Source organism: Strix aluco, chromosome 9, assembly GCF_031877795.1.
Source record: "Strix aluco isolate bStrAlu1 chromosome 9, bStrAlu1.hap1, whole genome shotgun sequence".
Lineage (NCBI taxonomy): Eukaryota > Metazoa > Chordata > Aves > Strigiformes > Strigidae > Strix > Strix aluco.
In genome coordinates this window covers 26,613,852-26,851,618 of record NC_133939.1, presented here as the reverse complement: position 1 = coordinate 26,851,618, position 237,767 = coordinate 26,613,852, and the positions used below count along the sequence as shown (strand labels likewise).

General features: G+C 39.9%; 1 protein-coding gene across 1 annotated transcript; it reads left to right on the top strand.

Annotated features, from left to right (window-relative positions):
• The first annotated feature begins 16,280 nt into the window (after nt 1–16,280).
• LOC141927411 (uncharacterized) lies at nt 16,281–217,050 on the top strand. Its single transcript, XM_074834607.1, has 38 exons — nt 16,281–16,394; nt 30,416–30,550; nt 31,188–31,297; nt 32,749–32,853; nt 126,320–126,442; nt 147,877–147,999; nt 154,871–154,996; nt 160,803–160,925; nt 163,560–163,682; nt 166,294–166,431; nt 168,511–168,633; nt 169,211–169,333; nt 170,297–170,449; nt 173,008–173,139; nt 175,404–175,532; nt 175,869–175,997; nt 176,828–176,962; nt 177,974–178,108; nt 178,556–178,681; nt 179,776–179,907; nt 180,308–180,436; nt 182,072–182,203; nt 186,479–186,607; nt 192,809–192,937; nt 197,639–197,767; nt 199,459–199,587; nt 200,103–200,228; nt 201,282–201,410; nt 201,627–201,755; nt 202,849–202,980; nt 207,722–207,850; nt 208,718–208,843; nt 209,522–209,650; nt 211,877–212,005; nt 212,323–212,451; nt 213,103–213,228; nt 215,656–215,784; nt 216,692–217,050. The coding sequence occupies exons 1-38, from the start codon at nt 16,312–16,314 to the stop codon at nt 216,769–216,771; spliced, it is 4,776 nt and encodes a 1,591-aa protein (XP_074690708.1). The 5' UTR covers nt 16,281–16,311; the 3' UTR covers nt 216,772–217,050.
• Nucleotides 217,051–237,767: the final 20,717 nt, after the last annotated feature.

Here is a 237,767-nt window from a genome sequence, read left to right as displayed (position 1 = left end):
AAATTGCTGATAACATTCAGGAAAGCTTTTCCAGAACTTTAAGGCAGTCTTTGCCAGAGGTTTGAAAAGTGATTTGAGATCTGCAGGATGAACATGCTAAAGAACTGCTAAGAAAGATGATAATAGCCTGTGTTTATTACCTTGATGCAATCCTTAGAGTCTCAGTGGAAAAAAGTCATAAAGTGCTTGTACCCAGTTGATGGAAGTGGGGGTCTTACAAAACTTTATAATTCCCTTATTCCCCCCACCCCAGCTCTTGGTCCTGCTTCTCATTGACCGACTGCTCTCAATGTGCTGGTGAGTCACTTATTTTCAGTGCAAACTTGATTCACATAGCTTAATATCTGCATTGTAAGTGAAGCACTTTGATTTATGTTGCCTTATTATTTTTCTTCATGGTACACCATGACAGAAGGGTATTTTTGCAAAGCTTAATTGAAACCAACAGGTAACTGTCTGGCCCGCACTAGTTAGAAATTACCTACTAGGTATCAATTTAGTACACTTGGACTGCTTTTTTGGCTTGTACACAAATATTTATGGCAAAATAGTTTAAAACCTATTGTAGCAGAGTTGCTGTGGCACCATGGGATTATTTATGTCTCAGAATTTCACCCCTTAAAATCCAGGTTTTATTTCACAAATAAAAATGCATCTGTTCATTTCTGCTGAATGGACATTTTACTACTGCGCAGTCCCACATTTACTGGGAACTGCTCAAACCGAAGGCCTTACTCAGGGTCCTAAAAGGAGAGGAAAGTGGAAATCTGTGTACACAGGGACTCACCAGGGCAGCTCCAAATGGGGCTTTTGGTCACTCACTTTTCTCAGGAACAGCTTTTACAGAAAATGGTTGTGGAGGAAAAATCCTAGTAATTTTAAAAGCATTGGAAACATATTTTTCTTTTCAATGGACATCTGTTGTGCTAAAGATAAAACAGGGCTTAGAAAATAATGATGGCTCTGTAGCTCCATCTTATTTTCACTGTTTGTACATACCCAGAACAGACCGTATTTGTCAAAAGTTTTGCTAAGCATTAGTAAGTGTTGATGTAAGTACAATATGCTGAAGTGTGCTTGTAGAAATCACATAATAATTCATAGAAATATAAGCAAAAGATGGAGCATCCACAGCAGTCTGGAGTTCACAGTGCTAGAAGGGAGCTCTTCATTCTCAGAAGAAATTATAAATGCTCCTGGAATGCTACTTCTGTGACTTTCGTTTGTCATCTCTAAGCTCATTGACTGTGCTTTATTGGCAACTACAAGGAAGTCAGTTACGGCATGAGGAATGTGCTGAACAAGGTCAAGAACATTTTAAGGCAGTAATTTCTTTCCTTGGTAACATAAGGCATAGATGTTTCAACAGCTAAGTAAAGGTCTGAATGATGCAGGGTCAGCCTTAAAAGTGATAGCCTTAAAAGGGTCATAAACACACAATGGCCCAAAATTTTCTACTGTTCAACTGTTTTTATAGCTGCTTACTCCAGAGTGAGCACAGGTAGTCAGTACCATAAAAAGTCCTGTTGGGTTTACACCTAAAGGGAGGAGAACATTGTGAAGCTTTTCTGAATACCCATTTCTTTGGTATGTCATAAACATGTCAGAAAAGCTCTTTGCAGTATGAAAATTTATTTTGGAGTCCAAGAGTTAAAAATTGGCTGGACTAGGTAGTGACAGTCTTTCTTACAGCTTCAGCACAAGTTGGACATAGTCGCTTTTTCTGGAAGATAAGATTATGGGCATTTTGTTTGTTAAAAGAAGTTTCATTGTGTGAGAATAATTCATGTTTCCTAAGTATGCCACGTTTCTTTAGTATGCCTTTTCTACAGTCGAAATGTGGCTGTGTCCTGTCCATCATCTGTCCTAGAAATGGCAAAATGAGTGACAGAAACTATTTGTTAAAAATTGTTAAAATTATTCCACAAATGCTACAGGAAAGATACATTGTTTATGTGGTTTCACGGTAGTATATATACTAAAGTGAAGTATACTGGGGGGGAAAAAAAAAAAAAAGATCAATGAGGTCTGTTAAACGGTCTTCTATTTGCATGGATACTTCACTTTGACAACTCTGATTTATAAATCTGTGATTCTGGAACCCTAACTAAATACTAGTGGGATAGCATTTTCCCTGTATAACCACATGCTAGAAGTGGAGTTTGCTCAGCACAACTGTCATCCCCCACCTCCAAAGGTCAGATACGTTCTTAGCATCCTGACCTGTCTAAGAAATTTGTTTTACACATCTAAGGCTCATAAAACAAAATCATTGCAGTCGGGAAGAGGCGGAAACATTCATGTTCTCTGAAATTTAGACTGGTACATCACAACAGATACTGATTTCTAGAGACTGATAGTTTATTATTAGTTTATTTCTTATAATTAGTCTGTCTGTGTGCTCACATGGACTTCATGAGTCACATCTCAGCTCATTATCTTGGGAAACAGACCTATTATTTTTGAAAGCCATCCAGTCAATAAATTAGCTTGGAAGAAATGATAGTCCAAAACACCTTTTCAATAGATTGCTGTCATGCTTGGTTCCTATCAAAGAGAAGCCTGAATTTTTTGTCGTGACATATGGATTAACTGAGCCTTCCCTGCTGTGAGAAAACAAAAGACAATTGGTGATGCATGGAGCAAACTGATCTTAAAACAGAGACATCAACAAAGAAACATGACAGCATGAAAAGACAGAGTACAGTCTGCTGTCCACATTTACAAAGTCATTCTGTCTGTAACTCCAACATACATCCATTGTCTGTTTTTTTCTCAAAGTAAGTGACAGTGTTCCTTAACTATAGCATCTCAAAAAACCCTGCACCTCAGACAGAAGTACGGGCATGTTAACCAGAGTTTCTTCTGGTCTTGATCATGCTTTCATGCTTGACGTTGAGTCACAATAAGCTCACCCAATGTCAACAAGGAATTATTCTCCAAGCACAGTTCTGTTCTTTGCTCTGGCTTTCATTTGCTCTTCCCCACTACCAAGACAGTATGGAAATTTCAGCGTGATACAATAGAACAAGCTGATTTGTCATATTTTTCCCTCATTATTTATTCATGAATATGCCTTTTACCTGATATGATTTGATTTTTTTCTTCTGTTATACGTGCTCCTGATGTATTTAAATAGTTCACCACATATCATTTAATGTGACTTTGTAATTGCCAATTACATCTTTATGATGCATCTAGATACAATACGGAGGCATAACGCAGCTTGTTCTTATCTGGTGCAAGACAGTGGCTCTGTGCTGGATCAGCTCACATCTCTCACCAGATAGTGAGGATGAGAGACTTGTTAGGCTGTGGATGAGGGAAGGTCCCTGTTTGACAGCAGAAGTGATGCAGCCATCGTGGCTTCCTTCTAGGAGGGCAGCTTCATGAATTTTGAACTTCCTGATATGACTTAAAATTTTACTTCAGATTAATTTTGATCATTATCTAATGTTCTTGTTCAGGTGGACTGAATTTATATGTTGTTTTTTACCCCTTACAGATATGAGCATTTTTGTTTCAGTGTCATTAGTAATAAATGCTTAGTATTTTCCTGACTTTTAGAGAAACAGATATTTTATTTCCTATCTCTTTAAAAGTATCTCTCTTCTCTGAAATTCAGGATATTTGTGTGAAAAAATTACTCATCCATTGTGCAGTTGCTGTCATACTGACTATTGCTTTTAAGTGTGATTGATTCTTAAAGAACAGCTAATAGAGCTCTTTGCCCACTATCCTCTTGTCATTGCTGTAGATGCTGTAGAAAGAAACCTTTCAGCAAGAGAAACTATTGATTTTATTACACCTTGTACAGACTGTCATCAAAATAGAACCAGAGAGCTTGATCCTTCCCTTACTAATTCCTATTTTACATTGGTAATTCCTCTAGCTTGTTCTATGCAAAATAAGTGAGAGCAGCTCACACAACCTTCTGCAGATGGAAGGATTGGAACCATCATCCCTTAAAACACTGTCCCTTAAAAATATTCACAAGAAAAGCATATGGACTGTGTGACTTGCATAGAAACCCTGAGAAGCTAGAGGAAGAAAATGGTCACATCTTATTTTACCCACAAAGCCTTTAATTATTGATGAGATCTACCTGCTTACATAACTCCCATAATGTAAATATACCTGCATATCGCATGCATTAATGGATTTGTCCTTAGGCCACCTTGGCAAGGCAGGGAGAATTTAAAGGGAAATTTGAAATTAAAACACAACCACCCAGTGCCTTAGGACATTGAGGTGAAATACAAGTACTTAAATCCTGGCAGTACAGTGAGAATTGCAAGTCTGAAGCTCATAATGGCCATGTTTTTGATAGTGATGTTTCCCTAATGCTTAACATTCTGTTTCAGCTTGTGTCCAGAACAGTTTCTGTCTTAGCAGGGCTCAGCAACTTTGCCTGTCCCATGCTGACATCCCTCTGTGCAGACTGCTACCTGAGATAACCTCTCCAGAAAACATGAAGCCAGTATCCATCTTAATTAAAAATTATGCTGGAGAATACAGGTCTCTATTCTTGCCCAATAGTTCAAAAGAAGAGGTTTTTCCTCAGTGTTTCCTGCACTTCTGCCAGTCTTCCTCTATGGAAGCACCTGACAAAGAAGAAATGGGGATCAGAAATTGGGGATTTCTGGAGAATTGCTGAGAGAAAGAGGAAGCCAAGACAGGAATGTAGATGGATGGAGACACTTTGAGCAGGCTCTGCCTCTTCAGTGCAGTGCAGTGTGGTGCAGGAGCAGAAGGAGGCATTGAGCTGAATAAGAGATAACTTGGTCCTGATTCCTCTTCTAAAGATTGCCAATTTATCTAGTGATCGCTTGATGAAAAGATCAATCTAATCCCAGGCTGCAAATTCCAAATGGACAGTTATGTTTTCATAGGCCAATACTTAAGCCCAGAGGAAGGTGAGATTTAGGAGACGTCTTTGTCTTTTGTATTTTTCTATAGGATAATTTATATAGCTTCCTTGGTGATGCTGAGATCCATTTCTTCTCTGCTGCAAGATTAGGTGCTGCAACTCTAGGAGCTAAACAGCTTAAAGTTAATTTCCTTACAACTTTACAATTCTTCTCATGACTTCTCTTTCAGGTCACCTACTAGCTTTGGGAGCAAGAAAATAAACCCGATGTCCCATATAACTTTAATGCTTAAGCTATCAAATTCTGGTTCCTGTGCTGCATTTACTGACTTTTAAGTAAGTGAAAACAAGCCTTAAGATGGACAGACTAGTTTATCAGTTAATAATGAATGATATCACTGCTGTGCTCAACACTTAAAGAGAGCAAATATAAAAACCACCATAAATTTGAAGATTCCAGCTCAGTAATGCTGCAACAGACAAAATACATTGTAGCAGTTCAGGAAGCAACTTCCATGTTCCCTGAGAATTATAACAAAATGTATACAAAGAGAAACTGCTTTTCAAAGAAGATTTTAGTACATTGCTGTAATTCCTAGCAACAGGAGCAGATGTCCTGGGGGGCTGCTACCTAGTTCAACACACACATAGTTAAGTGACAGGGGAGGAACAACACAGCTGCAGAGGCATCCCCCTTTATCCATATCATGTCCAGACCGAGCTCAGAATGTCAATTGCTTATTGCCCTGGTCCAAATTATCAGCTATAATACAAGCTAATTGATGTTAAGTGAACGTTGTCTACCGTATCAGTTTAATGAAATTAAGTGTTTCTGTCAAATTTTCCTACCACGTACAAAAGTGGGAAAAATGCCGTTGCAAGGAATGGCATAGTAAGAGTGAGATTTTGTTCTTCTGCAGTTGTTTAGCTCGGCAAAATCAACTTTGCAATTGCTGATCAATGGCCAGTCTTTTTCCTGCACTTATCATTGCTGGAGATAAAGGTCTTGTAAAGAAAATTTAGGAGGCAACTTGCTGATGATGTACAAGATATAATAGAAGATATTTTGCTCTTCTGTTAGCCCTGCAGTGCTAACCTTGGTAGATCTGGCTTATCAGTAAATATATGGTTACAAAAAAAGGTGCTGCTGTACTGAAAAGGAACTCGGCACATATGACTTTTAGTTCTAACTAAACTATAAAAACTGATCGTTTCCCCATATGACTTTTAGTTCTAACTAAACTATAAAAACTGATCGTTTCCCGTTGTCAGTAATGTTGCAGATAACCTCAGCTAGAAGGTTTGGACTACTTTGACACCAATGGTGTAATTACCCATGCTATCACAATAGGTGGGTGCATGCGAATTTGCCTTTTGAAATTGTAGCTGGCCTTTGCTTTTATTCAGCCTCTAGATGTATTTCTGTGACCTAAAAGACAAATATATTTCTCTCCTAAGAGAAAACATCATAGAATGCTGTAATGTCAAGGTTAGTTTGCCATTTTTTCATTATTATTTATATTAGCATAAAGCTAAAGATCCCCAAGCAAGGTTCAGCATTCTATTGCACCCAAACACAAACTGAAAAGATTAATCCCACTTCAAGGAGCAAAAGGCTTAGCTGTTGGAAGCCAGTGAAAGTTAGTTAAATTGGCAACCTCCAAAGCTATTTCATGTAGTTACTTGAGGTAGAACCCCATTTTTAGCACAGGAGTTACTAGAAAAAGATCAATGTGTTATTCTTGTACCTGAGGCTGCAACACACTATGGTTATAGTGATAGGATTCATAATTAAAAGGCTGAAAACCAGCAAGGAACGTAGGATTGAAAGGCACTGCCTGGTGACCAAATCCAGTTCCCTGTTATCACATAAAAACATATTTTAGAATTCTTTTAATGAACTTACAAATTTCCACCATGTAGCTACTTTTTAATTTTATTCCTATTGCTTGAATTAGGAGGCTATTCCAGACACTCGCTGCTTAAACACATGTGTGTGGCTAGTTTGGACTGGCTTGTTCTTACGCCAGCATTGTCTTTCAGCTTTGCCAACATTCTTGCGTGTCCCTGATATTTATCCTGTCCCACCTCCCTTTTCATAGTGTGCTTTAAGAGAGCAGTCACATAACAATCTCTTTCTTCCCCAACCTTCATTCTGCTAGTTTAAACAGGTCTTATTTTTGCTCGTCTAAACAGACCAAATTCTTTCTAGTTTCCTGGCTGCCTGTTCCCCTGTTCATCCTAATAGGACTGCTCCATACCTGCATCATGTTTAATTCTTTTCTTCATACTCCTGAATAATCAAAATTGTCCGTGGTATCTCAGGCCTCCTGGTAGGAGCAATATATCTTTACTGCTAATGTATCACTATATTCTAGGAGCATACTAATTTTTTTATTTTTTTTTACTGTGTTATCACATTACTGGCTTACAGAATTGTGTGAGTGACTCCATTTCTTCTCTTTGCGTGTCGTGGCAAATAAAGCAAAGATTGTTGTTATTATTAGTCCCCAAATGTATCATCTAGCTTCTTGTGGTTTTAGATTTCATCCATGTCTTACTTCAGCCTCAAAGTCATCTTGTTTTTCCAGCATGATATTCTCATTCTCTTCAACACCTCTCACCTTTTCACCAGCAAACTTCATGAGGTTATGCCCATCATTTGTGCCATGTGCAGAGACAGTACTATTTTTTTTCCTCAAGACTCATCCTTGAGAGATTCATTACTGAGCTTCCCATAACTAAACAATTCCCTTTTGAACACAGCTCACCATTATATCCTCTTTAGCTTTTCTTGTACAGTAAGCTCCTTGAGGTTAAACTAGTAATTTTCCACATGTAATAAATGCTTACTGAAGTCTGCATAGATAAGAGTTTGCATCTAAACAGTCAATAATAAAAGAATGTTGAGTTAGTTTGGCATGATTTATCTTCATAAACTTTTTAGAATTTTATACCACTTCCATTAATCTGTAATTATAGTAACCTTCAGAGATATTTTTGATTTTTAGACAAATTTTGAGGTCAGTCTAAAAAGCCTGTAACTGCTGACATTGCCTTTTCCTCCGTATATATAGGTGCTTAATTTATTATTGCCTTCGTACTTGAATTAATAAAACATGCGTGATTTGCAGTACTTAGTCCACCCAATGCTGATTTTGTTGGAGTGAAGACTGCCTTTCTGACTGTTATATATTCTTCTCAGACACTTTTCGTGTAAGTCTTTGTAGCAATGTGGGTTTCTCCACAAGTTAATAACAGGCACAGAATTATTAGCTGGGGATTCCATTCCAACACCATTTTGTTGTTGTTGGATATGATCACGGTACAACCCGTTAAGCTGTAGATAAACAGACATGCAGGCATGTGTGAAATATTTAATTGCCACTTTCTTGCTGCAGTCCTGTGCTTGCTGTTTCATGAAGCATGGTCAGCGCAATTCCCATACTCAAAATGATTTTATTTGCATTTAGCAACAAATACTGCTGATGTTAATATCTGTCTCCCTTAAGAATTTAAAAATAAAGCTTATTAAACCATTTTCAGTTCATCAGCTCCCTGTAGACAAGAGTGTTTAAATCCTCCCTTGTAATATGTAAATACCTATATATATATGTGCATGGCAGTATGAGGTTAACTCTACATATTAAAAGAGCTGTTCCAGGATACATATAATTCTTTGAGAATAAAGGACATTAAATACCTTTTCATGTATCATAGTTATTACAAAGAAGAGAATCCTCTTTGCTTCTCAAATATCCAAACAGGATCTGTCTACTGCTAACTTTCTTAATTTATTCTTTTAAGACAAATTACTAACATTTGATAGGAAAGAATGGGGGAAGGCCTGCAAATATCCTCAGCTGTAGTGTGTAGGCATCATCTTCTAGACTTCTAAGTTTAAAAGAAAGCCCACTAAAAGTTTAGGAGTTAGGAAAGGATCTGGAGCAAAGTGTTTTAGCACCATGAGCGAAAAATATACCTGTATGGGTTTTTTTTTTTAAATCACGGACCCCAGTGAGTACTTCTGGAGTATAAATTTTAGCATGAGGCATTCCGTTTCCTCATGCCTTTGGTCTCAGACTAAAGTCAAACTGAGAGGTGGTGTTTAAACAATGCATTTGGGCACCTGAGTTTGACCCATTTTGGTTAAAAACAAATCCGGATAAAGCTTTAGGTTTGTAGATCACCTGGGTCATTCTTGTCTATGGGGAGGGGACACAGGAGGAGGGAAGGAGGGAAAAATCTTCACTTTCTGTCAAAATACAACAAAGTTATCTGAATTTTAAACATCTGGTTTAGTTCTAAAAATATCTGAAAATATGGGTCAGGTCTTGCAGTTTCTACTCATTCAAGTTATATACTGCAGTCCATAAGTGTTAATAGAGGAAAAATAAATATAAAATCTTAGATTTTTTTCTTTTTGCTTAGATTTCAGTTTCATTATTCCCATGAAATTTTCCTGGTTTCTGTTAATAGTTGGTAAATAGATTTATAGTAGGTGAATTGTCTCTCAGAAGAAAAAAGCACAGACAAATGCTCCTTTATGCTATGGATAAAGCACCTTTCAAAGGCAATAAAAACATGAAGAATAAGGAAAAAACTCTCCTCTTTCATTTCATCCCTTCCTCTTTCCCTCCAAGCCACTACATTAATTAGCTGTCTGACTGATTACTCAGTCAAGGACTTAAAAGATCAATGGTGACAGTAGCCAGGCAGGTAATTTAGAGGAAAAAACAGTAAAGTAATGCTCTAATGTCTTTCTGAGAATGAAGTGTGGTCTAGTTGTGTCAGCAGAACAGACAGAGAGGAAAGTTATACTGAGAAACACGCTATTGAGTTTCGGTTCTTCTGTGACAAATTACCTGAAAGTGTATTCCTGGGATTTCATTAGCTGCTAATTGGAAGCAAACAAACAAATCATTTATTCCTTTGAATTTTAGTATTTTAAGTACCAGTGATGTGTTTAGCACTGTATTAGACAAAGGAAAAAATACAGGCTTTCCAAGCAGCTCGCATCTGAAATACATGAGCAATTCCAAAGGGATGGGGAAACCCTGAGGAGGATTCTACTTCTGAGCACGTTTTTCTTTGATATATTTTGCAACTGCATTTTTGGTGATGTCGATAAGAGTTACTAGTTTTAACATCTAAAAACCAAATTTTGAGGGAGCTGCCTACCCCAGAGGATAAATTAGAACGCTTGAAGTATTAGCGCTAGTTAAGAGTAGTTTTACATGCAGTGGTTGCTGGAGTGTTATTGTTGCCTGTTTTGTGTGATTGAGTTCATCCCTTTAGTATAGCCCTGACACTCACTGAACTGTGCTGCAAACTAACTGAAAAATTCATTAGGTGAAATAGACCTCTTTTATCACATATTTTAATATTTTTTGCATTTATTTGTTTCCATTATCTTAGGGAACAACTCTTTGAAATTTCCTACCCTCTGGATAGATCAAGAATACTTGAAAATCAGATTGTGTTGTCTACCTATGGTTGGTTTAAGTCTCAAAAGGTTCTCTGTATTTCCTGACTTGATGAGCCTTTAAACACTCCTAGCACAAATACTCCAAACTTGATTTCTCTGAACACAGAAGCATGCAGGTACTCTGCAGAGTTTTTGACGGAATTGCTTGTTCAGCTCTTTGCAGATTTTTCAGGTGGGTAACAGCATGGCCAAAACAAGATGACTGAGAAAAGACTTGTTAAAAAATAAAAAAATGTTTCCTCCTAGAAAATATTTTGTAATATTTGCACTGCTCTGCAAAACACTGGATTGGTCTGAAGTTTCTAAACCCTAATTCTTTTCTTTGTATTGAGATGAAGCTGGAATAGCTCCATTAAGTTAATTTGTTAATTAAGTTAATTTCTCACCTGTGTAGGTCAGAGAAGATGCGACTCCCCCCCCATATTTGTGATTTGAATTTGAATGTACACAAGTACACTAGATTAGCTACTCATAGAAGTGTCATTATCCCAAATCCAGAAATAGATAAACATACTCCCAGTTGTTATTGCCTGCCAACATAAAACTTACTTTAGGATTATATTGTCAATAGCATGTTCTTGCTAGGGTTTTGGTTAACTAATGCTAAAAAGAAAAGCTAAGAAATGAGATCAGCAGTCCTTATATAAGTAATTGTGAATGTGAGTAACATTTTATTTTCTCAATCAGATGTAATAGCTCCCTACAGAAATATACTCCTGACTTGAATATAAATGGATTTCTACTTGTTCTGTCAAAAAGAAATAACTTTATATGAACATTTTTTTCCTTTTAGAGTGACTTCTATAGGGTCAAATTGTTCAGTACCTTTTTATTTTCCTCCCTTCCAACCCCTCCTGCCCTGTCCTCTGAATGAATCCCCGACATCAGTGAACACCAAAGTTTCTGTTATACTGGGCAAATGGGGAGAGTAGCTGGTGACTGTTGGATGGGTAGGTTGGAAGGGACTGGGGAATGAGTAGGATGTTGGCAGTAAATTCCCACACAAGGCAAACCACTCATGCCCTGCCTCTCACCGTCATCTGTACTGGCACTGGTGCAGTGCAGGCAGAGCCACCGCAAGTGTCCCAGTTTCCAGTCCCAGTCCCAGCCAGGTTTGCTCAAACAGGCAACGAGTTTGTCATTACGCTTCATGCGGGGGTTTGGCCCTTTGTGCCAGCTAATGTCTGTGGATGGCTGTGTTGCTACCAAGTAATGGAAGAGGAGTCAGAGGGCAGAAATGCTCAGGAAGATAGAAATGAAACAGGAATTTCAATTCAGAGCTAATGGATGGGATTTGGAGGCTTCTATTAGCAGAAATTATCACTGTATTAATGTATTTCAGGCCGCATTTTTTACAGTTGAATATGGTGTTATTTTCTTAGTTATCCATTCCCTGACAAGTGGTTATAATCAAAGCTGTCTGTGAGCACTATTATCAGAAACTTACTATTATGTGCTGTAGGAAAAAATATCGGGGAACAATGCAGTGCCAGAAAGCTATTATATGTTTTAAAGATCTAGTGCAACACCAAGTATTTATTTATGTACTACTTTTACTTCCTGTGAAAGAAAATAATTTGAACTTAATTTTCTTGTCTTACCCAATTGCTTTAGAAAATGCACCTCCTGAAGTAAGTCCATAATTATGATTAACAACGCAGGCTAGATCCTCAGTTACTGTAAATTAGTGTTCCCCCATTCATTGCAGTGGAGCAATGCCAATTCATCTCAACAGAGCTTCCCACGGCCTTGGTATGCTGCTTTACATCTTTAAGAGTATCAACAAACTTTCTTTAATACAGTATCATCCAGAATTTACTCTAGCCAGAACAAACTTAGAAAAGGGATAAATCTAGCATCATGGTCCTAAAAAGCTTTAAAATTATCTTGTAAGCAAAATTAATTGTGTCAATGTATTCTGTTGATGAATTAAATCAACAAAACTGCTGTTGGTCTGTCATGTGGTCTGGCTCTGTAGAACAACTTTATTTTCTTTCTTAAATTTCAGGTTAGCCATATACTTAAAAATATTACTGTAATTCTGGCATAGATCATACTTCTTATTGTGGGGGAAGGAACTCCAGTGAGACAGCACAGAAGGGAAGTAACTACCTAAAAATGTTTATATCTATGTAGTTGACAATGCAACATGAAGAAAAAAAATCACAAACCATAGGGATTTCAGGGTTAAGGGTATGAGTAGGCAATAATAAATTCTGCACTTTTCAATTAATAAATCCTCAAGAAGGCTAAAGATTAATGAGATTAATTTGAGCAACAGACTAATCAATAAATTTCTGAAAACTCTCTGTTTCAGGCTGGTCTGCCATGCTCTCCATCCGGTTGGCACTGATGAAAATGATGGTCCAAGACTAAGACTAATGAAGAAAAATTCAGAGTTCCTGAGGATACACTGGTAGGCAGTTCACATCTGAAAACAGGTACTATCCCCGCAAGTTGTTCTTTCCAAATCTCCCTTTCTCAGCATCCCCTCTTTTTCATCTTACACCTGGGAATTGAACAAAAAAAGTCCAAATAGGTTTTTGGAACAATCCTAAATCAGGGATACTGTGAAGACAAATGGTAAATGTCTGTTACCCCAGCTGCTAAGTTAATTACTGTAATGGGAAACATCTTGAGAGAAGCATTGCATATGGTTATTAGCAATTAACCCACCACTCCAAAAATCACAATTCCTGCTAATAGCAGAACACAGCACAGCCTTCCTAATTACAATCTCTGCACGAAAATTTCTTTATATCAGAAGGGAATGTTAAATCCTGTAACTAGCTACGATTTAAAAAGATGGGAAATTGAGATATTGAGAATTAGACAGAAAAATGAAAACAGAAAAGGATGCTGTGTTACTGACTCGAAGCTGTGGGCACACTCATTCATGCTTGGGGATACATAACAACTTTCACAACATCTTTGTAGGAAGGCAAAAGTATAAATCAAAATTAAAATGTTAATAGGGAGGGAAATGTGCTTTAAAATGGAGAGGATAAGATGGAACGTCATGAGAGATACCAACTTTTTACAGAACTCGTTATCTGGACAATGTTGTAAACAATGTGCTGAATTTGGATTGCACTGGAATCTGTCAGAAAAATTTTGTGGTCAACAATAGAGGAGAATAATGAAAACTGTGTATTTTCCATCCCATAGGAAGTCCCTCAGTACTACATGGAGAGCATGAGCTGTTTTTTTCTGTCTGTTTGTATTTTATGCAATTGGATTAGATTATAGCTCACCTGCACAAAGCCACCAAGGGAAATCGGTGCTTTAGCTGCTCAGTTCAAAAGCTGGTTTAGCAGAGCAAGATGCAATTTAGTGTACTCCTTTCACCAATCAGGAAGGGAACTCTTTTGTCACCACGTTCAGTGCTTGGTTTGGTGGTGGCCATGATGTGCTTTGTAGGTATCAAGATCAAAGACGCACAATTGTATAACAAATAAGTTTCATGACAGTGGGCGTGTTTCTAGTTGGTCGTGGCAGGGATGTGGAATAGAAAGAAATCACTAATGCTGGATCCACTACCCTTTTTTCCTGACATAGCCACTGTTACCACTGTAAGAACTATAATAAATGAGTCTGCTTTTACCTCTGTGTCAGGTGTGAACATTTAACTGAATTGGGCACAGTTGGATCAATTATCCCAGGAGGCTTTTGAAACTGCTTTCACCAGTGCTGGTTCCCTGCAACTCTTACTCATGTGCATCGTCCCATTAAAGTCAACAGCTTTGCAGGATATTCTCAATTAAAACACATCTGAGGATAAAACATTAGATAATATCTGTACGAAGGGCACGTTGCACAGGCTGGGTTTACGTTTCAGTTCAGGATAATGTCAGTGTCAGTTGCTAAAGCAAGGCCTGCGAGGCTTTCTGCACAGATTGCAGGGAGATTTTACACTGCTCCATCTTCAGAATTCAGTTGCAACTGTATTTTTCTGTGTGGCCCCCAGGCAAAGGTCTCATCCATTAAGTGGCCTTCACCGAGTAAGATACTCTGCACTTCAGTACCTCCCAATTTGCATGTTGCTGTTCCATTATTCTTAATAACTGGATGTAATAAATGTTGTGTATATTTTGTAATGATCACATACAGGTTTGAAAAATAATGGTGAACAGTTCATTTTTGAGTTCCTTAAGACAGAAAAAATAAAAATATTTTAAAAAGACTAATTTACCTCTCCTGGAAAAAACAGCTGAGCAATAAGATCCTTTGCTGTTTTGCCATGATGTGAGCCTGAAAATAATCCAGGTTGGGATGACATCTCAGGACATAATGAACAGTCAGCCTTGACATAATGAAGGTCTATTATTTTATGAAGAAAGATTTTCTGGGTTTTAAGAAATTAAATGATTAGAAAACTATGTGCTCTGCAGGAGGTAATGAGATTAGCTCAATACAAGGTCTTGCAGAGTTAAAACTACTCCAGACACAAGAAGGGCTTAGCCATTCAATGGAAATTTCAGGGTACAATTAATCTGCTCTAAGGTCAGATAAGGGCTATATGTTTTCTTTACCACAAAAAAGAAATAGGTTGATAAAATCTCAAGGGGATCGTGTCAATGCAAGATTCAAAGCAATGAACAATATAAAAACGGCTTTCTTGTTATGACTGGTAAATGTTTACCTACTTTAGCAAAGGCCTCTGAAAATAAAAACCATACAGGAAACTGTGCTTGTAAAATGTGTGTAAAGGAGAAGCTGGTGTATCTTGTTACAGGACTGAAAGGAAGACAAATTAATGCACTGTAAAACTGAGGCTGACCCCTAACCCATGAGGATGTTAGTGTGCTCGTGCAGTTCCCTCTGTCACAAATTCGTATCAGAGCTAATTTGAGCAACTTGAGACGAAGCCCATTCCACTGGAGTGGAAGGAAATCGCAGTTGTCTTTAGCATCGGTTGGCTCAGGGCCCATCTGCTCATTCACAGCCCAGTGGCTGGTTAGTCACGGGTCTCTAGAGATAGGAAAAGCGCAGTGTAATGGACCCGGAGTCCTACATTAGATCATAAAATGCTTAAGGTGTGTTTTTCTCATTTTTTTTATTTGCTACTATGCACTGTTCCCTTTCCAGGTCAGTTGGTCTCCCTTCTCTTGCCAGTAAACGGGAAAAAGTTGCCTTCTGACAGCAGTAAAGGTCTGGAGAGATCACAAAGATGGGAGGATGGATGGTGTAGAGGACAGCAGGTGACTCGGATTTAAGAAACCACTCCTCAGTTCCCAGCTTTACATTCTTGCTGTCACTAACTCTCAGCAGTGGCGGTGTTATCCCTCCCTCACGATGGTAAATGCATTTATTTTCACGGGTACCTCTTTGAAGTGCTCAGACGTGATTGCAATGGACGTCACGCACGGAACAAAGAAGGACCAGAGGAAAAAAGAGAAGCCAAGATCAGTCTCCTCGCAGTGAAGCGGGAAGCGTTTCGCACCCTGGAGCAGAAGGGAGACCGTGGAGGGGGGGGTGGTCAGCTTTCCTCCGAGAGCTGCTCACCGTCACGAACGTGAGGTTGGAGGTAACTTCATGTATTATTCAGTGAAACCAAATCCCTCCTTATCTCCACCTCCCGGCGTTGCACCCGCCAGGAATTCGGACCCGGAGGAAAGTCCTTTCAAAGGAGGGGGACCGAAGCGACATCGCAGAGAGGGAGAGGTGAGGCTGTCGGGATGCGAGGAGGGGGGTGGGGGTGGGTGCAGCCCCGGGCCGGCCCTCCGCGGTGCCTGACCGCGGGGGCGGAGGGCTGCGCGGGGGGCGGGCCGGGGGCGGGCCGGGGCCGCGCAGCCAGTGGCGCTCCTCGCCGCCGCTTTAAATGATTTGGAGGGCTGGGGGGCTACCGAGGCTGCTGCTGCGGCTACGGGGGGTGTGTTGCTGCTGGTGCTACCCGCCGCCTTTCTCTCTTCCCACCCCCCTCCCGCCCCATCCCCGTTCCCTCGGTGGCGTGATGGGCGCAGGGCTGCTCTGCCTGTACCTCTGCCTGTACCTCTGCCTGTGCTGGGCGACGGAGCCGCGGCTTCAGCGGGGCATGTGAGTGGGGCTGGGGGGGCTGCCTTTGTCTCTCGGGGGGCTGCCCCGGCGAGCACAGCTCGGTGTGCGTCTCGGTGCAGCCCTGCCATAAAGAAAGTTTAGCTGGGCTGCACCTTTCGCTTACCCGAGACGGTGTGTGTGTGTGTCCCCTCGCCCCCCAGCGTAGATTTTCTGATCCGTGGAGTTATTTTGTAGGGGTTACTCGGGAGACTTGGAGCCCCTGAGGGAAGGCGGGCGGGCTGGGCTTGCTTCACTTTGATTCGAGATTTGAAGGGAGCTTCAGAGAGCGCGTCGGTATCACTGAGTCTCTTCCTTCTCATCTAAAAAGCGAAGGGGTGTCAGAGCTGAGCCTTACACAGCTGCGCTAGTCCGGGCTTTCTGAGGGGCTGCGGTGAGCTTTACCCAGTGGAGAGCGTCAGTAGAAAAATCAGAGTAATAAAGTGTAAATCCAGGCAGGAGAAATTAGAGACCACGAACAGGCGGAGGTGAGAGCGGTGGCAGCATCCCTCGGCAGCGGCCAGCACAGCTCCTCTGCAGACACAAAGGAGTTGGAGCCACATGTGGAGTCCTGATGCTTAAGCAGAAGGAAGTTTCTGTGAGGTGTTTTGCGTGGCATGAGCAAAAAAAGTCCTTTGTTGTAAATGCAAGGTGACGTGTTTGTCAAGAGGTAGTTTTCTGGTCGAATTCTAAAGTAGCATAGCTGACAACATGCACAAAAGGTGACGGTTAAAGTTTTTGCTCATTGAAATAGAAGATAAAATTTCTGGAAACTGTGCCCTGCTTTGTTGGGCACCTTTTTCTCTGCAAAGCTCCTCTTGTATTTTAAAGGAATGTGTCGTCCCTCCCTGTCCCCCTGCAAGCAACCTGACAACAGCCTTTTCAGATGTCTGTGTATACCCTAATTTCTAACCTCTTTTCTCTTCCTATTTTTTTGACTTAACTTCATCCCACCCTTGTATAATTAATTTGCCTTGTATTTGGTTTCAATTTGGTTATTTCTTCTGTCACAAAATTGAAATTCCCAAGCCTCTTGCTCATTGTTTTTCTATGCAATATCTTGTAAGTATGTATTTACTAGAAGTGCTTTTGTGGTGGTTTATATTACTCCATTTTGCTAGAGCACTGGAGTATCCATCACAATGTTTAGAGAAGTCAAGTTCATTTTCTGGTAAAACATTTTTCTTTTTTTAAAAGTGCTCTGTGTTTTTCAGGCATGCTTCTTGCTCTCTTCATAAGCAATTACTCTACTATGAGGAAGAATACCATTGGCCTACATTAATCTGTTTGTATTTGACATCGGTAATAACTGTGATTCTGCACTTCTGAAGCTGGAGGTGATGTTAACTGCAAACTGCCTCCAAACAATTTTTGTTTGCTTTTACCTTTTTAAAGATAGTGCCACTGAAAGAATCCAGGAAAACATTCCCTTCTGGGAATGATGCAGTATGAGGATGTTACTGCTGGGCTCGAGACACTGAGAGCAGCAGTTCACTGTTAGCCTACAGCAACCAAAAAGACCCACCCAAACCCCCATATCTGTGGCAGAGCCTTGAGTGCTTTTCCCGAGAGGCATATTTCTGCAATTACTATAGTTTTTATCTCCTTTCCTGAGCTGGGGCAAGTATAAGTATTACCCCAAACTTACTTTATACTATTTAGGGACTTTATGGTTGATGTAAACAGAAATAGAAGATGTCATTATTCCTTAGGAGTAAGCCTGCCAGCTTTCACCAAGAAAGGGTGAAATGTCCAAATGGCCACTTTTCATGAATTGCCTTTTTCCAGTAATTCTGTTTTGTGCTTTTGACATTGGTCATCTGCGGTCAATGGGATAAGAATAACAAATGTATCCCTTGAACATACCATGCCGAGTGCTTTCTTCTGTAGCATTTGCTGTTGTTTTGATTGAGATCTGATGTGGCTGAGAATATACGGGATATTCTTCATAATTGTTTTTGTTCTGCTATTAACTTGAGTATTTGCTCCTAGCTAAAAATGCGAGAGATCTGTGTGGATGTTGGTATTCTGCTTCCAAGCCCCCTGAGGAGATTTAATGTAGAACAGATTATAGGATGACTAGCTATTTCCATCAACTATGTTTCCAGACAATTAGCCCTTGATGATCTTGTATTAGAACTTTAGGGAACACTGCAACGACCAGAGAACAAATAGACAGTTTTCATTGAAAAGCATGCTATTTAGGCCTTGAAATGAGGAATTAACCATCTCGTCATAAAAAGCACGGTTTTTAGCAGCTCACTTTGCAGTGAGCTCTGTAGTTCAATATTGGGATATATAATGACACTGCAAGTGTGGTGTGTGCTTATCTAGCATTGAGTTTACTTTCAGGATCGTGCTTTGCAGAAGGCTGGGAATAGGTGTGGGACAGTGCAGGAATAGTAAGTAAGCATAGAAGGCTTGAGTTACTGTCAAGTGGTAAATCCTCTCCTAGAGAAATATTCCAGTACAAGTTTTAGCAGTGCAGATGTTTGCCCATAGTTAACTATACAGGACAGAGCAAAAGGCAGGGGTTGTTATGAGGTATGTGCTAGGAATCCCGTTTGTGCAATAAATATTACCTTTCATAGTTAGGATGGAGACATGGCTCAAGAATGGATTCTTCTGTTCCCAAGCGACATGTGAGTGAGGACTTCTTTGAATAAGTCATGAGAGAAACTTTATCCCTGTCAGCATAAAGCCTGTTGACTTGCTCTGTGGTTTTGCAGGTCCAGGATGACATCTAAAGGGTCTGATTTGGTTTTAGAGGATCCAGTCACAATCTTGCAACAAAACTGTTTTGTTTAGGTTTTTTTGACCACTCAAATGTTGCAGCTGCATATTTTCACTCTATCCATAAGCAACTAAATTTAGTCCTGTTCCAAGGAACACCTGGATTTAGAGCTGGATTCCTGGCTAAGTAACTGTTTTCCAGCTTCTCCAATTCTGTGGGGCACTGTAGGCTTACTTGTGCTCCTCCAGATACATCATATTCCCAAAAGCAAAATCGAGCATTCAGATGGTATCCACATTTGCAACACTCCAGTAAACTTGGTCCTTTAACTGTAACAGTTATTGGGCTTCAAAGATACAGGACTATTTTTGCACCGTGTGTCACTGCAAACAGATGTGTCTGGACACTATTTCAAAGTGATATAAATACTTTTTTTTTTAGGTATAATTAAAAAGGTGAAGTCCACTGTTTTGAGGACTGGAATGTATTTCAAGATAAACTGCTGTTGTACAAAGCATTTCCATATGAAGAGATGCTTCTGAATTTTGATTGCTACAGTGGAACAAACTGCATGTCACTTTGAATATGTTGGAATGCAATGCAGAAAACAAATAACACAAAAAAATGCTTCTATAAAGTATATGGTGATACAGCTTAAACTTGGATCCTGGAGTTTTGTTATAATACTGTCCAAATGATGTGAAAAGTAGGTTGTGTAATCATTTCTTGGTGAGAAATTGTCTCAGTATATTGGCTGTTTAGCCAATACACTGTATTTTCACCTCCAGTGATGCCAATTTGCAGGTGTGGGGAAAGTTTGTATTCCTAGCCTTAAATAAGGGCTCAAAGGGTGTTTTGCTTTTGGAGCTGAAATGGGTAATGTAGTAGAATCTTCTTGCATTTCTTTGAATGGGATATCCTGGGTTCAGAGATTTGATAGTTAAAAAAATATTGCAGACTGCAGGTTTTCTAGTGAAAATAAGGACCTGATTGGCCACTGGTGCATTTAAATTTGTATCTTACACTAAGTAAGATTAAGTTAAGTCTTTCTTATCAACTCTTGGTTGAAGTGATGCTGGCAACCCAGAGTCACTGCCAATTTCTGAATTTTACCTAACAAGTTTTTTTTAGTTGAATGCTCAGGTACTTCTTCCCCGTCCTGTCTGCCTAGAATCTATAAGGTTGCAGTATGCCCTCAGTACTCCTGAACAGTAGCTACCTCCAGCCTTTGAGGTTTGGATAATGTGATACTAGTAAGCATGGTTTAAATGCTCTGGCATAAAATTAGGGCAGTTCTGTCCTCTCATTTTACCACCACCATCAACCTTCCCAATCCTTTAATATCCAGTAGTTCTTTCTAGAAAAGAAAAATAAATGTTGAAGACGGAGATGTTTCTCATCTTTGTGAATGTGAATGTCATGCTGAATAGAAAATAGTCTCTAGCTTATGCACTACAGTATCTTGCCACCAGATAGAGCTCGTGCTGGTCAGCATTATAACACAGAATCACATTTTTTAAGAGTTTGCACTTAAAGCCTCTGTTTCAGAGTTTCTAGAGGAAAATTAGTTTTGAATTTAGTCTTTTAACAGATGGTAAAGGGCTTTTTTGTTTTTCCTTCCTCAGTATATTCATTGGCAGGAGACTTAAAGATAACGAATGAGTGTCATCATGGTATAGTTCTTTTCTTGATTTATGACATGTTTTCCTGCTCTTCAGGAGACAAATGAGATCAAGACTTCCTCCTGGACTCTGAAATAGCCGTAGACTATGAAAATACATGATCATAAAATGTGATAGCCTGAAGTTGCTGTATTTCTCAAAGATGGACACGATCTCATGATTGACTGCAAAATATTTTCAAGTTTTATAAATACCTGTTTTCATATCAGAGACACCACCTACAACAGATTTAGAAATTTGCTGCCTGTAGTCACAATAGTGCTTATATATTGTATGATTCTTAAATCTGCAAATTTAAGGTAGGTAAGCCCCTGCTCCCATTCACTTTTAATGGGATTTGGCTTCTTAAGTTACTCTTCAGAAATGCACCCTAAGAGGGGAGAACTTGTCAGCATTTCATTAGGTTTAATGATGCTGCATTATGGAATATTGACATAGTTTACTTATTTACGCATACATTTATCATGTGCATATACTGTGTTTTTGCAGTATTTCTGATTTCTAGGAAAATTGCTTGCTTTTGCTTTGACTTCTTTCTTCTGCGTTATGTCCAGTTCTGCTTATTTATCATAGTTCTAGGCATGCCATGATCTAGATATGACAGAGAACATGGAATATTTTTAATAAATTTGAAGAAACCTCCTGGTAAGATTATCTGGTAATTTAAAACCTAGTCTTTGGATGACTCGTCAGCAAAACCTCCTTTGATGGAAGCGGTGCTTTGGCTCTCAGAGAGTTAACAGACCATGTTGCAGACTTGTGTTATTCACCAATTAAATACCTTCTCTCTTTGAACACAGTTAATAGATTTCCTTCTGAAATTCAAGCCTGCTATTGCTTACGTTCTCTCTAAAATCTATTGCTTTTAATTTATTTCTGAGGAGAAAGAAATTTCCTTTCATTACTGCTAAATCAAAGCATTTTAAAATTATATACTGAACATGTGTATTCTTGGTTTTTTTACTTTGGATTCCACGCTGGTCTTGGTTTAAAACTAGTCATTAATTGTTCTGGAAGTAAGCTTGAGATTTCTGCCTTTTGCAGAAGATGTATGTTTTCAGATATAATGTGTACACAAGGTGAGCTGTACACTTGGCTGTATTTCTCTCAGTGCCTTTGACCTATGGATGAATATTTGATCCCATGTGTGTGAAAAGTCAGAATGCTGACTTCCTTTTTTTGTGTTCTTCAGTAGAAACACCATACTGCCTTCCCTTTAAGTCAGAGCAGAATGTGGTTCAAATTGTTGCTTAGTAGAGAGCACTATGCCCAGACTGTGGTTTTGTGTACACAAATTAATTCAGTATTAAGATATACCATAATATCTCAGGCTATGCCTGAGAAGGAGGCTTTGTGAAGTGTTTTGTATTGTTTTATAACAACACCCCCCCTCACGTTATGGAATACTTGCATATTTTGGGCATAGTCTTTTCAGGTGAGCACTTCTGTATAGGGAATGAGTTTTCATACACCTCAACCCTTACAGTACTCTTCAGTGGTTATTCTTCTATTTGTAATTCCTAACACTCTCCCTGCCTGACAGATGCATCATCAGTGGTAAAAAATACAGTTGCATGAACTTCTCTTACACTTGTATTCTTCATGAGGCAAGGCCTGTCCATCTTTTTTTGTCTGTAAAGTAACACCAGGAATCTGTGGGTTATTTAGAACATCAGTATAAATTTCTCATCTGAAAGATACAAATATTTGGTGAGGTTTTTTCCCCCTGTTTATTACTGTTGAACACTAATCCGCTAATGCATGTTTGTTAGTTGCCATGTTTTTTTTTGTGGCTAGAATTCATAAAATATTTAGCTCTACCAAAGTTGTGTGATTTTTTTAAATAAAACCAAAACAAACCTACCAACCAAGAAAACAAATGGGCATTTGCATCAGTGGTATCAAGCTAAGGATTTATAGGGGAGTAAAAGACTTGAAATATTTTAACACTTAAAACATGGCATGTAGGGACTTCTCTTGCATATATTACATGTTACTTCAAAAGTAAGCTCTCAAGAAAAGAGGATTTGGCTCTAAACTGTTAAAATCTGACATCCACCAGAAAAGTGGTGAACAATTCTTAGATACTGGTTGCCAAACTGAGGATTTTACTACCTTCTAACTAGTTTCACTGTCAAGCAATGTGGGACTTGCTGTAGACCAAAATGAGCTTTTTCTCCTTATGACACAAGTGGTGTGACATTTTTCAGTGATTTTTATTTTAATATTTTTAGCATCGGGTCCTCTTGTGCCTTCTTGCCAAAAGAAGCTCAAGGCACGTGTACCTGGCAGATTGACTGGGGTGACTCTTATTATACACTCTTCTGCAGCAGAATGATTGAGATGGGCGTAGTTAATGTGAAATTTCATCTAGAGATGACTGCTGCTACTTGATGCTTTTGTCTTTATTTCACATTTTTTAATCTCTGTTTTGTCTGAATTCTGGACAATTATTTGCTTTGTCTTAACAATGATTATGTGCAAACTATTTCTTAGCTTCCTTATATGGGCGATTACATATGGGTTTTGAATTACATTAGAGCTGGATTCTTAGGACAAAGGTCCTGAGATTGTTTGTAAAGCATCCTGTGTGCTAGAAGGGTTTGTTGGTGCTGGGTGAGGTTTGGCAGGCCTGGTCACTGGCAGCGATGCTGACACTCTCTGGGATGCTGTTCTTTAAGTCACTTGTTTAAAAATAACTCCAGTGTAGAAATCCATGGAGGTACACAGAAGGCATCTAACAATAAAGAACATCATGGATTTAAGAAGATGCTAACATCAGGTAGTCTCTGCAATTATTGTGCTATTATTTTGGTAGTGAATTTTCTTTGTTACAATCAGACTTATGGCAAAGCAGCCATATTCTGGGATAATCAATTGTTTTGGGAACAGTAGGTACAAGTAATGTGCACGCTTCCCTAAATATGAATGAAAACAGGTATTTGGAGTTTATTAGGGTTGTATGCTAAAGTGGTGATATTATTTTTGCTATCTTGTGGGTATGTGCTTTACCTGATGCTTTACCCGATCCTGCAGATGCTACATGGTGCCTTCAGAGGTCAGCCAGCAGAAGAAACCATAAATTGGATGTTGCTGAGGCTGTGTGATGCTACTTTTTTTTTTAAAAAAAAAAGGTTTTTTTTTTAAAAAAAACTCACTCCTTAATTTAAAATGCAAGAAAAGGTGACTTGGCAAATCATAGTTAAATGATCTGGATGTACATGTTTATCTTCTGCTTCTCTTGCTAACCAAAATAGATTTTTCTGTCTTGGGGCAGGGAGGAGGGTAGTTAAATAGAAGCTAAACAACAGACGCTGCACTTTGATAGCAGTAGGAACTAAAAATCTTATTGTTGTTATAATAGCTGAGTGTGTAATTAATCATCTCATATTGATTTGCTCTTAATCTAGATGCAGTGCACAAAGGCTGAAAGAACTCTCATGTTATTTAGCTGCTCCATCTAATCAGGGAGAGGATGTGAATAAGACACAGCAGTGCATTAGTAACCTGTGGGCTTAGGAGAGTCTTCTGTGGTGGACCTTCGTCCACAGATCCAGAGAAAAGTAGTAATAATGAGACTTAATCTAAATGAGCTTGGTGTTTACAATCCATATCCCAGAGGGCATATAAACATCGCAAATATTGATACAGGATCAGTAGAGAGCAGGGATTGATTAGTGGTCAAGGGAGCAGGATGTCCTAATTGTCTCTGGTGGTGCTGATTAATTTTACCTGGGAAATGTGGGGAAATGAGCCTTAAAATAGATTAAGGGTAGAAAGGGGAGCTTGGCAGTTTAAAAAGGAAGAAAATCCTTTTCTGTCACTCCAGCCTTTGTGAATTATTGTTGCTGTTAAGCAATATATATCTAGAGACAAAATCTATCTATATCTTTGTTTCTATATAAATAAATATATGTAACTTGTTCTCTGGACCTTCTGTTTCTGTGGCCTATTTCCTAATTTGACTTTTTTGGTGTTCAGAAATCTGCCTTTCTGTCCTTTCCACTTGAGATGATATTTATAGCAAACTTTTAATCAACATCCTGTTTGCATACAGCATCATGTTGCTGACCTTTTCTCCTCTGTTTCTGCATGCTGCCAACCTGCCTTTCTAGAGGTCTCTTTTGTAAGAAGCTGGGGATGTTTTGCTTGCATGGTTGGAGGTGTGAGGAGATTCAGACAATTTTCTAGCCTGAGAAGTTTCTAGCCAAAGCCACTGTAGCCAAGTACAGCTATGTTCTGATCAACATCAGTGTATCTCTAGAGCAGAAGCACTAGTTGTCATCACAGCAGTGGAGAATTTAGCCCTGACTATAATCTTGGTTTCCTTAAGGAAAGTTCTCATTTGATCTTTTCAAACTACACCTGGTACTAAAAATTCAAACTTTTAATAACGGCATAAAGGGACGGAGCACCAACCAATTACTGTTTTGAAAATACAGAATTCTGTCAAGTTGCTTCTTATGACAGGTTTTATCTATTGACTGTTTCATGGGAAGATCAATAGTGTTCAGGCTGCAAATTCTTCAGCTGAGGCAATGCAGGCTACAACATCTCATTTTTAGGAAGATGTTAACAGCCTTCTGGCTTAGTGTAGAAGGTGGTGTCATTCACTTAGTCTCTGTGGAAAGACCTAAAATCAGACAGCCAAATCATTCTTTGCTTTGTATTCATTAATGTTTTGATTTAAAGTTTGTGCTGTTGAAAGAAACCTTTAGGGATATCTTGATGTGTGTTTGCTCTCTCACTACCATTAAATCTACCTACCTTTATCTTCTTGATTTGAGCTGGAAAAAACTGGATTGATAGAATGAGAGATTTACTTTAATTGTCATTCAAAGAGCCAGGTGTTAGGATCATGCTAGGCAGAGTAAGAAAATATCCCTGTCACAGAGATATGATGTAGCTTTTAAAATTGTCGAGCCATTCCCTTTCTAGCTCTTGGGTGTTTAGTTGTCTTCCCATCTCCTCACCTCTGTTGCCCCTTTTGGACCAGATGTGCCATGAGTGTGTGTAGAAAGCTGCCTCTCTGCTCCCGTGAGCAGGTAGCCTGTACCTGTAACTGTCTTTTTCCTTTGTTATGTGAAAACCATGTGCAGTTCATCACAAGAGCCCATCTATTGCTATATAAAATTATTTATGCTTAAATGAGTGTGTGTAAAAGAGCTAGCTGCACTGATACCTTCCTCAGACTTGCAGAATCATGGGCAAGGATAAAACTGCAGAGAACCTGACTTGGGAGATTGCAGACGTGCTGTTTCTATCATCTATTCTCTGCCATGAGTTGTGGAAAGGCTGCAATCCCCTCTCAGGGGAGCTCGGTTAAGGTGATACTGGTGGTGATGACAGCTTGAGGTGGAAGATGTAGAATTGCAGCTCAGGACGAATGACCATGGCTGCCAGTGACTCACTGAGGTCTTCACGGATGTTGTCTGTATGTCCAAATGCTGTGAGATGCTGGGTGGGTCCATTGAGCTCATGGGCTGCTTCCTGGAATGGGCAACAAAGGGCTAGTGAGAAGAATAAGAAAAGGGGTGAGCATGCAGCGAGACTTTGCCTGGATAACTGCCTCGGCCTCAGTAACTGGGGGCTCATAGACTTCTTGAGCCGTGTTTGCCATCTTTGTATTTAGTAGACCTCCATGGGTGCTTTTTTGGGTGTATTTTCATATGAAGATACATACTACATTGAAATTCTAAACACAGGGATGAATTATATTCCGCCTGGAGATGCTTTTAATTTTCTCTGAACTTTTCCTGTTGTGCAGTGGTTCACAGACATCACAGCCATATGATTAGCCAAGGCAGCTCTCACTTCATGTTGGTCTAATTATCTGTTCATTAGAATCTTAAGTCTTGAGCTGGAAGTATGTAGGGTGTCTTTGTTTAAAGGGCAGTCTCCTAATGCAAATATTAAAAGAGAGCTTTCTGGCTTGCCCGAGTCAGACTGACAAGGTAATAATAGCCTTTGTGTTAGTCTTGGCTAACAGAGAGCATCAGTATAAAAAGGTTTTAAGGGACTCGTGTATCAATCAAATCATAGAACATAATATGCATTTGTGTGTTTTGCTTGTTTTAACACTTAAACTGCCATTAAGAAATATTTTTCTGAATGCAAAGGGCATGGGAGTAAAAATGGAGCTCTCCTCCTCTAAATATACCGTTACATCCACTTGAGGTTTCAGGTTAGTCTTAGATGGCCTCTAGTTAATAGACTGCCGTAATACAAAATTGCATTTTCAATAGCTGTAGTCTTGTTCAAGAAACTCTTCTTAAGTTTATAGGTAACATATCAAAGAGCAATGAGTCGGATGGCTTAAAAACTGGTGTGCTGTGACTATGTGTGGGGGAGTTGTGAAGATGGCTAATTGTTGGAGAGGGCATGTTTTATTTCCCAGCTTTGCCAGCAGAGGATTACATGTTATGCAATTGCTGCAATTTAATTATAGTGTAGCAGAGGTTTTGATATCTGCCTTTAAATTATCCCAAGGGCATCTAGGAGGAATGGCTTACTTTGAATAAATCTTAATAAACATATGACTTTATGCTGCTGGCTTATTTTGTTCTGTGAGTGCCATTTGTTCCTATTAACTATATCATAGAAGTCAATACAGCTATTCCTGGAAGCATGGCAATATCACATGAGTAAGAATTTATAGGATGGGCTCAGTATGTCATTACAACAATTGTCAGTTTCTCTCTTTTATTTATGGAAGAGCGATGCATATGAATGTACTTTTATCTGGAAAGTTTTAGGCAATTCTAATAAAAGGAGATATGCATGAATTATCAGTACATGATGTTCTATTCACTAGAGGGAGAGTCATTTTAAAAAGCCGGCTAAGTGAGGCATGGTTGCTAAGTAAGGCGAGGGTTTTATTAGACCAACTGACGTAATGGAAAAAAAGCAGGCAAGATTTTGGGCATACAAAGACCTCCTTTGGATGTGAAACAAACGGCAGACTTTGTGCTTAGAATGGCTTGGGAACAATTGCTCTGAACTTAAGCAAAATATGTGAAATGGTGAGGTAATGTGAGAGGAAGGGGTAGCTGGGACATATGGGAAGGATTGCTAAGTAATGGAGATGACATGGGAATGTGGAGGAAAGGTGGTTTCTGGAAGAATTTGAGGTAATCTGAAACTACACTGCTACTGTCTTCTGTCTTGCTTATGGTGTTGGCAGCTGCAACTAGGGCAGACTCAAGGAATGGAAAATAGGAGCAACACAGAAAATGGACTCTGTGGTGGAGGAGGAAGAACATGGAGCAACATGGGCAGGATGTCCACTGAAAGTGTGGCATAGGATGATGGAGATGAACAGTTCCCCCAAAGACTGGGATAGATAGGTATTCTAGTTCAGGAAACTAATTTCTGTCAAGATGAAGTTTTCTAGTACAAATTTACTCTTTACTCTTTTCCCATGGTGAGATAAGACAACCAGGGCAGACAGTTGTGGACTTTCTTTCATAACTTCCTTTATGTAGGCTACATGGGGGGTGGTTGGTTTGTTTTTAAATCTGGCTGCTTTCTCTACTGGAATGTCCTTGTTGGACAAAGGTCCTCTTTACCCTGAGGTGAATAGTCCCAAGTATTCCCCTCATCTGGGGAGCTGCAGTGCCTTTGGGAGACCTGCCTGGATTTCCCATTCTGGAAGATGGAGAGTCTTCTGCACAGTACTGGGAATATTGTGAAGTGGCTTTGATCTAGGCAGGCAGGGTTTCTTCCCAGTATTTAGCTCACTGGTAAAAATTATCACACTTATAGTATTTTCCTGTTCTGTACAGGCTTAATTTAATGATGTTTGTAAACTACCTGAAGACCTGCAGATGAAAGATGTACTTTTTTATTAGAAAGGCTACCTTGCGTGGTGCTCAGACAGTAAAGTACTTTGGGCCTCTGAGATGCAAAAGCACCATAAATCTTGAATGAGATATTAACAATATCCAGTGTAACTGATGGTGACTTTAACCGCCAGGCAGCTGTTGGGCTAGAACAGTCCTCTATCTTATTAATGCAAAAACCCCTCCTGTTTTCTAGCACAAGCTCACATTCATACCTCTGTCGATTGACAGAGGAAAAGAGTGTGTCAGTGTGTTACTCTTTGTTATTACTCTCTAGCCTGAAAAGGAGTCTCAAAGTGAAATCTGGGGAAGGACTTGTCTGTTAGCCAGTGTGACACAACTGCTGAATGTTGTTTGCCACTTACCAGAGTGGGTATACAAGGTGCTTGGTTCCCCCCTGTGTTTTAGTCATTGAGACTTAAATTTACAAAGCCTCACTAGCTAGAGCAGGCTGTCTTGGGGAATTGATGATTTAATTATTATGTTAACAATCTGTAAACTACTCAGACAATCACTGAATTAATTTCATTTTTGATACAGTAGGCTCATGCCTTAAGACACCAAAAAAAATCCCATGTTCTGTGGCTTTAGTTAGACCTTGCGTGTTTTATGCTGTTATTTTCTGGCATGCAGCACTTCCTAATTTACACTAGGGCAAAGGAATTGGAATAAGGCTGGCAGAATCTCTGCAAAACCATCAACACTTGCCCTTTCTTTTGACCCTCCATACCTCCTGAAATTCTGCTATTTTTGTAACTAGTGCTAGGTAGCAGGATGAAGATTACATATCATCCTACAAAGCAATGCTTTTATTTTGGTCTTGTTATTTTAGGAATAATCAGCAGAGAACAAGGATACTTCCTCTTACAGATTTCATGTGCTTCCCTGAGGGGACTGATAGCAAAGGGAGGCTCTTGCAGAATATACATCTTCCACAGCAGTAGTTTAGATAAATCTTATCTGCCCTTGAATCAATAGTAAAGCTTCCATTGGACTTGTGTGGAGCCTGAATTTCGTTGTATGTTTGTGTACTGTTTTGAGGCAGGCGTTGTGTTTTCATTGTGTATATATTGAGGCTGCTATTCAGTAGCTTTGAGCTGTGCAGATCAGTGCCCATAGTTAAGTCTTTGATTCCCACCCTGGCATGTCAACTGAAATAGGGGCTGTTGCATGTACAGGACCCAGCGGGGGCGCTTCCAGCGGGCTCAGTGTCCGCAGAACCTCTCGGGCTCCCTCACCTGTCATTTGCTCCTCAGCTTGGGAGGCTTTGTCAGGCAATGCCTTGTCTGAAGGGGTTACCGTAGGCTGGTGTTATCGAGAAACAGCAAAGAGTGTCTGCCGAGTCGTCAGTCAAATCCTGCTCCAACACTTTAGCTCTCATTTTCTGGGAACAGCATACAATCGTGTCTTGCCAGCTGGGCCATTCATGTAAAAAAGTTGCCATCGAGAATGTGTTCGTGCTAGTGAGTTATGTGACCAACACAGTAATGAAATTGTGGCTCCATTAATGTCTGTGGACTCTTTGCTGTTCTGAAATGGTTGGATCACAATTTGTCAGGTGTTTATGGATACTGTATTTTTTGCAAGAGAGCTGTCTGATCAGTTCAAGTTGAGAAAAGTCATAGAAATACAGTATTTTTACATAGCAATATAAAATCTGCTTCAAACTTATTAACTGTTATACATAGCATCAATTTATTTGTATTTCTCTAGACTTCTAAATTTTGTGCTAGAAATAATAAAGTATATCTTTTTCTTTCCCTCAAGGCCAAATGTCTGTCCAGTGTTTGAGCTGGCGCTGGTAGGGCACCAACAGCCATGTGTTCAAGCCTTCAGCCGTATGGTCAAGATGTGGAAACAAGGTTGCACAAGGAGGAGGTGGTGTATGGGCTATGAGAGAAGGTAATACACTATCGTTATAAATGGATTCTGTTATTGAACTTAGTGCAAATTCTTTATAACTTTTTGTGTGTGTGAGAGAAGTTGTAAACTATTTAATCTGAAATATGTGTGAATTAGTTATGGATATAGTTAGTGTTCTGCTGAGGCTTTAAGTCTGTTATTAGTGAACAGGCAATATGGCTTTTTTCTGTGCTTTGGGTGGGTCACGAACTTCTTGGCTGGGTTTAGATCGCAATTTTATATTATCAGAAAATGCTCCTGTCTCATCCTTTTTCAGGTGAAATCCAGCTGTCAAGTCATCTACTTTGAAAAATTGAACTTCTTTCTATTTCTGTCATATGCTTAGAACTGATGGGAGATCTCACTCCCCCAGCAGCTAGAACCAAAATTGATTGCAAAACAAAATTACTCACCTCTGACTAGCCTGAATACAAATTCATCAGAAAATATGTGGACATAGTATATTAGAGCTATTGGATGTTATCAGGATGTGTTTTGCTATATTTGCTTCATTTTTAACAAGAATTACTGATAGGGGCTGAAAAAGTGTACAGTAAATATGACTGGTTTTACTGATGGGATATGAATAAGTGGAATGGAAGTTGTGATTGTTCTCTTAAACTTATTCTCTTCAAAGGTCTGGGTACTACACAGTTTACAAGCAGGTGTACAGAATGGAGCATCAGACTGTCTATAAGTGCTGCCCTGGATGGGTCCAACATGACAATGAACCTGGCTGTTTGCACTGTAAGTTGATGACAAAACTGTGACAAACCAAGCGAGATGACATCCTTAGGCCTTAATTTCCTACTGATGCTTGCTTCTAGAAAGATGGATTTTATTTCTTCCTATTTATACCTGGGATCTCCAGTTATAAAGAGATAATCTATTGATGGGGAAAGAAACTTTTTTAAAAATACAAAAGCTGTCATATGTAAAAGTACCAAGTATCTAATTTTAATCTAAACAGTGGCAACTGAATTTCTGATTATAGTTGTTGCAGCATTTTTGTGCCAGCCTGGCTTTGACAGGCCAACCAAATTTATTGCTGTTACCCAAATTATGCAAAGAAATCTGCTGTAAGGCACTTGTTTCTTGGACGTAGCACTCATTGCACAGTCTGACTGGTTTTGGCTTTTTCTCTGCTGCTGTTGCCATTGAAGCAATTGTGTTTCTACCCTATGGTTCTCCATTTGATGAGAAGCTGTTCCTATCAGTAATTTCTAATCATGATTGGATGTTTTCCTAAAAGATGGAATTTAAATTATAAGGAATTTAAATTTAATTTAAATTATAAGCATTTTAGTCACTGTTAACAAGTAGAAGACAGCAATCTACTCAGTGTTTATTTTTCTTACTGTTTTGTCAGTAATTGTATTTTCTGTATGAAAGTTAACATCTGTTCCTATGTATTTTTCTTAATCTTCATACCAACTCGAGGGCTGCATTCAGAGAGCTTGCTTTTATGATTGTCTCTTTGTATTTAAAAAACAAAAACAAGCCTGAGAGGTATTCCTCTTAGTTTCAGCCTGAAACTATGTATTTAGGGTGCACCTGCTTAGCTGTAAGAAGTCAAAGATATGTTTACAATCTGCATTTTAATCTCTGGTGTAAAGGAATTTAATGTATTTGAACACCAGTGACAATATAAGATTATTTTCTTTCTGAAAGAGCAGTGCAGACTTCCTTTGAATCCTTTAAGACACCAAAATGGTTGAATTATTCTTTTATATTTGGTACTCTTTGCAAGTTTGGCTCAAGTATGTAGAATTTAATTTATTGTAAATAAATAATGTTCTGTGTTGGAGGAAGGGAAGTGTAATTCCCTTGGACATATGTAACATCTTTTAATATACCAGTGTTTCTTAACTATTGCTGCATTATTCTCTAGCAGTTCATCTCTTTCTGGATTCAGACAGTGCTTTGAGTCCTAAGAAACTGTCTTTTGCCTCTGAAGCATGTTCAGACTAAACTGCATTATCTTCATAAAAGTTAAACTTACTCATATCAACATGGTAGTTATACCCATGATAATAAGTTCTGTTGCAGTCTAGCCTTTCCACTTAAATAAAAAGCTGGTTTTCTTCTTATTTGAAAGTTCCTGTTACAGCAGGAATATGGCAGGAAGAGGCAGTTCTGGAGGATCCTTGGCACAAAACCAACAAAACCCCTTGTTACATTCTGTTTGTGTGTACTAGTGCTGTGCTCTGCTGGCACTTGCTTCAATGGAGGGAAATGTCCTGAAGCAGGATCCCAGATGTGCCAGTGTCCTGCAGGATTTCAGGGTCCTCGCTGCCAGTATGGTGAGTCAAACATAAATTCTTAAATGCATCTGGTGTTTGGGTAAAATGCATGTTTAACAATATTTGTTAAAACATGAATATTTTATTAACATTGATTTTAAATTATAGTTGCCTTTGTACTCTAACTGGTTATTTGGTGGTTCTCTTATTTTCCAGAATTTGCCTTTTTTGCTATTGAATTTTAACAAAGCAAGATAAAAATTTAATTTGGTTGATATCGGATGAGTTTCTGTAATGGATAACACCACTGAATATCAGTAGTGGTGTCCAGTGGAAAATCTTTCTATTGTTTCTCAAATTGCATGTTCTTGTGGTGTTCTTACTGAATTTCTCATCATTGCTTTTACCCTTGTGAGAGAAAATTCAGAGTCAAACCAGGTTGGGCAATAGGTAAAGAATGTAGCAAACAAACCAAATGGGATTTCTTTTGGTGCATCTGAAAGTTGGAAGGCTGGTTTTACAGATCACTACCAAATATGTCCTAGTATTCCTGAAATAATTTATGTACCTATCTTTCATTTAAGTAACTGTACTCTGGCATGTTATAGATTAAATTCTATGTGACTTAGACTATCACTCATTCTCAACGGGAACCTTTTTCTCTCATATGCTGGTTCACAATCTGATAAACCCACAATGGGCTGTCTTGTAATTTATGTGAAATAAGACCATCACATACTGTGTAAAGCTCTCAAACTATAGAACTGCATCCATTTGGCTTCTTAAGGAGGGGGGCGAAGTCACTCCTTCAGAGTAGGCTGTGATTGGGACAAAGGATTTCCTTTGTATCAGGCAAATGATAATTTCCTTTTCAACTGAAGCACATTGTGTTTTGTTCAAAGAAAGCCAGATTTTTGAATATTTCATGCTTTTACTTTTAGATTCTAATATGCTTGCATCCTCACCTGGTTTGTCTGTCTAATGAGAAGAAACGTAACTAGTGTTTACAACAATCCCTTTAAGAGCTGAAAAGCTAAGCTCTGCTCGATATATGGCTTGTATCATGCTTGCTTCATCACTGCTGTCATATCTTGATCTCTGGGCTTCACCAAGGCTTATGTGATAGACTGGGTCTTGTGTGGGCTCATTGTGCCAAAGCAACTGTGTCTGTATGGGTAGCAGCCTCCCTCAGTGAAGGTAATAAAGCAGCTGGAGCTGCAGCAGGCATGGTAAGTGGGAAATGCAAGTCAGCAAATGTTGCAACAGGGTAGTTTTCATTGAGGCCTGGTCATAGATAACATTTTTCATTTATAAGCAAGCATTTAAATAAAATGTGGAGCTCTTTACAATGAAGATTCTGCTGACATCAGACCACAGTGTGCCAACATCTGCCTTCAGATAATATTAGTTCAGTTAAGCAGACTCCAAGGGAGATGCTGTAATTGTAATTTCTTCACTGCCCACAGAAACAACAAGTTTATATATGTAACTTGATATGAACCAGAGTGACACCAATGCAGGTTACTTTGTTATTGACTTACAGAGCTGCTGCTTCAAGGTAAGCAGGATCAGGATCTCTAAGGAACCCACATAATAAGCTTTTACCAAATGCAATATAAGTCTCAGCAAATTCTAAACTGTCTTTGCTAGTCTTTTCAGTCTCCTTCTGTTGCTTGGAAATACCTACGGCACTAAGGCATTTACAACAGGCAGATTATGTGAGTGCCACATGTGGATAGCACAGGTCAGATTTTCAAACTGAAATGGGATTGTGCGGTCTCTATTTCACAGGTTGGTGACTGCAGACAGTGTAAAAACAATGTGAGGTATCCAGCAGCTCTTGCTCTTTGCAGTTGGGTGGAACTTTTATCTTGGTGGTTTGTCTGCTTTCTATTGATTCCTAAGGTTTGAATGGAATTTCAGTAGTCATCATTTTCAGGTTTATACAGTAGCTGCTATCGCAGCCTGGCAGGAGTGAGTTTATAAATTAAATTCTGAAGGGAAAAACCTCCTTTCAGAAAGAGCGCTATGGACAATTCACCTGCCTAACAAAAGCAAGGTAATTTAGAGTGTAAGGCTTCTTAACCATTGCAGGCGTCTCCAGTCAGATGCTTGTGAGATTTGTATCATATTTGTTGCAAGCAAAACTAGAGAAAATGTATTGTGGAACTAGCAGTTATAGCTTCTGTTTTTCCTGGCTGATGTTGGAATATTCTCTTTTCATAACTGTACTTGCACTCATTTAGCAGAATTGTTGCATGTATCCCATTTTATCTCTCCCCCTCTCCAGCCTCTTTGCTTATCTTCTGTTTCTGTCATTCAGTGTTGACAGCTAATTCTAAAGTTTCAGTTGTGCAGTGACTCTCATGATCTCCCTGCTGGGCACTATGATTCACAGACAATAGACAAGAAGTTAGTATAAAAATATTATTAAAATCAGTTACTCTAAAAAATCAATGGGAGCATACATCTTGAGAATCTTCTAACATGGCTTTTCCTGTTTGCTGAGTTTATATTTGCCATTAAGTTAGTAAGTAGGTCAGCCTCTGGAAATCAAGTTGCTACATGCTTTGTCCTGGTCTGTTCTGTAGAAAGTTTGTGACAGATCGTCGAGAATGACTTATGACAGCCCAGTGCATCATAGCAGTCTGTAGCAGAGATAATTATTCACAATGGGCATGATTGCATCTAATGACTTTTTAAAGATATCATGTGGTGTTTTAGCAGCCTGTAACATGACATTATTTCTGATTAGATGCTGAAAGGGTTATGATTCCTGTAACAAACTTTACGTAATTGTGACTAGAAATGCATTACTGCATCTCTTGTACTTCACTGCATAGTTTTATTATTTTACCCACACAAGCAGCAATAAAAACTTAGAAGAAAGATTTATGAGTGAAATGGTCGAGCTCTTCATATAGCCATTACAGGGATTCAGTAACAGATTGAGCTGTCTCTTTCATTGTCTGCTGCAATTTGTCTTGTAATAATAGACTTATATCAATTACAATGTAAACTTGCAAGCTGTATTTCTTTCTATTTTAACTTGCTTGGAAGTTGAAATTCCCATTTCTCTTGAGTCCAGTGAAAGAGAGAAGACTTGTAACAAAAAAAAAAGTAACGGTAAAACGCAGCGCCAAGAATAAAATCTGCTGCAGTGCTGGTTTCATTGTTATTCACTAGTTGTCCTGGTAATCTTGTTCAAGGCCTGCTAGCCACCTGAGCTGGACATGGAAGTAAATTAATTTCATTTACCTTGTTTAATTCAGCCCTGGGACTTGTACTTGGACGTGCAGCTAGTGAAAACATTCCAAATTCTACAGACAAGGGTAACTTTATTTACTCCTCATGTACATAAAATTGCTTAATGCAAAATGAGGGGTTAGTTTTGACTCTTACAGGTTTTGTCATCAAACCTCAAGTTATTGATGAATTTGCCAAGTGCCTCCTGTTAGTTTTAATACTTAAAGTAAAAGCAGGAGTGAGAACTGAACAGGCTTTATAATTTCATGACTGAAACAAAATCCCAGCATTGCAAGTGTTTTGGAAGAGGCTACCAAAATTAGCAAAGAGTAACTACAATTGAGCATTTCTGAGAAGATGGGTGTTATCAGAAGACGTTTAGAAGGTGAGGAATGACCAGAGCAGCCTTGTCAAGCAAGTCATCTTATGATGACATGATGTTTGTCATCTTAGCTTAATCATTTGAAGAAAGCTGAACGCAATATTCCAGTGTTTAACAGATTAAGTGTCAATATATTTAAATTTTACACTGTAATGTTTGCTGTAATGCAGGTGGAATTTTAAATTCTTTTACACTGCCTGATGTAGATTACTAAAGATTGTGTGCTTGGGAAGGATTTACCACATCTTGAGAGGCAGTGTGGTCTGCTGAATACACTGCTTGCCTGATATTTGAGATAACAGCTTTGGTTTTTTTTTTTTACCTGTCACTGACCTTGGATATTAGTTCAATAACTTCTAGCAAATTATACCACTAGGCCTCAATTTCATTGTATATGAAATGTTGATAATGATAGCTCATTCCTTTGTAAAGTGCTTTGAGACCTAAGTAATTAAGCATAAGATAATAGCATTGGAATGTGTATATAAAGGCAAAATGCACACTGCATGGGTAGCTAAAATGAAATGGTTATGAGATAGATATTCATCAGTTCATTGACTAGCTGTCAATCTCTTCCTTAACTCTGGTCACACACTATTAAGATATTGAACTATATAAAGATTCTAGTAAACAAAAATGTCAGCACCTCCTAGTTCAGGTAGATCAGAGTTTACACTACAGAACTACTTGAAACAAAGCTGTGGGGGTTTCTTAAACCATTGATTAAAATGGCATGAGTTCTGATGTATCTTCTTGCAACTAAAAATACTATCTCATTCACTGTGAAGAAGAATTTTCTTCCATTTTCTTCTAGGAAATATTTCTTCCTGCAAAGAGTTATTTGATAAAAGTTATGATTAATGTCCTGTCTGCCATTCTGGTCTCTTGTAGACATGCATATTTTCTTCTTCTTTGAGACGAAAGTCCTAGGCAAGCCTTACAGGGCAGTATATATCCATGAAACAGTGCTACAAATTTTCATTCTTTGTAGGGTCCTTAAAATAGCAAACAGCAACCTTAAAAATCCCATGGATCTGTTACACATAGAGATGTCTTTAGTTTTCATGGATCTTTGTTTCCCAGTGGAACTAGATAATGTTTGCATATTTGTGAGGGTAGATTAGTTCTTAACGTGCTTATGCAGTGCTGCTGATAGCAAGGCCCTCACTGTTGCCAGGAGTTCTAGCATTTTGTTTTCATGTTTTGGCTACGAGTCCCATGCGGTCTTACCAAAGACAAAATTTTTAACAAGAAAATTCTCTGTCAGTCCATAGGGAGAGTGGGAGAGGATGGTGCAAAGATAACTTATGTTCAGATTGATCTAGTTTAGTGCATGTAATGTCTTTAAGATTACCAGGTTTTTCTCCTGTGCTAGCAGTCATTCTCCTGCTCCAAATGATCAGTCTCACTAGCAAAATGCTAGCGAGCCCGTCACGGCAAGGGAAGCACAGATGCCTGATTAGGCTGCTCAGGATAGGAAGGTACCTGTCCTCTGGTAGAAAGAAACCTTGTGATCATCCTCTATTCCTAGTGGGGCCTGCTCTTCTGTTCTTCCTCTGCTTCTTTTCAACTTCTGGGAAAATGATCCATCCGTCCTGTACCTTTTTGTTCTTGTGTTTAAGAAGCACTGGCTGACAGCAAATATGAAGGTGTAGATGCTTTTGGTCCTTTATATGACAGTAAAGGAGCACCAGTGTCGTGTGAGCTCCTGACAGCTTGAGAGCAGCTTGTGGGCTTGGTGTGTGCTGAAGCACTTCAGAGTTGTGCAACTGCTTGTGCCAGCATTAGGGGCTGTGGTAATGGGTGTCTTTTTTAGCATTTGTCAAAGTAATAACAGTGCCATTGTACTAGAGCATCCACAACCCTTCCAAGTAGTGCAATTTGAAAACGTGCATGTGTTTTTTAAACAACGAACACTGCTAACAAGGTGTGTTGATGTGTTTCATCTCATCAGAAGAGTTAGGCTGTGACGCTTCCTTTCTGTTTGTCTGTGTGAACCACACAGGAGAGACAAGCAGCATGAGGCAGTTTCATGTGATGGTGCTTTACTGTCATCTTATGCAGCAGGATGTTTATGACCAGCAACTAATGCTTGATGTTGTGTTAAGGAAGTAGTTGCTGCTGACATCTCAGCCAGTTCTAAAGCTAACTAATTTGCTTTAGCAACTCTAAATTTCTAAATTTCTAATTTAGCTATTCTAACTTCTAAAGCAATTTAATTCAATGAAATAGCAGGCAGTCTAGGTTTTAAACAACCTTAATATAAATTGGTCATTACAAATGCAGAAGCCCTTGATTTAGATAAGTGATCCAAGTATCCAGTCAGCATTTATCTCTTTGCTGTAATTCTTTCCAACAGTTCTTTTAAAACTGTTTCAAAGGCTGTTTCAGGTGATTTATATTCAGTGTTGAGTGAGTGTTATACTGCCCAACCTGCATTTGAAAAATCCCACTTATTTAACTTATTTTAGATGTTTTTGGATTTAAAGTCCTAGTTGGCTAGACAGCTCTACCCTTACTAAAACTGCCAGATGTGTCTTTGTATGGCATAGCAAGTTGTATGTTTAACTTGTGTAGAGTGGTCCTGTAGGCAAGAAAGCCAACCCAAAAGGAGATCTAGAAATCTGCTCGGTCTAAAATAAGGATGACCTTTTCAAATTTCTCCTCATTAACTGAATATCAGTATCTTATTTCATGTGAAGGTACTGCTGTTATTACTGTGTTAGTCCTCTTAGTCTGCATCTCTTCACCTTTCTTGATATCATCTGTAGCACACTGGCATCAGGTGAGTTTGTACCAAATGCAGCCTTTGTGTTTCTCAGTGTATCAGCCTCTGTCAGCTTGGAGTTGTCGGGGCTAAATTGGTGTCCTGCTGTCACCATTGCTTTCATTCTGGTGCTTCTCATACAATCTGCTTCTGGGTGACTTTGGAAGCTGTTAGCATGACCCTGTTTCTGCCTTGGGTGGGGGCTATGAAACCTCACAAGATCTACAAATCCATTTTTGGCCCTTCCAGAAGCAGTATAAAAGCTTGACAGCACTAAAAGCTTCTTTGATGGCACAGAAGTCCAGAGAGTCTATAAGCAGAAAGGCAACTAAGATAATGTTGTTCAGGTCAAAAAGTAGAGAGGAAGGTATGAATGATGAAAGTATACTGTCCTTGCACTTCAAAAACTGTTTCAGGTCTCATATCCATTCAGAAACATGACATGTAATTCTTTAAAAGACAGACAATACTTGCATGGTTTGTAAATCAACTGAAATAGTGGGATGGGGATATTCAGCTCTGTCAAAGTAGCTTGAGAGTTCACAGGAACAATTGAGAAATATAGGCACAAAGCCAGCTCTTCCCTTGGGCTGTCATAAGGCACTTAACTTGGTCATTTTTAGTAACCAGGAAGTTAGCACTAGATCTGTACAATTTATTTAAGCAAGTGCTTCAGTATGCTTTCCTGTTTCTTGTGCTTGGAAATGGTGGGTGATTTTTGTTTGGCTTTTTTTACTGCACAATTTTAATTCATGCTTTGTCAGGAGCAAATTTGGATAAAAGTTGAGTTTATAAAGGGTTTTAAATAAACCAAATGCTTTAGGCAATTTTATGTGGTTAAGCAAAAGTATTTGCAAGGGAAAATATGCCAACAGAACTTTAGTGTTTAAAATTAGTATATTAATCAGAGCAGTTATTTATAGTTAGTGAACTGAATTGATTGGGGTTTTTTTCTGTGATGACCTACACTACTTAGAACCAATCAATCACATCCTGTCTTTCTTGTAGGAAAAAGGGGAAAACGCTGGTGTCTTACTCTTTCAGTCCATAATTAGTTTATCAACTTTAATGAAATTTTAGCCATGGTAAAGTCTTCTGATGTAATCTTTTAGTAGATTCTGGTCTCACTGGACATTTGGAGACCTTCACCACTTCAGTGATCTAATTGCCTTGAAAACCTGAGAAAAAAATACACAGTAGTTGATTTTTTTTTTCTGTAAACCTTAGTGTAGCATATAAATTCCACGTTAGATTTTTAAAATGTTTAAAAAAAACCTATTTTAACTATTTCTAAAAAAATATGTTTCTAATGTGCAATGTCAACCCCTTACATGTAGGTCTATCAAAACAGTCACCTGCTATCATTGCCTTCTGGGTTTGGTCTCATGGTAATATACCTTCCTCTAATCTGTCTCCTGTATTCTGCACTTTCATGGCAATTGATAGGTATCCTGACACTTCAAACAGATTGTGATTTGAATAATAAATTATAGACATATATAGTCACAAATTAATACAAATGTGATGTTAGACCTAAATATAAAATGTCACAGAGCTGGAGCTGATTAGAAACCCATGAGAAAGATGAGTTGAATGTTATTCTGTGCAGAGACTTGCAAAAGACAAATGTAATGCACAAAACACTGCAGAAGGTCCAAGCTATCTATAATCTCTCAGGAAAGAAGTTATGGTTAAGATAAAATGACATTATCTGTTTTAATGATGGATAACAGTTGATTTGGAGATTAATTCTGGTTGCAAGCAAGATCCTATGAAGGATTCAAAAAACCTGAAAGCATGGCTTCCTCCAGCCTTTCCATTTTCTCTTCTTTGCCATTCTGCCTGCATTTACTTCCCTCTTCACACACACCTAGTCTTTGCCAGCGTTGTCTACAGGAACGCCTTTCAGCATCCGTAAGATATGAACCTCTACAGATAAAAAGCCCTTTGAAGTAGCCACTAAAGAGCTAGGAGGAACAAAAGCTTTGTCATTTTAAAATGGGAATGGTAAAACACTGATTGAAAAATCATGACTGGCTCTCACCTAGATATGACAGGATATAATAATCAGCCCATCTTGCTGAAATGCTCTTGAGTGCCTGGGCTTCACAGCCATTAGTGCAAAGCGACAGGTAGACAGACGGCAGTAGTGAAACAGCAAACAAGTATGTCAAAAGTAAATGAACCTAAGAATAACCACTTGAAAGCAAATTCACCCTTATTGTCTTTGGTACAAAAGGCTGTTTACTTTGGACTTGCTGAAAAAGTAAAAGTAAAAAATAATGGAAAAAACCTTTGTAGCTGCTAGCATTTATGCGATGTTGGTTCAGGAAATGGGGTAGCAAACCATAGCAAACATGAATGCTGTGCAGAGATGCTTGCAGGTATGTGTCCTCCCCCCCCCCCCCCCCCCCCAAAAATAGCAAACTGTGAGTCTGTAGAAACATCTGGATTCTATTTCATGACTCCTGCTAGTCTCTATGTGATCGTAGGCAAATTTATTTGGGTATCCAACCTGCCTGTTTCAGTGCAGTGCAGAGATGTCTGAGCTAGATCGGTTAGTTAGGTCAGGTAATAAAGGTGAGTTTAAATAGCCCATAGTGCTGTGGCTAGACTTCTGCCAACACCCAGTTCATTCAGTTTTTATGTAGCTCTTTATGCAACCCCTATATTAAAAAACATCTAGATAATGTAGGGTTTTAACTGATTTGGCAGAATATCCAGCAGATTTTTATCTTTATTGATTTATTTGGGGAGGCTTGCAGAGTGAATTTTGAGATGGTTGCTATGCATCTCATTCTCCTCTCAACAGATAGCTCTCCCCTTTCTTTAATCTTCTGTGCTCAGAGTCAGAGGTCAGGTGCTTCTGTCTTCTGTTGTGCTTTCTCACCCATCCTCAGAAGTGATTAGACTGTTTCGTGTTTCCAAAGAGGTACAAATAATAAGAGAACTCTTCACAAACAAAGCTCAGTTGACTTGCTTTCTACTTCAGTGGCATTGGTCTAGCCTGTTGCTGATTTCTTTGACTCCCACAAAATGTTTTTGAGGCATTGTCATTGCAATATTTCTCATAAAAGTGAGGAAATAGAGCCTTCTTGAGCAACACTTCAAGGATTATGACTGAGTCAAATTTAGTAGCTAATTATTTTTGCTCACCTAAAATTTACACTTTGACACATGGATATGAACAGGTTTTGAATGTGAAAGAGAAAAGTATACCTGTAGAAGTGTGCACATGCATCTAGTCAGTCAGGACTGTATTTCTGATTTAAGATGTGGACAATGACCTTTAAGAAAGGACCATCAAAGGAAGGCCTGTGGTTCCTTTCCAGCCTTTGTCTGCAATTCTCTCAAGTTGGATCTTGATACTTGCTTTATTCTAGAGGCTGTGTTTTAAGGCTTAAGAGTAGATCTGTTAATGCATATCCTGTCATACCCCCTTTCTACAGGAAATTCTTTCCACCCTGTGCCTTGTGTCTCCTTGGGTGTCCCCTCAGTGCCTTTAAGGAAACAGCTATTTGTTGTTAGCCATCATCCACCTAGAAATTTGCTTTCTCAGGTGTAATGACTGCAACAGAATTCTTCTATATAAATACTATTTTACAGTCATTTAACAGCATTCTTCAGTGCTGATGTTTATTTCATCTAAAAGGGGCAAAAGAGTTAATTACATTGTCTAGAAATGGAGACAGAATCTTGCCAGCAACCATGAGGCATTACTGCTCACTTCGATATAACTGAACTCACAGTAGTGGCAGCTGGATTTAATTATAAGTTTACAACCCTGTGGTTTCAGCAGCAGCTGCTGAAGAATGGATAATGCAAGTAGCCTTCGAAGCCATTCACATTAGAGATAAAACCTTGTCATTCACGGAGACAGCTGACTGAACAAGTATTAAAATGAACAAAGATTTCCCCAGGGAGGTTGCAGTATGAGGTTTGTTTTTTGTCTATCTGGCTCTTGCTCAGATGTGTCAGGCATGCAGTATTTTATTCTGTGTTTCCACCCAAAAATATGAGACTATTCACAAATAAAAGTCCTGGAGTATCTAATCGCCAAATGTACTGAACAGCAATGTGTGTGCACGTGTGTTTTGTATTATGGGTGACTTACGTAATGCTGAGCAGTCCAGGCTAAGCATCGGTTGTGTGATTAACGTGTGGCTAAACAAGTTAAAAAGGAAATAATAGTTACTGCATTTTGTTGTATTTCTGTAGCAGTCTCATGCAGTAAGCACTACCCTGCCTGAAACATGAGGAGGGAAGAGGGATAGGAGAAAGCTAAACATTTGCTAAAGGCACCTTAAAGTTTCACTTTATTTGTTATTCTATCCAATGATACGTCAGTAATAGACTACTATGACTGACATGCTGTGGAATAGTATGTGACTATTGAAATTATATCTTCATTTTTGGGGTTGATATTTTTTAATTTTATACAATGGAAAATTTCAAAATTCTAAAGTGAATTTGAGTCTTGAAAAACTAAAACTAGAAGCTATAACCTCCACAGGCAACAAATATTTTTCAAGTCAGATTGAAACAAGAGCTAGGTCTAAATGATGCAGAAATTCTAAATTTGATACAGATTATGTGCCTAGTTTCAAACTTGGCTGTATTGGTGCCATTCAGTATGACATGGCTTTTACACCTGACAAACTGTTTGCTGCTGTGACTTCTTTCTACAGGAAGGCAAATCTGCCTCTTCTGCATCACCAGATTATTTGCATGTCAGTGTGCCTTCAGGAGAAGACATTCTAAAACAAATCTACACTATTTTGTGTACATATACAGACCCCATGGTGTCATCTGTAACACAAAGATTTGCTTTAGCAGCTGTTTGAAAAGTTTTGTTTCTAATGCTGTTGTATGTTGCTATCTTACTCCCAGCAGTTTTGGTAGCATTTCAATGGTAGTATGGGCATGTAACCTAGAACATCCTTTATTATCTGAAAGTTGTGGTGTAAGCTTAATGTTAGTATTACTTGTGGGTAATGATCAGTTTAGAAGTTAACTGTAGAAAAAAAAATGTCAGGACTCATCTTTATTTTATAGAAATGTCAATGCATTATTTGGGCAAAAGCAAGTTTAACTACTCTTGCTTAAATTTCTCCTGCTCAAGCTTTCTAGCATCTCTAAAATGATTTTAACTGTACAGTACAAACCCCAACAATTACAGTCTTAACTGTGGAGCAGGCTTTCAACTCTATTCAATTCAGTCATTCCCTGCTGTCATTTTCCAGCATCATTGGTCACAGTTGCTTCCTAAAATGGCTTCCCAGGCTCTCTTAAATTTTGGGGTGAGTAATGGTTTAGAATACCAGGAATCCTTTTATATTTTCTCTACCATGAGACTTGCTGTTCTTTGAAAATAGACTGTGTTTAAGATATGTTTTTTTGGGCACATAAAAAACTATGAAAGTTGGTCAAATTCCAGACTTGGCTGTTTCAAAGCTGAGCCTTGCATGGCATTTCTTAGACCTGTTCTTTAGACCCTCTTTTCCACAATAATAATGAAACACTGAATTGCAGTGCTTAAAGGAAGTACAGCTTTTATTTGTCTGGGCAGATATCTGTCATTTCTGCTTTGTCACTCCTCCTGTGGAGGAAGAAGCAGCTACAGATGAGGTGGTCTCTGGAGGTACTAGCCCTGTGATTCTTTGGAATTTTTTTATTTTTGTTGAATGTCTTGATCATTCTTCCTTCTTCTTTCCCTTGTTCATTTTTTTCTTCTCTTGCTACTTTCCAAGCTTGAAGTTGTGACTTTAAACTTTAGATCTAGTTATTTAAAAATTGTTTTCTGCTTCTTCAGGTACTTTCTCATAACCTCTTCTAAGTACAACCAAAGTTGAAAAGGCCAAATTTATTTTGTGGCTGCCTGGAATAAAAGTGGCTACTCTCGTTTTTAAGATGTTTGAGAGATTCTGATGGTGTATGTCACTTGTAAGGTGCTGAAGTGAGGGAAATTGTGTCTGTGCTATCCTTTTAAAGAAAACTTATTTCTAACTATTTCCTTTTTTGTAAAATCTAATTGCTTTTGGTTCACAAAGAATTCATGGACAATTGCTTTTATCACTGTTACCCACACGGCAAGTGTAGCTTTTGTGTTCAGGGTTGCCGACCTGAATCTATTTTCTCTCACTGTAATCTCGTACTGTTTTGGAGCTCAGAAAACCTGACAGGAGTTAGGGGAGGCAATACTGATCTGTTCAACGGTAGAGGTGTCTTACATCACTTACTTCACATGTGAATACTAGAAATCCTGTTAGTATATAACATAAAGGCTAACTGAGGGGGGGAAATAGCCCATTCCAGTGGAGATTTTTTAGGCTAGTCTTTCACTTGTCCATTTATCTCTTCTTCCTACACCCCTGCCCTAACCTGAAATGTACCTGCAGGTACAAATGTGACTACTTTTTCTTTTTCATTTTTTTTCTCTTCTCCTGCAACTCTTACTATAGCCTCTAGATCCCAGTGTTGCATTCATGCTGTAAATAATGTACAAACTTTAAAAGTAACTTATTCGGTGTGGGGGGAAAAAGTCAAACTCAATATGATGTAAGTCTCCTGAATATTTTTCTCATTTTGGGTCTTTGTACCCTATGGAACATAGTCTTGAAAATGTGTGTAATGCTTGCTTAACTGAATAGCCTTGTCTGCTCATTGTGGTACTGGCACAAATAAGGACTGTTATATAAGTGATGTTTTCCAAGATGGAGTCTGCAGTGTATCACTTCTGGATCTTTGCACAGTCAAAGAAGTTGAGAGTTCAATTAAGTTCCTCTCTTCCCTGATTTCTTTGCGGTTGAAATCTGCCTTCATTGACTTGAAGGTGATACTATATGTATATATTTGGGAAATGAACTTGGAATTATTTTTGACCTTAGCATAGTAAAGCAACAATCTCCACTTGTAAGAATCTTCCTTTAGTTTTATGTGATGTGAGAAGCAACAGGAAGAAGAATGTGCTAACAGAATAGATAACAGATAGATGTTCATCAGAGGGAATATTTAATAACTGTGAAATAAGTGAATATATTAACAATGCTTGCTAAATTCTTTGCATGGAGGGTAAATTCATCTGTGGCATGACTGTACAATTATGCATTGATTGTAGCAGAGTTGTACTTCACATCTCTAGAGAATTTAGCCACAATTTGTTTCATGTTTCACCTCTCTTCCAGCCAAGTAAATTTGAGACAGAAGAAAATTGCACAACACATGGGGAAAAATGGAAAAAGAGAAACTGTAGGTGTATCTCTAAGTGTTGCTCTCGTCATCATCTTTGTATTTCAGATAGCTTTGTGTGACGATCCATTTATCATGGCAGTTGTTCATTATCCTGCCAGCCACTTGGCATTATCATTTATTCTGACAAGCACATAATAAAGCCGAGAGTTTTAGAGCTGATGAACTACTGTATATGTGAATAAATACTTTAGGATTTTTGGGTTGTGCAACTAATTCAATTTCACTGAAAACATTTTCTTTTGGTTTCATCTAATTCTGTAAGAAAATGGGATGGCAAATAAAACAATTCAACAACAGCCAAAATGCCATCAATCCTATCATGTAATATGGACAGCTTTTTGGAAATGAAGGATAAAGCTAACCAGTGATTCAGAAAAGTGTATGAAGGGTAACATAAGTCAGTAAAATTTCAGAGAAAATTTTAGTTATCCATTCAGAAAAGTTCAAACTGAGGTTTGGTCGGTACCTGACTCTTCATGTCTCATTTTCTCAAAATTCTCAAAATAAGCATTTGTAATGTAAGCATGCTGTCTGTATTAAAAAAAAAAAAAAAAGGTTATGCTGATTTATGGTATGTTACATGCATGTTTTTGTTATAAACACCTAGCTGGGCAGTTAGTGAACTCCAGCACTTTGCAGAGTTCAGTTACTGCATCCCAGAAATTACTCTTTCCACATGCTTTATTCTTGAAATAAATAAGGAAGACTGTCTAAAGAAAAAAGCTTGAACTACCCCAAAACATCCAGTCCCCCATATTTATGAAGTTTCAGATGTACCTAAACATTTAGAGAAGCGAGATGCACAGATCCTAGTGGGGGAGGACTCATGGGAGAGGAACTGTGTGAGGTTAAATGTGCTCTGACATGGCCTTGGTTAACCAGAAATTCTTGAAACAGGGTTACTCTGTCAGTGCAAGTTTTCCTGATTAATTGATGCATTGCTCTCATGGCCTCTTTATGAATGTTCGTTTACATAAGCTTTCAAAAAATGCAAATTCAATGCCAGTAGCTTATTTTTAATAGATATATCAATGTATCAAGTGGAAAGTGTGTATAGGAACAGCATGTTCAAATTTATAACCAGATAAAAATAAACTATCAGGGTAGCATTGTGTTCTGGGATTCAGAAGTTGAAGTACGGTTCGTCATAGTGAAGGTTATAGTCCAGTTACATTGCACAGTCTTCTGACTGACCTGCAACGTGGTTCATTCTGTCTGTATAGTTCATTGGGTATAATGCCTTGAGTTTTATTTGCCCTTTATCCTGACATAGATACTTAGTAACTATCACGTGATTTATTTTATTGGGCTTGTTCCCTTCCAGTATCAAATTTCCTGACTTAGTAATTTTAAACAGGTCATATTTTTTTGCTCTGTTGGGAGGCCCATATTTCTGTCACCATTTCAGAGGTTTTCTGTGCGGTCATTATTAACCTTACTCAGTGCTAACAGGAAACCAGTTAGATTTTTAACTAGTAATGGTGAAGAACTCTTGCCTACATAGCATACTATCTTGGCAAATGTGCCAGTCTCTTCCTAATGACAGCGTAATGTCTATAGGCTAAATTAGTTGGTGACTTACACCGCTTGATGCAGTGAGGCATGAGGACAAAGGATGGGTTATTACACTTGTCCAGAAACCACACTGATGTGGCTCATGTGTCTTACATTGTACACCTTCCTGGGGAATAGAAAAGAAATATAGACTCATTTTGTGGGAGCAGAGTGACTGGAGGTTGCTCCAGTGCTGTTGAGTTGGCATCTCAGTTGAGGGACGGAGTGGCCCTCCTTTCTCCAGCACTGTCCAGAAAGAATCCAGCGCATTTCTGAAGTCCTTTTGCTGCCAATGCAATTCAGGATCATCTTTAATCCACTGCAATGTCTTTCCTTGTTTTCATTCTGTGTTCAGTCTTGCAAGATGTTAGTATAAGCTATGGGGCTCAGTGGTAGGTAGCTTTATTTGATCGTCCCTAGGACACGGGCCAGAGCTTGTTACAATCTTCGGTGAAACGTATGTCTTCTGCATTGCATTTTATTGCACTGGAGAATGATTAAAGTCAGTACAGAAATTCTGGAGAGCATGTGTGAAACACCTAATTTCCTTCCCAAGCCAGGAAGGACTTCTTGTTACTGTGCCAGCAACTCAAATCTGTAAAGGCAAGTGCTAAATGGCATAGTGTCCTCTGCCTGTTCCTCCCAGAGTCTTTCCTTCCACTATAAAAGATTGTCTAACTCTTGTATTCCTGTCACTCAGCTCTTTGGGATTAATACATAAGTGTTTCCTCAGAGGAGCTGAGAACTATATAGGTCTTACTATAGGTCTCCAGGCCTTAAAGAATCAACAGTCCTTGTTACAGGAGCAATTTTGAGTGTACCCACTGACAGAACCGTAGAAGCGTGGTTATGAACACATTCCAAATCTCTGCTTTTGCACAGCCTAGCAGAAGATATTTGCATTGCATTTGGCCTCTCATACCCTCTGTTTGAAGACTTTGTGTGGCAGGTATTTATCCATGTTTAAACTCTACATCAGGTTTATTTTATTTTTCTAGAGAAAACGAGCACTTAACCTTTCAACAAATTATATGTAAGAAAATTAGATCAAAACCAGTATGTCTTTCTGATTGTTGCAATCTGCAGCCAGCTTTTAGATTGCAAAAATAGATCTTTGTGATCAAAAGTACCATATGCACGTATTGACGTGAAGGAAAGTCTGACTCAGTTGCACATCAGGCCTATGTCAAATGGAGGCAGTGAAGTCGCAGTCCAAGTGCAGTGTGGGAAGGGTAAGTTGACAGCACTTTTCTGTGAGAGAACACACTTTATGCTGGGAATCCACAGCTAAAAGGTAAGGAGGATCACGAAGTTGGTGGTGGATTTTTGGTTTAGCTCCTGTCTTGTTTTCCACAGGATGATGGTGGATCATCTTAATAGTATCATGATTCATTCTTCTAGCACCTCTGAAAATTAGGTACTTAAGTGCAGAGTGAATGGTTTGGTATTCATCTGGAGACCCCACAAGTAATTTATGGAAAGTCTGCATCTGTGGAAAAAAGCATCTTCATATGCCCAGATAGATGTAGAGCCAGTAGTGCCTAATACAACAGAGGGATTTTCCTAAAAAGTTACTTCTTCCTCCCATCTCTCCTACTTCTGCATGCATGACATGGATTTTTATAGAAAGGCTCATGGCTGTCTGTAAGTAACTGAAGCAGTAACAGACAGTTTCTCTTGGATTAGTTACTAGGGGTGAGTCTGAGGCACTTCGACAAGTTTAAGGGCTTTTTACTGTTTTTTCCTGGCTCAGTTTCTTTCTGATTTAAAAGTTTTAATGGCTGGGACTAGTGTGTGGTATCTGCATTCCTTCATTAGGAGTAATCTACTGCAATGCTTGTTGTTTTTTTTTAAATAAAGTGCAAATTTGAAACCAGTGATGAAAATCAAACGTCCCCCACAATGAACCCAGTGATGGATATCAACCAAAAATATTCTGAACCCATAAATTGGAGAAGGTAACTTAGTATTTCCTTCTTTTCCTGTCTTATTACTGTCTGATGTTGCTAGATCAGCACAATAAGCCATTTTTGTTAGTTCTAGTCACGCGTATCTTTCTCCCTCTTCCTTCAGTATCCTGTATCAGACTACTCCTCTCCTTCACTTTTTAGAATACTACTTTTAAAAGTCAAAATAGAAACCAGTCTTCCTCAAAGTTTCTTTTGACCTTTTCTGCTGAACAGTCTATCCTTGTTTTGGATAAATATGAAGGTTTTGACATGCAAAACATGCCATATTTTTCAGATTTAATTCTTTGCTCAAATGGCATAGTTGCACTTCTGACTACCTCCTGGTGGCAATGCCTAGACCAGCAGATACTCCGGAGTGACTCAATCACCTGCCCTACCTCTTACACTTCTAGAAATAGCAGCAAGTAAAATTTATATTCCATTTACAAGTATGGAATAAGGGTTTTTCCTGCAAAGGAACAGAGTGAGCAATTGCATAGAGCTCCAGTCAAGCTCTCTAAATGCTATTTGAGGATACTGGCAGTTCTAGCCAGAGACTCCCAACTATTCTTTCTGTGCATTGGGCACCCTTTCCACATCCTACTTAGCCTAGTTGTCCTCCTTGGCTCTCTGTTGAAGGTGGTGTTAGATGTTTTGTAGGGCTCTTGCAACACTTCATGAAGAGGTAGCATGAAGGTTCCTGCATCTGGGTTTACAGGCAGGAATAAATATTATTGAAAAATAGATGACTGATCCTACAAACTGTACTTCTGAGCATAGAGTGCCTGAAATAATTCCCTAAAACATCTGAGTTTTTTAACGGGTCTGTCCTTAGCTTGTTTGTCTTGTTTTATGTCTGGGGGCCAGCAGCCCCTGGATTTTTTCTCATCTTACCTATTTATGAACTACATATTATAAATGTTTGAAGGTTTTTTTAATAATTGTAAAGCCATTTTGAATCTTACATATTTTTATAAAGAAATTTATCTGTATGGAGAAACACTCATTAAAAGCCTATTGTCACAAAAAGCCTACCTCACAATGAAGGAAGTAAGATTCTGTGGTTTAAAAAACACTCCTGTCAAAATTCTCTTTAAAGTACTGCAACAACTACATTAAAACTGAGGAGGTCTATTGATTTAATGCATAAAACAATATGGTATTGTGCTATGTTAGGTTTCTCTTTTCGTAGAAATGTATTATTGTTTTCATTTTGACTAGATGGTAATGACTAGCAAAGTAAGTCTACACAAGTTGCCAATACCAAAAAACATTTGAAAACTTTCTTGCCATTTTGTTTGACTTTTTGTGTAGTTGTAATGAGCTCATTCTTTCTCATACTTAAGTAAATCGTCTTCATCTTATTGAGAGTAGATTTAAGTTTAAAATGCAAGTTTATATAAACGGCAGTTCTTTGTAACTTGCTGTTACAATTCATAGGTAGGAAAAAAGTGAATGTTGCAAATACTTGATGACATTTAGGCTGAAATTACCCTGACTTATACTCTTTTCAGTCCTGTTGACTTTGAGGGAGGGATGTGAGGCAGCAGAAGACTTGATGCGTGGTTAACCTCAATAAGATAAAGTATCTTCTTGATTCATAGATACTTACAGCTCCTACTGAAATCACTGGGAACTCCTCATGAGACACAGTGCAACTTCAGGTTAAGATGTGTGAACCTGAAGCAAACTGTCCCAGCAGAAGTTGGGAGAGCAGGAGAAGAGTGGTAAAATACCATGTTGTATATGATGAATCTCCCTGGCAGGGTCCCTCCTGACTGCACGCACCCTAAGCATGTTTTGAAGCTTCAATATAATTTTGGCAAGTAATGTGCTGTCACCATGGAGTAACTGAGAAGTGATCACCTTCTAGTAGAAGCAGTGCTAGACTTCACAGACAGAAGGTACGACTGAACCTTTGTGTCCAGTGACTCCAAGCTGGTGCCCAGTCAGCATGGCAGAATAAAGTACGTGCTAGTTCAGGTGAAGAGGATTATAAAATAGTCAGATAGAAGGGAAACCAGGAGTTTTGACTTAAGTGGATAGCAGTGTTAAGTGATGTGGAATGGCAGTTCTGCAATTACGTGGATCTGGGACTATGTAGACAGAGGGAATAGTCCTGGAGCCAGAGCAGAAAACTAGGAATAGGAGCCAGGAGAGTGGATGATTGTTTCAATTTTATTCTTATTATTTATAACATTAATTTTTTTATAGATTTTTTTTTTCCTGACTGAAGCCAGAAAGTTAGTGGTTTCTGATACAAACTAAGGTTCTGGTCTTGGCAGTCAAATGCAGCTAGAGTCATCTATCTAGGATTTTGGCCGAACGGCTTGCTTAACTCTGCCCATCTGTCATCAGCATCCTTTATTCTGTGGCAGAGTGAAACTGGGAGTTTGACTTCAGAGATGCTTGTTATGCCTGGCATGTCACTGTTCATGACAGATCTGATGTACTCATGTAGCAATTAATGGTGGTGCAGATTTTCTTTTGGCACCATCATGTTTCATGAGTTTTCATCATCCTGTACTTAGTTTGAAGTGAACAAAATACTGAATATTAGAGACAGCGAGGGCTGAGATTGCAGATGCCTTTGCAAATAGCATGAGAGAAAATGTGCCATAGTGTAGAGCTGGCCAGGCAAAAATATTTTTGTTCTGTGATTGTTTTCAAGATCAGAGAGTTGTTTTGTTTTGATCTTGCTCTAATTCAGAACAGAGCACTAAAATTCAAGTGTTTATGGACTTGAAGATCTCTGTTATTCTGCTTCGGGTAGAGTACATGTATGACTTTAGAAGACACCTGCTCCGGCAGGTGCTGAATAAACCTGAAATGATTTTTGCAACTTCCATTATACTCATCAATAAAACAAAGAGTCGTTCAGTCGCACAGCGTGACGTGTCCCTGTTTCTGCACAAGCCTTGCAGCTTGACTGTTTCAGGGCCCTGACCAGCATGGCTTCTAGTCACGGGGGACATCTGTCTCCCAGGAATGTCTCAGTCCTGTGGCTGAAAGAAAATCCTGTGGTTTTTGGGTCCATAACCCCTCCAGATGGGCTCTTAAGGGTTGTTGCAGACCAGGGATCTGCATGAGCTGCTGAGCAGCTATGCTCTTCACTAGCATATGCCTCTTCCATGTTTCATCAGAATCTGATTTCAACTCATGTGTTTTCTGTAAGATGCTTATTTCAGTGAATGATCTAAAATCAAACATGCTTGTTTTTCTTGGAAAATTCTCAATAACCATTATTGTATATTTAATTCTGCTGGAAGATCTGATTGGCATGATCCACTGTAGTGGGCCTCTTATAGATAGATGGTCAACAGAATGGACTTAGTATAGCATTAAAATCTCTTCTGCTGAGAATATAACTGTTTTTTAAAATGTAAAATTAATAAAATAAAACACCAAGTAAACCACTCCACATCAGAATTCAATAGAGTGTACATATTTAGGCTAAAACATGAAATGTTTTAAAGCAAGATACAGCATTCAGCATCTATTCACATAAAAAGAAGGTAGTAAAGCAAAGATAATTTTTATCTTCCTCAAATAAAAAAAAAAATCCACAATGCTGGTCTCACTTAGGCCTATATAAATAATTACTCTGAATTAATTTGTGTTTCTGTTTATTCTGCAATGCATTGTCAGACAGCTGTTTATATGCAGTTGTAGGTTTATAGCCTAATTCTGCTGCTGTTGATGTGGATGTCAAACTTAGCTTCCTTCAGTGGAAGGAGAATTGGACCCATAGCTTACACCTTAAGAGAGAATACATTCACAAGTTTTTACTTTATAACAATAAATTGTTACAGAAAACTTTCCTGTCTAGGTTTTCAGTGACTAGACTGTGTTTTCCATATTCAAACATAATGAGTAACAAGTTGAAACTTGCATTACCTTCGTTGGTTTTACTGAGTGTTACAGCATATTTCCAAACTGTTTTATAGGCATAATATTTCAGGATTTTGCTTACTGTAGTCTTTAAACTGAAAAATGGCCTTCTAGAGTTGAGCAGTCCCAAGTCCAGTTTGGCAGCTTTTCCCCTGTAGACTTGTATGCTTCTCATTTTAAATCTTTTTGATCAAGATATTCCATATTGCATTACAGATTTCTTATTTATATAACTTTAAATCTCAAAGGGACTGAAACAACAGTTATGGCAGCCAATTCTGGACTGTGATTTCATGCCTTTGCTGGCAGTGAATGTGTCTGTCAGTCCTGACTCAGCTACTGCACTCTTGGCTGCTCCATTATTAACAGAGTCAAAGGATCACTTAGTCACTTCAGCCTAGGTCTGAATACCCTATTTCCTGGTCATGTTTGGTCTTTCAGCCTGGAAGGCCTGGATCATCTAGGCTATAGGGAAGACTTAAAGTAGATCTGTAATATAGAAAATGATTCCTTGAAGCTTGGACTTTCTTATTTTATTCCCTTTGCTGGTATTATGTGTGACAACTGAAATACCTGAAATAATAGTTTCAAACCATCATTATTTAGATAGTTTTTGCCAAATACTACTTAATTCCTTCTCTGTTTCCCTGCTATTTATAGGGATGGAAAGGACAGATGTTAGATGTGGTCTAGTTACTTCATCATTTGCATAATAACCAAAAGCATCTACCATACAATAATTTATTATGCAAAAATAAGCAAATATCTTTAAAATGACTGTACCTTTTAATTAGTAATGCTACATGCCAATATTCTTGCAGTCAACATCCTCTGTGGAAGAATTTTTTAAATGCCTTTCATTTAGGGTGTGGGGGAGTGGGCCTCAAGATACACTTTAGCAAAAGACTTTTCTGAGAGTGTACATGTATATCTGCAGAAAGGTGGTGATGCATGTCATTGAACTGAGTGATTGATTGGTGGCTATGTGACTTTCAAAATATGTTAGAGAATCTTCCTTTTTTTTTTTTTTTAAATAAGTCTTTCTGGTTTCAATAAAAGAAGCAGGAACAAGCTGATTTTAGATGCTGTGAGAAATTCTTAACAACTTTTTTTTTTCTCCAGCCACCTATGTTACGAGGTGGTAATTCTATAAGTTTTCTTCCAATTTTTAGGATTGCCTAAGATACTTAGTAAAGTCAGTATTGTTTGTTTGTGAATCTGCCATGTATAGAAATTCTCTTAGTGAATATGTAATTTTTAGTGTGTGGGGGCGTGTGTATGTGTATGTACACATACATATACAAAAGGTAAGAAAGTAAGTTAATCTTGTAAATCTGTAGAGATTTTTTGTGAAAGATCTTAAAGCTAAATAAATGGTGTTTCTCTGCTTTGCTTAGGGAGCTTTGTTTACATACATGTACAAATAAACTCCGAGTTCACTATTACTAAATTGTCCCTGTGCTTCCTGTATACAGACAAAGAAATTCTTTAAAGCTTGCCTCTTCCCAGCTAAGCTCCTGACAAATGCTTACAAAAGAGAAGAACCTTCCTAAGACAACCTTTTTTCAGAGGATCTGTTTTTCAGCTGAGAGTCCTTTAGGACTAATGCTTCAGCACTAGCCTGGATATTGAAATCCAGGCACCATTAGCTGGAGTGTCCCAATTACTTTAATTGACACAGACATATATGAGGAGAGAGGCTGTTTCCAAGGTTACCGGGATTTGAATTGCAGCATCACTTTTAAAAAAGAAAAAAAAAAAAAAGAAAAAAACAAACCAAAAAACAGAAAAAGGAAAAAAGTCCTCCCTCCCTCTAAACTCTAGTCCTATTAGAAGTCAAAGAAATTGTAGTAAGAGTGAGTAGGCTCTTCCCAGCACTAGTAAATATGGTCCTAAGCAAAATTATCCAATGTCTTACCTAATGCTGTGGCCGCTTTGATTTGCTTTTGATTTATTTGCAAAGTACAAGTGTTATGACTAAATGCTCCTAAAGGATTCATTTCTGGATCATGCCTGCAGCCACTGGGGAATATTGTGAAACACTTTATTCAGTGTCAGATCCATGTGCATGTCTGGCAGTGAAAGAAAACACATCTTCTCTTGTCACCCATTTTCTGGAGAAATGTGTGTTACAGTCAATACAAATGAGAGTTGAGTATTCAGCTCTGTTCTATATTAATGTTTAAATGTTCATCTTATAAGTTGGCATAACTCTAGAAATATTGTGTCTTCCAAACACCTTTTAATAATTCTTCAAAATAATTTCTGTGCTGTGATGCAACTGTTAATTCCACTGCTGCATTCCAACATCTGTTTCATTTTAGTGGGAATTTCAAACACTTATCCTCAATGTGGCGTGTGAAGTTTTTAGAATATAATTTTATCCAGTTTTTTCCAGGGACTAGTACTGGAAATGGCAGCAGAGTGGGTGCAGGTTTGAGGCTGTTCTGGATTACAAGAGGAGGTACAAGAAAGGTTAATGCTTAAGACTGTTCCGTTTCAATTATCCTTCTGCCCCACTGCTGCCAACTTTATTTTGCATGCTGCACCGTAATACGGAGAGTAGGAGTTTGTTGTGACATCTGGAGCTCCTGGCTGTCAGGTCGGTGGCTTGCTTTCCCCCATAATGTAGTTACACATTGGAGTCATCTGCCCCTTTGCCCCACAGGCCCTCTTCTCTTCCTCAGGCACACTAGCAGTCATGGAAACCTTAAGGACCTGGCAATGATGGCTGCAAAGGAAGAGAAAATGTTGGAAGGATGGAGGGAGAATGCAGCAGGGGTAGGGAAGCATCTATAAAATATACATTAATCTCTATACTCTGGCAGTCAGTTTTGTGTTTAGTTTTGAAGATGATCATTGTGGGAATTGACTCAGTGCTGGAGCTGTTGTCTCCCCTTCTGTTGTCCCGTAGACTAAGTTGTGCTCAGGAGTTCAGAGGATCATTTTGTTCTTAATTCTATATTTTCTGTAACAGTCTAATGGTGAAAGACTCTCTGCCTGTAAGTTCAGCCAATTAACTTTCTGTGAACTCTTCTGCTAGATTTTCTTCTATTTCCATCATTGTAAATCAGGAGCAGCTTTACTGGCCCTAGTCTGAAGTCACTTTATGTAATTGAAACTGGAGATTTTGAAAACCAGTCTGCAAAAGGTTTTGTGGCAGAAGTTGTTTTAAGAGAATAAGCTTTTTCTCTTGCTGTGGAGATACTATGTCAAGTACCTAGTCTGTATGCTCTCGAACAAGGAAAGGTACCCAGTTAACTTGTACGTGAGTATCTACTGACCGTTGTGCCTCCCAGTAATTCCATTTGCTGGCTGAAGAGGTCCAGTACCATTTTGCCTAGTGCTCTGGCAGACCTGTGTTCCCAAAGTCCCTGATCGTCTGGAGCATAAAGCAGCAGAAGGCAGTGAAAGCCTCGTTACTGGTTCAAACATATTGATAAGCGTCTGGAAGTAAAATGAGAGAAATTCCATGAGATCTCCAGAGCAATTATATAGCTGTGATGAGTTTAAATAAAGTTCAGTAAGACGCACTGGACTCACAGCCTTTTATGATCATCAGTCATCTGTGTGGATGAGTGTAATTGTTGTGGGCATGCTGTCAAGACTCTGTAAGAATCTAGTGAGGAATAGCTTGCAAGATTGGTTCATCATAAATTTTGTCATGTAAGAGTTGAAAACATTTTTTTTTTCTTATTGGACAAAACTGAAATATAAATGGATCTTATCCAGTGCATATCTTCTAAAGCCTTTCTGGATTATATCTGCTTTATTAAACTATAGCCATTAAGGAAAATAAAAGACTGTTCTTGGAGCCTGAGATCTTTTCATTAGAGAATTGGGGAATGCCACAATAGGTGGGAAGAGCTTGTGATGAATTTCCTTTCTAGTCCATGGTTCAGGTGTTTACAACAGGAAATGATTTATGAGATTAATCTGGATTTCAGACTGTGTTTGGCAAGAAGAGGCAAGAACACCCTCTGAATAGCATAATGAAACTAAGGCATTTAATTTTTTAATATCTTTCTTCAGTAAGTGAAGTCTACCAGTTCTAGACATATGTGCTATTACTGATTTAATCATATAAATGATATATACACAGAAATGATACACAACTTGTATTTGGAATTATTGAGTGTTCATTATATCATGTCTCTGAAAAATAGCCTTTTTTATAATCTTTTCTCTAAAAGATTATAAAAAGTCTCTGAATGAGAATTGCATTCCTTAGTGTTGAACTACAGTTTTTAAGCACTGTGACATGTACCACGAGGCTCATGTTAAAGACTGGACAAGCACTGAGTCAAAAGCTAGTCCATATAGAGAAGGCTTACAAAGAGGAAAAAAAACCTCATTTTCTTTTTGAAACCAAATATATTAACAACATTTTCTACTGTGCGTATTTGTTTCTTAATTTTAAAATTCAATCACCTCTTTTTTTCTATTCAGAATTGAGCACTTTGGATAAATGAATTGTAAATAAGACCAATTCCTTTAATTGTGTAAGTACACAGTGTTCTTCCAGTACTTTTATACTGAGACCAGTACTGCTATATTGTGTATTGGGCTGGGACCCAGTGCAAGCTACCAGCAAGGAAGTGTGTCTGAAAGGGTGTTGGTTGCAAAATGTCAACAGCAGAGTAGCCCTACTGTCCATAAGTGCCTAATATAAAGGCCAAGAAGGTGCAGAAACACTTTGTAGTGGTCTAGTTAAAGGCTGGCAGAAATCCCATCTGTGAAACTATCACAAGCATAACACAAGTAATAACTTAAACTGTTCAGAGGCCAAAGTAAAAAAACAGAGTACAGTTGCAGCTAGTTTTGTCAAAGAATACTAGTAGAGACCTTATTGCAAAAAAACATTCAGAATTATCATTTTTGAAGAAGTGCTTTGTTTTGACACTGTTTAAATATTGTCTCTTTCTAGCAAATGTGGTTATGTGTAACACACAAACACATATGTACTCTTCACAGACATATTGTAGGAGTTGCTTATCAAATCCATTGAGACTGTTTAGTCATCCAGTGGGACACCTCCCTATACCAAACCCTGATTTTCTAGTTTCACTTTCACAAAAATAATGTTGGGCATATAGAGTGAGATTACAAAGTTTTGTTTTGTTCCAACCTAGTGAAAAACTGCTTTAACACACTTTATCATTTATCTCCTCATTTATATTCAACTGCTGTTCTGGGATTTGCCAGATTCAAAGATTTTTCATTTTACTATTCCTCGGCTTGTTTTAAAAAAAAGTAAATAAATAAAAATGATGTAGTAGCTGGTTTCACTTCATAACTGTCTGGGGTTGAAGTCATGGCTCCCTTAAAAATGATGGAAAAACTCTGACTGTAATGAAACTGAATTTTCCTTCTGAAATCTGTTTTTAATCATGAAAACAAACCTTTCCCTTTTTTTCTTTGACTTTTTATCCCTGCTCACTTGCATCATGTTCAAATGCTCTTGCTTGCATGTTGTAACAACAACAAACTTTAGTTCTTTTGGTTGATCAACTTTCTTCACTAATTCTTGTGCCTTTCGAAGGGAAGAAATAGCCCAATAGTTTCTGATGTTGTCAGCAAGTGGAACATGCTAGACAAATCTGAAAAAATATACTTAGGTTATCTGTTCATCTCTGGAGTTGTTCCTGAAAGCTGAAGCAGCTATATTCCCGACTAAAGGTATTAGAGCGTACGTAAGTCTTTAAGATCTCGCCTTAGATGTCTCACTGAACACTCAATCGTCCTACTGAAGTAAAAAATGAATTTACCATATGCTATAAGTTCTTAAGTAGTTGGTAGAGTTGAAGCTGGTTTTATAACTATAGTGTTCTGCTTCCCCAGCTAAAGCTTTTTTATGTCATCTTTGAAGAACTGATTCTACTTACAGTGGCCAACAGGTATTTGAAGAAACCAGATAGCAATGTTTTCTAAATGCGTACACGGTAAATAAAGCACAGGGGTTGCTTTAGCAAGCTTTGTTCTGTGTAAAGCCCTGGTTTTGTAATGCCTTTGTAAAGAGGGAATTGGATGTACAAGTTACTCCATTGTTAGGTAACCTCAGCAACCAGTTCCTGTGAAAGTGTACATGAAAGGGACTCGTGTCTCTAGACATTGCCTTGCCGCAATTGCGTTTCTATAACAACTTGAGGAATCATTAATAAATTTGAAACATAGTTTCTCCCCCAAGCACTTTTTGCAGCAGAATGGGGGTTCCTATTGGATTTCAAAGAGAGCATCGTGTTTACAATTTATTTTCTGAGTAAAATAAATTACTTTTTCAAGCAGAATTGAGCCAATACACTGTGTTAAAAAAAAAAAAAAAAAAAACATTGATGGCTCTAAAAGTTGTCCAGTGGGTAACTTGCTTAAACAAGTAATTATTTCTAACATTCTGTAAATTATTAACTCCTTTAAAATATGAAAACATTTGTCTGTTGAACAGTTCTTGGAATGTTTTTCTTTCTATGTTATTTCTTTCTTCTCTTATATCTGGAGATTTGAAAATAGCTGAAGATATTTCAGGTTTTATACCCACTTATTCTTATTTTTAGTTTTTGTATTGCTTACCTCTTAGAAGGAAGTTTCAAAGGTTGCTTCTGAGAAAATTCATTAATGATGCTTTTTTGAGATATATATTTCATGGGATTATAAAAAACAGCTCTGATCCCATTTCTTACTACCAGTTTGTTCTTGGGGTTGTCAGTTAATGTGTCTGTTACTCAGTTTCTGAAATAAAACTGAGCTTATCTTGTAATGAGATGTTTGACAACTGTTACATAGCTAACCAGAATGAGAAATGGTAGTCATGGAAAGATTTTTAGAAACTCTAGTAACTTTATGCTTAATATAATTATGTTCTTATGTTTTTTCAAAGGTTGTACCTTTGTGGCTGCCATCCTTTTTAAAAAAAGAAAAAAAAAAACCCTAGAAAACAGTTTTCTGCATGTTAACATTTGTTGCATTGCATCTGTAAATTCCCCAAAATTTTAGGAAAGATAATTATCATTAAGCTAAATGCTCAAGGAATTTATGCATATTGCAGCATCTTCCTCTTTGTGCCTTGACTCAATGCTACATCTGTTCATTGGTTGTTATTTACAAAAGAACATGATTTAGAGCTGTAATAAGTATTGGTCAGTACTCATACTAACCTGACTTTCAGTTGAAATTATTCTTTCAATTTAATCTTTAGAGATAGCAGATTTCACTGCAGATACATAGTCTTCCCCAATAATGGAAAAATTTCCTTGGTGAAAATGGAATGCTCTGGAGAGTCTGTAATTATGACAGAGGCTTGATCAATATGTACTTCCTTAAAGATATACTATAGCTTTCTTGTTAGAGAGCTAGTGAAATGATTTACCTTCTGTAGGACTACCGTGTTGAAGTGCACCAAGCACAGCATCACAAAACCAGATAAGACAGTTAATCTAAAAGACCATTGTAGAATAACAAATGTTGTTATTATGGCCTACGTAGAATGGTCCAGCGTGTTCCTAGAGAGCAGCTTAGATGATTCACGTAGTCCTTGTTTCCATTACCGCTGTCTGTGATGACTAACGGTGTGCTGTCCAGAACTTAGGATTTTTACAACTCCTCCTCTTTGTGAAAATCTGTTGCTCTACGCCAGCTATATCTGCTGTTATTTAAATGTCTCAAATATATACTTTCAGAGGACAAAAATACACAGGCGTTGCTGAGTAAAGTTGAGAGGAACTTTGTGAATTCTTATCTTACATTTGCTCAGGCTTGTTACTGAAATCATCTCGGGATGCAGTGCCCAAGTCAATCCACTTGCATCTCTCTTGCTGTTGAATATAAAATGCTGACTTGGAGCTGTCTCTTGTCTGCCATATAATTTTTAACCATTGACTCTGTTCTATGATGCCCTCAGGAGGCTATTAAGAAAGTAACTCATTGCAGGAATCCAAAGTGTAGTGATAATAGTTTGTCATAAACTGCATAATGGAAGAATTTTATAGATTTTTAAAGTTCATTTTAACATTCTTTATTTCACCTTCTGCTTTGGATTAATGCAAAGACCATTGCAGACAAAGGATGGATGATTGCTGCTGGATTCATGAACTTCAGATCAGGGCGTATAGGACTCAATGAGTAGAAGCAGATGGTTCCTATTGGGCAAACAGGTTCTAAGAAATCAAATTAGCGTGTATTTTTACTCATATTTTTTGCAAATAGTAAGAGCACCAGTCATGATTTCAAGGCCTCTAGTGTGCTCTTACCAGATGCTTCCAATGAGAAATTCTTACTCTTTCTGGCAGTAAGATTAACACACACTACCTGTCCAGCACACTCTATATATTTCATCGTTAGTGACATAGAAGGCTAGAAAATACTGGTAAGTGTAATGAAATCACGTTAGCATAAGCAAGTACACTGTCCCTCAGAGTGTGATACTGGAGAGGGTAGAGATGGTTCACTGGAAAATACAACTTAATATATCCACATGCAGTAGTGCCAAAACAGAAAAGCTGGGTGGAGGCCAGAAGGAAGAGAATCATGTTCCTGGTTATTTGAGGAAAGAAGTGTGACAAAAATATAGGAGTCGTCTACCTATATTGAAATTACAGATGCATGTAGTGGATTTGTTTCTTGTTTAACTTGTAGGGATAAGTCGTATTTTACTTTTTTGACAGCGTTTCAGTTTAACATGTTACTGTGGAGTTTAGTTATGGATGAGGTCCTCAGAGTGGTGAAAATACAAAGGAGTTTTGCTTATCCCCGTGCAAGAATTACACCTTAAATGAAAAAGACAATAGGCATTAACAAACAGGGAGGTAGAAAACCAATGAGAATTTAAACTATTTGTTTTAGGTTGTGGTTTTGTTATATCCGTGACCTGATTGTTGAGCTTCTTAGTAACAATGTAAGCTGCCAGAGGGATTTTTGAAGGTGGGCAGTGATTTAGTTTTGTTCAGGAAGACTTGTGTCCCTGCCTGGTCCCCCAAGGGGAAGGACAGCCTAAGACAATATGCAAGCAGAGATGTTTGCGTTTATTTTTATCATATGGGTAATGAAGTCTGACATCTTGATTGATGGGACAGAGCTATTGGGGACCTTGGAAGTAAGGAAGGCAAGAAAATAGATGCTCGATGTCTCAGAGTAGGATCCAGTAGAAGAAACAGCACTGAGATTTGGCTGCAAATACCATTTATCTGGACTGGTGGTTTCACAAGTCTGTACGGATATGAGCAAGGGAAATTGCTAAAAAAAAAAAAGTGATAAAATCTTTTTACAGTAGTCAACATGTAAAAATGAGAGCCTCAGAAAGAAGTTAAGCTATCCAGATGAATACTCTGTTATTGAAGCTGGTAGGCAGTGCAGATCTGGCAGGCAGGATCTGCAGGCAGCCCCAGATGATGTGCAGATTGTCAGGTTGCCTGACAGGATGGCGATGTGGTACCCAGTAGATGAGAGAAGATGTAGCAGTAACTTTTTTTCACTCCAAAAAACACCTAGACAGAAAATATGGCAACCCTGTTTTCCCCACTGCAATTAATCCTTAAAGGAGCTGGAGACTACCTCATTAAAACATCAAAACGATTTGTTAATTAGCTTGTCCATTCAAAAGTATGTACCTATGAGTCTAATGAAATAATTGGACAGGAATAACTGAAATTCCAGTTTCTATGGAAAAGCAGATTTAGAATTTTAAATCTAAGAGCAAGCAGTAATCTAGCTCCTGTTTTGAGCAAAATCAGTTTGAGAATTAGAAAAATACAGATGAAGCTAGCGATAAACCAAAACTCAAGCAATTCATTTAACTGGAAAAGCTACCCTGGGGACTTGTATGGGTCTTAATCTAGAGCTTTCTTCACTGTCAAGTGTTTGCTCCCTTTTGTTATCTGCAGCAGGGTCTGTCCTCGCATTTTATTTCTCCTTTTAATATTTTCTTTTCTAGTTGCTAATGATTTTTTTATCTCAATTTTTCCCACCTTGTCAGTTTGAGAAAATTAATCTAAAGCCTGGCAGTGATCAGGACTATTAATCTTTTGTGCTTCATCATCTAATTTTTTGTATCTTCTTTTCTAAAGCTAAAATATATTTGGCTTCAGAGCTGTGTGGCTGACACATTCCCCCTCCATAAGGTTTCTCTATTTTGGAAGTCCACTGAGACTTTTGAATAAATTGAATTGACCTGTGCAGCTCTCTGTGTGTTTGTCTCTTGCCTGACCCTCCTCTCGTATGGCAAGCATACAGATTTGAATGAATGTGATTATATAGGAAAGCAAATTCTCTGTTTATAATTGCTTTTAATTGCTATTGATTGGCACTGGAAAGTGCCAGTACTGTGTTTTTTTCAGAAATGTTTTTTCTATGAGAACTTTTTGTTCAAAATGATGATGATCTCAGTTGTTTAGTACAATGACTATGCCATGACTAGTTACTATATATTATAATTGGTAGCCAATTGCAGGCTTTGGTTGCATGTATAATACTTCATTTATTCAGAAACAAATGTACCTTTTCTCAGTTGAGTATGATTCTAGCTTGGGTGAAATTAGTAGCCCAGTGTTTTGTTATTCTGCCCTATGATCATGAACACTGCAAAAGTAGCTTTCCCTTTCATGTGCTATCTGTAGGAAATATGTCTTTGTCAGCAGTGTTCCTTTATTCTGCATACCCAAGGATGTGTCTCTGTTTTATCAGGTGTTTCAGAATGATTCTGTGTTGTGTGGGAAGTCTCAGAGGAGGAATTTGTCCAGTCATTTGGGTCAGGGATCTCTTCCCTGTGCAGTATTTTCAATCCAGCTATTGCAAACACTTGCAAACTGGAAGGTGTAACATGCTGTAAAACAAAGGGGGTGTTTATTAATATACTTTGCCTGTGCAAGTTGTAACTAACAATAACAATAATGATGCAGTGTCTGATGCACATCTGTCAGTAAACTGCTTCTTTAAAAAAATGATCTAGATGACATCTCACTAAAAAAGCAAGGGTTTTCATTTTAAAATTTATGTATGTCCTATTTTCCTTGGATTTGAATCACTAGTTAAATCCCTATAACTTTTTTTTCTGTCACTCCTGGTAGTGGTACTTTCAGGACAGTTTTTGTATATGAAACTTAGGAGGCAGTCATTTTAATGAAAAAAGATTTATTAGCTATAATAAGATACAGTTTTGTTCTTTTTCTGCATAGAGAACACTGAATTGTTTTCCTTTTCAAGCAGCCTACTACAAAGTGAAAGAAAATGTTAAGTACTTCAGATAGCTACAGCAAAGCTAAAGGTTGAACAGAAATCTGTGCCTTGCTGTTGGTTGCCGCTAGTACTGACAGTGGTTCTGATGTTTTTGTGGCAGTTTGTTTACCAGATGGAAACATTTCATTCATCACTATCTTTTTTTTGTCACAAAGAACAGAATTGGACTTCATCTCTATTAATCGTAGTTAGTAGAACTAATACAAGAAGAGTCAAACAGTGGTGCTGAGAAGGTTGGTAAATTTAACACTTATTTTTTAAAGAAAAATGAACTTACATATGTGAAAATGAAACTTTTTTCTCACCTTGTCATAATGTTTAATCATAGACCTTGCAACTCCCATTTTTCCTGTCTGGCACTTACAGTTTTGATATGATTACTCATACAGTTCTCCAAACTCAAAAGCTCAAGGGAATACCTGTAAGCACATATTAATGATACAGTTTTTCTGGATTAAATTCACTTATACCATTCCTAAAAGAGGAGATAAGTTTGAATTGCTAAATCTGCCCAATTTATCTCTAGTGTAATGTCGTCTTTATGCCTGAGATTGAGGGAAAGTGGGAGACATGGCTTTATTAAAAATAAAACGAGTATTTAGGAAAAGAGGTGCAACTAGTTTTCATGTGTTCTCTAGGAGAGGAGCATACTATTTTACTGAAATAACGTGACTTGTTACAAGGCACAAAGTTTGAAGACTTCTCTACTCTGATACTGAATGTACAATGTTAATTTTGTGTACGATTTGTCCTCTCTAAGCATTGGCTTGAGGGTTTTTTTTTTTAAGTATTTGAGCCAGGAAAGTGTTCATGAGGATCTTACTACCATCTTTAAGAGTGCATCCTTTTAATTACCAACAGAAGTGCCCTATAAGCATCATGCAGAATGGTCACAGTACAAATCCCAAATGCATTTAAAAGCCCTGATTCCATTTAGTCCACATCTTATTTTATATTCCTTGTAAGCATGATTCTATTGAAAAGAGAAATGAAACCATCTGAAACATCAGCTCTGGACCCTTCCATTTGTCCCAGAACAGGAGTAGGGAAGCTGCCTTCCAAGTTGCTGGACCACCAACATGCCTCAATCATCCTGTCCCTGGTGGAGACCCTTCCAAGCAGGGAGTTGTCTTTGTTCCTACTTCAGGCTTCCATTAAGGCAATTTGTGTAAATTGAGGTTGTTTTCACTGTGGTGAGGTATTAGCTGTAATCTGGGTTAAACCCATTTATGTGTGGAACTAGTATTGGGAGTACAGAATTTATTTGACTAGGAACAGTAGTTATTTCCAGCGTGTGTAGAATAAAGTAAACCTAACAAATGTTGGTTGTCTTTATTTCTTACCACTACGTAACAAACAGTGGTGCTCTCAGCACTATACTTATTTGAAAGCTCAGAGGCTGTTTCACATTAGACAGCTTTATTCTCTGAAAATATATACTTACACCAAAAGAATTACAGAAATCTCAGACCTCCCTGCTTGGTCATAAGTCCTCTAAGCTTCCATCACCTCTTTGCAATGATGCTTTTAATGAGACTCTACAGTTCACATCTGGCTTTTACTACTGTGAATGTATGACAGAATACAAAGGGTTCATTGTTTAAGAATGAAGACCTGAGGCTTGTAAGAAAGCAGTAGGAGTTAAAAGTGACTCTAAACAAAATCAGTTTTAAATGAATTCAAGTCTTCAAGAGTGTTTCTTGTATATTTTACATATCAAAGGCCTTCATTTCTTATTTATGATGGATAAAAACTGTATAGGCCATTGCTTGCTATTGTTTTGTCCTTATTTCACTATATTAATGCTTGGTTACTTTAGGGTAGCATCTATATTGGTAAATTTATTTATCTTTCCTATCCATAAAGATCCAGTGAGTCTACATTGTCTGTTCAGGAAAGTATCTTTATGTTTACACAGCATCAAATATTGTTGGCCTTTGGTGACAAGTAATGAATAATATTTGCAATGGAAACAGAATAGCCTTCTGTCTTGTGGGCAGACCCTACAGAAAGGGTTGTGTCCACTGGAAAGCTCCCAAGCACTATGGAGAGGAGGTAAGTAGGGGCAGGTCCAGGAGGAGTCTACTGGCTGATGGATCCAAGTAGTTGCAAGAGGGATTGCTAATCCTGCAAGCCAAAACCTCATGTTTTGGAAAGAAGAAGAAAGTGGGCATTTTAGTAAGCACTTTTCCATCAGAAAGCAACATCTGTGGAATGACTTTAATGGTAATCTGTAGCTGTGAAGAGGGCTATGGTCTTTTTTGCTGTCCAACAGAAGGTACTTGCATAAAGCCCCTTTTGCGAAGTGCAGAAACGTATTAACTTCAAGAATCATGATTTTTGTAACTCATTAGTGTTCTTGCAGATTTTCACCATATGTTATGAGAGTGATATATAGAATAAGCAAGAGGAGTCAGGAGACCTGGCTTTGTGTTGGCATTGCTGTAGGATTGTTTTGTGTAGTATGTATTGGTGAGTTCTTTTTGCTTTGCTGTTTTGTTACTTTCCACCTCCTACCATTTCTTTCTGGTTCGTTTGAACTAATTCAGAATGGGGACAGTTTCACCCTGCTATGTGCTTTCAGCTATGTTAGCTTGGATTTTCGTCCAGTCTACCTGTTGCTATTTTTCTAGCTAATTTAGCCATGCTGCATCTAGGAGCTGAGCTAACTTAAAGCTCGTGGGAGGTGCTGGAAATGGCAATTTGCTGTGCTATGTAGGTACCTTGCTTGCTTTTGTACAGGTTGTTACAGCTGAGACCTCTAGATGATACCATAATACTTGCGTTGGTTTTAGGCTGATTAAGATAGTCAGGTTGTGTCTTTTTGTACTTCCCTTTGGTCTCTAACGTTACTTAATTCTCAGCATTACTTATTTCATACAAAGAAATAAAATGTGGTGGTTCAAATCAATGGCATGTGTTCTCTTCTGTAAAGCCATGAGATATGTCATTAAACAAATGATACTTCTGGAGAACTGGAAAACTTGTGATTATGTAGTTACATACAATCCAAGCTAGAGTATGCTGAAAAGCATAAATGATAAAGTGAACCCCAGCATGATGTTTGAATCAAATAACTTTTGCAAATAAATTTAAGGAATACTGATGTTAACCTCCTCGATAAAGATTTAATAGAAAAGTTCATCTCTAGAGATAAGCACATTTGATGTTGTCTCCATAAGATTCGGTAATGTGGGGGGCGGAAAAAAAGCTCTTGGGTCATGTATGTGTACTAATTTTACTTAAGATAATTTTTGAAGCTGGAAACAAAAAAACAGTGGAGGGGGGAAAATATTATGACAAAGTTTATGCCTTCATAGATGGTTTTACTTAACAGGTAGCCTACAGAGCTTTTTTGTCACTGTTGTGTGTTCCTGGGAGTCCTGGGTCAATTTTATCTCACTCTGTTTAGCTGAAGCCTCTGCTTTGTTTCCTGTATGGGGTTGGTAAGTGCCTGAGTTGCTGTTGGCTTTCAGAGGAGCATCTGTGATGGAGTTGATGGGATTTAGGAAGCAGGTAAGGTGCACTGCAGCTGTAGGGTCTTTAGAAATTAATCTTAAGCATAGTAAGCTACTGTAGCCTTTGATTCAACAAAGAGTGATGAAGAAAGAATTTGTAGACAGACTTGAATAAAATATGTACAAGTTAACTTCATTGCAAAATTTCAGTGATTCTGTTTTTCACCTGCAAACAACTGATGGGCACACTCTGTAGGTCAGAGTGAGAGTTTTGTTTGGCAGCTTGTTCGTGGTACATTTGGCTGGACTGTAGTCCAATCATCACAGGGCCTGCTGCCAGTGTGACCTTGTTGGGGCTGGCAATCTCCAAATCAGTCCCGTCTGTGAGACAGAAAGGTTTGTGTGTGTCTCTGTGCTCATGGATGCTTACTCTGCTCATCTTCAGTTTTCTGATACATGAGAGATGAGGTCCTGCAGTTTTGTTTTCTTGGAAATGATGTTGTATTTCCTTTTTCTTCTATAAAGGTTGATTTGCTTTTTGTAATTCTTGTTAGTAAAGGAAAACTTAAAGATTTGGTTCTCTAGAGTCAAAGCAACCCCTGTGGTTTGGCATCTGAATCTATTTCAGAGCAAGCAAGATCTAGCCTCCCATTTGGATTTGGTCAGAATATTACAAGAGCTTTCAATCCAAGCAGAGAGAAATATTATAAGAATAGTTAGTACAAACAGATTTCTACAAATGCAGCTTGTCCTACTGTTCTGATGCAGGTATGGCTTTTCTTAAGTAAATATTCTTAGGTCATAAATGGCAGACTTCCAGTATCAATAAAATTTTGTATTGTGTTAGCATATTTATCAGCCAGCATGAAGTGTCAAGAAAACATTTTGATCATTTGTGATATCTCTGCTTCTGTTGTGCCACACAGTGTAGCATAGGTGTTCTCAGGGACTTCGGTGGTGCATACACTTTGTATAAAATACTATTCACTGTGAGTGAGGTTAGTGTAATCTGTCCTTAAAATTCAAGATAAGGAGTTTCAGCACCTCCAAGTCCTGAATAGTTGCTTTTGTAACACACAGCGTGATGAGAAATAGAACCGAGCAATTGAATACAGGAAAGATCACCAAGGTCTAAGGGAAACAAATACAAGAAGTAGTACTATGCTGAACAAGCAGAAGCCTTCGCATTGAACAGACACCAGAAACTTTATCTTTTAGGAGCGAATTGTGTTATCTTTGACTGTTTTCTGCTTCTGGAGCAGATAACTACTTTGGCCAGGAAGGTTTCTTTTCCCTTCATTCAGTTTCTCATTATGGAGCCTGATTTTTGCCTGTTAACCTTTCATGCTTACACAAGGTTAGAGCTTCGAGGATGTTTTGCTTTTCCCACTAAAAACTCTGGTATGAGGAAAGTACAAAATGTAGTTTCATCTGTTTCAGTTCCTCAGCTAATACAAACTGCCGCAGAGCAACTGAAATTGCAGGGCCGACTGCCAAATTGTTTTTGTCTGCCTCTTCTTTCTCGGGGGTGAGTTGTAGGCATCAATACAATATTTTATTTTTAAATGGCATCCCCCTACTACCTAATCTCTAAGCACATGGTAGTTTGATTATATAAACTTTATGATAAATGAGAGAAACTGAGGCACATCGTACACTGTGGTCATAAAATGACTTAGTGAAAATGGCAATAGTTAAGCTAAATTTCCCAATCTTAAGCTATTTTTGTAACTCCTATGTGCCAGTTTATGCAGGGTTTAACCCTTGCCATCAGAGGGTATCTATTTTGATGGTAACTTGCTCACCTTCCCGAAGAACAGGTAGCTACTATAGCTTGATTTTTCAGAAATGCTGGCTACCAAAATCATTTGGGGTGTGTGTGAGCTTGACAACTCTGAAAATAAAACTTCTGGGTTGTAAAATATTGCCCACAGTCTTTCAAAGTTCAGTCAGTTCCAGAAAAAGTTTTTCTTTTACTGTTGCTATGGCAGTGATAAATATTCAAGTGTTTAGTCAAAGTGCTTTGGATTGAGTAAGATGCAGTGTGGCATAAATGAGATCTTAAAGACTAAACCTGTCTGAAGCTAAAATACAGTTCCTCTTCCCTTGGCCTTCCCCCTCCAGATTAATGACACCATAAATTGAAACAAATCTGAAATGTGTATCCAGGTCAGGACGCCTTTACTCCTCCTGTCTTCAGCTTGATCCAAATACTCTAAGTCTTTCCATTTTCTACTTTGGGAATAGACCAGGCTGTAATTGTCCCTTTAGTGAGAAAGTTGTCCTCTTGACTGATTATTTTTCTTTTGCTGAATTAATTTCTTTTTGTGTTTGAAAAGAGACTTTGGATGCCACTGAAGTGACTCTGTTATACAAAGAGAACTGAGATTTAAAAATAATAATAATAATAATAATAATGTTTCTGTTGCACTTTCTTTTGATATGCCCTATAGGAACATCCTGGTACAATCACAAGTTGAAGTCCATAGAGTCTTCCTGTTAACCTAACCCAGGTCATACAAAAAATAAATAGAATTTTTTATGAAGCTTAATAAGGATGAGCTATATCTTCAGATACTTTTCTTTAATCTGTTCTATAGCACATTGATAAAACAATTGGCTATAAAGAGACTATAATATTTCTTTGTCTATTCAAGGCAACTTCTTTTCAGAACTGAAGCATCCCAGGTTTTTTTTTTTTGGTGAAGCTTGCTAGCGTGAAAGGTCTTGAAACTTGAAAGGTCTTGGAGAACTTGTGTGTGTTAATGTATAGTTTTTATAAATGAATAAAATGGAGTAATTAAAATTAACATTAGAAAAACTCCTAAGAAAAGATGTTTTATGAACAGCACACCTCTGTTGTGACTGCGTGACATCTTAACACCGTAGGTAATATTGTTTTAATTGGGAATTCCAAGAAACTGAGACCCATATATTTCTTTTCTGAAACTTTATATCCAAGAAGGATATAGAGGTCACCCAATTCCTTGAAATGTCTTCTCTTTAGCTAAATCACAAGCATTGTTCTTTTAAAAGAGCAAGTGCAGTAATGAGATGCCTTCTTCCCAGAGAAATTTGGAGCCTGGAAAGAAAATCTGTGGGGAAACCAAATGTAACCATCTAATATTTTATGAAGAATGATTTCTCCTCCAGGGTTACTATTTCATGTTTTTATTCTAATAGATCTTGTTAAACAATGAGGCAGGTAACTCTGTCCTTACTTTTAATGACTGGTTTAAAAAAAAGTGCAGCTGTTCATCAAGTTGAGTGCTTAATTATTGTTCCCTAGGCCATTTACAAATATGCCCTGAAATAGTCTATCAGCGTAAAGATTAATTGAAGTCATTTTGTTGTCTGGGGAAAATCTGAAGTAATTTTGTTGTCTAGAGAGAATTTCAAAAACTTCTTGCTGTTCCCTGGTTTTATGAGTAAGCTCACAGGTAAGGTGGTATGGACTTATGTTGAGGTTGTCACATGTAACTTAACTTTTTTCAGCTTTAGACAGTCTGTGACCGTTCCTTTGTTCAGGAGCTGATCCAAAGTCCGTATCTCAGACTTTCAATCAACCCATGGCTTGTGTGTTGGCTTCCTGCTGTGATTCAGAGAACCAAAAGAGCATCCACTTCAGTGATCAACAGGCTATGATAATGAGAGAATGAAAAGACAGTGACTTTTCTTTTAACAACTAACAAAAGTTGCTTCATTAAACCAACATCAGTACAAAAAACATCTGTTCAAATAGACAGTGCCTAACTGCAAAGTGGTTGGCATCCTGAATAACATTTTATATTTGATGTACATTCTGCTTTTCATCAGTGTCTGTGGGCTTTATGAAGTGTTTATGAACTTCTTTGCTTCTCTCATTATGAAAATGCATTAACCTCCAGGCTGGAGCTCCTCAGTCATTATATCCCATGCCAGTAGCAATAGAGAAAACTGAGAAAGAACTTCAAAAAATTTTATTCTCCTCTTTTGGTAGTGTATAAAGGTCCTCGTCATGCTTGAGCCCCATTTCTGCTGAGCAATGTACAACTACATAACAGGAAGATAGTTTCTTTCCCAGGTATTATAATAAGATAAACATAAACTTAACGATAGCAGGTGGAGGCAACAGATTGAGAGAGCATAAGTTAATGATGATATTGCTATAATTAAAGTATTAGCAGTGGTTATTTTACAGCAGCTACTTAGTTGTCTAGAACAACCTATTCAGCTAAAGCAACAATGATATAGGTGGGAATGTAGCTTCTAATAGTAAAAAAAAACTCAAGAAGGCATTGCAGTTACCATCTTGTCATTGATGCAAGCTCCTCTTACAACTTCATTTCACTCATTAGTGGTTTTGAACAATTATGGCACCTCTTCAAAATCTGATCTAAAGATGGTATTTGTGTTGGTCTCAGAGCATTTACTGTCGTAGTGAGACATGGGTTTGCTCCTAACCCATGTTACTTTTGACATGTATTTTAAAATTCCTGCTGATATTGGTGCTTTTAGGGGAGATTTTATTAAGGCTTAAATAATGAATTTATAAAGAATTGTCCATTCTTGGCCACACTCTTGAAGTCTATCATTTTAAAAATTGATGGAGAGACAAAGATAATTCATGTATCTGTGAAACCATGCTGAGTGAAACCCTCAAAAACAAGTGGAAGGTGAGGCTGAAAGGCATCCTTTTTTTTTTTTTTTAAAGGCTGGACATATGGTGCCCAATGTGGAAGAGAACCAAGCCCAATAATAGTGACAAATGTCCCTATAAGTATATTCAAGTGTCTCAAATTTGGCCAGACTTCTTTACATGTTACTTATGAGGGGTTGATTTACATTGAAATAATATCAGCCAGAGGAAGACAGGGTTGCTGTGGCCATAAAAAACAGGAGCATCTTCAAGGGAAGTACCCCTTTTGAAAGAGATTGGCATTAACCAGGTTTTCGTTCTGACCATGCAAAAGCCACACTAATGTTGTTTCAAAAGATAATAGTCAGAGGTAGGCAGCTGAGGCCGAGGAGCACATGGGCTAAGGTAGGTGAGATCCGTAGTGTTTGTTTGCTGCTGTGGTTCTTTCTGCAGAAGTCTGGCAATAAAGTTACGACGTATAAAATATTTCTTATTTTAGTCATTGCCCTCGTTAAGATATCCCTGCGTAGCTAATGTCTTGGCATTAAGAAGACCAGGAATTTCTCAATGTGAAATTGCTGTGTGTGGAAAAACCAAGTTTCAAATAAAATTTGGGAGTCTGTCCCCACCAGGAGGTAATTGCTTCAGTCCTCAGTCAGTTGATTTGCCTGTAATAAATGATTGGGACAAATAATTACAGAACAGTTTGGTTTGGAAGGGACCTTAAAGCTCATCCAGTCCCAACCCCCCTGCCACGGACAGGGACACCTTCCACTAGCCCAGGTTGCCCAAAGCCCCGTCCAACCTGGCCTTGAACCCTTCCAGGGAGGGGGCAGCCACAGCTTCTCTGGGCAACTTGTGCCAGGGCCTCACCACCCTCACAGGGAAGAACTTATTCCTTATATCCCATCTAAATTTATGCTCATTGATGATAAATATTTCAGTTACTACTATCATTAGTAACTGAAATATTTATTATAGATCTTCCTAAAATAGTGAGAACTCCTGGAACAGCACAGGGGAGCTAGAGTTGTAATGTACACACTCCTTAGTTTTTGCTTTGCTTCAAAGTGCTGCCATATGTATCCACTGAAGGCAAGTTGGAGAAACTCCTGGCATCAGTCTGTGCCAGCAGAGTCAGCAATTGACCATTAATCATCATGGCCTGTTCAGTTCTTGCAACTCTTCTGTGATTTTCAGTGCTCTGAGCTGTACCTTGTCCCTCTGCAAATGGAATACAGAAGCAGCTGTTCACTGAGAACAATTTCCTGGGAAAAGAAATAACTTATGTTTTTGAAATAATTTTTCAGAGAAGAGCAGAAAAATACTGTATTCAGATAAACAATTTATTAGGAGAAATTTCTTAAAGGCAGTTTACTTGGGTTTAAGTGACTTTGCAATGTAAGGTTGCAAGACCTAAAACATGTCTTTGCTCAGCACATCACATGTATTCATAATTAAAATTGGATTTCAAGGGACAACTGGGCTTTGATATGCAACTCCTCTGCCTCCTCCCTTTTTTGTTCATTAGAGACCTTTGGAGTGAGAGAGAAAAAGGGAGATTTTTTGCACAGTGAAAGGGCAGTTTTTGAACTGCATTTACAAATTTACTTTTTCATTGGACTTACTGATTGGATTAGCAATACTGCTGGCTTTATTACCCCTGATTAAAGTCAGGGCACTGGGGATCTGACAAATGAATTCTGTCTGTAGTTCACCCAACACATACTGTTTAATCCGGTTGATTGCAAGGCTTACCAAAATTGTTTAGTCACAAAGCTAGTTCTGTAAGTCAGTGAGGAGAAAAAAGGTAAATAAAAGATGACTCAGGAGAAAATGAGTTTGCAAATTATGTATACTCATATAACCTCTACCAAAAGTCCAGAAAATCAGAGTGTTAGAAGTTAGAACTCTGGATGACCTTTCAGTCATCTGGTCTGTCCCTGTACTAATGCAGGATTATTTCCTATGGTATACATCTTTTAGGTCCTTGTAGAAAGGAGATTAGGTCTGAGTACTCCGCCCATGAAAATGTACTTGGTGGTGAAACAAAAGGAAATGCAATATGTATTTCACTGTTATGGTCTTCTGTGTTCCTTGGACCTTAAATCTTCTAAATGTGGAGGAATGATTAAATTATTTTGCTTCCATTACAGATTTTTTGCCCCATAAAAATGAATAGAGTAAGTTTTTCACTAAGAGTATTAGTGGCAGACAAATTAGTAAGCAACTATTTTCAATTATAACTATCTTTGAGGTTTGGGGTTTCATTGTTCTCCAAATGCCTTATGTCTGCAGTCTTCAATTTCTACAACATTTTTCAGGCAGCAGCCCTGCTTGTGTCCCACCATGTGCTGTCAGGTAATTAGGCTGACTGTAGTGAGGTTTAGTGGTGATCCTTTTACTTCGCCAAGATTTTTGCAGTGTACTGTTCAGTCTGGCCTGCTAGCCACTGCTCCTGGTTTCTCCGGCTCTTTCACAGCAAGTGTGACTAGTTTGGTGGAGTTTTTCAGAGTTCTGGTTTGCCAACCCTTGGGAGTCATGAGAACAAAAGACGGGTCCTAGTGGGGATGGAAGGCGGAAACCTGCACTGGGTAGTTGGTTGCTGAGAGTGTGAGTTGTATAGCCAAGATGATATATTTCATGACGTCTTAAGAAAAAAACTAGTTTTAAAATATCTTACTAAAGACTAAGGGGACATGAAGAGGTTCACCTGAAGAGGTGAATGTCTGGAGCACCCATTATTCTGCAAGGAAAGGTCATGACTTGTCCCCTCCTGCATGGGATTGTTTGTGCTCCTGGAGTGAAAAGGGGGAGGCGCAAGTGGATATTTACTCTTGTTATGCCCTGCTCAACAGCACTGCTTTAGGAGTTGAGACTTGGCCTTGACTTTTCAGTTTTATTGCTTAATTCAGTGCAGCAACATTGGAAATCTTCTGTTAGAAAACACAAAATTAGCTTTAGACTGTAGAAGGAGGTTATATAAATGAGACGTGATAAATCAAAGCTTTTTTTAAGGGTGTAATTTCTACTGAATACTCTTGGAATGAGTTTTGTGGATTTGGAAGCTGAGTATTACAATTTCAGTGTGGCAGAAATATGTTTTGGTGAGAATTAATTCCTGAGTAACAGAATTATGTTTATGTCTACTCAGCCTCTATCCTCTCCAAGGCAGCATCTGGCTTATTCTCCTTCCCAATTTTACATTTGGATAAAGTCCGAATAAGAAAACTCCGGGCTGTACTGCAGTTCACCGAGTAACTAAGGGACCCAGTCCTGATTAGATCCTTTTCTAGCTCTTGGCTCATTGCTGTAACAGGTCCTGGAAAGTCTCTGAGTACCCAAGTAGAGGACTGATGCTTTTGTCTCTCTAATTTTCTGACTTCTGATAGAATTCACTGCATAGCTTGACCACATTTGCAGATGACAGGCCCAGCCTGGACCAAATATCAAGGACAGCTTTCGCTGCAGCAGCTTCTCCTGGTACTTGGATTTGTGTTGTGCTGTGGGGAACGGGCTCCTCTGCCCCTCGCTGTTGCTTCACCAGATGAGAGTTATGGGGAAGCTGGTAGGAATGAGCTGCCTTGGCTTCCCTTTGTGCCTCTTCTTCATTGGTACCTACTGCATGTTTAATAATCCTGCAGTAACAAAGCAGAAGAGCTGGGAGGATCTCTATTCCCGTTAAGGTGGGGAGTGGTATTGGCCCAACAAGGTTGTTCTCACTGCTGCCTTGTTAAATGCCTTTTCCATTGCTTCTCCCTGTCATGTTTGGGGGCTTGGCTTCTGTATTTTTGTTAATAAATTGAAAATACACAGTGGTGCTCAAATCTTGTTAAATGATGTTTGGGTTGCCTCATAAAACAAGATAATTGTGCAATCACCGAATGGTTTAAACATCTGATTTGGATTTGAAACAAAAATGCTGTGTAATTGCTCTCTAAAACTTGCAACTCGCACATGAAATGGATGTTATCAGCAGATGTTCTTTTATTCACCAGCACACTCGGTATCTCTGGCTCTTAAGTACCAGGATAAGCGAAACATGCTCAATTAGCTCAATTGTCTGTGGCTAACCATTATGCCCAGCTTCTGGTTTCTAGGTACAGCTCTGCAATAACTCCCGAGAATTTTCTCACGCACTTGCTGGTGTTATACCGGTGAACTGAGCCAGCGCTACACGACAGAAAAGAATATAAAAGTTGTGGGAACACTGGTGCTTATACCTGCCCCCTGAAAATTGAGGATTTTGTTGAATAGGCTTAACACTGCATCAATACATAAAGCAACTCACACCTTGCTACAGAGTTACTTAGATGGAAACCTTTTCTCTCATCAAGACAGAAAAGACTTTAAAATCTTATTTCTTTCAGGAGTAAAACTTCAAAACTGAGTTTTAATTTTTTGCTGACCCAAAACTGAATACTGTCACTTTTGTGCACACTTTCTCCTTGGTTTCACACCCCTTTGCATTTTCTGAAGTAATTTCAGTAACATTGCCTGAGGGGGGGGCCACAAACCTCCCAAGCAAATGACAGCTCTTCCACCAATCTGTGAGTAAATTCCAAAGAAAACTTAGTATTTAAGTAGTATGTGAGGGGGCTGTTGACAGGTCTGAAAGTATTATCCCAATAAAATACAATTCCAGTTGTCCTTTTGAAATTTCTTTTCTGAGGGACTCTGCAAGCACTTAGAAGTTCTCAGGACTGTGGAGTAGGTAAAGATGACTGGAAAAAAATCTCTGCTAACCAGAATTTCTTTTGGTACTTCTAGTTAGTGGCTTTCCACTTGTCCTGTTGCATGATTCTTGCCATCTTCAGGTCTTCCTACACATCATTTCACTATCTATTTTTTTTTTCCTCTATTGACATCCATTGCACTGTCACCAGACTTGCAGCATGTATTGATCTGTAGTCAAGCACGTGCTCCCCCTGCCCTTAACAGTCTCTTCTTGCCTGTGGGCTGCTGCTTCTTGTTTCTTCACTGGCCACTGTGCTCTCTGAGATGTCCAACATCCTGTAGAGTGCATTTGAAAGACGCTGACTCTCTGCTGTCCTCCTAATAGAAAACCAGTAATAAATGTCTTCTCTCAAAATCAATGTACAATATGTAACTTCAATGTTCCTTTTGTCCCACAGCTCAAATTTATACCTTTTTAAAACTTACCATGTTACAAAACATTCAAAGACTAGAAAAAATAAACAAAACTAAAGAAAGTTTTACCATAAAGCTTGGAAGACTTGGTGCAGACAAATAACCCAACAGTGGCCTTAGTTTTTGAAGCTTAATTATGTCAGACCTGGTTAGCAGTTAGATGGGAAAGCACAGGATGAGGCAGCAATTGCATTTGAAGGTAGTGTGATGAGCAGAGATTGTGTCTGGTTCTGTATTGAACAACAGCCTAATCTTGGAAGTAAAAGGCATAGGATAGTAGTAGCTGATGGGCTTTGGGCATCTTTAAACCCAAAACTTTATTCTCTGTACCCTTTTATGCTATGTTAACCAGCTAAAATCTAAATTGGGATGTTTAATTTGTCTAGCTAAATTTCCCTTGAGGATTCAAATTAGACTCATCCCCCCAGCTCTCTCTTGGTGATTGCTGGCAGATCTTTCTTTCTATCCCTTTGTCACTAATGTAAGAAGAAATTAATATCCTCAAACATAAACTCTTTTATTGCATAGATGGGACCATCTTCTTTCAAGTTCATTTTCTTTGTTGTACGTCAGCTCCTAAAGGCATCATACACGATTCAAAAAAAATAGAAAGGCAGATATGGTGATTGAGGTCTGCATTACTCAGTTCTAAATAAAGCACACTCCTGAGCTATAGATAAGAGTAGCTGTAGATGCAGTGAAACAGCACAAAGTGTGCATGTAGGCATCTCTGTCTTCTGCAGGACAGAGAGCTACCAGGAATCCTCCTTCTTCTGTGAGAACTGTAAAATCCTGTTGCTGAATTAATTACTCGGAGAGTGAAGTTTAAGTCTTAAAAGAAAACTAATAACCACCATACAACAAAGTGCATTCTGATTTTATCAGAAATACTGATCACACTCAGAAACATTTATAGGATAATTTTTCAAGTAAAATTAGGACAAAGAAAAAAAAAAAATCATGTGCAAGCATGGCTTCCAAACTAATTTTAGGAGACTAAAACAATGAGGAGATCCCAGCATAAGACTGTGAAGGGAATGTAACTTGTCTAGTTGACAGTCTGAGAATCCATGTGCAGTCATCCTGAAATATTGTTAAATTAACTTTAAGTTGCCTCATGATAAAAATTGATATATTTTTCTCCTTTATCAGATTTCTTTTTCCTTCAGGAGAAAGAAAACCAACATTATATTTGTTGCATTTGGTGTTTCTAGACACCTTGAAATCTAGTCTGTGTGTTAATGAATTAGGATTAAACACAGGTTTATTTCTGATCAAAACAGAACTTGTTAGCTGAAATTTCTGTGGCTTTTTGGGGATCTGCTCTGGGTCTGCAGGACAAGTCTGCTGAAGGAAACTGTGGCTGTGCTGTACAGGAATGTCAGATTCATGGCTCCTGTTAACCTGCGAGGAATCTCTACATGGGCAGTAATGAGATTGTGGAAATATGGCACTTCCTTGCAGGACTTTTTTTTTTGTTGTTAAAAAAAGAGCCTTTGCACTTCTAACTTAAATGGGGGATTTAACCTTTCTAGTAAATTCAGGTGTACTCAGCAATGAAAATGGGCCAGCTCTTAAGAGTCTCCATCGCTTTATGCACTAAGAGCATTGCTCAGGAGGAGTTGAAGGTGAGTGCTGCAGGAGGCCCATCCCGGGTGTGTGGGCTGCCCTCGGCGCGAGGAGTGGCAGCTGGTTTGCTTTAACATTCCTTAGTGGCAGAAGATGAATTTCTCTGATTTGAAGCTTGAAGCAGGCTGCAAAACAGGAAGGCGGTTATGAATCCTGAGCAGCTGGAGGACTAGATAATTTTGCAGCTAATTTTTCTGCTGTTTTTAATGCCTGATTGATTACCTTACAAAGAGCTTAGAATTAAAGTTTAGTTTAAGCCATTCTGCCTCTTCCTTTAATAAAATTGTCTTCCTTTGGGGTGGGACAGAAGCAGATGGTTTTGAGCACAGAACCTGGTGTATATAAGTACATGTAGGTTGTCCTAGGCTTTGGAGGGTTTGTAGAGCATCATGCAAAGCACTGAAGACTCTGGAGGTTTGTGCTTGGAAATTGAATAACTGCCACATTTAGCATCATTCTTATTCCACCTGTTAATACCTCCATGAGGATACCTTTGGAGAAGGCAAAGAGATGAGAAAAGAGAAACCTGAGTGAGGACAACAGTATTGGAACAACATGAAATGAAAATCGCAACCCTTCCGAATGTTCACATATAGTATTTTAAAATGAAGGATACTGTTCAATAATGCTGTGGTGCATCCTTAACCCAACTAGTGGTGTTTGTGTCTTTAAATTGCAAGTGATTAAAACTTGCCTGTAGATTAACCCAAGATCCAGATATTCACCTAAAAAGATGACCTCTTTGGAAAGCTGGGTATTTCAGGATGATCTGTGCTGTTTTACTTTTATTTCTGTTGTTTGTTTTCTGGCAATACCTGCTTGTTAGTTGGTATACCCCACACACCAGCAATAGAGCAGCCCACCCTTTACAGACTTAAAGACAATATAGACTATATATTTTATATACATCTATGTTCTTGGATGGATAGAGAAAGAATTTGATTTGTCAAAACTAAATTGTACACTACATAGCTGTATTTAAAACCCTTTAATTCAGAAGCTTCTGCTGACTTGTTAATAAGAGTATGAAGGATTCAGGAAATAATTTTGATAGAGTCATATTGTGTGCTATGATAAGAGAATTACACTAATGAGGGCTGACTGAGATTCATTGATCTTGGAAAAGGTAGGAGAACAGTTAATTATTTCACTACAGAGAAGATTAAACCACATAGGCGAAAATGGGTGGTGGGATGAGATCAGTGTTCATGGGATCACATTGTTATAGAGGAACACAGCATCCCCCTCAGAGGTTGGAAAGAGGTTGAAAATGTGCTAACTCAGAAAGCACAACTCTCATTAGAGTTTCTAACACTTAAGAAGATGATGGATAATTCTGAACTCATGCAGTATGCAGAAGTCTAGCAGCAGCCAGTGAAGGTGTGGAATTTGAGACATCACTGTAGGTAAGAGAATAAAAGAAACATTTCATCAAGGAAACGTTCAGAAGTATGTGAAAGATTTAAATGAAGCCATGTGAGATCGTGGCGTGGCATGTGTACTCACTGGGGCAGCAGATCTCTCCTTCCTCTGTGAGCCCAGACAGGGCCCTCAATCTCCCCCCTTTCTTGGAAAGATGAAAAGATTGGTGTTTCCCTGCCTTGCAGGAGTGTGTTGATGGTAAATGTGTTGAAGACTAAGATTCCCATCAAACAATATAGACCTAGGACTGGAAGAAAGCTCCTGGGCCACTGACAGGATTTCCAGCTTGCATAAGCAGATGTGTTTTATTAATCCCTCAATAAACTTGTTAAGCAACTGCTTTAAAAACCGTATGTTCTAGTATTTGTATCTTTGTTTCAGATCTTACTGTCATTAAACATTTTTTTCAGTGCCGTTGCTGTTAAACCATCTGGCAGTGGACACAGATCTCCAGTTTTTCCAAGGTTTTCCTCATTGCTTCCTGTAGGGTTTTGGTTTCCTGGTTTAGTACCAGACATAAATCCAAAGAAATGAAGAGTTGGGGGGCTAAAATACTATTAATTCTCTCATTTTATGACCCATGTGCAAGCAGCTCTCATTTAAAACATAGACTGAACCTCCACTGTTGTGATGAAAATTTTGCTTTTTCAATGTGTTTTGTTAAAACAAACATCGCAGAACACAAAATATGGTAGATCTTGGACTTCTCATGTAAAGTCTCTGCTTTTTTTCAGGAAGTCTGCAGAAAAAAAATACAAAAAGAAAGAAGGGAAGAAATCCTATTCCGTTCCCTGCCCAGTTTGTCTGCCTTCATGCCAATAGGAACATTCTTCTCTGCATAGAGTTGGCCATGAAGGAAAATGTTCTTGGAAAGAGGGAAAAGCAGCCTTCCGATATCAGAGCAGAAAGTGTTGTGCAATTGCTTTTCCCTTGTAGAACAGGACATAACGATGAGTGTCTCTTAAACACTCCACTCTCCACAAACAAATTTTGTATCTCCATTTCAATTAAAAATTTTGAATGAAACTTCATGCTAATATAAGCCATGACAGGACACCTGCAGGTGACTGATCACCTTGTGTGTGGCACCAAGTGGTGACTGGGGAGTAAAGTTGCAGTAAATCTGGGAAGGGGAGCAATGGGAGACCTGAATCCTGTAACATTATTTTAGAACAAAAGCAGATGATCATTAACAAAAACATCAAATATAAGCATTATAATGTTAAACAAGAGAGAAGAAAAAGGGATAGAGGACAAATGTAAAATTGTGTTTGAAGATGGTATTTTTGGTTACTATGACATTTAATTTTAAAACTTTAGACACGCTGCTGTTTTAAGTGCAAAATATTTTTAAAGATACAGACAAAAGTCTTGATTGCTTTTTATAACATGCATGGGCACAAGGTACAACTTTTCAGGTTGTGTTTTGCTATTTTGCTCTATTTTTACATGTAACTAAACCACAATACATTATTTCTGGTTTTCAGAAAGCAGATTTGTGGCGTTAATTAAACACTCCCTTGGTGCTTTATCAAATGTGCAGTGACCAAAATGCAAAAGACAGACTTTTTTTGTTGTTGCATGTTAAACCCAAGTGTGTTTGTCCAGGGAAAGATTAGCTACAATAGAAGAGGTTAGGTAACATTTTTTTTCCCCTGTTCAGGGTTGAGTGCAGTTCTTTCCCCTCTTTTTCACTTTCTGGTTCAAGAGGCACAGAAATAGCTGGTGGCCTCTTCCCATTTCTCACTTCATCTTTTAATTGACTATTTTATTTAGATTTGCTTTTACTTGGGTTAGTGAAGGTCATACTCCTCTCTGATGCTGCTAGCTGTGTGACACTTTTTAAAAAACCCTTCATTTCTGTAATAAATCTTAGAAATGTCAACTTGAATGCAGGATAAAGTCCTTTTGTGGTCCTTCTTTATTTGCATGTTGGTCTTTTGTGGACTGAAATTACACTCTCTACTTTCTTTACTTACAAGGTCAACGTATGACCCCTATTCCCACCTTGCCTTCCTGGTTTGAATTGCAGCTCCAGCAGTTAATGCTGACATTAGATATATCTGCTTCCCCCGGAACAGCTGTAAGAACAGAGAAGTCAACTGAACAGTAATATCGAGTTCTGTTGATGCCACTCTCTTTTTTTCAGGCCCATTTGAATCACTCTCTGGATAAACATTTATGTCCCAAACATTTGTGCATGGTTTCTATCAGCACATCAAACTTATATTTGTATTCCATTTTGAAATATTTATTTGAGGCAGAATTGGATCTAAGTAAAATTCCACAAAAAAAGTATTTTTGTGCTCAGGGTTGCATCTGTTGGTTAAGCATCCTGTCTACCACTCTGATTTTGGATCCTCTTCTCATAAGTAACCCGAAGACTTATACCAGACTTCCAAGAAAGTCTTTGTATGAGCCATACAGCCTCCACCCTGGAGCTGTGATGTGTACAGCTGCACTGATCTTCAGTATTTAGCAAAATGATCAATGTGAAAGAAGAGACATCCCTGTGGCAGCTGCTGCTGTTCTGGGTTCTCGGCCAGGATGGCAGCAGAAGTGCACATCAGCATCCTTGGTGCCATACGGCTTGAGACTGTTGTGTCGCACACCATGTGGAAGATGAGAGAGAATAATTTCAGCTGAGTATTTAGGGAAGGCTGCTGGGTATTTCAGGTGCCTCTGTGTCCTCTTATTGACCCTTTCTCTACAGTGTATCTGCTTAGTTAAATCTTGTCAGCATGAGGGTATGCAACACATACTTTTCCTTATATCTGATAAATTAGTCCTGTGAGAATATTCCTCCAATAATAAATTTCACTCTATGTCTCCCTCTCCTCATCCTTCCTTCCTGTTGTGAGCAAGCTTTACATCCTGACATCCCCTTTAAGTGTCTTTACAAACGACTGAATTAACTTTCTTTTGTGACTCTTATCCTGCACATTAGATGAGATTGGCATTGTTGGTGGAGCTGCTTTTTAGCTAATGACTTGTATGATATCAAATGCCCCATTTTAACTGCAAACAAAACATATCCTGCCAAAATGAAAACAAAGCATGTTAAGCAAAGACCAGGCACACAGGGCTTGACTGATGTTCAGGAATTATTTTTTTTTCCTCTGTGAACTCTTGTCAAAGTCTAGAAGTCATGAAAGCAAAAAAGAGCCTTGATTCACTTCGTGTGCCCTTGGGGAATATATATGGCAAAAAGATTTAAAATTCTGATCCAGCAGCTTCAAAAACATGGCATCTGAAATAAATTATTTTCACTCTATAGCAGCAAGTGAGCTCTTACACTGAAATTATTCCTTTTGAACTTCTGCGTGGTGTGCAACACAACTGTCTCAAGCCATACGGCACCAAGAAAACACCGTCTTTCAGTGCTGTAGCCTTTCTGGCTCGGATTCGTACCAACAGCTGTCAGACTGCTGTCTTTTTTTTTTTTTTTATATTGATCATTTGACTGGAAAGTGAAAAGATAATTAACAGTCTGATATTTAATAGGTCATTGTTTTAAAACAAGGCGAAACCTAGATAGAAGGGATTCCTGGTGGAAATCACCTGGAGATTGCGTATTTTACTTAACTGCAAATTTGCCTCATAAATCTTAACGATTCTGTTCCATATTAAACTAATTTAGCGTCAGCAAATTTTAAAACTATGTCTGAAGTGTCTAATGAGTTTATAAGCCACTAGAGAAGATAGGATGCTTTGCTTGCAGCATGGAGCTTAATTTGATATTCAAGGTCAGCACATCAAACTTCTTAATCAAGACCATAATGAGGAAAACATTTCTACTCAAGCAAAGGAGCAGAAAATAGGAACAGTACGAGAAGGAGCATTTATGCTGCTGATTAACATGCTCTTGTTTTAGTCTCCTGTCAAAGTTGAACCAAAACTCTTATACGCTCTTCTATTAAACTAGTGCATTAAAATGTAAAAAAAATTACTTTAGTTTCCAAGGGATTGGTAAATGGATGTGAAACCACATCATTCCATTTTATTTGCAAGGTGACAATGTTCTGGTGCCCTACATTTCAAATGGAAAATCTGAAGCCTTCAAGATTTAATGCATTAAGTGTTCTCTTAAATTGTGCTACAATAGAAGCAGAGCATGGGGAAAGATCTTCAGGAACATTTTGCAAAGGAGGTGGGAGCTGCTTTGGGGAATTAGTGAAGGTATTCTGTTTGTATTAGCAAATGGAGATAAGAACTCCTCAGTTCTTTAGAGTTAAAATCTGAGTCCTTAGGGCACTCTTTTCGATGGAAAAACAGTCTGATGCTTTAATAATTTTATTTGTACAGTTGATAACAGGAATTGCTTCTGTCTTCACTAACTGATGACCAAGGGTTGAAGCAATAGTGTTGTAGTATAGCTGCTTTTTGTGAGTGCTTTAGGCATTTGACCTTCACTTTGCCCTTCAACTGGGTGTTTTTGGCTCTGTATCTGCAGACTACATAAGCGGAGTGTCCAAAATTATTTCAGTCTGAGATACTGTCAATATGTCATCAACTACAGCCCTACTGGGGAGTTTTAAAATTCTTTCCAACACATAATGGATATATCTGTTTAAACAGTTCTTAAAATTCTGAGGAGATAGACAAATCCGGCAGAAAATCAATAGTGTATTGCTAGTGGGTCTATTATTTATTAATTTCAACACAACCCAGCATACTGCTAGGTGAATATCAAAGGGCAGGTTTTTTTAGTACATTAGAAGGATAATATCTTAAGGGGAAGGGGGCTAATTTGAAAGTCTTTTGTCAGATAAATATCTCCAGAAGGTCCGTCAACGAGACTCCCTTCCTTTTGAAGTCTGAGCTACATTTGTGCATTTTAGAGCCAAACATGGGCACATAGCCTGATATTTGGGTGGATTTATGTAGCGATACCTTTCTTCATAGTGTTTTATTTTCTCTGAAGTTATTGTTTAGAATATGTAGCCTTTAGCATGTAATCCTTGTGTCAATGATGTTCCGTAATCCTTCTAGGAAATGAAGTGAAAAGTCTGATATGTAGAAATATTTCCTTTCATTTATTGGGCTATCTGATGTGTCTCATAAATAAAGATTTAAGAAAAGCTGCTTCAGTAAGTATATTTATATTGAGAATAAATCTGTTTTATCACAGTACAAGCCATTATTGCTCAGCATGGGTGTCCGCTATAAATTGGCAATAGCTTGGGGCAACTTTTAAATGGTATCGTGATTATGAAGATATGAAAGCCTGAAAACAAGTATGTAATGATGACACCTTCTTACTTGCAGATCTAATTCCTGCATGTCTTTACAGTCCATCCTGCTGATGGAAGAAACTAAAATAGATTTTGTTTGCTGATAGCTCTGCAGTCAGCGTGCTCCTGGAAATGGGAGTTGGGCTTTTTTCAGGGCTGAACAAATTCACCCATACTCATTAGGAAAACTCTGGTAGCAGGAGCTTCATGGCCAGTAATACATTCAGGATGAAAAAGAAATCATCAGGGTTTTTAGATTCACAATGGAATTGCTAAGCTGACAGAAATCAATGGGAGGAAGCCAATAAACTGATCAAGATAAATCTAAAGATCTCCTGGGAATGGAGCAATCTCCTGGGAATAGGGTAATCTGGGCATCTCCTAGAGCACTGTATTTATAAAAAAAAGAGCATTTCAGCATTCAAACAATTCCCAGTAGTAGGGAAGGTATGCTACTTTGCTGCAAAACTGTACAATTGTACGGAAAAATGAGGGGTTTGTGGGTTTTTGTTTGGGCTTTTTTTTTTTTAATTATTTTAATGCAAAATGCAAATCTGATTTACAGGGAATTTTGTGCGGAGCCTAGTCAGCAGTACCTAAGGCTAGAAAGGAAACCTAAGCCTTGAACTAAAACCTGGTTCTTTTGATGTATTCCTAGAGCCCTGCAAGTCTGCTGAGGTAGGACAGAATGAGACCTTTTGGGACCATGGTGGCTAACCAGAAGTGTCTGTTTTGTGGGAATTTAGGGTAGCTGGATCAGTCTGGGTAATCAGGTCCAATTTTCTGCTACCATAGGCCAGCCATGTCATACAAGTCCGTACATATTTTTGTTTTCAGACTACCATTGTATTTTTGGTTTCATTCTCTTTGCTCTCCTGTTTTGTAAACAAGTGACCAGAGATACAGGACACACTTTCAGTTCTTCTGCCGGGCCACCACGCAGTTCTCTTCTCTAGTCTTCAGGACCTTATTGAGAAGCCTCCCAATGTGAGAGTGTTTCTTATTTCCAGTAGAACTGATTGAAGGAGGCATATGAAGCTGATGTCCTAGGCAATGCAAAACTTCCATGTCCCTGGTTACATTGATAAAGTAATGTAGCCCAGGCAGTTGAAATCCACTCCAGGTGCATTGACATCACTCATGGCTGTTGTTAACCTCCTGAGCAGCGTGCTTCCCTTGGCCTCTGCTTTGTATTTAACCTAAGTTGCTAGTAGGTGCCTATTGGTGTTCGTAAACTGGTGATTAGTTATTTACTTTGAATTTTTAAAATGTTTCTTTATGGTAATTTAGAAGAAACTGCCCATGAGGTTTTTGTATTATATTATTTCAATATTATTTCATTCCTGTTGTTGAGAAAGCACTATTCTCATTTTGGCTTCTGTGCTTGAGGTGTTATTTGTGTAATGTAGGTATAAATTCTATTTGGACAGTTTTATGGACGTTGTAGGTACTGCAACTTAAGATATAGAAGTAGTTTAAACTATCTAAAACTAGTTTAACCTGATCCTAAACTCTCCAGTCAAAGTCAACTGCCAGTACAGTAAAGATGGATTTATTGTTATTTGAAGTAAAAACACAAAAAGCACATAATAGTAGTTTTTAGATCCATATTTGGAGTTTGAATCTCAAGAGTTGTATTCTAGTATAATGAATCTAAATAATATAGCTTCATGATCTATTCATGTGTCTGTATACATGAAATCATTTTAAAATTATGTGTGAATTATGTCAAGTTTGGTCAAGAAAGAGTCTTGGCAAAACAGAGTAAAGCAGGAAGCCATGCATGAAAAATAAGCTTTAATGCACTTCATAGCTTCTCTGTATGAAACCTGTGTCCATTTTATGAACTGAGTGATGGGGTGTGGGTGTAGGATTCCTATGGGAAAATCAAGAGTGAATATTTAAGAGAGAAGGTATGTGCAACAAAGGCAGGAAATCTCATTCTAGTATTTCCTCTTGGTTTTTTAACAATAATATGCATTCTGGGTTTTTGGGTTTTTTATTAAATCTTTAAGTGGATTATCTTTGCCAACTGGTCTGTGTAGCTATATAGATCTGTAGTGCAGTTTATTGTTTTACTTGGAATTCCAATTTATAATAGTAAGTCATTTCTTAATGTAGGATTTGAATTAGTATCTTTTTCTGTAATATATTTGAGCATGCAAATATTGTATTCTAGTTTATGGTATCAGAATACCCGTTAAATGCACTTTTATCTTCCCCTTCACTAGAAAAGTCATTGTTGTCTAAAATATACTACTTTTGTTGAAGACAGAACTTATTTAAGACCTTTCTCATTTTCAATAATTTATTACATATAAATCTTTGCTTATAACTTCATGAAGCCTTCAGGCTGGAGGCATTGTTAGAAGAAGACTTATAGAAGGCAATCATTTTTTATATGCTCCTAATAAATGGAACTAGGCCAGGTAAAGGTATAAAAAAGTCAATATGTAAGAAGTAAAGACGTGAAGCCAGTGGATTGCATTTGTGTTCTAATCTGAATGAAAAACAGTGCACACGCAACAGAGGGATCAAGTAAGGTTTGCTGTGCGTCTGGGTACACGATAAATTCAGTGAAAGGAAAATTCTTATTCTGAGCGAGTTCCTATTTCTTTCTTCTAAGTAGCCCAAGTAGCATGTGTGTGTCAAGTGGTTACGTTCCAATGCAATTGCTTATCTTATGTTTCAGATATATAAATACCTCTTTGATCTAAGTTTGCAGGAAACTCAATTCACCGTGCAGTTGAATTGTGGATGTAATTTTTCACCAAATACGCTTGAAATTATATTGACTGTATGAAGCTGTGTTTCCTCATACAAATCAGTGCACAGGTGCCCAGGGATGGTTTTCACGTTCAGTCTTGCTGCATCGGGCCGTGTGGTGCCAGTTGTAGTGTTTACAATTCAAACCTGAACAGTTACTGCTGAGTGGCAGGTGACAAAGAGGTGATTGAAGGAGGCGTAGTCGAAGAGCAGACAGGGTTATAGAGCTGTGAAGCTATAAAATATGAGTCGGAGTCCATGTCCATATATTTGTATATTAAAAATCATACAGAGAAAACCAACAAAAACATCCCTCCCAAACCTGCTCCTCCTGAAGCATGGATGTTTTCCTGGCTGCTTCTCCCACCACTTATAATCCTAAAAAAGTTATTGATCATGTACCCTGACACCAGCTTGGTAGTCTAAAAGCAGCAATTAAGAGATTTCAGTGCCTGTGCAGCTGTGTCAGATGTAAAATTAGAGTCCTAGGGAGCACACAAATTCACTTGAACTGTGGTGCTGGTGTAAATGTCCTGTGGGAGGGCTGAAGCCAGCGCCATGTCCTTGTTTGTCACGTTGCTGCATAATGTTGGGAAGATACTCGGCTCCTCTAAATGCTCCTGGCTGCATTCGTAGAGGCTTGCTTATTATTGTTTACAACTTGAGGATCTGTCACTGTTGCACCCGCTGCTGGCACTGCGTCCGTGCGACTGTCCCATGCACGTGTCCTGGGGTTCACGGCAGCTGCTGCTCGATGCCTGACACGGCACCAGAAATCCAGCTTGGTTTTTAATGGGAATGAAAGGAGTTGAAAAATTAACAATTCTCAGAATTCTGGCTAGTGGAAATGATGGTTTTCAGGATATTTCATATCCTCCGAAAAATGTGTTTGTATGTGCAAAAGAGAGGGAGCATCAGGGACAACCTGAGCACAAATACCATTAGTAGCTGTGGGAGAGTTCAAGACTCGTGGTGTTCAGGTATGGAAACAGCATAGAAAAAATGAAAATAAACTTCTGTTCGAATTCTTTTGTTTTGCAAAGTGGTAGAAACAAAAATAAATAGTTGTACCAAATGGAACAACTGTTAGAAACAATGCGAGTAGTCATTTCTTTGACCTTCCCCAGTGTCAGACTGAAAGTAGTGTCAGGGTGCCTCACCCGTCTGTGTGTCCCCAAGCCAGAGCTTTGCTGTTGGGAGGGATGATCAGTCTGAGACACTACCTGAAGAGAAAGATTAATGTGTCAGCGCTGGCTTAAATTGTCAAGCAGGTAATATTTCTTTTTTCTAAAAAAGTAATTACTAGTGAAGTAAAGGATGGGTTTAGGCATCCAGAGGTTTAAAATGACATGAAGTATTTGGTGCTACTATTATAAGAGGTGATTTATCCTGGTGGATCCAGAAGGCTGGTGCAATGAAAATATTTCTGGTTACAGTTACTGCTTACCATGCATAAAATCCCTGAAAGAGAAATATCTGAACCATCCCAAAGAGTAATACTGGAAAGAAACCCAGTATGTGTGGTTCCTTGCAGTTTGTATTCTTCATTTCATTCTCATTCTTTTTTTTTTTTTTTTTCTTGAAAATTCCAGTAAACTACAAATAATATTTACTGCTGAAAAAAAAAAACCCTAACACTTTCACTCAGTTGTTAGAACTGTAAACTGCAGACCTGTAATTGAAGTGAATGCAAGATTATTTGGCTGATTACCTATTTTCACAATGATAGGTTTCCTTGTTGTGTGTGAAAACTAAATGATAATGTTTAAGTCATGACTGCACCTTGGCAGCCTTTGAATTTGGATGTAGAGAGCTTTCCTTAAGGTAATATCAGAGCCTCACAGCGTAAAGCAGTAATTGATGTGACTGATCCACGAGTGAACTCTGCAAGGTGTAAAATGAATAGGAATGAAATTGCAAAAGCTACAGTAATGAGGCAGGCTGTATTTTAGTCGATTTTACTAGATGTGTGCAGCTGCACATTACACTGATTTACGCTACGCTGCATAGTAAAGGGCATCCCAATGTAAACTCAGAATTTTAGTTTTTGTTTATTTCAAATAGACCTCCAAACTGTTTAGTGGTTTTGGGCAGAGATTTTATTGGAAGTACAAATTCTGTTGTACATATATTGTGCTCAAAAAGGATTTTTTTCTTTTCATGGATCTTCCTTCTAAGCAAAAACTCTGTGGTGTTTGGCATGTTGCAGGATGGTTTCTTGTACATAACAAACCAGGTTTCTTAACTCACTCAAGTTTTTAAAAGAAAGAACACTGTTTTCTTCTGTGAAGTAGTCCTTAAACTAATAAAGTTATAACCCATTATGCTATTGTTTAGTAATAATACACTCATTTCTGAATTTGGCCATAATATATCTTCTACTAAAAGAAACCTATACAAAATAGCTCACTTTAAACAAGGACTGTAAAATGTCAGACTCAAAATTTCACATTCAATTATTCTATTCCCTAACCAATATATTTCAGATTGAAGCTACAATTTTACTTACTTTGTGATATAAAACACTTCACTTGAAAAGAACCTTTCCTTGGTATAACTGCTGAAATGCTTCCTAGCTCCCTTACGCTCCAGGAGGTGCCTTCCAACTGGTTTCACCTTGGCAGCACTGGCATTTAGCAGATAGTTCGTCATTTCAGTCTGGTAATTGTGGTGCTATGGTGGAATATTTCAGAAAACCACCAAGTCACCTAGGCCATGTCAAATGGGACTTTCTCTTCTGGCTTTATCAATTCTTATCGGTGAAATTGCACATGAAACCATGATGTGAAAGCAGAAAATTGAGAAGGATTAACAAAATCGGTAGTGGTTAAACTGAGTGAGCAAGTCTGCCTCTGTATGCATGTTGTGTATCACAGAAACAATGGTTTGGGCAGAGCTTTGGCAATATAAGCGAAGTGAGTATTGAATCCTTAATTTCCTTCATTTCTCCGTGTCCTCTGCAGGCAGCTGAGTTTGAATTTCTTTGTAAAAATTAAGGTGAGGGGAAGGAGGGTTTTGGTTGCTGGAGATCAATGACAGCACTCTCATTGACTTCCGTGGGGGTGAGAACACGCAGCAATCATGGACGGAGGGGAAGGAGTGGTGGGCTATTACGGTTTGGATCTGAGGGGTGATAGGAGTTAAAAGGGTCTTGAAGTTTATGCATTATTGACAGAATACCCATAATGACTCCTTAGGAGCTATTATACAGTGATATGTGAAGGCCTTAGTTGGGGATGATTTAATTTATGAATCATTTCTGTGATGGATGGCCTGCTATGTCAGACTGGCTGCTGCACTAACTCAGTGTTCTTAATTCATTATGAAAGATTTTATGCAAAGTAATTGCTGTACAACAGCCACTCTTCAGAATGAAATAATGTGGATGCTTTTCCCCCCCTCCTACTAGTGAAAGCTTTTATTCGCATTGTGAGCAATGTTCAGCTTGTGAAGTATCGTCTGGAAAAGCTTTGCTAGGAAGCAGCACTGCTAAAGAACGGAGCTTCTGAAATGGCAAATGTTTTTGCACTTTGAGGTCTAATCTTTCAGGTTTTGGGTTTAGTTCTGTCTAATGAAGTCTCATGTTAATTCAGGCATAGGCAATATATTGAAATTCTTCAGTCACAAATCCTCCAGAGGAATTCAGGAACTGGTTCTAAAATATCAGAGGTGAAATTAAAAAAGGTCTTTTTATTATTTTGGTGGTTTTCCTAGACAGTCTTGAGCGAGGCTCATAATCTTTCTCTGCCTTTCTGTTCTTACTGCAAAACAAAGCTACCTGTGTTTCCTTTTCAGAGAAACTGAAAAATTACTTTTTCAAACCACACAAAATGAGGGAACTCAGTTTTACAGTATGTGGAGCCCAAAAAACAGTAAAAACTAATTCAGACCAATTCTGTGCTCATCAGCAACGGCTGTATCCTGTGGCCCAGATGCAATTTTTGTCTTGGGAAATCCCAACAGAATATGAAGAGAGGAGAAGACTTCTTACTTTTCCTTCCTGATGTGCTGATTTCCCAGCCATCAGCCAGCCAGGATGCTGAGACAGGTCAGACTGTGATCCTCGGGGACACTTTGGGTACCCTCTTTCCTCGTCTCATTTTAACTGTAAGTTCCTCCTGGCAGAGACTGCCTTTCTCGCAGGGCATGCTGGCAGCATGTGGTTAGAGCCTCGTTCTTCAAGGCATCAAGGAGATCATCTTCTCCATGCAGTGCAGGGGCACACAGGAATATTGAAGTCAGCCCCAGAATAAGAAGTTGTGTTAATATGGTACACACTTAATTTATTCAGCTCTTCAGGGGGTGAGTTGCTAGTCATTATTGAGAGAGAGCATAAACACAGAAAACCACGGCATGGTTTTGATAGTTATTTTAAAAATCTTAATTCCTTCATTCTGCTTTCTTAATTCAAAGCAGGGATGAAATTGTAATCTATTCTTCTGGGAAACACAAAAATGGAGTCCTCTGGGTTAAAAAAATTAAGTGTGAGTTTAAAAATAACTCAAGTGAGCCTTTTTCTTTCCTTTCATATGTCCTATTTTTGAAGTCTGGAGCTGAAATCTTTAAGATTTTTTTTTTTTTTTTTTTTCAAATAAATGAGTGAATAGCTTAAAAGTGCAATCCCAGAAATATTGTAAGAAGGTACAAGCTCCTCTGCCTTGGACAAGATTGATGAGGTTAGCCTGACTGGCAAGCGTGCAGTTTACATGCTAATAGCAAGTAGGCTGTCTTGCAGGGAGAAAATACATTGCAGAGTAAGTGTGGAATGTTTATTAGTCCCAGCAAAGTGCAGCGGAGACAGTACAAATGATGTAAGAGGAATGTTGTGCAGGAAATATAAGTCATTAGATCAGGCATATGTGTTTCTTGGCCAAAACCCCTTTGTTTTATAATCAATCCATAAGGACTCGGTGCAGACAGATGTCACACTCATCATCTTCGCCCCACGCTGGGTTCCTCAGAGGTGCAGCAGCTCGCCCCAAGCCACCCCCATGGCTCCAGAAATCAAGGGTGGGTAAGACCTCGTAAGCAAACCTTAAGGCGACCCATACTTGGTTTCAGGGGCTGTGTGGCTATCGTCACCGCTGGGTATCGATGCTGCACGTGTCTGTATGTCCTTTGTTTTCTTACACAAAATATTGTATGCATGGCAAGTAGAGAACAATTTTCCTTTTCCCCTGCTTGCAGCAAAGTTTATGACAATGAAAAGTTGAATGAATTGCAGTAAGAGCCCTTTTACATTAATATCAAGCTTACTTTTTGTTGGTGAAAAGCAGGAAAGCAGGGAGGGTTTAAACTCTTTCCCACCTTTTCATTGTAGTACTCATAAATCTGAGAGAGATTTTAAGGCACAATGAATGGAAACAAAATTGACTTTATCCCTGCTGCTTCATAGATGGTATATATTTTTGCAGAAAACACCTTGACTTCTTTGTAAAAATAGGAAAAACTTTGTTTACTTCACAATTTTACATATCCTACTACTTATAAATTCGTCATGTTTTGATTTTAGTATTACTGTAGTTTTAGGAGGTGGGAGTCACATTTTTTTATGCTGTACCTACTTTTCCCTAAATTTTCTTCTCAAAGAGTAGAAAATTCAAATTAGTTTTCCTTTTGAGAATGCTGGCTTTATACAAGAAGTCCATCAAGAAGTGTCCTGCAGTTCATTACTGTACCTTTTTTTACCTTCCATTAACAAAACATCATTGTTTGTTTACCAGACAAATCATACAAGTTTTCATTCAACACAGCTAGAGACTTACTCAAATTCCCATTTACCCAGTTAGAATGGAAATTGCCAACAAACTGTTGAGGTGTTATCAACTGCAAGTAAACTAAAAGTAAAACTGGCAGGAAGCAATACGAGTCTGTGATACCTGTCCAGTGTTATTGAAATTTTTTTTTTTCCAGTGAATAGGATTTTTCTGGTTTCCTGTGTAATACAATAAGTCCATGTTATCGTTGCTTCTAGTTGTGGATCTGATCATATTTGCTTGTGCAAGTGCAGCTCTCTGAATTAATTATTCCAATATACCTTGGATTTGGTGCCCCCTGAAGCATCTGGCAAATGTGGTGGACTAAGTAATCAGCACTTTGCTACAGAAAATCCACTCCATGTCTTTGGTTTGCCTCTGGGTACAGACAGAAACGTATAAATAAAGGAAGTATGGACTAATATAAACATCTGCTATATGGTCAATTGTTGACAATAATCTTAAACAAAACAAGCCACCTGCTCTAATATGCCCCAAAATTCACTACCAGTGGCTTTCTAAACCCAAATGCTTAGAAAATAAATAAATAAATAAGAACCACCCTAAAATGATACTTTACAGTATAAACAGAAAGTTCATGTATTGGAAGACTCTGGCAAGAGTTTTGAAAAAACCCAAATAAATAAAATCACTTCCCTGCATGCCCTTTATCTATATCCTTCCTCATTTGCATACTGGTAATCAAAATAACCTACTTCCCCAATCTCTGAATAGGCTTTTCAAGCCTGTTTCTTTTTTTTAATTGCTCTATTTCCTTCTGGCATATAAGATAGGGTCTTTATTTTTTTCTTATTTCATATTTGCGGTGTAATAATTTTCAGATACATGCTTTTCTAGGAATATAAAGTTTTGGGTAGTGTATTTTTAAAGCTGATTTACTGGTTTTTTTTATTAGCTTAAGGGTTAGAAGCTTTGGGCAGATTTTAAAGTCTGTGTTTGATCTTTTTCTTTTTCCTATGAAGATGACAGTTCATGGCAATCAGTGAGCTTTATCTCTCTGGGTTTTCTGCAAAATAAGTATCTCTTTATGTGAAAGTATATTTTTACATTTTCAACAGGGACCATTTCAGAAAAAGCCATACTTCTTAAATCTTTAAAACAATGATGTTTAATGATAAAAAATATTTATAAATAAATAAATATCTAAACTTCACTCTCTCCATTTTCTTAATGTAGGTTTTGCAATTCATAAGGAGGAAGCCAGCATAATATCTGGGATTTGTAAATCCAAACTTGAGGGCAGGCACACTCAGAAACGAATATGGATGCTGGTCATGAAGCACAGTTCTGCCCTGGGTCAGACTGAGTGCTCTCATTTAGTCCAGTAACTTATTCACTATAATACAGTGGGGGATTTTTTTAATTGGACCTATAAAAAGGAAAATGTTCTTATTTACAGAGAGAATACCTATCCTAGGCATCCTTCGTTCTTCTTTTGTATGTTGACATCCCTTTCATATTCTATTTAGAGAATATATATCCTGTACAGTTTGTATAGGTTACAGCCTTTCAGTTTGGATGTGCATTAATGTCCTGCTCTGGGTATAGCTCTAGTAACTCCAGAGCTGTCCCTGCTCCTGACTCTGCCCCATAAAAGCAAAAGGGCAGGAGCTGTGGGTGGAGGCTTGGACAGCCCCAAGCAGAACATCTGGAAGTGCACTGTTTCAAATTCTGCAAGAAAAAAACACTCTCCTTTTATTTAAAAATTAATTTTCTTCCAGTTCCCTGCTTTGCTTCAGTGCCATGTCTGCTGAGCTAATATCTAATGCTGCTTGTCCCCCATCAGCTGGAACAACCCTGCTGCTTATTTACTGAGCCCCTTTTCTTCCCTCTGTTACACTTCTTTAGAGAAACATCCTTTATTGTTTTCTGTATGCTCAGTCTTCCCTGCATGTGTGTTGTTCTCGTTATCCATTACCCAGGATAGAAATACTGTAGTAGTTGTTAATTATAACAGAGAACTAACTTCAAGGTAGCATGTCACATCTTTTGGGTATAGATAAATCACATTACATCAATAGCTGTTGGTATCTGTGAAACTTAAGGAACATGGTTAAACTGCAACATGTCTGAAAGCGCTGGGGGTATTACTCTGTTTTAAGAGATGTTGATTGTGATGAAGAATTATTTGTAAGAGTTAATCCCATTCTCTTTTCCCAGTGAAAAGAGGGAGAATCTCTTGTCTTGCCTCTGTGGAAAGCGTTTAACCATTCAATTAGCAAGTTCATCTGGAAGCATGTGAAGAAAGACACAAGAATCCTCCTGGGCATGCTGTATGAATACCAATGTATTAATTAAAATCTATCTAAATATGTCAGTATTCTGTAGTTAGGGCCATATCTGAGATATCATGGGGCCATCTTTTTTTATAAAGTTACAATGTACACATGCAGCACTAGATGTTTATCTTTAAAAAAGCCACTTTCTTTCTGGGACACACAAAGGTCTGGAAGGCTCCTGGGTTTATACAAATGTCTGGGAACTGCAAAGAACCATATTGTCGTTAGGGCAGGGAGATCTGCGGAGATGCCTGTGCGCTGGGCCCTGTAAAAGCAAACTCTGTTTGGGTTTGTCTGCCTGCTCTCCTTTCTTTGTTGAAACTATGACATGCACAATGTAAACACACAGCATAAATAGCCAAACCCAAATGTAAGCTATAAACTTTGTTGCTTTGGGCTTAGTTTTTTTTAAATGCTCTGAGTGCAAGTTCCCAAGTTCCTTAAACTTTGTGTTGAATCAGCAAATGTGCCTCTTCCATCTCACCATGATGATCCGTTCTACCAGGCTCAGGTCTTGTCACCTTATCTGCTTTCTGTCCACTTTCTTGCTTTCTTTCTCCCCTACTTCTTCCTGCTCTTTTCAGTTATTTTCCTCTTTTCTCTGGTACTTCCTACCCAGCTTCTCAAACTTACTATTCTGGGACCCTGAAGCCATGTGAACTTACAGCAAGTACAGATGCTGGGTGCCTTGAAGTCTGTATTTCCTCTGACCACTGTTACAAAAAGGACTAGAAACCAGGATTTGGCTGTTGGGTAGTGGCATGAATCCAGGAGACAGGTTTTTTGGGGAAAATTAGCAGCTATTGCAAGGCTCATGCTAAATCTCAAGGGTGAGGGACTTCATATAATCCTCTCAGCTGTGGATAGCAGTAAGTAGGAGGGTGTCATTCAGGGTGAAATCAGGTGCTGTGTTGGAAAATATTTAATATTCATATGTGATGGATTTTATATTAATATTAATATGTGCTGGAGGTATTTAAAAGTCATGTAGACATGGTGCTTAGGGACATGGTTTAGTTGTGGACTTGACAGTGTTAGGTTTATGATTGGACTCGATGATCTTAAAGATCTTTCCCAACCTAGATGATTCTATGATTCTATGAAAATCCAGTGAATCCAGCAAGCAGGAGCATCGATGCTGCTGTGAAAGCAGCAGACAGTGGGAGCCTGGCAGTGACCGAGGAAGAGCAGGGGCACGGCCACACATGTTCACCTGTTGATAGACTGGGCTTGCCTTGGCAGGGCCCCTTTAAGCAAATCCTCCATGTCTCTCCTGTGTTGCTTTAAAAAGTTCATAAAGTTTTCCCATTCGATTTGCTGTTGCTAGGTGCTGGGTGTTGTTTTTTTTTTTTTTTCTTCATTGTGCTTGTTATGAAGAAGCCTTCAGCAGGCTAAGAATATTTTATAAGGTTAGAAAATGGTGTTAAATGTTAATTAGCAGTTGCATAATCCCAGGTGGCATCCTCTCACATGCACTCGTCAATTTTTAATGAGTGTCACTCGTGCACATCAAACTCAAAATTAGCTTTCTTTCCCAAGCACTCTGTTTGATTTTCACACTCACTTCCCCTCCCCTTCTCCTTTGATGTTGCTGACACAATATATCATGCTGGCATTTGCTTTGGTTTCATCTCCAATGCATATTGTCATGTAGCTAGTTAGTTATCTGCAACATATACACATACTCATATCTGTAGAAGCACATCTTCATAGAATCACAGAATGAATCTTGACTTTTTTTTTTTTTTCCTTCTTAGATGCAGCCTCTAGTAACTTGATAAGGAAAACTTGATGCAAAGGCATTTTAGGTTTTAATCTGAGAATTCAGAGTACTGGAGCTGCTCTCCAAGCTTAGCTGGAGGTAACCCTCACTGACACTGTTTTGCATCTGTTGGAGCCCTGGCGTAGTTTCTTCTAACTTCAAATTTGGAGCAAAATTCTCTGTATCTCCTTGAAATTTATCACAAGTTAAAAACTAACAAGGAGTGTTGTACATGCATGTATCTGCTAACTGGTGGAATACTTTATCACCTTATTATTTGTCCATTGTACTGGTCTAGTCAGAGGTGGAAAGGATATTTAGCATTCACGAGAGTATGCTTAGCCCTGTACGGGAATGCCCTCTACGGGTTGATTTTGTTTTTGAAAGGTGTCATAAATGAAAGTCGCCAAGCCCAGTGATGTTTTGCAAATCTGCACATGCAACCCTTACATTAAATCTTTGGCTTGCTTGCAGGTGAGCTAGCTGTAAGAGTGTTACCCAAACAACTGGTATCAGGGAAATGGCACACATAAAATGGAGGCAAGTAAAGGGATAGTCAGGCTGAGTAAGATCATCTCAACTCCTACGGAGTCTTTCTCTTGACTTTCTCAGTTTGAGCAGAGCTGTAGACTCAAAATCTGTTAAACAACTTCTCAGTAAATCACGGAACAGCTGAGCAGAGCTCAGATAACTGAATTCTCACTGTTGATCATTTCCATTAGTCTTTTTGCTTGTTAAAAGCAAAACTCCCACACACAAGATCCCCTTCCCTCAACACGCGCAGTTTGGTCCTTAGCTTCTGATTTGATCATGGAAGTAATTTTACTTTGGTCTGCATTTTGCTTTGATTTTTATTTGTTAAGGAAAGAGTTCTTCTAAGCATCAGGATGATTTTGTTTTGTTAAATGGAGTTGTTAGCTCACTTGGCAGGAGTCTCTGTACAGACTTTGCTTTGATTTCCCCTAAGAATACCATGTGTTTGAAAAATATTGGCTTCTTGACACTGCAGTGCCAATGACCTCTCTTTCCAATAGAACAAACTCAGCTTTAAATTATTTTTATTAATCAAGATTTTATCTCTTACCAGAGATTGACAGTTTTCCAAAATCTTTTTGACAGCTACTGTTACATGCAAGAGGTGAACCAGAATTAACGATCAAGGGTTACAGGCCTGATTCCTGCTGTTACTTACCAAAATGTAAAAGCGGGGAAAGCTCACTGATCCTCCTGCAGTTACACCAGTGCAAATGAGATTAGAATCCGGTCGTGTATCCAGGAAAATGAAAATGTCATGGCAATGACTTGTGTCCAACTTCTGAAATAAACAGATCAAGCAGGAGTAATTACATTTCTCTTTCACTCTCTCCACACACAGCCAATTTTCACCTTCCTTTGATGATCTGTACGGAAAATGCATACGATAATAAATACTTCCACACCCATTGCTAGTTTGCAAGAGTAATGTAGCTACTTGATAAGGAGAAAGTAGCAAGATGATACACAGAATGTTGAAATGCCAAAAGGCCAGTATATTTTTCTGAAAACTTTCTACTTAAAAAGTCTGGGCTTTTTTTAACTTAGAGTAGCAAAGGGGCAGTGGGGGGAATGCTGGTTTGTTTTATATCCCAGCAGCACATAGAAGCCCCTATCACGGACAGATTGTCCAGAAAGGTAATAGGGATAAAATCAAATGGTGCAATGCTGCCAACATCCTCTCCATTGTTCTCCAGTGCAAGCAAAGACACAAAATATTCAGATGTGCTAATGGAAACATATTGTGCTTTCATTTCAAAGTTCTTATTGCACAGGAGAACGTAAAAGATTGTTTTAATGCTAAATAACCTGGGTTTGATCCTTTGTAAGAAAAAGCAAGCTGTTCTAATAGGAATCCAGCCCTTGCCGCTCCTGAACTTGCATCTGTTCTAGACCCATCTGGAAACTCAAATGTGGTAGATGACTTGAAGAGACAAATGATTACTGAGTTTTTTCCAGTCTGGATCAGAAGTTGAATGTTAAAAATTTAATGAGATAGCTTGCTATTGTGGGATTTGGCACCCCAGTGGAGTTTCTTAAAGGCTTTGAATAGCACGCAGTATTTTTTAGGACTGAGTTTGGGCTTATTTTGACTCTTACTGTCAGTCTTCAGGTTTTCATACTTTGTCTTTCAAGACATTTGGACTGTCCATTGAAGCTTTGAAGAGATAAGTACTATTAAAGAGGATATGTTTTTCAGATGATTTTTGTTGTTAGAATATTAGACAAAATACCAGCTTCTTCTGGAAGATCTCCAGTCATTTCATGTGCATTTGTGACCAAGCACGTACTGCCAGGCATTTGCCTTCTAAAAGCAGGCTTATTCTTCTGTGTCTGTTGAGCCATGTGCGTCAGCCTTAAAGTACTGTCTGAACACTGACTCAACCTGGGAGAAAGGAGCAGAAAGGTGTTTTCAGTGCATTACTTCATGTTCTGTTCCTCGCATATAATTATGTATTTTCAAACACACATACTAAAATAAGTAAAATTATTCATTTGGAGGGCAGGAGTTTTTCTTCCCCCCTTTTCAGTTTTGATTTACTTAATGTAAGATATTCTGCTTTCCAAGAGACAGAAAATTGGTTGCTTCTGCCAATATTTGGAGTTATAAACCATTGCTTGAACTTTATGATAGCATTAATCCCAGTGTATAGATTGTTACTATGGTTAAGGACTGTCTTATCAGCTCTAACAGCCCTTGGTATTGCTTCAGGCCATTAAGCAACAAATTGTCTGTAAGGAATAATTTGTTGCATTTCTCCTACCTTGCTTTATAATGAAAGGTATTATATTTAATGTTATGCTTCCTTGGGTTCAGTTGTCACCCTCAGACAATGCCACCAGCTCTTCAGTCCATATAACTGCCCAGTTATTCCCTTTCTTGGAAATATACCATGGAGAAGACCAGATCAGTTTAAAAGTATTTTGAAGTAACGGCAGAGTTTTACTTGTTGAAATTGTGGAGTTCAGCAATCCCATGGAATCTGTGTTCTAATGGTTGGGTTTGTTTTTTAGTGCATGACAATTTCTAGGACAGACAAACACAGATTTCAGACTGTTTTGATCATCTATTTGTATGCCAATATTGAGTTTTATGAATATGCTCTCTTACAGAAAGTTGTGACAGAAGAATGTCAAAAGACAGAATTACTGTGGAAGTGTAATTATTGAATAAAATTATTAATTAAAATGGGAGATGTGACAAAATTAGAATATGACCCTAGTTCGAATGGAGACTATGGAGATGTTTCGTGTCATCTTCTCACTTGCATTGTGTTTAAGTCTGATTTATTCAAACTCTGACTGATTTTAAGCTGTGCAGTGGAAAGAAGAATCAGCCCTTTGTTCTTGATGGGTTCATTCTCTGTTTACAGCTTGTTTTGCCAAAGAAAGGAGTAAGGGCTTTTTCAGACTTTAAAACTTCCATTGTAGTTTAAAGGAAAAAGCAGTAAAAATGCAAGTTCTCAAGACACAACAGGATGCGTAGGGCCTGCTTCTCAGCAGCAGCAACACTGAATTGACTCACTGTGTCCACTATTGACCAGTAAGGTCCCTCCTGCACCTAAAAAACATCCCTGTCTCCATACCTCTGCACAAGCAATGGTGGAGAAAACATACTTGCCTTTAGCCAGTGGGCCTCGCTCACCGTTCTCATTTCATTCTGTTGCTTCATTAAAATTAATTTTGTTTCTCTGGAAATTGGCTGAGAACTGACCCAAAAACATCTCTGAAAATAGGCTGAGGAGCTGGGAGTAATAAGCAATTACATTGCATTATATGAAGAAACCACCTGGAATTGGGAGTTTACAGGTGTGGAAAATGTTGTGAGAAAAGGTAAGAAATGTGTTTGGTGGTTCTTTCCTTCTTCCTGGACCATCTTTGTGTAGTTCGCTTTGAAAGCTATGCTGGGTTCCAGCCATTCCTAGTGATCTGCTTCAGACAGGTATTAGTATTACACAGTTACTGATTTGGGCAGGGTGATTTAAAAACCTGTTAAATGCCTTTTCCCCTTCTGCTGTTAGACTTGAAGAGCCAACAAAGCCAAGAGGCAGTGCTTTAGAGAAAGCTGTACCTTAGCAAACTCCATTGATTTTGATGGAGTCGCGCTGACTGACACCACTCAAGGAATTTGCCTGAAGTGAGAGGTGGATTGTATTTTGTCTTCCTTATTATGGAGAGAATTGGGGGTTTTGCATTCCAGTTAGCTTTGAAATGTGTAAATTTGTTGAAGGCTTTTGGTGACACAGGGAACAACAAGGACATAATTTAGCTCTGCAGAATTTTAAGCAGGAAGGTGAGAAACTGAGGGGTCTGATTTTCCTTTTCAGGTAATGTAAATCACAAATACCTGCTGGAATTGGTGAGCTACACAAATGTAAAAATTGGAGAATGCAAAAAGCAAGTCTCTCCCATTACCAGTTTACTTGTAAACTCAATATATCTGATAAAGAAATCATTTAGAAATAATAAACATGCCATTTTTACAGTCACATTTCAGAGCAGAACCACACTTCAAGGGCTATAATTGTGACCTACATTTTGAATTATTTGATAAGACTGACCCCCCATGATGATCTAAAATTAAAATCTTATAAATTACCACTTTCTGGCAAATAGGCTTGCTGTTATCATTTCACTCTGACATTTATTCTTTGCTATGGGTCACTGCTTTATTACTGTAAGAGCTTTTGGCCAAGTGCTGTTCCCAAAACATAGGAAGACGTTAAAGGTTAATTTCTTGCAAACTGTGAGAAAATGTTACTTCTCATTCATTTAGACTTGCATTACTGAATTTGCATTCTTTTTATAGTATGTGCATTAGTATGTAGCTAAAATCCCTCACAGCAAATCAACCAATAAATTGCACTGAATTACAGTGCAATAATGAATTGCTTGTCATTTAGTTTCCAACAACAATAACAAGAACGTTTTTTTATGCTCTTGGCCAGACAATTAATATATTCTCTCTTGGTGTAACTCTGAAGTCTTTGGAGCTCTGCCTGCAGAGTACTTGGCCCAAAAGTTGCAAGTGCCATAAAAGTTGATTGTCGTGTCTTCATCTGAACGTGTCTTGGGCTGTAGCCTTTCTATAAAAAAGTTATGATGATGAGAGCTAATGTTTCATTCTACTGTGCACCGGGTCTTCAAATGGACAGACAATTCCCCTGGAAATCTGCAGCTCTACCTCAAAGGTAAAGCAATTCTTAGTCAGCCAACACAAGATCAGATGGACTAATCTCCCCCAGGAAGAGCCCCGTGAAGTGTTTGTTCTGCATGTAAACAAGATTCATTTGGGATTTGACAAGGCGACTGTATATGGAGGACTTGGCGGAATCTATCAGACCTGCCCTTCAGGTGGTGACAAGGCCAGAAGGCGGCAGGGGTGGGTGATGTGAATGCATATTTCCCTCTGAATATGTTGTATTTTATGTGATTTTTTTTTTTTTTTTTTGCGGTAGTAATGTCTGCCTTCCCAGTGGGAAATTCTGTAAAGGGAACTGTTAATTCTCTCCATACTCAGTTGGGATCGAGGAAGAGGAGCTGAATGACTATGTGATACCTGCATGCTGTCTGTGCAAGAACTTCTTCCCTGGGGGACCAAGGTTGTCCTTAAAAAGAAGTGGGGTACAGCATGGGGTTGATAATAGTAAAGGCACCCACACACACCTAAATCACTTTGGTATTACTCAGAGGAATTCTGCTCTGTAGAGAAGGAGGGAGGGAAACATTGACACAGCTCTTTACCAGACAGAAATGATTAAAAAATGAATCACTGTGTGAGCTATCACTGGTAGTTCCCTGAAGAAATAGGTTAATAAAGTTGTGGCCTAATTAAATCACAGATCTTGTTTGTCTTCTTGCCCATTTGAGACTGACATCTTCCAGACTTGCCATGACACCAGCTCAGAGGCTTATGTGCCTTGTGCTGGACAGTGCAAGCAGGTGAGATGCTTTACACTTCGTCACTAAAGTATTCCCCTTCTGCACTGGGTGTGGACTTGTATCAATTAGTTTGTTGTTTACTAGTTGGGGTTGCAGATACTTTATGCTTAGCATTAAGAAACATCTGTGTGATCTCTCCTGAGGCTTTTCTCATTACTATACTGTCTAGTCTTACTTCTCTCCAATTCTTTTTGCGATCGTGCAGTCTCCCTCTACTGCCAAGTTTGGAGCCTTCAGTAAGTAGCAAATTAAATGTGTAACCTGGGTGTAAGAAAAACCTATATATCATAAAGGCACTGCTTCACTTCATGTTGCATGACTCATTCTTACAGTAAGAGGAAGATTAGCTGTGTTATTGAGGATTATGCAACCTTTACTTCGGTGCCAGATGCTAGTTATTTGTAATTGTGGGTTCTCAGGGAAAGCAGGCAGGTTTCACACCCTGTGCCTGGTACTAGTGTTGCCCATCCCAGGTTTGACACTGGTGGAGGCTGGAGTTGGCTCCCAATGACGTTGTGTAACAGTTTGGTACCAGAAACCAAAGTAGGCACAGAATGAGGTTCGTTTGCTAAATAAGAGTGGTGAAATATTCTCTATGATGCTGTATTGTGCAGTGTCGATATACAGCAGGGAATACATATATAATATTAGAGCTTCGCATCTTACCCTTTTATGGCTTCACTCGGTTTAAGATACGAATTGGAGCGTTACGTGTATCCTTATTGAGTTTATGTTTGCCATAAAGTACATCTGATCTTTTGAGATTTTATTTTCTTCTTCAGTTTTTAAGCATATTGTGTGTATGCTTTCATCCTGGTTTAGGCTTTTATTTTGAGTTAAGATCACTGATAGTTGTCAGTGAAGGACATATAGCTATGGCTATGAAATTCAAGAAGCCACTGATGTGATTATAATAGCCTCAACAAATAGCTGTGATATTCATTCCTCACAGAGCTGGTTTTTTGATTCTCATTCTTACCTAAAGAAGTGCTAATGAGAACATTTTGGAGTAACTTCTATAACTTCTCACTGCTTTCTTATATGAGAGTTGGAGGTTTTGTTTGGATTTGTAAGACAGTTTTTTTTTAATAACTGCAAGTGGATGATTTTTTTTTTTCAGTGGGTAAACATCAGGGGCTGCAAGGGGAAAAATGACAAAAACATGTTGGAGATGAAAATAGATCAGTATTTGACACTTCATGCTGTTTAATTAGGAAAACGTTTAGTTCTTTTTATTAATTATTTGGCTGATGTAAAGAACTTTAAGGATTTTGCCATTAAAGATCTCATTTTACATCAATATACACATTGACTTTTGGACTAGTTTGACAACATGCATGTTTTCTCCAATGTATTCCTAGTGCAGACCCACAAGTTGTAATATCTGAGCCAGTCTATTTGACAAAGGGGTCAACTGGTTGGACCTTCTGACTCAGGGGAAATCCGGCCTCTCGTTGGTAGGCTAGTTCCTTAAACTGTCTAAGCACTTAGCAGCTGAGCAAGGAAATACATTTGGTGATGGGTCATCCAGTTTTAGTGCCATAATACAAACTGTGTTAAAGAATATACAAAGGAAGTGTCTTGAGCTTAGAATTTTATCACTTGGGTGACAAACTTATCAGTGCATTCTGAGTTGCTGTGTCTTAACTGTAAATTTGGAACTTGTGTTTAAGTGTCAATAGCAAATAATCCTTTTTTTAACCTGGTGGTAATTAAATCTGCGTGATTTAGTTCTGATGGTTTTAAAACTTTATCATCTAAGTATTAATGCAAATTAACCAATTCCATTTTTTCATTGCTAAAATGATACATGATTGTCTTGCATCTTGAAGAAGTAGGGTTTCCTTATTTTTCTGGAGGCCTCAGCCCAAATGTGCCATTACAGATAATGAATGGAAAACTCCATTCAGTTACTTAACTAATAAGTAAACATAATTCATAAAGGATACAAATTGCAAACTACTGACTTGAAATTTTTATGCGTTGTTCTCAAAATTTTGTATTACAAACACAGCTGTACCTTCCCCGCCCTTATACTATCCCTTGCATCACAACTCAGATTAGGTCTCAGCCTTCAGCAAGGACTACGTCTGTATCTCCAATATCCTGCAAAGAGAGGATATCACACAAATATGGGGGAAAGGGGCAGTACTTCCATTTATTATTAAGTGTATGACGAGAAGAAGTAAAATTGTTTTAGAAATAAAATATGATCCTTTCAAAATCTTATGCCGGCAGAGAAAGTGAGTGTTTCTCTGCACTGTAGAAGTAGGACTGGTAACAATTGTCAATTGAGTGGATTAAGGAGAAAAATGGGTGTCTCTCTTCTCATATTGTTCTGCTACCTTTCTCTCCAGCTTCTTTCAGACCCTTGCTCTAGATGTCTGTTATGTATTTCATTGATAGAAGACTGTATGAATTTGTCCTCTAGGTAAACACATTTCTATTTTAAAGGGTGGTGAAATTGTTCCGAGGTACAAGTAAATGATCAAAATGTGCTATCAGCTCCAGGTGTAATTTTTGGCTTATTGATTTTGTCTGTGGTTAGCAATAGTACATTTAAAACCAGACAAGTGAAGCAATGGAAAAGAGGGGACTATCCTACAGTGGCATGGGCTGGCCAGATGATGCAACAGTTTTTCTGCTGTAATTCCTCATCTTGTGCAAGGTTAAATTTAAAAAGGAGATTTCAGTTTTAATGTAAGTAACAAGGATACAAGATGCAACTTCAAAATAAAAAGGCAACAATACTGTATTGAATGTAAGTATTCAGTGTTAAGGCTCCTGAGAAGCTGTTTGACTAGGTTATTATTCTTCTAAATTTAAGTACACAGTGGTACTTTTTGAAAATCACTTGTACAGACATGCTATTTCTTTTTGAGTAATAATGATTTACCACCTTTTATTTTATATTTTGGGGGGCCAGGGTAGTAGCATTACCACACTGAAACTAAATCATATTTCTTATATCCTATTTCATTCTCTTTAGCAGCATTTGACAAGAGAAAGAAGAATATTACATTTCCAAGCTACAAAATACCCATACTTTCTCATGAGAATATTCTAAAACTTATGAGGCAGGTTTTAATAACTTCAGTCATGTGTACTCAAAGCAGGCATAAGCAAAATATTAACTAATGTAGTATTTATATAAGGGAAGTTTTGGTATTTGATGTGTAGCAAGGATTTATGACCATTTATGGAGATTTCTAGACCCTGTGATTTAATAATCTTTTTGATTTGTCACACTGATGGAATGAAGGTGCTCATGAATTTACTCTAAATAGGATTTTCTAATCATCCTTAGGAAAATTAGAAATATATGACAGATTAACAAACCAGCCATTCATCTGTTGGGTTAAATGTACTAACATGATCTTAACAAGCCATGTCGTCTTTTAACACACGCAAAGGACCAAATTATCTGCTGAAAGACTGACATTATGTAAATGTAACATTTGCTGGACCTCTAAACCCTGTGATTAAATTACTGTCTAAATTATTCTGCAATATGAATGTCGCCTACAAAAAGAAAAGCTGTAAAAGAAATGACACTGACATCTTCTAGGTTTGCAGTATTTTCATAATGAGTATTTGAAATGAACGGTTTGTATATATAACTCAAAATCTTAATGAAATAAGAAGAAAGAAAGCGGAGGATATGATGTGAGAAAAACTTACTCTACAAAGAGAAAAATTTATCCCAGGGTTTTGGTAAGACTTTGTTAGCAGAAGAAGCATGGCTCAATTAAGAGGGGAATTTCATCCACAAGTCAAAACTTGTCACTGGAGAGATGCTTCCCCTACCTTCCTCTGTGAATGTGTTGGGTAATCAGTGGCAGGTAATCTGCTTTCACTTAGGTCTTTGATAGAGACACATCTGTAAAATAGCAAAAAATAAAAATGGAAGAGTGTGCTGAGACTCTGGTATTGCAAGTAATTATGGCCCTGAAAGGCTGCGTATAAATTGTTCCCTCTAAATAGATATCTCCTCATGCAGAATAACTGATCAGTTAACTTGTACTGTATCATTAACTCATATAAATTATCTTACTTGTATTTCACTCATTCAAAAAATTAAAATCTAGCAGAACAAATGTGCTTCAGCAAATGGAGGAATCGAATGTTTTATTAATTGACTACTTAGTAAGCTATAACAACAACAGTGGGGAGAAGCAGCACTTCACAGAGTCATTAACTGAGCCTCATGGTACACCTGCGAGGTGAAATGACTGACTGATGGCCCTTTTCCCATTACATAGCATTGGAGTCCATGGTGATGGAGAGTTAATGTTCCCCTGAAAATCCGTAAAGGCCAGGTTTTTTGCTCCTTTAGTGTCTCCATGAAGCCCCGGGTGAAAATTCAGCACAGATGGAAAGCAGCAGAACTGAGATGCTCAGAGAAACGACTTGATATCCACCTTCACTGGAAAGTTAAAGATTTCTGTAAAGTTCAACTTTATTTCATTGTTGGAGCATTTACTCTTTTGGGGAGACCTTTTTCTCTCTCTTCTCTGTGCCTCTTTCTTGGAGGAAGGATTTGGGGAGGATGGGGGAGGCTGCAGGAGGGAAGGGCAGCCCTGAGGCCTTGGAGAGGGAGCACTCCTGCTCCCCTTCCTATTCACCAGTTGCTAAATGTGTAATAATAGATAAAAGGAGAAAAATATGTGATAATTTAACTAAGGCAAGATGTTACATTACTGTTTTATAGTGGTTAGTTTGAGCTCAGACTAAGGAAGACTGACAGAAATTATTTTAAAAGGGCAGTGGGTGGAGAAAGAACAGCATCAGGCAGACACAATTTTTGTGTGTTTTCAGGCCTTCCCAATCAACTGAAACATCCAGATCAGACCTTCTCTCCAAGAATGTCTTGTAGTTTTTAAGACACTTTGTTTTGTTTGTGCTGCTAGTTTTTCTTCCCTCCCTCTTTCCCTCCCTTCTTTCCTGAAAATAGGCACTGCAAATTTTATTTTACCCAATAATACTAACCACTTTCTATAGATGTTTTTTGAGTATTTATTCACAAGTCTTTATTAGAAAAGACAGCCAGCATGGCCAGTGCTGGATCTCAGCACATGGATTTGGGGGGTCCTTTTTTTGCACGGATCTTGCATTTCTGATCAGTTTTGCTTCAAAGTTTGTCGTTATCCTAAGGGGAGCTGGTCCAGATCTCCACTATCCCCAGTGATATTTTCTGATCTCGAAGACTTGTTCCAACACGTGGAAATCCCTCCTTGCTTTCTCAGCAGCTTGATGGGTCTTCTCGATTCTTCTTGTAAATGTGTGTGGATGTAAGTTGTAATGACCAGTAAATTTAGTGTGAACTTTTTACCCGCAATGCATACCTGTTATCTTCTCTCAGACAGCAGCAAAGTTTCCTCTCAGACAGCAATGTTTTCCTGAAAGCCTTATTTGCTTGCTTGCTTCACGTGCCAAATCCTATAATAGGAGAATCGGTTGTATGTTTTAGATATAACCAGTTTATTCAAATTCTGGGGAAATCCAGATGTAATTTCCAGATTAGTTCATGTTTCCACAAGCCGAGCAATCATGGTACTATTTTTGGATGAAGCAAATCTCTCTCAATCCTACAGACCATTCATAAAAACTCACCTCTTCTCCCTGTCCCACCATGTGATTTCATTCAGTAAGAGCGAGAATGAAAAGGTGTTTAATTCAGCTGATTTTGTAGTGATGCTACCTGTTTCAGTGTACTACTATCTGCCACTTAAATGGGATGTGATGGTTTATTTATTTTTGCTGGAAAAAGGTTTTTTTGATAAAAAAGCCTGCAGGTGTCCTACTGGTTTCCCTTCATCTGAAACCTTCCTGTTATGTGGGAACAAAAGCAGAAAATACTGGGGGAAATAATAAAAATTTAAAAGTTTTTAAAAGAAACGCTCTAAACTGACCCCCCTCTCCAAACTATTTACAGATTCAACTAAAATGGCATCTTAATGTTTGAAACTTCCTTTTATTTATGCCTTGTTCTCATTGTCACTAATGTACCATGGCTCCTACACAACTGGGAGAAGACTGCAGAGCTGCTTGCTCTAGTCTGTAGCATTTACTCTTTTGAAGTGGAAATACGATTTTCTGTGCAACTCTACCAAAGTTAGTTCCAAGATTCGCTTCATTTTTTGTTTGAAAAGGAAATATTTCTGATTTTCTCTTTCTTCTCCCCTGTTCCTGTTTTGTTGGTGCCCCATAAATACATCTGAAAATAGCCCCTGCTCTAAGCAGTTCAGTTTTTAATGAAAATACGAGGAAAATAGGTAAGTGCAAGAATCAGTGATATGTATACTCCCTGTTTTTCCAATTTATTAAAATTCTGGAGGAAATAAGATGCACAGGAAAACAGATGAGTTTAAATGCTTTGAGGGTGAGGGCTAGTCCTATATTTGATTATTTCTGAAATATATATTGCTCTTAGTTATACCATAATCCTTGATAATTTGATAATTTCTGGCACAAACATAAGTAGTTTTTCAATCTCTTGCTATTGAGTTTAAATTACCGCAGGTTTACACTTCTGTAACTATAAACTGAACTTTATCATTAATTTTTCAGCATTAAAAAGAAAAAGTAGGCTAAACTTCAGCTATAGATGAAGTATTTAAAATAATTTCCCAAAGCCCTTCATAAATGTGACATTGATTCATTGATATACAGACCATTAGCAGTTAGTCTCCTCTGTACATCTATCATTTCAATTATCTCTAGACTTCCCCAGGGTCTTTGACAAATGGGAGACAATTTGCATTTTGTACATTAATGACCTTGGTTGAATTTGTAATTTTATTCCCCCCCCATCTTATAATTATACTTTAGTATTTGAGGGGAAAACCCCCAAAACTATAGTTGGCCAGTTTTTAATTTAATCAGAAGTATATGGCTTCTGAGGTGGAGGAAAAGGAAGCAGCAAGGAAAAAAAAATGTTTAAAAATATTTTGCACTTTGTGAAGGATTTAGTAGATGGAGAAGATTATTGTGAATTAAATGTGAGGTCTGTTTTACGGGAGAATGTTACCTCTCTGGGTTGCACACTTAGGAGACCAGTTAAGAACACAGCCTAAATCTTGGCCTCACAAGAATTGTTGATCTTCTCCCAAACCAACTGATTTCTTCCTAGAAAAGCTGTCTCTTGGTCCCTCTGACAGTGCACAAGAGGAATTTCAGAAAATGATCCCTTAAAAAAGAAAAAGAAGAGAAAAAAGTAGAGGAAAAAGGGCTATGTTTTAAAATGTGTATTTCAGAGGTGTATGGCATTGTTAGATGTCCAAGCACCTGACGTGGGGGCACTGCATACCTCGTTGCTTTACACCATCAATCATCTGCTCCACAGTGGGTCAAACTCAACTGTAAAAAGAAAGTAGGAATGATCAACAGGGAGATAAATATTTCCTTGAGCTCCTTTCTTTTCTCCAGTACAATCGCTGCCATCCAGCCTTTAGCTTGGGAGCGGTGTCAGTCCACAAAGACCGCCAGCCCCAGTCCCACTGCTGTGTCCCCTTTGTGTTGTGTCTGCTCCCCTGGTTTGACCTTCTGAGCTCCTGTTCTCAGTGCAGTTCTTTCATGCAGGTTTGAGCTTTGTTTTTTTCAGCATTTCAAGTGTGACATTATTTTCAACAATACCAAAGCATTCACTAAAGGTACTTCATATCTTCTGATAAGCATGTTTGTGTAACATTTATTTTTGTGAGTTTTCCTACTGGGTCTTTGCATGTCAGAAGAGCCAGGGCCACCTCTGAGTGTTAATGTTTTCATGTTAGATCAGGCACAGGTATGTTTTGTTTTAAGTATTGCTTTTCAACCAGAAAGTGTTGCAAAGCTTTTCTGAAGTAGTACGTAGACAGACTTGCTCAGGTTTCTGGGATACCACTGATCCAGCCACAGGGAGGATCAGCATGGAGGACAGAAGTAACAGAAAATGAGCCAAATTCCCTTTGGGCTCCTCTCTGCTTGGCTGCTTTTCCTGCCGTCTCTCCTCTCTGGGTTGTGGTTGTCCTCTCATCCTCCTGTTTCTGCTGACTGCTTGTCCATAGTAGTGCAAAGACTGAGAGTGTCACCTGGACCTGGGTAACTGCACTGCACCAGGGACATCTGACCTGATCCTACGTGGACCAGCATGGATCCGGCAGAGGTGTCATACTGGGGCTGGGTCTCTCCAGACTTCAGGAGTTGTCACCACAGAATATCTCACTAAAACCCCTGTAATATCTAGTGGGAACGTGAACTGTGGGCTATACTAGTACCATGCTTGGTTACTAGGTAAAAAGGCCAGTTGCTAAAACAATTCCATGAATAATTTTGGGTTGTCTAAAACTCCCAAATAGTCCTTCTTAACTTTATGTTATATAGAAGATTGCCTATTAAGTTAAACAATGTCTTCCTTTCCAGTCTTTGAACCTGTGGTCTTTTGCTCTAGCAGTGTAGTGACCAGGTTTTAGCGTTACTTGTGTTGGTCACTGTTTACACCTTTTCCATATTAAAAAAAAAAAAGTGCAGAAGTATCCACATGTTATCAGTGCTTATCACTGTTTGTTAATGTTCATAATGTGGCTATCCTGGAGAAGAGATAAAAATATTTAGTAAAATTAAGCTTCTAAGCTTCTAGGTAGTCTAAAGAGGTGGTACAGTGTACACAGAAAAAGGACAGCTTCAAGGCCAACTTTCAGGATTTTTGGGGTGGTGTGTTGTTTTCTGAGTAACGCAGGGACACGTATGCAGTCAATGTGTCCCATGTGATGAAGATGATCACTCCCTTCTGTGGGAATGTTCTCCAGTTGTTAAAAATCCACCGTTGCCATCAGTAACGGCAGTGTGGGATCTGAGATACCAGAGTCTTTGCCTTTTCCTTTGAACATGAAATCACTGCAGTCTCTCAGACAACATTAGGTGGTAACTGTTGGCAACAGCTACAATGTTAGGAGCGACGTATGTTTCTGGCTAGATTTTCAGAACCATCCATAACATTATACTACATGTACTTTGCTCATATATCACACTTTCCTTTTGTGCGTCAGAATGAATTTGGCTGTCTCTTCCATGCAAAAAAGTAATTAGCCTGGGTTGAATGTGAGGAATTTATTTTTTGATTGGAACCGAAGGGTGAAATTCCAAATGTGGAAATCCAAGCTGTGAACTGGCGTCGACCTACAGCCCCAGCACCGCCACTCTCCTGCCTAGATGCTCATGCTTAGGAAGGACTTATAGCAAGAAAGGCCTTGGTTTTAAATAGTGCTCAATCCAGTGTAGGGTACATCCAGGCCAGGCTGTTCAGCCTTGGATTCTTCTGACGTACATTAAACAACTGTTTTTCCACATGCTGAAGAGCCGGCAGCATTTGGTTTGAAGAGGTTTGGTTAAATTAGATGCTCTGAGTGGTCTGTAAGAGTGAGCTAAAGATCAAGGTAAACATATTTATTGATTTACTTCCTCACTCTTCTGAAAACAGGTCTTAGACTCCAAACAATACACGTGTCTGTGGAATATACTTGTTTTTGCCTAAATTATGTGTGCTGCACACAAGTGCTGGGTGGATATGTATATATTTCCACACAGCCTCTATGGCCATGTCTGGATTTTTCTGCCCCAATAGTTTGCCCTTTGATGGCTGTTTTTAATCTATTGAACACTTACAATAGATCTTAAGAACTTTGAATTTTTTTTCTAATATATGTTCTGTTTAAGAGTATTAAATGTAATACTTTGACCTTACTGCTGCTCAAAAAATACAGTAGGTTATCCTAAACCCAACAATTTTCTGGGAGTGCATTGTTATTTAAGATTTTACAATGGTATACCCGTTGTTAATAGTTAGGAACATAAAAAATATGTCTGCTGTTTGCAGGGAGAGAGGTAGAGGAGCGCATGTTTTAAAGTGTAAAATGATCATGTTTGAAAAGACCAACTGATGTAGTAACTTTGAAGTTTTAAATTATTTATGTCATCTCACTGATGCCTTGCTGAAAACACAAATGCAAATTTCTTTTTGGTTATACCCCTGAAAAAATTGGGTATGGCTCTCCATCAAAACCAGATGCCTGACATCCAGCTAGATTTAAAAGGCAAATTTAGTTTGTATTGGGAACCAGAGTGTAAAGTTTGGGTTACATAAAACTGTCTCTTTCTGGCTCTGGTATGAGTCAGTTTTAGCAATGCAGGATTAACAATTTCAACCCTCTAATTTCTGCCCGTGATCACCTTTGACATTTGATGGTTTAAAAACCTTGAGATCACATGTTTTTATAACCAGAACTCCCAGGCTGTAAAACTAAGTGTGCTACCTCTGGTAACGACAGCTGCTACACGTGGTGAACACATGTGCTTGCATAAGTGGTGAAGGTCCCAGGTTCAAATGCTAGTGTCAGGCTGAGGTAAATTTCTGCCAAATTGTTCTTTCTGCAGAGTGTTTGACTTACACCATCACGCTGAGCCTGATTTATTTGTTTTAAAGGAGACCTCTGGGCTATTCTGCTAGGAAAGGCCCCGAGAAATCACAGCTGTTCTCTGCTACTCATTGTTAATTTAGCTGGAAAAAGAAAATCTTATTTCTTCTGTCCTTTGCTTCAAACTTGTCACTGGTAAAAAACTGTATGCAAGTTAATGGTTTGTATATCTCTCTTTTTCAAGCTTGCTATAACTCCATATCCAAGTTCAAGTGTCCTGCTTGAATTCCTTAGTGGGAATTCCCTTCCAGTTAAAGGATGCTCACCTCACTGCCATTTCTGGTGAGAAGGATCCAGATCTCTCTGAAATATTTAGCTCTTGTTTAGCACTAAATGAAATAGTTGACTTTCTGAAGCACCCAGCGGCCTCCTTTCAGCAAGATGCTCGGCACTGAACAATGTTGCTCTTTGTGCAAGAAGGCTATCGCACGCTGCGCTCCGTAGCAAACCTGCCCTGCAGTCACAATAAGCAATAGTTAACGAGCACCCATTGGTGTCAGAGAAGTTAGAAGAATTCAGAAGACAAATTAGGCAATGAAGTCTCTGGGAATAATGACTTCCCTTGGGTTTCTTTACAAATTAAACTGATGAAGATTTAATCATTTTTTTTTCCATGGGTTCCTTTGCCCTTGACACACAAGATGCGTTACTAGAAGACACAGTGACTGAGTGCAGCTGCGTGGTAATGGCATATGTCTGTGTAAACCAAATAACGAGTTCTCATTTATGTCTCTTGTAAATGAGTGTCCTGGTTGTATGTTGTGTTTCAGCCATTTGGGGAACGATTACAGAAAAGTTTTTTCTGTAGTAGGAAGTGAGATGACTTTACAACTATAGTTAGCGCAGGATTTTTGTCAGGGCAGTGAGTAATTCTGCCCACGTATAACTGTTAGGAAGATCTACTAGAACTGGAAAACAAAAGATGGGAGACAATATTCAGGAGGACATAGGAAGAAAGAAATATTTAACCCATTTAAGTCAGCAGCAGGCGTGTGTCATTCATTGCTGTTTGATCTAATCCCAGGTTGTATCTGATGATGAGTGGAGTCTGTTCTACCAGTGATTGACATTGACTGGCAAGGACAACTATTAAGAAAAATAAGAAAAGAAAATAGGAGCTTCCATTTAAATCTCAATAATGAATTCCAATTCTAAACCAGAAGCCAGGCACACATCATCCTTTCTCTGCTGAGAAATCTTTTACATTCATTTCAGTTCGTAATGGTTTTGGGGGAAAAAAAAAAAAAAAAGAAAAAAAGGTTTTCATTATTCATGTGAAAAATGAACTAATTTGCTCACATGCTTAGTCCTGGGGTTAATTATATTATGAAAAAGAATAGTTCGTAAGGAACTGGCATATTACAATAGGAGTGCCCTGAAATGTAAGCTGCTTAATTTGTTAGCTTGCTCAGACCGTACTGTTGTAATAATCAGCCTGTTTGCGTGTTAAGCAGTAACTTCTGGACTTGGGGCTTTGGTCCTGTATCGGGGGCTGAAGGCAGGTGGGGTGGTTTGACATGCTGGCTGCTGGGGGGTTCCTCCTGCGGCAGCACCCGTCACTTTGCACCTATAGTTCTGACCATGCTGCTGGTGTGATATCAGATCGTATTTTGCACCAGGTGAGAGCCTGCCCCAATGTGAATTCAAGTACGAAAATTTACTGTGGAGTGCTCCAAGTGACCTTTCTCCACAGTGTTGCAGTGGAAACGAGGACACTCCTGGATTTGAGACATTTATTTTACAGTCTTAGAGAAAAGGAGCTATATACTTGCTTAGATTGATCAGGTTTTATCTGAGTACAGAATAAAAACAGAGAAAGAGACAAAGCTAGAATAAACACTTACTTTGTTCTCCGCTTATAATAGTACTTTTCTTTGTTGTCTTTTCTGCAACCAGAAGCTAAAACCGTGACTTGAGTTTCCTTTACATGAATGTTTGGAAGCCAATTTCCAAACAAGCCATTCTTGTAGTGCCCAGTTCCCTGTTCCTGCATCCTGCTGGCTGGAGCTCGCCCTGCTCAGACTCCTGCTGTCACAAACTCAAATTGCAGCTATACATAGATTTTCACGTAATAGTATAGCAGAGCTTTCAAACATCCCACGTTGCACATGGGTACCAAAGTATGCCACCAACAAATTGGTAGAATCTGACCCTTCATTACAGGTTTTACCTGGAGCAAACATATTTATTTCTGTTTGAAATTGTTCATTCACCTTTTGTCCTGGTGAGTCTGAAAGGCATCAACAGCGTACAGCTCTATCTTTATCTCTGCTTTTGTTATTTATGTGTTGGACTATTGCAGTTCTCTTCACAGGACATAACTTCTTAAATCTCTTAAAAATACAGGCTGAGTGGAATGCACAAGCTGCTGCCTTTGTTCCCTTGCTGTTCTTTTTTGATGCCAGTGCTGTAAGTCTCTGAGCTTGTGTTTGATCCTGAAGATGTTGGCACTAGCTAACCCATGGGTACCTTCAGGGTATTTACACTTGCATGTACTGGCTGTCACTCTCCAGCTATCTTGGCCTGAGAACTTCCATAATTTTGCATAGCCTTGATTTTTTTAAAATATGGAAGCAACTGGTCCTTATGAAGACTTATAAAACTTAATGGCTGTAAATGCTAAGCTTTGAATACCCTAGCATACCTGTTTTTTCTATATCCTTTTTCAGTTCAATTCTGATAACCTGATTTATAGGAGATCATAGAAAGTTGGAGGAAAGGTGGAAGTTCTGCATGTAAATTTTCTTAAGATACAGGAGCAAGAGAGGAAAGTTGGACATCTTGTTGGGAATAATAGAAAATACTGGGAAGGAGCCAGCCTTAGTTTGTGATGAGGTGGCTGATATCTTCTACTGATTTTCTTACCCAGGAAAGCAGAAGGCAGCAAGATGCAAGCCTGTCTCAGGTTCAAGGTGCACTTAGTGAACAACCCTTTAGGCACCAGGACTTGGCTTGCTGGAGTCAACCGCCTGGCTTGTGCTTGCAATTCACGCTTGGAATTTAGCACTTGAAGCATAAAAGAAATCCAGTTGCTAAGAGTCCTGATGTCTTACTAATAATCACTGCTTTGGAAATCATCTTTAAAGAATGTTTACCTGCCTGCAAAATATGTAAGAGCTTATATTGTCAAATCAAACTTTTGAAGTTCAAAGTCTTTTCTTGTTAGTGTGTGCATAACCAGCACTTGTTGGTACTGAAAGTTAGGTATATGGCAAAGAGAATGCATTTTTAGGGCAAAAGCACTTTTAGACAAAAGCAAGGGCTTTTAAGGATGTCACTGCAGAGTCCTGAATTCTTTCTAAAAAGCCTTCATTTTGTGGCATAGAGAGTCAAAGCAGAAAGAAATCCATCTCGGCAGAGCTCTCATGTAAGGAAAGTTGCAGTACAGCAGACGATGCTTTCTTTTATGTTTTGCTCATAACCATCATAGCAGGCAAAGGCAAACACTTGTCTAATTTGATAAAATATCTTTAATTGCAGCAACGGTACTTGAAGTTTGGGCTGGAAGCATAAGCTCTGTTTGTAATCATAGTTCCAGCCGTACTCCACAATCATCTCCAATCATTGCCAATTAGCATCCGTTAGTCTGTTGTTGCTTAATTCAGATGTTCTGGGATGTTTAGTTGCATTATTCATACCTTGTCTGGGAAGATGTATTTTAAAAATGAGTAGTATTACAGGATTTCATTGTACTGCGATAGATTTATTTTTTTCCCCTGCTTCTCCTTTCAGTTATTCTAGTTTGTGTAGAAAGCAAAACTTTGTGCATGATTTAACTCCTGGATTTCACTTTTAGGAAATAGTTGTTGCTGCTTGATAGAGAATTTTATAGGGGGATAAGAAAAAATCAAAGCTGGTGTTTTTTCACATAACAGTTTGGTTTTGGAAGTCATTGTTGCAAAATGTCATTGATGCTCAGGACATTAGGAATGCAAAGAAGAAAAAAAAAAAAAGAGAAACGCAGCCGTATATATGGTTATGGAGGACTGCCATAATCAGTGATAGAGATTTTAAAAGGAATTTTAAATGCTCATTTTCAGAACTGATTCTAGTCTTTAGTTAGCAGAGAGCAGGAGGAGGAGAGCTTGGGGTGGAAGAGGCTATCTCTGTACCTGCCGCAGGGCACTGAACATTCTCTGCTGTTGCACGAGATGAACTACATGTCTAGTCTAACAGAGCAGTGCTTGCCAGCATCTTGGGTTTTAAGAGCTTGTTGTTTCACTTATTTAAACCTTGAACCTCTTTTTTCCCTTTACAGAATTTTATTGTGACTTCAAAGGAGTTATTCTTAATATGAGCAAGTGCAAATGATGGATGAATCTGTTTTTTTCCTCAGATGATGATTTTAATAAGGAAAAATTAATAGTAGCAAAGTATGTTTAAAAAGGAGCATTGTTTGATTTTGGTTTTGCATCTAAGTTTCATGAAATGGAATTTTTTATTTCCCCAGTAACAAAAGAAAACAAACCACAGCAGAGACCCACATCCCCAGGGAACATGGGCCACGCACACTTCTGTTACGTGACTGATGTTCTCTGTTTATATGAATGTGACATGGGGATAAAGAGGAATGAGTGCAGCAGTAATTTCTTTGGAAAAAAAAAAAAAATGAAAAAGAGGAGGTGATAACTTGTGAAGCACAAGTACTACAGCTGCCAGTGGAGACAGTGGCAATGATGGGTGTTTTCTGGGAGTTCACGCACGAAGAGTCTGTGCCAAACTCTCAGATAAGTTTGCTCCACTAATCAGACGCTTGTTAATAACAGCTCAGATTTACGATACTTCATAACAGCACAAGAAGAAATATTCATCCTGTTATTGACTTTGTGGAGGAAGAAAACCTAATAAAGCATTAAGAGTGCTTAATCAATACACGTGTAGGACTGCGCTTGACTATCAGAATGAGCAGCTTTGTTTTCTATTCAGGCAGATAATTTATGGTTGGCGCTGGAAGTGATGGATGTAATTTATGTTTTAGAGACAATTACTGTTCAAAGACGACTGTTACAAAGCTCTTGCACAAAACGAAGAAAAAGACAAATGCAGTCTCTGGGGTGTGAGCGTTGTGCTTGACAGCCTGTCCAGTATATTTGCTCATTACGTTATATTTACATATAATGTTGCTATGATGTATGTGCATATGCATTTGCATGAACTACGTTGCATCATAGCAGTGAGTGGCCTTTAAAGTTCAAATCAACTCTCTCAGGTTTCAGGATTTTTTAGACATATGGTTTTGGTTGCAGACCATCTGGGCCATAATTTTAAGAAACAGTGTCTAAAACCATAAGTAATTTAAGGAGCTACCTATTCTCTGGATCTTTAGCACTTTTTAAAAATGGAATCAAATTATTTAGATCTATAAATGAGAAGTTGTCAAGTGTGCATTATGATTTGCAGATACTTGCCTATAACATCTCCTTATAAAAGCAAATTGTAATACAGTTGCATATATACTCCTTTGTTTGTGTACCAGGCACTCAGATATATTAAGGTACACATACAGGGGCAGTTAAGTTGCACATTATATTTAGGCTTTGATTCTAACCATTATGAGGGTTTTGTACCTGAAAGTATTCAAGTTATGTTTTCTGAGTTAGGAATTTATATCTCTAAATTGCTATTAAAGTCAATATAAGCTGCCAGTGCCTGTTAGAGAAAGTAATCAAACGTCTTTTTTAGACAAAGATATTTAGCATTTAGATTCCTGAAATCAAACAATCTTCATCATAGTCTTCAGGAGAAAATCCCAACAGGGAAGAAGTGTTATTAGTGAAATGCTGTCTTTCTCCTAAATAAATATGTTCTCGTTACTTTGACCCCTAATTGAAGCACGGTGTCTTAGCCTAACACTTTTAAACTAGTCAAAATAACCTTCCTTCTCCATGATGGTGGGCTTTCTTCATGTGATATTGCAATAACAATGTGAATGATTTTACAGATTTTATTGCACTTCAGTGATTTATTGCAAGTCCAGCGAGCTCTGACATGCACTGAAGTCAGCAGCTTACGGGTCAGAGCACAGGTTAGCCCCAGAGGCTGGTCACTGAAATGGCAAGTTTGCATGTGGTTGCATTAAATAAATAAAGTTGTTGCTCATATACAGTTGATAAATATAGAAACCTTGGAAAATAAGTTTTAAATACTGGGCTGCAGTTATGAGATTCTCTTTGTTATCTTAAAAATGAATCTTTATATTAATACATACTGCATAAACTTGTTGTACAGGTCAAATATCCTTAAAAATACTGTAACTGTAGATGGTGTGTCCCATAGCTCTAAACATACAAATTGTTGCCAAAATTAAATGGCGATTCACTCCACTGTTTTCCTGCCACAGAACAAGGGCCTCTCCTTGCAGGGTCGTTCCTGCTCAGTGCAGATGCTTTCTCCTTCAGCAAGTCTGTCCGGTCGTGCCGTCAGAGCAGTCTTAATCCCTTGCTGGTTTTTAAAGATGCTGAATTAAGCTGCATGTAGAGGACCTGCAGAGCTGCAGCCCTCACCAACAGCCCAACATAGAGGTGTGTAGAGGAGATTTCTGCCCTAACATATTTCTGCTTTGCAGACTGATTTTTTTTTTTATTTAATTTTTTTTCCTTCATCTGCTTGTTACATCTGAGCACTAGTAATAGTGCAGGTTACTTGTATTAGATTTAAAATTAGAATTACCAGTGAAAAACACTTTGTCCAGTGTCTGCTTTTGTAGAAAGTGTTCATTTATTTGTAGGAAATCTGAAGTCACCTAGACTTGCATAACAACTTGGTGAAGGATTGTTTTCCCTGGAGCCAAAGATGTCTCTGACTTGCTCTGCTGTGTGATATTTTCAGACAGGGAGTGAGTAGCATTAAACAAGAATAGAGAAGTAAAGGGATTGGAATCAGTCCTTCTCCATTTAGCATATAGCTCCTAGGCGTATTTAATTGGACAAAGGTGGTCCATTTCATGAAAAAAAGGCATGTTCCCCTACATATCAAATACTTGATGAGATTTTCAGACAAAAGCATACCTTCTTACCTAGTGCCATTCTATAATATCACATGTGCAGGGAGTGTGGGACATATGCATATATCTACAGTCCACATTTTAGAATACTAGTGGATTTAAAATATTCTGTGAATTATTTTTTTCCACACATATGGTAGAAGATCATATATAAAGTTAATATCAAGTTAATGTAGATGAAGTGTTTTTCATTTTTTTTTTCATTAAGACTTCACATGGCAGGATTGAAAGCTCACATGGAGTGTCCCATGGATAATGTTTCTATGTTGCAACATTTGCTCTATAAATAAACGTGAAGTATTGCAGTAGCAAACATCACATTTATTTTTTTGAAGCGCCTACAGCATGTCATTACAGATGGATTGATAGTCTTGATAACACTGAACTTTTGTCAGACCTAACCTGGCAGACTTGTTACATGTCAGAAATATTCTGTCATTTTTCTTTCTATTCAAAAGGCAAATATATTTGCAACCTTGAGTGACATTGAATATGGAAAGCAGACAGAAATTTATCATTTGACAGAATTGGTTTTGTTGCTTTTTATTCTTTTTTTACAATGGCAAAGCTGTAATTGGATTTTAAAATTTTGACTATTCTGTGTTTTAGGAATATAGAACAGCTGATTGTGGCTTATAAGAGCTATATGAACTGTCTTTTTACAAATGTAAAACACATTCTTTATTACTTCACATTCAGATCATTTATTTTTGTGCTTCTTGGACTGAGGCAACATCTGACCTTTATTACTGAGTTCTACAAAACAACTTGGCAGGGTACAGGCAATGGAGAAGGTCTTGTACAGGAGAAAGTACAACAAAGGATGCAGATGCTTAGAGAGCAAATTTTCATAACGCTAAGGTTAAAACTAGTACAATGTGAATGTATTCCTTCAAATGTGAGTGCTTTGTAGTAGTGATAAAGCTGTATCAAAAAGCTTATTTTGGTGTCTTAACATAAACTATATTTTAATTTCTGAGTTATGATTAGCCTGAAATGACATATTTGTTTTAGAGACATGTGGATGAAAAGTCAGGTTTTCAGCATATAATAGAAAAAGCGGTGGATTCCTGGTGTGAGAAGCAGCAAAGAAATGGTTGAAAACATTTCATCAAAGGATGAAAACAAGTATTAAGGTAGGGACAAGGAAATCCAGGACAGAGCATTAAGAAGACAGAGGGTTGGAAGAGGAAGATGAGGTTCATCAGTCATATAACACCAATACTTTTCTGGGGACAAAACTCATAGGTAGACCACAGCATTTTATGCTGAACAAGAAAGAAAAAGATTTCTGATTGCTAATAGAAACACGCTGCAATCAAACGGAAAAACATTCTATGCATTAGTATGCGATAGCACTATACACTTCCGAATGTATTATACCCTAGTGAAATCAAGAGGATAATGATTAGCTCCTCAGCTAGAAAGGTTTTCTTCCAATATTTTGGTTCAAAATACAGACACTAGTGTTAATAAATTGGGCTGTATATCGTAGACCACATCACTTCGTCAATATTTTATGCTAGGGCATCATGTGGCATAGTAGGTGCTAAACACAGTGTAGAAGAATAAAGTAGTTCTTCCCATTATTTTGTTTAAAAAATAAAAAGAGCAAGAGATTTTATTAGTTTTCAATACTATTAGTATAAATAGAAGTCGAAACTGTGGAGCAGGGTTATTATGTGGCTCATTACTTTTTATTACCACAAGGCACATCAAGATGTCTGCTAGTTAGAGGGAGTAAATCATTTGGAACATGCCTGTTTTGTCGATCTTCTGCGTGATGCTCAGCACTAGCATGCCTTCTTCCAGTGCTTTGAGGAATATGTCTAAAATCTGTCGCTTGTCATATGTTCTCTCCATCTCTTGCTGAAGAGAAGTGAACAGACGAATGTCTTATTTTGGTATGATTTGTTTTTGCATTTTGGGGAGGAGGGGAGTGTTTTTCTTGTGAAAAGTTTCTGTCTAAATTGCATTCCCATGAAATCGAGAAGAGCTTTGCTGACTTCACATGAGTTAGGATTTGGTTTGTTGTGTAGCTCTGAGATAACTGAATATTTTTTTTATGTAACTTGTGAGTGTTTTTTAGTATCACTGAGGACAAAGAAAGTTTTGTTGTGTCAGTCATTACATTGAATTTAGAGCCATAGAGAAATGAGATGGGTTTAGTGAGTTTGTGCCTCTTCAGCTGCATTTTAGTAAATATTGGTGTTTCATGATACACTTTTATTTTAGCTTTTTAGTAGTCTGAAACCTCCTCCCAAACTTCTTTTAATCTGTTTTTCAGCCAGGATTAGAAATGAGCTAGTAAAGTTAATCTCAAACTCACAGAAGAACTAACAAACCTTGGTAAGGATTGCAGTTGAAAGGCTCTCATCTCTCTTTCATGATGAAATTCTTTCTTTTTTTGATTTGTCTTTACAGCACTTTGTATTTCTTTTGACAAGAGTCTAATTAGAAGATTTTAAAAAGCTGCATTTCCCCATTGGAGATGCAGAGTGCTGCTAATATAAAGTAACTGCCTGTGATTTTTACAGTCACGATGATGCTTATCTTCTGCCGCTTAATCTTCCTCCTCCTGATTTTCTTGCTCTCTAGCCTGAATGTAATGTGTGATCTCTACCAGTTCCAAAGGCCTTGTGGATGTGAGATCTGTCACCTGTGTCCTCATGCCAGGCTTCGAAAATGTGGTGTGTCCTTAGCCTTGGCTTTCCCCCTTACCAACATGCCGAGGAGGTCTACTCTGCCACCAAGCCAGTTCAAGACATTGGTCAAAAAAACTGAAAAAAAGACACCCACAGCCCGTTATTCTTACACAGGTTCGTTGCTGTCCCTGCTTGCCCCTACACTGATGAATTATGTGTCTGTGTGACATTAACGCTTCAGAGAGAGCAAAGCAAGCAAAAAAACATTGCACAAGAATGTGTTCCACAATACATGAAATCAGTGCAGCAAATACTTGCTGGTTTTGTTACATTTACTATCCCATTTGACAAATTTTCTAGTTTGGAAATACTTTCATACCATCTGTTGTCTCTGATCCTGTTCAACAGACCAATATTACTGGCCTGATGATTTCTATCACATTTCTTCAGAAATTCTTATGGAGGGTATATAAGTGCAGGGGTTAAAAAGCAAATGTCTTCGCTATTGATTTTTCCCTGCCATTGTCTAGCCTATTCACTTATTTATTTATGTATGCGATTCTTTAATGTTCTTCACATGATAATGTGTAAAGTTCTATTTTTGCATGCAGGCAAGCACTGACTTGATCAGGTGAATAAGTAAGGTGTGTAGTTATGAGTGCACACATATCTAAAGGAAAGAAGGATCTTAATTGATTTAAAATAGTACCATCTTTCAGAGGTTTCTCATCTCTGCCATGATGGCTAGAAGCAGAAATGACAGTATAAAGATTGTTCCTGATCTTGTAGCACAGAAGTGGGAAGTTGGGAAGTTGGGTAGGGCCTGCAGCTGGAGCTGGGTGGACCCTGCAGCTTACGTGGTGCAGAAGTGGGGGAGGAAAATCCCACCATTGGACCTCTTGGTTGAGTTGGGGGGCACAGCAATGTAGCTAGGAGTCACTGCTCCTGTGGTTGCCTTCAGGATCCTTAACTGTATGTCTCAGTAACTTTCTCATTTTGTCACATGAGAATCATACGCAATTGTCCTCAGATAACCAGGTAATGTGGTCAGTGCCCACTCTTTACTGACTGCTCTATGTTTTCTTCTGACAGACGTAAATGAGTGCACCACTGAGAACGGTGGCTGTCATGACCAGTGCTGTAACACCATTGGCAGCTACTACTGCAAATGTCCAGCTGGCCAGAAACTGGAGGAAGATGGAAAATCATGTGGAGGTAATGTTTTGTACTGTGTCTCACTGCTATTAAGAAATCAGATAAGACATTGGAAAGGAAAAGGAAATGTTAGCTTTTATCTGGAGCCAGCTGAGGAGCATATACTCAGAGTTGTCAAGAGTGCAGCTCTTCTCATGTCTGGATTATGAAGATGTAACTGTAAGAACACTTCAAAGGGTTGGGTTTGTGTTTTCTTTTTTTGAAAAAAATGTTATCATTTAACCTGGATTGGCTGTGCCATGTTCTGATTATGGAATTTCCATCACCAGTTTAAAAACTTGAAGAAAGTGTATCTGTTTGATAACATTTTGTCTGTCTCTAAAACAAAATGGTTCTTATCAGAAAATACACATACATTTTTGCATTTCAATCGCAATTCCACAGCTAGAGATTAACTGAATAAAAAAGGATTTAAAACCACATGCTACGTAAACCCATTTGTCTTCCTAAGGGAAATATAAGTCTAGTTAGTGCATTATGGGGTAAAATTTGTTTTTATGCAAAAGCTTGACTTTGTGTAGAAGCAAAATATCACATAAGCTTATGTTAGAACACATAATGAATTATGGTTAGACTTCTTAAAGATGCACTGGTAAACATAGAGTGGGTGTAAACAAGTCCTGCTGACCTACGGTCACTACTTTTTTTGCATTATCGGATGCTGCAAAAGGTAGAGGAGATCAGGTGTAAAGTAGCCAAGGTATACTGCACTGCAGGCCAGAGCAGTTCTTTCTTCTTGAACTCTCCTCTAACGCAGGTAATGAATGTTCACTGCCATATGATCTTGTGTGCACTGGCTGTGTGCCTGGATTGCACCCTCAATTGCATTTCATTGCTGCAGTAAGTATATCGTTGACGTTTTTTGATTATCTCAAGATGAAAGGCACTAGGTAGGTTTTAATGAACTGTATTATCATCTTTTCACAAGAAACCATCTTCTCTGGCTCTCACAAATTCTCTTCTTCCAGGATTTCATTTTACCATTGTCTTTCAACTCCTTTCTTAAGATTTGTACAAAGCAATGTATTTCTTGGCTGTGGTCATATGCTTTATCCTAACTTTATAATTTATTTGGCTGCACTCCTTTTTTCACTAGAAGATGGTGGAATTATTTTTCACAGCAACCTATCATTTGATCTCCAATTTGACAGTGTAAATAAGCTGGAGATGGTTATTTTATTTTGATGGAAGTTTTTCATTATGGTGCTCCATGCTTTTATTTTGCCCTTTTGAGAGCTCAAGCCAGCAATGCTATGCATGATTCACAGATTCCTGCTATTTCACCTCAGCCTTCTCTTACCTCTTTTGGGGACTGGCTGGTAATATGCCCATGAACCAGTGTATAGGTCTGTATGTTGATGATTACATACTGCTTTCAGATCTGTGTAAAAGCTGTCTAACAATTAAGTTTTTGAAAGCAGGGCTCCTACTCATTGTTATCCTAAATTGCTTGGCATATATCATGGTTTGAGCCCAGAGGGTAACTGAGCACCATGCAGCTGTTTGCTCACCCCTTCCCCCCCCAGGAATGGGAAGAAGAAAATAAAGTAAAAGTCTCAGGAATCGAGATAAGGACAGAGGGGAATGACTGACCCATTACAGTCATGGGCGAAAGACAGACTCGTTAGAGGAAGAAAAAGACCATCAATTTAATTCAAACACTAGCAACAACAACACTTAACAGAGTAGGACAGTGAGAAGTATAACCACATTTTAAAAACACCTTCCCCCCACCCCTTCCTTCTTCCTGGGCTCAGCTTTGCTCCCCATTTCTCTGCTCCTCCCTGCCAGCGGCGCAGGGGGGCAGGGAATGGTGGTTACGGTCAGTCCCCCCACTACTTCCTCCTCAGGGGCAGACCCCTCACACCCTTCCCGTGCTCCAGCGTGGGGTGCCTCTCACAGGAGACAGTCCTCCACAAACTTTCTCCAACGTGAGTCTTTCTTACAGGCCGCAGCCCTTCCCGAGCTACTTTGGCGTGGGTTACCCCTGCGTGTTGCAGTCCTCACAGCCCCAAACTACAGCAGCAGAAGCCTCTTCTTCCCACAGAGTCCTAGCCTTCTTCAGGCACAGCCCTCTGCTGTGGGGTCCTGCATGGGCTGCAGGTTGGCATCTGCTCCACCGTGGACCTCCGTGGGTGGCAGGATGGGGCAGCCCTTCTCCTCCTTCCTTCCACTGACCTCAGTGTTCGCACAGATGTTCTCCTTGCAACTCCTTCTTGAAACTCCCACTCCTCCTCCCAGGTTCCCCTTCTTAAATACGTTATCGCAGAGTCACAGCCACCATCACTGGCTGGCTCAGCCTTGGCTGAGGCAGGTCCAACTGGACAGAGGCAGGAGCTGGGGGAGCTTCAAGAAGCTTCTCACAGGGGGCCACAGCTGTAGCCCCCTCCCCAGCTACCAAAATCCCCACCACACACACAAACCCAGCACAGCATGCAAGAGTCCCATTTCCTTTAAAATAGTTTTGTGTTAATAAGTTAGTTAAATTATTATTCCTTCTGCACAATTCTTCTATTCTTAAAATATACTTTAAATTTTAATAGCTTGACATTCTTTAAAAACTAAGAGCTTAAGATATTTGCTTCTTGTACTATATACTATCTAACCAGGAATTACAGGAGAATATATTATTAGCCGTTTTGAAGCCCATTTTTGAAATCTTCGGATAAAAATGGAAACCTACAATAAGATGGAAGCACTCAAGTCAGAACAAAGTGAATGTAGCAGTGACACTAATTACACGTGATCTTTTGTGGAGATTATCATGACAACGAGTGCCTGGCTATACTGACTCACAAGAAGGCCAGCTTCAGCCAACTTCTAGCCATCATATATTGCAATACAAGTAACTTAGTGGTTGATTACTACATAAAGGAAAAGTGAGCTTCCGAACAAAACTGTGTGTGCTGCTGGAAGGTGCTGGTCTTTCAGGACATGTCACTGAATTGGTGTTTTATCGATGCCTCTGCATTGCTCAAAGGGGTCATCTTCCAGATGAGAGTAAAACAGCTTCTCATTCAGGTTAGCAGGCGTTTTTTTGAGGAATAAGGCTTATAGTTGTTCTGGGTAGTTACATTCTTTCTTTTATAGCATCATTGTGCTTTATGTTACCCCTTAGTCTAAACTCGAGGGTTAAATAGATGTGTCCTATTGTTCTGCTCCCATTATCTGTCTCACGGTTGGTTTTATTTCACTGGTGACTGAAATGATCAATTGGTGTACAGGTTTTTTTATAAACCAGGGTACAAATAAGGTGTATCATTAGAAAAGCACCATGGAAGTAGTACAGATTTTATTCAGTAAGTCATTATTAGTGCAGAGATTGATCCTGTTTTTCAGAAGTAAAATAGAGCATCCTTCTGACAAAAAGGAAAGATGTTGTCAGGAAATAACTATATTTTTTTAAATAAAAAAAAGTTTTTTGCTATCTGTAGCTGTTTAATGCTAAGGAAGGATAAAAATTCACTAATGCAACAACATAATGAAGTGTACTGCTGATTTGATCAATAATAGCTGGGGGTTTTGTGAGCAATTTTAGGAGGCCTAATTTCACAGCTAGAATGAGCTGAGGATGCTCAGCATCTCTGTCTTCTAGGGTGTCAAAGGCATGTGGAAGACACAAGACGATGAATATGAACAAGACAACAGCATAAAATAGGCAAGATAATCTTAAAATAAGTTATTGTTATCAGCATTGACTAAACCTTCCCTTTCTTGGGTGGTTCTGCAGCTGGTTAGAGCCATATGTGGAAGGGTATGGAGCAGCACAGCCTGGGACACCCCACGCTGCGGGGTTTGTACTCCTTCCCAGGCCTGTCAGGAGCTTTTCAGCTAACCAGGGACTTTTATGGCAGGATATATCATATGGAGTTATGTGTTATATAAAGTCTTACTTCACTTCAGTGAGGGATACTTAAATCAAGAGGCAAGTTGTTATAAGTTGAAGGCACGTGCATCTATATAGAAATGCCAGCCAGAGTGGTGAACTGATTAACCTTTCAAAACTAATTATCTGCATGTTGTACTGCAGCTTTTACTCTCCACTGTTCATGGACAGAACTTCTGTTTTCTTATCTGACAGAGAAATATTTTCTGGCAGATAGTCACATAGGCATTACGGATTTTGATAGAAAGCTCATGCTTACCTCTCACTTTTCATGTGTCTGATGGAAATTAATGATGAGAAAGGATTTGGATTTGAATCACTGCACAAATAATACAAGAAATTAATATTTGACATTTACTAGTGTATGACCGTCAGCCTGATTCTGCGCCCTGTGCATCTGTACCGGCGTTCGGTGTTTCGGGGGCAGTCTGGTCAGTGTCCATGCATGGATTTGCTCAGAAAGCTGTAACCTGGGCTGAGGAAGGGAGAGGAAATGTGTGTGTATGTGTGCAATACCTCCTTATTTGTTAAGCAGAGGTACCACTGACTTCTTACGTTAGTGAGATAGAAAATCTGTGAGATGGATAGATTTTCTCATTTAATATTTTATACTAACACGAAACAATTCTACTCAAACATCACAAAAAGCAGAAATAGTATTTTCTGAACATAAATATTATCTTAAAACTCAGTTATTGGCACAAGTCCAGATCTGTAAGGGATGCTAAGGCTACAGCTACAAAAGTGCGTTTTCACACATGAATAAGCTCCAGAAGTCAAATAAAAAAAGGTCATGACCTTATGTTAACCTTCTTTGGTAAACTGTCATTTCTTGTTTATATTATTGTGCTCTCATCTGTCGAGGCAAACGAGGAAGTTAGAGATAAATGAAGTCCTGTGATTAGCTGTTGATGAAAAGAAGCTTTTATTTTACTGATTAAAGTAATATTGCAATCGCTGCAACCCCGTCCCCAGGGGTTTTGATCAAACCTTGGAGCCCTGGCGGGTTTCCTGACCTTTGCCAGAGGGACTTTTGGAGCAGCTGTGTCCAGAGCCAGTGTGTGACTTTGCAAGGCCACCACTGTTTACCCCAGTAATGTAATAGTCACTGGTGTCGCTGGTTTAGCCTGACCCCAGGTCAGATGGGAACTCTCCAAGCACTGTTGCCGCAAAAAAGATAATAGCTGGGCTAAAAGAAATACTGAGGGATTTGTCTATAAGTAAGAAAGTGTTTATTAAAATGACCTCAGCATTTATTTAATCTGTAAGGTTTGAAGCGTAACTTATTCTTGTCAAACTCTGTTTTTGTCAAAGAGAACAAACATGCTAATTCTGCATTTGGGCTGTTTTCCTTGCCCAGCAAATCAATGCACCAGGCTTCTGCTGTGTCCTGTATAAAAAACCTGAAGAACATAATACTGTGCACCTCTAGGAAGATGCCAAGGAGCTTTTTAATTAATTTATTTATTTTTTAGTAGAACGGGACAAATTAGTCCACTGGAAGGATTCGGGATGCTTTTGCATTCTCTTAGAAAGTGGCATTTGACTCCTAACACTATGGCATGCCATGACACAGTTATTTTCAGGAACACTTCAATAGAAGGAGAATAAGGAAAATAAATTATATTTTACAAAAAGAAAAACATACCAGTTCTGATTACAGGTGCAGCAAGTACCACTCCTCATGAACTCAAATCTTAGAGCAATTGAGTGAAGGCACTCCTAAATGAGGTGAAGCCACCCAGCCTTCTTCATCTTTCTCTATTTCAGGATACTCCATATCTTGAGATATGGAAATAAAGCCAGTTGCAGGAGTTGTATCACAATTATATGATTGTTTCTAACTGAATTACTGTGCCCACTTAATGTCCACCTCAGAGAATTAGGGGAACAGACAACTCCGTCTTGTGACCTGAACAGACCCTGAGTGAACACTTTTGATAACGAAGATATTTTAATGTATTGGGTTTTGACAGCAATTCAAAAAGGAAGAGAAAAAGAATTGGCAAAAGAAAGGAATTGTGATAAAAAAGAGCACAAAACACTAATTTCTGGTATTTCCAACCCTGTTGTTAGGTGCTCTCAGGTACCCTGGGACTTCAACATGGGTTCTTATAGCTAAGTCAGAAAACTTTAAGTTATTTAAGTTTCAGAATATAAAAAGTCTGTGAAGCGCTCTGTCAGAGGCCAAGGAATAAACATTTTATTGTCCATAAGTTTGTATATCCAGAATACTGGCAGATGTCTGATCATTTGAAGTGAATTCAAAAAGAAGCAATACCTGTTTTTACATTTAAATATTGATTATTTATGGTTTCTCCTACCTGTCAAATCAGTATCTTTAATCACAAAAAGCATAATTACTGGTCTTGATTTTAGATTCCAGTTGATAGAAGTCAAGGCTTCCCCTACTCGTCTCATAAAGGGAAATATATTAACTAAGATTAAAGATTAGTTGTGCATTTTAAACACTATTTAGCATTATGCAGTCAGACTTTTGTGGTTTTCTGGAGAGTATTGAACTTAGGGAGGAGACCTGTGTGGTGTTTGTTCATGGCTGCAGAGAAGATCTGGGTGGAAACTACTGATGATATTCATAGCTACATTTGCAAACTTTATTGGAAATGTATTTTTATTTCTACTTGTGAGTAATTCTTTTTGAAATTCCCAATTCTCATTTTTAAGCATTTGTCTCTGGCTCTTGAGGAGAAATGAAGCTGGAGGTTGTTCATCTGACCTTTCTTAGTCACTCCTGTGCTGCATTTGGAGCCAGCTGGGATCAATAGCAGCGAGAAGCTGTTGCACTCTCATAGGCAAATAGTGTCATCTTTCTGCATTTGTCTCTTCATGGTAGTACTACAGCAAAAAATGTGCTCAAAATAAGTAGTAAAAATTACAACAGATTCATAGTAAAGGTAACATTAACTGTCGGTTATTGGACTTTTTAAATGAATTACCTGAATCCTGATTAATGGGAAGCCCAAGGCAGGCAGGAACGTGAGCTGAATTTTGGCGGGCTCATTTCAGGCTCACAGCGGCTGTCAGCACATAGTGAATGCCATAAGTTGGTTTGGTCAGTCCCCTCTCATTTTGTGTGCCCTCCCAAGCTTAATTCACTCAATTACATACTGGGGACACACAAACCCTTTCAATCTTATTAAAATGTATCATATACTAAACTCAGCAAAATCACAGTCATTTTGTGCCTGACCTGTTTCTTTTCAATCAGGGAAGGGTAGACGCATCACTCGGACATGAACAGACACTTCCAGCCTATTTTTTGAGCACTTATGTGGCAGTCATAGCTGAGAAGAGCATCTGATGCTCTGATAATTGATTTATTTTTGAATTTTAATTGCACTTGTTTAGGTTTTTCCTGATTCATGCTTGACTGTTGCTAAAGTCTCCCTGCTCCTCTCTTACACACTGAACAAAGACGGCTGTGAGCTAAACCACATAATTTCTCACATCTGATATCCCTCAGGGTAGATGAACTAACAGTTATGACAGCTTCCTCCAAAGTGAATATTGCCATTGAAGAGTGAGCTCGTTTATCCTGGATGCATGTTTTTATTGACTGGAGCTGAGGATTCAGTCACTTTTTAAGCAGAAGTTTTAGGCAGACCAGTTGGGTAGAAATGGCTGGTGTCAAGAGCAATATCCTAATCTGAGGCTCCAAAGCAACAGCTGGAGGAGTCCTACCTGCATTTGCATCCTCAGCTCCCGGGGCAGACTGGGACCACTTATATTCCAAGAATCCTGTGATTATTTCAAGATAATCTTGGTAAATCTCTTTTTTTGCCATGGAGGAAAATATCTTTTTTCCATGGAGGTTTTTTTTGGTGTCTATTTTTTTCTTTCTGAATGATTGATTCAACTGCAGCATTTTAATAACAGCCTTTTGCATAAACAAAACACGCAACTGGCAGTTTAATTTTCAGGTTATGTAAGGATTACACAGGGTTGGCTGTAGTGCAGCTTATCGGCATGTCATACGTTTCCTGCAGCACATCATCTCCTGTGTTTCAAAACAGCATGTTTTTTAAAAAGTATAGTGTTATTTATAATCCACAGAAAACTGGCACCCCATTCTGCATTTCAGTTATCAGATGAATTATTGATTGCTGATCTGACACGGACTGAAAGGGAAAAGTTTCTAGATGTCACAGGCCTCCCAGGTAACAACAAACGAAGAGTCCCATCTCTATGGCGTCTGCTGGTCTAGTCCATATGGCACTTGAAAGCTCACCGTGCGTCACAGCTGATTATAGACTCGACACACAGGCTGCTTCCCCAAGGCTCCCAGCTCCCCTGTCTAACTCCAGGATCTGAAAAGCCTCACACGGGCTCTACCAGCTGGAAGGAAATAATAAGTCGAAACAGTAACTTGCTATTATCTTTGGGAAGGAGTGGTTGCTTAAAGTGCAGAGAGAATGACAGTCATCCCCTTCATGGTTTTTCTGTGTGTCATTCCAGTTCTTGCAATTGTGAGTTTGTGCAGAAAGTTGGGCATGAGCAAACATACTGGCCTGAAAAGTTTTCTTTGTCCAAACTGTTCGATGAATAAAGCTTTATTGATTAGCTTTTGGCAATGAAATCACTTAAGGTTTGGAAATATTATGCTATTTGCTACACCACTCAGGGATTTAATGTTGTTTAATTAATACAAGAACTTTGAATAGTTAGATGAAAAGCACTATATAACTATATGAAAAGACTGTTATTGTCCAGACAAAATATAATATTTAGAACTAATCTGACAAAAATGATAGACTGCAGTACAAATATGTTTTGAGATATTTCTAGGGCTTCGATTAGTTTATATTAGCTAGTTTCTAGCATTTATGACTACCTCTGTAAGGCAGGTTATGGAGAATGTTAACATTCCACTGCGTTGATTGACAATAATTAGTTTATTTTAAAGGAAAGGAAAGAAGCATGGTATTGTTGCGGCTGACTAATGTGAATTAAAAGCTAGGTAATCTTTTCCGCAATTACAGAGATACAATGATTGCCATTGTCAGAGAAGAAAATACACTCGTGCTTTTAAGAATCATTGTGTAGGAAGAGCTTTGCAAGCCTGAAATTGAAGCTCTGGTCATGGTCTCCAAAATTACAGTTAGTAGTAATTTTATGCAGAAGCAAGACTTTCGAATACTTAAATTGTAGCTTGTTTGTAGCAAGGTATTTACCAGCAAATATAATCATCTTATAAACAGCACATGAGTCATCTTGGTGTTCATTTTGAGCACATCGAAAATGTAAATTGCAACTGAATTTTTCTTGTGTAGAGAGGCTTAGAAACCTTCAATTCATATTTTAAATGGAAATTATGGAGGAAAAATGTGCATATTTGCCTTTCAGTGGAGAGTATTGTGCAGGCTAACTACTGCTTTTTCTATAGCTTTGCCTACAGGCGACGTAAACAAGGACTAAGGCAGATACAGAGATAGGAAGAACTACAACCCCTGAGCGGTGTTTATATTCCTCTTTAGAAGCGTTTAATACCGGTCTTCACTGGGGCAATTAATAGAAGTCCCATTTTTTATTGAAATGCCCGTGGATTTTACGAGCCATCTGATACATCCTTAAAAAGCTTTAAAACAATTTGTGATAAAATCTAAACCAAACAGAAATCTGTCAGCTTCTCTGTTCAAAGTATTGGCCCAAAGGAAGTGATCCAGACATGACTGTCAGCAAGATAGCAACTGCTGGGAGGGCTACAGTTCGTTATTAAAAGATCAGTAGTTTGATCAACATCATATTGAATTACTCAAACTTCAATTACATGAGTACCTGAGGGCTTTAACTGGGATTTATTAGAAGGCCAACTTGAAATAAACCTGTCGTTGTTGCATACCGAATCTTTGAAAGACCCACCTGAGGACCCTCTTAACAGTTACTATTCCAAAAGAGATTCAATGTCAGCCAAGGATTTCAAAAAGAGCAATCAAGTAATTAATCTGATGTCATTTTTATTCTTGGGAAGAGGGAAAAAAAAAAAGCTTCAGTGCCTGGTGACATTGTTCATTAGGATCCAGCTATGGAAGTTGGTATGGACAGGTTTGGGATGTGTTAATGCCACTTCTGTCTTCTTGTGGTTGAATCTCTGCAGAGTCATGACTAATATATGTTTTGTGGTTTGTGATTTAGCCCCAGCTGGCAGCTAAGCCCCACCCAGCCACTCACTCACTCCCCCTCCAGTGGGATGGGGAAGAGAATTGGAAGAAAATTGGAAGAAAAGTGAGAAAATTTGTGGGTTGAGATAAAGACTGTTTAAAAGGTAAAGCAAAAGCCACGCATAAGCAAAACAAAACAAGAAATTAATTCCCCACTTCCCCTGGGCAGGCAGGGGCTCAAGCCACCCCCAGGACAGCCGGGCTGCAACGTTGACTTGGGCAGACAAACGCCACAACTCCAAACATCCCCCCTTTCCTCCTCCTCCCCCAGCTCTATGTGCTGAGCATGACACCATGTGGTGTGGGATGGCCCTGGGGTCAGCTGTCCCGGCTGTGCCCCCTCCCAGGTGCCCCCCCAGCCCCCTCGCTGGTGGGGTGGGGTGAGGAGTAGGAAAGGCTCTGGGTAAGCCACGCTCAACAGTAAGGAAAACATCCCTGTGTTATCAACACTGTTTCTAGTGCAAATCAAAAACGTAGCCCCATACAAACTAATATGGAAAAAATTAACTCTATCTTAGTCAAACTCATCACAATATGTCATAAGGAAGCAGAGCAAGAAAATCTGTGTAACATGCTGCCTTTTACTCCCTGGCCTGGAGTTGTGGTAGCTCCAGTGGGGGAATCAACGCTTGCGGCGGCTTCTTGAGGAGTGGCTCTGTGAATTAATTGCTGTAGAGCAATGTCAGTGAGCCAGTTTTTACAGAAATGAAGTGGATTGTGCTGTGGCCATGTCTAGGGGAGACTGGCAGCAAGATGGAGCTCGGTGCCTGAATAGTGTGTTTTCCCTCCCTGTTTTCCTAGTCCCGCACAGTCTTGTCCCTGCAAGCTCAGTGCCAGCGTTGCACACGTTTCATGTATTGAATGATACAGTTACGACTGGTGATTGCTCCTCCCAAACCAATTATTCCCAAAATTGGCTTATGTTCCAGTCAGTTTGTGAGACGAGTCTATCCATGTGATGTCTTAAAGCTTTTTACCAACCCAAGTAGGACATTTGTCACAAATAGCATTCATGTTTCCGACCAGCAGAGTGTATGTACTGTAAGCTGGAAACATCAGATTATGAAGGTATTTGCATGATTATCGTTTTCTTTTGCATATTTTACCTACTGTGTGTGGAAAAGATTTCTCTATGCATTCTACTGTAGTAAAGACACTTACTGAGCTCAGCAAGCGGGCATTAATATTGCTGCTAACAAAAACCAGATGTTCTCATCAGATCAGTCGTTTCTCTCTTTTTATTCCGTAACTGTTTTTTCAAACTGTCATATCCTGCCGAGAGAAGATGCTGATGGCCCAACATATAAACCTCTTTAGTCTGTCTCAAATTTGAATCTGCGCAAGGAGTTTGGGCTGTATCATGCTGTCGCTTATTAAGTACATCTCCTTGTAGCGATCCTTTCCTCCTTTGCCACCTTCCTGCCTCCCAGCATGGCCTAACTGAATTGTGCTGAGGAACTGTATTTAAAAATTGATAGCCCCATAACAAATTTTCCTTCTACTATTCTGCCCCACGTCAGAAAAACTTGTAGGAGCGTTACGGTGAAGCTGCTGATGCTAGTGATCTCAAAGACTTTCTCCTAAGCAGAAATTACATAAAACTTTAATTACTGTGTTTCAGCCCACACTGCTGCGGTGCACAGGCCAGACATCCTCTTCCAACTTCACTATTTACAGCCGGTACATTCACTTCTTTTCTACAGGAAACAGTAAAATTAATGAGACTGTTTTCTTCAGTATATAAACATTTTTTAAGATCCTAAGTCTGGATTGTCAGTCTTCAGATTGTACGCCCTTGTTACTTCATGTGGTCATTCACTTATCTTGGCACCAGGTTTCCACTGAGAGTTTGTGTCCATCTGTGTGGGTTTCATATTGATGTGAATTGGAGTCATCGAGGGTGTGCAGTTGCCAAAATATCTATTAGTATAACCCCACTGTGGAGGCTAGTAACCCTATCAGTCTTCCATTTTGGCTTTAATTGCTGAGATGCTGTGTACTACTCTGAGATTCAGAAATGCATCGTTCTTTTTTGTTTTAATGACTTAGAGTGGAGAAAAATGTACAGATCTGCATTGTGAAAAGATGGAGAAAAGTATTTCTTCACAGCTGTGTGAAAACTTCACAGTGTTGTCTGAGGTTGGTCCATGAAATTATGTTCCTTCGTTTAATTCTATACCCTGATTTTCTTGCAAATTATCTGGCCTCGATAATTGCTTAAAACTCATATATATATATATATATGTCTGTGTGTGTATATTTAATGAAGAATGCCTTGAAACTCTAATTAGGGCTGCTTGACTCCAAAGCAGTTTACATATCACAGGCTTACACAGCTATCAAACAGATGCTTCTCCTTTTTTTCATTCAGCTGACATTTTCATTTTCTCTGCATATTTTGAGGACTGAGCAGTGATGTGTTTTGACTCCTGAGGCTACAGACGATATCAAAATGAGGATTAGAAATGAAGCTTTACCTGTCAATTAAGTTGTTAAGCTTGTCCTCTACAGCGTCTACACTTTCAAATGGCCTGTTTATTGAATTTGAAATAGTTTTCATTCTTGACCTTGTTTAAATTGAATGGACAGTTTTAATTATAATCTTCAGAGTTTTCAACTGCAACATATGGTTTGCATATAGACTTGTGGATGAGGGGCTCTTGGCTGTTTATTGAGCTAAACCACTGTTAAATATCTCGGGAGAGATTGGCATGTCAGGCATTAAAAGTAAGCAGAAAGCGGCAGTACAGATATTGGCCATTTTTCTCTTTTCACATCACTGTCCAGGAGATCCGTTTCTGAGGGACATCTGAGAAATGAACTGTGATTGCAGAATCCAGTCATTGGCGAAGAACAATCTCCATTTTCAATGGTTGCATTGTGCCAGTCTTCACATGAAAGCAACATTTTAAAAAAGAGGGAAAAAAAGAGTCTTAGAGCATCTTTTTCCCTGATATATTCCTGTCCTGACAATGAATTCAAATTACAAGGATCTTTGGCAAATCAATGTCGTTCTTTCAAATCACCTGTGGCCCCCACTAACAGGGTTGTGTGACATCTCGTAGCAATTTATTCATGTGTTTATTCTCCAATAAGGCCAGTGACAGATCAGGAAATTAAATCTAGATCTTTAATACTTGATTGGATGGATTGTTCCTTTCACTACTTCTAGAAATCTTCTCCCCAAAAGAAGGCTGTAGGGCAGGTTGCACTGGGCACGTGTGCTGGAAGCAGCTGCCTTTCCTCCTCAGCTGCTCCATGAATCTCCCCAAAAAGCTGTACCCTCCTTGAAAACAGTCATCAGGAAATGCATCTCCCTTCAGACCTGGATATAAATATTTATTAACTAATGCAGACATAGTCCCATAGATGACTCTGCTGTTCAGCATTTCATAGTGCCATGGTCCCTTTCCTTTGGTGTTCTCAATATAAAGACAGATAAACTGGGGTGAGAGGAAAGGAAACCCCACCTAGACCCAGCTAGAAGTTGTTGTAGCTACCTGGAAAACATCTGAAATCTAGGGCAAGGTACCAACTGCAGGGCAGAAAATTCCTCTCCACAATGTGACCGAATCACCAGGGAGGTCTAAAGGAAGGTGACAGACTGAAAAACAGTGAACCCGGTACAAAAAGCTTTGGTTTTTAATGCCATCAATTTTCAGGGGAAGGTAAATAATCAGATAACTTGGGAAGCCTGTTTCTGTTCATAGCTAATTGGATAGCCCTGCCAAAATAAGTGCTGGTTAAAGCTGCTTTGTCCTTAATCCCGGCCAAAGAAGAAATGTAGTGGAAAACTCACTGCTCTAACAAGGGTCCTCTTTCATTGTGGAGTGGGTTCGCAGGGACTAAATTGGGTAAGGAATCTCTTAACCATGCCTTTTAACCAATCTCTTAACAGACATGACATGCTCCTTTCAGTACGGTTTGCTGGAGCTATTCCATTAATTAATTTTGTGTAGCAGGCTTGCCTCAGACACCTGTGACTTACTGAAATTTAAGTAAGCTTCCGCAGCGGTTGGAGCTAACCTGGGTGACTTTGAACCGGAGCAGACAATGGATGCTCATATAATCCATTGGAGGGGCCAGGAAAGGGCAGAAACAAATAGCTCAGGAGCAAAAATAAAAGCCTAGGAGCGCTAACAGTTCAAAATGACCCAGCTGGCTCCACAGGAGCACATTTATCTGTGCTAAAAGCTGTTTCATGAAGGTGTTTTAACATCAGGTTCTACTAGACCACTCAAAAGAGCTTGTAGCATATTTATGTTTTTTTGTGAAGCACAAAAAATCCCTAAACTAGGCGTTTTGCGGGTGAAAATCTCACAGCTAACAAAACCTGCTCTTTTCTCTCTTTGCTGCTCAGTTCAGTTCAATGAAACAGAAATATGTTTATTAATGTGAACAGAAATTCTGCTTTTTCGTGTTGAATTTTAGGCTTTGTTTTTGACCAGACTTTAAACTTGTATTTTTCTTCCTAGAGTCAATACTAATGTCAAACTTCCTTCATTGTGGAGAAAATGGACAAATATTTTTCTAGCAACAAGAGTTTCAAAACTCCTCCTATCAAACTTTCAATCCCGAAAACCACTTTAGTGTTAGTAAAACAGGAGAGATCCTTTTAAAAACTTCTGCTGCAAGAGCAAAGTATGCCATGCTTAATAGTGAGTACATTTGTGAGTGGATTCACACTGGTTGTCAAATTATGGACAATTTCAAACTCAAGAATTGGGGAGACCATGTGAGTTAAAGGAAGCTGTGAGCTGAATCTGTCATAAATTTATCTACTTATAGCAATATCAGGTCTTTTTTTATGTGTCACTTTTATAGAAATAATTTCTTACTTTTATGTTCAGCTTATGAATGGCTGGGAATCAAGCCTGTTTCCCTTTCTTCCCTGAGGTATATAAATTATTTAACTTAGACACTAAATTAATGTGCAAAATCCGCCATGTAAATTAGTGGGGAAAGACCATATGATATTTTCACTTCATAACTTGTGTTGAGGTTTAAACATTCTTTGGAATACATGAAAGATACTAATCACAGCACTGTTACAAATAACAGAAGGGAAAGCACTGTCGTAGCTTTTATTGTGTTAAATAGCAAAAAAGAGAGTTTTTGTGTCAGGTGTACTAAATGATCTGCAGCTGAAGAGACAAGGTGAGCTAGTCAGGACAAGGGAGTAGTAAGCCAGATTTTTGTTAACTTATTTCCAAATAAATGTTTGAGTTGAACAGTTTATACACTTGCAATAATTTTAAATATATCCGCTTAAGGTTTCTCGCTGTGGTTCTTTACATAAGATCAAATCTTCTCTTCCCTGTTTCTCTATCACCACTGTTACTGATGAATCCTCAAAATATTGTGTGAGGACTAACAACTCACAGACCTCCCTGGGTAAAGAAGAGACAAACTCCTGATATCACTGAATTTTAAGATAATGCTGCAAAGAGTAGACCATGCTTCCTCTTTCTGATCAAGATTTTTTATAAATAATTACTATAATTATATTAAATTGTAATTTGACTTTAAACCCATCAGTGTAAACTATCCTCTAAGTAAATGCAAGTAGGGTTTTGTGTTTCCCTGCTTCTGCTGGTTGCATCCTTTTTGCAGTGAGCTGAGGGGATTGTGGTCAATGGAAAATGGAAACATGCATGTGTCATTCATTCCTTCCAATTTTATATAGTATTAGGCATCTGGTAAAAAGGGTGTAGTTATGCTTCTGCAAAAGTCATTTGGGCCAGACCCACAGATGGTATTGTGGTGTTTTGAGTCCCTGCGTGCAGGCAATTGTTCTAGCATGTACCCAGAACGTGTTTCCTACATCATCTCCCAGCTGGAGAGAAATCTTTTCATCCATATCAAGTCTCTGCTGTTTGTGGATGCTCACAGCTATTTCATCTCTGCCTCTCTTCATGTTGTTCTTTACTTGCCACAGTAAAGAGTTTTTGCGAAAATTTAAAAAAAAAAAAAAATTTAAAAAAAGCTCTCAAATGGTGAGGTCAGTACTGTCCAGTTCTGGTTTCTTACTCTAGCAGTGCCTGGTCACTGTGAAGAGGAACTTTTTTTCTATGTTTATCTATCAGAAAGTACTGGCTTCGATCAATTATTAATCTGCGCATGTTTTTACAGTCAAGGGAGAGAAAGCCTGTTCATTTGTGACACAGAAGTGCCACTGGCTCTGTGAAGATAACTTAGAGGTAAACCTTGCTCTGCCACCCCATGCCTGCTTAGACCCCGTTGTGCTCTAGACAAAGTGTCCGCGATGTGAATGCCATCCCTGGGAATACCCTTTGCACATCATCCCTCTTTCCATTCCGGGCTCTGTGTGTGCCATCGTTAGCTTGGCCAACCCAAAGAAGGGAACTCAGGTCTGCAGTAGAGGCTGTATTTTAAGTAATTGTATACCTTTCATTTTACTAAAAGTGTGCAAGCAAGAAAAGTGTGCCATAAACTTAATATTAGAAGACCGTTTCATCTTGTACTTTCAGAGCAGCTGCACACACGTGCACAGAAGGCATGTGAAAAGTGATAAAAGTTGCAAATAATGACCTTGTGAGGAATGCAGTGCTTTAAAAAATAAATTAAATTAGAAAGAAAAGCAGGTTTGCCTTTCAGTATTTCTGCAGATGCTTTGAGATGTGAAGTGGCAGTTGTCCTGCACCAGAGCCCAAATATATGCATATGCCAACAGAGGGTCATGGATGCATCATTGCAGGCCCATGGGAGTGTGAGTGATGCATTAGTTGTGAGAGTAGTTGCTGCAGAAATTGCTAGACATGTTCCTTGGAAAAAAAAAAAAGGATTTAAAAGCAAAGAGGACTTGGGATTGCATGAAGTGCCTGTCCAGTGGTTAAGACAGGGACAAACATTTCTTAAGTTCTTTTGGAGGCCCGTGACCATTCAGGTATTTGTTACGTGCTGGTTTAAGGGTGTAGCTGGTTTGCAGTATGAGCACAAACACCTTTAGCAACACCAGCTGCCCTCTGGTCAGAAACATGGGAGCGATGACTGCAGCCTGCTCTTGACCTGCCAGTGGTGCTGGGGTGTTGCAAGTGGAGAATTTAAAAACTGGGAGCTGAAAAATAGTCCACCTGCTCACAACTCTGTCACGCACAACATGTCTGGAGCTGAGGGGAAAGATCATAAAAATTGAGAGGATACTGCAAATGCTCAATCCTGCTGCTATCTGAACTGTTTTATTTTCTTCTTTTGGGGTTTAGTTTTGCATATTGTTTACAAAGTTAAGCTGTTTGTTAGTAGGGAATTGATCTAGCAACATCTTGGTTTTTTTTTTTTCCTTTATAAAAACATCATTGCAGGTTCACTAATTATCTCTGTTTAACACAACTGCCTGTTTATTTTTGAGGAACTGATTGATCATAGCTGTTCCTAAACATTTTAGTAACAATATGAAAAAAGACACTGATGTGATGATCCCGAGTTCCAAACAAGCAACCACCCAGATCTGTATTTAAACGAGTTTTGGGCAGGGAAATTGAACTTTTGCCAACGTGGCCCATCAAATCAGTTGGGGACAAACTTCCTTGAAGATTAGCAGAGCCCCCATTCAGGGGTGTGGAGGACTTCAAAACCTGTAACTTCATCGGTATGATCTGCCCTTGGGAAGGGCGTGTTACTGGCAGCAGATTGTGCATTTGTACGCCACGTCTTTTCCCATGTTCAGGACTTGAGACGTGTGTCCTTTTGGGATGGAGGAAAGGTCAGTGTGCAGTCGTGATGCGCAGAGCTCAGTCCAAATGCACTGACCTCAGAAGCATGAAGAGCTAAAAAAGGTGCATGTCGTGGTGGCTGAAATACTTTACAACTTGGGAACATGGAGGATTGACTTTTGGCTTGTATGACTGACCATAAGGTTTTTCCTGCCAGGTTGTTCCTGATGAAAAGTGGGTAAATGGGGACACAATCCCTGTGCATGAGGCACAGCCCGGAAACAGAGATACCTTTGCTGAGGGATCCCACTAAAAAGCATCTCTGTTGAAATCTTCCGTGGGTGAGAAGGATATTCACATACCCACCCTGCTCTAGTCACCCAGCAGCATAATCCCCTTTGCAAGATAGCCTTGGGGCAGCACACCATTCTCATTTCGCCTCTCGTCTCAGCGGATTGCTCTCCTGCTGTTTTGTGGGAATGCATTTGCTTTTATCACGGCCTGACTTGTGATAAGCAAGCCATAAATGGCTTGAAATTCAGGTTATTCAGATAAGCATCCTAAATTGTAACTATAGAAAGTTGAGCACATAGGTGTTTCAGTTTGATCTGCAGTGGAAACTAATCCAAATTTAATTATAGTGTATTGTTAAACAGATACAATCTTTCATAATCCCATAATATTCTAGAATTACAATAAAATGACTTTATTTCTAAAATATCTTTAATATTTTATAACTTCATAATTCTAGAATAATTTTATATTTCTATAGTTATTCCCATGTAGAAAAAGAAATGGCTACTTCTGTACCTAAACCAGCATAATCTGTTGTTTTCCCGGTATATATGGCCTTTACAGGTATAGCAATTTAAATAAAAAGGTCTGAAGAAGTTAGACTTTTAAAACTTTCAAGTGCAGTTCAAGCATTTAGATTAGTGTCTACTTTGCAGACTGCTCCCCAGACAAAATAATTGAGGCATTTTTTCTTCTATAACTGGGGGCAAAGTTGTTTCCTGGCCTTGAGAAGTAGGAGACGTTGAAAGGCAACTGTGCATTGCATTTTTCTTGATTATATCTGTAATACGTGAAAGAATCTTTCAACATATAATCCTTAGAATATTGATCTTGCAGAGAAAGCCTGAGACCAGAAGGGATCGTCTGTCATCAAACTTGCTGCTCACATGGCATCCTGGGAAGATGGCCGTGGAGTTGTGTTGCAGGCTCGTTGGTCTCATCTCTGTTTTTTTTCCCACTTACTGTAGGGAGTCTTGGAGTGGGGTTAGATATAGCTCGTATATACAAGTATTTTAGTGTCTTTTATTTTTCATTTAATTATATTGCCTTTCAACATTATAATTGCGTTATGGCCTTTCGGGATGTGCCAGCACGCAGGAGATGCTGTTGAAAGAGCAGCTGCAGTGGGTGTGGGAGCTGCTGGGTGCAGAGCTCCCCGTAAACCAAGTCACTTCTTTAAATGTTCAAATAGAGACTAACAAATAGAGCTAACTCCAAGTGCTCATTTTTATTAGCTGGACTATGTTTTCTCCTTTGTGAGTGTTGATATCCTAACTTAAAACTGTATTTGGTATATTAGAGAAATTCTGCAGCTGATTGTCATCTACAAAATTAATATATTGAAGCTCCCAGTATTTGAGTTTATTGAGGTATAAATACTAGAACGTGGTGTACTATATTTTTTTGAGCCTTTTTGCTTATTTTATTTCTGTGATACCCAAGACAAATAGTTTCCTGGTTTTGATTTCATTCTGGCATTTTTCAGCAGGCTATTTCTTAACAGTATAGAATTCAACAAGATGAATAACATTTTCTGTTTACTGTTTACATTAAAAAAAACAAAACTTCTGTTTGAAAAAAAGAGTATTCCAGATGTCTCCGGGCAGTAGGAAATGTATGTAGTATACAGTCTAATAAAACAGCAAATATAGCAGAAGGATTAAAAAGTGGTGCACGTTAGCAAATGGTCTGAATTTAAACGCTATTCAACACCAGGACTTCATTCTAGGTGAGTGAAATTCACATGTGAAGTATTAAAATTTAACTTTATAAATACATTTCCTTAGGACCAGGGCATTGTGTGTTTCCAAGTCAACTTTAAAACTTCCTTTTTCATTTAATTTTGATTAGATTTTCTAAAATGGAATAAACATAAAAGCATAAAAAGAAATGTAAACCATGAAAGCTAAATGCAAAGCAGATATATCAACAGCAGAAATATGAAAGCCAGACCCCTTGTTCCTCGAGTGCAATGGGGGGGGGAGAACCTTTTTGTGTTGCTGTGGTCTGCTACGCAGTCAGCTCGTTTCCTCACAGCAGCGATTGCAGACTTGCTTCTCATTGCAGCCACTCTTTTATTTCTTTACATCCCAGTCTCCTCATCCACACCCATTTGGGTGTTCTTGGGTGGTAAATCCCTTTGATGATTTGAGAACGTGATGTAACGAGCAATTAAATCAATGTCAGTCTTTCATGTTGAATGGGGGTTCTTTATAGATGTCTATTTATTGCAGGAGGAAGGCTTGGCTTCAGCAAGAGGAGAGGGTCTTCTGTGGTCAGGGTAGTTTGGTATCAGCATCACCCCTGGGTGAGATGGAGGGAGGTGAAGTTGCCATCCCTGGGGGCTGTTAAGGAAAGGACAGACAAATTCTAGGCAAACATCTACACAGTGAAATTTTGTCAGGGAATGGACTAACTGACCCTTATTTCCAATGACCTCTATGTCAATTTTTAAGATAATGGTGGCAACATGCCAATCAAATGCTATTTACAGTAGCCCAGTGTTTCTGAAAAGGTACAGAAACTGCTTATATGGTACTTTTGGAAATTCAGTTTTGTGGGTTTGTTTTCAACCGTCACCTGTTTACTTAAACTGTTCTTGATCTTTTTTGTCCATATTTGTCCACTGTTTTCAGTTAAAAGCAGCGTTCTCAAGCTGGTTTAATGCTAGTTTCCCTCTTCATTTGACTGAACGTGATCCCCTAAAATGTGAAATATAGAAAGATACCTGCTTAGGTTTGGAAAAGGTATCATCAGGAAATCACATCATTTTTCTGGGAGGTCATCTGGGAAGATGTTATGGAAGGTTCAGGTGAATGCAAGGAAGCCCAAGAGATAAGAGTCACAGAAAACATGGCACAAAATCATCATTCTTTTTAAATGTAATGTCTAAGCTCTCTGTGTACTCAGTGCTTGAAAATGTAATGTTGATTGAGAGCATGGGGTCTGCTCTTGCATTTGTTTCATTTATGTCAGTTGTACGTGCTTGTACCCTCAAGAGCAGCTGCTAATAGGATTAAAGGCATGATGCAAAAGGAAAAATCTTCATACAGCGAATTTTTACAAAAGCTAAATGTTTGACCAGTGGTATCTACAAGCTTGGTTGTGTTATCTTACTCTAATTCTTTCCCTGTAGTTTTCTCTTGGCCCTGAGGAAGCCACCATGTCACAGATCACTCTAATTAACAAGGGCTTCAGAAGTGGAGACTGCAGAGGCAGCGCCTGCGGGAACTTTGAAAAACACCACAAAATTTCAATTTGCTCTGCTCTGTTTACAGTGCAGCAGTGAAGTAAACAAAAACCCAGTCTTGAGTGTAATGGTTGCATTATGTATGAGCTATGTGCCATCCAGGAGAACCAGGGTATGTCTTGTAATTCTCATCATCTGCCTGCCTTCTCTAGATGTGGACGAGTGTGCGGTGGTGAATGGTGGCTGCCAGCAAGACTGTGTCAACACACACGGCTCCTTCCACTGCCAGTGTCAGGTGGGATACAGGCTCCACACTGACGGATGCACTTGCATAGGTAAGTAAACATTAACAAGCACTTCACATACTTCAAGACATGTCTTTTTCTGCTAAACCTGTCTTTGTGTAAGTGCAAAGGTTTGTAGACTTCCCCAGTCTGTGTTTTGCCTAATTCACAAAAGATGGTGGTATCCCTTCCAGTTCAAGTAGTTTGCAAGATTTCAGGTGTTCCCAGATTTGTTATTTTTTTGAGAGCAAAGCGGTGATGGTGTCCTGTGTTTCTGTGATGCATTGTTGTGAAAATTTCTTTCATTTTGCAGCAGGCATTAAAGAAATAGGGGGTCTTCAGTTCCAGTGAAAATGTTTTTCTAATTCTGAGCATTTTTAATTTGTGGTACATCCCCCTCCATGTTCCAGCCATGCCCTGGGCTTTTCTGTTCCCATTACTCTTCCTCTTACTTAGTCTTTTTGCCTGTTTTTTCTGAAGAGACACAAACAGCAGATAGTGAAATCTCCTGCCCACGAGTGTCTGACAGAACGCTGCTCTTCCAGCCAAGCAGTCCCAAACTGCAGGTTGTGTCTTCAGCAATGAAGCCAAAATAAAAGCTTGTGGTTGCCACCCTAAAGTTGGATTTAACCTTACAGTAGGTGACCATCTCCGTCAGACTGCCCAGACTGGGGCTCTGTAGGCTTTCCCAGGTGGTGGCATGAGCAGAGGCAGGAGGATATCATTAACTGGGTGGAGGTGTGGGGCGATGAAGTAAAATCTCTGTGACTGTGCTACAGTGAGCAGAGCAGAAAAAATCCTCTTGGGAGGTTCAAGAGCAGAGGCCAAATTTGTGAATTACTAAGATACGTTTGAGAATATGGTGCTATAGACTGGTAGCTAGAGAGGGGGCTCTAAAAGGCTAATGGAATATTTAAGTACGCTCTCAGAGGTCTTCTCTGGTTTTCAGAGTGCATGAAGAGAAGAAGCCCTACTCTTTACCTCTTCAGCCTTTGCTGTATGTTGATTTTTTTAGGTAAAAGAGTGATGCAGAATTGTCTGCTTGGCTCTGTTTTACATTTTAGTTATTAGACACAATGAAAAGCATGGATGGGGTGGGCTGAAAACTCTGATCCAAGAAATTTACATGAATGTTTAGTTTGTGTTAATCATTACTTTTAGCTCACGCAGGAAGTGCCCGTGTGTGTGAAGCTGGGAGTTTTGAGCACTTTTCCTGAGATTCTGCTCATGCTGTAGACTGATAATTAGGGTGCTATAGATTTGGGAAAGCTCCTTGTTCCCACAGTGGTCCTGTGCCCTTTGATCCATTCCTTTATCTACATTGGTCTTTTAAAGGTTGTACTGCTTCTGTACCTCAGGGATACATCTTCATCGGCTGCAGTCCTGTTTGTAATATCTCCATTACAACTGATACCGAATTTCTCTTGCTCAGCCAGCAAAACCCATGCTCTACTCTCTGTGGCACACCCAATCAAAAGACAACACATGAAAGCCAATAACAAAAGAAGTTGCAAACCAAGCTGATTGTCTTTTTTTAAATTAGTTTTAAAGCACCCATATTGAAGATCTTCAATTCATGAATGCTTGCTGGTAGATGTGTTCCCCTTTCTGCCGACATTAAATATAGAGCACAGGCTGGCTGCAGGTCTCATTGCAGCAAATGCTCTGCTAATCTGAACGCTGCTCACAGTTGTACAGACAGACATCTGCTGTTGGTCAGAGGAATCCCATTCCAAGAAACAGGCATTAGAAACAGTAGGAAGAGTGTAGGTATGATCCCAAAGGCTCTACCATTTTTTTCAGATTTGGGTGTAAAGCCACTGATTTACAGGATGGAGTTACTCTATGTATGAGAGCACCATGGAGCTCGGCAGTTCAGCTCATGACACAATGCCCCTTTATGTGCTTGTGGAGAGGATTAGCAGCTCTGCCATTAAAAATAAACCCTGTGTTTCTTAGGTTGGACTCTGACCTCTGAAACAAGACATGCAGAGTTAATTCTGCATGTTGCTTAAAATAAAATTATATATATATATGTATACTGTCCTTGTGTTGCATTTAAATCAGTACAAAAGTCAAATTGTTGAATTCTACAAAAAGGTTAAAAATGTTCAGTCATTTGGGAAGAAGAAAAGGACGTCATTTGTTTAAATTTTTGAGCCTGATTTTAGGTAACATGAGAACAACAGTCAGTATGGTCAGACCACATCTGCAGAATAAGTTCACTCACAGTTTGGTCATTGTCTCAGTTCTTGCACAAAGTCCCTTGGTTGTGCTTAACACCAGCCGAATATGTCATCAGTCATTTCTGGTATTATCACAGCAATAAATTTACTGATGCAACTAGAACACAAGATGTACCACTGCTCAAGCTGTGGGAATAATGTTTTTTAGTTAAAGAACTTACCCTTTCAGGTTTGTTGGGTTTACCACATACAGAGACTTTCAGTCAGTAATTAACTGCAATTAAAAATATGGTGAAGTCTCAATCTTTTCTTGATTATCTTAGTGGGAGAAAGAATGAGTAAAGAAACACTAGTGTGAGAGAAAAAACTAATGTGAAAACAGAGTGGTTCATATTTAACTAGAAACACTAGTGGTTTTCTGTGAATTAAAAGAAAAGAGAGAAATTCACATCTCTCTGATCAGACCTGACCAGGGAAGACCCAGAAGTGAAAGATGTAATGTTTGAATTACATTACTTTCTCTTGAATAGTCTCATTTTCAGCTATGGTGGAGAGGGAATTTTATATGAAAAAGGACTAGAGTGGCTTTGGGGGTGAAAAGAACGAGAGAACTGAATGATAAATGCAAAAAGTAGATATTGTGGCAATTAAATGAATTTACCTGTGTAATATGTAAAACCTTCTGTGAACATAGAGTAGGAAAGTTTTCTCATGGCACAAATAATCAGGAAGCTCAGTTTGGAGTTGTCCTAGCTATGAACATTATCAGAAAGTGACTTTTCATTTCACAAATATAAGTATTCACAAGAAGTTATTAAAAATACTTAACGCATTGTTCAGTTCTGTTTGCAGTATCTCAGAAATTATTGAGAAGAAACAGAAATAAATCCTAAAATGAGAGACAGGACTAAGTTTCAGAGAGAACTGCTATCATGATAATGGATATACACAATACTGAGAGGAGGATATTGGGTTCTGTTGCAGCTGTTTAGACAAGACACCAAAATAAATGGATATAATAAGCTCTCATGCATTGGAGCATGAGACAGTTACTAATTGATGAGGACAGAGAGAAGCATTTCATATAAACCAGTAACTTGGGAGTGCCTAGCATCGGGATTTGGGCACTAACTGCTTGCACTGACTGTTGAGGATGGAGAGTTTTCCTCTGCTGCTGCATCATTTTATACGTTCAGTTTTGAGCACTCATCCGATCAAGAAGTAAACCCAGTAATACACCTCTCTTTTGACCTAGCACAGCTAAGCAGAACACCTAGCATTTCAAACAGGGCTTGCATTAGCAATAATATTTCTTCCCTGGATATTTTAGAGGATGTAACAATCTCTCCCACAGACTAAGAATAAAAAGGGACTACGTTCTGGAAATGAGCTGTTTATGGAAAGTGATTGTCTCAGCTGCAGAAATAAGAAACAAACATCCCTTTAGACAGGCTTCTCAGATGAACCCAGCCCAGATTTCTGTTATGTTTATTCTCTCCACGTCTTTTTCTTTTTGGCAACCCTATGTTTCTGGGAGCAAAAGTGCCAAAATCACTTGAGGGGAAGCAGATTTTGCAGCCTAGATGGCTTGGAAGTCTCTCATACATAAGGAGGTGGATCTATCTTCTTATAAGATACTCAGCCTGCATCCGAAGAATCAGAAACCTGGGATAAGCTTCTTGTGATTGCATGGAAAATTACTGAACTTCTGTCACCAGCTCTTTCCAGTGAGTTCAGTCCTCCTACCACAGTGTGTCTGGGATCCTGACTAACTGCTGGTGGTCCATCCCTCCACTGCTAGTATGAGTCTCAAAATACATGATTTGAAGAAATCTGTTTGTTGTTTGTCATTCCTCTTGCTCTTATTAGAAACTTCTGCTCATACTCTAAGGCAAACAAATGGATTGCGTTGTTCAGTGACAACTAGTGTGTGACAGTAAAACACTTTCTTCCTGAATCTTTTGATAATCTCTGATACTTTGTGCCATGCCAAAATACCATCTTTTTCAATGCTCCTTTTCTTTCTTAGCTTTTTGGTCCCACAAATTTTGCTCAATATTGAATTCATTTTTAGATATATGTGCCAGACTGAACATTCACTCCAAATTAGGTAATTAGAATAACCAAAGGTAACAATGTCCATTTTTTTTTGTTTTGTTTTTAATGCCTTGATTATGTTAATGTAATGAATTTAACTTCATTAAAGTTTAACTGGCTGGTGTTTGGAAAGCAGAAACTCAGACAGAGAATGTGTTTATTGTAGTATTGGGCTGTGTTTTTGGACTGATGTAAATTCATGGTCTTCACTGAGATTTATTCTTGTTTGAACTCCTGGAAGTGAAACCAGAGCACAGTCTATAGAGCTCGATTCATCTTTTGTGCCAGCTGTTATCTTTGATGTCCACCTTATGTAGAAAAGCTGTTGAGATGCAGGTTTTTATGGAGACTTTCACACACTAAATCTCTTAATAGAGGAAGTAACAAAGAAAATATCTCTATAAATCTATAATCTATGTTTTTCCACATAAGTAAAGGCACAGTATGTCTGAAGTTACATTTCATCATTGATAAGGTTGGATTTAAGGTGATGGAAAACAGGTTTGAAGAGACTGCATGTTCTAACCCCATGGTTGCTATGTATACATCTAACTATGGCTTCACCCTTAGGTTTTTTGTATAAATATGACCATTCTTATCAAAAGTAATGAGTTGAGAAATGTATCTTTCTCAACCGTTGGCAGATCCTTGTCTTTCCTACATGATGCCTGCTGCCGACGTCCTCCTTGCTGTGATGCTGCCTCCCTTGCTCAGCATTGGCAGGCAAATTGCCGGGGCTGGGCCGGTACCGCTGTGCCTGCCAGGACTCTGCAGTGGGCCTGGTTTTCTACCAGACTTCAAGAATACATCTCTGGAAGTAGAGGGCATGCTGTATTTCTGCATGAACCCTGTGCACATTCTCAGCCCTCCAGCCGCAAGCCCCTTTACAAGAGGTAGAATTAGAGTCATGACATGTCAAGTCTCTCCCTTTTTCTGATGAAAGATGCGTTGCCGGCGCCTGGCAGCACACACAAGCACAATTCATCCTGTTCCTTCCCTGGCGGCTCTTCTCCTTCAGTCTGGCACCTCCTCTCATGTAGCCCGCGCGATGCCATGGCAGCCGGCGTGACAAACCTGGCCGTGGCTGCTCCGGAGTAATCCCTCGCTCCCAGCCGCTGGCATAGCCCCATGCCAGGCCAAGCTGCACGGCCCCGCTGGTGCAAGCTCTCGGCACAGGAGTTCACGCCCAACCCCTTCTGGCTTCGAAACCTCCAAAATTCTCGGTGTGACAGGTTGCTTCTTATCTCCCCTTACATCCAAATTGGCTCATGCCCAGAAAAGGAGGGAGAAAATGACACTTTTAAAAATCGAGATGTATATTCTGTCACTTGGAGCCGATCTAAGGCGTTTTTCATCTTCTGAAATATTTTCATCTTATTTGAATATTCTTGCTGAAAAACAGGTCTTTGGATACAAATGTGCAGCAAGCAGGAAGCTTTGAGTGTATCAGGTCTGCTGTCTCCTGTGTAGACCTCAAGCTGCTTTCAAGTTACATTGCAAGCAGGCAGGAGGTTTGCAGACGCAGGTGGAGATCAGAAGCCCGGGTCAGGTCCAGTGTGCAGCGAGGTGTCTCCTGGCTGCTGCTGTGTATGCATCCATGATAATGTAAAAATTTCCTTTTCTTTTTGTCTTTTTAACACATACTTAACTGCACAAACTAAGTATTTGCTAATTGTTAGCATAGGGTGACATGTATCCTACAGCAACTTTTGTGGCTAATGTTTTAATGCCTCTTACAGATAAATGAATTAATATGAATATTCCTGAAATAAATATCTAAGCTCTTTGATGACTTCATTTGGTCCAGAGTTACATGCCTTCCATGGAGGACCAAATATGCTTCCCAACTACTCATGGAGAACATAGTACATCCCTGCTGTTGACATATATATAGATGCAGTCATGCACATGCTCACACTTACATACATATAGCACAATAACAGGTTCAAACTATCTATCTTATTTTTATATGCAGTGTGCGAATAGGTGTGGGTGTGTGTTAATGTATTTTGGCAGGAGGAGAAATGTTTCTCCAGAGGCCAGGGATATATGTTGAATAAAAAAGAATATTAATTTCTCTGGGTAAGATAAGTCTTTTTAGAGATGTATTAAAGAGCCTCTTGTTCCTTGTGGTTTACTGGTAAGTCTGTCCTGTGGAGCTTGTGACTCCTGTCATTTGCAGCTTCCTATGCGTGAGGCTGAGAAAATCAGCCTGAAAGACAATTATTATTATTTTTTTAATCAATCATAGCAGGGACAGAAAAAAAAAAAAAAAAAACCAACAACAAATGGGCAAGTGCCAGTAGGGCTGCTCTTTTTTTTTTCCTCGTTACCTCAGTGGATTCTTGAGTGCTTTGCTGCTGTCAGATCAAAGGGTGACTGTACTTCAGTCAGTATTACAGTTCTTAGATCTCACCTGCCTCTCACTGGAATCATGGGCTTTTGCTGATGTGGGTCGCTGTGTCAAACAAGCACCATAAATGCAAGGGAGAGTAATCATGCAGGGGATGGGGACAAGTGCATTTATGAAAGCTGTTCAGCGAGCTTTGCATATTTTTACTGTCATTTATGGATTTAAAATAGGAAATAAGTTTCTTGAATTGCTGACATTCATTCCTTCAATGTTTCCTTGGCTCCAGCCATCAATTCCTGCAGTGTTAACAAGGGGGGCTGTGAGCAGGAGTGTGTTCAGCTCAGTGAAGACCACTACAAGTGCCAGTGCCAGTTGGGCTACCAGCTGAAAAGGGATGGCAAATCCTGTGAAGGTGAGTCCTGCACTACCTGCCTGGAGACACACATTAAAGGCAATTTAAATGACCCCAGAATAGTGCTTTGGGTCACTGTATTCATTTGTGTTTCACCCTGGTTGCCAAAAGCAGCTTTAGGATTCACTTATTAAAAGGATTAAAATGACTCATGTTTGAGGTGTGAAGTTCACGCTGGTTCACAACTTCGAACAAGATTTTGGCCTCATAGACCTCTGGCTGTTTGTTGCACACTGATGATGATGGCATAGGTTAGGAACTTAATCATGGTTTAATTCTAACACTTTATTACTCATCAAGTTCTATATAGACTTGGCCTGTATGCCACATTTTATTCTACATAAAGCCTTTTCTTTATCTGCTTTTGGCTTATGTTGCTTCTAATCGCAGTCTGATTCATTCATCCTCCCCTTCAGGTTTCTAAGCAAACACTCTCACAAGCAGAATAGAATTGCTACCTTTGGATTTGATTGTTGTTTTTTTTTTCTCATATAGCTTAACATATTCATCAGTTTTTAAGGCAAACCCCCCCTTCCCCAACACAAGCGCACACACATGGTACCCTTGAATATGCCAGAGACAGATAGGGCCAAATTTATGGATTTATTGCGCTAAAATTCCTGTCACAAAACCGTTTCCATATGGCTCCTCTTCTGCTCGGAGATTTTATATGCTGTGTATAAAGTGTAAGTAAATCCTGCTGTTCAGTTTGCTTCCAACTCATGCTGTGTGCGACGAGTGCTTGGCCTTCGCTTTTGGCCTCTTCGAGTCCTGCCCTCCGCAGAGACTCACGTGCTGTACTTCAGCAAGCACCCGCAGCCAACTTGCCTCTCCTCCAGCTCTCATGGGGTGGCCACGTTTTGTCCCTGATATTGTCAGAAAGAGTCAGAAAAGGAGAGCGTTAGCGGGGACAGGACATCAGGGACCTTCCTCTGCTGTTCTCCAGCCTGTTCCCAAACCTCTCGTGGCTCTTCCGCTGCCTCTGGCACTTGAGATGTCCTTGGTCAAGCCAGCTGGGTGTGAGGACCCCTGCATAAAACTTTTTGGTGTTTTTATGGTTTTGTGGTGCAATAGAGGTTGGATCACCAGGGTCTGAGTGTGGCAATGCCTGGTCGGGTGGGACTTGTCCCTTGGGTGGTCACGGAGCAGTTCAAACCTCCATGTGCCACTTTGTGCTCTATCTCAGTTGCCAGCAACTGGTTCAGCTCAGCAGCAAAATGGGCAGGCTCAGTCCCCTAATTGGTGAGGTTTTTCCACCACACAGTCAGCTGTGGCCATTGACTACCTCGCATCGTGGGGCTGATGAGGGTCAGCCACCCACCAAAGGCAGCAGTTTGTCACCAACCAGTAATTACTGAACAGTGGAGAAGGGGCAAGGTCAGCTTTGTCTGCAGGTGAGACCTTATCAGGAGTTCACATGTATGTCTGGTGACCTGTGTTTAGGGTGGTGTAAATCAACATATAGCAGCGCAACCCCCCCAGCAAGACAGCTGTGGTCAGAGGAAGGAGAATCTGTCTTGCAAGGGGAGCTGAGCTGGCAAAATGAAGACCGAATAGGATGCTTGTCTCCCATAAATACCTTAGCAAATAAACGCCTGGGAGAGAAAAGAGCTAGTTAAGCTGATGGACAAGATTTTTACAGGAACAAATGAACATAAAGTGGTCATGAATACATTTGGGTTAGCAATTAGAGATGTTTTAAGTAGAAAAGGTAGGAGGAGGTGAGCCTGACTGCTTTTAATTTCCAACCAGGAAGGATGGCTGCTGTAGCTCTAGTTTGGACAGAGAAACTATAGCATCATGAGGGTATTTACTACAGCAGGGGTAGCTGTGTTGCAGGTGTGGAATCATCCTCGCTGACTCCTTGGGAGCTAATGCATTGCAGAGCCCTGAAAGGCTGCACAGAAACACCCAAACCTAGCAGTGTGGTACAGCCTTCAGCATGAAGGCAAACGGATGTTATGGAGTGTTGTGGCATCAGATGAAGTGGTGAGATAGCTGTTCCGCGGATGAGATGTGTGGATGTGGTCAGCAGTGGCTGTGATACTTGTTTAAGAGGATGGGCTATACAGGATATGTGCTAGAGTGAATTCCCCATTGGGTTATTCAGGGGTGGCAAGAACAAATATCTTTCTCAAGCCACTTTGAGTTCTCCTTCTATAAGTCAATGCTGTTTCCAGCCCTAACTTTCCCTGCCATGAGAAGGAAATTTTACTCTTTACCACTTTATATTTTTTCCGGTGTAAAGGCATGGTAGCCATGAGCAAGAAAATTAACTTGATAAGGCCCAGTTCTCTTTCTTTAGGTGCTCTAGAGGTCATGGCAGATAGGAGGGGAGACCCTACTCTTTACAGCCTTGCAGTGAAGGTCTGGAAGGTCCACAGCCCATGTAAAGCCCATACTGACACTTCACCAAGAACATTGCTGCCATCCCAGATAAATGCATCACTGTGACTTTTTCAGATGAGGTTCCTGGGTGTCCTGGGACATCTAGAAAATGAAACAGTTCAAGTCAATTTTTTGCCATAGTGTTTAACAACTTGGAATAGAGCTTCATAGGATAGAGTCTGTTATTTACTAAAGTTATTAAGTCAAACAATAAGAGCCAAGTGTGTAGGAAAAAAAAAAAACACTAATGAGTTATTTTTAGCTTTTCCTGAAACCTGACTGTAACAGGAAGGAACAGATATGTCAGTGGAAAACAAGTCAATCAGTGGTTGCCTTATGTCCTGAAGATCTTTCCTTTACAAACTTATCTTGTCTAAGGATTTGCAAGGCTGCTATCTTTATTCAAATTACTATGTTTTACTAACATCTACCCTATAATTTGTTGTTTGCTTGTTGTCATGTCACAGAGTATTACCAGTTCTGCTCTATGCTGTAATCATTCTCAAATTAAAGCTTTAGATGCTCCAAAAGCCTTTATAATATGCAGGTTTAACACATGCTGTTTGATAGTGATTTCATTTAATTTAACCAAATAGAAAAAGAATCACCAAATAACTCAGTATTTCATATCGGCAAGGAACAAGTTCTTGCTTGAAGCTAAATCCTTTGTAGACCGCAAATTGTCAAAATGCAGAGCCAAGTTGTCAGCCTTGAAAGTGTCACGTAGGATGAAGTGCTGCTGTCCCTTGGAAACCTATTTGCAACCTATCGTGTTGAGAGTCCAACAGAAAATTTCAGTTCTACATCCTTAACAGTGATTTTTTTTTTTTTTTTTTTAATACTGTCAAGTCAGACTCTCAGCCTGAAGACTTGAATGGTTATGTTCTTAAGATGGCAGGAGATGAAATAAGGGAATCTGAAGGTGTTCTGGGGCAACATCCTTCTTTGCCAAATGGTGTCACAAAATGCCACTGACTACACAGAAAAGTGAAAATTGGAGGAAAGTAAAAAACCTATCTGTGGTGGGTTGACCCTGGTTGGATACCTGGTGCCCACAAAGGCTGCTCAATCACTCCCCTCCTCAGTTGGGCAGGGCGAAGAAGACATAGCAAAAGGCTCATGGGTTGAGATAAGGTCAGAGGGAGATCACTCACGAATTACCGTCATGGGCAAAACAGACCCAACTTGGGGAAATCATTTTAATTTATTACCAATCAAATCAGAGTAGGATAATGAGAATAAAACCAAATCTTCAAAGCACCTTCCCCCCACCCCTCTCTTATTCCTGGGCTCAACTTCACTCCCCATTTCTCTCACTCCCCTGCCAGTGGCACAGGGGGACAGGGAATGGGGGTTGTCATCAGTTCATCACCCGTTGTCTCTGCTGCTCCTTCCTCCTCAGGGCAGGACTCCTCACACTCTTCCCCTGCTCCAGCCTGGGGTCCCTCCCACGGGAGACAGTTCTCCATGAACTTCTCCAATGTGAGTCCTTCCCACGGGCTGCAGCTCTTCACGAGCTTCTCCAGCGTGGGTCCCTCCCACGGGGTGCAGCCCTTCAGGAACAGGCTGCTCCAGCGTGGGTCCCCCACGGGGTCACAAGTGCTGCCAGCAAACCCGCTCCAGCATGGGCTCCTCTCTCTACAGGCCACAAGTCCTTCCAGGAGCCTGCTCCAATGTGGGCTACCCACAGGGTCCCAGCCTCCTTCGGGCACATCCCCCTGCTCTGGCGTGGGGTCCTTCCCGGGCTGCAGGTGGGTCTCTGCTCCCCCGTGGGCCTCCCTGGGTGCAGGGCACAGCTGCCTCACCATGGGCTGCACCGCGGGCTGCAGGGGAATCTCTGCTCCGGGCCTGGAGCACCTCCTGCCCCCCTTCTTCTCTGGCCTTGGTGGCTGCAGAGTTGTTGCTCTCACATGTTCTCACTTCTCTCTATGGCTGATGTTTTCTGTTGTGCAGGTTTTTTTCCCCCTTCTTAAACACCTTATCCCAGAGGCGCTACCACTGTCGCTGATGGGCTCGGCCTTGGCCAGGGGTGGGTCCATCTTGGAGCCGGCTGGCGTTGGCCCCATCGGACATGGGGAAGCTTCTGGCAGCTTCTCACAGAAGCCACCCCTGTAGCCCTCCCAGTACCAAAACCTTGGCGCACAAACCCAGTACAACACCCCGTATTTAATTGTATCTATAGGAAATAGAGGTCTTTCTCTCCTACTCCCTTCTCCTGCATAGCTATATATATGTGTGCAGTTAGCCACTGGAAGAGCAAAGCAGCAAGATCTAGAGGAAAACACCCTCAACCCTTCCCCAGGGTTACTGAAACCCTAACTCTAGTGCCAGTGCTAGTGCTCTTGAACTGATCTTGACTTTCTTCCTGCTTCCCTGGTAGAAGTTGGCTTGTAGAGAGCTTGAGGTGGCCAGTGAAGGAGATGTTGGGCTGAAGGCGAGTGAGGAGTACAGGTTGTATGTCTCAAACTGGAGAATAATTAATAAAATGCTAAAGCTGAATTAGAGCTTGAATTGTAAGGAAATAGGCTTAAGTTTTAAAAAGTAGAACTAAGCAGAACTCTAGAGGACACAGTTTCAAAGGTGTCCACCAAGTTTACCTATGTAATGTTATTCACCAGCATGATGGTGTAACTAGTACTCTGAACTGAAACCTCAACCTTGTACAGGATATCAGATTTTGGTATGAAAACTCTATCTCTTAACCTGAATCAGACCTTTCCAAACAGTCCCAGTAGGTCTACTTTGACGTGTGCAAAGTCTTTATTTGGGCAAATACATCATTATGCTTCCAGCAGGTAAGTGTTCCAGAAATAAACCCATAAAACACAGTGAAATCTTTGAGGTGGAGACTTCTGCAGACACTTTATAAATAGTCTTTCTAAGTACTTTCCATTTAGCATGGCTTATCCTTGAAATGGTATGTTATTGTTCATGAAAATAAAAAAATCTTGATGTACAACATGAATGGCATATGTTTTTAGACTGAAGGAGGTCTTCTGGGGCTCTTCAGCATTTATTTCCTCCAGAGACTCTTAAATACACATTGTTCCATGGTGAACTCCACCGTTGTATGTGTTTATGGGTTCACGCATATTGGAGTGCTAATTGCTATTGTTTAGAGCAGCTCTTGAAATCTGCTCAGTTACAGTAAAATAAGAATAAAATGTACTTTTCTTGTCCTACTTCCAAGAGCCCAGCTTCCCGCTGTTTAAAGCATTGTAGCCATACAGCAACAGAGAAAACAGCATAGAGAAAAACAACAGCTTTACTATACACCAAATTCTATCAATTTTTTTTTTCCAGTCTAATCTCTTACAGCTATAGTAATCTTCATTGTTAGTTGTAATTATGGCAGGTAAGATCATTTTCAGGCAAAAACGTGACCTTTAAGTTGACAGTCTACTCAAATTGGTTTCAGTGATAGACCCCTGCACAAGTGGAAATGAAGGATGCTCACAAATCTGTCAAAATGAGAGAGGAATTGCTAAATGCAGGTGTCATCCAGGGCATTATCTTTCTGCAGACAGAAAGTCCTGTTTAGGTAAGAAACTATGGACTATTTGCTGGGAAGAAAGATATTAATCAACACTCTGGCTTACTGAGCTTTGAATGGAAAGGAATATTTTATACAAATATATGTATGCATTTTGAAACGACATTTCTCTCTGTAATATTTATTTCAGCCAATAATGGCAATTACTCTGTGATCTCTTAAATCATGCTTTCTAGCAACTGGATTTGTAGATGCTGGAGTGTTATTTTTGTAGGGTCCCTTTAAAATAATGCCCCAGATACGGCTCCTGGAAAACTGGTTCAAGTAACACTCTGAACCAGGTCACTGAAAACCTATTTGGAATTCAAAGGGCTTTTTAGCTGGAGAACTGTTTCCATATTAATAGAGAAACTACTGTGAAGGAAGAAATCATGAAGTGTAATATTTCCAAAGAGAGGAGCTCAAAAAGTTAAATTCCAAAGTCTTGTATTTAGTCTGGGATTTTCAAAAGGATCTAAAGCATTTCTGACCCAAAATGTGGGGGGAATTAGAGATCAAAATGGCTGCTTTTCTCTTTCAATATGATGCTTGGATGCTATAAAGTTTTATGAAGTAGAAAGCACTTGTGGACTTCATGGTGCACAGATTTTTAACAGCCTTGTCAGCATCGGGGTACGTAATCAAACACTAATTTTAAACTCCTTTTGAAAACTTGGCCAAAATTTTGCCAATGTTTAAATTGTTGTCTTATGTATAGAGTGTGTTGAGTGCTTCGCAAAATACTTACTTTCTACCCTGAGTATTTTACTCAGTTGCCTGTAAGCCCTTCTGCAACTAGCATTGCACACCTCAGTGATTCCCCCTCTCTTACTGGGATTGCTCATGAGTAACGTTACTGAACAAGCAAAGTATTTTTAAGTAGTGTAGAAACTTCACTGATGATTCATAGATGGAAACAGCAGTGGGTTTAATACTAGGGTCAGCATGCTACTTGTTTTATCTTGGATACATGTTGAGAATTCTGTTAATTTATGTGTAAACTACAGCACTAGGTAACCTGCAATGTTATATATTGGCACAAATTTTCTTCCCAATCTCATGGCAACAGTCTTTTGAATCATTAAGCATCATGTCTTACCATGGATATACAATTATTGTTTTTTCTCCTGGAAATTATTTGATATCTTTTGCAAAATTCAAGCTGGTATTTGACTCTTTAGAAACTAAGCTAGAAGGAAACAGAGGGCAACTAAAATGTCATACTTTAGCTATTAGCTGTATTTACAAGATAGGAAAAAACATGTGTAGGATGGTGGCCGTGCTTCAGTTTTCCAACTTTTTCTTCTTCTATTTGAAAAAGCCAAAAAAAGAACATTTAGAGAGTTTGCCGACATATTCTACTTGCAAAGTGACAATTAATTACAGAAAAAGGAGAAATAACCCATTTTATTCTAAACAGCAGCTACTCACATTGCTGCTTCAGAGAAGCTGTCATTTATCCTGAAATTTTCATGAGTCAGTGTGTGGTGTTTGCACTGCCTGCGGCCTCTTTTTGCAAGTAGGCTGATTGCATTTGTAAAGCTACTTGTATTCAAGTAGAAGGGGCCATGAGTACGGCAGTGGTTACAGCACATATAGAGGAAAAAGAACCCGTTAGAAAGTGGTTTGCTGTGGTAGAAGGTGAGGGGCTGCACACCAGACTCTTCTCTCCTGTGTGTGAGACTGACCCAGGATCATTGTGATGAATAATCTGTATTTTGCAAGTGAAATGTCAGAACAAGAGAGGGAGCAGGAGGTCGGTTAGGGGTTTGCCATGTGTAAGATAATGACAGTCTTTGCAAGGAGGCTGGTGTTTTCTGCAGCTGTGCTCAACACCAGCAGTATTTGGTGTAAGCTTTTGTTGTTGTTTTTTCCCCAAATGTTATTCCTTAATAATATTTTCATGCTCTTCCACTAAGTTTTTAGGAAGATGGATGCCTTTAGTGACATTTAACTCCAAAGTACAGACTAGCGAGTGTGAAGCTAAGGAACAGACTGCTTGGCAGAGGACTGGATGAAGAACAGTCTCCCCACCTACAGCTCTTCACCCTTTTTCTTTTCTTAGAGGTGGGGTGAAACTCCTCTGATTAAAGTAGGTGCCTCCCTGCTGGACTTCTGTAGAAGCTACAGGATTCAGGGATGTGACAGAGAAGATCTGTCTCCACTGTAGCTGCTGAAACTCAGACACCACTTAATCCAAATCATTTGACATTCAGAAAATAATCTGCTATTTCCAGCTCCATTAATTTAAATATAATGGCACTGAGGACCTGGTAGTAATTCTAGGGTACTGGGAGGTAGGACTTTTTTCTGAGTTCTTCATGTGTTTTCTTTTGCCACTGCTCTTGTTACAGGAATAATAAACAAACTGCTTTGACTGATGTTGTGAATATAATGTTTGATATTGTAAATACTCACATTGAGAGGTTCAAGGCCAGCAGTGTTTAGAAAAAAAAGATTATTCTGGAGAATAATGCTGTGGTTTCAGCATTCCTGGATTCCTCAGATGCTATAATTTGTACACTAACATCAAGATGCTCTTTTCAGTGGACAGTTGGAAATACAGCCGTGTGTGTGTCAAGCAGTATTATTTTTTGTTTTAATATCCAAATGAATGTCTCTGCCTTTCTCTCTGCTTCGTAGACATTGATGAGTGTGCAGAAGGGAGAGCCAGGTGTGCTCATCGTTGTGTGAACACTCTGGGATCCTTCACCTGTGTCTGTAATCCTGGCTTCGAGCTGGGGGCTGATGGAAAGCAGTGCTACCGTAAGTGACACTTTTACAGCTACGCATTTCAGCCTATCTTATCTGCAAACTGCTATGCTTCATTTTTAATTCAGTTGGATTAGCACTCCCAGCAAAATAAATGTATGCAAAAGCTCAAGCTTAATACTATTTTCTTCATCTTCTGCTACTGCTGGTTTTGCAGTTTGATATGTTCCTAAGCCTCTGTTCAGACATTAATTATTGCATTTCAAAGAGCAAATAGCCCTGATGGTTTATCTTCAGAGTCTGGTGAATTCTATTCCAGAGTGACCAAAATATTGCTATTCTATGAAATGTATTAATTCCTGCCCTCCTCTTCCCAATCTTTTTATCTGCTGGATCTGATGCTAAAGAAAACCAATGTCATGTTCTGCTCTTGTTTTTATCTGTCTAAATTTACTTATGTTTCTCCTGAGATTATTGACACTGTTAAGTAGATACTTAAAAAAAAAAAAAAAAAAGAAAAGGAAAAAAGCAAGATTTGGGATGAAAAAAATACTTGAGCAACTAAAATTTCCCAAACTGAAACGATGCTAAGCCCTGTTGTCTTCCTTCACGTACTTCTTGCCAGCAGGGTTTCTTAATCAACGTTACTTTTCTTGAGAAGGGGACTGACTCCCAGCGTGGTTAGTTGATCAGTGATCCCTGGGCTGTCCTTGAGGGCAGATTTAGATTAATAAAGGAGGTGATGTGGAAGAGTTGGTGTTATTATGGACCTAACGTAAGCTCACTGGAATGCACACAAAGGCATGACCTGTTTTAGCGAAGAGGTGGGCAAAGATCATTCAATCTAATAATACTGTGCAAGAACTTTCAGCAGAATTTCCTTAGGAAAATGTGCTTCATGCCAGAGAATGAATGCTTTCTTTAAGAATGTGTGTGTGTAAGAAATACTTAATAAAGATGAAAATCAGTTTCAAATCATTAACATACATTAAAAACAAAAAACAATTATGTGAGAGACATCCTGGAGAATTATTTCATAGGTGATGGGGAACTGTGAGTAGTGCAATGGGAGAGGAAATGCAATTAATATGTAGACACAAAATGATCTGTTATGGGGATAAAAAGGTGGTTTAGACCACTTAAATTTCATCATGATTTTCTGATAATATTTTTTCTTGATGTTCAGCAAATCTCAGGGGATGGTGATTCTCTGTGCCTTATGTACAATATTACAGAGCAAACAATAAAAATAAAAACATCCTGCATATATTTATGATCAGGATTATCCCACTGTTTGAGCAAATTACAATCTTTGTTTATTCTTTCATTTCCCCAGTGGCATGGGGAAGAGCTGTTATTCCAGTTTTACTGATGAAGAACTGAGACAAAGTAAATGATGAAGATAATGTATTAAAGTCAGATTCTGCATTTGATCGGCTTGGTTTCCTAAATCCCAGTTTAACACACTGGACAGGAGACTAGATTTCTTCTCCCTGGTGCAAATAATGATACCATACATGAGATGTAGCCCTCAATATATGTTGTCCTAATTTATACCCGCTTCCAGCTAGACTTGCATTTCTTGTCGGCAGGCAGGTTGCTCTCTGGGGGCACAGAAAGGGGTAGGATCAGAGTCACTGACACAGATGTGTCCATGAACCATGGCAGTGGGGAAATTCCATCCTTCTGTAACAGATCTGATGGCCATTGTGCTGAGATGGGATGTTTCTGGAAGTACAGTGGTTCCTTGAGGGGAGGGTGTTTCTGAGTTCTCCTACATAGTGTGGGAAATTGATTCCTCTCTAAATAGCTCTGTAACAAGACAATCCAGTTAATTCTTCAAGAGAAACTTTATAACTGAGTTTATAGTTTCTTTTCATCCTGAAGAAATCGTCTAATGAAGTACCTGGGTGGGAATGAGGTGGCCAGATGTTCCCTTTCCTATATGAGCATTTCCACTGGACCTGGCCAAAATGTTGTGAGGACTGTCCAGTGCGACCAAGTGCAGGAGGGTGGGGTGGTCTGTCAGGGCAAAGGGGGCTGGTGACAGCATCGTACCACCACCCAGTATTAATTGTAGGGGGACAAAGTCTCAGCAGAGGAGCTGCCACGTGCTCCCTTGAAGGATGTCCAAGGGTCAAAATCTGCTGATTGTTTTGCTTTGTTGTTAGGTGTCAGGCTCACCAGCAGGACTTAAAACTATGACAGTTTAAAGGCATTTGTGTTTGGTGGATGTTTCAGAATGCAACTCTTTTGCATTCGCACACAAAACTAAAAGCTGCTTTTTGGAAAACAAGCAGTGTGGGTTGAGCTGGACCACCTGGTTCCTTTCCTCCTCTGGGGCAAGGGCAGAACTTGCCATTGCATTCAAACAGAGCACAAATCTCAGGAAACCTGTAACATTTTTGTAGCAGGCAGACTGCTGAAACAGTGAGCCAGCTTCACACTACCAAAGTTGAGAGCATCCACTGTTATGACACAAGGAGACAGATACCCAGAGTTCAGTGACTCCAAAACGTGCTCTTCTTGGGTGTGTGTGGGAACTGAGTTTACATTTTCTGCTACAGCAGTCAGCTTATGGATGCTTTTTTACAGAAGGCTTATTCTCCAGTGACTCTCCCCCATGCTTGCTTTTTAACATCCTTTTGATTTATTTCTCCACAAGGCATCGAAATGGAAATTGTTGATAGCTGCCAGGACAGCAATGGTGGCTGCTCTCACCACTGCGAGCACACAACTGCGGGGCCACGCTGCTCCTGTGACGATGGCTATCACCTCGATTTTGATGGCAAAACGTGTGCAGGTAATTCATGGCCAATGCTGCATCTCCGCAGCAGGAGGGAGGAGGGGTGGTTGGTCTCTCTGCAAGGGCAGCCTGCGGGAGAGCTGTCACTCAAGTAAATACCTTCCCATCGCCTTCCCCTCTTCTACAAGTTTTAATTAATACCGTCCTCTGGCGCTTCCTCAGCCACTGCTCCAGCTTGCCTTGCTCTGCGTGTTTGCGGGGATTATTAATTAACAAGGGGAAGGAGTTCTGCCTCCCAAATGGAAGATGACACTTTGGTGCATCTCCAGTTGCTGTGGCCATATCTGTCCAGCCCAAGCATCACTTGCCTGAATTTTTTTTCTTCCCTTCCTCAGTCGGCGGCTGGGAAGAGGGTTGGCTCTGGCTGGGAGCAGTAGCACTGCTGTTCTGAAGTGCTTCATGTGCAAACTCGACTTTATGTTATGAAAGTTGCTGTATTTCTATCAGATTTGCTCAGTGATGAGATTGCATTTCTGGCTGTGAGAAGTCTCACTTAGGAAGTGAAAGCAATAGAGTTAGATTTGTTTTTATTTCAAGAGAAGAGCTTAAAAATTCCTTCATGTTTTAATTGATTTTACGATGTGATTTTTTTTTTTTTTTTTTTTTTTTTGAGGCTTTTGCTATGCAAACTGTATCTTATTCTGGTTTAGGCTTGCTGTCACTATGCCATTAAAATTTTAAAGAATAGCCAAGAAGAGGGGGGGAAAAAAGGAGCAGGCATCACAGAGCAGTATAGTAAGATGTGAGGAGAGGTAGAAAGCGGGAGCTCTGGTGAATGTGAGAGGCATTACAGACAAGAGTCTTGCAACAAAAAAAGCCAAGTGCAGGAGAGAGGAAGGAGCAGGGGAGTAGGGAAACACTGAGGTCTGCAAGGGCAGTTGATGCCGGAGCTTAAAAAGGAAAAGAAAAGAAGGTCAGGGAGGCAGATTTGGACCCAGAGCCTCACAGGGGTGGGATGGGTTACACAGTCTTGTTTGTGCACAGATTGGAGGAGGCAGAGCAGCCTCCTGCCCGTGCCCCTGCTCAGTGACCTGCTGATGGAGATTTCAGAGGGAAGCAGTTACTCTGGGAAGTGAGAGCACAGGGGAACAGTTTGGCAAGGCTGAGGACATGAAAAGCTGCTCTTAACAGCAAAAATCTCCTTTTTGTTGGATGCACATTTCGCATTCCTACACAGACAAGGGGCTGTTGCAAGACCCCAGAGCAAGGTGTCGTCTGACGTACTGCAGAGGAACTCGCCTTGTGACATTTCTGGAAAGCGCTCCGTGTTCAAATAACCCACATTAATCATTTTCGTGCTGACCTCCTCACCTCGATTGATTAATTACATTTTCTTTCTCCTCTTTCTCCTGTCGGTGTTTCCTAATAATGTTGGTACTCCTTCCAAGGTTAATTGAGACACTGACCTTTCTCATCTGCGGCTGCTCATCTGGGTAACGTTCAAAAGCGTTTTGCAGACTCAGCATTGACAAGGTGGCCCTGGAATGGCCACCGACCTGCTCAGCAGGCTGCAAGGGCTGAGATCAGCTGAGAGCCTGTAGTGAAAAGATAACAGCTCGATTCTCATATCTAATCACCAGAACAGCGGTGTCGACGATACCAATTTCCAGATGGACACAGGGGAATATAAGACAATGGGCAATTAGTTATCAAAAACTAAATTGCACCTAGCAGGTTGCTGATGTGCAGCAAATGCGTTGGATCAGAGCGTTGTTTCAATGTAGTTTGCATTGAATAAGATTGAACATAAAAAAGCCCAAATGGTTAAATGTAGATTGCTGTTAAATAGATGGTATTTTTGGGCTGGTGAGACCTAGTTGTTGTCTGTTTTGTAAATCACCTCGTGGCAGCTAAGACTTGCAGAAAAGATGGCTGTCCCTGGACATGGAGGGTATTGGGTGCTGTGGGACAAGGTAGAAGACAACCGCTGTCAGGATTCAGACAGCGTTTCATGTGGGTGAAGGGAGAGGAGGACCTAGAAAGGCACGTGCTGAATAGCACAGTAGCAATGGAGCAAAACCATAACAGCAGACCAGACTGTGTCCAAGGGCTGAACGAGCTGCCCCTTCCTTGCAGAGCTGGACGAGTGCGAGACCGGAGAGTCCTGCTGCTCCCAGTTCTGCATCAACTACGCGGGAGGCTACGAGTGCGCCTGCAAAGCCGGCTTCCAGCCCAACGCCGACGGCTGCACCTGCGACGGTCAGTGCTTTCATACCGGTGGGTCCAGCTAACCGCAACAGTGGGAAGAAGAAATGCTGTCAAAGCTCATCCCAGGGCTTTGTGGGCATTTCCCTAATAAGACAACCAGTGACTATATGCCAGCTTTGCTAGTAAGGTTTTACAAATGTATAATTTCCACTTTGTAAGACTGGAATACAGTAATAACCCAGCATCCAGCATGGAGAAGCGGGGCTGTGGGAGACAAGCCAGCAGAGAGGAACTTTTCTTCCTCTCTATGAACACTGTATATTGATGTGTGTTAAAGACTACTTCCAAGAAAGCAGAGCCCTCAAAATAACCAAAGGATCAACTGAGCTTAACAGTTTAAGGCAGCTGTTTTCACTTGTGACAAAAACATAGGTGCAATAAGCTATTCCATGTTGCCCTGAAATGTTTTAATACAACTAGTATTAGTGAGAGATGGAGAGCCCCAAAATACTGAGAAAATCAGGTTTTCTTATGCACAGAATAATTTTTCAGATGCAGCCAGGCACAGAGTTCACTCTCAGAGAACAGGTACTTGCACCTAATCAGAATTTATATCTGTTTTTTCTAGATGTGGATGAATGTCATCTTGATAATGGCAACTGCGACCATTTCTGTGTTAATTCTCTGGGGTCATACGAATGTGCATGTAAGGAGGGTTACAGGCTTGGTGTTAACAGACGGTCCTGCATCAGTAAGTTATTTTTACATTTCCAAAGCCATTAAAATGTTTCCCACTGATTTAAAATATGAATTTCACTGAAATTTTCACAGATCCTGGGATCTGGGGAGCCCAACCTGAGCCATCTCTGAATGTGGCCAGGGTAGAGCTACGTGCAACATGTGGATCCCAAGTTCATCCTCAAGTAATGGGTTTGCCAAAGATTAATGGGAGATGAACACTTAAATCCCCTGGACATGTTTGAAAACCTACACCTCATGTTTTAGAAATAAATATTATTTTGACAGTTTTCTTGTACAACTTGATGAGGTTTAACATCCTGTGGAAAAAAAGGTAGCCAGATTCTGCTTTGAACCAAGACAAGTTTTCCACTAAAGTCAGCGGTGTGATTCTGGATTTCTGCCAGTGTAACCAGTACAGAGTTTAGCCTAGCAACTTAATTTTATAACCAAGTTTAGCACCTGCTAAACCTTGGACAGAGTTTGATATTATAACCAACTCCAAAAAGAAAGCCAACTGATTTCCCATCATTTTAAGGCTCAGATTTTAGCTTTTCTGAAAATAAATTGGACAGCCAGCTTCACTCTATATTTGTCATCTCCAAAATGAGCTAGAGTAATGACCTTCATTAACTAAAAATAATCTCAAACTTCAAGAGAGGAAAATTAAACTCTCCATTTAATTTTTTTTGGACTCTTCAGGACCAGAGTTTATTTCCAGAAGAAAGGAAAGGGAAAGGTTTCTTTTTTTCCCCCACCCTTTTCTCTTTTTTGGATAGCAGAAACTCTGTTTCTAAATACAGATGAGAAAATGAATCAGCTGTGACTGCTGTGCAGACTGCACAGGGTTGTAGGTGGAAAATCTACCAGCATAATAAAAAAAAAAAAAAAAAAGAAAGATGTAAATGAGAGGAAAGTGTCAGGGAGGAAGACTCGGGGCCAGGTCCTGATGGCACGTCTGTGTGTCCAGCCCTAGGTGGGGAAGAGGTGGATGCGGAGGAGGCAGCGGGGTTCGCTGGGGCTCCGGGGCTGCAGTTCAGAGGTCCCCCCCAGCTCCTTCGCTACACGCTTGGTGCCTTCTACAAGGATGAACACCCACGAGGAGAGCTCACCCTGGTGCACAGGGTCGGTGAGTGAACAAGCGTCGCTTTTAGCCCTCACAGCAAACTGGGGGAGTAGTCTTAGATAGAGGATTTGGGGTGAGAGTGCTGCTTGGCTGGCTGGGAGCAGAGGAGGGATGAGCATTAATCCTGCTTTCTGCCTGTCCTCCCCACCAGCAGGGAGGAGGCATTGCCACATGTCCCATCCCAAATGGGACACGTTTGGGGAACAGGGAGGCTCCCCGGTCACAGATGCTGCTGCCTGGATGTGGCAGGGAGGAATGTGGAGGGGGGGCATGGGAAAAGTGAGCAGCACAGCAAGCCAAGGGATGGGAGGTTTCTTGGAAAAACAGGACATCTGTATAAAGCCCTGGAGGCAACAGACAGAGAGATTCTCTTCATCCCAGGGGTGAAAGGATTGTGTGGATCACTGCAATGCACAAAATCCACTGAAGTTGTTCTACTGAGAACAGGCCCTTGGGAAACGTTTCCATTCTCCTAGGGCTAGGAAAAGGGGGTATGAGGGCATCTGTGCCTGTTTACAAGCTCTTTTATAATAATTGGAGGGTTTTTTGCTTAAGATATTTGCATTCTTGTTTGTGGAAAAAACAACCCTCTGGAGATTCAGGTCCCTTTTGATGCTTCAGGCGTGTTCTCTGGGAAAAGCATGGACTCATCCACTCAGAGCTCAGGCTGGCCAAGGGCTTGGCACAACTGCTGGTAAACAGAGCACATGAGCCCACACAGTCACAAGAGTGGGTGCAAAGCAGCTTTACACCCCACCTGGACTTTGCATGACTTCAGTTTTTCCACCTGAAGGTGAAAACTTCACCACTTAAAGAGTATTATGAGCTGAAACCCTGTGCTTGCTTTCTGATGAGTGCAGTATATGCTGGTGGGTCACCAGGGAGAAATGAGATTTTTTATTTTTGTTATGTATGTCCTGTGATTTTTATATGAGCTCTAATTACTCATCCGAGGACTGTGCCCTACAGGCAAAAATCAGGAACTGGTCTTGGCTTTAATAAAAAATTAACTTATTTTTATGAACAAAACTGTTAAGACCTCCCAAATCTCATAGCATCCAGCCGGACTCAACGACACTGATAACCAATTGGGAAATGGATAAATGAGATAACCACAGGCAAAGTTATCAGGCCTAGAAACCACAATCAAATATTTATTGACTGGTTTTTGCATGTTTTATTTATGTTTAGCCACACAACTTTGGATATTATCAGTCATAGCTGAGCGTCTGCACTTTTTCTGAAGCTGAGGCTTTGCAGCACGTGAGGGTTTGTAGGAAAAGGTGGTGGAGGAATTAAGCTTTTAATGGTTTAGTAAGTTCTTTTACCTCACAAATGTTGATATATTCCTTATACTTTCAGACATATTTTTCTGCTGCTCTCTGTATTATAAAAATACAGCTTTAAACAATAAGCTGGTGTAAGTAATTAACTATATTCTATAGATTTAATAACTTTTTAATGTAGAAGCATGATGTTTTTAATGGTAATACTTCTCCTGAAGTATGAATTCATAACCCGTTCCAAGCAGGAGCACTGGCATTCTGAATGTCTCTGAAAGCTTGGCCATTTGTTCAGCTTCAGAAAAGGAACAGTTGGGTGCTGAGACCTAGAGGAAATCTGGCCTGACATAGAAAATTACTGGTGAAAAGCAACCAGCCTGCTGGCTTACTGTTAGCTGAAATAATCTGCCAGCTCGCTTTCAGGTGTTGTTCAAAATCCCCTTCCAAAAAGCCTCCAGCCACAGCCATAAAGCCTCGAAGGCAATAAACTGACCGCATGGATAGGATCGTAATGTCACTGAGATATTTTAGCAGAGAGTAACATTTATGTTCTATGCCTTTCTCAATAGACCCCCCAAAGTGAGAACAGGAGGATGTGCATGTGTGTGCTGGTATTTGGGTGCAAGGGGAAAAGGAGGGTGGGGAAGGTGAGGGAGGAATGCTTTTTCATATTAGGTTTCCCATATAAACTAACCCTTTTTTCATATCCATGAAGAAAAAAGGAAGTGTTGATGTGTATTATGCTTTGTTTTCCCAGAATAACACTCAAACCATGCTGTTAAAAATATCACTGGACTACACTTTAATAGCAAGTCATCCACCTACTACAACAGAAGAACAAAAAGGAGAGACTAGCAAGGAGAAGAGATTCTCTCCCAAGAAACACTTTTAATTATATATAATATTATTAAACATTAGTGCAAATTCACTTACGAAGGCAAAATATTTGCTCTTTAAAAGTAGTTTTAAGTGCTCTTTGATGGGGAATCACAGCATTTAAAGGAGTATTCCAGCTAAAGTCCCAGATTTCCTTTCAGACTCTAAAATTTGAAGAGAAAAATTTGGTAATCTCCATTTGGGACCATCTTTTGGGACAACTCAGTGATATCTGTAAGGCTAACAACATTAACCCTTTTTGTGTTGTTGTGATTTGTTGTTGTGATTGTTGATGTTGTGTAGGTTTCTTTTTCCACTTGTGCATCTGGAACTATAGGTAAGAGCTTGTGCAAGCATTTTGTCTGGATGCTCACTAAGCCTTCTGTATTCTTTTCATTTCAGTTTGCCTTGATAACACTTTTGGCAATGACTGTAGCTTGAGCTGTGAGGACTGTCTGAATGGTGGCAGATGTAACAGTGAACACAGTGGCTGTGTTTGCTCACCTGGATGGACTGGCGTTATCTGTAATGAAAGTGAGTACAGTGTGTTTGAAAGGTGGGGACTTTGTCCTAGTGCTGTGACACTGCAGATAGGTAGGAAATAGGAATAACCTGGTGTACTTTTAATCTGTAAAGCTCTCTAAGGAGCACAGCTGCCTTGTAGATCAAAATCTTATTGTAATGTGGCATGTGAAATAGAAATTGTAAGGGATGCTACGGTATGCAATACAAACCCTCAAGCAGCAAGGTCTCTGCCCTCAATGCAGTGCAGAACCGTACCCCTTCCTAAGTATTTGTGTTGATGTTCGTTCCCATTCACTCTGCTGCTGAAAAGTGCCAGGGTTTGCCTGCCATGCTTTGCTGCACAACTTGCCTTGCTGACTTTGAGAAGTCTGTTCTGGCAGGTGGTGTGACAATCTGAGCGGACGTAGACTTGATTTTTCCTTTATAACATTCCAAGACATTGCCTTTTTTTTTTCTCCTTCCTTGTGTTGGTAAACTTGGGCCTGTTTTATTTCTTATCATTCTTTTTATTATTAATTTAATTTTCTTGGGATGGTTAATTTTTAATATTGGAAATTTTATTTTTTGGAATTCTCTTGCCAGGTTGGCCAGTGCCCTTTGTAATAGCTTTCTACTCTTCTTATTCCTGCTTCCTGGCAGAAGATGTTTCTGGTTCAGAAGTATGTCTCAAAACCAAGTGGAAAGATAGAGCGGCAGTTCCTTGATGTACCATGTGCTGCTCTTCAGCTGCAGTTCGGCAAAACTTGTGTTGCTTGTCTGAGACTTCACACAGCAGTCCCTCTGTGTGTTTGAGATGGGTCCCCACATTTCATGGTGTATGGCGTGATGGCCCATCACACTCAGAAAGCTCGTGCTATCACTGATGAGACAAATAGATGATGAAGAATTATTACTTAGCATTGGTAGACAGCAATCTTCAGGTTAATCGCCATCAAGATTGTTTAGGAGGCATTGCCATAAGGACAGAAATATAGAAAAAACAGCAAATGATTGAAACCAAGTCTTCCTGTAGTTATTCTGGGAGACTGATCATGGATTTGGTTTGTAAACACTGGGGACAGCTGCAAGAATAGGAATGAAGAGGATTAAAATGATAATTTCTAGTCTTCCCAAGACAGTTCAAGCTATCAAGTTAGGATATTCTTACTTCTATTTATGGTGCTCTAGTGGTTCAGGATAGATTATAAAAAATTCAATCCAGGACACAAATTCTTTAGTTCACTTCATAAATGGTAATAGTAAATTTTTTTGTCTATATTTACAGTAGATATCCATGCATGTAATCTGGTGGAATTCGCCTCTGGAATTTAAAGAACTTTAATTGGAGTGTGTTATTGAGCCAAACCTGCAGTCTGATGAAGTAGGCATTGACAGTGATAAATACAATATATAATCTGTATGAATTAGTCGTATGTAATTGCTTTCACTCTTTTCTCTCGCTTTGTTAATATACAGCATAGTTCATGGGTTTAGGGTAGGCTAAACAGTTGAGAAAACTGGAACTAAATTTCTGTAATAATCACAGAATGGTTTGGGTTCGAAGGCACCTTTAATGATCATCTAGTCCCCCCCCCCTGCCATGGGCAGAGACATCTTTCACAATAATGCACCAAAGAAGCCAAATGGAAATTGATGTGAAATGTCAAGTTTCTTAATGTACATTGATAAAATGTCAGTTAAGTCAGATGACTCCAGCAACTGTATTTACTCAGCTAGCTCAGGCTGCAAACAGTGGAGCAAGGCTTCATTTCACAGTTTGTTTTACGCTGGTGCGATTAGATTCTTTAGGAAAAAATCCTGTGCTGTTGTGGATCCATTTCTGCCCTGATCATCTGGGGAATTTAAGAGACTGTGTTAAAAAAGCACAATGTTATTTTTATGATAGTATTGGGGCGGGGGGGAAGTTTAAAATAGTTATCTCCAAATATTCAAAACTGTACTCTGATATTTTACACTTTGTACTTTATGGGCAATGTTTTTTGAGCCTCATGCATTGTGTGGAGGGCAGCATTTGCAGGGGAGAATTTGGATACATCACATTTTACTTCACATAAGTAAGCTTGGTTAAATCAGCTGTCCTTTTAAAATTATCTAGTAAATATTAGATGGATGTGTATTACCTTATATAAAAAGAATATGACTTTGTTTAGAGCCTGCTTGACTAAAGGGACTCTTTTCTTTCTCAGTTTGGATGACTGGAGTCTTATTTCTCTTCATTTCTAGCAAAGAGAAAGGATTTCTTGACCCATTCATCTTCCCTGCTTTCTCTGCAGCTTGTTCCCCCGGGACGTATGGCAGAGGCTGTGCCAGCATTTGCAAATGCCAGAACGGAGGCTCCTGCGACCCTGTCACGGGGCAGTGCCGCTGCCCGCCCGGCGTGCACGGCAAGCTCTGTGAGGATGGTACGGCTCCCCTTGTCCTGCCAGCCCTAGTGTGTGCCTGAAACCTCACCACTTCTTTCCCCTTGTTTCTATCTAGATGTAACTGTGCGTGGTAAATCTTAGGGACTCCATTGTGTGAGATGTACTCTAACCCTGTGGCTTGCCTTGCCGTAGTTTTTGTTTAAATAATAGGCAAGACAAAGGGTAAGAGAAAACAAGTGCCTTGCAAAGATGAGCCCCAGTTCAGCGACAAAGTCAGTGTGGTCTTTTCTGTAGCTTAACAAGAAGAGAGCTGATTTGGTGTTCACGTTTTAACACTTAAGAGCTGATGCGCTGTTGTGTTTGTGCACTCAAAAGGTTGCCCAAAAGGACTCTTTGGGAAGAACTGTAACAAACCATGCAACTGTGCCAACAATGGCTACTGCCACAGACTCTATGGAGCCTGCCTGTGTGACCCCGGGCTCTACGGGCGCTTCTGCCATCTTAGTAAGTCCCCATAATTTTTCAGATCTGTTTATTTAACACATGCACAATGCAATGGTCTTAAAAACATTCCACATCATGTATAAAATGAGCAAAGCTTTGGGTTCTGCAATGAGCTGGGAGTAGCAGGAGGACACAACTTTTGATATGTGCCAGGAAGCCCCAGAAACTTCATCAATCTTTTTCTCTAGCAATTAATCTTTGCCATAAGACTGAGATTTAATGATACACAAAGGTGAGAACTAGTGGTAGGATTGGGTTGGGGGTAGGCAGGTTAATGTTAGAGTTCTTGGTGAGGTTAAAGCCTGGTTGGAGCTACTTAGTGGCTGCCAATATGGTTGGAGTGGGAGCTGAGAAGCAGGGTTGGTTGGGGCAGGATGAGGGCAAAATGTTAAATGGGAATAAAAAGAATCAAAACAAAAATGTTACAAAAGAGATGGTCAAGTTTCTTTGCACTTACACGTTTTGTTTGTAAATTCTATACAAGATTGAAAAATAGTTGTGGGGTTTTTTTTCATGAAAGCTTTTTTCTTGGAGTGTTTCCAAATATTTTTTTATTCAGAAACTTAACTAAATTTTCTTTGAAACATTTCTGGTTCTTGCATTCACCCCATATTGCTTGAAATGGAATGAATTACTTAATAAAGGAATCATGTAAACTATATTTTACACACCCACACATTAATAGGCACTGTCATAGGAAAGTGGATGTATTTGCTGAAAGTAAAATGAATGTTTTGCTTTTTGCAGCAGTTGCATTCTGCAGCAGTGTGCAATTTCACATAACTCATGCATAATTACAGAGCTAATGATTCCTTTTCATCTGGCTGCAGCCTGTCCCAGGTGGGCCTTCGGAGCTGGCTGCTCGGAGGAGTGTCAGTGCGTGAAAGAGCACACGCTGGAATGCAATGCGAGGAATGGGACTTGCACCTGCAAGCCTGGTTATCATGGCAAAAAGTGTCAGAAAGGTATAATAGAAAGCCACGTTTCTGATGTCTGCTTATTCCTTTGTCCTAGCATTATTTCTTATTCTTCCTCCCTTCTGCTTTGTTCGGCTGCTGCTGCTACTAATATATTCATATTCTACTAATTATTTTGTCTGTGGTTTTTCATCCAGCAAACACCATGAGTGTCTGCTATCACAGGGCTTACAGGGACATCGAGGGGAATGCAGCTTAAGAATGCAGGAGTTTTAGCCTGATCAAATGACAACAGGACTCTAGAAATCAAATTCTAATACAGCCCTAAATAATGAAGATTGTGGGAGTTTTCACTTTTGTTCTTTCATTTTTCTGCACAGACAGTAAATAAGTGGTAAAAACTGTTTTATGGCAGCAGGGTTATTTGTAAACGGTTTCAGTAATGCTACTTTCCTTCAAATTTGCAGGTCTTTGAATTCAACTCATTCTTTGTAGTTTTTGGGGGTAGCTCAAAGAGAATTGTATTCCACATTCATGTTTGCATGTCTCAGTAGCCCTCTCCAGACAGTAATGGAGTAACGCAATAAAGATTCTCCCTTCAGATTCCTCTCTGGGCAGGCAGGAACGTGTCGGATTTATGACACTAGTTCTGGGGGATTTGGTGGAGAATAATAGTGACAATATTTAATGTCTTTAGCATTCTTGGTGACATGCTCAGTTCTGGGGGAGAGCATCCCTCGCCCAGCACTGGCTTTGCACCAAGGCAGAGAGCAGCAGAAGGTACAGACAGATAAGAAGAGTAATTCTGTAATGGCTGTAATTGAATATATCCTTAAGTATTCTGCTGCTCTGTTTCTGGGTTGTATTTAAGCAGTAACCTCTTTGAAATGTCCATGCAATTGTTTAATAAGTATTTACACTTCGTTATCAGCACCTTTTAACCATACACTATAATACGTTTTCTGCAAGTTTCTGCCAAATTATTTTCTGACTTTTGTTCAGTTTTCTTAACTCTTCCTTTTTCTTATACATGTTCTGTATCTACTTGCATTTTTCCAGAGTGCCCACCTGGCTTTTACGGGGCTGGTTGCAGACTGAGGTGCAACTGTTCTACTGATGTTTTGTGTGATCGTGAGACAGGCATCTGCAAACATCCTTGTCCACCGGGCTTTCATGGAGAAAAATGCCATTTATGTAGGTACTCACTGCATGTTTCCCTGGGAGGTGCACTTTGGATGGGAAAGCTTACTCAGGAAATTTAGGTTTAGATATAGAAGTTGCAAATAAAAGGGTACATTTGTTGTTCATATGACTTGGCAATTCCCCACTGAAGCCAAACTGATATTTGGAGCCTGACAACTGCTGTGTCACTCTGCTTGCAAAGGTCGAGGCAGAAGGCTGAGACCAGTTACTAAAACTAACATTTGTCCAGGTAGCTATAGTTCCTTTTAAAGCTTCAGACGCAGATTTTCTACAGCTCTGTTGCAGTTAATTACAGACCACCAGTCACTGAGACACTGGTGCTAACATTGATCGCTTTGTACCAGCACAGCTCAGTTTAAAGTTGCTAGTGGCAGTGCCTCCTAATGTCTTCAAAATGCTTCCTTATACTAACCATATCTTTGGTTTTCTTTTGACCAGTGTGTCAGCCGGGGAGCTTTGGGGTGAACTGTGGGCAGAGATGCAGCTGTGGAGAAGTACCATGCGATCCGAAGACAGGACAGTGTATTTGCCCAGCTGGGAAGACTGGTGCTACATGTGAGCAAGGTGTGTTAGAGATTGGACTAGGGTAGTGAGTGTCTTGCTTTGGAAGACATGATAAGAAGTGGAATTATTCTGTTTCCCACCAAAACTGCTGCAATGCAGTATGCTTCATTTGCAGAATGGAGAACATTCCTTGGTGCAGAACATAATGACATCAACCACATGGGATCACTTGTAAAGGAGGGAGCGTGATTCAGTTACCCTGACCTATCTCTCTGCTCCAATTAATAATAGTGATTTGTATGCTGGGCTGGGTTTATACAAGTTGGGTAGAGATACCAGGGCACCACAGCAGCTCTGAGTTCCAGATCAGAGCTTGGGACTGTGCTGCGACATGCACACAATGTGCCTCAGGAGCTGTGGAAGGGCCTTGGCCAAAGACAGTTATTGTGGAACCATCCAGTGAAGGACCTGGAACAGAGGAAGGAATTAAACAGGAGAGCATTATTGTGGGTAATTAAGTAAAAGGATGAAAAAAGTCTCAGGGACACGGAAGTACCAAGGGGCCACAGGATGCCCCTCTACCACTTGCAGAGCTCTGGCTGTTGAGAACCTGAGGAGCGTCTGCCCTGCGTGGACCCAGGTTGTGGCTCACTGCTCCACAGAGCAGGAACCTGACGAAGGAGGTGGAGCTGTACAGGGACCTGGCCTCCACCTCACATCCAGTCCCTCTGGACTGTATGACCATCCTGACCCCCCCTCAGCCCAGAAAAATACAACAGCAGCCTTCCCCTCCTGCATCTGTCTGGAGATTACCGTCCTCTGGAGATTTCCTTTGCTGAGTACAATAATTAATTTTTCAGATATGTCCAAGTACTCCTGACATATCTGACTGTATCAGACACCAAACCAATAAACAGATGCACCACGATGAAGTCGGAAGAAAGCCTTTGTGTCTCTCTTTAGATGCATTCTCGTGTGCTGCAGTACAGAGGAGTGTTGACTCTTTCAGAAAGACGGCGCTGTAGGTCTGGAGAGATAACAATCCAGCTTAGTTTTACCATTATTTTTAGATTCTTCAAGGTAACAGCAGAAATCTGTAACTATCTTGAAACAGAAAATGACACTGGGGACATCTCATGTGCTTTTTTTCCTAGATTGCCTGGCAGGCTGGTGGGGACCAGACTGCCAGTTCTCCTGTGAGCCCTGCACCAACGGGGGCCAGTGCAACAGAGAAACTGGAGCCTGTGACTGTCCCCCTGGCTACACCGGGGCATCCTGCTCTGCAGGTAAGTCCTCACATCAGCCTTCCCCATGAAAAGAAAGTCTGATTTCTGCCTTGTTGCTTTGTGAATGCTGGTTATGTTAGACACATTTATCCAAGGCAAAGGAATTCAACTTCAGGAGTTCCCCAGGTTGGGTTTGACATTATTTACCAGAAGGATGGATGGATCCTGATGTGCAGGAGAAGTACCCCAAAGTCACTCAAGCTATTCCCACTTTACAGGACTCGGCCCCAGACACCTAGTATACAAATTACACATGTTTCTTTCATTCTGCCATTTTGATTTCTGGCTTCAGCTAATGCATGTTTTAGGGGGGCGAGCTGTTGCTGTCTTGTTTGAAAAGATCAGTCTGTGCTCGAGTTATTACCTTGGTGAAATTGCAGTCTGCTCATCTTGTTTTCAGCCTGCCCCGATGGTTACTATGGACAAAATTGCCTGCTGTTATGCAGCTGTAGCAGCAGTGCTCAGTGTCACCATATCACCGGAGAGTGCACATGTCCCCCCGGCTGGACTGGCCATGACTGCAAACATGGTAAGTCAAATGCATATTCGCTCTACAGGGCACATGGTATCTCCCAGGGACGTAACTGCAAATGTAAGAACCAGCTCTGTTTGTTCTTAGCCTATTACAGTTTTTTAATATACTTTTGCTAATCTTATTGCTTCTGAAATTGTGTGTTTATGGGTTTGCACAGCCTGGGTGGTTATAATCCTTAATTATCCAGGTTCAAAGTATTGAAATAGGTGGCTGATGAAGCGCAAAGTATTGATATAAGCTCTTATTTCAACACTATGGATCCCTTTGCCCAGTACCATCTGTCCTGTCAACATCTTGACTGACAGACAGTTTTGTTTTTTCATTTTCAGTGCAGATTAGTTTCAAGATTAATTCTCAATTTTTCATTTTGTTTAGGGGAGATTTATTCAACAAGTGAGTGGCATGTACAGTCGTGTGTCTTAAGGTCACTTCTTAACTTGTGAATATAAATGCTGAGAGAAATGCTGTTCTCTGGAAGAGCAGGGCATCCTTCTGTTGACTTTAGCATCACTCTCCATATTGATGGCTGTGTAAAAGTGCAGATTTGCCCTTTTTGGATAGCACCATATAAATGTTAAGCCATCCTGCTTGATTCTTTCCTTTTTCTGTTTCATGTCTTTTCTGCTTGATTCATTATGATCCCTCTTGCAAAAAAAACAGCGGAATACAAACCTTTTTCTAAACTTGGCCTTAAACACATAAAATCATTTAAAATAATTGCCGGTGTTGACAGCAGTAAGTTTTGGACCTGGCTTCTCAGACCTGGTACTGAAGAAAACTCTGGGAAAAGCTGAAGTTTCCACCCATATGCGTATTTTTAAAATCAAACCAGTTGGTAATGTGTGGAGCCATTTAGATAGTTTTCCGTAACTCCCTAGGCTGCCTAAAGAATTAAGAGATCATGGCAAAGAAAAGCTTTTATTTCTATTCAGGAAAAGATATAAGAACAGTTGTTTTGCAGAGAATTCTCTCAGTAAGGCAGCTCTTCAACTATTGCAGACTGGCCATGAAACAGATGCCCAACTCCAAAACCAGGTTTCTGTTGCCCTAATTGGCACTTTCATCTTTATCCTTACAAGAAAGGAAGGCAATGCTGTGCTTCAGCTCTGGTACCTTGTCGTAATCGTGTCAGTGTTATGTGATTTTTAGAATGAAAGCAGTAAGTTGCTTTAACAAAGACTGTGAGATTTCTCTGTCTGTGTCCATGTTGCGTTTCCCCATATTTTGAGGAAAATTTGAAGGATGCTCACAAATCTGTCTTGTTTTACCCACTAGCTATTCTAGTTATGCAGATTTTTGCTAAGTGAGTCAATAGCTGATATTTTATTTCCATGAAATTATGCATTTGTGACTGCGGATTGATTGATATGGATTGACTATGAATGATTAGTTTTATGTGGATGGCATAATATCTGCCTACGGACCCCTACTTTCAGCTGAAATAAATCAGCAAAAATTGTATTTATTTCCATTGATTTGTGCCCTATGCTGCAGCTGAGAGTCTAGTCTAGAGCGCCTGTATTTTAAGGAGCCATTTTGCATCTTTTCTGTTCTCTCATTTAGATGTAAAATAACCTATTAGCCGAGCTTGAGGTTGATTCTCAATGCAAATACTGCTTTACATTGCAGCCTGCAATAGCGGTCATTGGGGACAGCATTGTGAAAACACGTGTGTCTGCAATAACAGTGACAGTAGCTGCGATCCGATCACCGGCTCCTGCTTTTGTGAGCCAGGGTTCACTGGGAAACACTGTGAATGGAGTAAGTTGCCTCTTTGTCAACACAGGGAGTTTGCAGAACTGAGCAGCGGAAATTGTTTTTCCTGATAATTCCCTCCAGGAAGACCTCCAGGCTGTACTGCCTCCGGTCTGCCCAGCGCGTCGCAGCGCTCTCAGGTTTCATCAGGGTTAGATAGTTTCCCTAATTTGGATTCCAGAAAAGTTATTTTCAGACTTGTTTTGGATTCAACAGCTATTTTTAATGTTAAGACCTTGTGTGAGTGATAGGATTGATGTATATTTGGCTTGCAGCATGAAAGTTTCCATATTGATTTTATTTATCCAGTTTTAAGTCCACACTTTTTTTCATAAATCTTTTTTTAAAGCCAGGCATATCAAAATGCTTCATGTGTACATAACAGAAGCAAAATCAGGAAGATTTAGGGTCCTTGGTTTATTAACAACAAAAATGCGCAATGGTCTTACCAGAGGCCCATGATCTCCACTAATCTGTCTCAAACAGAGGTCAATAGCAGATGCCTTAAGAGGATAAAAACAGGCATATAGATAATTCCTGATATGTTTCCCCAGGTTTCATCAATTTGTCACTCAAGAGCTTCTTGAGACAGAAACAGTATCTCTATATTTAATACAACTTGATTTTTTTCCCAATTAATGTGCCTATTTCCTTTTTGATTCCATGCAAACATTTGGTATCCTCTTCATCTTATGGCAATAAGGTCCATAGTTAAGTTGCTATTATTATTATCATTATCATTATTTATGTATCAAAGTCAACATGGCTTCACTAAGGGCAAATTGTGCCTGACAAATTTGGTGGCATTCTATGACATGGTTACAGCGTTGGTGGGTAAGGGAGGAGCAACTAACGTCATCTACCTGGACTTGTGCAAAGCATTTGACACTGTCCCACATAACATCCTTGTCTCTAAATTGGAGAGGCATGGATTTGACAGATGGACCACGCAGTGGATAAGGAATTGGCTGGATGGTTGCACTTAAAGAGTTGCGGTCAACGGCTCAATGTCCAAGTGGAGAGAGCAGTGACGAGTGGCGTTCTTCAGGGGTGGGAGTTGGGACCAGTGCTGTTCAACATCTTTGTTGGCAACATGGACAGTGGGATCGAGGCACCCTCAGCAAGTTTGCCGACAGCACCAACCTGTGTGGTGCGGTCAACACGCTGGAGGGAAGGGATCCATCCAGAGAGACCTGGACAGGCTGGAGAGGTGGGCCTGTGCATGAACCTCATGAATTTCAACAAGGCCAAGTGCAAGGTCCTGCGCATGGGTTGAGGCAATGCCATCCACAAATACAGGCTGGATGATAGGTGGATTGAGAGCAGCCTGTGGAGAAGGACTTCGGGCTATTAGTGGATGGAAAACTGACTATCAGCTAGCAATGTGCACTCACAGCCCAGAAAGCCAACTGTGTCCTGGGCTGTATCAAGAATAGTGTGGACAGCAGGTCAAGGGAGGGGATTCCCCCACTCTGCTCTGCTCTCATTAGACACCCATGCAGTGCTGTGTCCAGCTCTGGTGGCACCAACATCAGAAGGACCTGTTGGAGTGAGGAGACCACGAGGATGATCAGGGGGCTGCACCTCCCTTACGACAACTTGCTGAGAGAGTTGGGGTTGTTGAGCCTGGAGAAGAGAAGACTCTGGGGAGACCTTAGAGTGTCCTTCCAGTACTTAAAGGGGCTACAGGAAAGATGGGGAGGGACTCTTTATCAGGGTAGGGATATGGGATGGGACAAGGGATAACAGCTTTAAACTGAAAGAGCGGAGATTTAGATTTAGCTATAAGGAAACAATTCTTCCCTGTGAAGGTGGTGAGGCCCTGGTACAGGTTGCCCAGAGAAGCTGTGGCTGCCCCCTCCCTGGAAGGGTTCAAGGCCAGGTTGGACGGGGCTTTGAGCAACTTGGGCTAGTGGAAGGTGTCCCTGGCCGTGGCAGGGGGGTTGGTACTGGATGATCTTTAAGGTCTCTTCCAACCCAAACCATTCTATGATTCTGTGATTATATTGATGTTGTTAAATAAATATTTTATCTATTAGTTTAACAACCTTACAGTAGCACAGATGTAGCTACCAGAGTCTCAGTGGCAGAGACAGAATTAACTGCTTGTGTCACACAGAAATGTCAGAACAATTAATCTGGAATGGTGACCTAAGACAAAAACCCTGGAAAATTGATCTTACAGCTCTTGTTGCTGTTGGCACAGAGGGAATGGAAGGACAGTTAGTAGGGAAGACCAGCTCCCAGAGAAAGAGCTCACAGCTCCACTTCTCTTTGGCTCCTGACCTCTCTCAAAACAGCATCTCTGCAGACAGAAAGTAGCCAAATAGCTCGTTGTTGTCTTCACTTCTGTCAGTGAAGCCATTGCCATCAACAAAACATCAGTCAACCCCTAATGTTCTTCCTATGGGTTTTCTGTTTTATTCAGTCTGCTTTTTTATCCTACTTTAATTGTGTTTAATATGTGTGTATGCAGGATTATGAAAACCATAATTCTTCCCTAAACATTTTATGCTGCCTTGGAGGTGAGATCTTTACTATCCCTGGAGAGCTCCTCTGCTCCCCAAGGCATCTCTAGGCTCTTGCTGCAGGTCGGGCCCTTTCCCTTTGTGGCTTTGCAGGCAGCTCAGGTTCTCCGTTGGGGTGGATGTATCTCAGCATGCATTGCAGCAGCCTACGCCTCTGAGCAGGGGGCAGATTCTCTGTGATGTGGACTGTGAAATCAGTTGTGAAGTGTACTGACCCATTGCCATCACCTTGAAAGTCTCAGCTCCAGGCTAAACACCGCAGGTCTGAAAAAAGCTCAGCTGAGAGCCCCACACCTATTACTACACTGGAATACTGTTTTCCTTGCATAGATTCTCTGGGCTCTGGCTGAAATTTCAAGTGAAAAGTAAACACTGATCAGGGTCAAGCTTTTAAGGCATAAGTGCACTTCTATGTATTTACTTGTTAAACTAGTGTAGGAGGCATGATGCACGATGATCTGCAGCTTTGGGAACAGGAGGTGAAGCAAGTGGGGTTTTTCACCAATTCAACCCTGGGACTGAATTTCAACTGTAAGTGCAAAAAATACATTCAAACAGCTCCACATTTAAACAATGGCCCATTTTCTGACACAGATGATTAAAAGCAAAGAAATACTTAAGGTACACTTCTATCCTTCTGTCTCCCATCCCAACCTATAGCTTCTATAAGAGACCCAGGGGTTCCAGTTGGTAGAGTCACTAAGCTGCAGGAGCAACCAAATTCGTGCTGGCTCCGATCACTGCCCAGCTACGGTACCAAATAGGTAGCACCAAACCCACCCCTTCATTCCAAACATAGAGTTGTCCTTGAGAATCCTCGTTGTTTTCTGTTCTCTGTGATTCTTTGCAGATTGTCTAAACATCACTTTGTTGATGTAAATGCTAAAATCATACACTTTTAAAAGAGATCTGGCAATAATCTACATAACTCATTTAGAGGGGAGTTCACAAGACCTTCAAACATGAGTACAGACCCTGTAATATTGTGTTTAGCCAAGTATATCTCTAGTTCAGCCAGTCCAAAATATCTAATGTGAATTAGGCAACTGGCTCTATTCTTAATTGATTTTCCTATAATCCTGGAAGAAATTATTTTCATTCTCAAGTGTTGTTTTCTTTCTTCTGATAGTGAGTACCATGCAAATCTTTTAAAACTCCTTACATTAATTGCTGTGGAAATGTAATTGCTAATCTGTCCCCCAGATGTAATGTTTTCACTTGTATTTTTCAAAGCAGAGCCTGAAAGTAAAGTATGCAGCATTCAGCTTGGAGCTTTCTGAAAGAAGCCACCATATTTCATATTTTCTCCAGCTTTCTGGAGAAGGAGGATTTTCAGGAAAACAGAGGATAGGGCCTCAAAAGGAGGTGTGGAAGCTGGGAGCTTTTCCCCTCCTGGCTTGATGAAGTCCCAGAGGAGATGTGCATGTAAGCAACTCCAGACCAGTGTGCAAAGTGTCATCAAGCAGAACCTGTGAAGTCACAGGCTTTGCAGCTATCAGATGATAGTAGTTTTCTCTGCAGAATTTAGTCTTTCAGCACCCTAGAGTTTTTCTAAATAGACCTTAATAAAAACAGCCCAACTTACCTGGACCCCAAGGAGAACGCTTAATCGCATCGGTTATAAGGCATTACCATTATGCCTCGATTCTTCTTTTGCAAATAGTAAGAATTCCCATGTATCTAAAAATTCCCTGTTGATCCCTGATCTGCTCCAGAATTAACCTATCATCTGTTTTTGATTTCTCCACTGCAGGATGCCCTGAGGGAAGCTTTGGCCCGAGCTGTGAGTACAGCTGTCAGTGCCAAAACGGAGCTGCCTGTGACCACGTGAGCGGAGCCTGTACTTGCACGGCAGGGTGGACGGGGACCTTTTGTGGAAGAGGTACTGCTACTCCCTCTGGTCCCTTTCAGGTTTATGCAGATGGGTTTTTCTATGCAGAGAGCTGTTTTTACAATTTACAGCACATGATCTAAATAAACCATTGAATTTAATTGGAAGACGATACTGAAATGTGTACTTCCATCCTAACTCAGCAAAGCGTTTTACTGGGTGCCTAGTGTTGGGCCTATGTTTTAATGTGGTTAAAATTAGATACATGCTTAAGACTCCTGCTGTATCACATCTTTAGGAAGACTCTCCTTTTAAGCAGAGTCCTACTGTTTGAACACTGATCAGAAAGATACTTGTCCTGCCTTACACTTGCTTGTTCCTACGGCATCTCTGAAACGGTTTAGAGAAAAAAATGGATCCATGCACCTTCCCAAAAGAACTCTACTTTTAACTTTAATAAATCCAACAGATCATTTTCTATTACTTGAACATTTGGTAAAGTATTGGAAAGGTTGGACTGGATTTCTCAGAAACATTATTAAGTCAGTCTGTGGCATCGTCTAAGGAGGTTGCTGTCGTGCTGCATCGTTGTGCAGATCATAAAAAATACAGTCTTGAACAACAGAAACAGCACACAGTGAGTCAGATATTATGAAAGTTATTTAAGTGTAAATGATTGAAGATTCTACAAATGATGATCATTAAACCAAAGTCACAATTATTTTGCTTAGAAAGCGGCTTTATCAGCCAGTTTGCAAAGGTAGCATTACGGCTGCGATAGAGGGAGGCGGCAGCACTCACAGGCAGCTACTGCCCTCTCATGGGAAGGGAGATGCTCCACAGCCTTACTAGTGACTGCAGTTCAGATATGCTTGTTGTTTCCCTCTCATTCTTACCAGGAATTATTACACAAAATAAATACTCTTCTCAGGGTTCTGTTGCAAAGTGTGCCTCATAGCTTATGGTATCTTCACTATGTCCCTTTTTAAAATGATTGACTTTAACTCCATTTTCATAAGTCTATCTTTTCTTTTTTTCTTTTTTATAATTGGAAAAGCTATACAGTTATCTGTGTTGTGGTATAAATCTGTTCATTCCAGCAGGAATAAAAATGGGGACAAAGAGGCTAAATATCCTTCGCCAAAGTAGGTGTGAGGAATATGGAGAAGCCTGAGTGACGTCTACTGGAAAAAAAGTAAATACAAGTCTCAGCTTCCAAATCAGTCATGTTGGACATTTTTATCCTTTTAAATTCCTGAAAGAAGATTGTGGAGGGGAGAGTAGAATTTAGCACTTACTATTCATAAGACCCTGTTTTCTACATGTTTTCTCTCAAGCAGGCAGGGTGTTTGCTCTGAGCTGACCTGTGTTACCTTCTCACATAGAAGGTTTCAGCCAGAACAGTTTGGCTGCTTCCAAACGATGAAGAGGGAGGAAAACATGTGGGTGGTTTGCCCTTGGTAGAACCTTCTTGGCACCTTTTCTCTGAGGAGCTGTAGCACTTCTGTTTTTAGTGACTCGGAGACTGGCAGGGTTTCCTTCTGGCAGGGATGTGCTTTTTGCCGTCCTCTTGGCAATCCACCCACGTTGGCCAAGCTCTGTGCCTTGCAGACAAGAACGTAGAGATTGAGACCTGGCGCAGCTGAGCTGCCTTGGACTTCTCACATACTGCTGATGCTTCATCCTAGGGCTGGGAAGGACTTTTCCATCATCACAGAAATGTTGAAAGTTGAAAACTTTTGCAGCCTTCTTAAGTTCAAAATCCTAGGAAAAGACAGTACCTTACAAAATGTAATATTGATTAATTGTAATAATTAATATTAATGTCACCCCTGCACAATGAGGGCGTTTGAACCTGCAGTCATTGCTTCTGGTATTTTGCATCGTGGCAGTATGGGATCCAGATTCAATCTGAAATTGCACGAGTCCCAAAATTTGCCTTTGAGGTTTTTTGGAATTGGTTTTCTTTTTTCAGGTGGGAACAAATTACTGCTATTCCTTTTCATTAATTTACTACTTTCAGTACGAAGTAGGGCTTCATAGGTTTAAATACCAGTCCCTGTTGCAAAATACCACTTCAGTGGCCATTTTCAAGTTCTTCATTTGCCACAAATTTGCATAATCTGTTCTTATTATTTATTAGCATTGTTAATGTAATCTTAGCCTTTGCTAAGTCTCAACATTGGACTTTTGTAGTATCTCTCCTTATGGTGAAGTGAGCCAGGCTTATCCAGCTTGCTCTGCCTCTGTGGATGCACACTAGCAACTGTAGAAAGCTCTTGGAGGATTTATGGCACTTGAGTGAAGCAAGTCTATATTTGTCATTTTGAGCAGTCATGTTACCAGCTGACGAGCTGCAGCATTTTGACCAGTAACCAGTGTTCATCCCCTGGCGAGACAGCCAACCTAAGGGAAAAGCACCATCGTGCCTGAGTGTGCCATGGTGTTTGAGGCAGGGGCGATGGTTCAGTCATATTTCAATTTTAACTGAATCAAGGCAAACCATTCAATTCTCTGCACTCGAGTATTTTGGAGTATAACCCGAGACCCTGTACATGATTCAGTGTTCTCTAAAAAAAGCATGAAGAGTGGGTACAAGGTGGTGGCTCAGAAGATATTTGCAATATTCAGTGCGAATTGGTATGTACCTACATATATCACCTGTCAGTAATATGGATAACAGCCAAAGCCACATCATCATCCACCAGCACAGGACAGTTTCCAGGCTAACCAGTAGCAGGAGATACTGTTGTTCCAGGCTGCTCTTTCGTGAGACCTTGCTGTGAATTATTCAGGAGTTAACTGAACTTCTGTGCCCTCAGCAACAGGATGCTGCCAAGAGACCTCGCACTCTTCAAAGTACTTCTGTCTGTGAATCAACATCTCAGTTCTGCTCTGCTCTGCATCAGTTTCATTCAGCTGGTCTTCATCTCCATCTGGTATCGTTCAGTCATACGGCTGCCTGTCCAGTAGTGGTGTGATCACATAATGGGTAAGGATAAAGCTATCAAACCACTTTCAGAAACAAAATTAGACATTTCTGAAGGTGGTACATGCCTGCTCCATCCTTCAGCTCTGCTCAGTCCATTGGAAAAAATGAACCTTCCGAATCTTGTAACTCTCTCCAAAGAGCTGCAAAAGGAGCAAAACTGTTTCAGTGGCAAAGTAGCTAACATTTGCAAATAAGCCTGAAAACAATCTACTAAGAAATGCTTACAGGCCATCTGAACAACATAGGAAAGCCTTCCTTTGCATTTTCTTCAAAGCAGCAAGTGATACAACTAGAACACTTGAAGAAATACTGTATGGTTCTTCACAAGGTCTAGCATTACCAAAGGAAAAGGAATAATTTTTGGTGGTTCTTGAGAGTGTTGCTACTAGCACTGCCTCTAGATATCTTTCCTATCTGAGAGGAGAATGCTACATGCCTGGAGGCACATGTGGGGTTCTGGCTGTTCCTGAACTGAAGAAGTAATTAATGCCTCTGCATTCCTGGACTGTGCAAAGGCAGCAATCATAGCAAAAAATGGCTTTGTAAGTCCTTTATTCTGTTAAAACATAGATAATATGAGTAGCATTTTCTCCAGAAAAGACACCTACTGTGATCACCCACTGCTATAGAGCTTTAGTTTTAATGCACTTAGAGCTAAACAGGCAAGTAAAATAACAAAACACAAAAAACCACAAACCCCAACCCCAAAACCAATCTTTCTTGTAATAAATAGCAATGCTTTCTTCAAAGAAGTGTTAACGTCTGACATGCAGGAAGCCTGGGAAGCTTCTGATGTTAGGCAGCCCAACTACTCCCCCAGCAAAGCCAAAGGAATCACGGTGTGCCTGCGTTCGCCGGCCGTGCTTGCAGCTCTGTTACAAGCGTGCTGTGCCAGGCCGAGCAAGCCAGGTCACCCTGCCCTGCACGGGGGTTGCTCAGCTCCTGTTTGGGAAGGCAATTGTTATAATTAGTTTCATTCTGTGAAGTGCTGGGCATCTGCTGCTCCCGCTTTGAAGGTTGCGATTGTCTTCACTGCACCATAATTTTGTTTAATTTTGTTCCCTGCTGCTCTGGTATGTGTTGTATGACTCGAGGCATGTGTCCAGTTACAGGATCAGGCCAACAGAGGAATTATCCAGTTCACTGCTTAAGCTGACTGAACATCCCAAAATGCCACACAATTATCCCACAAATTGGAGGCAGCAGGAGTCTCGGACTTTTCCTACAGTATGTTTATTAACTGATGCATGAATAACAGCAACGTATAGCCCTTGCAAAGTGCAGCACTCAGTTTGCGTTTGAGCTGCTGTCTAAATCAGCACTACTGCAGGACAGACTGACTAGGCTTCTCTCTTGGGATTTCAGCAGTTAGTCATTATCATAAGATAGCCCAGCAAGATTTCTGTTTTAATAAGATAAAAGGGAAAAATAAATACTGTGCATGTCTAGGAATAGCTGGCAATGCTGTGTAGTCCCTGCATTAAACAAAGAAAAACTTTGTCAGCCTTTGAAGTCACCTAGGGTTAAGTAGAAGTCCTTTCTTGTATGCTGTGCCATACACGCTACTGAAGCATAATAAATAAGGACATAAAGATTGAAACCACATGCTGATGTCTCTTCCTTACAACTTGATAACAGCTCTCTCCCCAGTACAAACTGAACAGAGGCTGATGGATGCATTACAGTTTTATATCAGTATGAGGCACTTTTCTGTTTTTCTGAAACAGCACATACTTGGAAAGTGGTGTAAGCCTGAAATCTATCTTATGCCAAAGAAGGAACTGCCGTCTGGACAGAATGAAGAGGAGAGCAGCCTTTTGATTTTGAGTAGATGAAACAATCATATGTACTCACAAGCTGAGCAGGAGCTCTGAGAGTAGAGGAGCCAAAGCAGATGTGGCAGTGTGTTACACTGCTGCCATCGCTGTCTGAAGGTCCAGGTTTGCCTATATCTACGGATACTGAACTTCCCCTCCTTGTAGCCAAAGCAGACAGCAGTGCTTTCTGCTAGAGGATTAATTTTACATTTGTGGAAGAGGCAGTATGAGTAGACTGGGACAAAAGAGCCTGAGTGTGAAAAGACACAGGGCAAGAAAAGGGAAAGAAGAATCCAACAGTGGAAGATACATATGAATAATGGTGTTATTCAGACCTGATAGGGAGCTATGAAATTAATGTGGAGAGTCGTTGGGTAGTGAATATGATGATAATCATCATAAGACTCTATTGGGAAGCCAGTTGCTCTGATTTCATGGTAGAAGTATGAGGATTGGGTTTTAAATATAAGTTTATATTGAACAAGGAGGACAAAGAGCTGTTTTATTGAATAACTGCTCATTTAATGAGTACCATTGCCCCTGCAACTGAGTGATTCAGGGGTTCTTTGGAAGGAATGACATACAATTGTATATCTACAGATTTATTATCATTTAGTGTAACACAATTATGCAGGTACTTATATAATCTAAACACACACATATATATGCAGATAGAGAGGTTAAATTAAGGCTATATAGACAACGTAATTTTTTTTTTTTTTTTAACTCTGCGTAGCAGCCTTAACATTCTGGTAATGCAGCATTTTGGGTATGAAGTGGCCCACTGACAGGTACTGATGGCTTATTTTCACTGCTGTCAACACTGGTACAGATGTAAATTGAATCCATGTTCTTCCTTACATGTCCTGGATGTAGTAGGTACTGAACTCCTTAAGCTCCCTGAAGTTGTTCAGCTACATTTAATTTGTCTTGGTTTTCTCTACTCATTCTCTTTGCCAGGTTTTCATTGGAGCACTGAACTACATTATGGCTTATGTTCACTGTTAAAAAGTCTTTATAAAAGTATCAAGAGAGTAAATGTGAGCGTAAGTTTTGCATTTCAAAAGACAGGGAGATCATCAGGGATGGCCCCATAGTCTTGCATTATGTTGAATTATTTCCTTTTTCCTCTGTCCATTACAGAAACACAAGTACTGGCTTGTGCGAATCCAGATCCATTCTCTCCTGTTTTATGGCTTTTCAATATTCTCAGCTGTGTTTTTCTGTGCAGAAATCTGTTGCTTTTCAGAAATGGGTCACGTTTTTCTGAGATGCACGTAGCAGAATTGTACAGGCTTAACCCTTGAAGCAACTTTGGCTCTTCAGCATAGTCACAGAGTGACATGTGACAGAAGCGCCCCGTGTTTTCAGATCTCTGAGCTAGACTTTATACAAAATACAAGTAACAGGACTCTGCTAAAAATGAATGTTTTGCATTTTCAGCCTGTCCAGATGGATTCTTTGGGCTTGACTGCCACCAGGTGTGCAAGTGCAAGAATGCTGCTGGCTGCGACCACGTCCTGGGAACATGCCGCTGCCTCCCGGGCTGGCTGGGAGAGACCTGCGAGCAGCGTACGTACGGGCTGCGTGCCCCTTCCCTGCTCACCGGCTCCTTCGGTGCTCACATGGGCTTCTGCTGGGACTGTAGGATGACCTACCAGGGTACAATTTTAGATAGGTCACATTCCTTTCCAAAGATGCCAAGAAAGGGAACCATTTTTGGTAGCTGTGTAAATAAGCAACTTCTTTTTTTTTTTTTAACTGCTGTTGGCACTTGTCAAATATTATAAGCATCAGTTTTTAAATAGCAGAGCTGTCTGCTACCATATGACAAATCTCTGCTTTTTGTTTTTGTGCAATATTAAGAGATGAAATGTTGTATTTCTCTCTCTCTGGTGTATCTAATCTAATTATCAGTTGTAAAGTGACAGATTACAAATGCACAAAGTGGAAAAATTAGAGCTGGGGCTATTTTGCTATTTAAGCGTGACAAAATAGGTTTTTAAGTAATTCTTAGAAAAGTTATTTGTTTTTAAAAAAGGGTCAACTTCCTACAGCTTCCTAGAGTTTCATAAGTATGGATTATCCCACAATCTTCAAGCTAATAAGTTTTTTTGTATGTTTGTGTGAATGCATATATAAAATTGGCTCTTCTGAGAAATTGGTCACTAAATTTCATGGGAAATTATTTTCTCTAGCTACATGGCATTACATATGGAGATCACTGAGCCTATTTGAAAAATTTAGCAAATATGTTTGGTTTTTTAAGATCTTCAGGTTTTAGCCTCTCAACTTCCTAGTTTCATTTTAGGATGATGTCATGGTCTATACTTCCTTTTGAAAATATGACTGTCATCTGCAGGAATGTGTTGTAGAGCTGGGGTCCAAAGCAGCTCCACAAGGAGCCAACTTTCATTGTTAGTGAACACTTTTGTAAGACTTCTTTAATCCATAGATTGCAGATTTCTGCAATAGAAAATCAGTTAAGTTTAGAAAATAGAGATAAATTATATTTGTGTAGAAATAATTCTATTCTCCAGCCATACACCATGTTATAATCAGCCCTGTCTGAGGGCTGCACTTGTTCTTCATAATATTTTTCTGGCATTTGCTCCCATCATGCAACACAACCTGTTTTCTGAAAGGGCTTCTCCTGCAAAATCTCCTGCTCTTTTGATTTACAGGAGGGTTAATGCTGGTAAATCTTTCCACTTTTCAGATATTTCTGCAACCATCCCACCATTTGTAGTCCTTTTTGCCTCCTCATGACCCCCATAGGAACACTTGGCTCTCCATCTCCCACTGCCTGAAGATGGTGGTGGTGATACTCCTCTGTGGGTGTAGGTTAATGAGCTAACTGTGAAATAAATGCAGAGCCAGAGCCATATAGCCATACCGCAGAGCAGAGAAGGTGCTGCTGAACAGGTACAATGTTTGCTTCTTGGTTGCAGCCCACTTTTACTGCCCTTCAGCCAAACCACGGTGTTGACAATGTATCACCTTGGCCCTTCCCTGCTCCTTAGACTGCATTAGGGATGGGAAGATTGGCTCCTACATATTTCATCGAATTCAATTAAGAAATGCAGCTCTTTGTCAATGGCCTTCTATGCCCCCCTCTACTTGCATGAGGAAAAAAAAACTCTATTTATTCTCTTGTGCCACAGCCATTAGAGCTTTATGCTATGTTGATTTATTCCTCGCACTGGAGAAGATGTCAAAGCCTCCGAGGTCTCCTTTGCCTGTAAGTAAAAGAGCAAGGTCACTTAACAGTGCAAAGGGTAACCTCCTTTTCTCTTGGCTAAATGATGAATCTTCATTTTGATTTTAAGACTGAACTTTGGCCACACTGTCTAAAGCTGCTCAGAGTAAGGCAACCATGGGTTGGAGACACCAGCTCACCACTCCTCATCCTTGTTGGATGTTTAATATTCACCTTGCTAGTTCCTGGGACTTGCCAGCACTAGCAGCTGGAAGGACAGCACTTGTGTTCAAGTAATCGGATTGTAGGCAATGTGCTGGAGGATATTGAGAAATAATTTTGACATCATGGGATTTGAATCGATCTTAAGCCAACCATGCAGTGCATTTTATATGCTGCTATCTAATTATGGGCAATACAGACAGTAATGCCTTTTGTTGAAGCTGCCTACTGCTTTCCATTACAAGACTGTGTTTTTCAATTGCTTGTAAATGAATTATATTAATCTGGGATGAAATCTGCCAAGCAAGCTCTGCCTCAGCTTAAGTTTGTGTTTGGTGATTTTTTTATTTTTGGGATTTTTTTAGTGTTCGCCTGAGATATTTTAGGTTTCCAAGAAAGAGGTTTAGGAAAAGTATGTTGCCTTTTTTTTTTTTTTTTTTTTGATAAACTGTTTCATTGAGTGTCGTGATGCCTCGGTGATACAGAAGTGAGGACTTGACATTTGGCATCAATTTCTGCCAGAGATGTAACCTTCCTTTCTGTATACAGACTCATCCAAATTTTGCTGTCTCAAAAAAACTCAAACCCAAAACCCCCCCAAAATCTCATGTTGCACATGGTCTGTAGAAGCCAAACATGATTCATCATCTGTATTTTGCTCTGATTCTATTAGTATTAAAAACACCTCTTTCTGGAGCTGTTGGGCCTCAGCACAATCTTCACAGAAGCAGTTCCTTGTGGTAAAAAAGAGACCACACTGGTTTGCAAAATAAATGAGTACAGAAAGATTGGCCTTGCCAGAGTCTCTGCGCAGGGGCGCTGATAACCAGAAGTTTGACATTTTGTGGTGTGTGAGCACTTGGCTTTGAAAATTCACTGTTCTTTTAAAGCCAAAGCTTCATTTGGGGGGCAATAATCCACAGGAACTTCACAAAATCAAAGCTTCTGGGCACCCTATAGAGTCTTAGTGCCCATCATTTCCCTGCGCTCCCTGACACTTCTGATGGCTGTTGACTTCCAGTCTGGAAGAAAATCTGCAGTTTCATGTGTTCCTTACTCTGTGTGCAAAAAGGGATTTTAAGGACTTCAAACAAATAAATCCTTCTCTTACAGAAGAAAGGTACCAAGAGGAAAATTTTGAAGCAGAAAGAAGTCTAATAATTTAAACCCTTCTATTGCTGCTTCCCGTTGCACTCATGATGAAGAAAGGAGAAAACGCTCAGGGATATTTGTACATTCAGTTATGGAACTTCATAAAGTAGCCTCAATATATCACTTGTTATCTTAATCTTCAGAAAAGTACTTTGATAATCAGGGATATCCTACCCAGAATCTAAAAAAAGTTTGTATCCACCCAATAGAATAATTAAAATTTTCTTCTCCAGAAATTTCTGCTTTCTTACCAGAATTTTCACTGGAAAACTCTTTTGTCTTCCCGGTAAGCATAACAAGAGCTTTGCACGCATACTCCAAAAACCTCACACAAACCACTAGTAACCAGTCAGGGGACCTGGTTATGAGCTGGTTTTTCCTTTGGCTTGGTTATGATATAGTTCTGGTCTGTATTGTGGAAATACTTAGTTCTGCTCCCAAAACCGAGCCAGAGCTCTGTAGGATGGGCTGAACTTTTAACTTGGCAACCAAGCCTCATTTGCAGAACAAACTTTTAACTGTGATGAGACTGAGCTCCTGCACTTTCTTGTGGTTTCAATGTGGATGGGATCCAAGCGATGACAAAAATGAACACTATTGAAAAGAAGTCCTGGGAGAAATGGTGTCTGTGAGAACCGTGTCGGGAAGCTGGAAGTCCTTGGATCGGAAGAAAAGAACAAAGAATGGATCAGATACTGTCAACCAAGTTCACCCCTCAGGTCAAGATGGTTTCATGCCTCCCTTCGGTCCCCAGAGGCATGTCCTCTGGCAGCACTGCATCTTGTCCTGCTCACTGACACCCTCAAAGGCATAGAGGTTTTGGTGAAAAGTCATCATTTGGGTCTGATCCTGGGAGGACACTCTTCTGGATGAGGGAATCAGGGCTTTTTTTGCCTCTCCAATGCATGCCAGCAGCACTGCAGGAATGAGAGGCTCTGACAGCTTCGTACAAGTGAAGGAGAGCCTCTGCAAGGCAGGCACAAAATCTGTGCAAGGAGGCTATCCAACTTCATTATCTTATTTTGTATTTTTGGTATGATATCTGAAGAAAACAGGGTAGCAGTAGTGTCTGGTTTCCTCCATTTAAAGCTATCCAAATCTCCAGTGCAATGGAGACTACAGGAATTTTATCACTGCTATTTTTCATAGGCAGCAGCACTGAAAATGGAGCTGCAGCAAGTGTACATTTGCGAGATGACTGTTAAGTTTTCACCTGGGAGCCAGCTGCTTAACCGAATGTGTTGAAAATATGACCCCTCTCTGACCAAAGAATGAGACTCTGGGTGAACGAAGGCATTCAGCTGTGAAAAATGAACACCAAAAACAATGAAGTTGTCAGTTCTCGTACCAGGATGCAAATAAATACCCGGGCTGACAAGCTGGCGGTTCTGCTGGACCATTAGTTTAGCACAAAGACATTCTGCAGGGCAGGGGATGACAGCTGATCCATCACCTGAGCGATCCTGCCCTTTGATAAAAACCTCTTCAAAACATGCTATGATACATATTTTTAAGCCATGTTATTTAGCGTCAGGCATGGTTAATATATGGACTTAGGCACCCTCATGATGTGAAAAGTGTGTCGCCAGAAGCCCGTTTCAAACTGATTTCTCTGGTGCTGGGTAGTGTCTCCGGTTTGCTCTGTGTGATGCCTCCTTTGATGCTTCCTGATGGTTTTTTATGGACTTTTCTCATTGCAGCCTGCCAGGGGGACAGCTATGGGCCAGGTTGCAGCCACACTTGTGACTGTCACAATGGAGCGCTCTGTCATCACGTAACCGGGACGTGCCTTTGTAGTGCAGGGTGGAAAGGAGCCACGTGCCAAGAAGGTACAGTCGGAAGTTCAACCTCCTGCCAGAGGATTATACGAGGGAAAAATAAAACTTCTGCTCAGGGGGCTTTGCTGGTATTTTAATTATCAGGTCATTGCCCTGTGTTGTCATTGATTTTGTATCCACGCAATAACGCGCTCAGTCCATTAAATAAATCTGTGATGCCACGTTGCAGGGGCTGGGTGTAGGAGCTCGGCGTACACAAGGCAGAGGGGGCTGAAACAGTCATAAACTGGAAAGAGAGCTGGTTTTGAAGGCTGTCTGATTAAGGGAGAAAAGGTCCATAAAGCTCCCATTTATGACACTGAAACAAAACTGTTTCTTTTCTATGGCCTGCTTTACCGACCCATGCGCCCGATTGATCCTCGTCATTACCATACGCTGTTCCAGACATAGGCTAAATCCAGAACATGTGAAAGGCATTGGGACTTCCAGCCTTGGCAATTAGACCAATACGTGTGACTCAAACACAAGCCCAACTCCAAGAAATCTTAAGAAAAGAGGCTGGCAAAGAAAGGCTGCACTGAGGCTTATGTTACACCTCCTAATCCCCTGCACCCAAGCTGCTAGAAAAAGTCTGTCCATCCCTATTGCAAAAGGCTCCTTTTTCTGTGCCTCCCCCTCTAAGAGCAGTGCCCTGGAGCTGGGGTTGCACGGCTGTGGGGCTCTTGCTGCTGCCGATGCTCCTGGGTGATCTGGGGTTTGGAGTCAGCACCTCCACATGAGCAGCAGCTGCCTGTCAGCGTACTGAGAGCATGGCTAGGGAAAGGGAATGAAAGCTGATAAGGGTGGAGGATTATATGAATTAAGTGGGTCCCCCTTTAAAACCTAATATGAAGAGCTCTTTCCATGATGGAATAAAAAGTTGAGAAGACACCAAACCGTTCTTCATGATGATGTGTACAACACAACATAAAATTTTCTGGTTTGCGTGAAGGCCTCAAATACAAAACCAAAGCAAAAGTTAAAAAAGCTGTTGTCAAATATGAAGACATTGTCAAACATTTTCTTTAATGATACATTTGGGGATTTCTTTTCTCTTTGGAAGTAAGGAGGTAGAATAAGTGTGTGAGGCTGGGTGAACCATCCTCTGGTGACTGTGTTTTTGCAGAGTGAGAACTTGCACTAGCTTCTTAAAAAGGTGCCACTCTGGCACTAACAGTGGTGTGTAATTTTTGGGGGGGGGGGGGGTGGGGGCGGAAGGTTTTATCCATAGGATGTGGTTGTGATGAGAATTAATAAACTGCTTAATTAAAATTAGGTAAACTGTGATATGTCAGCAGCTAGCTGTGGGTAGCAGGATCAATTATAAAAGGAGTTGCGATTTTTGGGAGGACTGTACAAAGAAATTTTGAAAATAGGGAAATCAATAATTCCACTCCTTGGTGTTGAGAAAGCTGGTAGGGACCAAGAGAAGTTTTTCATAGGTGTGAACAGAAAATCTTGAAGCCATTTGGTTGGGTCATAGCTAATTCACTTCATCACCTGTTTTGTTCCCAGACCAGTTTTACACTGGTCTGTGTAATTCTTTATCAGTCACGGCCCTGTTTTCACTCGGTTGTACCTCTCACAGTATCTCCATGATTACCAGGGTGAGAAGGGGTGTAAACTGGGACAGGTTGTGTTTAACCTGTGTCCTTCTCCTGCACTTCTCAATGGAAGGTTTTTGCCCTACCTCTTTTTCGCAGCCTGTCCTCCTGGATGGTATGGTGCGAACTGTCTACAGCGCTGCATCTGCCACGGCCAGGCAACGTGTGACCGTGTGACAGGAGAGTGCCTCTGTCCCCAGGGTTGGACAGGGATAGCGTGTGAGTTGGGTGAGTCTCATCACGTCCTCCATCCCTCCAGCACCTCATTTCAGTCGCTCTGCAAGGAAATTCAGTTCTGGTGAGGTCTGGTTTGAGGCAGCTCAGAAAAAAAAGGGGAGGAGGGGCAGAGGGCTGGAGAGCACTAGTTGTGGAGAGGTTGAAAAAAATGGGATTGTTTAATCAGAAATGAGAAGACAGGGAAGTTATGGTATTGGCGCTTGAATGTACTATGGTGCTAGAAACTTGCAGGACAAAGGAGAGGAATAAACTATTCTCTGTCCCTTGAGGACAGGGAAGATAGACAATGAACTCAATTTGAGGAGAAAAAAATTATAAAATAAATCCTCCCAGAGGAAAACTATGTATCTCTAGAGAATTTTGTCAAGGGAGGCTTCAAAATCTCCCTCACTGAACGTTTATAGGACCAACTTAGGTGGCTCACCATACTTCAGAGGCATAAGTGTGTGCTCTCCCTGGAGCCCTTCCAGCCTGGCCCCCCATCAGTCTCCCCCATCTCGTTTCAGAGTGTGGGGATGGGAGATACGGAGCAGGCTGTGAGCAGAACTGTAGCTGCCACCATGGGGTTTGTGACCAGCACTCAGGGAAATGCATTTGCCACGCCGGCTGGACTGGGGACCACTGTGATGCTGGTAAGCGCAGTTCCTTCTGCAGATGCTTGATTTTAACACTCTTCTGCAATCAGCCATTTCTGCCTCTACAGCAGGAAGTCCGTTTCTATTTTGTATCTTAATTTTACAGTATTCTATGGGCTAATAAGAAATAATGCCAGTGTGAGCGCTCACCATGTGTCTCCGGAGCCCTGCAGACAGGGCTCTGCCCAACCACAAATACATGCCCTTGTCCAAATCATTTTATCTTCTACTTCTGTTCCCTTCCTGCTAACAAAATGAAGGCATTTCTTTACCTTATGGGTACAAGAAAGAACCTGCGAAAGGGAGTGAATTGTAAGGAGAGTTTGCCAGATGCTGCTGCATCTCTGTGGATGATTGAGGGGACCTCAGCAAATTGGACTGTAATGGTTCAGATTGCACCGATCCTGCATGTGGTCCAGATCACCCAGATTTGACATAGCTGTCTGGCACGTTCGGAGTCATGTAAATGCCTGAAATAGAAATCTCATAAGCAGTAGCTATCAGATGACTTGAAACCTGCTTTCAGCTTGGCCACTGAGGTGCTGTGATTTTTGCAAGCCACAAGCAATTTGCTGATGTCTCCTGAGGTGCTGAGGACTCACAAAGCCTCAGCCACCAGTGTGACCTGTAAAGTCTTCGCCGTGCCCACCTTCCTTTTCTTCAGGTCTTGCCTTCTCTTTGATCACTTTGGAAAGACTTGTGAGTTGGAAAGCAGTATGTGGACACAGCGTATTTTCACTGTTCAAAGAGTTGTCCCTCTGTCTGTGCATAATTGTGTAAGAGTGGCACCGCCATCTCTAGACACCATCTGGATTTGTACTCTAGACTACGACTAAGTCTTGGCAAACTTTCATGTGCAGACTCATTAATAGCAAACACAAAATGCTTTTAATATTTTTAATATATTCTCTTTCAAATATGTTTTCTGGGCACGCAGTCTTCTAAATATCCATCGCCATGTGCAAGAAGAACAATATTGGCTCATGTGCCAATGACGGGTGTGTTCCGTGCAGCAAGAAGACCTGTTGCTCTCTCTGCTTCTCCTCACAGTCTGTCGCCCGGGACTTTTTGGCAAGCAGTGCGAGGAGCAATGTGACTGCGTGCATGGCTTGTCCTGCCACCATCAAACTGGAGCATGTCACTGTGAAAAGGGATGGCGAGGGAGGCACTGTGACAAACGTGAGTGTCTGCTGGGCATTTACGGAGGAAAGATCAGGTCAGTGCATACATTCCTCCTGGATCCAGAGCTGGTGACAGGGTCCTTTCACTCCCTTGTTGCTCTGCGGGGTCGGTCTGGAAGTGTTCAGGGGGTCGGGTGCAGCAGATCTGTTGGAGGGGGGTGGCTTTGCACTGTCCTACCCCATGCCCTAACGAGGATCGGTTGCTCCGTTGCAGCTTGCTTGCCCGGCCGCTACGGCGCAGGCTGTGCCCAGCGGTGCCGGTGTCCCACAGGTACCCCCTGCCATCACCTGACGGGCGAGTGCGGCTGTCCTCCGGGATTCACCGGCTATGGCTGTGAGAAAAGTAAGTTTGTTGTAAAAATGCAAATACTTCCCTTGTAAATTAAGTAAGAAATTAATTTCTCAAATAAAAATGTGATGATATAACGTCTGAAGAGGGAGGAGACAACAACCTCGCAGCAGTGATGATGGGCAAAGGCTGCTTGTCACTCACCCACATGGTCTGGCCAGTTCTGACCTCTGTTCCTGGCGCAGTTTGGGCTGGTGGGGTTTGCCCTCACAAGGTTTGCAGCTCTCAGGCTAGCAGGGAGCAGCTGGGGGCTAAACTGCATCAAAATAGACCAAGGAGGTGCCAGCAGAGCCCAGCTCCTGCCTGCAGCCATCACTGTGCTGTGGGTAAAGCAGCAGCTCTGCTTTCTGTTGGCCTTGCCCCTGCGACAGACCATCTATTCCTGCTGTCAGAGCTCATGGAAAGGTCATTATCTGGTTTTACTTCACTGTTGAGTTTGACCATATGGAGCTCTCTTTGAAAGCAGGCTCATTCTCTCACCCTGTCTACGTAATTTTGACTTTGTTCTTCCTTACAACATTTTTCGTGAGCACCGCTTTAGCAAAAAGAACAAAGAATTAAAAGAATAGACATTTTTGTCTCATATCTTCCACTAAAGGGCTCTAAATCCTCACCCACAACCAGGGCAACTTAATGGAAGTAATGTAAGAATTAGACATGGAGTGTTCAAAACCTGTAGGCAATGTGTCTGTCAACAGGCAAAATGAAACCTGTGAAGATGTTGGTGCTAGAGCAGCTTTGCAAGTTTAAACTGCCTGCAAAAGGCAGAATGTCTTTATCCACATGCCTGGTCCCTTGTGAATTATACTGTTATTTTAGTCAATTTTACCTGACATTTCCCTATGATTTTTTCTAGTGACAAGAAAATTGTATCTGGCCCTTGACAGTTGGGCACAAATTGACTGAACGAAACAAAATCAAGCAGTGAAGTAACCCCCAAGTAAATGTAATAAATCCAAAGTCCCGGAGGAGAGTGTCATTCTGTAGGCAGGGATTTTATTTAATAAATTTGAGCTCGCTCTTTGTTTGAGTGCTATATTTACCAAGACAAATTTAATTTATTGGTTTACATTTCCTCTTCCCCAAGCTTGTCCACCGGGCACATACGGTAAGAACTGTAACCGAGTATGTCAGTGCTCTGCTGAGAATGAGGAATGTCACCCGGTGACCGGCAACTGTGCGTGCCGCCCGGGGTACTACGGCGCCCGCTGCAACCTCCGTGAGTATCTTTGTGGGCTGCCCATTTTCTGAGCGAGATCTGGGTTATGCAGAAGCATGTGCTGGTGCTTTGAGTTCATCTGTGTCAGCACCTTCAGCACTGATAAGATAAAGTAAGCGTAGGTTGTGTTAATTTACAACAATAAAAATACTTGTGTTATTTCAAGAGGTTAATCTTTTTTAAAAAAGACAAACTCATTTATTACCTAAATTCTTTCCAATTTCATGCCACGCTGTAGAATATCAGTATAATTCTCTGCATTTACATCTCTCATCTTCAGCTACACCTGGATATTGTGTAGCTCTTTCATTTCCAAATTCCTAGGCCAAAATACTTCCCAAAATCTCTGCGTGCTCAAGTAAGGACAAATGGTTATTAGAAAACAATAAGCTGCAATTGGCAGTAAATCTAAGTGATTCATAAAGTCACTTAAGTTGTAGGGCCTTCTGAGGAACGATCAAATTAAACAAATTGTTACTCTGGATTGAAAAATGGTGACTAGTGTAGAGGACAAAATGCCAATTGGCCGAACGCTTCATCATAAAAAATATTCCCAGATCCACATGCCTCATGTTGGAATTTTAGGACATCTGTAAAGTTGTTTCTGGTGGAATGTGGCAACTGATAAGAAACATATACCAAAGTATCCAGTAAAGGAGACAGTTAATTACCTTTTTATTTACAACTTTAATTTTGTTTTTACTTCATGGCTTGTAATAGTCTAATCTTAAAAGAAAAAAAAAAAAAAGAGCTGTCAACTTTCAAGCTCACTCTTTCTCTCTTTGGCGAACACTGATTTTCCTTTCTTAGGAATCCAGCATGGCTCTGGTTTGCTTGCTTTTTTGGGTGACAATTTGGGTACAAAGGCCAGCTGCACAATATATGCAGCTCTAGTAAGGGTTAAGCCTGTGCTTTATTCCTCGAGTAGAAATAGGAAGGAGGCTCATTTTAGACATGGGCATTTGTATTACCATCATGTCATCACAAGTTATTCTTTAAAATATAAATGTAAATGTAAGGGCTGATTCTATCCTCCTTTGAATGTCAGTTCTCACTCTAAGTGAGATTGAAATGCGGCCTTCAACTTCTAGGCTAGAACCATCTGGATCCGTTATACATCACATTATAATAAATATTGTAGTAGAGCGGTAGTGGAGATCAACTATTTAACAGTATCATTTTAAAAGACTTAATCATGGGTAGCCTATTACTTTTATGTAGCAGCCTCTCAGTAGTCGTTACCTGTGCGTGTAGTACTAAACCTCTATAGATTACAGTAAATGCCCTCAAGCTTGCTTAGAACCTTAAGATTTTATTTCAGAATTTTAAATTTTAAAACAATAATTACACTGATGTTCTGATGTAAAAGAAATTACATACAAAACAAAATCTGTGTTTTGTTGCGTTCGGAAGGGACTTTGCCACGGGCTTCTGTGTAGCTAGGATTAAACCTATAGTGTATGAGACATGAGCCTTCATGGTGGCGTGTTCTCTTAAATTCCAAAAATACACAGTATATTGCACAGCAAATTCTTACTTAATAAGTAGTTTTGTTAAATGTAGAGATAATGGAATGGTGAAGGTTCACAGATAGAGAAAATTTGTCTTGCATCTACGTGGGGTTTTTTCATATTCTCCCCTATGCCACTCTGACCATTGCATAGACAGACCCAGAAATGGAAGGAAAACAGTTTAATTGCAAGTTATTTTTAGGTTTAGGTCAGTGGTGTGAGAGATTGTGGACCTGATTCTGAAGTGACTGTCTGATAACCAGGGATAGCTAGCGTGACTTCGGTGGGAATACTCCATGTTCCCGCCGTCCTCACTACAGGGAGAACTGGGGCTGCTCCAGGATGAAGAAGCTTTCGATATAATATTAAAAACAGCATAGGGAGCCGCTCCCAACGTGAAATGGGCTTTGGTCCAGTCAACATGTGGTTGGATGCTGCTGGAAATGGTTTCTGGCAACTATTGCTATATTTATAATACTGTGAAAAAAGGTTCAAGAAAGTATCTATAAAAGGTGTAGTTGGCTGGGAAGTCAAATTTCCAGGAGCCAAGAGCAACGAGGCTTTCATGTTCTCAAATTTTGGAGTGAAGAGCTGAAACAGTCTCTTGGCAGGATCAAGAGGAAGCAGACAAACTAGCAATAAGGTTCCCATCAACTGTCCATAACTCGGTGGATGGGCAGATCTGCTTGAGTGAAGTTATGAATAAAAAGCAGTAAGTGGTGTTGTAATGGATAAAAACCCCCATGCTATGTCTCTGTGACATTTACGGGGCTGGGTGAACCCTGAGCCAGAAAGACCTCACCAACATCACCTTCAAGCTGTAGGTAACAGGATGCTTCAGAAGTGATTTTTTTGACAATGCAATTAATAACATTTGTAAGAAAAGCCCTAGTGTAGTCAGTTGGTATGAAAAGATTTAGGAGCTCTTGGTCATGGCAAATCCATCTGAACCAGAAGGAAAAAATCAGGAAATGGGTTAGAAATCTGGCTGCTGCTCCTGCTGTTCTCAGAAAAACATAAGTCAGATGCACAGGAAACTGTTAAATTAGAAAATGTCTTTATGAAATAACTGGTGGTTAGAGGCTAAACCCTCTTTATAAAGGCAGAGCCTACTTACATGGCAGGACACTGTGTAAATTGCCCTAGCTATCTGCATAGAAGTTCTGCAAAGTAGTAATAGATGTAATGGCCTTGTTAATAATCACATGAACGTCGCAGCTGATGTGTTTGCCCTGCTTGTGCTGTTCCCTGTTGAACCGAAATAAATAAAATGCTGCAAGGGTAAATAAATTGGTGAGGGAGGAATTACTGCATCCCTTTCAGTAATGGAGCAGCTCGTGCTAGTCTTGAGCTGAAGAACAACTCTGAAAGCTTTGCCAGGGAGAAACAACATGTTTGAAAGTGTAGGAAACAGATTTTAAAAAAGAGAAAAGCCAAATGATGACCAAAAGGAAAGGGAGGAGGAAAAGAGAAACTCACTTGGAGTCCAATTAAATCCTTGAATCTGGGTGTGTCCTTAACTTCATGTCTTGGTGGAAATGAAATAGATGTTGCAGGACTCATTCCTTGAAGCCAGGGTTTGTACATGAAACACGTTTTCTGTACTGACAGATGGAAGCACTGGTGACAAAGTGTTCATTGAGAAGAAGCCATGGTTGAGAAGGGCTGGGGAGAGTATCTGCATGCTATAAAAGTGTGTATCTGTTTACTCCTGATTATCTGCTATCCTGATTTAAGCACAAGCTGATTTTCAATTTTATTTTAAAAGTCATCCCTTTAAAGCTTCACCATAAGCTCTCCCTCTCTATTCAGTAGTTCAAAAAATCCAGAGATTTCTCCAGCCACTCAGACCATGCTTTCCTGCCTTCAGAAAAGAGAGAAAATATATAAAGCTATTTATGCACAGATTGTGAGAGATCTGTTGCTTGGAGACATATGCAAATATATATTCAACCAGATTTCCAAAGTAGCCATAGGCTTTCCTTTTGCCAGGGGAAGAAGAGGAAGGAAGGAGCAAAGAAGTGACATGTAGATGTAGTAGCACTAATGTAACTGACCAGTGATGATCATGTTGCTCTAAAAGCACCAGCTTGTTCCTCTTCCAGTGCACTGGAAAATTAGGAAAATAACCTGTGTCTTCAAAGTTCAGTGGCAGCACGCTGGAGGCAACTCTGACAGATGGAGGCACATGCCTAGCAGCTCTGCCCAGCTGTTTTCCTCAGTTCCAGCCTCCATCACTCTAAAGAGTATCTTGAAGATGTGAGCTAAGTGTGGCAGATGCATTCATGTCTGACTGATCTTGTATTCATCCCTCCTTCAATATTAGCTGTCCAAAAAGAAACCAAAGATACTTGTTACCACCTGGAAAACCTCTTCATGGACAGCTCATTGCCATGTAACACTGGCTCAGCAATACATCCAGGTCTAATATTTCTTCTGGGTATTACAAAATACAGCTGCTTTGTTTTTTTCCTCAGAGAATTTTCTGGCTTTGCATTATACCATCTCTCTCCTGTGTCTATCTTCTAAGAAGGTGTCTTCTGAAATGTCATGTTATTGTGCATGTTTTCATAGTCTCCCTTCCACAGCCCGCTAGATGTGCCAGAGCAATGCCAACTCCAGTTTGGAGGGAAAGAGTAGATTATAGAGGAAACAAACCTTCTCCAACTCAAACATTTTTAAAAGACAAGACCTGCCCCAGTATCCATACTGGTCAGCTAAAATGACTACTAAAAGGGGCAGAGATAGTTCACAGCTTCTCACCATCTCAGGCAAACCAGGAAACCAGGCTGTTGCTGCCCAAAGGAAGAGGGACCAGGGCCCCATCTCTCCATTTCTGCCATACGAGGGAAAGGGGCAACAGGTTGATTTGGACAGAAGTCAAAGAAGAAAACCTCTGAAGAACTGGGCTTGCTTTTTTTCCTACTGTCATGTATGAGGAATGGGAGGAGCAGGCGGAGCCAGGAGCAGTCGGGCCAGGCTCAGCAGCACAGTCGGCCCAGCTTTCCAGGGGTTTGACATTACAAGTCAGCACTGCCCTGCTGCCCCACAGCGTGCATTGCCCAAGGCAACCATCTGCTTGTCAATGCCTATGCCTGGACCTCTAGAAGTGAATAGAGTTAGAAAATGAAAATCTAATTTTGGCTGAAAGCAACAAAGTGCTTATGACATAAGATGCAATGGGCCCAGTAGCAACATAGCCTAATTGCTATTTTGTTCTTTTAAAACAGGGTGTCCAAAAGGTACTTATGGTTCAAACTGCCAAAACCCCTGTAAGTGCATGAATGGAGGCCATTGCAACCCTGCGTCAGGAACTTGTGATTGCGCGCCTGGTTTCATTGGAGCCGACTGTAGTAAAAGTAAGCCAACATTCATGTTCTGCTTCTTTCAAAAAACAGCAGAGAGAATAATCTGCATAAGAGCTTGTCAGTAGAAAAACAGACAGATCCCAGCTACCTCCTCCTTGAATTGTAAATCAGGATTCCAGCTTTGTAAAAAATCTCTTGCAAAATATTTTCCCTCTCTTCTGTGTGTGTAGAAGCAAGGATACTCATCCCAGGATTACAACCTGCTTGTCCAAATTTATTTCTAGAGCCAGCTCAGCACAAATTGCTCAAGTTCCTTCTTCCTGTCCAAATTTCTAGGTTGAGAAATTATCTCAATATTTTGCTTCACACTATGGTGCCATTAATTTCAATAAATGGGAAAAAGATCAAGTTTTGTCATGGCAAAACTGGTAAAGACTCCATGGCAACCCTACTCTTACTTCTCTATTTTTGAGCTAAATTGGGTGGCTGAATTTCTGTACTATTTCCAAAGCTATGATCTCTGTGAAGTTCTCTTCAGTTTATTCACAGAAAGGCAATGTTTTAATGCTTAGTAGCCTATAGCTTTGCTCTTCAGCACAGGTCAGCATCAATATTAAGGAAGGAAAGACGTCTTTAGCTGGAAGGATGAGCAGCTGATATTTCAGTTTTACACTCACCTTTTTGATAGGAAACCTACTAAATGCTTCATGTGAAACCATGAATTATATTTATAACCTCAAGTTTCAGAGGATGAAGCAGTCATGTCTTTGGATGGGTTTTGGTTTCATAGCTTTTACTTTGAAGCACATTAGTTGGAATAAAAACTAAGCCAACTCTACTACAAGATGCTGCCTATGTTAAAATGAAGACTGGCATTGGATACACAGGGTGTTTAACAAAAGACTGTGTTTCCTCCAGCTTGCCCTGAAAAGCGATATGGGAAGGACTGCACCCTCTTTTGTGCATGTGGTAAAGGTCAGTGTGACCCACGGACTGGCAAGTGTACCTGTCCTCCCGGCCAAATGGGATCCAGCTGTCAGCAAGGTAACAAAGCGGGACTCAAGGTCATCTCGTCTGTTGGTGGCATACTGAAAACAACAAGCAAATAAAACTCAGTGCCAAACATTGTTTATAACTGTATTTCCCAATGCCTTTGCTTGATAACATTACAGTTTGCTGTTCTCGGCCCCTGTCCCTCTCTGCTCCATCACCCTGCCTTTATCCTGCCCCCGTCTCACCGCTTTCCTCCACCATACTCTGTACCATCGCACTGGTTTCTCCACAAAGCTGAAGGGACTCCTTTCAGAGACTGCCGAGTCCAAACAGTATATAAAGATGGGGAAAAGGGTAGTTTGTACTGCACAACACGAGCAGTGTGAGGGTGCTGTGGATGGATGGGACTAAATTTAGAAGCAAATAGCTTGAGCTGAAAAAGTGAAGGGAGAGGATTTGCTGAAGAGGAGGAGTTGAGAGATGGGACAAAGGGAGGAGAGCAAGAGGAGCAAATGTGGAGTGAAGCCAAGTGAGGAGGTATGGTGAGACAGAGAATCTTTGGGTGAAACTGCTAATAAGCATGGAGTAGAGTGTCCCACAGCTCTTGGGAGACACCAGGCACTTAGGATACTCTCTGGGGAGCGTGTGTTTGTATTTATTCCCTGTCACCTTCATCCTTTTTGGGGATGCTAATTTTTTTTTTTTTCAAACTTTGTTAATTCTCTGTAGTGTGTCCCCAGGGACAATATGGCCCCAACTGCCACCTGACATGTACCTGTCAAAATGGTGGTATCTGTGACCACGTGGATGGCAACTGCACTTGTGGGCTCGGCTGGACAGGAACGTCGTGTGAGAAAGGTAATTTTCTGCTTTGATGGTAGTGGATGTGTACATTCAAGCAGGGGTTCGCAGTGTCTACAGGCCCACAAAAGTGGGACAGTTTTGCTTAAGTAGACACCATCCCAGCTGCATTCATGTCTCTAGCTTCTCTCACAGAGAACTGCCCCTAGTTGGAACTTTAAGTCTTTATTCAAGAGACAGTTTCCTCATGAGTCCTGCTCTGTAACTCTCATAAATTCCTTTGCACAGACTCTTTATTTCTACTCCTGTCCAACTTTTGCAATCTTTTGCTTATGGGAACATTGTTTTGGATCTTCTTTCAGATGCTTCTCTGAGTTTGGCAGAAGCCTACATCTCCCTTCTCCCTTGTTATGTTCTCTCTTGTTATTCCCTTCCTTTTGATACTGGACTGCAGTTGAACTTCCCATGCATCGACTTCCCTGCTAGTACAGTTCTGACAACATCTGTCCAAAGCAAGTGAGATTGTCCTGCTGTCACGTCCTTCTCCATGACAGCTCTCCCTTACACAAGACAAAGCACGCTTAAACAGAATAAGCTCAGTTTTCACTCAAGAAACCCTCTGCCAGCTCAGAGTCTTCCAATGTCTTCCCTTCTGTTCATCTCCCAAGAGTCATTCTGCATTTCTGTGTTCCCATTTCTTTCTCTAGTAAGAGATATCTGTATAGTTATGGACTTAAATGTTCAGAAAACCCTGAGCTTACTAACGTGAAATATAGTTAGTTCTCAGTTCACATTCAAGACAAATGTCAACATTACATTGTCACTGCCATGGTGAAATCTCCTCAACACACTCCCAGGCCCTCATTTACAGCCTTTCTGACCTTGACATCTGTAGAATATCCATGTCAAACTCCATACATATCTTTACCAAGAACTGGTCCTTATAGAGCAGTGTCCCTATATAAAAGTGTCATACAGAAATGATACTTTTTCAGCAGCATTCTTCAATGCAATTGTTTCACTTTACACCTGAGAAGACTCAGAAACCCAGTTCATGCGTGTGTGTGTGCAAAGAAAGAGCAGGGAGAAATGGAAAGATGCTAACTACATGGAACCACTCGATGTGAATACCATTGTGGACAGACACTAAAAAAGTGCAGTTTAACCGAGAACTGGCTAACTTTGTGTTGCGTAGGCCACCTGTGTTCATCTCTGTTTGTCTGTTCCTTGAAATCTCTGTAACCACCCATAGACTGCATTTGGGTTGCAAAGCCTCAGTAGAGTTCTGTGGAGTAGTGGATCATGGTGTATCTTATAGATGTGCTTAGATAAAACATCTCTGAAGTCAAGCACGGGGGGCAGACATGCACACATTGTATAATGCACTGTCTGTTATTTCACTAGGAACAGCTTCACTGTTTCTCTTTTGACAGAGATAGCCAATTTATTGGAAAATTGAGTCTTGATTTTCACAGCAGTGTGGTTTTGAGTGTGTTTTGACTAGAAATCAAAGACAGCTAATCAGACGTCCTTCTTCTACTGATTATATATGATGTTCTTGAAAGATCTTGTCTGACATTCACAAAGTTATGAATCTGATTATTTGGACGGCCACGCTCATTTAAGTTGGTCTGCCCAGATGCAAATTATCACAGCAGTGGGAAGTTAACTTATGCAGAAATGATTCCTAGGTTAATTATATTGGCAGAGTCACTTTTGCATGACTTGGCTTTCAGTAATTTGAGATATGTTTAGGTCTGTAAGAGCAGATATCTCATTATACATGGAAAGTCTGTTGCTATGTGTGAAAGAGATCTTCCTGGTTTTATTAGGAATTGGAATGGTGTGAACTCTTATGATAACACAGAGGAGGAAAAGCTTCATGTTTTCTTTCACACTTTCTAAGTGCCTAAGAGAAAATATTGCTGTAGATATAGGGAAAAAATAGAAGATATCATTTATGACATTTACTATGCAGCTTTACAACACATGGTGTGGGTTCAACATTGACTACATAAAGAGACAATTTAAAAAAGACCATAAAAAGTACAAGGAAATTGCTATTTGATCATCTATATAATATAAAAGATTTCTCATCAAAGTATGTAAATACATCATAGTTGTGCAGAAATGCTGTGTCTTCGTAACAAATGTTCTTCTTGGCTCTGCAATTTATTGTATGGACATCATGCCTCAGCTACACAAGCTATCACATAAGAGCTTTTCTGGGTGAGGTCAGTGATTTTTTGTGTGTGTCTCTTTCTGTCCGTGTCCTGCCAGCAGAATGTCTCCCGGGGAAGTACGGGTCTGGCTGTGGCTTGGACTGCTCGTGCCAGCACAACGGCACCTGCGACAGGTTCACGGGCTGCTGCCAGTGCCCTGAGGGTTACTACGGCCACTCCTGTGAGCACAGTAAGTGGTGGCACCCTGGACAGCCCAGGTGTCCTCTTTTCCAACAGTGATGGGATGGTGGGCTTAGAGTAGTCACATGAACACCTTGCCAGTTCAGTTAAAATTTTTGGGGTGTCCCAGATCACCCAGCTGCTTCCAGATCTGTGTCACTGTGATGCTGGGGTGCTACAAGGTTAAAAGCACTTGGCATTATTAGAGTTAACAATAAATTTCATATTTGTTGGCTCCCAGGGCACGTAGCTGAGAATGCAGAGGATTTTAAAGGGATGTATATTTTACTTCATAAACCTTCATCATTTGATACTTTCATTTTTCAGGGTGTCCCCTTGGATTTTACGGGCTAAGCTGTCTTCATGCATGTGCTTGTAAAAATGGAGCAAGCTGCGATGCAGTGACGGGACAGTGCATTTGTCCTTTGGGTTATCAAGGTGTCTACTGCGAGAAAGGTACTTGTACCCCTCTGATGTAAAAGAAACAAACAAACAAAACCAAAATAAAACCCACAAAATGCCATTTCATTATGCAAATGTTTGTTGAGAGCAACTTCTTCCATATTTTGAACTTTATGAATAACCTGAAACACTAGATTTGGGATTGTTTACCTGTTAAATAGCTGGGTGTTCTCATTTCCTTATAAATTAACTAATCTGGTTCTGATTAATACAGTGAAAGTCTTGGTCTCCACAATGTCTTGCAGCAATGAGTTCCACATGTCATTTATTAAATATAAGTTCTTTTTACTGATTTTAAATTTGCTTCTAAAACTCCAAATAAGATTATTAAATAGGTGCATGTCAGACCTGTTGAGTGTTATGGAATGGTCTTCTAGAGAGTTCTAATTAAAAATGAAAATAAGTGCCAGTTACATTTCTGGGATAGATTTACAGATACCTTTGACAGGTTAAATTAGACAAACCCAACATAAAGAGAGTTCAGATAAATACATGCCTATTCTGCTATGTTTGATTCTTCATTAAACTTAGCATTTACACTAGCTTCAGTGAAGAGTTTATGAGCTTTTTTCTGAGACATCCTGGAAGAACTCTGGCCTAATGTTGCCATTCAAATGTGCATCTAAAAAGTGCTTTTGCCATCAGGCTGTGACAGGGGCTGGTTTGGAGAGAGGTGCCGGCACCGGTGCAACTGTGGAGGAGCTCCTTGTGATCCAGAGACTGGAAAGTGCCTTTGCCCACCTGGGAAGACTGGAGACAAATGTGACATTGGTAAGGGTAACATTTTTCTAAGGGCTGGACTATGTATAGTTAAACCAATATGACCTGTTTGTCTAAGCATAACTGTGAAAGGACGTTTGCTGGTATTCAAGAACACATTGTTTGTAACAAATTACTCTTAGGGGTTATCAACACCTTTATCAACAGGCTGTACCTCTTGATTTAATCAATATTTAAATTTGATACACCGATAGGAAAACTGTTTATGGGTCAGCTGTAAAATGTCATTTGCCTTGAGTTGTGGAGAACGTGCACTAGTTAAGAATACACCAAGAAGCCCACAGTTTTACAGACGTAGTTAGGAAGACTCCAGAGGGTGCAAATGGGCAAGAAGGGATCCAATTGCCATGTGTTTTGTCACACGGACATTTGTGACCGTTTTCAGACCAATGCAAAGGTATGTCCAGCTCCGGGTTTGCTTCCCCAGGAAGCAGGCCAGAATCCCTGCGGATGAGGGTAGCGGAGCTGCAGCAGCTGTGCCTGCCTCTGGGGTTCAGCAGTAGTCCAGGAACATCTAATCCAAATAAAATTCCCTCATTTGCAGCACAGGCACTTGGGCTGTGTGTTTGGGAAATGGTTGGCCCGTGAGAGCAGAATTATTTTGTAACAAGGATGTAAAAATAGGTGAGAAAGTTCTCCTGTAGGGAAAACCAGTCCCACTGTTCTACCCTGAGAAGATGGCTGCAGGGTTGAGAGGCAGCAGTGGCAGGCAAGATTCTTGAGCCAGACTCTGATCACAGTTATGATGAAGTAAATTTAGGGCAATCACTGGAGTGGTTTAAACAAGTGTAAGAGTCGTCTTGTGATCCTAATGCTGTGGCAAACAAGGTAAAAGGAGTGAACATCCATGTGCTGCTATTGGAGGTTCACACCAGGAACCATAATCCTCCTGAGCCCCTGAATCACAGTGGAGGAATATTAGTTCTCCTTTTGTTCTAGGATAGGGAAGGAAACAGCTTTAAATAGGCTGTTATTAATGCAAAGTAATTGCTGGGAGCTTAAGTGCTAGTGCAACCTGCAAAACTAAAATGGAAAATTATTTGCTTCCCTCTCCACACTGTCCTGTGGTCAGAAACCTGTCTGCAGAAAAAGTCTGCAGGTGCTGGTCCGATGGGGGACATGGGCCACCCCCACAGACAGCACAGTGCTGGGCATCCAGGGCCTTTCTCGTGAAATTTTAGGCAGAAGTGGAACGCAAGGGGGAAGCTCAGCACCAAAAATGTGAACCGAGGTTTTGCTTCTTGCAAACTCTAGGAGTCATTTTTATTTTTCTTAAATCAGCTAGGGTAGCCCCCATCCATGAAAAGCTGTTATGGGGTAGGTTTTATTTGCATTTTTATTTTCAATTAGGCTCAGTTCATCTGTGATATAACTGTGAGCAGCTGTGACTGTGCAGCAGCCATAAAGATAAAAGGCCTGATTTTAATTTGAACTCTGGTAAAGCACCCATTAAACAGGCAAAATGTTAATTAAAAAAAAAAAAAAAGAGAGAGAGTATAACAGACTTTTATGGGCGCTCTTTTTCTGTACTAAATTAACATTGCAGACTTTCAAACAGATGTCTTAAATACACATTGTTATTAACATGAAAATGTGGTATTACATAAATGAAAATCAGGTCCAGAGGTGTTTGAGGAGAACTTTTCTCATAACATTTCCTAATTGAAAAGGCCAAGCTCTGAGCACACGGGGAGAGTTCTCCCACGTGTTGGGGCTGCAGCTGATGCAGGGCTCAGCAGCACTTTTATTTACCTAATGGTGCTTGTGTGAGAAAGCAAGGGCCTTGATTATTTAAAGTATTTTCTAGCGAGGTGAGGGAGAGAAGGCTATTGTTTACAGTGTATTTAGCACCCTGACTTGTGACCTGCTGCTAATTTTTCCTTCATGCCTGTACTCTGAGTGCATGAAAAATTTGCGGTGAGGATTTATCAGCCTAGGTATGAAATGTATTTTTATTTGGGAGTGAGATATTTTGTGAGTTTAATTTGCCAGGAGGCAGCAGAATTGTGCAGTCAGAGTAAGACATAAGAGTATATACAAAATGGATTAATCTTCAATTGCACATTCTTTGAGAGAAGGCTCTTTGCTGGCGCACGCAGACAGCCAAGCTGTGCAGTGGAGAGGTGAAGGAGATAGTGTGGATCCAGGATGCTGACAGTAACTTTCCTGAGCAGATCCCAAGATCTTTTCTGTTTCTTTTTACACCAGTAATGATTTCCATTCTGGGAACTTCTTTAGGACAGCTAGGCTACAGTTTGGGCAGACCATGAGGTAGATGAAACTTGAGGACTGCAGTGCTTTCCAAAATGCCATATTTTAATGTTAACAGATGTAGGTGTCTAAGTAGCTTCCTGATCCCAGAGAACAGGGAGGCACTAGGGAGCATTCACCCTCTTCCAAACACTTCTGTCCTTCCAGAATGCAGGTCGGACCAGTATGGCCCTGATTGCTCCCTGCGATGCCAGTGTGCCAGCAAATCCCAGTGCAATCCGTACAACGGGAATTGCCTATGCCCAGCCACGTGGATGGGGCCAACCTGCAAAGAAGGTAACACAAGCTGGAGATATCAGCCTTTCTTAGTAGAAAAAATAATGCATTGACCATGGTGGTGGTCAGTGGACCATTCGGACAAGAATATCAATCCACCACACAAACAGCTTTGCTTGGAAGGGTTGTGTTGGTGTGTGCTGTCCTTCTAAGGGTCCAGGTGCCTAATGGTGCAAATGCCAGGAGTCGATCCCCATGGTTGTGAAGCCTTGGCCAAGCTGAACTGACTCAATGCAGTGGTTTTCCCTGAGAGGGAAGGATTCCCGAGGCTGCCTCCGGCACAGTTGTGCTGGAGAGCGGTACACTCTTCTATACCTGCCAGTATGAAATCATGCCCTGAAATAGTTGATATCCACAGCCTCTGTGAGGTGAATAAGGAGGTTTACTTGCTGCGCGTGCCATCACGTTCACTTACTTTTTGTAGATGTGTCAGGTTTTGAAGAGCATGGTGAAATGTGATAAGCCAGATAAGTAGATAAAACATTGGAAGATAGATTTGGATTGATTTGTGAGTGTGCTACACCACTCATCATGCTATCACAAAAGGGTTTGGGGTTTTTTGTTGGTTTGTTGGTTTTTTTTTATTAGAATAACTTCTCTTCTTAATGAGATATAGTACTGAGTGAAAGTTTCCTCCCACTTGTAGTCTAATCACAACTGGCTTGATGGTGATACCATACAATTCTGCATTTAGTTTACGAAACACTTTGGGAACCTTCTGTTTGAGAGATGTTTTATTGTTTTGCCTGCTCTCTGCCTTTGTGAGAAGGCCAATGTAACTCAATCCTCTACCTTCTTTTGAAGTGTACCAATTATTGAATTATTTAAGTGTAAATTGTATAATCTATATAATATTTCAGTATTATGTTATATAGACCTGAAACCGTGTTTCTACTTAATTCTCTAGGTGGCCCTCCAAAGCTTCCTTTTTATGAAGAACAAACTCAAGAAAGAGGGAATATTTTTCCAAGAGCTCTACAACAGTAACATTTGGACTAATAAATGAACTGTTTTATATGCACAGACGGTATTTGAATTTGGATATGAAACAGCTATTCAATTCAGCTTGAATTGTACTGAAGTATTCACACTTCTTATGGAAGACTACAGAGGCCATTTAGTAGCTGGATCCTTTTAAAAAGTTGAATCTGTTTCATGTATTTATTCCTAGCCTCTTCCCCCTCCATTAATCTGCTCTGGACATTCTTTCTGATATATAATATAATTCATTGTTTGAAAGTTGGGATATGTTTTTAATAAGAGCAGTCCCAAAGACTATCAGGATAAGCAGTATGTAACATATCAACATGCAGTGAGCCACACCATGTATAAGTGACTTTCTAAATCCGCTTGACAACCAACATGAAGTTTAATGAGTGTTTCACGGATTATGAAGCCAATATGGATTCACTGCAAAATCACATTGCACAGAAACTAGTGGGATTCACCAAATTAATTCCTCTTGGAATAACATTGTATATTCTAGAAAAACATTCAGTTCAATTTTAATCTTGCAACTGAAGAAGAATCCACCACAGTCCAATTTAAGAATATGTACCGCATTTCTAGTGTGGATTGACTGATTAGGTCTCCATCTATATCCTGCTTACATCTGAATCCATCTTCCAAAGAGCATGGTGTCATCTGTCGGACTCTTTGGCTTTTTGCAGTCTTCCATCTTGCCAGCTGAGTTTCTTGGTGGTTTGTCAAGTCAAACTGTGCACAGTTCTCATCAAACAGTACCTTCTAATGCAGAAAAGAGTTTTATCTTGGATGGAGAAAGCAGATAGTAAGCAAGGATAGATGTTTAAAGCTAATCTTTGTGTTCTTTATGTAAAGGAGTATAATGTGCTTTTACTGCACACTAGTTTGATTAAGTCACCTTTAAAAAGTCCTGATACTGTTCAATAGCTGCTGTTGGTCACTTAATAGAACAAAAACATTTTGGTGCTATTTTGTCTGTTTACACAGGTTGTTCTTTAATATAGGGCTATGTCATTATAAAAAAATAATGTTCTCTATTTTAATATTCTGAGCTGACCAGACTAAAATATTTCAGAGTGCATCTTTATACCTCTCTTTAGGTTAGGAGTCACAAAATCTATGTAGCAACCTCTTGAGTCTGACTATATCAAAAGTGCACTTATTAAAGGACATCAGGACCATGGGCTCAATAGACATGGTAGTACAGGCAGTTCCAGGTCTTGTGCTCACACTACAACATAACAAATTGCAACTCTGCAAGAGAAAATTTTTGTCTTAGAAGAGACAAAGTGACAATAATTGATTCTAACTTGTAATTTTTAAAGATGTTTGTTCTTGCGGCTGAATAATGAGTAGGCAAAGTAGCAGTTTTGCCCCATGGTTCACCTCAGGTCTTAAACACATCTGCAGGCATTAATTGTCCAGTACAAAGCAAGTAACACTTGCTCACCTGGGTGTCTAATTCAAACTGTGATCTGTTGGAAGCAATACAGGTTGTTATTCGTCACTTCATACTCAATGTAAATGTAACAAAATTGTTGTTGTCCCGAAAGTAGTCAGAAGTGTGTGGCTCTCAGCAGGGCTTTACTGTCAGCTGTGACATTTTAAATGTTCTTTTGGAGAGGTGATGGCCTAGGTCTGATCCTACAATTATGTGACAATATGGGGCAATTTCACTGAACTGGAACTGATAAGGTAAATCTCACGTGAGACAACTAGATATAATCTTAATAACTGCTGGAGAAGAATGATTCAGGTTAAGAAATTGACAGATTTTGATCTTAACTATGTATTTACCACAGAGCCAAACTACAATAGTAATGCAAGCATCACATTATATTCAAGATTTTTCATAGAATCATAGAGTAAGTTAAGTTGTAAGAGACTTCTGGAGGTCCAGGCTTCTCTTCAAAGCCTGGTCAACCTCAAAGATAAATGGGGTTGCTCAGAGTTTCATCGAGTTGAGTTCTGAATATCTCCAAGATCCCACCACCTCTGTGAGCCCCTGTCTCAGTTACAATTTCATACTCACAACTTTTTTTTTGCTTGTTTCTAATCAGAATTTCCTAAGTTTTTACTTTGGTCTGCTGCTTCTCATCCTTTCAGTGTGCATCTCTGAGAAGTGTTTGGCTTCATCTCATCTACAGCCCCCATGGGGTAGTTGAAGACAGCAGTAGTACCTCCCCTTGGTCTTCTCTTCTGAAGACTGAGCAAACCCTGCTCCCTCAGACCCAACTGCACCCATTACCTCAGCGACCCTCCACTGGCCCTATTCCAGTATGTCGGACATTTCAGTTCAGGGAAAGATGCCCAATGACTGGTATGGTTGCTCAACAGCTAACGCATAAAACCCAGGAACTTATATTTTGCTGTTTGACAGCAATTTATAAAATGTACTGTTTTTCTCTTATCTACGTATACTGATAAGTGATTAGAGCAGCTAATCAAAAGGGAAACCCTTCTCAAGCCATATTATTTACACCTGTGTATACTTGTTTACATTTTCCACAGTACCTTGAATTGTAAATATGTAGTATAAAGGAAATAAGATTTTTGTATTAAGTATTTTTAAAGAATGTCACAATTTTAGGTACATGATGAAACACATATTTTAAGTGACTGATACTGAGCATGTGCCAATGAATTAGAGGGCCAAGTAGATCTGCCTGGGAAATATTTCAGCAAACTTTTTTTAAATCCGAAAATGCCACTTCATACAAAGCCATTCACATGCAATAGTCTTTTTTATTCATTCCTCCTTCAAAATACTTCTTAGCTTCTTTATGTTATTGCCTTGGGAGAAGATGTTCACTTCAGTGCCATTAAACAGATCATTCTGATTGGGGCTTAATATGACTTTGTTCCAAAAGAAAGTACCACCATATAAAGGTAAAAAATAAAAATTAAATGTTTCAAAAATATTAATAGATTACTTTTAATGGGATAGTATTGAATGTCTTTTCTTAGTTCTCTAGTTTTGAAGGTTTTCACTTTTTTCACAAGTCAGGGAAAATGTTTACAGGATATCACTTTCTAGAAGACGAGCCAAAACTTTACATCATTAGCTGTTAATTGCTTGCTTGTGATGTCATTCATATGTTTTGATGCTGCTCCTTACTGCAGATTAACAAATTTACCTAATTCTGTGCTTACAAAATGGTCTTTATTAGACAGCATGTACTTTTTAACAAAAAGCTACTAACTTAACTTTTCCATAGATTCATTTTGCAGCAAGTGAATTTAATTACTACTAAAATAATATAACTCTGCTTATTTGCTTCATCGGACTCCAGTGAAAAACTGTCAGGCTGATACTGTCCTGAACATAGCACTGGAGCTTGTTGAAAATGAAAGTGAAAAATTCAGTGAAAATGGTTTTTATATTTAAATTTATGTCCATCTTCCACTTGGTAATGCCTTTCTTGGCTCTCCATTTCCCAGAAGGCTGAAGTTAATTATGCTTTCTTGAAAAGAGCGCTCTGTGTATTCCTCTGTAACACACTTGCATGCACAGATAACTCCTTTCAGAAAGACATTTAAATTATTCTGACCATGCAGTTTCTGTGCCAAATCCCACTCTCTTACCTTGTTGTGTATTCCAGATAACTTCAGTTTGAGAAGAGTGGAAATGAGTTGAGTGTAACTCAGTGGGTCCAGCAGAATCTTACTCAATGTGAATTCATGAAACCAGAACAACATGTTTTAAGTTAGACTTCAGTATTTATAACACTATCCTCATAGGAAAACAATCAGAATTTTAAAAATTCCCCGCTTCCCCTGCCAAAAATTATTATTCTACTTTTATCCTTTTTATGTTGAAGAACTATAGCTATTAAAGTTTGCCCAGATTTCTTGCCAACCATATTATTTTGATTGGCTGCAGATTTCTGTTTGTGTAAGTAATAACCATCATAGTATCAGGAGTTGCCAATGGGACAAACATGGAAATTATACCTTTATGTCCTTCCCAGAGGAGACAAAGACACATTTTGGAGCCATCGTGCCTTCGTACTGTTGACCTAACAGTGACATGTAACGTTTCTGTTAGAGTTTAGCTTCTTATCAGAGCAAAGAAAAGCTTAGGAAGAGTCCTTGAGAGAACTGGTGGACCAAGAAGCCTCCATCCTCCCCTCCTCGTGTTAACAATTTTTTATGGTTAGCCTAGAAACCTTCTCACTCCCCAGTCTTGAAGGACTTTTCCTGCACATTGACCTGTGGCTGACTGTGGCAGCTGTGTGCATGAGCTGCGTTTGTGCCCAGTAATTCTTTTGCAGGGTCAAAGCTTTAAATTCTAACACTGCGTAAGGCGATTTCCAGTGGTAAACACCAAATCTCAGACTTGTAGAGCATAAATTGTTTATTCTGTTCTTTTTGTAGTAAGCACTTGCATAGCAATATTATGTCTTTGTGAATTTGTAACCCCTCTTCAAAGAATATGTGGGATGTATCTCAAAACTGTACTGTACTTTCTGTTGTACACATATAATAGTGAAAGGATGCTGATTTTTTTATATAAACATGTCATTAAAATTTCTTCTTATCTTCTCCTTATTGATAGTCTTGAAGCAATAGGCTTATGTGGTGGATGAAACTTTATTCTGTTAAAATACGCATTCAGAGCAAACACACTGAAATCACACCTGCTTTTAGTAGTTTGTATAGAATAAATAATGGCCTGCACATAAATGTTTTTATGTATGATCCCTGACCACAGCAACTGGTCCAGTGACCGAGCCTGATAAATAGAGGTTTCTGGCACTCATTCTCCAGAGTATTAGAAATACTCAAAACACAGCATAAATCTTGCTGGAAGAGGATGTTGTGAAGTGTAACATTTCTGAAAGACTTGGGAATGAAGCACTTTGAAGGCATTTGAAACTGCACACCTGCGGGCTTCCATCAGCCTTCTTGGACACTTCCCAGAGCCTAATACTTGCTGAACAAATAGCCCAGTTCACCTTAAGGGTATTGTCTTCTCACATTGGCAAGAGCTAAAGGAACACATGTGCCTGTTTAATGCCAAATAATGCAATAAGTGTGTGCTGGTTAATTGGAAGTAGCATGCTAAATTGAATTCAAAATGTGTAACAAAGGGGGGACAGTATATCAAGCTGTCAGAGAAAAAGTGGTCAGATATGGCTAGCTAGCTTCTGGGAGAACAGCTCTACAGGCTTGGACTTTTAAATTTTAGAGCAAACTGAGATTGAGCTCTATAGGACTGCAGGATTTTGTTGTATGTGATTTACTTCACTTTCTATACAGTTTTCTACAAGGAATAGAATAAGTTCATTTGGTTTGTCATCTTTTTAACATATGTTACAAAGATAGTTGTATAATCATTGCAATGTATTCAATAATTTCTTTATTAGAAGCCATATTTAAACTGTTCTAAGAAATTGATGATATTATTGCACTAACCTTTCAGTCCTAATGATTGCTATTAAGAGCTGATCAAAAAGTAGATGTGGGAATATTAAACCATAATATTCTCAACCTATGCAGAGTTAGCACTGGTCTATATCTTAAAACTGTAAAAAAGCCATGTCTGCAGCACTTTAAATGTTCATGTATAACTGCAATAGATATATGGCACCGGAATGAGAGTGATCTTGTGACTGGGATCCAGGAAGCACTGCTCCATGGTATGGTCCCCTCAGCATCTTCAGACACTGTTAAACCAATCTGTAGCCAGCACTGCTTATCTCTTATTTTAGTCAGCACTGAAAGTTGACAGGGTGCTAATAGAGTATTCTGTACGCACACAGTAAAAAAAAAAAAAAAGTGTCCAAACCCCATGAATGATTTGAAAATTACTTAAAAGTTCTGTATGATAAGGCACTGCTTTGTTGATTCCTTCAAATGTGGTAGTTAAAAAAAATACAACTCAGTTGTGTTGTTTTATATATGAATAAAGATGTCAGCAACTAGTCATCTGACTGTCCATGCCATTTGGCAGTATCTAGCTTCCTTTTCAGTAATAGCCCAATAAATCTTTATCTTTTAGTAAGCTGACGACAGCAAAACATCTTGAGAAGCTGCATGTGGTGTAGATATTATATTTAATGTTTAAAATGCTTCATGCCATCATCTACTGTGTGTTTTTTCCAATTCAGAGGCAACATCCTCGCTTAAGGCATGTGCTCAGGTCTCCCTCTAGTGACTCAAAGAGCCTAATGATAATTAAACTAATTAATTATCTTAAGGTCTGTGATTTCTTGGTGTAAGAGATCAAAGATTTGGGCTTGCTGCTCCTTAGAGGACAAATCTTGGCTAATTAATTAATAAAGTACAGCCTACTAGCATCTGAGTAAAGGCTGCACAAACGTAACGAGGTGATGGTCCTGCCCCGAGACCACCATGTTTGTCCACAGCAACTGAGATTCATCTCTGCTCAGGTGGCCGTAGTGTTTGCACAGACCTCTTACCAAAAGTAATACAAAATTTGCAGCTTTCCAATTTGGAGAAGTTTCTGTACTTCACATCAATGTTTTCTTTCTACCTACAAGTCCTTTATAGCTCATCCAGAAACATGAAGGAAACCTATTGTGAAATTCAAGGGTTGTATCCTCTCTGTCCCCTGCTTTGAAGATAGCATGGAGGATTTCCAACGTGGGAGCACCGGAGTTAACCAAGTGCACGTTGCCTGGTTAAATGGAGCCATATTTGAGGTGGAAATGCTCCTTGTTCCCACTGATTCTGCCCTGTTCCAGTTCTCATTAACAAGAAACTGGCCTGTCATTCCTTTGTTATTTTGTAAGTCTTAGTATGCTATAAATTACTTACAAAGTGACTTAATGAAAATTCCCTGGTTTTCGCAGCTGGAGTTTTTTTTCAACCAGAAATCCAGTTTTAAATTATTTATACGTCTTGTAAGATACGCAGTAGGATTCTTTGCTGTGTGTCAGGAGCAAAGAATAAGAGTGGAGCAAGCAGAGGCTGTAGGGGTAATTCCTGCCTGTCTGTTTGCTTTTTTCTCTTTTCTGTTTGACATTTATGTTGTGGTAGCCATTGTGGATCTTGGCCTTGCACTACTAGGCACGTGAGAAGGCTGCTCTTAATTATTACTTTAACCTTAAGGGTATATATGAAGTACAGAATAGCAAACGTAATAGTATCACATTAAATACGGGCCATATTCCTGGGTAATGAGGGATGGGAGTGCTGCAGGAGCAGTCTCAAAACAAACCACTCTGGCCAGAGCTCGAGCCTTTTGTGGAGCCCTCCTCCACCCTCTCAAAAGCAAGAGGTTTGAACAGACACCTTGAAGGACTATTAGAACTGTTCACAGTCATATTTAGCATGTTAAAATTTTTTACAAGAACTAGTGAATTTGATCAGAAAATAGTTATTTTTGGCTGCCAATGTGGCAAAGCCACTTAAAATACAAACTCAAGAATGTGTTGAAAGGCGACGGTTTGCCAGCGCAACTATTGTTACAGCAAAGTCTCCCCTCTGATCCAGCAGGAATCCTCTCTCTAAGATCTGTTACTTAAAAAGTTAAGGTGGGTATCAGGCACCTGAAAAATCCTTTTATCTTTGAAAAGAGTGTTGGTGAGGGTTGTTTTGGTTCGGTTTCTTGTTGCAACCCCTTTTGCTGTGGAGTGATAGCTGGAGTTCTCCTTCCCTTGGGAAGCTTTGCAGATTAGTTCAGTAGTCCAGTGTCACTGGTTTGATATCTATGAGGGACAATGGAGATGTGTGACTTGGGGCAGTGCATCCAGCCCTTCAATTTTTTTTACCCTAAAATACTAGGTATAGTGTCATGATGAATTGCAGTGAATTTTCTCTTGTTTTTGATTTCTAGCTCAAAAAAGAAAAAAAAAAAGCGCCTTAATATTAAAAAACCAGTGCTACTCCCAGGGGTGCAGCCCCTGCAACCACCACACAGGGTCTTCTAGAGAGCCAGGGCTGCCTGTCCTGGAAAAAATTGGGAAAGGTATATAAGGGTTTGGACAGAATGATTTCACCTAAGCATGGCAGCATAAAAATCCATTTTAGTGCATATCTCAGTGAGTGCTCATGCAAGCAGAAAACAGCTCCTGAACACTTCAGGAACTGAAAAAGGGACAAATCCACAGCGCCTGTTATCTTCGGTACATAAATGGTGCTTCAGTGCCCTGTGCTACAGCTATCACGTGATAAGCGTGTGCCAAGTCATGGGAGATGTGAAAAACATTACTGCTGATAAAGGAATGTTTTATTTTGAGTAGGCATGAAGGAGGATGTTGAAAACTGGGTTTCTTCCTGACTCTGCTGCCAGGAATACAAAGCACCACACAAGAGACTTTGAAGGTCCCTCTGGGAAAAATGCCATTACCAACTCAACTGTGGTGTGTTGTCCAAGTTGCCCTGAAGGAATCTCTGCCAGAAACACCTGTTAACAATAAGGACTTGTTAATGTTTCACAATTATTTTCCCAAGTATGTTATTGCTACACCAGTCCCCGACACAAGAAATTTTGGCAAACGTTAAATACACATGATACCTGTGAAAAACCTCTGGTCTGTCTGCATCTGCAAAGACCAAGATAAAGCTGCATCTGCAGGTCTGGTGAGGACTCTGGAGCTAAGCTTGTACTCAGCAGGGAGGGATTAATGGGGTGAGCTGGGCACACGCTTGGGATCCTTTGGGAACCAGCGCTAGGGAAGAGAAGGTGATCCATAAATAAAAAATAACCTATTCCAGTGCCTCCTTACCATAGTATTAAAAGTCTTATTAGTTAATGAGTTTTTGTTTGCCCAGCCTTGTGATCCTTCATTTTTAATCTATTCTTTTTCAGTCCCAAAGCTGACTCACTTCATTAAAGATGAAAAAATCTCAGATTTGTGCTTTTTATCCCATTCCCCTGACATGGGGCACACTTGACACCATGTAGCATCTCCCCCCTGCTCTGTATGCGATCAGGAAGAATAAAAAGCTGTGGCTCAATCAGTCATGACTACAACTTTTTCAAGGAAAATCAACATGAGTATCTCATCTTTTGTGGAAGAAAGTTAAGCAACAAACTATTCATGGCACATCCTAACTTCTCAGTACAGAGGCTGCAAAAGGGAATGGAGGAGAGCTACCCTGGTGGCTAGTCAGGAGGGATTTCTTCTATTTGCCCCAGCCCTCCGAAGGTGTTTCTTCATCACCAGCTTCAGTTCAGACCAGATACAAACTCATGATTTATCAGAGATGTGAGCCTCCTGCTTCAAGGTGTATTTACAGAGCTTAGGCGTGGTAGACTTCCCCTTGCGGAAGTCAAGGCTGACCAAGCTATGTGCAGTTGCAGCTAAAGAAAAACCATGAATGGCAGCTTCTCTGCCTGATATCAAGGCAAACTGAAGTTTGTTTTGATAGTTGATCCTTGTCAAGTGAGGAAACTGCAGCACTAGCATGACACTTTCAATATACCTGCCTCATGCTGCCAGATCTTAACGATCGGGTTGACATAGCACTTAGGGATATGGTGTAGTTGAGAAAGGTCAGTGTGAGGTTAATGGTTGGACTAGATGACCTTCAAGGTCTTTTCCAACCTAGATGATTCTGTGATAGGGCTGTATCTTGATGGATGTCAAAAAGGACAAAAAGGGATTTCAGATTTTGAAGCTGTATTGGGAGCCTGTCTTCATGCTTTACCCTTGATGTACCTTTTTGTCAGGCTTGTAAATTCAGATATCTGCTTAAATCTCATCTGTTTGATACAGTTTATGTGCGAGCTATTTGACAGCATACATTTCCAATTAGTGACATCAGTCTGGAGGAACAGTTCGCATTGATGGTGCAAGGCTTCTAGGTTCTCACGTGTTGAGTGTCACAGCCATTGCTTGCAAAAGATATTCACAGCCTGCAATGACAGAGACAGATTCATTTTGCTTGGGTTTTCCAGAGGAATAGGTGGATTCAAACCTGCTGAGATACAAGAGGCAGCTGGAGCTGAGGTCTCCTACACTGGTAAGTGCTCTAGTCACTGAGCGATTTGATAAGGAAAACACTACCTATGGCTATCTTCCCACAGGCTTATAAATATAGCTTTAACGTTTGTTTACTTTTAACTAGAATGAGCATATTGGTAATTTGCACGATTTTTTGGCCTCCAAAAATGTCTGAGTGACTCAGTAGGTGGCACCCTTTCTATTCCTTTATTTTCCACCAAATGTCAAAAATAAGTTGGAGCTGAAGCTCGTGTGTGTGTGTGAAACAAGTTCAGTAAAAATGTAAATGCATATTTGTCTCCTTAATTGAATATAGTATATTGTGAAATCATTACTGTCAGGGCACACTTGGGTTTATACAAACGCTTAAGTAAAGAAAATATATAAACCTAGATTGACTTGAACAATTTGAATGTGATAGCGGACATCTGTGTTCAATAATGTTACTTTGGTAAGCAGTGTTTAATATTTCATGTCAAAGCAAGGAGAGTAATAGAACGGGGTATTTTCTGAATTCTTAGATTGCTGAAGTTTATGGCACGGTGTAATATATAATCTGTCCTTTGTCAAGCTCACCAGAAAGAGCCCTACTGCAGCTGAAGTTGTAAAGTGCTCTAATATATATGTTTCTAGACCTCTCCCTGCTTGAGGAATTAATCTTGGAAGGTGCTGAGTGCCCTGAAGTGCCAGTGAAGTCAGTGGGATTTGAAGTTTCTCGCAGCTCGGTGGATGGGGGTCCTTACAGGGGCTAATTACCCTCCTCCAGTCCCCGGCCAGGAAAGCCCTTAAGCGCTGCTTAACTTTTAGTATGTGAGGAGTCCTCTTGAAACTGGCCTTAGTAACTCTGCTGAGATAGTGTCCAGAGGTCCAGCTCATGCCTCCATCATCTTATAAAATAAGAGCTGCTCCCTGACCTCGGGAATTAAAAATCTGTATGTGAAGAGGTGAAAAAGAGGGAGAAAGTTCTTTGCCCAGGGGCAGATCTGCCACCGAGGGCTGACCCCAGAGTGCCCCAAAACGGGTCAGAGCCTTATCTGCTGAGTTTTGGGTGGTGGAGGAGGAGGAAAAGGGCACACCATCACTCCAAGTCAAGTCTATGCACAAGTACATTGCCAGCTCCAGGACTCTGTTTGCCTTTAGAAAGTTCAAAGGAAGAGAAATATTTCTAAGTATCTTCCAAGTCTATTATTAATGAACAATTACACTGATGTTTTTGGATGGATTTGCACAGAGTAATTCATCCACAAACAAATCTTTCTTTTGTATTATCCCCCCAACCCCAATCTTTTGTATTTCATTTTTAGGTGAAATTCTGTAGTGGAAGTGGCCAAAAGAAACATGCTTTCCTGAACCTCATGCTGGATGTCTGTCTGGATATTTTCATTTTAACTGCAGCTTGGGAAAAAAAAAGTAAATATGGTGCTAGTATCATTTTTAAGCTGCAACTGTTCTTCCCCTGTGTTCAAATAGCATTATAAATGTTTGCTCAAAAGAGGCATATTTATTCATCTAGCCTCTGAGAGAATGTTGTGTGCATAGGTAGTAATAAAAATGTATTAAGGAGTGAGAGAGATTCCCCTGGTAAATGACTTTTCTCTTGACCTCCTCTTAAGCATCTTAGCGGGGCTCTGCTCCTGCCTCTCTGAGGAAGTATGCTTGCACTGGGGAGGAAGAATTTTTAAACTTGCAGAGTGTTACAAACAGTGAGCAAATAAGTGTGGGTTTGTTTTTTCTTTTTTATAATGCTGTGAAAAAAATCTTATGAAAAAGACGTGGCACGCAAAGCAGTCACATGCAATGAATGTTGTTCCCAACATGCTATATAATTTCTTACAATGTAGTTGATCTATGTAATTGTTATTCCATAACATCATTTTTTTCTCCCTAATTTCTCAACAAATTGTTTTTTGGCATGACTATTTGCTACTCCTGCATTTGATATTCAGATTTCGATCAGATACCTAACATCTGACCATGCGGCTTATCTGGCACATGACATTATTGTCCCCTGATTACCAGCACAAGTATTTCTATGTGCAAAAATGATTTCCAGTAACTCTTTTGCATGAGACCATGGAATTGCTTTTCCATTAATTTGGTTCACTCAAATGTTTGTGGAAAGGAAACGCAAAACAGGAGGGATTGTAGCAGAAAGAAATTCATCAGGCTATTTGTATGACTAAGGGCAGAACTTCTCTGCTTTGCTCACCCAACTGTCTCTCCTATTCAATTAAATGTCCACTTGGCAGTCATCAGACTGAATGACTCTGTTCACCATAGAAGCTGGAGATGGAAAACACCTGCTCAGATCATCTTCCGTCCAGTGCAGAGCCATTTCCCTGCAGGACATAGGTCATCCCTAAATTCTGCAGCTGACGTGCTATACAGCCTCAGCTGGCAGCATCCTGTCCAGAGCTGCACTTCATAAATCAAGGTTAGACCCAGTAAATCGGCAAGGAAGAGCAGTTACCAACGGCATATCTCCCTTCCCAATGGCTTTCTTATGTTTCAAGGAATCAGTGGCATGTCAGAAATGATACTCTTACTCAAACACTAAATAGTATCTCGATAGTGCCGTATCTTGCCAAGCAAGAACATAAGCAAACACTCAGGTCTTCACTAGGGACTTGAGCAATCGCCCTCCACGGCCAACATTCCTCCCAGCTGTTTACACATCTGTCATAGGGTCATTGGTCTTGTTATCAATAGCTGATGTTATTACTTCTATATTACTGTGTCATTTTATCATTCCTGGGTGGGAGGATGAGTTAACCGATGAATCTGTGCATATTTGTCATGATGGAAGCCTCCAGATCTCCATGTTTCTGTGGAAACCTGGCCCTGGTTTAGCTGAACCAGCTTTAAAATCTGGCCCCATTGTGGGTGCTGAGCACTTAGAAAAGGAAAAAAAGCTGGCCCTGAGCTCCGCTTGGAAATCTGCTCCCAGATGTGTGGATGTTTGTTTACTTTTACATTTAAGAGATCTAGAAAACTGCACCAAGATGCAAAATAGCACGACAAAAATAGTCTTTGCAAACACTAATCTTCACCGATTGGCATAAAGCGGATATGTATTCTTTCCATAAATTTTTGGGTAAGCTTAAGTTACAAGAGGCCAAAAAGGAAAGATCAAAAAAACCCCTATCTCAGCCAAGATCATTAGTTTAGAATATATGTAGTGCCAAAACAATACAAGTTGCACAATTTCACCACACGTACCCATTTCTTAACCCATTCTGGTTTTATCAAAATTTGACAGAAAAGTCGACGACTCCAGTAGACCATGATGGACTGTACACCGGGCTGTGGCAGCTGATCTACTCATGGTTATGGTCCCTTGGCTCGTTGACCTTAATGCAGGTAATATTAGACAATGTAAGGTTATTCCTGCATTACCTGGTGAAACAGTGAGTATTTTGAGCAGAAGTATTATGGGTACTAATCAGAAATAGTGCATCCTCCCCTCTATTAGACACAGGTTGGAAGCAAGCTCTGATAAAGGTCTGCTGCTTCGCTTTCTGAAAAAGACCACAGCGCTATATTATTGTGTATGTCTTCCTGGGCCTTGAGATGAAGTTTTTCAGTGTTGTTGAGATACCTGTAACATATAGTGATATTTTCAAATATTCGAAATGTTGGATTGTTCACGCTGTAATGTAGGCAAATGCCATGCTGCAGTGGCGCTGAGGAAATAGCAGAAATCTGGCTCACAGAGCAAAGATTAAATAATGTTGTCCAAATTTTAACAAGGTTATCACAGTGGGCCTGGGAAAACTTTCGCCATGTGGTTCTCTAAAGACTTTGAGGTATTGTTAATTAAATGACTGCTGTGTTTTTACCTTCCATAAAAAAATTTACCTCCCATAAAATCTTTTTAGCTTGGCGATGCATTAGGCAGAAATCCTGCCACTGTCTGCCTGCTCGCTTGAGCAAATGCCTTATGTTGCTCTTGGGGCTGTGCAAGCAGAAGCAGCTGTGGTGCCAGTTCCCCAACTCAACCTGCGTCTGGCTAGAAGGACCCTGAAATGCCACCATCACCCCCAGTTTGGTCACGAGTGAGACGATGGCTGTAACCTCCTGGCTGATGAACGCAGCCAGGCAGGATGGGAAGGGCATGAAAACGTTCAGATTGCCATGAGTGAGAAGCAACACAACATCCGTATTGCCTCTCTTGTTCTTGGCATTGCAACAATGCATAGTTTTCTGTTGTCTCTGGAACCACTCAGGCCTGTAATGAATGGAGTACCAGTGATTGGAAACGTTCCTTTTAAGCGGATGTTTCCATTACTTTGTTTTCTTCCTTAAGCCTTGTAATGGTTTTTTCAAGTGTCAGCAGAAGGGCTGAAGCATCTCTTGATCTTGGAGATTGCATGTCCATGTGGACCAGTCCAGGCACTATGTGGAATTTTCAACACAATATTCACTTGTTCTCCAATCTCTCAATGTTTTGATTATTTCATTTCACTAGTACTAAGAAGGGAACACTTCCAAGGTCTACATTTTTAAAAGTGATCACAGACAGTAATTCTGTTCACAAACATGATACGTGAAGCTGATTTGCAGAAAAGCTGAGGTCACCTTCTTCTCCATGACTCCAGGCAAAATTATGGGAGTTTGATATCTCCAAAGAACTGAAAAAACCAGTGGTCACCCTTTAAAATATTGGTTGAACATTTAGAGTTGCTTAGGACACTTCAATTAAAATAAAATTTTAGAAAATCATTTGTCAACACCAAAGCTCTGTGGAGGATCAGATGAACATAGACTGTACCTTCCACTGTCTCTACTTCTTAGTCTGTGATTTACCCAAATCACAAGAAAGTTGCTGCTTTAAATAGCCCAATTGTCAGGATAGCTCACGTGTGCGAGAACTGGGATTACAACCCTCAACTGAATGCATCTGAGCAGAGATTTGGTCTTGAATTTCCCACACCCAAAGCCCTAAATTCCAGGATATTAACAAGATAGAAACAGTTGTCAGGCATCTATCTTGTTCTGTTGGAGAAAAGGAAAAAAAAAAAAAAAAAAGAGGAGAGAGAAAGGGAGAGAAAAAACCTTGGCTTCATCTCAACATGGAAACCTTTTCCCATCTCAATTTAGCTGAAATAAGAGCCAAGACTAGCAGCCAATGCCTCAGTAACATAGGGACCCTATTCAGCAAACTGTTTAATCCCATACTTAAGTGTACCTATGGATATGTTTTATGTTCAAACTTGCATGTTTTGCTGGATTAGGATGGATTTAGATGGAAACTTGAAGATCTGGAGAAGCAAGTCTGTATTTCTGATGCTTCGGTCTTTACTCAAGTAGGTTGCTTACTGGTCAATAAAAATTCAGGTAAGTATTGTAAGTGGGGACTAATTTCCCCCCCAGCAATGATAACTAGTAGAGGTTTAGGCTCAGTTCTCTGAGTACCCATTTTTTTCTTAAGTCTGTAAGATGTGATACAGTTTGGATCACAAGTACTTCAGTCTCTGAACATCTCATGTCAACCCCAAACAGAGGCACCATGATCTGAAGGTGGCTCTGAAAAAGCCCCTGATGTCACACCTACTGTCAGCAGCAAACACGAATGCTTAATGGGAGGGCACACATGTCACCTCATATTGAACCTGTTCCACTTCAGCAGAAATGTGTGGAACAAAGTAAATTAGGAAGCCCAGAAAAGGGACCATGGGAGTTTGCTTGTTGGTTAGATTGGTAGCCTGGAGAAGAGGGACATAAAAGAGGGATACCCTGAATCTGCATCAATGCAACAGAGAATTCCCATGCTCCTGTGCTTCCAGACATGCTAGATGTGTTTTCATGAGCTCAGAGAAATGCAGGGTTGGCTGGGACCTTCGGAGGTCACATAGTCAAGCTGCTGCACTGATGCCAAGACCATCTCTGACATGTGTTTGCCTGTGCAGTTATTGAAAACCTCTTCTTAAGGGACTCACTAACTTCATTCTTTTCATTAAGTGCTTCACGACCTTTGCAGTTGAGAAGCTTTGCCTAACATCCAAACACACCACCTCCGCTGTAAACGCAGGCAATTTCTTTCCCCATGGGATATGAAGTTGTTCACTGCCCATTTCATAAACACACTATTTGCATTGGGAGATATCTAGCACGTCTCCCATTTGAAAACAAGCACTTTTTCAATTCTCCTCAAGCTTACATATATGTATGTATGGATATATAACGGTAGCTCAGCCCTATTGCTCTCATGAGTGCAGCTGTTTCTGAGGCTGCAGCACACTCGTTTCTCCCCAGTGATGCCCTCCCTGGAGCTATGTCCCTTTTCCAAATGTCTGTGCCATCCACTGCTCAGCTCCTGTTGATCACCCCCATGGCTCTGCATCACACGGCCCTGAGCTCCTTCCCTCAGGTCACTTTTCTAGGCTTTGTCAGACCGGGAGCTCTCAAAGTCCTCCCCAGATCCCCCCGGGTCCAACGCTGGGAGGTGCTGGAGGACCTGCAAATAGTGGTGGCCACCTGGGGTGATCCACTATCTGGTGGCTTCCGCACAGATATAATGACATCGTTGTTTGCAAAAGAAATATGTTGGCATTCAAGCATGACTCTGCCCCCCAGGATCATAGAAGTGATTTAACATTTTAAGCTATGAAACATGGCTTTTAACAGTTTCTGCAGGATGCAAGGGCACTTACAAGATAACACTGTATTAGTCACTACCATGGGCCACCTTCCGAATATTATAAACCTTAATTTACTTTTTTTATAATCTGAATGGACTTTTTAAGTATGTCTAAGGGAATTGGAGTGAGAAGAAACATTGCTTAATTCAGCCATTGCATCCTTAAAGCCAGATTGGAAACATGGAAACCATATGTGAGCTTTTAGCTAATAAAATAAAATGCCAAAATGTGGCGGCTGAAGCTATTGCACCCAAAATATAATTGCACATATGCTCATTTACTCACTTATAATCAAAACATTAAAAATAAAAAAAATCTTTGATACTCAGACTAGGTGTAACTGTTGGACTAAGTTATTTTACAAAATTATTTTACATGGAAAGAATGTGCACCGGTTTTTCTAATGGCAATATGAAAAGCAAACTCTATAAATACAGCCACACACAGCACCAATTGATAATGTTTCACCTGAACACAAAAAAGTTCTCAAAATCCTATAGCAGGCCAAATTTATATTAATTTTACTGTAAAGTAATCTTAATTTTAGATGTCTCTAGACTACATATTAATGGTAAATATGGTTTTTTTTATGCTGAGTGTTGGTTTTCTTAGCGGTAGATGCATTTTTTTCATTATTATAAGTCCTAAAGAGATATTTAGCTCTGCCAAAGGTGCCAGAACTGAAATCATCTCTTTACTTAAACACTTCATCCCTCATGTCCTGACTGTCTCTAAAACATTATTTTTAGCTGATTTTAGTCTCTCTTCATTTCAAGCCTTACCGTCCCAGAATAGATTGGAAGTTTCACAGAGATGTTGAAAATGAGCTGCTTAAAAATCAGTCAGAGCAGACCCCAGCTCCGCATTCAGAGGTTAAGGACCAAACAGTCCTTTTTCTCCTCCTATTTTTCTCTGTGATAGCAGTTGCATGAATTCAAGGAATCTCATCTCGGCTTGGGCAGCTGAAAAGAGTTTTGCAGCACATGGTCCCTTGGGAGATGTTTGCTGAAGCCACACAGGGATGGGCAAAGAATATTTACCACATCAATCTTGAATGCCAAGGTCTAGTGCAAGGCTGAACCACTGATAGGGCCACAATAAATTCAATTTTTCTGTGGATTAGCTGTCAAGAGTGGGAAACGAGAGGAGCAGCATTGCTCTCTCTGACCGATAGGCTACACTAAAACTTGTCTGAGCGTAGACCTCAAGTTAATGTGCAACGAGATGCCGTTGCCCAGCTGGAAATAACAGGAACAGCTCTTTTACTTTGGAGGCACTGACCTTCCTGATACTGTCCCAGGGTGCCCTCGTCATGGGCAGCTCCCGTGTCTGTTCCAAAGCATCACTCTCAAAGCCAGTACAAAGTTCCTTGAAATTAGCCAAAGTTACTGAAAAATGTGTGACGTGCATGAAGAATTAGATTTTTCAATTGCCAGAACTTTATTTTTTTAGAAACCTGAGAGAAGGGGGTAAAAATTATAATGTGTCTTCTAAAAGGATGAGAGAGGAAAATTAATTAATAGGAAAGCAATTGGATGGGAACGTGGGTTAAGTGCCTGGCTCTGCCACTGGCTTCTTTCGCAACCATGGCCAACATCCATATTTCTTCCTCTCTCCAACCTTTGCAGCTCTCCTGCCCCTGTACACCATCTGTAAAACAGTTCCCATCTGTAAAGTATTTCCATTGTTTGTCTCGAGATCTTGCTGGCTTTTGCCTATGTGCAGCGCATTGCACAATGGACTCTGAATGTTATTTTATAAACAGCAAATATAAATAGAAGACTTTTAGGGAGACTAATAAAAAAACTTTAGGAATAATCTGTTTAAAGTGAATTGAAAGTGAAAAGCTGATGTGCAGATGCAGTGCTGGGATATCTTTAAGGCAGGCTAGCCAAGAAATTGGTCCTTGTTTATTTTCTTATGTGATAAGTTAGATAGGGAAAATGTTTTTATAATTTTTTTTTCCCAAAAATTAAAAAATCAGATGGAGCAGCCAAAGGAATGAGTGAAGTCAGATCAAAGATGATAAATAGAGTCTGATGAGATGAAGAGTTTACCTATTTCAAATACTCAACTGAAAAAGTCCAATTTTATAGAAAATTCTTTCTTAAAAAAAGAAAAAAAAAGAGGAATTAAAAAAAAAACACACAAGAGAAATGAAAAGAAAAACATGCCATAGCCAATAAGTTGTGAAAAACTGTGGAGACTGGCACTTTCAAATGCTTGGCAGGTTATTAAGCCAATTTTTATTTAGTCCACTATAACTGTTGGAGGGTCTGTGATTCCCAACTGTTTCACATCAGAGAATGAAAACAACTATAGCCCAGCCAAGACCACATTGGTGACTGCCAGCCCCTTTATGTGCCAAACATGAAAGCAACAAGTCCAGATGCTTTGATCCCAGCATTTTTGGATTTAGCCCAGAATGTTTTTAACTCATGTTAGGACAACATACATTATAACTGGAAATCAATCAATAGCACTGTGACCTTCAAACGCAGTAAATGTTTGGAGTTAGTTTCTGAGCATGTAATCTAAATTGGGGATTGGAAGTTGGAAGCGATCCTAACCTAACAGAAAAAAAATGTATAGTTTTAAAATCTGGAGTTGCAAGGAAGCAACAAATGAAGCTTTAATTATCTAGGGAAAGAGTATCAGGCATCAGAGATGCATCTGATGTGGAGGGCTGCAAAAGCCCAAGGAGCAAAGCAACACCATCGACCCATCCACCCCAGCATAACGGGGAAACAATAAATGGGATGATACGGGAGAAATACATATGGACCAGCCTTTTCCCACTCTGAGGTGGTTATTGTGAGCCCTTTTCAGAGGTGAAACTATCCCTGGGTTGGTGCCAGGTTGAATGGCCGTAAATGCCTCCTCTCAATCACCGGTGGGAGCCCTTTGGCATCTGCCTTCAGCAAAGACATTGTTGGCCTTCACTCCACATTGGGGATCTGCAGATCAGGGTGGCACGTGAGGATGGGGAGATGCCCGTGGGGAGAAGGCAGGGAAAATGTATCCATGCATCCCAGGAAGGTTTATGCCCAGCATCTGCCTCCCAGGCATTTCACATGAAGTCCTGAGTCACCACCCTGTGCTGTGGGACTCCTTTGGCAAAGTGTGTAGCAAGAAAAAGAATTAAAATTAACTAATTTATTGCAAATATAGCTGCACTGTAGACCCAGGTTTAGCTAGTATTATGGACCAACACTGTGATCCCTTTAACCTTTACACTGCTACTACGTCAATGGTGTAACACCTGATGTGCACCGATTTAAACCAGCTCAAGGTCTGACCTCTACAGGGGAGAAGTGGCTTCAAAAGCTAATTAAAATAATCTCTTTTCTTTTTTTTTTTCATTTTCAGTATGATTTAATTGTATTGCCACTAAATACCAGTCTAGACAAGGTCTTGTTAAAGGCTTTAAAATCCCAGAGTAGTTTTACCTATTAGTGATTGTGAATGGCTGTTGGCATGCTGTGGACTGAGCTCACACAAAAGCTCTCTTAGAGTAACGTGCCTAAAGTTACAAACCCCTATCACAGAGAATAAAAAAACAAACTAAAAATTTTTAAAAAGCTCTTCTCCATCTAGAAAAGCAAGTCCTTTTTGGCAAATATGAGATCCATACTGACGCAAATCATACATTGGCAAATTGCTGTGGCAATACAATACCAACCCCACGCCCAACCTGGTCATCACCTGCAGCTGCAGGGACGCAGGGACAGTGGCAATGCCAAAAGGTAGTGGTGACCCACAGCTATGCTCGCCCTGCAGGGATTTGCAGCTGGACCTGAAGACAAGGCTCAGCAGTTATGGTGATTCATACCGCAAATAAGATCCCTTGATGCGGTGTAATGCAGGGAAGGGACACAGCCATTTCACACTGGGAGGGAGGGGGTATCGGGCACATGGAAACCGTTGGGAGAGGAAACACAACCCTCAGCTTGGTTTACCACTCGCCAGTGGGAAAACCTCTCTCTCAGTGAACACGATGTTCAGAAACAGGACCAGGGAGTAGAGGAGCCCCTGAGAAGTCCTGCTTGGGTGCAGGCTGAGGCAGCATCACCTCTAGGTTGAGCCTGGCTGTGTGTGCGTGAGCGCCAAACCCCTGTAAGCTGGGGCTGACTGCAGAGGGACTGTGCTCCTCACATTTATGCCTGTACTTCTCACGCCTGTTCTTCTCATGGCTGTACATCTCACGCCTGTACAACTGCACCCTGTACAGATAGGAGCAGCTTGTCATCTGTTTCCATTGCACCAAATTCTTTGCAGCCATTTTTAAGAAAAGGGAAGATGCATCAAATGTCACAAGGAACCCAAAACTGTGTGAGCCTCCAGCCCTTCACTGTCAGAAAAAGTGCATTTTGTCAATACTTAGAGAAAATAACACAGTGCTAGATAATTGCCATCGTTTGTCTGTCTGAGCTGATGACTT

Coding starts and splice junctions, on each gene's coding strand:
- LOC141927411 (XM_074834607.1), top strand. CDS start 16,312: ATGGGCGCAGGGCTGCTCTGCCTGTACCTCTGCCTGTACCTCTGCCTG. Junction 163,683..166,293: donor TGATGGAAAGCAGTGCTACC/GTAAGTGACACT, acceptor TTTCTCCACAAG/GCATCGAAATGGAAATTGTT. Junction 186,608..192,808: donor GGGGACCTTTTGTGGAAGAG/GTACTGCTACTC, acceptor TTGCATTTTCAG/CCTGTCCAGATGGATTCTTT.